We start from the raw sequence: 288,358 nt of genomic DNA on the forward strand, positions 1-288,358 counted from the left end.
ATCCTAACACTTTTGCACATTGCTGTTTACTAACAAGTGTGAGCTGTAAATGCACGTATTTTATACACACTGACATACGTATATTTATCACATCAAGTAGCATTTGGCCTGCATGTCAATTGAATGTCCACTGTGCAGAGAAGTCGTAAAATATGAGAAATACTTTCAAAGTAGCATACGACACTATTATATTGTTACTTGTAACATATATGCAAACAAGAGACACTGTAATATTTTTTCTAACATAATAAACTAAAATAATATCACCAGTGATCGTTTGGCCAGATATCTATTAAATTGCAATAAAAACCATTATTTTACTTAATGTTTCATAAAAATAATAAAAACAAACGAACAAGGGTAACAAATGCTACAAGTATGATTTTTCTCAATAGTATGATAAGAAACTACAGTTTGGCCTTCCTAGCACAAAGCTATTATACTTTAAAAGTGTCGGAAGTAGGGATGCTGTAGCACTCTCACTTTTATGTATTTGACTTATATAACAGCTGTAAGTTATGCTATTTTATTTATTTTCTGGGAGGTATGCACCGAGATACCCTAGAATGAGCTGTAAGCATCTCCTTACAGTTTCAGTATCTCTTTGTAAAATCTATACGTCTAGCCAAGTTTCCAGACTTTGTAACTCCTTCATACATCACTGTACATTGTATATAAATATAATTGATACAGTATTATATTACAATACAGTATCATAACTGTTTGCTTGTAAGTCCCCTACTAAATTTATGAACTTTTAACCTATAAAATCTGGGATTCGACACTCCGCTGTTTACAGAATGCAAATAGCCAGTTCTGTAATTCCGTAACTTTGCGCTAACGAAAAAATAAATAAACAAACAACAGCAACAAAAACAAAACAGAACAGAACAGAACAAACAATATTTTTAAATATTAGTACATATAGCTGTGGAGAGATGGAGTATGCAGTCCAATCAGCTGAGGACGAAAACTTAACTCGAGAATCAAGGCTTAATCTCGAACGCTTGTTGTAATATATTTTTAACAATGTAAGAATTAGGGTGTATTTCGTATTGTTTTAATGTAATAATTATAGAACTTTATTATTCAAGGTAATGTGCAATAAATAGTTTTATAAGATTTAATAAGTCAGAAGTTTCTTGGTTTGATGTTATGCTTTCAGTACTAAGTTTTATATATATTTTTAGGCCTAACGTTATAATTTGTAGCTGTAAAAGCAAGATTTACTAATTTCGGTTTAATTTTGATACAATTCTGACCATCTCAGTTCAAGAAAAGAGATTGGAACACAAAATACAATACAATTCTACCTCATTTATTATTATATCGAAACGGACAGTTTTATGTAATTAGTGAAAGCTTTACTCTGTCAATGTAAATGGATGATTAACAGTTGTACTAGTTTTGAGTTGTAAAGTACAATGTGTAATATAATTAATATTTTGTACTAGTAGGCCTAGACTGTAAATATAAGTTGTAAGTGTAATGTTAGCATAAGTTATATGTTTCTGTAATGTTGTGAAATACAGGGTTTGAAAAAACTGGAACACACTGGGAAGAAATGAGGTTAAAACACATTATATAGATAGCAGTTTTGCTTATAAATCTGTATTTTATGTTTTGAACATTACCTAACGTTAACATAAAAATGTGTACAATGCTGGAAGATGGTATTCATTGCAACAGTTGAATGCTAGTAGCAATATTAATACTTATATTCACTTTACCAGTAGTAGGATTGATAAGTGTTTCAGCATCACAAATGCCATATTTTGTTTTATGCAATGGCTCATAGCACAGCATTTTCCTTAAATATTTAAAGAAATACTAAATTAAAGAAAACATCTCATAAATGTAAATTTACATGAATTTGACCTTGTTGTTGTAATGAAATATGAACTTTGAAACAGTTTAACTTCACAATCAAATTTCTAATAAGTAAAATATTAACTTTAGAATACTGGAATAAGGCAAAAGCCCTATATTAAAACTTGAAATGTGCTGTTAAAAATGTACTTTTAAACTCTGTATGAATGTATGCCATGCTGTCTATTGGTATTGGCTATGATTAACTACATGTGAAGGGCCAGCATGGCCAGGTGGTTAAGGTACTCAATTTGTAATCTGAGGGTCGTGGGTTCAAATCCTCATCACACCAAACATGCTCATCCTTGCAGCCATGGGGGCATTATAATGTTATGGTCAATCCCACTATTCATTGGTAAAATAGTTGCCCAAGAGTTGGCAGTGGGTGGTGATGATTAGCTGTTTTCCCTCTTGTCTCACACTGCTAAAGTAGGGAAGGCTAGTGCAGATAGCCCTTGTGTAGCTTTGTGTGAAATTCAAAACAAACCAACTACGTGTTAGGTAATATATGAGACAGTGGAGTGGATTACATCACAAAAGTAATAATAGCAGAGAAAATATTTTGTAACTTAGTGTAATACCTTAGTGTGTTAAGGAATAACAAAAAGTTTAAGTATTTAATATTATTACACACATAATTTACATATAAGCAGAGTTTGTGACTTTTATCATTTTGGAAAATTTTAGTTTGTCAGGACATAAAGTAGGTATATCATAGCTAATGATTAGACAAGATGAAGATGTGATTGTCATTAGAATATTAAATATTTATGTTGAGGGTGTAGCTGAAGTGATAGAAGCAAGTTTTTATTTTTAAGTACTTTGACATTTCAAAACTTTTTATTTTTAACATGGTATAAGACTGATGTTGCTTCATTTGATTTATTGTTTGCACATTGATCCTCTTATTATAAAAGAATGATGTCACATTTAAAAAATGATGAAATAAGTTACTGAAGTGTTATATGGTTCAACTCAAGCTATATATACAGACTTCAGCATACCTCTAGTGAAGAGAAATTAGAGGAGACTTAAATGTTGTTAGGTGTTTAAATAATTTTTATAAATGATATTGTTGAGTATGACATGGAAAGGTTAGAAATTAAATTTATATATCAATGGTAATGGGTTAAACACTAGGAAGCTTAGATTAAGCTCTTTTGTTAAATATTATTGTGGAATGATTTGCTTCATTTTCATATATTTGCTTTGTTTGCTTGGTTGAATTCTTTTAAAACAACATATGGACAACAAGTGTTGTTGTTTAAAGGAAAACTCATGCAACCTTAAACCAGTAAATTTATGTTATTGTCACACAAAACTTGTCAGAGAGAAAAACACATGGTGCACACTGATTTAACAATAAATGCTCCAAGGCCACATAATAAAGTGACTAGTTCAACACATACACATGTATATGTAAGTGTGTGTGTATACCCTCCATTCAGAGTCATTTTGTCATTTAAGTCTATTCTTGAATACCCATTTCTCATAAAACTAGGAAGTTAAACTCACTATTTGTTTTTAAGGAAATCACTTATTCTCACTTGAACTAAGTGTTGCTGTAATTATTATTTGATGACAACTGATTCCTTAAGCTCATCATTCTATTTTTAGAAAGTTACTACTACATAAAACTTATTTACTAAGCAGTATATAGTTTTCATTTGTAAAAGTTAATTAATTGAATTTCAAGTTTTTCTGTAAAGTTTATATGATGTAAAATTTAAAAAATGTTGAGACTGTTTTTGATTAGATCATTAAAAATACTTCTGTTTGTTTTGGAATATTGCTTTTTGTTCTTACACTGATAGGAAAGTTCCATGAGATATACCTAGTAACATTAGCATATTTATTTTGATACTTTATTTTTCCAATTTCCATAATCACTTTTGATTATTAAAAACCATTAAAATATTGTCAAAAAATTATCTTGACCTAACATTTCAATATGGTGTCTGGTCAGATTAAGTAACAAAGTTTTTGCTAACAATATTCTTGGGCTAAATAGATTTGTATCTAATAAATTTCTTTATTTTTGATAAAATAAAAGTTCTTTTATTCATGTATATTGTTTAATTGTGAAAAAATTAACAATAATAATAAAGATTTGAGTTTGCAAACATTTGTTGCTGCTTACAACTTTCTCTAAACCTAATAAGGCTTACTCTATATGTTTTCATAGAAAATTTCTGAATCTTTCATACGAGGAAAATTTAACATGGAAACATTTTAAGGAATGTAAAGAACATCTAAAGTAACTTCATAAAATTTTCCATTCTTGTGTTCTTCTCTGCAGTAACTAGGACATGCCATTTTCCCATAGAACCATAAATTACTTTTCATTTTGTTGACTCAGTATTTATATAAATAATTTATTATCAGTTTTATCCAGTTGTTTTTAAATCTGGACTTGTGTATGTTTTCAAAGCTAATCATCACTGATAGTTGTTCTGGTTATGTTAAGAGGTAATAAAAGGGTAGAATCAGAGAAAGACCAGAAATATTGTAAGAAATACACCACATTAATGAGGGATGATAGTTTTGTATCAAATATAAACCTGTTCTTTTGGATGGGCATAAAACTTCTTTGAAGTCTTATTCATACATTTAGGAAATCCTTCTCTAAACCATGCAGGAATATAAATTGAGCAAACAAAAATTTAAATGAATTAAATGAACATTTTTATTTAAATGCTAAGATTAATTTGTAGATCAACACTCAAAACCTAAAACTTCTCACCAACTTGGAAAGAGCTAACCAGAGCTTACCCTGTCATTTTTAAATCTTAAATACTGTCTCACTGTCTCTAGTATACAATACAAAAAATAAGAGGTTTTTCTATCCTATTGATCTTCCATATAATCTTATAAATGTTAATAAAATCTCCTCTTACCCATAAGAGATCTTAACCTATTTCTATAAGATAATTCTTCCTTTCATTTCTTGATCCTTACACTAAACCCTCCATTGAATCATTTGTACTAAATCCATATATATTCTCAGATGAGAGACAAACTGTTTATGATATTCCTTGATGACAAGAAACCCACTTGAAATAAAAATGTGTCAGAATAGCTAGTATGGGTATTAACTCTTATTGATAAGGAGAGAACAATGCTTCACTTCCTAGGTCATCTTCAGGTTAACAAAGAGAGAGTTTACAACTGATAGCTGCTGGGCACATCTCAGGTATGAGAGTGTAAACAGGTATGGAATGGTAGAGGGAGTTGTAGTTGGACATTAGGTTATAAATTGGTATAGGTGTAAAGGTGTTCCTTTATATTGGTTTAGTTTTGGTTTTAGTTGTTATATAAGTAGGGCTTCTTTGATTTTGCATTTTTCTATATTTGTTTCCCATCTTAGTATCCTGTTGTTTTTTTTAGTTATGCTGTTTTTTATATTTGCAGTGTTCAAAAATGTGTGAAGGTGTTTTTTTTGGTTTTCAAATTTAGTTTCCATTTTTTTGCTTGTTTCTCTAATATAGAAGTCATGGCAGTTATCACATTGTAGTTTATAAATGATGCTGGTGTTATGTTTGTCAGTGTAGTTTTTAAATAGTATGGACTTCAGTTTTGTACCTGGTTTTTGAATAAATTAGGTGTTTACTGCAATGTTGTGTTTTGTTTTAAGTTTTTTCCAAGTGTTGGTTATGTTTTCACTGATGTCAGGAACATATGGTATGCAGCAGCATAAGGTTTTGCAGTTTGTTGTATCTTGGGATTTATTGTTTGTTTGTTTGTTGTTGGTCTAGATGTGTGCATATAATTTTTCCATGGTTTTTGGAGGTAGTTTGTTTATGTTGATGAAGCATTGTTTTATTTTGTTGATTTCATTGTTAATTTTATCTGGTGAGCATAGTTTTGTGGCTGTGTTTATTTGGTTTCTTAATATATTGAGTGTTTGTGTTGTTTCATGTGTTGAGGCCCAATGTATAATCCAGTATTGGTGATTTTTCTGTGGATTTCTGTTTTGAATTGTGTATTGGTTCTAGTTATCTTGAGGTTAATAAATGCTGTTTGGTTAGTTTTTTTCTTGTTCATAGGTGAATTTAATGTTGGGATGTATTGAGGTAACATGGTTGAAAAACTAACCAAATGCAAAGGGAACACCTTTATACCTATACTAATTAATAACCCTACATCCCACTGCAATGTCCTCTACAATCCTGTACCTGTTTATACTCTCGTCCATAAACATGCCCGGCAACAGTCAGTTACAAACTCTTTCTTTGTTAACCTGAAGATGGCCTAGGAAGGTTGAAACGTTGTTCTCTCTTTATCAATAAAAGTGTTAATATCCATGTTAGCTGTTCTGAGATGCGTGTTTATAGTATTCACAGTAAGGTCTAACATTGATTTGTTAGGAGAAAGAATGACCTCTTCTGAGTTGTAATTAATGTATCTGTAAAAAACAATAAAATTATATTAGCTTCAGGTGACTGACATATTTGTATGTATAAACATAAGAGTCTGCACACTATGATTAAGTCATTTTAAGAAATAGGATACAGTTTATGATCTTGGAGCAGAAGGAATTAATCTTGTAATAAGTTTTGAAATGTTCTGGGACATTGTTTTGAAAATTTCATTGCATTTTTATATTTCAGTAAATAAATCTAATATTAGAACAAATTCACTCTACCTTATGGCTATTTTCCGAAATGTATTGAGAACACAAAACATGATACCGTTTAACATCCAAAATGCTTGTTTTTTAGTATTGATGTAATTTTGTTTTTAAAAATATTTACAGTAATTTTTTTCAGAATTTCTTAGTGTTTAAGCTGTCGTGCAATTTTGCTAAAATTTCAGACTAAAGACAAACTTAGCTCACAAAGGACTAATTTCTAAATTTCATAATAATATGCTGCCAAAGTAATTGAAGACAGCAAAGTTCTTGTACTGATTTTCAATAGCTCTGTTTTCTGATCTAAGTAAGCTGGCTTAAATAATGGGTAATTTTTGAAAAATGAAATCGAAATGTAAAAATAGATTATGGGTATTCATTAGTACAGGTAATTTCTGTAAAATCAGATCAAAATATAATAATAAATTGTGCATATTCATCAGTACAAGAAGTAATGTCACACACTAAGTAAAGCAAATATTTGCTGCATGGTATACCTCCCTCAGTTTTCAGTGAATGTGCCTTGTAAGTCATGATCTTATAGTTATACAAATTGCAAAGTCTGTAAATATTAAGTGAATTTTAGTTCTGCTTAACTGTTTTTCATTTATTTACATTATTTAGTTATTTCTACAGTAAATATACATGTCCCCCACTGGTACAACAGTAAGTCTATGGATTTACAACACTAAAATTAGGGGTTTGATTCCTCTTGGTGGACTCAACAGATAGCCCGATGTGGATTTGCTTTAAAAAAACACACACACACGTACGTGTATATAAATTTAAGGAAAGGCTTTTATTGTTAGGAATTAAAAATTAACTTCCTTTGACCAACTTTGAAATTTGGTTTTTCATTTTATAGCAAGTTGATAGAATATTCTGGTATAGCTCATGTACTACTAATTCCAATGTTTAACTTTATTTTTACTGCTTGAAGTGAAGAACAGTGAGAATGTTGGTTAATAACAGTCTGAATGTAAATATTTCCTAAGTACTTTGTAAAATATAAAACTAGTTTCTAGCATTACTGATTACATTTGGAAATAAGTTCACTTCTATTTTGTTTTTTCTAAATCTAATTTTATATGTTACTTATTTGCACCTTGTTTATCATATTAATATTATGAAGCTGAGTAACATTATAATAATTCTCAGGATTAATGGTCTATAGAAGCAGTGATTATTGCATCAATATAATTGTGTAACTACTGATAATTAATGAATTAATTTTTAAAACATTAAATATTTTCATATTGTTAGCAGCACCTGAATTTTGCCAATGTGCAAAATAATTAATTTTGAAAATTGTTTCACTTTGGTAGCACTAATTTAATTTATGGCAGCAGTAGGGGATCAGCTTTTATAATGTAAGTCAACAGACTAAAAGAATATTTGTTGTGTGTGCAAACACAATTTTACAGTTTTAATAAAAATTACTAAAAATATTTAGCTTAACTATGAGTATAAGTTTATGTGCAAATTTTTGTGAAAGGTAAGGGGGGAAAATCCTGTAAGAGTGCATGTACTTTATTGAAGTTGTTTAAACTTCCTTTTAGTTTTAATAAGATTTTTTTTTATTTATATTGATGGTTTTAGTTTTTTCCACTTTATAATTTTGGTGATAATTAACTGTACTTAGTACTCTTAAACAGCTGCAGTAAGTTTTATAATTTTTGACGTAATTAGGGCTGTTTAAATAAGCCTTTTGCTTATATATAACATTGCATTTATAGAAAAGTTTGATGTTTTTAAATATTGAATTCAGAAAAATAATGCTTCAATTTTGTCAGGAACAATTCTTAATTTTTCCACAAACTTTTTGCTCTATTTAGTATCTTACTGTTCATTATAATTCAGTGTTCTTTCTAGGATGTGTACTTTGTGTATTTATGCTATCTTAAATGCCACTGGTGCAAAATAGTTGCCTGTGTACTAGTCCATGCGATAAAAAACTAAATAAACTGAAGTATGTATTTTAATTGTTTGTGTGCGCCTGACTTTTGAAATGGATCATGAGTGACATTGTAAGGAGAGATTGTGACTAATGGGAAAATTCAGAACAGTAATTGGATCTTTAGAATATGCAAAGGAATGTGATTGGCTCCATTATGATGTCATTTGTTTTTTTTTTTTGTGGAAGTATCTCTTAATACTAACAGTATATTGTTTAATAAAAATGCTAAAAAAGGAAAGGTATGAAGATGTTCAAAAACTGTTAATTTCAAAAAATTATTATCTTTTACCATCAAAACAATGCAAAAGTAGAAATAAAGGAAGAAGGTTCAGGGAAGCTAACTACAATGTGAATTTTGTCAGTGAATGCACAGATATTCTCTATATAGACAAAACAAATTGCAATAATTCAGTTTACATAATAGTTAATTATCATTTTATGCTTTTATGACTTATGAAGTTGATATGTACTTTATTACAGGGAAGGCCCACTTTCTAGAAGTAACACTGCAAATTATTATTATAATTTGTTTTGAGTACATGCAATTTGTGTTATAAATTTTCATTATGATAAAGTGTTGTGTTGAATGCTAAAAATACACATTTCTTTCATAGGTAAAACACCTTGCTTTGCAATGGATGAGTTTGACAAGAAATAAATATCATGGATTGGTGCAAAAATGTTGTAAAATTCTGTGATCAAAGAGAAAGAAGGGTATGCAAATAATATATAAAGCTTTACACAAATAAAATAGACAAAGTACTTTTAAAAAAAAAATGTGAATATTTTTGTGAATAGTGCATGATAAAAAAGTACAAATTTTGTAGATAAAATAAGATATAAGACTTGTACATGCATTGGGTAAAGTTTTAATTTATTTTTGCTCCTTTGTTGTTTTATATTATATGTGATTAAATCTGAGTTTGTTTAGCATATTGAATAACATGTTATATGAATATAGTACTTCTATTTTATATAGACTATATATACATATATAGTATATTTTATATTTAGATATCAATAGATTAAAAAACTTTTACTTAAAAATAATTTAAAACATAAAATTAAGAATAACTTTATGGATACTCACCATATGCTACTGCTAACTGGAAAAATATTTTTAACCTTACTTTTGCTTTTACTTGTTCCAGTTTTAATCAAGTAAAATATTTTAATTTAAAACCATGGAAACCTCTTGTAATGCTTGTAAATGACATTCAGGTAAGATTATTTGAATCAATTTTTGTAACAGATGAGTTTGCCATAAAGTATGTTAAATGGACACTGTGGTATTTCAGGAACAATTTGGTACATACTTTCAACGAAGACTTCATGTAACAGATGAATTTATTGCACGTTTGGGTCTTGAAGCAGAACTAGAGGTATTCTTTGATATTTACATATTTGTTTAAAAAATTTTATACGGTGTGCTTCAATTTAAAAAAAAAATTTGGATGTGTATGCATTTATTAAAATTATTATAACAAAAAAATTTTAGCAAGTTCTAATTCTTTCTATTCTTGAAAGATATGTATGAGTTCAAATTATTGTGAATAATATTATCCACACAGGCATCTACACATCTACATACATATTTTCAAAGATGATAACTTTGAAACATTTTGGCTTAGGATCCCTCAAAGTTTATCCCATCTTGCCAGTACTGGCCTCAACCAAGAGTTAAGACTATCAAAAGATTTCCTGATATATTTCTGCAGTTGAATCATGCCACACTCAGCGTTGTTGTCTATTTCAGTTTAGTTGAAGTTCAACAAAAACATTCTTCTCTGTTTCAAGGAATCCTTGTCTTGTTTTTGTCCACTTATAATTTCAGTAAGTTGTATCATACGTGAATACCAATGAACTAAAATACAGTTCTAGTGGCATATTCAGGATTTTATGAACTGGGGGTTTGACAAGGTTGTTTTTTAGCATATTGAAATATTGAAGTAAGTAGAGTAAAAGGAGAAACTAATAATAATAATAATATGTATTTAAAATTTTGTAAATGGCATATTATTTTAAAGTGAAATTCACTAAGGCAATTGTTAGTAACTGGAAATAAACAAGCCACTAAATGCTTTGGTAAACATGGAAGTTTGGTGGTGCAAGTAGCCACAGCACATTTTACTGGAACAGTTACAGATTTACTTTCTGTTAACACACCATGTATTTATTCTTGCATATTGGCTTTATTGGTTTTTCTGATTAATGGGAGATTAAAAGTAGCCTAAGCTCTTTGACTGTTGTATGTTGCTGTGCTTGATTAAACATAAATTGGCAATTCACAAAAATGTGAATTTTAGTACACTTTAGCATGCAAATCCACTACATTTTATTATGTATTTTTTAATACTTTGAACATGTATGTGGTCAGCATGTAATTTTTTTGTGATTAAATTTAAATATAGCACTGTTTGTTGTGATATTAGCATCTATCTTTACACAATGGACACCCATATGATGCTCATATTTGCAATTTATTTATTCACTTATTATTTAAAGGTAATTTACTTTTTGCATTGGTTCTCATGCCATACTAATTTATATGTATACACATACACACCGAACAACCACTACAAAATTCATATGAAGCAATGAATTTTCTTGGAAGGTTCTGCTCATTTGATGTGGATATGCTTCTTTTACTAGAATTGAAAGATGACATAAGCAGTTTAAAGGCAAGAGATCTATGTTTCCTGTAAGGAATGTTAGATGAACCATGATATGTTTCATTATTGTTGACACGTTAATGGAGGCTTTTAAACGTATCCCCAGAAAATATGCGAGGTGAATTTCTGTTGAGTTTGGTGCACCACAAGTTTTGGTATTGAACTTTTTAAAATATGCCTGTGCTGTTGTTTATATATAATTTAGATAATTCAACAGCTATTTGAAGAAGGCTATGAAGTCTGCAATTTTTGCTACACATGCTGATGTGAAGAAATCTATAAGAGAAACAGTTGATGCAATTCGAGAAAGTATCATTGCCAGTATTTTTGACAAATGATAGTAACACTTTCTGAAATGCAGTAAAGCCATTGGATGTCACATAAAAGTTTTGAAAGTTTGTAAGTTTGTTTATCAACATATATGATTCCACATATTTCTGTTTTATTTATTTTAAAGCTTTTAACCTTCAGAAAGGAGGTGCATTTTATGCATGGTTGAAGCTAACAAAGGGGTTTTTGTGCTGATGTCCCCAAGGAGAAAAAAACATGTATATTATTTCCCAAGTTAACTGAGTCATAAGAAAGCTTTACACTTGGTCTCATCATTTTACTGTTAAAATGATGTACGATAATGTAAATTTTAATGGTTTGTTACTCATTGTGAACTATGGTAGTGTATCTTAGAATTTAATGCAAGTTTTTAGATTTTTTTATTTGTTTAAATAAAGAAATGTAAATATAATTAAGTATCCAAGTATTACTGCTTGCAAATAAATTAAGCTGAGAAAATAATAAAAATAATTATATAACTTAAATATATGACAATTAATTGTTTAAAGAAAATTGCACATTTAATGTTTATTTTGGAAATCTGCCCTCAGTAAGCTATTAAATAGTGGCAAACTACTAAACAAATAAAAGTTTCGAAATGGCTTGACTGGGTAATTAAAATCTATTTCAAATGTACGACATTCTACATTTATTACAGCTTTATATTACGCAGTCAAGCTGTTTCAAGACACTTTATTTTCTTAAAGGTGGGTTTCTTCTTATGAAACTCATTTCATTTAAGAACTTAGATCTCTTAAATATTTATTTTTTGCATAGTTTCAATAGTCTTTAATTAGTAACTAGTAAAAAGGAAGATTAACAGAAATCAATAATTGTCAGAAAGTGAGAAGGTTTGTTATTTTATAGAAGTAAAATCCAAGACTTGTGACATTGAATGATTTTGGGAAGGTTGTGAAATATTAACTTTAAAAAATATAATTGTCTTAATCGTTTTATTATAGTATTATTTTTGCTTGGTTTAATCTATATATGTAAAGGATTCTCTGATGTTTTCATTTACTTAAATTTATTTTTTCTGTTGTACTTATAATTTTTTCAGTTTTATGCTTGATTATTTGCATGTATGTTTCCATTTCTTTGTCATGCAAACTTAAACTTGTTAATGCTTAATTTGAATCTTGCTTATTCCCAGTTATAGTACATTACATATTTGTGTAGTCATGTTGTAGGTTTGATTAAGTTGATGGTAATGTTTTATTTTCCTATATGGTTTAACTATTGATCCGATTTTGTTTATCATATTTTGTAGGGTCATGGAGGTTGTGTTAATTGTCTAGAATGGAATGGGAAAGGAAAGTAAGTTTAGCAATTCTCAAATTTCACTCCTATATTTTAAGGTATGAGGCTCTTCAATCTTGTAAAGAATGTTTTGTGTAAGTAATATGAATAATATTTCAGTACAAAGAGTAGAACTAGTTTTGTATCTTATGCAGAACAGTTTAAATGCAGTCTTTTGTGCATTTTTTTGTTTCATTTAGAAAACAAAAAAAAAGTAGTTCTGTATATTAGATAAGTACTTACTGTTAAAAAATAAAACTTTTCATTGCATTCTGGGTCTTTTAAGTCTTTCTGGGTCAGTGAAGTATCACAAATATCTCTTAATTTTTCTTCCTTTTTTATAGATGAATTTTTACTAAATTTATTTTATATGAAAATCTTCAAAAGGATTGTATGTAAAGACAATTAATTTGACAGGGTTGTTTTAACTATTGAAATCATTATTAGACATATCACTATAATAACCTGTAAAGATTTATAAACAGGAATTTTTATTAACTATTGAAACCATTATTCAGCTTACAGCATGAGAAGATCAAAATATCATGACACATCTTTTTACAGTGTTACATTCAAAATTTTAAACTCCTTTATTATAAATGAATATGGGTATATTTCACATCAAAATGCAATTAATAAACCAAATTTTAATTCTATAAAAGTTTTAATTTCTTAGCTTTAAAAGGAAATATTAAAAATTTCCAACCTCCCCTTAGCTGTAAAGCTAAATAGTCTGAATGTCAACAATGTCATTCATGGATGTTTATTCATGAATTCAAATATAAGCTATTACAATTTTTTCTTTGAATTTGAAATAGTCCTTGAGTTTTTTATAGAATAATTAGAAATTTATTGGAAAACTTTTGCAAACGTAAATGTCAGACTTACATGATGTTTCCATGGTTAACTAGTTTTTACCTCTGAAATACCAACTATCTTCATAAGTTATTTAATGTATATAATCTTTTAAAAAACAGTTCTGTCAGCACTAGGCTCCAAATAATGGCTCTGATTACTTTTAAGGGTGTAAAAGCTGTTCAGCTAACCTCCCTTGTACCCCTTACCTGAGTGTTTTAGTCACTTCAACTTCACTCTACAGCCATCCCTGTCATAGTTGCCATTATATCATTTATAACCAAAAGAAAGTTAAAGTTTTAATTTATTAAGGGAGTTATAATGCTACCTAGGTTTCAATAAAAAAATTTAGGTATTTTGCCAACAGATTAAAAAGTCATTATGACCAAAGTTAGATTGAACAGCTAAGGAAATTATTTTAAGGAACTTATGCCTATTATAGAAATCCAGTTAAATTATAAGCTATGAAACATTGTTTGCTTTGTACGTGTTGCTATTTTATGTTCTTAAGTAAAGAGTTGATGTAATAGTAACATCATTATAAAAAACAAAAAGGCTCAAGTTTCATCAGCTTGTGAATAGCAAAGGAACAAGGTATGATGTAAGTATAAATTTCTTGTTTTCTATGTATAATTTGTATTTATTATAATAGAAGTAATTGCAATGTAAAAGGAACTTGTTAGGTTAAGTAATGAAAAAAAAACATTCTATAAGATATACTCAGGAGTAGCTCATACTTTACATCATTCATGAGCTACATGTTCACTATGTGATTTTAAATAAAAGCAAGTAGACTTTTATGAGACATAAAGTAATTATAATTAATAATTTTATTTTTCTGTTGCATTCTGTAGTCATTCTAGAAATAAAAATAGGGTAAATAAAATTTTTGTACTTTTTTGTGGGGGTTACAAGATCAATTGAATCAACAGAGTTCCTGTAGTTAAAAAAAATGGACAAAATAGAAAGTTTTATTAAAAAAGAAGACTTTTCAATATTTATCTAGGAGAATTTAGATGTTATGCAGCTGAAAATGGAAGGCTCAAGATGAAAAAGTACATTTTTAATCTTAGTATCAAAATTATCAAAGTCTGAGTTGCACATTGACTTAATATATTTACAAACATATATTTGTTAAAAATGCTTAATTAATAGATCTAAATTTTGTCTACAAAAGATTTTGAAGGTTTACTAAAAGCTTGCCATTTTCTATGAAGACATGCCACATTAAAAGTTACAGTATGTATATAGTGATTTCCGTGTTAGTTAAAGTGATCATGCAGATAACCCTCGTGTAGCTTTGTGTGAAATCAAGAACAAAAAACAAAACAAAGTGACCAAGTCTATAACAGAGTTAAAACCAATCTGAACAGAAACCTCACAGCTTCATTTAACCACAAAAATATTAATTTGGCTTGTTTTATGTAAAAATAAATTTTTATTAGGCTTGTAACACAAAGAAGTCTTTTAAAAGATCTGTGTTCAAAAAAACATCTTACAGGCTTGTTGAATTATAGAAAAGGTTATTAGATTTGTTCTATATAAAAAAAGTTGTACTTTATTGTGCCTGGATGGTTGTATCCTGCCCTGTGTGGAAAAAATTGCACCGTTGAATTAAAAAAGTTATGGAAAGTAATTTTAGTCATACTTTCAGAAATTTTAATTTTGGGTTAATTTCTACATGCTTTGAATGAAAATGTGTGTTTGTGAATACCCTGAATTTTTTCTGAGCATAATACAGGGGTCTTGTACCACAAGAGGAAAGTTGAAAAGTTTTGTAACTATTTCACATAGTTGATCTTGTAAATTGAATATAAGTGCAGTGTTACCAGTTTTAACCAGTTACTGTTTCTCTGCCTTGGTTGTCAGCGTGTGATGTAATTCCTTTTGTATGAGAAGACACAGGTGAATGATCTAAACATGTAAAAAAAGCTATTTTTCTATTCATTTCAACTGTTTAGGCCTGTGTGGTTTTTGGTTAAGAGGAGATATGTATTGAGAACAGAACAAACTCACAAACTTTGCTTGGTGATATGTTGCTTGAAAAATTTGTTTGCAAACAATTTGTGTCATAATAACAGTTCTGCACTTTAAGCTTTTAATGGTGTAAATATCATTTTATAGTTCATTTGAAGCATGATGTTGAAGTGTGGTGGAAAAAGAAATTTTTTTACATGAAGAGATGGGTTTGGCTTAGTTATTTCATGCTCAACCATATCTAGTTTAATTTTGCTGAAAAGGATGCTGCATTAGAATGTGTTTACATTAGTTTTTCTCACCTACTTGAATGGGAAATGAAAATCAGAGAAAATATAAGTTTCAAAATTTTATTACATATATTAAATGAAAGTTGATTAACAGAGATAAAAAGTACAATGTATAAATAAAAACTTTATAGGAACATTTTACAAGAGTGTAGGAACACAAAAATTGGTAGTTAAAATCTATAACAAAGCTACTTCTGACAAATATCACAAATAAAAATATTTTATTTGCAAAAGCTATGTAACCTCTAAAAATATGAAGTTTCAAACTATTTCATCTTGTATGTTTGTTTTACAATGCTGTTAAACCATGCAACTGGTATATCAGATTAGTGCACTTGGGCATAATATAGTTAATAATCTTTTTTGCATCAACATAAAATTATTTACTTTGGTTTTTTTATAGTTATTTTAGTAGCAACACTTCTTTTCTCTAGCCTTTATTTTTCTTTTTTGTTTTTGTCTGAACAAATGATAAACAGTAATACTGGTAATTTTTTGTTTTCACTAATCTTTGAAAGGTTTTTGAACATGAATGTATTATGTTTTACCTAATGAAAACAGTGGAAGTACATAAAATGGAATCGTATCTAAGTTTAAAGAACTAGATGTGCAGAAAAAATGGAATAGAATTTTCATCGTAGTATTGGGGATTTTTTTTAAGTACTCATTAAATACGCAAAATTAATTTGGATAATTTTTTTTGCAGTTTGTATCATAAATATATAACATTATTATGCACCATGAGCAATGATGTTTAGTAATTTTTTATTAATGTAACAATGATGATGCCATAGTTTTAACAGATTTGTGTAAAATGCTGTGTATTATTGTTTAAATTTTTATAAATCATTGATGTTTTCTATCAAAAACATAGCATTATTTTTCTTACTGATATTTCAGTTTATTAGCCAGTGGTTCAGATGATGTGCAAATAATAATATGGGATCCATTTAGAAGAAAAAAGTTAACTACTCTCCATACAGGTCATCATGGTAACATCTTTTCTGTAAAGGTAAGAATGTATTAATTAAATTCATAAATTCTGTTAGGTGTTTGTATGTGTGTCATGGTGTCAAGAAATTTAGTGTCTTTCACTGTTATAATTAGTTGAAATGCATTTCACTTTCATTTTGTGGTTAAAATAGCTAAAAATATTTTTTGTGGTTAATATGCAGTTACCAGTTTTTTTCTGTGTCTTTTTTTCAATTAGCCTCTAGCCCACTGCTTATCTTGACACCTATTCTTCATTATTAAAACATGCCTATAGTATCTTCATCCATACAAGTGTAGCTTTTTATGATTGATTGGTCTCCTCCTTTCTTTCATAATGTCTATTTACATGATTAAACCATCTGATATTCTTCACTTTTCCTAAGCAGCTACTCTCAAAACATCTTAATCTAGGCTCAGTTTCCTTCAGTCCTTTCCACGTCTCACAGCCGTAAAACATAACTAAACGAACTGACCTATGGACCAACTTATGTTCCATCTTAACAGATAAATCTGCATAGTTTCATATTCCATTTAATTTATGAAAAAAACCCTGCTTTTCCCAGTCTTGTTCTTACTTTCATGTGTGTGTGTGTACGTCCATCAACACCAACTGTACTACCATGATTTATAAAGATTTCCACACCAACAGCAATATATCTTTTATTGAACAACTAATTTTTGTTAATAAGTTTGGTATCAAATTACAGCATTATATATTTAATTTTTAATTTAAAAGTAAGTGTTAAAAGAAACACACACATCTATTTGTTTGTGTCACATGGTATGCTGAATGCAGCACTGGGTCAAATTAAATATTTGTGATATGAAAATACAAGGTTTATAGTTTCTTTTGAATTAGGAACTCAAATTACCAATATTGACAACCTAGAATATAAAATAAAAACTTCCTGTATTTTCTGTTTGCTAAGATATTGCTCATGTACTGAATCAAACACAATATTCCTGACCACGTTTTTCGTTTTTGGAAACACTTCCTCATGTACAGATGCTTCTATCTATAAAATGTGAATAACCAGCCCAATGCTCAGAATGTTCTCTTAGTGGCTTTCTTGGCCATTTTAAAGTATTATTACATCAACTTGTCCTTTAGATACAAGACCTAAAGTTGGTAAGTTGAGTCTTTAGTATGCTTGAAATTTCATATATTTTTAGACTCAAATAAAGCATATTCACTAAACTTGTTAAATTATAGTAGAATTCTATAGTATTGATTTAGTAATTAATTATTTTTGTCTATTCGTAATGTCTGTAAAAAAACCTAAAAAAAAACAATTTTGTTTCACATTGTCCACATAGGACATTTTATAAGGCTTAACACCTTATCTACAATGTGACTATATTTTACAAAATACTAGTTTGCTAAAACACAGTCAAGATAGGTCACTTTGTAAAGGTTAGTTTTATATTATTGGAAACGTTAACATGCGCACGAGCACCGTTTCATTTTCTGTGATGCTATCCAAGCATGGCTGAAAGATCAATGTAATAAAAAATAATAAATATATATAAATGTATAAGGTTATGGCACTTAAGTTATTTAAACTAAATGTTTTTTTTTTTTAGTTGTACTTTGTACTCATTCTAGAACAAAAAAAAGCATAATTTGTATTTATTTCCTAATTTTTTATGGTGGTTATGAGATTTGTCAAATCTACCAAACTTATAGAAAGAGTCAATAGTGAAAATAACAGATAAAAGTTAAAAGTTTTTCTTTAAAAAATGTTTGGTAATTATCTGGATGCTATAAATATTTTTGTGTGAAATTTGAAAATTTTCTGATGCATAAAAGTTTTTCATCTTAAAATGAAATTCATATATTGGATATTCAAAATAGGAAAAGAAAAAAGGCATGAGAAAAACATTACTTGAAAATGTTAAGAATTAACAGAATCTAATATTTTATGTACTAAAGCCTTGTAATGTTTACTGATAATCTGTCAAATTTTATGACCATACACTTAGTAATTTAAAAGCCATAGTATGAAAACTATATATAACAAACACAAAATGGTTACAAGTTTGGTCCCCAGGACAGAGTCCTTGCTGAAATAGTTAATATACTATCTGTACCTCCCTGTTATGGTATATGGTTTGGCTGTTCTGGTGGATTAAATTTCTATGTATTAATTCTTTATTTCCTACAAGTTATACAACTATCAGTTTTGTGACCTAGATTTGCACAGTGTGGCAGTGTCAATAACAGTCCACTTGTAATGAAAATTCCTGTTTTGATATACAAATAAAGTAACCATAACCATCACAGTAAAAAAACAAATTATAATCATAACTGTATTTAGGGTGCATCAGCAGATAAAGGATAAAAATTAAAATGTCCCAATTTTTTTGCTCAGTTGTGCCACTGCATGAGAAAAGAACATAGACAAAGTTTCATTTCAATCGCTAAGTATTTAGGGGTCACGCATCCCTCGCAAAGTTCACTATTTTCCTTACATTTACTCTACATTACATTGTTAATGGTAATTAAATTATTTAAAGAAATTATTTTATATTTATTGATTATACAATTAGCAAAAACATAAAAACTTGAAAGAAAAATTTATTTTGTTGAAGTTTTATTTTGTCTGCCCCCTTTGCATTATGTTCGTGGATGTTCTTCTGCCACCTGAATCATATACTGAAATTGATCTTCGTTCTTGGTGCAGCCCTTTGCCGTAAACTGTTGAATTAAATCTACTCCTCTTTCAGCTGCATCATTTGTCACAAAAAGTTTCTTTACTCTGTTCTTTCCTTGTTTGTACTCTTCGGAGGCGCTCCACTCTTTTGGTGGTAATGATAAAAATGCGCTAATAATATCCAGATGATAGAAAATTTTCTTCGTTGCCGAGGTAAAAAAAATCTGGAAGTTTTCTGAAAACAGCATTGCTTGCAGCATCAACTGTTAAACGTGGAAGTTGGCCTGGGAGATCCTTTCACGGTATTCATATTTGAGACCACCTTGAGTTTGTCGCTATTCGTTACACCGTCATCAAAGAGCGCAAGCCCAACTGCAACCTCAGGTAAATACCATAAATGCCTATTCATTGCCTTTGTACCAACTTCCTTAATCATATGATTTTCATGCAATGCAAGTTCCTTGAGTAGGTAAGGTCCCTTTGAGCTGCCACGGAAGCATTCTTAGCTGTAAACCATGAGAGCAAGTAATGTTTAGTTATAAAGACACACAAATCACCAAGTTTGCTGCAGAAATGTGCGTCAAATGAAACACGAGATGAAGCAGGCCGTGGTTGCAGTCTACCAAACTCCTCTTGGAACATCCAAATTTTTAGAGAATATACTGCTCGAGCCATCCATCGTGCACGATGTACAGCACCAGAAGTATAGAAAGAAATTGAAGAACGTCCGTGTGGAAGAGATCCAAGAAAAATGACAGCTAATTCCAAGAGCTCTTTATAATTGTTCCGTGGTTGATGAGATTGAAGGAGATTCTGACAAAATTGAATAATATCATCCTTCCAAGGCTGTATTCGGAGTGGCATTGCTTCTACTGCTGTTATGTACTTAGTTTTATTAATTTTAGGCCAACAATTTCTAAAGTTTAAAAACAAAGTAATATCTGGACTTTTTGATGTCTCTATCACGAGAGTAGAGAATACAGCGCTCAGAAGAATCTCCAAATTATGATGTCTACAGGCAAGGTGCAAGAGCTCACGTTCAAGTAACATTTCAATCCTCAGACAGACACCAGATTTGGATCCTGTATTGGTTGCCGTGGTGTCAAAGCAAAGCGATTTAATTCTGTCTTTTACATTCCATTCTACTAAAACTGATCTGATCTCATTTATATGCAAAAACGGCTTGTTTGGGTTGAGAAAATATTTTACATAGAAGAGTGAACAACGTTTCGACCTTCTTCGGTCATCGTCAGGTTCACAAAGAAAGAGGTAACTGACCGGAAGCTGACCACATGTTTGAAAGGGGTTGTGTAACTGTGTGTCGAAATGTAGAGGGCGGTATTAGATTGTTTGAATATATAATTTTATTTATTTTATTATATTAATATAGGTATAAAGGCGTTCAAAACGTTGTTCACTCTTCTATGTAAAATATTTTCTCAACCCAAACGAGCCGCTTTTGCATATAAATTTCTCAACAAGTGGGTTTCTCGACATCACTGATCTGATCTCAGAAGCTACTGAATTTGCATCCCCACTATCAATCTTGGGCACTGAAAGAATCTTCTCTACACCTTCACCTGAAACTAAAATTGCCAAACGTTCGATCGTCTCTCTGCCAACCAAGTCAGGCATCAGCTTACCATCCCAATGTAATGTCAAAGGAACGTTTGGAGAAAAACTTTCCTTCAATTCAGCTGCTAGAAGAGTACGGTTAGTAATTTGTTTCCTCCTTATGGAACTGGGGCTAATGGCAAGATCCTCGATATTATGTCCAATATGAGCTGCAAAAGGAAGCAAAATTTGTGCGGCTTTTTAGTCACTTATCTGGGTTCTGTCTAAAGCCGAAGCTAGCCTTTCACTAATGCCAACTTTTTGTTTGGTTCTGGAAGCACGTTGTTATTTTGTGCACATTGCACAACCCCTAAATATTAATGTATTGGATTGATTTTTATGCTGGCATATTTTTTTCATTGAATGGAATCAAATTATAAGCGAGTGACTGAGTGTCACAACTTTTTGTTTTTTGATGCACCCTAACCTATAGAAGAAAACACATTACAGTGTAATTCTGACAAGGCAACACTTTTTCTTTCATTGTAGCTTAGCATAATGTATAGTTAGATTTTAAGTTGTGTGTTAATCAGTAAGTAGCAAAAATTTAATTTTTTTAAGGAAAAGATCTGCTGTGCGGGTCATTTACAGCAATAAATTACTGGCAGAGTGGTTGGTTTCCTTTCCAAGTAATCAGGTTGTTCTTGATGCATGTGACAAGCAGTTTTATGACCTATCTCATGAACATATGCTTATTAATTAAAAGTTATAGCATAAAAAACTATTACAGGCACAAAATAGTTATGAGGTCAGTCCAAGACACTGAGCCAGTGCTGAAAGAGTTAAACCAGTTTTCTGAGCTTCATGTGTCAGTCATTCTAGCTATTGTTTATGGGTTATGAAACAACAAACATACATGATGAGAATGTTCTAACTCTTTCAAAAGAGTGTTATTTAATCATTAAATAATTCATTTGTATGGCAAGTGTCTTTATAACCCAATCTACGATAATATTGAACAACAGAGGTAGTAGAGTATCATCTTGCCTAGCTCCAGTTCTAACCTCAAACCACTCTGTATTGTATTGACTGACTGACCCTCACACAACTTTCAGATCCCTCATGTAGCATACTTATTGCATTAATTACATTTTCAGGAAATGTATGGCATCAAAGTATACTTTATATTAAGTTCCTATGTAAAAAAAACAAAGTTCTCTTTAAAATCAGTAAAATTGAACACTAAGGTTGTTTTGTTTTTTTTCCAGTCCTGACATTGCTCAGGACAAATTTCTCATCAACATGTTCTTTACTGACTCTGTTGCCTGCTTGTTTCTCTCTGAGAAAGCTTCTATTACACCTTTCATCTTTTTTATCTAAATTACACTAAAATTGTTTAACCGGACAAGTAGTAATGCAATTTTTCTTCAGTTACTACAAAATGACAAGTCAAATTTCATATATGTTTTGACAGTGATTCCTTTTTTTAAACATTGAAATGGCTTTCAAACTCCCAGTCAGACTTGATTGCATTATAAGGTCTTGTTAATCCAATCTTTTCTCCTGAACTTTCAATATTTATGCTGTTATTATATTTTTTTCCCATATTTTTATTGTGTTTAAGTCTGTTAACTCTTACAATGATTTATTTTTTATCTTTGAATATTATATCTGTAGGTAGCTTTTCATATACTTATTTGTGATAAAAATCATTTTGATACACTGAATAATCTTTATTCAATACATCTTGAAAATGTGATTTCTGCCTCATAAATTTGCCCTTATCATTTTTAATCTTATTGCCATGCTCATTCTTAATTATATTACAGGTATTTTATTATTTCTTAGTTGTTGACTAACTTGTAGTCCATTTTCTGACCTGTTTTAGCTGTTTTCCCCTTCCTCTTCTGCTTTCTGATGGTAATATATAAATTTGCCTTTTCTGACTGTTCTTTGAACTTTTCTTACCTTTCCTTTATGCAGATTTTAAAAAAAAATGATCCTTTATCAATATCTGTGCAACTGTTCATTTTCATTTGATTTTTGTCATGTATTAATCTCTATGATTAATCAAAGATTCATTTCTTTTTTATTTTTCTACAATAACCCACTATTTCTCTGGCTTTGAGTAAGCAAATAATTAGCATACAGCACACAAGACAAATTATATAACTGGTTAATTGGTTTAAATCACTTGAAATTGCCCAAGGCTGATTGAACTTGTGTGGTGCTAATGAGATGGGGTCACCACATTCCTATACAATTTAGTTTATAGCTTTTGTAGTAATTAATAAACCAATGATTAGGTTTTTTTATGCCAACACAGCTTGAGTCTGCAATAATGCAGCAAATATAACTTATTTCTAAGCAAATAAAACTGTATGAACATATACAAGATTTTATCAGTTGTACAGAGTAAAACTTTTATTATGTCATGACCTTTCACCTGGTTTACCTGGTATCACTGGATGAGGTACAAGAACTGAAAATGAACATTAATTAAATGTTGCCATGGTAAATTTTTGTGCCTTGTTTGTTTTGTTTTTCAGACACTAAAGTTTGTCTTGGCTTTAGAGAATTGTTTTAACCAAAGGTAGTATTGCTGTAGCTGCTTAACAAAGACTTGTTCCAGAATTGTTTTTCATAGTTTAAAAGTTGGAATTCTCATGAGAAAGATGTTTTTTGTATTTTTGTTGCTAAGGTTCAGAGAGAGACTGACAATTAAAATTACAACTGGAAATAAATGTCATGGAGAACTCTTTTTTTATTATTTTTAACATGTTAAGTACAAAAAAAGTTTAGAAAAATGTTTTTACCCTCAATATTTTGAAGAGAGAAATTATAAATTAATTTGGTATATTAATTAGCATTATGTTTCAATAATTTTATCTCAAGAATTTTTTAGAATTGGTCTTTTGTCATTTTCTGAGCATTATTTAATGAAATTCATTGACAAAAAATGTTTAAAATGTACTTATTTTCATTACTGTGCACAGCTGTGAAGCTTTCCTCTGTGAATAATGCACTTCTTTGTTTTTATTGTTTTTTATAATTTTTCAGCCTTTCCCAGAGAATTAACTTTAATTTGCCAAGAATCCAACACTTATTGAGAATGTATTATTGATTCTCAAGTGTTTCCCTTTATTTTTGTACAGGCCTTAGTTTCCACCTTGTTGTGGTACCAGATCAAGCAAGTTGATCACATACCAATGAAACACAGTTTTGTAAACAGCTATAAAGGTTTAAATATTATTGGATAGATCAAGAATTAGAATTTCCCATCATAAAGAAGTAGTTATATAAGTTTAAAAGTTTTTATAACTTGTGTAAATGATCTTTTAATTGGTGAATTTTGAAAGTATTTGTGTGTTAAATTATATCTGTCTGAAAGCTAAAGAAATGTTCATTTATTGAGAAGACATCATATAACTTAAGATAAAATAAGCTTGTATAGCTAAGAGGTGGTTGAACTGATAATAAAGAAAATTTTGTTAGAAGTTAATACACCAACAAATATACAACATTTGGAGAACATTTTGTCATCATTAGGTACAAATAGTTGCATGATTGAAGATTGCTTAAGGCTTAGTGAAGGTTTTTTCTTGATGTTTGATTCTTTATTTAAAATTACAGTGCTTTTTAGTTGATATACTACATTGTTTTTGTCAGTAACAGTTGTAAATTAGTATTTTCTTAACACACACCAAATTAAGTCATAATTGAATCAGACAAACATAGTTAATTTCAATGAGTATGGTATTTGACTGTCAAATATTGAATATTATTTTTATCCTATTCAGTGTACATAAAGAAATTATCTTTACTGGCTCTAATTATTTCTAATTGCAGTCACAATATATATTAAACAAAGACTATTCTTCTTGTGGATGGTACCCAACCAAACCTATGTAAAAATACTAAACCCTAAAGATTTTCAATACTTTCCCCCAATAAAATTCCTCTTCCACCTGATCAGTTTTTTTATTTTCATGAAATTTGTGAACCAGTCCGCTAATGCATTGTGCAAGAATGAAGGTCATAAGAAGCCATGTTTCTAATTTGTTGGTTGATGTGGTGTGTCAGTGCTCTCAACTAGTTACAGCTTGTTCCCATTCAGTTGGTGTCAAAACATTTCTTCATGGTAGCTATAATATTAGTTGTTATCTTTAACAAATGCCTGCATTTCTCTAAAAAAGATAGTTCCATAGTTTATTGGAACAGTTAAATATATATTTGAGTCATACCATTCTTAACTAGATTTGAATGATTATAAGCAGACATCAACTCATGTTGATCAGGGTGAAGTTTTAAAGGACTTTGGGACAGACAATTAGTAGGTGTGTTTGGCATCAATTGAATTTCACTGTAGGCCTAAGCTAAAATGCCCAAAGAAGTAGAGCAAAGAAGAGCAGGCAAGAAAGTGTTTGTGCCCATGAAGAGTAGGAGGTTAGTTGGATCTTCACTTTCATTTCAGTTTTTATATTAACATACCTCTACAATATTGAAATAGATTTACAGTATAAAACCATACAAATCTATAGATCTATATACATATCAGAGGGTCTAAAAAAAATACAAATACAGTCAATTCCCATTGCTTTTGAAAAGAATATACACTACAGTGATCACAAGAGAAAGAAACAAAACATGCAGTCAATGTCAGCATCACAGCTAGAATCTCATGGAGAGAGATGCAGGAGTCTTTTGTAAAAGCCTGTTATCAACTGCAGCCCTTCTAGAAAAATGGTGAGCACAAGAAATTCATCACCTTGCAGAATGTATGCTTTTGCACAAAAATCACCTGAAACAACATTTTCAAAAAGCAAAAACCAAACTTTGGATCATCCAGTGTAAAATGTTCATGTTACATTTGAACACAGAATGCTGTAAAACTTGCCATTACCTACTGACAGCAAATATTCCTTCATTGACAAAACCATGGCTGGTTCAAAAGTTTTGACCCCAGTATTCTTTGATGAATCAAAATGAATCAATGATATTGACACACAGTGCAAGAATCTTGCAACAAATTACATCACAACTTAAAGAGTTTAATACAAGGAAACAGAAGAGAAATTAAAACAAAAATGAACAGTATTCCTTAAATATTTTCAGATGTAAAGGAGTTTGTGTTCAAATACTACACAGGAGATGTGACAATGCCAGACAATCCTGATCTTTAAGAACAGTTGCATATAATTTTGTTGGAACACACAGGGATTGTTGGTGATCTTTTTAGTTTAAATACTGGTAGACCTAGGATGTTTGAACCCTTCTTCAAAAAACTTCAGAAGTAGTGGAAGATAAAACTTCTGTTGATGACAGATACCACAATGTATCTCACCTGTCATGATGGATGACACTGGAAAATCTAAGGCACATAATGAGACTTCAAAAAATCCACACAATTATAGTGAAATTATGTACAACTTGGATTGCACACTACTGCTGTGTCTATCACTACAATTTTCAAATATAAAAATGTGAAGTTGAAATCTGCTGTAGCTGTACATTACTCGATAAGCTAACTTAACAAACTGTGTCATGAAACATGTCAAAAGCATTCTGTGTGATTTGTACTGAGTTTCATACATTCAAAAAACATTCTGTGTGATAAAAGTGTGAATAACATTTTTTTGGTCAGTAGTAACTGTGTTTCATAATGTCAGGACAATATCAAAATGTATTCTGCATATGACTTCATATCTGTATTCTGTAGGAACTAGGAGATGCAGCCAAACACCTAGGCTTTGTCCTTGACAAAAGAAACCTTTCACATGAGTCATAGTTGATCCAAGATGCATATCCTTGACTTCTTTACACAACTTTTTGTTAGTGCCCTGTATTTACCGTATATGTAAATAATACTTTCCAAAACATACCATCTGCTGATAATGTAACTATTCTTTTCACATTGGCTTTACCTATCTAAGCATTGGTCTTACATGCTATAGTCTTTTATAGCTCATTTAAGTGCCCTTTGCAAAATTAATTTTGTAAGTTTCCCTACTGCCATCATTGTGCCCTTTATCCTGGTACTGAAAATAATGACTTAGGTAATGTAATAACTGTTTCTCGACAAAGCATTAGTCATTGTTTTTGTTGAAGAAGTGTTACATGTCATCCTGTCATGAATTGCAATTTTTGTAATGTCTTATGGATTTCATTAGAATTATAATTAAAACAAATTAGATGTGATATTGTAGGTGTGAATTCTCATATTACTATTGTCAGCAAGGTGGCTAATCGAATCTTTGTTACTCCTTTTTTATCTAACAGCTCTCTATGGTCAGGGGGTGGTGTCATTTTTGGTTGGGGCTGTGTGTGTTTTTATCTGCTGAGAGATGGAGGCATTCATTTAACCTAGGGTATTTTTTCATAGGGCTTCTGAAGATGCCTTTTTTGTTGATCCTGGGAAGAATTTGGATCCTGTTTTTTTACACTTTTTTTTACTCAGTTGACTTCTCATGAGTCCAGTTTAGATCCTGTTCCTTTTCTTCAATTAATCATTTGTATTGTAAGATTTTTATCATTTCTTTGTTCCCTTTCAGTCCACTCCTCTAGTGATAGTGGTAGGTGGGACAAATTAGTTTCTTCTCCTTCCTAATTTTTCTTGTTCAGACTGGAAGATTTACTGCTTTATTATATGATTGGATAGTTTGACCTTGTATTTTCTTCTGTCTGTTTGCTCACCTTGGTTTTTCTGCCTTTTGGTGGAGGTATATTTTTATGGCTGCTGACATGCTGATGTCATCAGTTAGAGTTGTTGACATATTTGTACGACTTTCTTTCTCCCCTTAAATCCTGCTATAGCCTGATAGGTCCTTTCTTTTTAAGCCTTTGGCAATCAAGTAAAGGAAAACATTCATTTCTGCAGTTCTTTTGCCATCTGTTGATTGTAATCTGATAACTTGTTTGGGCCACCTGGGAGTATTAAGGGACCCACTTTACATACTTTTGTGGTGATCATTCAGGTGGATGAGAAAGTTTGATTACTTAGGTGTTGCTTACTTGGTGTGAAATGCATCATTCTATGGCTACAGGTTGGGATTCAGTCAAAAGTGTGTATATATAATTATGACATTATGATCCAATAGCCCTATCCACCAACATGAGATATAGGGACCAATACCTGTTAATTCCAATCTCCAAGTTGTAGAACCTTGGGTATTTGGTTGGGGCTGGCCTATAATGATGATTACTCATGCACTAATTCACCCTTGATACAGGAACTAGATTCTGGGTAAATAGCACACTTGTTCTGGATGAAGTGTGATTGCCCCACTTGTGTAACACTTTTACCTTGGTACCACACTGTTCTGTGTAGACACTTTATGAATCATACTCATACTAACCCTTTGACTTTTCAAAGTGGGATTCTATCTATAGTATCAGTGGATGGTAAGTATGTTTTGAAAGTTTAACATTTACCTAAAATATAATAATAATAATAGTACTTACATCTGCTAGCACTCTCCCATCCTAGATTCCCATTGAAAGTTGGTTTATGTCTCAGAAAAGTGATTACTTTATCAGGATGGGGTGCTTATATACAGTACCAGGATAGAGGGCACATTGATAAGGGTGGAGGAATTTGCAAGTTAGATATTGAAAAGAGCATTTAAGTGGGGTGTAAAAGATTGGAACATGCACAATCAATGCTTAGATATGCAAAGCCAATGGTGATGAATAGCTATGTTGTCAGTGGTGGTAACTTTTATTTGAAATATATTTTCAGTTCAGAAAAATGTTAACTTTTCTTACAGTGCTTAGTATCTAGTACAATCAGATACAATTGCATTTATATCATAAAGTTTGGATGTGCATGAAAAGAAAAATTATCTGCCTGTTTATTCTATGTTAGAGGATGTAAAATAATGTAATAAAAATGTCTACTTATCTACCCTATTTCAGTGTGTAATAGGAATCAAAGCATTTTTTTTATCTAGCCCTTCCTTAATAAAAAATATCTTTTAACAAAATCAGCAAATGATGACATCTGTCCTATGAAATGAAGGTTAATTCAATTGTGTGAAAATAGAATAATGCAATGCTTCAAGTTTATATACACTTGTTTTCTTTCTCATATAAGAATGCATATAATGTTACTAGGTGTGCTGTACTAATTGATCAATCAAATGTAATCAGAAAATGAGACTGGATTAACCAAAGGATGACAAATATCATTAATTGCCCAGTTTGACATGTGATGCGTATTGTTTATGAATCTTGGTTATGCTAATCTGTATTCTGACCTCAGTATGACTACTTATATAAAGTTCTTCATCATATTGTTTTTTAATTAGAAGGAGAGCTTATGTCATGAACTGAGTTAGTAATCATAGTCTTATAGTGTTTATGTTGTTATCATATTTAGTTCATTGTTTAGCTCTTTGAATGTCATGCTCACAGAACACTTGCTGGTTTTTGCTTATTTGCTTGTTGAGTGTTTTATATGCTGAATTCTGTGTTATAAAGGCAACAGTTACCTTTGGGTCAGTGTCTGAGATAACACAGATACTAGTTTTATTGTTTGTAAGTTGTTTTGTCTAATGTTTTCAAGATAAAAATCTTGAGGTCTACTTCTTCATTAAACTAGCATTGAATCAGAGGTCAATAAATTTTCATAGTCATTTTCTTTATTTTTGTTATTATAAAGCTTTGATAGATGTCATTACAATTGCAATACACAAACTTAGTGTAGTTTGTTTTTTTCCATGTCAAATACTTTGGTAGCAAGAGCTGTGTTGCTTTACATGGTAGTGTTATGAAATCTGTATCGACTTAGACTTGGTGAATGCATGGATTATATATAAATTATGCAAATTAATTGAAACAAGATGGAAAATTACAATTTTTTCAATTTTTTGCTTTTATTTCTTAGAATCCAAAAATTACTCACAAATTAATATGTGACATGACCACCTTTATTTTTCAAAAGATCATTAATCCGCTTTGGCATCGAGTCCATGAGTTGACTGCAATCTTTACTAATTTTTGGATCACAGTACCACACCTCAATTATGGCCTCAATAAGCTTATCTTTCATAGTAGTCTTTTCCCCAAAGTATTTCTTTACAAATTGCCCAAAGGTTTTCAATAGGATTTAAGTCCGGAGAGTTTCCAGGCCAGTCCAGCACCTTTATTTGCATTGAAGTCATAAAATTCTTCACAAGTTTTGATGTGTGGCACAGAGCCAGATCTTGCTGAAAAATGCCAGATACATCTGGAAATCTCTTTTTCAATTTTGGAACGACTCTTCTCTGCAAAACTTTGATGTATTGTGGTCCTCGCATCATACCTTCTATGATATGTTAGCCTCCGACGTCATAGTAGCTGAAAAAGCCCCAAAACATCTTCAAGGGATGTTTTACAAACTGATTGATGTGAGATTCTCTAAGTTTCTCACCTTATAAGTTGGTGCAGACTTCTTTGACCCTGTACGAAGAAATGAGTCTCGTCACTGAATAACACATTCCTCCATTGTTCTTGCATCCAGTTCTTGTATTTCAGACCCCATTGATGCTGTTTTTTTATTCATTGAGTTGGTAAGAAGTTGTCTTTTGATTGGTCTCCATGCCCTTCTAACGCAATTTCGAATGAAGTAATATTCTTCAAAATTTTGTCATATATCCTAAAAATAGATTGACCGTACTGCAAAACACAGCTAATGATGCTGCATGTGTGAAAAAATGACTATTAAAAGAAATCAGCAGGTCCAGCGAGCCTATACCGACCACCTTGCTGAAAATATTGTAAAATGACTGTTTGTTTCAATTATTTGCACAAGGGTGTATATGTTCTGTAAAGACAGTCAAAGATATATTCTTACAAATCTTATTGTTTTTGTTGTTGGTAACCTTGTTGCTTGGTTACTTCTTTTTATACATAAAACTCCAGTATCTGATATTCCTTCTCTCTTTATTATGTATAGTTCCTGCCTAACTCTAATGATGGTACAATTGCCAGTGGGGCAGGAGACCACAAGATTCATACATATGATGTTAATGCTAAGGAGACCACAATGGTTTGTAGTTGTCACTCAGGGCGTGTTAAAAGATTAGCAGTGGCTCCTAATGTTCCTTTCATGTTCTGGAGTGCAGCTGAAGATGGACTCATCATGTGAGTTATTTCATAAAAAGTTAATGAAAATGGAGAATTAGATGAGTTAATGCTTAGTAGGGAAAGCATTAGTTATTGTATTGTTTGTAGGGATGTATTTTTAGTTGAGATTTATTATGCTATAAAACTTTTCATTACCAGTTTTGAACAGAATTACTTGCCAAACCAACCTTTATTTTTATAGAATGTCTGCAGGTTGTAACATATAATTATTTATCCTAAACATATTCTTTAACCTTATTTGTTTACAGAGTAATCAGACCCTTCTTTTGATGCTTCCCTGCCACTTCCTCTCTTTCAGAAATTGCTAATACCTCTCTCTATTGCTCAGTACTATATTATTTAAAACCAGTAGAAAGCCAAGGCTTTTATCTATCAAGTGACATGTGTGTTGTTTTTTGTACAAATAAATGTCATCAGTTGCATTTGATTCAAGCTATATTTGAATGGGAAACATCAGTAAACTTAGATTATATTTTAATAGCTCTTGTTGCATAGTCAGTAAGCCAGAAAATTTGTGAAAGTTATGGGACATTTTCCACTTTTTTGTACATTGTTAGTTTGTATAAGTTGGTGCATTATTTAATTAAATAAGAATGATTTAGAGCAATAGTATTATAAGTATAAAAATTTGGTATAAGTGTCATCAACAGTTGGCAGCAAAAGAGGAAAAAAAAGCCTCAGATAAGTACTTTGTTTCTTGTTTTTCATATGTATTCTATACTTATTATTTTAAAAATAACTAAAATGTAGGAAACAGGAAACATTTTAGATTAGTTAAGGATAGAGAAGGTAAGATAAATAACAATATAAATTTTTGACAACGTACACTTGCGAGCAGTTTGTGAGCTATGTAATTTAATAGTGTAATATGGACTGCATGCTTGTAGAGTGATTTCAACTTGTGATGATGGAAATAGTAGTTAGACACAGTCCAAAGAACAATGAAACAGTGAAATTTAATAATAAATAAATGTATACTGTTATGAATTTAAAACTATTTATGATAAATGCAGATTCATGTTAAAGTTGATGTCATTTCAGAAATAAAAAAAATTAAGACTTATTTCAATTTTTTGTTTGTTTTTATAGATCAGTTAAGTTAATCAACCTTGTATAGAGATAGGGCAGAGAAAAGAACCTAAAATATAAAAAATATTTACTGGAAAAAAATGTTTAAATCGATTTAGGATGTTGTAGAGATTATGTAAAAGTGTGTGTGTTTATGTTCATGGAGAAATCTTTAGTGGAAGTAGTTCTAAAAAATATATTTTTTGTGTACAAAATTCTTGTAATGTGTACAAAAAGTCTGAAAATTTGTGAAGATATATGTACTCTATTAAAAGTTATAGTATGGAAACTATAATGAATGTAAAATTGTTACAAGTACCAGTCAAACCAACCAATCTTGTAGGGGAAAAGTTAATAAGTGGAGGGAAAGATGATGGCTGAGATTTCAAAAATATAATTTACTTTTAAAATATGTGTATTTTAGTTTGTCTTTTTTTTATATAAGTGGAATAAAAGCTCAAAGAATAGGGGGAAGAAGATTTGAAATATGCTTGTCATTGGATAATTGTACTGTAAAAAATGGGAAATTATTTTACAAATACATGAAAGAAGATTTATGCAAAATTATATCCTCTTTTGTAAGTGGCTTGGCAACAAAAACATAAGTTCTTACTGCAAGGTTGTATTCATTTAAAAAAAATAAGTAATGTAATGAAGGCTAGATTCACTGTAAAATAATATTCATTTTATTAAGTAAAGTAAAAGGGGTGAAGGATGTTTAGTCACTTATATTTTAAAGGTAAGTTTTTTATGTGATACTTACATGTTGTTCATAGGGTATTACTTATATTACTACAAAATTAACCTTTGATAAATTTAAATTGATAGTCACTGTTTCAGTTTCTTTATTAGAATAGGAACTATATAAAATAAAAAAGTTTTACTTTTGCAGGCAGTATGATCTTCGAACACCACATCAGTGCTCCAGTGTGTGTAATAGTGTGTTAATTAACCTGCTCAATCATGCAGGTAGAAATGCAGAGGCAAAATGTCTGGCAATCAACCCTCTTCGTCCAGAACTTCTTGCTGTTGGGGCAAACGATCCCTTTGTTCGGCTGTATGATAGGCGAATGATTTCACCGACGACAATTAATGTATGAAACTTTTTTGTAGCTATTTACTGGTAACTTCCAGCTACAACTGATGTGCTCTCAGAAGAAAACTTGGTTACATATTGAGTGGTTTTATGGTATTTTTATATGCACATTTTGTTCCCCTACTATATAGCTTATTCCTCTGTACTGATACAACAGATACAATTCATAATGCTATAAACTGTGAAAAGATTGCTTTTGTTATTAAATATCTTCACAAATATCATAAATGTTTTATAAAGTAATTATGTTTTTGAACGTTTTTGTCTTAAAAATCCCTAGGAATACTCAAACGTTTTTGAAAATGTCTTTCATCACCTGTACACTGCATTGTGGCAAATACTCAAGTTTTTCAGTTTATGTATTTATGAATGTTTAAAAAATTAAGTGGTGTATATTATTACAGGTACTTTGATAAGATTTCAATCAGAATAGGTATTTTTTTACTGCTCATGACACAAAGTATTATTGTTTTACAATAAAAGTTTTATTAAATTACTTTTTGTTTATGTTATAACAATTAGAAAAGCATCAATAATTCATATTTTAATAGTATATAAGTTTAAAGTTCTTTATTCTACAAGGCAATGTTTAAAAATATCCTGAATTTCCTATAGTGTGGCATACTTTCTCTTAGCATGTCATCATCCCTATTTCATTCACCACCTTCTGAAATAATATGAATTTATATGCAAATTACTTTCTATAAAGTTGTTATTGTTCAGATAGACCATATTTATTGTACTCTTAAACTTTGTTTGGGTACAGAGCTATAGAATAGAAAGTCAGATCCCTCTTGCCACACCCACCTGTCACATCCTCTCTGTCATACTTTGTTAAGAGTTCACTCTTACATTTAATTCTATATTACCTACAACCAATAGAAACTCAAGGTTTTCATCTAGCAAATGATGTATTGTATAACATTACGTTCTGAATGGTTAAATGTGAGTTTCACTCAAAGTACAAATAGCATCCCCATGAGAAAGTTAACATCTGTTAATGCAGAACTGGAAAGTCAGAATATTTTTGAAAGATAAGAGAATTTGTTTACTTTTGGTATGTTATTATTCTATATTGTTTGGAGCATTATTTAATTAAATAAATATTATTAATTGCAATACTGTGATTAGTATAAGATATTCAGGTTAAATCTCTTCAACAGCTTATAGCAAGAAAAAAGAAGATTTGATAAGTATATTACATTTTTCTTTTTCATGTTTGTTCTTTATGTGTAATTATAAAAGCAACTAAAGTGAAAACAAGGATATGTTTAGGTTAGTTAACATTAGATTAAGTAAGATAAATAATAGTAATAATAAAATAAAAATGCTTCATGAGGCATGTATACAAGCTACTTGTACTAGTTGTAGTAACTCGTAACGTAATTTGATAGCATCACATGAGCTGCACATTCCCCGAGTGATTTACAACTTATAAGTAGTTAGTCACATTTCAAAAAGTAATAAAGTAATATAATTTAATTATAAGTAAATGTATACTGTCACAAACTTAGAGCTAATTAGGATAAATGAATGTGGTTTTATATTACAATGTGAAGTCATTATAGAAAGACAAATAGGGTAATTTAGATTGATTTCAATTTTATTTTGGGGATTATGAAGTTGGTTAGATTTACTGATCCCATTTTGAGTTAGATTATAGAAAATAACATAAATCAAGGTTTACTGAAAAAAAAAACTGTTTTAAATGTATTTAGGGGGTATTAGAGATCACACAAAAGAAGATTGATATAAGGAAAAGTATTTTTAATTTTAACATGAAAATTATTTTCCATAGACTATTAGAAACAAATACTCAATATATTTATGGACAAATCTTTATATTGGAAATACTTTGCCAAAAAATATTACTTTTTGTATGTTAAAGACTCATAATAGTAAGTGAAATACTGCCAAATTTTGTTAAGATACTTGCACAATATTGAAAGTTAGAACTGTGAAGTCAAAAAGACTAAATGAGTGCATGTAGACTAACCTCGTTTTGAAAGAGTTAATGAACTCATGTTATCAATTGAATTGTGACTGATTGTGAACATTATCTTTGTTTAATTTTTTGTACTGATAATGCAAGTTTAGCTGCATTTTTGTAGAAAATGTGGTCATCTGTAGGGTTTTGAAAGTATTACACAAAATGTGATATATAACAGGTTCTTTGCAAGGTATACATGTGCATGTTACTGGACTGACTTATTGAGTGAACTTTACTATCATTAAGCTTTTTAATAGATAAACATTCTCAGAACTCATGAATGAGAGCAAAAGAAAATATGCTGTAATATGCCAACTATACTATCTCTGCCATACCTTTTCATCTAATTCTTGGAATCATCAGGCTCTCTGGAATATAATAATTATAGTAGTTGTTTAGACATTACATATATCAACAGTTTTCATGAACAATGAATTTTATGTTGTGAATCAGATTACGCAAGTGAATTGTAATCATTATCAATTTTATTTAAGTCACTTACAAATGAAATTTATTTCACTTACATATTTTATTTGAACTAACTTTTCTGTCATTTAAAATAACTGACAAACTAGCAGTTCAGTCTTCTTGTTTTTCAAGTGGGAACCAAAGCATCAGAGGAAGAAAACTAAGAATCCAGAAGTGAAAGTGGAGTTATTATAATAAACCTACAAAGAACTTCAACTTTTAGATCTTTTTCTTAAAAGCATTTAAATATATAATATGTGATAACTGTTAAACTGGTGGTCCTACTACAGTCATGACTTTAAGATGCATAATTAAAACAGCATATGTGATGAATTGATTATATTTGGTTGCTCATGAATTTCAGGTCTTGCCAGTTATGACTTTGTAATTCATGTACATATATATAAACTCAAGAGATGATAAGGAATAACTACTTGTATATGTTAATTATCCTTTATAATGAATTAGAACAGAAAACATAAGCCAAGAAATCAATATCTGTTGTTACAAATGTAGCTGTATTCACTGTTAAAAGAGGAATTGAGCTGTTGTCATTATTAATATTTTTACATTGTAAACTGATATCCCTATTTTTATCTTAGGTATTAAAAGTGAAAATATTAACATAATTCAATGTGATATTAAATACATCATGAATATAAAAGACAAACGTGTATACATTATGTACAGAGTTAAAACATGTAATAAATAAATAAATGAATAAATACAAAAAGTAAATGCATTATTACATGTACACTGCATAAATTGTGAACATGAATCATGTATACAATTTAAAAAAATATGTATTATCACTTAATTATATGGTAAAATAACCACAATAATATATACTAAATCAAATGCCCTCAAGAATAACATAATAGTAATAATAACCTATTCATACACATATTCAAAAACTGTGAAAAGAATACCTTCTATAAGTGGCTTTAAGTAGCCATGTTATACATTTCAATAGTAAATGAAGGCCCTGAAAATTCCACTCATCTGAGCATCTATATATGAGTAGTGGACAAATAAGGGCTAGTTGGCTTTCTCCACACACTTGTCCAACAAAATAAATGCATTATTTTAGCATAAATTAACTTCTGCAGTAAATGTCAAATGCTTTATAAATGAGGCATAGCTAAATGGTTAGAATGCTGTGCTGTGAATCTGAGGGTACATGGTTTGTGGCTTGTTGCTTTGAGGTTATGGTTGCATTGCAAATGCTGCTCAAATCACAATTTTGTCTATCAATTTACAGCTGGGGATGGCCCTTGTATGGCTTCATACAGATATCCAAATCAAAACTAACTAACATGTTTAATTTTGTAATAGTTTGAAATAATTTAAAGCTTTGCAGTAAAATGGTTTTAGTCTAACAATGGTTTTAATGGTTTTAGTTTTTCTTTAACAAACAAATGAAACTGTAAACATTACTGGTTTGTTTTTCATATTAAATTTTGTAAAAATTTATTATGTTATTACATGTTTCCTTACAACTTGTTGTGTTGTATTATCTTTTTGATATTTTATATCTTATCATAGGAATGACATTGTAATTATTCTAACTTGATTTATTTTCTAGTATCCACCTGATCATTCAACACGCTCACCATGGGAAAGGCATAATTACATATCGGCCCATTCAGAAACAGAAGAAGACAACCTTCCATCTGGTTGTGCTACATATTTTGTGGCAGGTATTTGTTTTTAGGAGATACTGAACTTGCAGTGCTTTTGGAACCACCTTAATAATTCATAGATTAAAGGGTATAACATTCATAAAGTATTATAATTACTGTAAGTTATCTGTTTCAATGCTTATTCTTTGTTTTCTGACTTATGTATTGTAAGTAGATGAAACTTTTTCAGTAATCTTAATGTATTTAGTGTGGCATTACTAGAAAAGCTGTTTAACATGGAAAGTTTATCTAAACTAGTGTGCAGAATTTTACGTTTTTACATTATATCAGAATTAACTTACTGTAATAATTAACAGAAAATTATGATCACAAGTTTGTTTTTTTTTCAACACCTAACATTAACTTTTATGAAGATAGTTCTTTAAATTGTATGATGACATTCTGACTCAGATATTGACCTAGTCTTTTAGGGCATTAGTAGTACAATTTAAAGCATCATATCAAAAATTTTACACAAAATTTATTCTGTGTCAGCACTCAGAAAAATTAGCAATGCTGATGAAAACTTTTTTTGTGATCTAATAAGGTATGTAGGAGTTATCTTTGTTGACACACTTTCTCAGACACAGTTTTCAGAATAAGTTTTCTTTTTTTGCCATACAGAAATATAATTTGATGAAATAAAACATTAAATAATAACATTATTGACCAAACTTTTCATGTAACAAGAGACAAGCAATAAATATGAGTATAAAAAAAAAATACTAGCTATCAACATTTTTGAAAAATACACGAATCTTAGATATTTTTATTGTCAGTGCATAATAGTAATTTCAGAGCTATCTTGAAATGAAATTTGTTTATTCTGGTTGGTAGGTCACCTTCCACTGAAACAAACAGACTATAGAAAACGGTACAGAAACTTAGCATCAACGTTCCTTTCGTTCAGTCCTGATGGCAGTGAACTTTTAGCTAATCTTGGAGGAGAACAAATCTACCTTTTTAATGTTGTTAAGCCTCAAAAACCTAAAACATTTGACCTACAAGGTTTTTCCATTCCAGCTTATGGAGTTTGTAAAGGTACTGAAAGATACATTTTTTAACATTTCATAGGGGTATATTTTGTCTCAAAAGATTTGGTTACACTTCATTTAAAAATTTTTGTTTACCTTTTGGTTTAAAAAGGCAGTTTAAAATAGATACACAATATTAATTAAAATACTGGAAAGGAAGATTAACAAAATTTGAGAGATATATTAAATATCATTAAAACATGTATTGCCTTGTTTCAAAGTTTTTTATAATTTTGCTGTGTAATGAACATTACATAGTGTTAATACTTAATTTCCATTACATTAGATGTTTAAGATAACAGGAAAGTTAGGTCAGTTGTAAAAATTCAGATACCAGGAAATCAGAAAATCAGTACTTTGTTTGCTGATTTTTAGGAATAAATTTCTTTCTCTTTATTTATTTAGTAAAAAAATTAGTTCAAACAAATTTATAAAACTAATTTTTTGGAGCACATTTTTCAGGAAAGTGAATTTTAGTTACTGATTTAGAAAATTTAATGTAGTACACAACCATGGAAGAACTAAATTTCAAATAAATGCCAGGAGAAGCTGATTACTTGTATAAAAATTTCAAAAAATTGTTAGTAGGTCTGGAAATTTTAAATCATAACAACACAAAACTGCATGAAACTTTTTATTTCTTTATTTATAAACTTACAGTTGAAACCAGTATCAGTTGTTTTTAAAATTACTTAACATTTGATTCTGGATACTTTTAATATATCAAAGATGTTGTGAAGGCTATTTTAATGCCTAAGTGCTAAAAATGGTATTGTGTATTTTCAGTTTTTACTTAACATTTATTTGTATAATCTTGAAAATCTCCCACATAATTATAAAACTTTTTTTATGTGTGCTGTTTTCTGTACCTTAACTGTAAATGAAGTTGGTCAGTTTGAATAATATTCTAAACACCATAAAAAAAGAAAGAAATCTGAATTACCCTTTGACTTAAAATTGTAACATGAAACATTTGTTTTTTCTAAATATCTTTAAACTCATAACAGTATAAGTATGTTTATTCTTAAATTTATTATATTATTGCCCTTTCCATCATGTATAATTTAATATATCCATCATAAGATTTGAAATCAGTTGACAAACATGAAGCTCATGCTACTCTATTTGCAAGTTCAAAATATACCTTGTGAAATAATTTTATTCTTATTATTCCCTATTTTACATAATCTAAACATGAAACTTACTAATCTTTACATATGGTTAATTTTGTAATAGCAAAATAAAGAATGCACATGAAAACCAAGAAATGTATTTTTCTAGATCTCTCTTTTTTTTTTTTTTTTTACTGTCAGTTATCAGTGAAACTTTACTTTTTCAAACCATTTGTACTACTGAACTAAATAATTTTTTATTTAATTAAATAATGCATCATAGGACACAGAATAATATGTTGAGAAAACAAATCATGTCCTATAACTATCATATTTTTTTGGTTTCCTAGTCATGTCATAAGTGCCATTAAAAATTCAGCATATTTCAATTATGTGTTTCTCTTGGGAATAATGTTTCAGCTGAAGGTGAAATACATAATTTATTAGATTAAAATTTTGGCTTTCTATAGGTTTCAAATAATATAGTATTAAATATCAGATAACTACTGGCAATTTGTGAGAGAGAGTGTGACAAGAGCTGATTTTCCAGTTTGTGGCTGTTTAACTGAATAAAGTTGAAAGCTATAAACATTATACTTTGCCTGAGGTATGACAATATTGTAATGTGTAATCTAATCGAATTCTATACTTCTTGGTGGGGTGTTAAATAAATTAGAGAAAAAGGAAGACCTTGAGAACAAACATCACAATTCTCATACTAGGGAAATTGAGGATTATTAAAAAGAATTTTCCTTATAAAATTAAGAACTTAAAACCTGTATTAAAATTTGTTTTATTAACTGTGTTTTAATGCCAAGATTATTTGTATGCTATGTTAATAGAATGCTGTAATTAAATTTTCAATGCAGTTTATAAGTACATCATGTTGTGCACAAAATGGCTCATCATAAGAGAGTTAAATGTAGATGACATATAAGTGCCAATCATATTCTAAAGTTGCATGTAATTCACTACTACTATTGTGAATATTCTGTTTAGGTTTTCAGTAATAGATTTCATTGCTGATAGCCCATGTTGATATTGATGGAAGAAGACAAACATTATATAAAACAATGTATACTGTTTGTCATTCTATTCTTGTGAATACAGTAACAAATAATACCTACTGACATTAGCAAAAAGAGATGACACTATATATTTGTTAGCTCTTTGAATTGTCAAATAATTTACATTTAAAAATGAATTGGAAACTAAAGCTGTGTTAAAACTTGTAAGTATTTAAATTAAAAGCTTGTTTTTTTATTTGTTCAATATGCTGTAAATATTTGCTGAGAATATCTTGCAAGAGGTTAGAATCAGTGATCCTAGAATTTTTTTTTGATTTTTATTAGATACTTGCTTCTCTAGTAATGGATACAGCACTTATCTTAATGGCACCACCAATGGTTTGACAGCTAGCAGAGTTATACCTGATGCAGGTCACTTGCTCAGTAGTTCAACTGAGTTTTCAGGCAGTTTGCTACGTGACAACAGGTAAGGTTAATTACTATTGATTTATTGATCTTTGTAAGTTTCTGTAGTTTTAATGAAACAGTTTACATTAAACTGTCTATGCCGTAACAAATTTAAAACAAGCAAAACATTTTAAAGAAAAAAAAATAGGGTATACTACTTTTGGAAAAGTAATAATCAATAGTACTGTCTTTGATATTTTACTTTTAACTATTTAACTAGATTAGTACACGTGTTTAACAGTTGAGGAGCTGATAAAAATTTCCATCTACCATGTGACATTTGTATAAACAAAGAAATAAATAAGAACAGGTAAATAAGGTATTCCAATACAGTATGTTACCTCGTCTCACATAAGTAATTTTGTTCAGTGCTGCCCCTTATATGGAATTTTTTTTGTATATTCTAAATGCTTAGAAACTGTCATTCACCAGGAAAGGATGAGTTCAAATGAAACTTGCATGCAAATTATCATGTAACACTTTTCCTCCAATAAGAGTGGGACACACTCTCTTGACACGTGACTACCTTTATTCAATTCTACCAAACTATCACTTCTGTTTTATTTTAATTTTTTTATGTATATTTGTGTTAATTTCTCTCAATAAGTTTATTCTTTATTATACAGTGGTAATATTTGCAATCTGTTGAGTTACTCCTAAGTGAAATTATTTTGTATTTCTACCTGGTAATGGAATCTATTACTTCATTACAAAAACTTTGTTTCTGCCAATACATATGTTTGGTTATTCATTTTGCATTTTGAATTTTTTGTTACCACTTTGGTGGTTATATGTTCTGTCAATACATTTACACAGGCTTTAGGTTGTAGTATTCTAGGGGAAGATTTTTGGCTTTGCTTCATTGGGGAGATTGTTTGTCTAATGAAATGGCTTTTGTTGAGCCTCACCTTGAGTTTGGGGGACCACACATTTGAGATACTGTCTGCTGACTTTGTGAAGATAAGACATTCTAATGTTATGATTTTTTAATAAATTTATTGTTAATATTATTATCTGTAGTGATTTGGGTTCCATAACATAAGTTTCATTAGATTGGTTAATATTCATAGTAACGTTTAGTGTAACATTTCTCCTATACCATTTTCTTAGGCTTAATATTGTCTTTGCTATTTTAGCATTATCTGCAGTTTATCTAAATTGGTATATCAATTATTGTTTTTCTTTTGTATATATTGTCTCATGCACGTTATTGTTACTTCACAGTTCCTTAATTTATACAGTCACATCTATTTCATTTTTATTATTAATTATCTTTTATCCTTCTTCCTAATTACTTGGTTTAAGTGAAATCCTTGTTATGGGGTCCACATAAACTTTTCCCAATATTTTACATACTTGTTGTTAATTTAAACTTTCACTTTAGGATTTAGTGATATCTGTTATTCTGTAGTATTCAGTTAGGTTTCACAAGTGTTTATTATTTTTAGTTTTATTGTAATTCTAATTCTGGGTTAATCAGTAATTAGGTTAAATATTTTGTTTGATTATGGCTTAACCCTATAGCAGTGCCCCCATTTTTAAACTCCTGTGCAAATTACTCTGTTACATTCAAAATTTAATTAAAAGCACGTTATTACGAATGTATTTTAATGAATTTGCTATTACTAAGTACATTATAACTTAAAGGTTTTGTATTATCTAAGTTTTATCCTTTATTTTAAAAGGAAATATCTAAAACTGCAGTTTTTGTTGTCTCGTGATTTGCTTGTAGTTACAAGTCTAAACTTTACAAGCTATTATACATGGTGCTGTGAGAAAAATAATATAGATTGTTAGTATAGAAAGTCAAATTAAAGTTCTTCCTGTCTTTCAGTATCATTTGAAAAACTTCCAAGAATTTCTTGATGGGGGTTTGATGTTCTAATATTTCTAAGCATTGGGTCAGCTTTGTCCAGTTGCCAAGTGTCAGTTTGAAGTTGAATGGCATGCTTATAATAAAGCAGATTTTGCCCTATTCAGCCATATATAGCCTAAAGAAACCTTTACCAGTGTATAGATCTATAGCATGAGATAGAAATGAAGCTTAGTCTATTGTTTTTTGTTTTTACTCAGTTCATGTGGTGAGTCACAGTGGAGGAAATTGCAGATAATGATGCTTCTTTCCTTTCCACTACCCCTCAATGCTTATTATTTCAAGAATGTTACTGCACTTGCAGTCATTGCATCTTTGAGTGAGATAGTTTACATTCTACACACATCTTTATGTGCTAGATATTGGGATATCAGATTGATCATTCAATTTCTTAGATTGTTATTATGTACCCATTCACAGGTTGGGGGTACAAGATTCTTTCCAGTCTCATGAATTTGAAGTGAGACAGTATGATCCTCTTTCCTACCCACACTTGGATCTTAGTGCTCCTTTGCTTAGGTTTTAGATTGTAGTCAACTTGCCAGTGGTATGATTCTCTTTCCTATATCCCATGTGGATGTCAGTTTCCAACATCAAGGGTTTCGGATGTAGTTGACTTGCCAAGTATGTTTCATTATGCCCAAACCATTCTGCACCTAGGTGCACATCCTTTAATTTTACTCACTTTATTGTTTTCAGGATATGAGTTTAATAAATAATGTATAGTTTGGATCATTACCTTGCCATAGTTCTCTCCTATTTGGGTGTGCTTCTTCATATTCCTGCCATATATGTGATATTTTTCCACAATGAACAAAGAGTATATCTGATTCATAAGTTGTATAGCTTCTCATGTATGATCTTGAAGTTCTTTTTTTGAGGAATTTTTGAGGATGCTTTCAAAGGATGCTTCTTTTTTTTTCTCACATCCATCCCTTCATCTGTTCAGCAGGGGATTCTAGCTATTTATGTGAGAGGAAGTAAGTACTGTATTGGAAGCTGTAGTTTAAAAAAAATTATATTTTGTTATGAGTAGATAACTGCTTAACAATGGTGCTTATATATTCCTTTGAACAATAAAAGTAACAATGTAAATCATAACTGATTTAGATAGTACATATTTACTTTATATTTACAGATAGATTCAGACTATGACTGAAATTATCCTCTGTTTACTATATTGTGATTTTTGTCCCTATAAATAGTAACATAAGCAGTAGCAGTTTCTTAATATTCATATCATAATATAAGACTTTATGGGAGGACAGTTAGATTAAGTTTCTTTTTTTACTACTGTATTGTGACTGCTGTCCTACACATAGTGGTAGTAGTGCTAGTGGTTTGTTAATAGACACATCACTCTTAAAGTCTTTGGAATGGATAGGTTGTTCAACATTTCACTGATTTTCCAGTCAATGAGGTGGTATTTAACTCATTATGTTTTCAGAGAATTGTCTATTCAGTTTATTTCTTTGTGTAACCAGGGGTAACAATTTGTTTTTTTGTGAACAGAATTCACAGGAACTTTCACCAGGTTAACTCTAAATGCTATAGAAAAACAAATCAGTATGTAGCCCTCATAAAGTAGGTTTATGATTGGAATTAACTGAATTTTTTTTATGAATGCAAGTTACTGTGTTTTATGTCCTTATTTAGGTTGTAATAGGTAAGATTAAATTCTGTTTGACCTAAATTATCTTACATATAGTGCTGATGAGTTTTTTTTACAGTTTTCTGAATATAAAATGTTGATCTGAGCCCGTAGCTAAACTCTTACTGATGTGAATCATTTGGCTACTTGTGTTACTGAGTGTAGGAGGGGAGATTTGAGGAGGGGTGAAATGAGCACCCCAATATTAATTAAAAAGTGGCTTACAACTCATTAGTTTATTATTGTGAGGTAACCCAAGTTTCTCTTTATTTTTTTCTCTTAAGGTCTATATACTTTTGGTTTTAGAAGATCCATTTAGGTTGAGGTAAATCACTTAAATTCTTTGTGTAGGAAAAAGGGTTCACTAAATTTTTGGAGGAATACCAGACTTTTATGGTATCTGAAAATTATCAATTTTTACTGCTCCATAACTAGAGTGGGATATATCTTTATTCAAGTATATGTCAGTAAAATGTGTTCAAAACCTTTTTGTTAGACTGATGGCTATAGTGGTCATTAAAGAGAGGCTGTATTTTTTTGGCTAAGTTTATGTGAACTCTATTTGGTGTGGATTATACCTATTTTGAGGGGTGTTAAAGGTGTTCATACAGAGTGTTATGAAAAACTTACTAACAGGGGTAATCTAGGATTGTGTGGTACCACATTAGGACATTGGTCAGGCCTAAAATGTAGTATTAAAACATATACATTTCAGTTTTTATTGCCATTTAAACTTGTTTTACCCTCCAACAGTTAAAGAGTACCAAAGTAACATTAGAGCTGGCCAGCAGGCAAATAGACCTCTACAGCTATCATGAGTTAATGTGAGTCATAATATATATATATTTTGTTGTGTGACCAACAAAGATTAGTTCATTGTGCAATTAATCAAAATTGCTTTGTCAACTTATTATTAGGTTTATTTTTGATGTCTTAGTGTTCATCTTTGTTTTATTTGTAACAACCAATTCCTGTGATTCTCACAGTGTTGCAGTCCTATAGTTTACCTTTTGATTATTGTTTTTCTTCTGAATACTACAGTTACATGAAAAGAGATAGGACTGAAGTTTTTTTTTTGTTTGGTATTTTTTTGAGTTGGATTACTTGTTTTCTAGTGCTACCGTGGTTTTACATGGTTTTCTACATTGTAAAAGGTAGAACAGGTTTCCTACTGATATATATCACTAGTGTTGGTGAGTTTTCATGTAGCTTATTACGTGATAAGAGATTTGGCAGAATTCAGATTAATATATGTAATTTGGTCACTCATGCTTAAGTGTTTATGTGATCATTGTTATAAAAAAGAAGTCAGACTGAAGTTCTGATGGCATAAATTACTTATGCACTAAAAATGTCGAGTTTTCATATATCACAAACTATGATGGTGATTTTTTACAGGGATTGCAAGGAATTGCACAAAACTTTGATAGGAATGTATTAACAAAAAGCACCTTAAACAGCAAAGATTCAGTTCAAACAACACTTTAAAACCTTTACTATTGACTGTTAAGTCTGTACACTTATAAAAATGTAAAAAAAGCATGTATTCTGGACTTGGAAGGACAAGAAAATCCACTTAAAGTGGTTCAATTGTAAGCTTCATTCTTATTATTCTTCTTCTCTTGCCAGTCAACAAAATTAACTTGGTATTTTGCACCAAAACCTTTTATAGAATATTAAATAAGGTATTGTGAAGATTGTAGGGGTATTGAAAAGTTGACTTGTTCTTTTGTATGTTACACAAGCTAAAAAACATCATAATTCTAGTGTAAACAATGTTACCATTACTTCTTGCAGTTACCTTTCTTAAAAATATATGGTATTCATTTAATAAACTGAGGTAGAGGGTTAAATAAATATTACCAGCCAATAACAGGCAAACATCAGATGACTGTAACATATAGATACTCAATGCTTTGTACATTGTACAATCAGTGCCTTTAGGAAGTCAACCTTATATTATATATGAAGTGAAACATGTTAGCTAGCTGATAGCTATCTTTATTACCATTACAGTGTATAGTTATTTAACATATCAAGTAATCCTTTGCTTGTAGTTGAGCATGAAAAAGCCAACAATCAAAGTAACTAAAAAATGGAGAACCTAAAACCTACAAATAGGAATCATAAAAATATTCAAGAAAACAAGGCTGAAGATACTGTAGACATTATTTACTCAAATTACAAATCCCTGTTTTGACTTGATCAAAATTAATTAGGTAACAGCATGAGGTCAAAATAATGGTTTGTAATTAACTGTGTGAGAAGAGATAGAACTAACCTCACTGTGATGTATTTAATAGATTACTTGTTTTCTGAATTTGTTATAATTTAGTATGTTAAAAGGCCTTATGCTAAACATTTCAGATCAAGTTGGCTTTTCTTAAGTTCTGTTAATTTGTCCTTTAGTTTTTTGCATGGTGAAAAACAGTTGTTTTCTGATTCACTACTTTACTAATGTTGTTTTGATGTAGTCTTCCATGCAAAGTTGGTAGGTTTGTCCTTTGATGCAAGTTACTGATTAAATAATGCTTCTGCATTTCCATAGTATTATTTACATTATACAAGCTATGACAGAACTTTTATTAATACAAGTTGCTTGTTTAATAGTGTTTTAGATGTGTCAGTTAGTTGTTTACATTATAAGAAATAAAGCTATTATTAAAGTGTTTTAATGTATTTTGACATATTCTTCTCTTTTTAAATACATAAAATTTTTATCTTGTAGGTTATTATATTATTGATGTTCATGATTAAATCATGCCATTTTTAGAAATAGTAATTTTGTTATGTTACCTGAGGACCTATGAACTAAATCTAATTGCAGTTTGAGTTAGTGTGTGTGTGTACATACATAAAAAAAAGACTTTTGTCTTAAGTTTTTGTGTTTGAACTTACAGTTTATTTTAATGAACTTTTGATATTAGGTATGTGCCAAGTTAATTGTTGGATAATATTGTATTGTATCATCATAAAGATGAATGAAAATACATGTTTTTGAATTTAATATGAGGATAATGCTTGACATCAGGCACTGATTATTCAATTATTATTGTTTGTGCATTTGCCACTGTATTAACAGTTAAATATCATTGAAAATACTTAAATATTAATGTCTGTAATATCTGAATAAAAATTAACAAAGTTTCATTTCTAATGCTGAAGTCTGTTTACATAATTGTTTGGTATATTGTGTGAAAATTGTCAGTAATGTCAAAATATTAATGAAAAGTTACTGCTTTGATTATTACAATGTTTGAAACACAAACTACTGTCTTTTTTGTTGTTAGATCTGATTTCAAATAAAATCAGTTACATAAATGTGATACTCTATAAAAGTAGTCTGTAAAGTAACAACTACTAAATAGTAAAGTAACAACTACTAAATATTGCTATTGCAAATGTGAGCTCTCTATACTGTTAATATTCAAATTTATTTTGGCTTCTGTGTTACCATCCCCAAATAGTTGCTATTAATTCTTAATGTGTACCTCAAAACAGTAAAATTCAGAGAAAATTAAAGCTGAGAATAATATTTATTATTTTTACATTTGTCTACTTAAATTTCATTTCAAAAATAAGTTACTGCCTACTTGTGCCACAGCAGTAAGTTTGTGAATTATAACACAAGAAACTGGACTTCGATATCCATGGAAAGCACAGCACAGCTTTGTACTTTACTATGAACAAAGACAAAAAGCAAAGGTAAGTGTTATGTTTCATGATTGTAATGAAAAGTAAAACATCTTTGTTTTTACAGAAAATATAATCGACATCTCTCAACAAAAGCAGAAGCCATAAAGACAAAAGCTAATGAAAAGTTTGACAAACAGCAATATCCTGTAGCTATTCATCTATATAATGAAGCTATTCACCTTCATCCTGAAGCCTCAATCTTGTATGGAAACCGAGCAGCTGCTTTCATGAAAAGGGGCTGGTAAGCTTACAATTAAAAATTTATAATTGAAGCAAAGACAATAAGTGTACTCAGTTTTACTTTATGTGGTAAATATTCCTGAATGTACATTCAAGTAGCTGTGAACTCCACTATAGTTATTAGTGCAGTTACTGATCTGTATGCAGGGACAGTGGGTAGAGGAGACATTTTAATCCCCCTTCCTTAGCCTCCTAGTGATCATCCGGGGACTCCAAAAATTCCAGTCAGAATCACACACACACACATTATAAATTTATCTGTTTACAGCAATTTGAAAAGTCTTCATCTATTATATAACTTACAAATCGTAGGGGACTTAATCTGGACGAGGGAGATTGGAAAATTGATTTTTATTTGGTAATAACTTCTTAGGTTCAAAAATATTCTCCTTCCCTCAATAAGATCCCAGAACCATCTCTGTTTGTATGTACACAGTGTTGGTGTTAAAGTGATATCATTGTGTAAGATCTTGAAATTGCTTGATATTTTGATTAAGAATTAAAAATGTGTAATCTTACTCCCAAAGTTTTCGAAAAGTCCTTGAAAATGGTTGTTGTTAGCAAAAGTAAGCAGCTGATGAATGACTGAACATTCACTACCACTTTGAGAAAACTGTGTTTAAGTGACAAGCACAAAAAATTGTTAATTTCACAATCATGGAATCACACACAGTATATAAAATTAAAGCAGTTATCATCAGTATTATAACTAGAAAAAGAAAAAAAAATGATATGATTGTGAGTGAATGATAAAAAAATGAAAGTGTGCATAAAGGTGAAAATGAGAAGAATAGAACATAAAGAAGTCTGGTGTTTTATAAAAGCATTGAGTATCAGAAAATTGAAAAACAATTGCAAGATAAAGGAGTGTATTTATTTACATTGAAGATTCTTTGTCACACTCTCAAAATATATTTCACTAATTTTTATGATGTAACTACTTTTTGCTAGTAAAGCACAATTATAATCATTTATGTTTATCATAACACAGTACTGTTGGGTTTATTGTGTTCTAGAACATGCCATTCTCTGACATTATAGCTATTTCTCAATTTTCAAGGTTTTTATTCTTGCCCATATAAGCATTGACAATGCTTGCTCCATTCTTTTATGTCCTACCCAAATGTCTTAGGTAAATTATAATTTGCAAATTTCTCTATCAATGTCAGTGTACTTTCTGTCTAGGTACTCTAATATATACAACCACCTTATTCAGATAATGTATTCACTTTTTTGGTAATTTTGCTGATGTCTACTATGGTTAGATTATTTTCTTCTGTTCTTTTTTTGGTTTCCTTGCTGGTTTGTTGTTGGGATTTATTGGGTAGAGATACTTTGTAAGAAAGGTTTGTTTATTATTTTCTGTCTTCAGAGAGTTATGGAAAGTTCCTTTTCTCCATCTCATGTAATTTGTAGAAGTTTCAGAGATGTTAGTATCCCAAATTGATGTCTCTCATGTACATTCTTTATCATTGTTGGCTTCTCATTTTTCTTGTTCTAGTAATTGAGTATTGGCTTTTAGTATTTCTTGATCCCCTCTTTTGGTTACCAGGTCTATTGGTTCCTGTAACATACTTGTCATCAGTATGCCCAAGCTGAAGATCCCCAAGGACTTACTGATGACAATAATACTACTGGAATCCTGTTCTCCTACCTCATCCTGAAATCCATTTGTTCACAGGTGCATGTTTCAGGGATGGAAAACTCATTTTCAAGGTCAGGGTACTTCGACATAGGGCAATGGTTCAAGGTCTGTCTCTTGAAGAGAAAAATGATAATGATACTTTCCCACAATTTCATGGTGATATCTTGTCAGGCAGACACACATTCTTGAGACTTTCCTTTTCATGCCTCACATCTTCTCTACTGGGCTCATTTCCATCATATCAGTCTTTTGGCACGTCAGTTTTTCAGGAGTGATGAATTTAACAGAGATCACTTGTCTTGATCCACCCTGATTCTTTTGATGGAATGGATACTATCTCATGAGGTTTTGGAATTCTCAGCTGCACTTGTTTTGGTCTCCAGTACCTCATCCCCAAGTGTTGGCACTTTACACATTCAGTCAGGACTGCACAGGTTTACATCTGTATGCATTTCCTCTGATTTGGCTATAGCCCCAGGTTCTGATTGTGATCTGTTGTTCTTCCTGTTGTGTTCTCTTAGTTGCACCCTATTGGTCAGCTCAGGCATGGTTTCTGCTTCTTCAGTATCTGTAAGAATGTCTTCATCTTCCTCTTTCATGTTGGAAGTCTGCTGAAACAACCTCGATTGGACATTTTCCACCCAGATGTTTAGAAACTCACTCTTCATACTTGAAAGTTAAGTGGTTCTGTGCCCAACTTAATGGTTTAACTTGTAAAGTTTTTCTGTATTTAAACTAAATATCTCCATAGGTTAACCATAACCATTTATGAGTAAAAATGGAATGTTTATTGTCAATGATGTATTTAAAAGAATTTATTCATGATGATGAGAAATCCACTTGAAGTAAAAATATATATCAGGATAGCTGGTATGGGTATTAACACGTTTACTAATAAAGCAGAGAACAATGTTTCGACCTTCTTAGGTCTCCTTCAGGTTGAAACGTTGTTCTTTGTTGTATTAGTAAAAGTGTTAATATCCATACCAGCCATCCTGAGATGTATTTTTAGAGGAATTTAAACCCTCTTCATCCAAAAGTATCGACTACATCCTGTTTTATGTCTTAAGTATTTGAGTATGGTCATGTTTCATCTTTAGTGGCTTTATAAGAGGCAGCCTTATCCACTATATTCAGGTATTTAAAATATCAGAAGGTTTTTTCAATCCCCAGTTCTATCAGGTCTACTAATATTATTTGATCCAAACAACCTTTTCAGTTACCAAATTGATAATTTACAGTTCTTTTACATGCATTGTTTCATCCTTATTTTGAGCCCTTGGTGTCATGTTCTTTGTTTCACTTTTCTCTTAAACTGTATTTTTTATTGTTAACTTGTGGATGTTATAGGTCAGAATTATTTGCAATTCATGTGAGTAGGATAGTTGTCTTGCTTAACCCCAACAGGTCTTTTCTTCCCAAGACTCTGGAAACCAGAGAAGGGGGGAGATTCTTCTCACTAATCCATTTGCCAGCTATTGACTGTTTATGACTGTTTGTTGTGTACCATCAGGGCATTGAAAGGTTATGTGGCTTTTACTAACTCATTTTGACATACTAGTAACCAACGGTTCATTCATTGAGGTCATTCAGTTTCCCATGTCTCGATCTAATGAACTGCCTTTGCAAGTTGATTCACATGACCCATAATGGATTATCATTACAGCAGAGTAAACCTTCCCATGTCACATCTCACCAGATTTGCCATATCTGTACAGGCTGGTATGTGGACTACTACTAATACTTTCCTATCTCATTACTTGCATGATCTGGCAGTTTTCTCTTCTGAGGGTTTTGATTACTATCTGAAGCTGTTTTGAACACATCGGTTAGTCTTTAACCAGAGGTAAGTATTTTCCACAATCATATACTTTTATTTTCAGTGTCCCTTTATTTTTCACTGAATTAAATTCTATGGCAAGTGTTGCCCAGGCAAATATGCGTTCTTTTCTGAATTCCACAATTTTACTATAATTACTACATGTTGCAACAGGCTATGTCAAAATAGGGTGCTCAATAAGACCGTTGAAGCACTTGCTGGATGGTATTACCATGTTATGGACTGCCACTTGTGGACAGTCATAAGTAAAGTTAAAAGGAATTCTGCTTGCCAAAGCTAATCATTGGATTGAGTAAACTAGGGTCAGTTTGCTTTTGGAAACTTAGGGAATTTGGTTCACCTGTTGCATTGTTTCTATAGCACTGTTCCTCAGGGCTCTTTAATAGACATTAACCTGCAGATTCTACTAATGGAGGTAGGGAGTCCCTACAACACCTAGCTTCCAGTTACTGGGGTGGTGGACAGAGGTTTTTTCCTCTAGAGTGTTAGTGTGTGTTCATCCACTTTTGGAGACCATGGCAAACTTGGGGGCCTCACCCACTTGGGTCCCTGGATGTTTTTCCCAGATGTCAGTAGGATGGTACCAACTTCCACAGGAACCTACTCATAATTATAGTTCTGATTTGACACTCTGCTATCCTTGTGGGGTGTATATGGCCTCCTTCTCTTTAATCAGTGTTGATTTCATATATTGTTCACAGAAGGAGGTTCATTATTTCTTCATAATTCCAAACCTTATTGGTCCCATCCCAGGCCCTTGGTTGAGTATATGTTCCACATCTTCTTTATAATTCCAGGGACAAGTGGAATATTCCTTGACCACTTAGTTTGGGAGTGAGGGTGAATGTTCATAATTCCAAACTGGACAAGTTCTGTTTTTTTTGGATGAGTACAGAATGTACAATCCTGAGCCTGGAGTGTTGCCCTTTAGGCTTCTTCAGGTGGAGGAGAAAATTTGTCCATTTTGTTGTTACTTACTTTCTTGTCATGATTCCATTGGCATGAAATGCATCATTCTATGGCTGCAGGTTGGGATCCAGTTAAAAGTGTATATATACATACATATGACATTGCAGTCCAATACCCCTGTCTCCAATGTGGGTTATAGGGACCAAGACCCTCAATTCCATCCCTGAGTTGTGGAACCTCAGCTATCTGGTTGAGGCTGGCCTATAATGATGATTACTCATCTACCAATCCACTTTTGATACAGGAACAAGGTTCTGGGTGAAGAGCATACCTGTTCTGGATGTGGTTGCTCCATTTGTATACCTATTTTATTTTGGTGCAACACTGTTCTATGCAGATGCTTTCTGTATGAACCATGCCCACACTAACCCTTCCACATTCTCAAAGTGGGATTCTGGCTATAGTGTCAGTAAATGGTAATTATGTTTTGGAAGTTAAAGTTTTCCTAAACTGAAAATGAATTTCCAATAATACTTACCACTGATGACATTCTCCTGCCTTAGATTGCTACTGAAAGCTGGTTTATGTCTCAAGAAGTGATGAGGTGCTTATATGTATAGTACCTAGATATTGAAGGTGGTGGAGAAATTTTAAAATCAGAATTTGCCTAAGGCATCTGATCGGGTATAAAAGAGTGGAGCAAGCATTCTCAGTGCTCAGATGAGCAAAGTGTGGAAACCCTGGAGATCAAGAAATAAGTATATTGTCAGCAGAGGAAAGTATTATTGAAAAAACATTTTCAGTTAAGAAAAATGGTAACTTTTCGAACACACCATTATTTATTTAGTTCCATTATAATATTAGCTGTTTCAGAATTAGCCTGGTGACCATTGGTATTGAACGAAACATGTTTTTGGCAGTAGATCTGGCAGACATTGTGTGGTTGAAGTAATATTACAATTTTCTTCTCAGAAAAACCCTACCCAATCTAATTGAATAATGTGGTGTTCAGAAATACTCTAAGTGTAATATTGTTGTTTTATGACAAATATGATTGTATTTTATGTTAATAGATATTTTTTATTTAATTCTATAATATGCTGTTTTCCTTTCAAGGTAAAATTTTAACCACATTTATTGAAAAGTCACGTATCCTTGTTTTTTGATAAGTGAGAAACTGCTGTTAGAAAAAAAAGTTCAAATGACAGTGCTGTATTAATAGTAGTTTAAAATTATTCAATTTTTAGAAAATAGTGCTCTTTTGTTTGAAATGGGAAGTCAAGTGGTATATACTGATTATTATAATTGCATTACTAAATTATTGAATATTTGTTTTATAAAGTTTGTTTTACTCATTTTACTATGCTTGATCTGCAAAATATGCATTTCTAAAATATTATCATTATATTATTATAATTGCATTACTGAAATGTTATTGTGTTATTGGGTTTTGTTATTAAATTATTATCTTTGTTCTATATTTCTTAAGGGATGGAGATTTATATGCAGCTCTTCGAGACTGTCATACAGCTTTGAAACTAGATCCAGAATATTTCAAAGCTCATTTTCGTCTTGCCAGATGTTTATATGAGTTACACTGGACAAGGGAAGCATCAGACTGCTTACAAGTAAGTTTATGCATTTCCAGTATATTTTGAAGTAACTCCATCATAGCAAATGTTTTTATGATTTTTCATGATTTGTATTTGATGAAGGAAGCCAGAGATAGTTTACAGATTAGTGTATTGTGTATTTATATTAAAATTTAAAGCCTATCTCTGTTTTCATAGATATTTATGTGAATAACACTGAATGAAAGTAATATAAAGGAAGCTCATCTTTATATATCTATTCATCCTTCATCATCTTTTTTTGACATCAAGACGTAGTTTATCAGCTCACTGCCTCTTTTTCCAACTTTGGTTTGCATTCATATGTATTTTGTTGAGTGTAATTTATTTGCTAGTGTTTGAACTTTTACTCATCTTGTACATTTTTACTTTTACTTTGATGATTGGATTATTCTGACCCTTTTGTTTACTCAGCCTTTTACACATATGCAGTTGATTATTTTACTGGTTACATTTTTGGCATGACCATCCTCATCTTCAATTCATGTTTATTATCAACACAGTACTTGGCACATTTGGGGATTTGGAGCAACATAGTTCAAGGTATGTTTCAGCTATCTCCTCTGGCATTGCAAGCCTTAAAATGTCTTATACACACACTAATGCCTTCCACTACTACAGCCAAAAACATCCTTTCTGCTTTGGGGACAATGACTTCATTTCACGTTGTCAATTTTTTGAGGTCTTTTTATGTGCAACACCTCCAGTGAGACTTTGCCTCTCAACATCATCTGACTTTAGACTCACTGTCATGCGACACACGTTTTTCTTTCTTTACTCTTGAGTTTTGATTGACAAGAGACTTTATTCAACAGCAGTGTGTCTTTTTATAGATGTCTTCCTCTTGGGTTGAAGTGCAATGTTTGAGGAATCATCATCATTCTGGTTCTTAGAAGCAACAGCTCATATCAACATGTATGAACTTTGAACTGTTCAGCAAGTTTAGAGTATTACTCATTTTACACTTTTTTCTTTTACTTCAATATCTGTACATTAATTCTAAAAAATTCTGTAGCTTAATTCTAAAAATTATTCATGTTTGAACTTGTCACACTTCTTGTGCAATAAACATTTTTCAAACTTTCTTTCTCTGGTTTATCAATCTCTTCTCAGAGTGGTAATTACTCTTTCTTTTTCAGTGTCCATGTGAATGGAGGTTTCATTTGATATTAATGTCTTTGCTGCATTCATCAATAATATTGTTTCCACTGTACTGGTCTCTGGTTCAAGTCTAAATTCTCTAGCAGTGAGCACTCTGTCTCAGTTCTGGGAGAACCTCTTTCTTTATGCCTGCCCTCTTTTCTATCTTTATCCACTAGTATTTTCAAAGATCAGTTACTTGAAGTTTATGGTTCTTCTTACCACTCCACTTTGATCTGCTCAAACATTGTTTCTCCTGTTACATTGACTTTTTCATAGAAAACAATTTAATGATAACCATGGAAATTTCTTGTACCGTATCCTTAAATGTCATTTTTTTGTTTCCAATGCGATGTTCAATGGGTATGGCTTAGTAGCTAGCTGGTGTTCAGTTTTTTGGATGAAAAGCATGTTTCTCTTACTAAATGGCTCAAATATTAGCACTGTTGCCAGTATTCTTTCTTGGTTGTTTGTCAATCTCATTGATGCTTTAGACATAATATATCTTGTTTATCTCCAACTCCTTACAAACTGCTTCTTTCCTTATGTTTCTTTTATGGTCATACCTTATCAGTTTCTTCCATAGTTGATTACAGAGTTGCTTTATCTGCCATGGAAGCCATCAATCTCTTTCATTTCCATGTTCAAAGACTTCTTCTGAGCATTTCTTCTTCGATGACCCCCAAATCCTAGACAATTCTTAAAGTAAGAGTTGGTTTATTCTTATGTTTATAGCTTTTCTCCCTTTTTGAACTCTTAGCAACTTTTTTCCTGCATCATATTGTTTTCAAAAAAAATTTTTATTTTTTGCATTAGACCATAGACATTCTGGTGTCTATGCTATTGTTGCTTCATGTACTTTTTCATGAAAGACCTTAAACCTATTCATATTGAGCTTTTTTACCTAAAGAGTTAGCTGCAAGAGAAGGTAACCACTGTTTCTTGCTTATTGTGTTAGTTGCCCTGACTAGTACTGAAAGATTTAAAAAACACAGAGAGTTTTTTGAGAGTATTATCTCACAAGGATGACTTTAAGGAATTAAGGACTCGTCTGTTTTTAGAAAAATCGTGGTCTCTCCTTTGTGATACAACACTCTTGTGTGTGAATAGATTTGCCCAGTTGGAACTTATAGGTTACATATATCTCTGAACTTGTCTTAAAGAAATTTCCTTTTTGCACTGGTACTTTCCTCTTGAAGCAGACAAGGGGAACCATTTGGTGACTTATGATGGCTTGATGGTTACCTTTCATCCTTCTGCATGATTATTCGAACATAAACATTTGGTTGGAGACAGGATGCCCATTTTACATATGATGTATCTAGGTCCAGCCAGGAGTTGAAATATCTTCTAGTGCTATTTTTACCTTTATTTAGCTTTATATTATGTTCCCATTGCACTGCCTAAAGTTGTTGAATCCATCTTGATGTCTGCTTGGATCTTTTTGATTCCCCTTGGGTTGTCACTTACTTAACAGGTTTCATGAATTTGGCTGGCCTTTTCAGATGATGATGATGATGAAGGGGCTTTAATGACAAGAGTGTCCTGCATTTAGTTATTATCAGTCCCCTTTTCTGAGAAACTTCCACTACAGTCACAGGTCAATGGATTTGATTCTGACTTCAGATAGTTTTTACACCACCACCTGTGACTACACCTTAGAATATACATAGCTCCACAGGTACAAACATTCTGTCTAACCCTACTTATATTTTATTTAAAAGAGTATCTTGGGCAATGAAGTACCATGTTGAGTAGAAGACTTCTTTTTCTGATTTGTGTGTGTGTGTGGTCAAAACTCTCATGAGGCTTGTCTACTTCCCTGATTCCATTCCATTGTCTTTCACTCTGGCTGACCACATCTTTCATTTTTCATGATCTGAGCTGTTACTTTCCTGCCTAAAGCCATGTTTCTGGTGAACTAGTGGTACTTATGATTCTTAACTTCTTCTTTCCCATCTCAGTGTTGGTATATTTCAAACGTAATTCTACTTAATTTGAATTTTATATATTTAGAATTAATTAAAGACAAGTGCTTACCTCTGAAATACATTCCCACCCACTTCCCTGCATTTGGGAGACATGTGATTTTCCATCAGAGTTCTAACAAAGAAATCTATGTTTTGGAGAGAGAGCAGAACTTATATGCATTAAGTCATGTTGGGGAGTGGAGAATACTAGGTAAGTTAATGCATCCTTTACATTGCATTAAGAACTTTCAGAACCTAAAGCCACATGATTGTTGAGAGCATAAGAGAAACCTCAACAAGAAAAGGTTTTAAATATTTCAAGATAAGAACCCATATACATTTCCTTATGATCCTCATTACATTTGTAAAGGAAGCATGCAAATAAATACAGTAATGATGGTGTATTTGGAAAATAGATGTGTGTGTGTGATTTCTCTCACAGTTAAAAACTGCAACAGCTATGAAAACATTAATACATCTGGATACTCCTCAATCAAAAAGATATGCTAGCCATCCATAATTTTGAAATGATAGACTAGGGAGAAGACAGCTAATTAACATATTCCACCATCAACTCTTGGGCTACTCTTTTACTATCAAATGGTGTGATTGACCATCACATTATGATACTCTCACTGCTGAAAGAGTGAGTATGATTAGACCCATGGAGTTAAGCTTCCAACCTGCAGATTGTGAGTCAAGCTTTCTATCCTTCAGGCTGTATAGGTAGTTACATTAAGTTTGAAATTTGTAACAGATTTCCTTAATTACTATCCAATGTTCATATTATTTCACGCTTCATTAATTATACTTTATGAACCATGGCATGTTAATGAATGGTTTATATATGAGGTATATCAATATGCATCATTTGTACACCATTTTAAAGCGATTTTTACTTTTTGATTAGCATTTTGTTTTTTTATTTCATTACAACTACAGTACATTCAGTTTGAGTACTTACTAAGTATTATATTTAGTCACTGCCTTCACTTTACCTTTCAGATAATTCATGCATTAATCAAGCTTTGATCACTTTTAGGTTTTCAAAACCAAGTTTCCTGGTCATGCTCAGAGTCATGCTTGTGTAGCTTTAGACAGAGATATCAAAGCTGCTATATCCTCCTCTTCAGAAACTGGTGAGTTTGTAGTATTAAAAGGATGTGTAATGAGAATTGTTGGAATTTTTTTTCTTCTGTAAGTACTTGAATTTGTGTTTGGTTCTGTGTTAGTTTTAAAACTAATTTTAATTTTTGTTTTATAGTCAAAAGATATTCAATCAGTAATATTATTACACACATAACCTGAGGTACATAATTGATTAAAGGATCTCATTAAGTATTTTCTGATAATTTCTGAGTAAAACGTTACAAATCAATATAATATTGCAAATGAATTTGTATTATAGAAATTTCTAATGAACATGTTAGGTATTTTGTATCACAGAAGGTATATGTATATATATATTTATTTTTGTCTATTTTAAAAGTTTCTTCTCTTTAATCTTTCTTTTTTTAGAAAATAATTCAATTTGTACAGAATATGTTCCAAAACCAAGCTGTTTTATATGTTTCACCAAAACAATAATATAAATTTGAATGTTTTAACAGTTGATAAATGTAAATTTAAATGGTATATTACATAAATTACATAAATAAAAACTTGTATTTCAAATTCTCTTTATTCTTGAATTACATGTGTTATTTAAGTTCTTTTATGTTGTGAATGATTTTTCAAGAACTTTTGCTTATAGTTTTTCAGCTATTCTTCGTAGGGTAGCTATTAAGAAGTGTTGCTTTCAGTTCTTCAAATGTTCCTGCAGGATTAGTTTTGGAAAAGTAAAGTTTTATTATGTGAGATATCCTTCAAAGGGTAACATTTGGAAACTGTTGATTTTATTATGTCAAACCTCCTGACAAGTTCAGTTTTTTATTCATTGTAGGAGTAATTAAGAAAGTTTCTTTAAGTCTGTTAAATAATATGTTCAAATGTAGTTTGTCAGATATCCTGCACAAATGGTAAAAAGTCTGTGTTGCTTTCTATTTGATATAAAATATTATCTGTTGTTTTAGTGTTCAGAAGTTACATACAGTTTATCTGACATTCTCCACAGGTCAGTGTTTAGAGGTGCTACATACAGTTTATCTGATATTCTTAATAGTGTCAATGTTGAAAACTGTTGCTTTCAGTTTGTCAGGTATCCATCATAAAGCCATTGTTGAGAAGTGTAGCCTACAGGTTGTATGGTATCTCCTGTAAAGCCATTGTTGAGAAGTGTAGCTTACAGATTGTAAAGTATCACCCATGAAGCCGTTGTTGATATGTGTAGTTCATAGTTTTTCATAAATACTCAAGATCAGATTTTAAAAACAACAATTGGGGTTTGTAAAAAATTCACCACAGACTTATTCTTAAGAAGTGTTACTTATAGTTTGGCAACTATTAACCTAAACCTTTCAATTTATATTATATAACTTAACAGTGTTTAGAAGTGTTGCTTACAGTTTGTTAGGTGTCTTCTACAGGGGCAGTGTGATATTCTATAAAATGACTAATATGCATTCATTTAAACTCCCTTCTGTGCATATTACAATGTTTTATTGAGTTAAATTCAAAATTTATTGAAACAACTTTACTATCAAAATACAGTACTGTGCAAAGTGTCAGGACTACAGAATATTTTGTCATTATTTCCATTTTATGTTGTTAATTCTTCTGTGCCATTACAGAATGTAAATTTCAGTGCTGTGGTAATGCTTCACTGATATCTGTTGATAATTGAATGAGCCAAGGTGAGAATAGTTATCATTCTTAAGAATTCCCATATACTTGTATCAGGGGCATGTCATGAGGGTTCTTCTTGTAGGAACATACTGATCAAATTTAGGGTCTAAAATAACTGTTATAGTAACTGGTTCAGTGTCTTAACTATATAGAAAGAAGTTAACAAGGAGGTAGCATATTGTACTAATAATTACTAGAAGAAATCAGTGGATAAGCCCAAGTATGAAATATTTCAGTTAAAGTGTAGGGTGTACATTTGGTGGAAAAAAAGGTGAAAGATACTTACCTCAATGCATAGCACCAACCATGAATCATTGGAAAGGCAATGTTTTTCTGCTGAGGCAAAAGGAAATATTTACAAAATAGATGGAATAATGGACCAGTACAATTACCATCAGATGCTGATCTGTCATAGTATACCCAATGGTTTGCATATTATTGGTAAAGGATTCTACTAGCTAGAAGATAATGACCACAAACATTCATCCAACCTCTGGAAAAATTACTTTACTAAAAAGGAAGCTGCTGAAATCATTCAAATGATGCAATGGCTCCCACAGATCCCAATTCTCAACTCAGTTGAGCAGATATGAGATTTGATAGATCAAAAACTTGGCAAATCAAAAGGTACTTCTAAAGAAACTTTACAGGAGTGTATTAAAACATTTGGGGTAAAATTCTAAAGGATACTGATTAAATATATTGCAGCAATGTCTGAAAGACCGTGCAGTTATTAAAGCAAAAGGTGACACACAAAATATTAACTGTTTACTGAACTCAAACACTTCTACTGGGTTTCTGTTGTACTAAATATGAAGATTCATAAACTTTTGATGTTTCATCTGTGAATTACCTTCCATTATTCTTTGAAAGTAGCCTGAAGAAATCTAATTTTTGACTTTGTCATAACATGTTTACACAGTACTGAGATTATTGTTAACATGATACATTATCATTTTATGTTTTAATTTTAATTTCTTTATTTAAAAAATACATAAATTTCAGTTTTGTTGTTGTGATGTATGAGCATTCACAGATCTTAACATTTTGTCTCTAGTACTTAAATAATAAAGCATATGTCTAGACTGAATTATACATATGCAGTGCTATATACCCATCCAAGTTTTTCAAGTTCAATTGAATCATTTCATAAAACACAAGAAATAAATAAATGCTCATTCCCTTCATCCATATATACTTTGTCCACCTTTTAGTCCACCTTCTACTTAGTCTTGAGATTTACAAGCTACAGTTATTTATTTGATGTACATGTTTATAACTAATATAAAGAACTAATTTTAAACTACAATCTCTCAATGGTTATTTTTATATCTATAGTCTGTGTTTTTAACAATATGAACAATATGAAGCTCTTTTCAGGGAAGAGAAAAAAAAATCTATAAATGATTCAAATGGTCACAGCTCCACCAGGTCATGTAATGCATAGATGGGCAAATTTAGAATTAATTTAAATACTAGCTGAAGTACCCATTCTCTGGATGAAAGTTATGTAAATTATTGATTAATGAAAGGCTATCTTAGGACATGAAATGTTGCTTCCCTTACATGTAATTGTAAAGAATGCAAACATGCTCCTAAAAACTGCAAAACATGTGAAGTGAAACTGCAAGTTTGCATGTATCTCCACATGAACCCAACAAACCTTCATGCCAAATTTAGTGAAGATTCAGCAGAGGTGAGTTAATGATAAAAAAAAGCACAAATGCAAAACTGAAAATTGGTGTGTACCCTTGCATGGATGTAATGAACCTCCATACCAAAATAGTTACATGGACAGCATTATTATATTTATATGGCTTCTCTTTAGAAATTATGAAATTCAAAGCTCAGATAATGGAAAAAATTTGAAATATAAACTATATTGTGATGCCAAGTATGTAAACATGAATTGATAATAAAGTAGTTTAAATAAATCTTAAAGATAACTCTGTAAAAAGATCATGACTTACACTTTGACCCATCTGTATGTGTAAGGTTAAAATTTTTCATATATTTCCTAGATTATATCACCCTATTTTATCAGTGTCTCAAGTTGAAAATCTTTGCAGATGCAGTATGAAAATTCATTGTTTTCAGTTTGTTAAATATTTCTTTCAAGGTCAGCCTTAAAAAGTGTAGCTTAGAATTTACCATGTGTATGTTTCACAGGATTAATGTTGAAAACTTATGTAAAGTTAATTAGAAAAAAAACTTGTGGTCATTGTTGAAAAGTTTTGTGTACAATTTGCAAGAAAAACATGTCATGTATAGTGTTAATAAAGGTTGTCTACAAATTGTTCAATATTTCCATTTTTTCTATATTCAAATTTAGCTTATATAGTTTTTTAAATGATTCCTAAAGTGTAGTGTTGGAAGTTAGTACTCATAGTTTTTCATTTGTTCCTTGTAATGTGAATGTGAAAACTTAGAGATAATTGTTTATGAAATATCCTCCAGGAGTTCCTAAACTTGGGGCTCAGTATCTCTAAATTTGTTGGGTTGGGGTCTCATTTAGGATGCATAATGTTCTTAGGACTTTGTAGTACTAAACTATTGTTTGGGAACTCCTAGAGGATTAATGTTGAAAGTGTTGATACTTTTTAGATTTTATTATTGTGGTCTTTGTTGAAAATTGAAACTTGCAGAAGTTTATCAAGTGTCTCCCACACTTTTATGTTAAGAATTGGCGATAACATATTGACCCGTATTCTTCTAAAGTGTCATTGTTTAGAAATATTTATTTTTGTGTGTTAGATTAATAGTGTATAATCAGTATTGAGAAATTTTACAATTTTTGGGCTGTTTCCTTCACAAATTTACTTTTGGTAAGTCATTTTTACAGTTTTGTAAGACAACCAGGTCACAGGTTTAGAATAAAGAAGTGTTACAGTTTTTCACAAATTTAATGATAAGAAATATTTAGATTTTTTAAAGTTCCTTTGGAGAGTATTGCCAAGAAGGTTTTTTTTTACATTTAGTAAGGGATATTTTTAGATACACTCCATAGGATTATTTCTTAAAATTGTTTTACATCTTGTTCAATATCTGTCAGAGGGCAGATGTTTGTTTGAGTTTGTAAGTTACTACTCATTTTATGAATATTTACATACAAGTATTGCTTATGTATTTTAGATACTCTTTTTAAGAATTGTGCTACTTACAGATTCTTGGATTTTCTTTACAGTTGTTATAAATGCTGTATTTACAATAAATAACGTTTATATTCTATACTCACTGTTGATAAATGTTTCCTACACTTTGTCACTTACTTTCAAGTCACTGTAAAGATCATTTATTTGTAACAAGTTTATTGTTGTAACATGGGTTACTTATATTCTCCAAAGAGATATTATCTGAAAATAGGCATGTCTAATTCTTTGGAAAGTTGAAATACAAAGACCCTTTCACCTCATCAAAAGTCAGATCAAGGATTGGCAAGTGAGAATAAATTTGCACATACAGTATAGGAGGCCAAGACATCGAACACTCAAAATAGTCTTACTAACATTATGTCAGATCCCCCTTGAGTCAAAATTTATAAAAATGTTGTTAACAATATGAGAGACCTTCTCTGAGTCAGTACTGAGAAGATTGTTGCTTGTAATGTGTCTGATTACATTTGTATCAGTGGTGATAATACTTTGTTTATGATACTATTTCTGTATAAACATCTAAAATACAGTTGTGTATGGTCTGACATAGCCAGGTGGTTAAGACACTTGACTTGTAATCTGAGGGTTGCAGGTTTAAATCCCCATCACATCAAACATGCTTGCCCTTTCAGCCATGGGGGCATTATAATGTGATGGTCAATCCCACTATTTGTTAGTAAAAGAGTAGCCCAAGAGTTGGCAGTGGGTGGTGATGAGTAGCTGCCTTTCCTCTAGTCTTATACTGCCAAATTAAGGAAAGCTATTACAGATAGCCCTCATGTAGCTTTGCGTGAAATTCAAACAACCAAACTAAACAATAGTGTGTTGTATGTCGAACTTCTTCAGTGCAGCTTTTAGAATAATGTTGCTTATGTTTTCTCAAGTGTCCTTTGGATCAATATTGGAAATAGTTTGCCTTAGCAGTATTAGACTTTTTTACCTATTAATTGCTAAAAGTATTAGATTTAGAGTTTTTTAATGTCTACAGACTTATTTAACTCTTTTCCTATAGGTAGGTCAAAGTAAACATCATGACTTAGAGTGTTGAATTTAAAATTTAATTGCACTATTTTATTATCATTGTTTTCAATAAACTTGTCAAAATGTAGTTGATGAATTGAATTTTAATGTTATGTATGTATTAAGCTCTTAATTTTATGAGGAAATATTTAAAAAACTAAATCACCTCTAATATGAGAATTGTGAGATTTGTTCTCTAGATTTTCCTTCTTTAATTTATATTTACCATCTCTGTTTGTAGTTTTATGTAGATTACTCATTATAATACGGGTATTACTAAGGCAAAGCATAAATTTATAGCCTTTAATCTTATTTGTTTATGGAGTCATAAACTAAAAAATCAGACTTGCTTGCCATGCCCACCAGTTACATCCTGTCATTCACAAATTACCTGTGTGGTGTATCTTAAATTTTATTCTATATTATTCCTAGCCAATAGAAAACCAAAGCATTAATCTATCAAGTGACATATTACATTGTTTTCAGTAGTATTGTATATTTTGCCTCCAGTTTGAAAATATCTCTCATGATATTTCTCTCACAAGCTTAATTAAATATTTAGTAGTTATTATTGTATAATTAGAAAACCAAATAAATTATTATAGTTATTGGACATTACTTGCTTTATGCATGTTAGTATTCTTTCTGCAGGAGCATATAATTGGATTCATAGACCATAGGTCTAGTGAAACACTTGTCATGTGTAAACCTGGAATCCAGTGCTATAGCTTAGCAGAAGATGCTTTGTTGCTCACAACGAGTCAGCTGGGAATTAACAGATTTTTTTCAGTGGGAACACAAGATTAAAATTATATCTAAATTGGATGTTTTTAAATTCAGTCATCAGCCCATAAACACATGGTATTCCATAACTGAAAATAACAATGTTCTGACCTTGGGTAAATCTTGTTACTTCTTCAAACATGTTAGTATTTTACCAAATCTGTAAGCACAGTTCAGTTTTGAAAAATGAGTTTCCTTGTACAAGTATTTTGATTATTCAACTGCTCCTGAGGAATCATCAATAAAGACTTAGTCACTTTATTATCCAAGTTCCATCATATTGGTGTAACCAACTGCACTGTGACCTCTCCCTCGAGTAGATCAGTTACTCACATTAATTTTCGAATGTAGGGTACAGTGGCTGATGTTTTGGAAATTACCTTTATCATGGTCCAACTTTTTTATGCTACCCATGACTACAAGTTGTAGTGTGTGAAATAAGCAAAATTAAGTTGAGGCAGAAATTTAAATACACTGTTTGCTGATTTAGATTCATCCAAAAGTTCATTTTCTGAGTCACTATCTGTAGATGAGCTATTACCATCTTTTGTACTAGGTAGTGTTTGTGGTTCAAATCCAGGCAAGCAGATTATGTTGTATGTGTTATCAGATGTCATATATGACACCTTGTTGATGTTAAACAGATTTATTATTTCATATTGAACTGCAGTGTTATCAAATTTGTGATGTCTCTTGAAATGCCAACATGCCAGCATGAATGTTTGCATTTTCCAGTCAATTATAAAATGACCAGTGTTCTAAGAATGTTGTGCATTTGTCTGCTACTCCATATACCTTCAGTGATATTGATATTTTCTACAAGTTGCATTAGAGAGATGACTTTTTGTTGGACTTCATGAAACTTGTTCTTGATCAACACTGTGGACAGATGCTTGTGGCTGGGAAGAACATACCAAGAATCCATAACTGATGTTAAATCTTGAAAATATTTTGATTCAACGACTGAGAAAGGTTGCAGAGTACTGGCAGTAAAATTGACAAGTTTGTTAGTGATATGCTTCTGACAAGAGTTTGTAGACTTGTACTTAGTTAATTTCATGCAGTATGCTGGTACTGTAGCCTGCTGCACCAAGGTGGATGTACCAGAGCCATATGTAGGCTTCTGTAGTTCTGCCTCATGATCATGCTAGAAATACAAATGCATATCTCAGTTATATTATGTAGAATAAAATATATAATAAAAATAATATAAAAAGAATAATAATAAACAAAAATTATGAATACATAGCTCAAAACATGAGAAATTTAGTTTAACTGTAGGAAAAATAAACATATAATACTGAATAAATGAATGTAATAAAAAAATGTAATTTAACACACATGAGAAATTTAGTTTATAATTTACATTGTTCATATTAGTGAAATTTAACCTAAATTACCCATTATAATATTGTCATTTCTCAGGCAAAACTCAATTTTCATAGCCTTCAATTTTATTTGGTTACATAGCCATTCAAATAGAAAATCAGAACCCTCTTGTCACAATCACCTGTCACATACTTTTTTCAGGATTTGTCAATAGTTTTCTTTTATGTTTATTACTATATTATTTTTAACCAATGGAAATCTAAGGTACTCATCTTGCAAATCATGTATTATATTATGTTGTTTTTTATACTGAAAAGTATTGATTTTTCTTTCAGTACAAACTTAGTTCCCATGGGAATGAATCTTGTACTGAAAGAGAAATTAACACACTGTGGATGTGTCTCTAAGTTTGATAAATACAAGGGTTGACATTTACTATTAATTATTAACTAACCATTAAATGATTTAATAAACAGTTTGCCATTGAATTTGAATATGAATACTGTGTCATTAAATTCAAATTCAAATACTTTAATTTTTCATACTAAAGTATACAAGTGCCAGTATGAATACTCCAAAACTATATTCCAGTACACCATATTTGACTAGTACCATTAGTATAAAAAAGTAATCTTAACTTTCATCAACACTTGACAGCAAAAAAAGAAAAAAGAAGAGACGACACAGATGAGTTCTCTATTTTTTTGTTTTTCTTGTATATTCTTCAGTTATTACTATGAAAGTAACAAAAATTTAAAAATTAGAAACTTATTAGGTTAGATTAGCTAAGATAATGAAAAATATAATAACTATTCATGAGATATGCTCATGAGCAACTTCTGCACTATGTCATTAAATGCAGTGACTTATGCATTCTCTTAGTGGTTTACAATTTGTGTGGTGGGATTATTAGTTATACACAAGTGAAATGGCAATAAAACAAAATTTAAGTATAAACAAATGTGTAATATTATGAGTTTTAAGTTATGATAAACAAGTGTAGTTTTTTATTGCACCTTTCAGTTACTCTAGGGAGAAAAAAGGTTAATTTATATTTTTATTTTTTTAGTGATTATGAGGCTAGTCAAATTGACTGAACATGTGTAGTGTTAGAGTAGAGAAAGGAACAGATAAAATATGAAGTTTTACTTGTAAAACATTTTATAAATATTTAGGAGGTTTTAATGATTATTTGAATTAAATTTCACAATTTTCAGATGATTAAAAGTATTTTTATCTTAATATGCAAATCATTTTGCACTCAGAACAGGCAACATTCTGACTCCATATCTTCACAGACAATTTTTATTAAAAATATTAAATTAAAAAATCTGTTGTTCTTTCACCATCAATATTTGGGTTCTTCAGATTTTGTTGGAGGGAATTGAAATTCCATTTTTTGCTTCACCTCCCTTGTCCCAGGAGCCTGTTTCTTCCCTACTTTTTGTGATCTCATAATTTGCCAGTGTCTATTGGAGGTTCACTCTCATCTGTTTTAAAAGTGATTAATCTACCATATGTACTGAGGCTAGTATCTGACACCATTCACCAAATTTATACCCTTTGTTTCCCTAATACACAAATATTTTTACCCTCTATTATTAACAAGAAAATTAACTCCATTTGCCACAAATAAACTTTCTTAGTAATTCCAACCAACCATCATCTTTAGTTTCTTGGAATTTTGTGTAATCATCTTAGCTAGCAAAAAATTGGTCTAAAAATTAAAATTCTGAAAATGGATAAGAGAACAAGTACATGAAAATATTATACAGAAATACATTAGCATTTTAAAACATGAAACTGGCTGTCTTCAAGATGTATAAAATAGTAAGCACTGAACATTAGGGAATCAATTTCAAATGTGACTTATAGTTAAAAACTTGTATCTTTTTTTGTACAAGTATATAAGTTCTTGAGTCTACAGACAATGTATTCATGTCATCTGCTCGCTGAATATCATAGGTCAATATATTAGATTTTAGTGAAAACTCTACCTTGCAGGTTGAAAAACCAAAAAAGTAGTTAATTTACCACTGATTAAGGTATAGATCACATTTTATTTCTTGAAGTTTAGCAAGAACTGAACTCAACAAACATTGTCTAATGTATAATAGTTGTGAAAGGCCTATAATGTTTGAAACACATTTTTGCATAAAGTATAATAATAATAACTATTATATTTTATAATAGCAGTTGTATGGTCATTAATAATTTTTTTTAACTTTTCAGTATATTATTAGTAATCAAATTTGTGCATAAAAATATTTGTGTCTGCAGTTAAGGGTAATAGTAAGAGGGCTAGCTGAGGCTCAAACTACCCCAAAATGTATGTTTTTCCTGTAGCTCTGTGAGCCAGTAGAAGTTATTGCTACTAAATTTAATTTACTTCATAAGTACCATATTGTGTTCCCACAAGATATATAGTGCATCCTCATGTTTAATAAAAGCCATTTTCTGTTCACAACACTCCTTTTGTTGGTAACATCCAAATTGGATCAGTGATTTGTCTCAAGTCCAATGACAATTTTTTATAATATTTATTAATTATCAATTCATCAGGTTTAGACCAAGATATTACAATAGTAGAAAAAAAACACCCAATAATGTGTTAAAATGCATTAGAAATTTGGATTCTTTGTTAATGTTCTATTATAAAGACTTGGGTGTTGATTATTGTAGCACTCACCCAACATGTGGAAACCTTGTATTTAAATTCCTGTTGAGTTTGGGTTTTATATGTTTGTTTCTTTTGTTTATTTTTAAAAATATTTATTATATTTACATCAAGCTCTTTGAATATTTGGAAACAAAACAAGTCCTGGAGACCATATTATATTACATATAAACATCATCTTTCCATGTCAAATACAAATATCTTTTCAACTTAGATAAGAGATTAAAAAAAAAAAAATTAGTCTAAATGTTTATAAGAATTTGTTATGGAAAGTTGTATCTTTATACATTTGAACTTTCACCATTAAATGTTTTGCTTTTTACCATAAAATGTAATAAAATGTAGGGTCAGGTATTTGACCACATAGGGGTATTTCTTGGAAAACCTTTTTTTTTTTTTTGCAACGTTCAATATATATAATTATATAATATAATATATATAATTATATAATATAATATATATAATTATATAATATAATATATATAATTATATTATATAATATAATATATAAATATATAATTATAAAATATATATAAGTCAAAATTTTAATCAAGGAAAACTTAAAATAGATAACCAAATATACACAAGAAATGTTTTTGTGAAATAGTAGAAAAAGGATAAACATTCTTTGTTTGTATATCTACATGTATATATTGTTAGCATAATATTAATTTTCAGAAATCATGATCATGAAACATTGAGATTTAATTTTCAGAAGTAATGTTAATCAACATTTAGTTATATGACAGGTATTCAGTTGGTTGATTGTAACTAAACCAGTCTAAAATAATTTATTACTCTTTGGTGGAAATGTGACTGGAAGGGTATGTCATTGAGCTTTTTATTTATTGTACGAATAAAATCAATGAAGACTTTCTTTATTCATGTTAAAACCTTAAAATTTGCAAGAGATGGAAGTACTGTTATTTTATAATATTGTTGCATTGATTTGAGGAATTCAGAAATAATGACCCCATTAAATATTTCCTAAGTATTGAAATTTCACATATTAAAATATTGCCATTTTGAAAAAAAGTCTGTTTTCCCTAATCTATAAGTTAATGATTGCATAAAGAAATGAGGAAGAAGTTGATGTTTTCTGACTAAGCAATTCTTTTGTTTTAGGGCTACCAGTTTATTGGCAGACCATTTATACACTTTTCTGTTAATTTGGTTTCACAGAAACAGAAGACACAGGAGGTGATAACAAGCAGGAATCCCACAGCTCTACAGAGAATGGAATGAGTCCCCGTCATCGCAAACCTTCTTTATCAGAGCAGGAAAAAATATGGCGTGCTTCAGCTTATGACTATGAATCTCGATTTTGTGGTCATTGTAATACAACTACAGACATCAAAGAAGCTAATTTCTTTGGAAGGTATGTTAAATATGCACTTTACCATATAAATTTGAACTTTTTTAAAACATAGTGAACAAAATCTATAGAAAGGGTGAAAATTATTGTATTTTGATAATAAAGTTAGAAGAGAATGACTTTTACACTCAAGACAATTGTAAGAGAACTTATATTTTAATTGCTTTACTTTTGTGGGTTTTTCAGAGCTAGTACATGAAACACCTTTATGCACAAGTTCTGAAGAAACTGTAATGGTAGAATGTTCAAATAAAAAATCTCAATTATATGGAATGTAAAAGTCTTTTGTGTAACTATATTATCTAAATGTGTAAATCTCTTTAGTAGGCAATAACAGTTTTTACACCTTCGGATAATTTTGTTTAGTGGTAGACAATCATAAAATATTATAACATTGTAACCCTCATAATAATACTTGAACATAAAGTTCCTGAGACTTTCATTTGTTGGTAACAATGTAGTAAACAAAAATAGACAATGTTGATTAGGATTAACAAAGATGACATCTATTTTGAATCACCACATCAATTTGTAGGTCTAAATTACATTTGAAGCCTTGGAAGATTCACTGAAATATCTGTACATTCTAATGACTGTAAATTGTGTTGTTCCAGTCGATCCTCTATTGAAGTTATTGTTTAATGATTTCAGATATTTTTTATACTTAGTAGTCTAACATATCATTTTTATTTAAGAATTTTCTGTTCATAAAAAAGTGAATTTTATTCCCAAAGTAATTATAAAATTGAACTTTTAAATTAACTCTGTACTTTAAATTTTTAAAAGTCCTTTGTCTTAGAAAGCTTGAAAATCTTTTATTAATTAATCTAAAATATGGAGTAAACAGAGAAATATGATTATAATTAACAAATACTTCAGATATTTCTTTGTTTTTGCTTGGATTATATTATCTAAACAAAGGTTTCCTATGATTGTTTTCTGTAAGGTATTAATTACTGATCTTTTTTTTCTCTTAACTGGATCTTTTGTAGGTGTTCCTTTTCCTTCATATGGGTGTTGTTTGTAATCTGTTATTTTTTAGTGCTTTCTTGTTCTGTTAACCCTTTAAATTTCCAGAAATTTCTATAATGGGAATTTCACTTGGGCAACAATACATACTATGAGATTTCTTAATGTATGTTCTCAAAAAATTATAAGATTTTGATGAGGATTATAAGTATCTTGCATACACAGAATGAAATTATTTTAATTAAGTGTTTTTACTAAAAATACAATTTACCTGTTGTAGTTATTTACACTCATACTGTAAACAGTTCAAGTGCAAGATGCTTTTAAAGTATAAAATACTTCATCTTATAGATTTCATATTTCATTTGCATAACCTCTAGAGCTTCCTAAATGAATATGAAAATGGTTTTTTAAGGTAAATATTTATATTTTATTTTACAATTTCTTTACCAAAACACTATCTCTTGCTCTTATCAGCGTACAATACAATGAAATTAAGAAATAGGAGTATGTACATACATTTTAACTCTTCATTGAATAATCATAAAATATCTTCATTGCATCTTATGCATATCTTAATATCTTTTTTTTTTCACATATAGTTAATTTCTGATGTTTATCTTTTATTACTCCTTTTGCTACAGGTCAACAGTCAGTCCCCTTGGGGCATATTTGCAGTATTTAGCAAAATAAACTTTCTTCTAGCACAAGACCTTAAGCAAGAACTGATGCAAAGTATGATTGTATTTGAAAAATCTATAAGCCTTTCAATTATGCATTTTAAATATAAATAATACATAACTAAGAGATGAAAGTAAGACTTAAGTACAATTTAACTGTTTCTCTGACTATAACAAATTTAGCTAAGAGACAGCCATAAGTGCTGTTGCTGATGAAGCAGCCAATAGTGCAGACAGTAATATCTACCCTGTGATGAAAAACTGTGCACCAATTTCAAAATAACTGTTGTTGGATTATAGTACAAAATGAGTTATTTCTTTTTGAGTGTATACATGTGTATGTAACCTCTACATACATGTATGCTATAAAGTTTAAGCAAATACATAGAAGTAAGCAATGGCACCTGTCAGAGGTTGACAAAATTTATTACTTGTTTCTACTGCATTTAGCCAGAGAACTTTGAAGATTACATATCAGTAGGGCAAGTAAGTGTACTTAATATATAGATGCACATCTACACAACTAGATTTATCATAAACAAGATGAAAAGTGTGAAATTTGACAATTTTCATAGCTATTGGGTCACATGACAAAAATGGAAGTTTGAAATTGTTTTTAAATATTTTTTTTCAAATAAATAACTTTGAAACTTAGGTGAGGTAAATCTTTGAATCATAACGTATATTATAGTCTTTATTTTATTCACACACGTTGATTGTAAAGGTCTTTAATGAAATTTTGAATGTAAGGCTTAAATTAGTTCTTGTTGCTTTCTTATTCTTGCAGCAAGATCTGCTGTTTCTTTAACCACATATGGTACTTGTGAATTTTATTTGTGGTTGGTTAATTATGTATTTTTCTTGTTAATATTTTGTTTCTGTTTTATTAGCCATTTCTGTAAAGTTTCATTAATTAAGTATGGCACATAAGAAGTTTTGCATGGTTAGTTAATACTAACAATTAATTACTGATGTTCACTTCTAACTTGGCATATTGCTAGTTGTTTGATTTTGCAAAGTTCACTTGTCAGCTATTAATTCTTTCTCTCTAATTAGCTAAAATTGAAGATATTTAGATGTTTACTGTAACTTGTTACATTCTTTTATTTCATTTCATTAGCTAAAAATAATATATGTGTAGATATTCTTAGTACACTATATTTATATTCCTAATTTATAGATACTCTGAATTTCATTAGCTGGACTTTAAAATGTGTGTATATTTTTCTATTTTGTTTGCTAGACCTATAGAAATTTGTATGTTCTGTGTTACATGAGTGATCAATTCACACACACAAAATTATGATCAAATGTTTGTTCGACATGGAAACCTCATATAAGTACAAAGTAATATACATTTAAACATTAAAGACCATTCTTAAAATGAAAATCTGTTCTTTAAGATGTTATTACATCCACTTAAACTTTTTGTGGTTTCAGTTTACTTACATTCAAAAATGAGTTTATTTTGTTAGTCAGTTAAAAAAATACTAATGATAACAAAGATACTAAAATTTCACATTCTAAACATTCCTCTATAAGTAACACATTTCCTTTATTTTTCTAAGAAATATCCACAGTTTGTTTCTCTTAAACATTCCACAGTCATGGACAGTACATCTTAGCTGGCTCAGATGATGGATCTTTCTTCATATGGGACAGAGAAACTACTAACATTGTCCGTGTCTTAAGAGGAGATGATTCTATTGTCAACTGTTTACAACCTCATCCAAGTCATTGTCTTTTAGCAACTAGTGGTATAGAATTTGTGGTTCGACTCTGGAGCCCACGTCCTGAAGTAAGAGGTTTTTATGATAATGATAGTAGCGCATTAAATAATTTTTAAATACAATAATAATGTACTCAAAGAACATAGACTAATAACACAAAAATAACAGACAAGTTCCCCTCATTCTAAAAAATGTTCTGACTTTTTAACTGTGTGAAAAGACCCATTACAAATTTATCTAAGTTAATTGTTAATTTTCCTGTTTAAATATAGCTTGTGTTCTGAGTGAAATTGATGCTTCTCTGTTCAGAACACAATGTTATGCAATGCATCGTGTGATAGCTGAAAACCTTGACTTACTATCGGATATAAGTAATATATAATTAAATGTAAGAAAGAACTGTTAACAAAGCCTGAAAAAGAGGATATGATTTTCTATTTATTTCTCAGTAACCAAACAAAACTGAAAGCTGTAAAAGTTATGGTTTATCTGAGTAATGATGATTTTATAGTGAATAGTTTATGTTTAAGTATTTACTGTTTCAAAGATTGATGGAAAGACAACAACAAAAAAACACAAGATACCAAGAGAAAATATGTGAAGTGTGTCATAGTAGGAGAAAGTTGGGATTTTTAAAAGTTGTCTTTTAGAATATGAATTTAAAACTTGTATATTCTTAAAATGTGTATTATTAGGTAAGAGTTTATGCTATACTACTTGTTTTAATATAAATAAAAAGTAGTTTAATACAGTTTTCAATACTAAAACTTTGTCATCTAGTAAAAGATACCCAGGTAAAGGAGTTAACAGAGATAACCTGAATGTCTAATCCGTGCCATACAGAGGATTATTTAAGTGGGTTAAGGCTCATAAGCTTAAACAGCATAAGAAATAATTATGAAAATGGAGAGTAAAAAGGGTATAAAAGGAAAACAGAATGCCACTCCATGAACTCCACCATGAACCATTTATATTACAACTGATAACCATCCAACCAACCACGAAATGCTACACCAGAATAAAACCTGTAAAAGTATGGGGAGTCATACTATGGCAACTCCTAGTAGTATTAATCTAGTTTAGGCTTCAAGAACTGAAAAATTGTAGTAAGGCTGTGAAAAGAGTTTATTTAACTAGAGGTAAAAGAAAAGTAAACTTATTGAAAGATATTTTAAGTATCTCAGAGCATGTTTCTTATGATATACAATGTTGAAGTCTTGCCAACGACCTTATAGGTCTGAAAGTTACCTTGACTGTGAGATCCATATTAGCATGAAGTTGTCTCAGTAGATATGTAGTTAATTAAAAACCACTGCTAGGAAAAATATAAACAAACTTAAGGATTAAAGAGGAATGGTCACAGTTGGTAGTACTTGCTCTTTATGGATTAATCTAAATTTGAGTTTTTTGTGAGCAACCAACAGCAGCTTGTTTGATAACAGAGAGGCACATGGTATCTTCAGTGAATCATAGTCCAGTTATGGAACTGTACAGTTTTTATAATCTATATAAAAGTGATAGCACAATGAACCTGTCTTGCAGGTAGATTCTTAGTCATTCTGCTATACCGTTAAAATTACAGGAATTCACCTTCAAATCAATTACTGATCCCAAACATGCAGAAAATGTAGTGAAATGATGGTAAAGAGACCAGCAGAATGCTCAAACAATAGTCTAACTTGCACCAGTTCATGACACAACGTTTGAGGAAGTTTAGAGTAATAAAGAACGTTTGGAAGAATATTCCACACTTGTATATTGACAAACTCTATGAAAACAATGGGTCATGGTCTATGCTAAGGAAGGGGATTCACGTACAAAATACTAGTGAATTATACAACACACTTGCTTTCTTTTGTACTTTCCGTGATAATATTCTGTTAACTTTCTTGATTCAGTCTTGGTCATTTGAATAACCTTGTAATCACTATGTCATCATGAAACTAAATTTACTATAACTGTCAATTTACCAAGTCTATTTTCACAAAATCTGGCAAGCTTTTAGTAAATGTTACAAGTCTGTTGTACTCATCAAATAAAGTACTTACACTGAAGGGCTCTTTCTGAATTTTCAAAGCTTTCACTTTGTCAGTCTAAGTGAAAAGTGATTTTTTTGTGCTGAGAATAAAACATTTTATTCTATAGTTTTTGTATCAATTTACACAGCCTCTAGAACCTCCTAAATGAAAGTCAAAAGGTTTATTTAAGTAAAGCATATTTTATCATTTATTTCTTTGTATACTTACACTAACTGTAGCAAAATTAGCATTGTAGGGTTAAATGAAATGATTAAAATGATAAAATAACATAAAACTAAATTACCTTTCTTATCTAATAAAATGCTCTCATATTAGCAAACTTCATAAAGATATGTTAGCATTGATTAATATGAGGTTGTATTCCTTGTTATATATAGGTTTATAAAAGTGCTGGTATTATGTAACTACACAGGTAGCATGAAATTCTAATCATTGTCACATAGAAGGTTAATAAAATGTGTAAAGGTATGTTTAACATAGAACAAACTTTACTTTTGCCACACAAAGCTAGAAAAAACATTAAAAATATTAAACATATTATCTGATGCTTGTTTTACAAAAAACTAAAGAAGGGTAAAAGTATATTAATGTAGATGACTTAAAGATCTTAATATTTATCAAGGCAACTGAAGGTGTAATTCTTTTTCTGCCATCACTGAAATTGTGAATTTTGGAAAGAAAGAAGTGCGAAATACTGTTTGTCATTTGGTTCATCACTTACCACTGGTTTAGACTTCTGTCAGCAATATGCCCATGATCCTCGAGATATGTGTGCTAATGTTTTTTTCATATAGAACAATGAAATTGTAAAGTGTAATTTTTTAAGTTTTTTTTTTTTAATAATGACCTTGTAGATGTTACTTGCTGAATAATTTTCACAGTAATAATAGATTCTAAAGAAATATAAATAACTGCAGTCATTGTACTGGATAATAGTATTACATATATTAATTCGGTAAGTAATAATTTTGGTGGAAGTTGTTAGGAAAAAAAATAGTAAGTTCTAAAAATGTATTTAATAGATAATAAAGTCATATACTACTTGGTAAATAATATTTTTAATGTATCTTGACAGTAAAGAAGACAGCAGTTCTTTGATTCTGAAGAAAATATGTTAGTTAGATAATGCAGCTACGTATTACTTAATATTTTGTTGTAGCTTGAGAGTGAGGAGCATAGTAGTATGAGTTTCTACCACAAGGGTGAAAAATACAAATTAATATTTTTGTTGTAGGATGGCAGCAAGGAAGACAGGGTAGTTATTGATTCTGATGATGCAGCAGTTGCAAATCAAAAGAGAATGAATGCTGATCCACTGTCTGTAATGTTGATAAATATGGGTTACCCTATCCCCATAGTAGACAATGATGAAAGTGAAGGCAGTAGGGATAGTGCTGTTCAGTGCCGTACAAGCTAGTTCAATTCTTCTTTAATGGACTGAAGGTGTATGAGAAAAATTCTTCTGTATATAGTGAACTTTAAGTGTAATGGACTTATTATAACATTTGTATGTGTATGTGTTTTGAAGAGATAAATATTTACATTGAGTCAATTATTTTAATAAACAGCTAGTTCGTTATCCTACAATACCAGTCTTCTAATTGAACTGTTTTTTCTTTTGCCATATATAAATGATTATATGGACATTTTTGTAACAGTTTTTATGGGTTCGTTTGGTCAGAGACCATGATTTACTAATACCCAAATGTGGTTTTGATTTTACTTTGTATACTGTATTAATTTATGAAGTATGTAGAGAGAAACATTAGAGTACCAGATATATGTATCTTTGTTTTCATAAAAAAAGAAAAATAAGACAGTTGTGGGAGTGATACATTCAGAAAAACAAAAATACATTCTACATGTTATTAGTTTTAATAGAAAATTTGTCTGTGGTATTGACTTAATTTTGTGGTTAAATACTTGTGCATTTTAATATTTTTCATTATTACATCCTGAAAAGTCCAACTTAAGTAGTCTGCTTTCATCTGCTCAACCAAGTTGCTTATGTTTTTGTAGTAGTTGCCAGTGATTTTCGTTGTTTCATTTTTTTCTTAATGAACTGAAAGAGGTGTAGTAGAACATGAATTTGTTTGGCTTATGTACTTGCTATTTTTGTCAGTGTTGGGTGAGATTTAAATATAAGTTTATACACATGATATACTTACTTCTTAACAGTCAAACCTGGATGAGGTGTGTTCATGTGTTGTTAAAGTCTTGTAGTAAGTAACTTTAAAGACCATTAGATATAATGTTAAAAGTATTGACTGTTGTTATTTTTAAAACATATTACATTTTAACTAAAAATCTGCTGAAACGAAGCTCAGGTAAAGTGCCCTGAACCATTAAACTCACTTTATGTTTTATTCCACACAGAGTTTATCTTAACATTTCCTTTTCTTTTTTTGTGATTTATTAGCCTTCTCTAAACTAGTATATTGTTAATACTGTTGTACTTAGCACAACCATCTTAATATTTTTTGATGAAACTTTAGTAGATATAAAGAAACATGAATATAATTGTTTTTGTTTTTTTGTATCCATGATGTAGTGGCAATAATAATATTTTAAGGTTGACTGTTATCTACTTCTTTAAAGTTATTTACTTCTCAAATATCATTTGTTTTGTTATTAAGATACTGCTTCTTTGAAGATTTGAATAATTTTATTATAAACTTCATTTTAATTATGTGGTATTAGGTGCAGATCTACTTGTAGTGCCCATTTGAAGTCAACAGTGATGTAAAGATGCATTGATGGTGGTCAGAAAGGTACAGTAGTTGAAACTATTACATACTTAATATAGATAATTTACCCTCTACCTTTTACCTCCATCCATAAGTACCTTCACATACTGATGACATTATATGGAATTATAGAAAATCCAATGATATACAGTTTAAAAGCCAGTAAAATAGTTATTAGTGAGGCAGAATTTCTACTGTAGTCATCATAAGGAATAGATAATCTTCGGGAAAGATGCTGCTTCAGTGGAGATGAAATGCTGACTTGTATACAAACTGTATCTTTCAAACATTTAAGAAATATTGACAACACTTATGATTCCCCCTTCTTTTTGCACATAGAGATTTTCAAATTATCATACTTGAATAATAGTCTGGGTTTGAATAGTTTGCTTTCCATATTTTATTTTAATTGCCTGAATATAGCAATGTATATTCTTACTACTTCCTGTACACAAAAATTTTGGCATTGTTGAAAAACCTAAAGAAAAGGAGTTTTATTTGTCTACACTTTTCAGACAAAAATTACTGCTTAGTATGTTATGCTCGTAATTACTGAACAAGTAGCCTTCCTAGATATGCAAAAATGTTTGTATTTTACATTGGAAAGCATCTTATCCAGCACTAAAGTTTTTGTTAAATTATTTAGCTTGTTTCCTTATTATTTCAGAAATAAAGAATGATTTGAAATTACTAGTTACTTCACTGTATTATTCAAGTTACTGCACTTGAAAGTGTTCATTTACATTCTACAGATGTGTTTCTGAACTATTTATCAAATATTAATAAATATTTAAGAATGACTACTAAAATAGTGCTTTCTTAAGAATGAGAACTGGACATGGTCTTGTGGTTAGCATACTTGGCTGAATTTTGAATATCCAATATTTGTACCATAGTGTCATTGAACATGTTCAGCTGGGTTTATAAGAGTGAGAATCAATTTCAATACTTGATTCAAAGCACTTGTGGCAGTGGGTGTTTTATGACTGCCTGCCTTATCTCTGGTCAGTAGTTCAAAAGTAGATGGTTGTACCTGAAACTTAAGGGCTTTCTGATTGGCTGTTTATGTTTGCTTAAAGTGCCATTCTGATTGAAAAATACCAACATCAGAACTATTGTTATAAACTTTAACTCAGTAAATAAGTAAGATCCTGTTCACATTATGAAAATATTCTATCCAAATGTAAATATAAATTAATATCTTGGTTACAATTAAAATTATTTTAAAAATATTTACCAAATGATGAATAAAACTTATACAGCTTGTTTCTTTAATAAAAATTTAAACCTTTATCTGTATAATCTTCAACCATTTTATAAAGATTTTAATACTTTTATTTCAGAAAGTCAAAAACTACTTTTTTACTGTCATGCAATGAAATATAATTGATGTTCCCTTTAAATATTACCAGTTTTTTCTAATTTCTGTAGCCACATAAAGTAGATAAATGCTGTCTTCTTGTTTAATGTATACTTTGTATACCTTTATAAAAGATACTAGTAAACAAACAGTTGTGAAATACAATATAGTGCATGAAAGCCTGTTTTATGTCTATTTAGCTGTTAAGTTGTGAGTGGATAATGAAATGGATATGTCCATCATACCTTTCAGTTTTGTTGTTTTTGTTTGGCAATTATTATAATTTCAATTTTACAAGAATTTGCATTTTTTGAATCAAGGCTTTGATTTTTGTTTTTTCAGTAGCTCTAACTTAAGTTTCAATATTGAAAAAAGAACATGTAACCCTAAAGTTTGCTGTAAGAAAAATTTGTTGATTTTGGTCAAACAATAACAAATTCAAAACAGGAACTTTTAAATCCCCAATAGCAATTAATGCAGGATATAAATTTCTGTAATTTGTAATTATAGCTTATAATTATTATTAGGTATAAAATTGTGAAATGATTGTACAGACATTTCCATGTCTTGGTGTGAACTTTAGACAATTTCTTATTATATAAATCCAAGTTAAGGGTTTGTTTTCTATCTTCAAAAAATGTAATAAAACTTTCAGAATGGTTTGGTGTAGATGAAAGGTTTTCCCAAAGCAAGAATAATTTTCTTCTGCATGATTCTGACTGATTTGTGTTATATGATGATTTTCATCCTCTCATGACATCTAGGAATTACTTTGCTCTTAGTAGAAATAATAGTTGAAGAAACTATTTCTTATGACTTGTTGGTTGAAATTTAACAAATCATATTAATTTTCTAATTATTAAGCAATCTGAGACATTGAAAATGGTTACAATGAAAAGAAAAAACCTATCTTGTTTATACCGTTCCTTATGCTTGCAGTTTTATTGCCTATATAATGTTGGATTTGTAACACTTTTGCACAACTTCTTTCTGATTGCTTTGACTTAACAGGAATCTCATTGTGAATATATTCACAGTGTATTTCATGTAAACATCTCACCTTGCACTACCAATTGGGTCTAGGGTAAACATGACTTTTGGACACTTTTCAATACATACTGACTAGTTTAGCATATATACCATATCTTTAATAGGTAAATTACTTTGTAAAAGGCAACGAACTTCACCAAAAATCTTGACATAAATGGTGGAAGAACTGAGAGATTGGAACGTATGCATGATAATCAAACTAGATGACCTTTGACTGTTTCTGTCACTGTTGTTATTGAAGGTCTAACAATATACAGAACATTATTATGTTACAATATATATATATATTTACACAACATAGTAAGATTGATCCTTTCTATGTATCCATAGGTTCTGTACTGTTATTTAGTATTACATGTGACATCTTTGTGCTGTTATTATCAAAAATTATTTCAAACTCCATCTGCTTGACAGGTTAATATTAAGAATGTACCCAACATTGGAATCCACTTTTAAATAAATCAAAACATTTTATTACTGTACCAAAAATAATATAAATAAATGTATGCATTAACATTTATTTTCAATCTTCAAATGACAAAAAAATAGTGTGCAATACAGGTATTAAGTATTGATATGTCTTTGAAGAATGATGCTCTAATAGAGATTTGTATATTGCCAATGGGCCTATTCCTAGATGCTCTGTTGTAGGTGACATTTTCCAAAACATGTAACTGAGGGTGGCTGGTATGAGTATTAACACTTTTACCAAAATAAAGCTTTATTTTGATAAAAAGTGATAATACTTATATCAGCCATCCTGAGATGCATTTGTACACTAAGTGGGTTTCTTGTTTCTCGTCATCATGAATTTTCTAAAACAATTTAATATGAACTTTGAAATTTTGAAGGGAAATACAAAAGACATTTACAAGCACCATTACATGCCCAAAACCTATTGAGGCAGTCATAAATCACAGATGTAAAGACTTTTTGTATTCTTTTTTCATTAAGGAGATCACCAGTTTCTAGTACTGCTCTTTCTTGGTAAGCATGAGCCTTTGATTGTTTCCATGCCAATCACTTCTTTTACTGTTAAAACGTTGTGACAATAGGTTACTTTTTACCATGAGTTTTATTTTTTAAGAATGTAGAAGTAATAATTAAATTTTAAGTGACAAAAGAAAGCAGGACAGAATGCAATCAATTAATGTTATCACTTCATAAAATAAGTTAGTTACATGTACGTTAATTTTTTATTAGATGAAGTAAATTATTAATGAGCAAAGAAAAAATTAATAATTAACATTAAAAAATATACATTTTTTTTTACTCAGAAGTGTTTAAAAGATATTAGAAACGAGTTGTTTAAAAAATTCACTTTTACAATGAAGAAAGTTTGTTATCAAAAAAAAGAAAGGGGGTAGCACCTGTGATATAATGACTTGTAAATCATTTCAACAAGATCCAGCGAGTCAATGGAGGAAAAATTATGACAGGTCTTGCTGGCAGTGGTAGAAAAGACGGAAGACGACTAGTCAACACAACCTACTTTTTTCAGAGAAAATAGTGGTATTTAACCGTAACTTTTTTTATGTATCCATAGCCCCAAAGTGCAGAGTGCGATTTTTATTTTCATCAGTGAAGGGAATTAACCATGGAACCTCAAATTCGCAGTCAAATAGCACAAGCAAAACAACTTTATGCAAAACCTGTTCTGGACAATGAGGCCTAGCATAGCCAGGTGGTTAAGGCACTCGACTCGTAATCCAAGAGTCGCGGGTTCGAATCCTCGTCACACCAAACATGCTCGCCCTTTCAGCCGTGGGGGTGTTATAATGTACGGTTTGTTGGTAAAAGAGTAGCCTAAGAGTTGGCTGTGGGTGGTGATGACTAGCTGCCTTCTCTTTATTCTTACACTGCTAAATTAGGGAAGGCTAGTGTAGATAGCCCTCGTGTAGCTTTGCGCGAAATTCAAACCAAACCAAACCAAACTAGACAATGATCTTGATGTTTATCAGTTCAGTCTTAAAGATTATGTTCCTTATTGACAGTAATGTTGTACGTCTTACTCTTCATGCTCACATTCACAGTGGCAAAAAGTGTGACGTAAAAATGATGTCATCTTTTCAACACTGTATATATATTTTCATTAGCTATAGCTAATTTATATTACTATTAAATCATCCAAGAAACGTAAATCTTGAGTGGGCTGAAGAGAAAACATCATTTTCAACAAACGTAGTGGTATTTGACCTCACATCTGTGTTTGGGGTCGAATAATTTTAAACCGTTATAAAACTGCTATGGATTTTCCTTTTAATTCATATTACACATGATATAGTATAAACAAGCCCAGCATGGCGTTAAGGCGTTCGACTCGTAATCTGAAGATCGCGGGTTCGAATACCCGTCGCATCAAACATGCTTGCCCTTTCAGCCGTGGGGACGTTATAATGTGACGCTCAATCCCACTATTCGTTGGTAAAATAGTTGGCGGTTAGTTATGGTGACTAGGTGCCTTCCCTCTGGTCTTATCACTACTAAATTAGGGACGGCTAGCGCAGATAGCCCTCGTGTAAATTTGCGTGAAATTCATAAACAGCGAAAAAGGATAAAAGTAGCTCAGCCATTAAAAATCAAAGCCGAGAAGTAACCTTTACTTACATTAATCGTGACTGCTATATCTGTCTTTTTATTTTATAAGTTTTAAAAATTAGTAACAGAAGTACATAAAAAGTGATGAAGCATTGATGGTTGGGCCTACCTCATAAGTACAAGTCATTAAAATGAAATTTTGCAATAATGTATAAAGAACTACACGTGTACAGTGATATCTTCAACAACTTCTTTAGCCAGGAAACATTGAAAGTTTTCTGCATAAAATAAAACAATTTTCTGTCTTTCTGAGGAACTCTTCATAATTCATTTTATTTTTCACTGTTTACGAACTGTTAAGCGCTCGTAAGAACTGAGCTCAAGTAACAGACTTTAAACATTTCTTTTATTTACAAGCCACACTTTGAGTTTTAAAAAATAAATGTACTAGAATGGGAAGTTTGGCTTGTTTTGAATTTCGCGCAAAGCTACACGAGGGATATATGCGCTAGCCGTCCGTAATTTATCAATGTAAGAATAGAGAGAAGGCACCACCCACTCTTAGGCTATTCTTTTACTAAAGAATAGTGGGATTGGTCGTCACATATAACGCCCCCACGGCTGAAAGGGCGAATATGTTTGGTGTGACGGGGTCTCGAATCCGCGATCCTCGGATTATGAGTCGAGTGCCTTAACCACCTGGCCATGCCGTGCCCAGAATGGGAAGTATTAGTTTGTTTGTTTATTTTGTTTTTGAATTTCGCACAAAGCTACTCGAGGGCTATCTGTGCTAGCCGTTCCTAATTTAGCAGTGTAAGACAAGAGGGAAGGCAGATAGTCATCACCACCCACCGCCAACTCTTGGGCTACTCTTTTTACCAACGAATAGTGGGATTGACCGTCACATTATGACGCCCCCACGGCTGAAAGGGCGAGTATGTTTGGCGCGACGGGGATGCGAACCCGCGACCCTCAGATTACGAGTCGCACGCCTTAACACGCTTGGCCATGCTGGGCCGAAAGTATTAGTAGAGTACTAAATCAGAGAGAAATGGAAAACATCCTAATTTCTATGCAATAAATTACATTAAGATAATTGTGATGAATATAGATTTCTAATTTTATCGTTGTTTTGTAATGTGAAAATTTATATTTTTGTAAATACAAAATACTAGAAGATAAATTATAACAAAATATTAATTTCATTGAAGTTTTTGCCTCCATATTTTTCGGGTCTCTTTTCTGAGTATCAGACTGGACTGTGTCCATATTTTTCTACTGTGCCAATTATGATCATGACTAAAGACTGAGGTAAAAAAAAATCTAAACCTCAATATATTTTACTTTTGGAGACAAGATGCGACACTAGATGTTTATCGAAATATTCATGGCTGGGACCTATAAGCGCATGAATGTTCGACGTTTCTGTAGGATATCATCATGGTCTTACATTTAGATTTTTCAAGATACCAACTGGAAATTTAGAGCACTATCTAATATAACTGGGGCACAGGCATTGTGTGCCAATACCATGTAATGTCTTTATTGGAGACAATGAGAAGATTTGCTAGACTCGTCTACAAATTAACGAGGAATACTAGATGTTTCTTGAATAAGAAAAATTATGTTCTAACATTTTGACAGCAAAGTGACAGAAAGAATCCATATATACATTAACTCAATAACTCATGCATTTACATTAACACAAACACACACATATCTAGATCACACCGGCACTCTCACAATATGCCCAGCGGTAGTAGCAGGTGTCCAGAAAATTGGATAAAAACACTCATGCATTTACATTAACACAAACACACACACATATCTAGATCACACCGGCACTCTCATAATATGCCCAGCGGTAGTAGCAGGTGTCCAGAAAATTGGATAAAAACACATGACAGAGAATACTGAACTAGTCATTTCTGAATGTCCGAGAGAGCAGGTTGAGAGCTAAGAGAGTCGGTTTAAATAAACTGCTACAAAAAAAGGAACAAGTACGTTATCTTGTATAATTTCTCAGTCTTCTAAATGTGATAATATTTTTATATTTTTAGGTAGTTTGCCTCGTTTCAGCTCCATCTGTATCCATTTTTTAATGTGTGATGAACGGTGAAACATGGCGAAATAAAATTCTTAAAAATGACCAATATTACCAAAACTGATAACCCATATGAAACAATACTTTAAACAGGTTACATTCGTTTATTCAAGGAATGTTTGAAACATTCAATATCTCGTGTGACCTTTACGGGCTGTATGTGACACACTCCTGACACCGATTTGCACACTTCGAATCAGTCTATTGATGTTATCATTGGTGTGGCAGCCCACTCGTCTACTAGGGCTTGTCGGAGTTCCTGAACATTCTAAGGAGAGTGCTGGCGTTCACTGACATGCCTCGACTCCATATCCCAACAATTTTCAATCGGATTAAAATATGGAGATCTGGTGGGCCGCTCAAAAGTTTCTATTTCTACCTAGTCAAGGAAGTCCATACACAGTCTAGCAACGTGGGCTCGCGCGTTAACCTGCATGAAAATGAACCCATCGCCAACAGCACTAATCAAAAGGCCTCACAATGGGTTCCAGATTTTCGTCTCTATATCGTCGTGCGTTCAGAGCACCCATGTTGAGTATGAGTAAGTCCGTGCGGCCACCCAGGTGTATGCCTGCCCAGATCATTACAGAACCTCCTCCATAAGCGTCGACTTGCACAATGTTACAGGCGGAAAATCGCTCTCCTCGGCGTCCCCACATTCTCGCACGTCTATCATCACGAGACACAGTAAACTTACTCTCGTCTGTCAACAGCACGGTGGCTCATTGACGAAGTTCCCAGTCCATGTGCTGACGAGCAAATTCCAATCTGGCTGCACAATGCGCGCTGTCAGACTAACGCCTCTTGCAGACCGTCTGGCCCTAAGGCGTCCTTCGTGCAAACGGATGCGAACTGTTTAGGTTGACAAATGGGTTCCAGTGGAATGCTGAAGGTCATTTCGCAGACGGAACCGTAGCTAACCTGTCCCGCAGAGTGGTAGTCACGATGTAGCGGTTCTCTCTGATTGTTGTGCAGCGATGACGGCCTTGACCTGGTCTCCTGCCATAAGAGTTCGTCTCCTGGTAGCGTCGCCAAAGTTGATTGATTGATTGATGACGCTTGGAGACACACCGACGTGCTGTGCCACCCTCCTTTGGGTCTGGCCATCCTCCAGCATCCGGACCACTCTGGCCACCTCGTTCTCTGTCAGATCGCGCCTGACTGCTTGGATACACAAGATGAAGATACACACTAACAAAACGAACCGCAAAAGATCCATGATGATGTTTGTTTCAAAGATTAATGAGGAATGCATAGCTTCACGTAACAGCCTTATATAGGGTGCCTTGAGTTGTATTCTCCTTGAGTGAGGTGAGTTTCGTTTTCGTTGCTTCAAACTTCACTCGCAAGCTTAAAATACACTTGTAGATGAACGGATATGTTTTTCATACATAAATTTAGTTATAACAAAAATATACTGAAATATGCTTTGTTCCTTTAATTTTTTTAGCAGTATAGTACAGTTATTGTACTGCTTAACTTCTATGTGATCCAAGGCAAGCAAAATGGCATTCAACTCAGCAATGAACATAGAAACAATAGAAAGTATCTATGAGCAACAAACCTTGGTATAGCCCTCTGAGTCACCTGATTTCGAACCATCTATAAAAACGGGTACAAAAGAATGGTTAAAAAAGACATTTGGAAAAGTGAAGATAATGAATCCAGTGAGAAGTATCTATCTTTTTCAGATGACTCAAAGAATGGCCATAGGTCAGATTAAGCAATGTCTTTAAGTGACAGACAAACTGATCAGCTGTGTATAGATATGAAGGCTAAATGTGAATTAGCAGACTGCGGATTTTTAGAGAGCAAATACCAATGAGGAAGGAAAAAACAATTCCAGGTGGAATGTCATAGTAAAAATTAAAGCCTGGTAACATTATCCAAAAAAGATCTGTGGTGAAGAGGAGATTTATGGGGCGTGGTGTACAGACTCTGGACTGGTGAAGTGTGGAAAGTCTTCTTGCAGAGTTGAAGCTCCAATTGGTGCACAGGGTCCAACATCTTCAAGGTAAAGTCTCTAGCTGAACCATACATTATGGAACCAAAGCCCAACTTTGATATATGAGGATATGCTAAGTCTGGAGCATGAAACAACTTTATGCACTACAACAGGTGCAAGAGAGGACATGAAGGGTGTTCAGTGCCCCTGTACACTCCACACAAAACTGCTTAATGTGAGGAAAGAAAGAAAACGTATAGTTAAGCATAACTCCAAGGAACTTCGTCTTGGCTACCACAAGAAGTACATTAACATTCAGATAGAGTTCCAGATTAGGATATATAAATCTCACTGGTGGAAAAAATGTATTAAAACAATCTTAGTCGTAAAGATAATCTGCCAGATAAGAAAGTTGCGATTGCTCCACCCACGATTTGATGTCCAATGAGGCGGGAGAAGAGACAGAAGTGTTGGAAAGGTGTTTCAAACACTTCCAAAGGGTGTCAACAGTGTCTTGAAAATCAACAATTTCCTGGCCAATGGAGAGCAAGATTGAAAGAGGATGGGAAGCATACATCCCACCGATCTACCAAATTCGTTCCACCCAACGTTAGAACAGGTGATAGAAGAGTATTGGCAGTAAACCTAATCCAGTATTCTTCCTGGCTTTGATATCTTAACAACCAGGCACAAAGAACAACACATTTGGAAAAAGTGTGATAACTGTGAAACACCTCCCAGCCCTATTTCTGATCCTTCTGTGACCAATGGCAGGCAAAAGTCTACCATGAATGAAGATACCATGAGAATACTTCGAGGCTTTGGAGATTAAGTGGCTGCTTGAATAATGCAATCAGTTACTGCCTTCGTGCATTTTTAATAGATGGAAGAATAATGACAGCAGGACATTTTGAGAAACTCGGCTTGCTCCAACTTTCACCATGGCACATGAGTTAAGTGACAGTGATTGTAGCCATGTCTCCCTCAAAACAATTGGAAAATTAGCAATCCCCTAAAAAAGATAAAAAAGTGAAGGTAATGGACAGATAGTACCAGTGAAAGACTGAAGAGTTGCATAAAAATCGGTGAATAAATCGGTATTGTCAAGAGAAAGATTGTGATCTAAAAGCATATGCTCCACAGCAGCATTTCCCAAATATTTCCAACTAGAGACTGATTTATTTTTGTAATATTTCACGAGTCCCGGCCTCCTCAAATACCTAAGTCTTAACATCAAGCTGGATGTAATAGTTCTATCAATACATCATCGAGTATATACTACACAGGTTTTTTTTATAGTACTACCGTAAAAAAGAAATTATACTTTGTTATTTAATCTTTACATTAACTATATATTTATTAATGCTCTTTTTTAAGAAATAAATTACCTAATGAGAAGGATGATACTGTTTTTCATCACACAGCAACTTCAAGTCAGGAGGAAAAGAAGTTAGTTTGATCCTCAAATCTGGCTCGACATCTTACCTGTTTCTGTATTTATTTATAAGAAAACTGAAGTTGAGAAGCCTAATTCACATTCATAAATTGTGACAAAGGGCATAAGAAATCTTTGAATTTTCTGGAAAATTTGGATAATGAGCATGATAGCTCAGCCAATTATTAATTAACGAGACTTGACTAAAACGGTCTTTCACTGCAGTGTCAGAGGATAATTCAATAATAGGATCAATTTGTGATTGCCTGAGTTGTAATCCTTCTCATTTTCTGTGTCAACAGTAAAAGAGTTCCACATTTTACTGCTGTCAATTGGAGGAAAATATTCCTTCAAGCATGATTTTAGCCCAAAAAGTTGCTCTTTGATTGATGAAGAAATGTGGAATGTTACGTTTTTCATTTTGGTTTTATAATTCTGTTAAAGTAGAGAAGGACATAATTTCTCTTCTCAATTAGATGTACCCACAAGTTAATTTTTTAAAAGATCTTTTCCTGGACTTTAAACTTTAGACTTAATGCATTTCAAAAGCCAAAAAATGTCACATAAATAGGTCACCTTAATTAACCAACACATATTATGAAACCTGTCTCTAAAGTCAAATATGTCACCCTTTGCTAATGGGGATTGTTGCTCCAAAGCCAAGATAATTTCATTCTTCATTTCAGTGAGTCTTTTTAAGACATTTCCTTTTGAAAACCACCGACCTTCAAATTGAAATGCCTGTGTTCACTTCCTAATTCTTTGCACAAAGCAGTAAAGGTTCTGGAAATCCAACGAACTAGATTTTATATAGTTAATGAATTTAACATGTTCTTACACAAATTTATATGCAAAAACGGCTCGTTTGGGTTGAGAAAATATTTTACATAGAAGAGCGAACAACGTTTCGACCTTCTTCGGTCATCGTCAGGTTCACAAAAAAAGAGGTAACTGACCGGAAGCTGACCACATGTTTGAAAGGGGTTGTGTAACTGTGTGTCGAAATGTAGAGGGCGGTATTAGATGTTTGAATATATAATTTTATTTATTTTATTATACGATGTACTCGATTTCATCATCGCACCGAAGGACATGGTAAACAGAATATCTAGCTTTAAAGTGCATGATGAAATCACCAGTGACCACTTCCCCATGTCATGTATGATTCACCCGCGCCACCCTGCTGTGGCGTACGTGACTCCTTCCGCATACACCTACACTAAAACAGACTGGCTCACTTTTAATGCCTCTCTGGACTCATACCTACCCCATCCAATTGAACATGTAAATAACAAAACAGAAATAGAAACTATGTCGATCAAATTACAGAAGCCATAAAGAAAGCCATAAAAAACACAATTCCTAAATCAAAAAGAAAACAATCACTTATTCAATGGACTCTAACACCAGAAATTCACGCACTAATAATCAAACGCAGACAATTAAGACGAACACACTACGTCACACGCGATCCACACATTAAAACAGAAATCAATAGAACAAATACAAAAATTAAACAAGAAATTAAAAAAGTCAGAGAAAACAATTGGCATAACTTCTGTAAAAACTTAGAAAAAACCAAGAACAATCCAAAAGAATTCTGGAAAAAATTCAAGAGTATTGCTTCAGACAAAAACACAAATCACATGCTACAACATATCACACACAACAATAAAATCGCAAGAACGGACGAAGAGAAGCTGACTTATTAGCTGACTATTACAAATCCTCTTTTAGCGATTTAAACTCAGTAGATTTCGACACACAACACCAACACCATGTAAACAATTTCCTAATTACAAACCAAGCTTCATTCTTACCACGATTCCCTGGCGAAACACTAGAATCAATCAATAGAAAAATAACCATAACCGAACTAAAAATTAATATCAAAAACTTGAAGAACACTTCCCCCGGACATGACCAAATACCAAATATTATTCTGAAAAAAAGCTCCACTCTCCTACTACAACACCTCACAAACATCATGAACATTTCACTAGCGACTGGGTACTATCCTGACACGTGGAAAAAAGCCATCATAACAACGATCCCCAAGAAACAAACTAATAGAACAAATCCAGATAATTTCCGCCCAATCAGTCTGTTAAGCTGCCTTGGCAAACTGATGGAGAGAATTATCTCCAACCGTCTCCTCCATTTTTGCGAATCGAACATCCTTCCAGAATCTCAAAATGCCTCCAGGAAAAATAGACAAACAACAGATCACCTCACACGACTCACCGAATCAATCTACAAAGCTTACAACAACAATCAAGTAACCATCGGGGTATTCCTAGATGTCAAAAAAGCAGTTGACAGCGTATGGCACAACGCCATCATATACAAACAAAATCACCTGCAAATAAATCCCACGATAGTCAAATGGATTTCAAATTTCTTAACCAATAGAACAGCACAAGTAAAAGTCAATAAAACTATATCCAAATCATTTAATATAACGGCAGGAGTGTCCCAAGGATCAGTCCTCTCTCCACTTCTATACATAATTTTCGTCAGTGACATACCTTTTCCAAATCTAACATACACACACAATTCACAATACGCAGACGACATCGCAATCTGGAGCACCTCCAGAAACCCAGTAATGGCCATGTCTCGCGTACAAGAATCACTAAACAACGTCTCAACATGGAGCAACAAGTGGAGAGTCGTGTTAAATCCAACAAAAACACAAGCAATCACCTTCTATAGAAAACTAAAGAAGCAAAGGAACAATCTAGAAAAAATAAAACTATCACTTGGAAACACAACCATTAACATGAGCAAAAACATCACATTCCTTGGCGTCACTTTCGACACAAAACTAACATGGAAAAAACATGTAAACAATATACACTCATCAATCAGAAAAAGGATTTCATATCTAAAGACTATAACTGGTAAACAATCGAAATGCGCACCGAACACCATTATACAAATATACAAGGCTTACATCCGTCCACTAATAGAGTACGGATGTCAAGTAACATACAATATGTCAAACAACACACTCCAAAAAAATCCAAGTGCAACAAAACAGAATATTAAAATCTGCATTCAGCCTACCATCATTTACGCCAACAAATTATCTACACCAAATTAGCAATTTACCAACTATAAGAGATAGAATAACAGAACTTTCTCTCAAATATTATCTAAAAGCAGAAAATAGAAACAAACTAACGGCATCACTACACAAATTATCAAGTGCACCAACAAAATACATATCACCTTACAACATATTTCAAGAATCACAATCCACTCAACAAAGAATCTAAATAAATAAAATCAATGTCATTAACATGAATTCCTGTTTGTTTGTTTTTCAGATACAGGGCACACGACAGGCAAAACTTTCGGCGCCTGTCTTGTGAAAGTGGGTTTTCTCGGGGCACTCCCGTTTCCCCCCACATCAAAATCTTTAGGCATTGGATTTCTAGATCCCAGCCCAGGCAACTCTTTTGCCAGACCCTGAATCGTGCCGTTTGATTTGATCCGGATTTGAATTGTATTCATGTTCACATCTGCTCAACTTCTTCCTTTCGGAACAGGTCCCGGCCTTTCTTTCCGCTGCTGCCTTTGCCTCCACACAAGACAAGATTTAGAGAGACATCCTCCACCCAAAAAGTCAAGAATAATAACAATAATTAATTTATTAAATAAAAAAAAGACAAAAAAAACCACCACTTAATCTTAATAACAATCCACGAAAGAGGACGAAGAGGAACCACAACGTTCCTGAACACCCCGGTTGGAGAGAGAACTCTTCTGATTTCTCTCTCTCTAAACTGAACCCCTGCCACGTCAGTTTAGTTTAGTTTTACCTCTTTCTTTGTGAACCTGACGATGACCGAAGAAGGTCGAAACGTTGTTCGCTCTTCTATGTAAAATATTTTCTCAACCCAAACGAGCCGTTTTTGCATATAAATTTCTCAACAAGTGGGTTTCTCGACATCACTGATGTTCTTGCACAGTTGAATTCTAAAGTAAAGGATTTTTTTTCACACTAATGCCTCTATGTAATTGCTACAATCCATCCATTCACAGTCTGGTGCCACTGGTCAGATCCTCTGGAAAATCCTTTATGTGAACCTGCCTTTGAGAAAGCACCATTGTTACTCAATCCAACAATTTTTTTTCATTGAATAGTGTTCTGAATTATAAAATTATTAGTTAAATTAAAAATTTCGTTAGTCGTTATTCTTGTTGGAAGTGATTTATAAAACAATAAATCTTCATGAATCGTGTTATTATAAACATATCTTACATTGTACATTAAATTGGCATTATCTGCTTTGTCTGTGCTTTTTTCCTCTTGTAATGAAAATCTGACTACAGTGAGCTTGACGTATAAGAGTTTCTTCAATATTTTTCACCATATCCACAATTCTACCTTCTGTATTATTAGATACGGACAATAAATTCAACTGATTTTTTTTTTTTTTTATAAACACGAGATGTAATTATATTTACTGTAGGAAGTATTAACATTTCACCAATAGTATGTTTAGAAAAAAACTTTCATTTTTCTTATTTGTGAAACAATCTATTGGCGTACTCAAGTATTCTGGTTTCGATGGTTTCATGCTTTCATTTGATTTCATTTTGTTGAACAACAAAAAACACATAATGGCAAGTCATTATTGCTATCACCACTTATAAAACCATACTTCAAATATTCATCACAATACTGTCGAGTTCAAGAGGTCTTTGTTTTCTTTTCTTTGTTACCAGTCTGCATATCGTTTAAATGTTTATAAGTATGTCTATTACTTTCAGTGATTTCAGTTTTGCTGGAACTAGGCTGCATTTGTGCATCACTTGAGGTTTTCTTGTGTGATATATGTTTCTTCAGCCATCTATCCATATTGGAGAGGAGTTTTCTTAAAAATGAACAACTTTAAAAAAATTAGTTAGTACAAACTAGGTCACAAACAATTCACTCTCTTCTCAACTGACGCTTGTAGTATCGGCCACCAGCAAGTTGTCTGCTGCCACCTGGCGTTACCAAACTTGAGACTCGGATCTCGCATGCCTGTCAATTCTCATAAACAGAGAAAGCAAGTTTAACACATATGGAATGAAACTTCTAAAACTTTTATCTTACTTGCAGACAGGGAAAGATCGGTTTGGACTCAGCAGAGCACGTGCCTAGTTAACATGTAGTTTAAATTTACCGCATTTTACAAGAATCTCAATATTATCAAAACTTGATCTTAAACCTTCTTAATTGCACTAAGTGAGAACACTTTAATTCCTGAATTGTGAATTCTATAGTTTCGTAGCCGTAAGTAAAAACTTTCACTTTTCCTTCCTGTTATACGAGCTAAGTTAAAATACTGAGAAATTCAAACTATATTAAATGAAAATTCAAATTATAATGTACTTAAAAATATTAATTTTATTATAATATATATATATTAGCGGATTTCAATAATTTTTTTCTTTAGTATAAAAGACGGCTTGTAGAAAAGTTTAAAATGGCGGTTGGTAGTAAAAGGGTTAAAATGAATTATTTTAGTTTTCTGCAGACGGACATTTTTCTTTACATGGACTACACGCAGAATAATGGAGTTTGTAACTGTTTAATAAAAGCATTAAGATGTGATTGACCTCCCTTCCGGTGGCACAGCAGTATGTTTGCAGAATTATCAGAAACCGGATTTCAATACCCGTGGCGGGTAGACCATAGATATCCCATTGTATAGCTTTGTGCTTAACGTCAAACAAATAAACCGACTGACCATAAATCTCTCCTGGTGGCAGATAAAGATAACACACAATGAAGGTGCAATATATAGAAATACAGACTGCTACAGCCTTAAGAACATATTGAGTGGTCAAAGAGCAGTGCCACACTTTCATGAACTAATTCATCACACAATCAGCAGGTATGGTATTAGGAAAACTGCCAAAAGACGACAGCATTGACAAATGTGAGGAATATTTCCTGTAAAGAGAGATGGGATAATAGGAGTTTATCAAGGTTTTAACTGTATGACTACGACTGATTTACATCGTAAGTAGGCGTGCAACTCTCGTGAAAGTTCTTTGTAAAAATAAAACAAGTTGATGAGATAGTTTTAAATTTTCTTGCACGATCCTAAGAATATGTAGTTTTAGAAAAAGAAGACATTTAATTCTGATTTTTTCTACTATTTATAATAAAACAGTCGTTATTTGATGTTGTTATATGCACTCAGTGTCAGAATCATTCAGACGAATTGTGATTTTTATTTCGAGTATAAAAATACTATTTATCATCTTGTAGTTTTTATATTTCATTTGCGTAATTTCTAGGGCCTTCAAACTTTAATATCAAATATCTTTTTAAAGTAGATGTTTATATTCTATTTTCCATTTTCTCTATTATACCATTAACTCTAGATACTATCATTAACCCACAGCTGGAATGATTAAATTTAAGAAATAGATATATGTGTATACCTTTTAAATGTTAAAAGATTGTATTGTAATCTTTTTCTCATATGTACAATTTCACGTCTTTATATTTTCATTTGTAGTTTATTTTTGATTTTCCTTTCAATTCTTTGTCTTTTATTCTTGATGCAAGTATACCAATCTGTTCCAGCCAACATGATCCCGTGATTATAATAGTTATTATAATCTGGGCAAAGGTCGTCTAAAAACTATTTGAACGCTTGCGCACGCGAATGACGCCATTAGATATTTCCACAAGTTAAACTACATTGAGTAAAAAGTATAAAATCATAAAAGTTTCAAATATGAATTTATAAACACAAATAATACATAATTAATTACAATATAAACGCAAAATCTAAATGCAATCTGTTCAGCAAAAATGCATATAAGGTGAGAAACACCTCAAGAGAATAATGAACTAAACGTCTTTTCTATTTCATCCTACAAGTCAGTGTGTTGGTATAAGTTACTGCAGGCTGTAACTAAAGAGTACAAACTTTCCTCTTTTTATTGGTTGTAAGCATGTCATTTAACTTCAAACTGTCACCTATGTATCTCAGAACAGATTGTATGGGTATTAATACTTCTATTAACCTGAATATGACCCAGGAAAGTCGAAACGCTGTTTTCCGCTTATCAACAAAAGTATTAATATCCATACCGGCCGTTCTGAGATACATTTTTATTTCAAGTAGGTTTCTCGTCATCAAGAGAAACTGCCACCCAGCGACACAGTTTTGACTTTGGAAGTAGGCGTGGCTGACCTTAAGCTTAGAAATATTAGAATGTAAAACCCCCATTGAAAAATTCTTGGAAAATCTTCAGACACTAATAAAAGGCAGTTGGAACTTTAATTTGACCTTGTACGTCAGCACACTCTTTATTCTATTCTCACAGTATCGTATATGATAGCTCTGAGTTTGCCCCCGAAGAAGAATATTATTCTTTTTATTATTATTATCATTTATATTATTATTATACACACACACACACGTGTATGTATACATATTTTTTGCTTTTGTTTCACAGGCTCTAAATATATGTAACCCAAACAATCACCACCACGGGCGGGGCGAAGAGAAACAATACTTCTGAGCGCCCCCGGTTATATCTGATCCTGAGCTTTGGCCTGAGGTCAGATAATTTTAAACCGAATCTACTTCCACGCTCTCTACTCTGGTTCTGAAAAAGAAATGTCTACCTTTTGAAAGAGCTAGAGTTGTAAGGTTTTTATTGCATTTCTATCAAGAGTTCATGAACTTGTGTGTTTTTCTAACATACTGAGTATGTAATAGCTCGTAAAGGCAAGCGATACGTGCCAGCAATACCTGCAGTTTTAATTACTGTTTCATATGTTTTCTTTTAAAATAAAGGAATAAAACTTAAATAATATAAAACTTTATGCTATAATGTGCTTTATAATAGTAATTTCATTAAAATACATTGATATTAATATTGTTTAATTAAATTTTTAATGTAATTCAGTAAACATGTACAGAAGGATTTTTAAAATGGTGACCTTGGCATAGGGCTAATGTTATCCAAATTTGAATGAAAACTTCAAGAGTTACGCTGTACTGAACTGGTTATTTTCACATAGAAAAGGGAACACTGTGTGGAAAATACTATTGATTATGACAACAGTATTTTTAGTAGAAAGAGGTCAGTGGACCTCCGTGGAACTTGTCTAGGATAAATTAAGCAGAGCTCTGTGAGTTTAAGGAGATTTCAGTAACTGGCTGCGGAACTAATTAATAGTTTTGCGTCCCGAGAGCAAAGGAAGAGGACCTGAGCAGTCACTGGATTCAATAATAGGAATAATTAATATTAAATGGTGGAATATTTTTGGCGACTAACATTGAATTAATATAATAATAGATGGAGATCTGTCATTTGTCTAACATGGGTGTTCAGCCCAGCATGGCCAAGTGGTTAAGGTACTCGACTCTTAATCCGAGGATAGCGGGTTCGAATCTCCGTGTCACCAAACATGCTCGCCCTTTCAGCCGTGGAGGCGTTATAAGGTGTCGGTCAATCCAACTATTCGTTGGTAAAAGAGTAGCCTAAGAGTTGGACGTGGGTGGTGATGAGTAGCTACCTTCCATCCAGTCTTACAGATAGCCCCCGTGAAGCTCTACACGAAATTCAGACCAAACTATCAAGGTATTCAACTTCCAACATATCTGAGGCCACTGATCGAGGAGCACAAAGATAGTACTGATTCGATACAAAAACAGATATTCAGTGGCGTGTAGTTAAATATGTGGGACCAGATAACTGATTGGGTCGAACAAAAAATTACTTGCCATCACATAGTTGCTCATTTGATTAACCAAAAACAATCATTGCACAAACTTTCCTGGAGCACTAGTAAGTTGCACTGAGATACAGAATGAGATCAAGTAGTTTTCTCGACTCGCAATCCGAAGGTCTCGAGTTCGAATCTCCGTGTCACCAAACATGCTCGCCCTTTCACTTGTTGGGGCGTTATAATGTGTGGTCAATCTCACTATTCGTTGGCGGTGGGTGGTGGTGAGAAGTTACCTTCCCTCTAGTCTTACACTGCTAAATTACGGACGGCTAGCGCAGATAGCCTTTGTGTAGCTTTACGGAAACTGCATGATCATTGCTAATAGTAATTTTCGGAAAGAAGGTGGTCACATCACAGTTTTTTTTTCATTTCTGGCATGTGTGTGTTGTGACGCATGTCAGTGTCTTCCCATTATTATGGACAAAAAAAATGTTTGTATGCAACACTTTAGACTTTACTTCTGGATACTGGCAAATCATGCTGGCTGACTAGAGCAGAGCCAAACTGTTCTCAGCACTCTAAGTGGTCTTTACGTGTAATACTCCCACAATTTTCGAAAGGTTATATAACTTACTCACTCCTGGGGGCTACAATGAGAGAGATGTTTATTTATGTGAATTTGGGGTGTGATGGGCTTCACTTCATAATGATAATTTTGAGGCCATTTGTTTCTTTGACGGCCCAGAAAGTCTTAGACTAAAATAAACTATATACAAATACGGTTGTACTAAATTTAAATGTTACTTGTTTGTTATGAGAACTGTTATTAAGGATTCTTCAACTAAGGTGTTAATTTTTTGGTTGTCATTATATTTCATGCAACAGTACAGACAGTTTCACACTTTTAAAAGAAATAGCTAAACAAGATTTTATACCGGTCATCCTACATATCATGTACATTTTTGAGTCAAATTACTTCACAATTAATCAACAAAACATCTACGATCAAGTAAAAATAAGCAATCACACCTTTCCAGACTTAATCTGCACCAGCTATAGGAGAAAATTCATTAAAAGGGAAGGATAAACAGAAAACAAAATAAAAAGACTACAAGCTACAGTTAACATAACAATCCAAGAGAAGGAGGAGGTTAGATATACACCTTACCCACTTAGGTGAACAAAGACCTAAAGCCCGACGCCAAAAACAGCGAAGATAAAATCAAACATACTAAATACTCCCCCCCTTCCTCTCAACAAAAACATCTTGCGTAACGGTTGGAAGATTTAAAGAACAATTTAACAATTTGGAGTTCAGTTATCTGAGGTAGAATATTGAATGTAACAAGAATTTTTTCAACTCAGTATGGATTTATATAATTGCATAGTAAATCATCTAACAGGATTTCAATCCTGATGTCATTATACTACATTTTTCTAATTAGTAGTTGACAAAAATTTATCTTAAAGTGTTCGCAGTTTACTTTTTCTCTTAAAAATATTGCATGAAAAGATTATTTACATAGCTTTCAATTAAGTTTAAAACAACTAACACTTTATGGGATTTGATTCAGAGAAGATTAAACATTTGAACCAACTAAAATACGGGATTCGGTGATAGCACCTTCTTCATATCAAGAGCAAAATTATAGTAATAGTAAAAATGATGTCATATATTTAATGAAAAACAAAAATATCTCATTCACTTAAGGAATAATAGAAACAATGTTAATTTATATAATTACTAAGCATAATTAAACAATGGGACTATGATACTAAATAAGCTGGATTACATCATGGTGTACACAGTATGTTGAATGACAAAGATATTAAAAAATTGAGCTTGGATACCTCTATGGGTAAGTATTTAAAATTACAGCGTTATCTATTTAAACTCAAAAACAATATTTTATTAATAATGAGGTTTATAAAGATATTGGACCCATTGTTTCAACTGCTTTTCTTTTAGCAAAGCCACATTGAACTATCTGTCGTGTCCAACTCGGGAAAGAAATCCTTGATTTTAACATTGTAAGTCCCTAAACTTACCGCTGCCCCACTAGAGGATCCCTTTGGTTCACATTCATGCATTTTATATCGTAGCCCAAAGGCACATGAAGATAGATGCCCGATTAGTTTTTTTCAGTTAGTTGTAACGCACAAAGCTACACAATAGACTATTTCTGCTCTGTCAACCGCGACTATTGAACTTTGATTTTTAGCATTATAAGCTTAGTAAATTCTCGCTAAGCCAACGGAATCTGACAGTTTACTTAAATTATATCTAGTATTGTGCTATTTAATCACTTTTTAACTAAATTTTCTTGGTTGAAATAATTCTGCATATTAGAGGCATTATGGTCAGTAGCATTATCATCCTAGAACATGAAGTTAGCCCAGCATGGCCAGGTGGTTAAGGCACTCGATTCGTAATCCGAAGGTTGCAGGTTCGAATCCCTGTCGCACCAATGATGCTCTCCCTTTAAGCCGTGGGGGCATTATAATGTGACGGTCAATCCCACTATTCGTTGGTAAAAGAGTAGCCCAACAGTTGGCGGTGGGTGGTGATGACTAGCTGCCTTCCCTTACACTGTCTTACACTGCTAAATTAGGGACGGCTAGCGCAGATAGCCCTCGTGTAGCTTTACGCGAAATTAAAACAAACAAACAAACAAGCATAAAGTTATCGACAAACCTTTCCTCCCATGTGAAATTAGTAAGGGACGCAATTGACGCTTTCCCGGATGATATGAAGCGCAGTTTTTCCACCATGATAATTATCTGTCCGGTAGGAAATACAGTCTTACTTCATCTTTTCTCTAGGTGAACGACAAACATGAATACTACAATCAGATTTAACAGGCTGGAAACAGGATTCATCTGAAAAAATGAGATGTCACCAGCTTTAAGTTGTTATACTGTCTTGCCCAAATAACACAGTGATGGCGGTGAATTCTAGTTAATATCGGTTTGCAGATAACCCTTCTTACAAAATAATATTTTTGATCAATCTTCTCTTCACTGTTCTTATGGATAGTTAGGAATGGATCTCTTCATGCCATTCCTGTCATAAGGTGTTACAAGACATATTTCGACCTTGGCGTGTTAACCTGTTCCATAATACGGTCAACTTGGGCAATAGATTTTCTGTGTTAACTAGTAGACTTTTCTGAAGAAAAGTTTCAGGTAGTTTAATGAGGTTTGATGATTCTGGATACAGTACAGTTGATATTGTACTCTATATTCGCCATTTGCAAAACCCATTGCACTGTGTTTTAGAGTTTCAGAATACCGTGCTTCTTGGCCCAGTTTTAGGCCCAGCATGGCCAAGCGTGTTAAGGCGTGGGACTCGTAATCTGAAGGTCGCGGGTTCGCATCCCCGTTGCGCCAAACATGCTCGCCCTTTCAGCCGTGGGGGCGTTATAATATCACAGTCAATTCCACTATTCTTTGGTAAAAAAGAGTAGCCCAAGAGTTGGTGGTGGGTGGTGATGACTAGCTGCCTTCCCTTTAGTCTTACACTGCTAAATTAGGGACGGCTAGCACAGATAGCCCTCGAGTAGCTTTGTGCGAAATTCAAAAAACAAACAAACATCTTGCAGTTTTATGGTGTGCTATTCTATGTTTCAGTCTAAGTATGTAAGTAATGTAAAGTTAGTTAGATTTGCCATTTTATGCACTTTTTTTTGTGTACTGAACAACTCAGTATCTAAAAGAAGTCAAATTGATTGAAAGTTGTAAATTCATTATTATAATCACTGTTTAAACTATTCATCTATATTTTTTATTTTATTGGTGCCTCCAAATCAAGTGAGACATTTGGTTTGTTCAGGATTTATGATGGTTAAATAATTTTCCAATATTTCATGTCCATTTCAGGATTACATGAATTCTCAATCATGTCATATCACGTTGAAGATAAGCAATAATTTTTTTTAACGTATGGCTAACAGTTTTGTTGGTTCCCTGACAATATTGGTACCTGGAGGAATGATTTGGCTGACAAAGCAGCGTAACCTGCTTCTCTAGCTGTGTCCCTACCCACTTTACGCTTTGATTTCAAACTTTTTATCAATAAAATACTTCTGTCTTCTCGGCACAAGCTTTGGGAAAACTGTAGACTAGTATGTTTTTCAGGTTTAGCGTGTAACGGTATACTGGAAGGTTAGTTGGAAAGTTTAAACAGGAAGTTACCTTAACATAGTTTTCAATTTAAATTTTCTTTGTTACTAACCAGTACTTGTTATTCGTCGATGACTACTAAATCTGTAAGCGCTGTGACACATCATTAACAGAAGCCAGTCTCTTGGTTTGATGTTAAGTAGTGGTAGTGTTTTCTGCATAGTTTTTAAATAAAGAATATACTTGTGTGTTGGGCAGTGCCATTGAAAATAGTAACGTTGTCCAAATTAATTATCATTTTTTAAAACCTTTTTCTATAGATCATTGGTTTTCATTATAAGGTTTACTGTTCAATCATTTTTAAACAATATATTGTTTATTGCAACTTAAGAATTCTGCATGGTGACCATTAAACTCCAAACCAACTGTAGTTGAATATACTCGTTCGGAATCGTCCACATTGGCTATTTGGCCAGGTGGGTTAAGACGTTCGACTCGTAATCTGAGGGTCGAGAGTTCGAATCCCCGTCGCACCAAACATGCTTACCCTCTCAACCGTAGTTGCGTTATAATGTGACGGTCAATCCCACTGTTCGTTGGTAAAAGAGTAGCCCAAAAGTTGGCTGTGGGTGGTGATGACTAGCTGTCTTCATTGTTAAATTAGGACGACTAGCGCAGATAGACCTCGTATAGCTTTGCGCAAAATTCAAAAACACACAAACATTGACTAGTAATGCTCTGTTAATTCATGATTTTATATATTCAAGAAATGTGAGAACACCGTTCCAAACACTTTCATTTTCTCACGCGATTAACAGATATCAGTTCATCAAAATCAGTTTAGGAAATTATTAAACTCAACAAACGTGTACAATGACAAAAATGTTGTGTATGGGAAGCTACTAAAGGGACGACAAACTTACCTTAAAATCAAACAATAGTTAAAGTTTGGCATACGTATTTAACCATAAAGTTGAGACATCATGAAGTTATACTGAAATTGAAAGAAAGTATCACAAGGAAGCCAGTGTTTCAGTCACATTACGAAGAAAATGTTGTGACAAATAAATCTGTAATACAGAAATGTCTAAACACAGATAGAGGGTGGCCAAATAAAATCTATGCCGATCTATACTGTCTCATATTCAACACAGTTCCTTTATATCTGAATTCATAAAGTAACATAGAAAGTGCTTTGTTGGAGCTTCTCTGTAGAGCCTTTACGATAACCCTATCAAATTTCCACGCTACACTTGATTCTTTATTACATACATGCGCTTAGCTATCTAAAATAATATTACACTAAACTAATTATGTGTGGTATTCCAATTCATATCAGTCTGTGCAATACTTGAAAGGAAAGGAAGTGAAAACGATGCATGGATAGTTATATATACGAAGACATGCTAATATAACCGACATGGGCGTGAGCAGAAATTTTCCAGGGTGGGAAGAAAAATAGTGTGAAATTATGAAGTGAATAAAATGTTCATATAAATATGCTGAATAAATAAAGTAGGAGGTATGTTTCTCATTTTCCACCCTGCCCATGATCACCAAATATATAATTATATTTCGACCTAATCATTATTGAACCACGACTGAAAGGGCGAGCATGTTATGAGACTACGAATACCTGCCATGTAAAAGCAACAGATGTGTCTCTGTAAAGAAAGGTCACGGTCCGGCATGGCCAAGCGTGTTAAGGCGTGCGACTCGTAATCTGAGGGTCGCGGGTTCGCATCCCCGTCGCGTCAAACATGCTCGCCCTTTCAGCCGTAGGGGCGTTATAATGTGACGCTCAATCCTATTATTCGTTGATAAAAGAGTAGCCCAAGAGTTGGCGGTGGGTGGTGATGACTTTCCTCTGGTCTTACACTGCTAAACTAGGGACGGCTAGCACGGATAGCCCTCGAGTAGCTTTGTGCGAAATTCAAAAACAAAAAACAAGCAAGCAAAGTCAGTATTTAGTTATATATTTAATCAATTAAAAGTTTGCCTGTAGAATATCAATGATTTTTGTTTAAATATTTTGCAATAAACTATTTCAGGACTATCTCTCTAATTTTGAAAATTGATACACTAGAGGGAAAACAACTAGCCTAAAGCGTATTTTGGGCAACACTTATCAGTATCAGGATTTAAACGTAACTCTTATAATGCATCGACAGCCCAAAATACAGAGTCCGTTTTTGCAACAACATATCACGAACCGTAAATCCTAGGGTATATAGTTTCAACACAATAACCACAGAGACTCGTTTGACCTAACTATAAATTAATACATAGGTTCTGCATAGAATAGCAGAATACATTTAAGTCATTTACAGTCTGGAACCTGTTAGAACTGTTAACTCTTATTTACTTGGCAGTTGATTTATTTGCTTCGACTCAGTTTTTTCTTTCGTTTAATAAACAACAATGAGTGAGGAATAGGAGTTGGTGGGTCTGTCTGTATTTTTGTGTGTATTTATGCAATGAGTACGTGGGCGTATTGGTCTGTGCTCTTGTAAACGTACATCCAGTATCACATAGTTGTATGAAAAAGTAGGGTAATAGACGTAAGTACTTAACAGTTCGTGAATATAAAGTTGGTATTCATTAACCACGTGACACACAACATTTCAAAAATGCGCGATTAGTCACTTGATATCCTTCACCAAGTTGATACTAATATACTATAATGCTATGAACATCAAAAATATAAGTTTACAAACTTCTAGATTGAAACAATAAAACTAGGGCTTCGTCTTAAAAACAAAAATTAGTTGATAGAACATTAGATATTAACTATAATATCCATTTCTACAGTAAAGCTAAAACCTTTCAGAAAACTTTTAACTTTGCTTTAATGATTATAGTTAGAGAATACAACTACATACTCGTGAGGTACAGGGTCACCAGAAAATGAAGGCAATTCAGTGGCATATTTAGGTAGAAACTAGAGGGGGCTCAATCCCAGGGTCCATGGTCTTAATGGGGACCCATTCATAATTTTATGTAAAATTACATGAGATATAGGGCTCACACAACCTTGAACCGCCACTGAGGCAGTTAATTAATGACGTGATATGTCCAGCAGATAATACGATATCGTCAAACAGTAAAAGGGCTAAAAAAACCAATGACTTCACGATATCACCCAAACAAAATTGAACAACGGTTACGCAGTGTAGAATGAAATATAGTAGGCTTATTATTACACAGTGACTACAAAAATCTGCAAGAAGCTGTATAAGGTATGTTGTTATTTTTCATTCTTATCATTTGAAAATTTATCTTTTATTTGTTTGTTTGTTTGTTTTGGAATTTCGCACAAAGCTACTCGAGGGCTATCTGTGCTAGCCGTCCCTAATTTAGCAGTGTAAGACTAAAGGGAAGGCAGCTAGTCATCACCACCCACCGCCAACTCTTGGGCTACTCTTTTACCAACGAATAGTGGGATTCACCGTCACATTATACACCCCCACGGCTGGGAGGGCGAGCATGTTTAGCGCGACGGGGGCGCGAACCCGCGACCCTCGGATTACGAGTCGCACGCCTTACGCGCTAGGCCATGCCGGGCCGATATCTTTTATTATAACTTTCAATTTTGCAAAATATAACCTCACTATATTATTGAGTAAATACATATCGGAGTATTTATTTGAACTTATGTTGAACTTGTCTAAATATAAACGCATGGCCTGGTGGTTGAGGCACTTAACTTTTTATATGATTATCATGGGTTCGAATTTCCGTCACATCAAACATGATCGCTCTTTTAGCCGTGGAGGCGTTATGAAGTGACGAACAATCCCACTATTCTTTGGAAAAAGAGTTGGCGGTGAGTGGTGATGACTAGCTGTATTCCCTCTAGTCTTACATTGCAAATTAGGGAACAGCTAGTACAGATAGCCCTCGTGTAGCTTCGCGCGAAAATTTAAAACACGAACTTCTCATACATCTGACTGTGAGCGAGACCCAAACTCTTGGCCATCTTTTCATTTTTCTTTTAGTTATTTGAACATGTTATCCACTACATTTTAAGGTATTTGAGAATGATAGTGATAGTGTTTATTCCACTTCATTTAAAAATTAACCTCATTTACCTCATTGTAATATTGAAGCAGAATTTTTATAAATTTTTATGAGATACGAGACTTATTAGAACATTTCAATAAATTAATCATCCGTCTCAACCACATGTTGTACAACCAGTGAAAAGAAAAATAACGTTTTTAGAATTATCGATAATTATTACTTTTTAACATATTTTGAAATATATTGACATAAATACTTCAATACCTGCTTATAAGCCTCTAATTGGTCTAAAAATTATATATATGCGTTACGCATATATCTAACACTTTTATTTATCTAAATATGATGTATTCTATATATTCGATTATGCTGCTTTACCTACACGAGAAACAAGTTTCAAACGTTAAAAACGATTTTTTGTAAAATTTGATCTTTTGTTTTTAATTTTGCGCAACGCTACTTGGGAGCTATCTGCGCTAGCCGTCCCTAATTTAGCAGTGTAAGACTAGAGGGAAGGCAGCTAGTCATCACCACCAACAGCCAACTGTTGGGGTACTCTCGTACCAACGAATAGTGGGATTTACTGTAACATTATAACGCCCCCACAGCTAAAAGGGCGAGCATGTTTGGTGCGACCGGGATTTGAACTCGCGACCATCTGATTACGAGTCCATCGCCTTAACACGCTTGGCCATGCCGGGCCTGATATAATTAAAAAAGCGCAATCTAAAATAAACATTATAAATTTTACATGTTAAGTTTTAAATTCATGTGAATCTCCACAGAGGGCAGTAAAATTACTATTTTTATTTTTTTAACGGCAAAAATCGTTTGGAAGACAAAATTCTTAAACATAAATAGCTTCTCATCGTTGACAGTGTAACGTTGTGGTATAGACGATCAAATGGTAACTAAATGGCCCACAGCAAGTGTATCTCATGATCAAAACAAGTACTATAAACCATTATTCTCCAAACAAGACTGACCAAGTCATCTGGCGTATTTGCCTTGTGAGAAGTAACAAAATATGGTAATGTAAACCATGCAATTTATATTCGTTATTTATGAATCTTATTTTTGACGAGAACCCTTAATGACGTCAAACTGATAAATGTTGCATTCTTCTAGACTGTTTTGGTTTTGTTCTACATTTGACCAAACCTACATAAGGACTATCTCCTCTTGCAGTTTCTAATTTAGGTGTGAGAGGCTAGAAGGAAAGCAGATAGTCAAAACCACGCACCGCTAATTCTTGTTGTATTCCTTTACCAACGAATAGTAACATTATAACGCCCCCATGGCTGAAAGGACGAGCATGTTCTGTGACAAGGGTTTAAATCAGTGACCCTCAGATTGCTAGTCGAGTGCCTTAACCATGTTGTGTTTGTGTTTTAACTTATAGGAGAGACACATCGGGCTATCTACTGAGTTCACCGAGGGGAATCGAACCTTTGATTTTAGCGTTGACTAGTTGCCTTCTCTCTAGTCTTACACTACAAAATTAGGAACGGGTAGCGCAGTAGCTTTGCACGAAAGCAAAAAACAAAAACAAAAAACCAACAAAAAACACATTCCTTCCTTAAATTTAAATTTATTTTTGACTTCGGGTATTTATGAAATATGTAATATTTTTCCAAAAATATATATAGCGTATAAATATTTAAGATGTTTATTAATGTCGTTTGCTGAGATTTATTCCATGATAAATAAGAAAACTGCTGTTGTTATTTCGGGCCTGGCATGGCCTAGCGCGTAAGGCGTGCGACTCCTACTCCGAGGGTCGCGGATTCGCGCCCGCGTCGCGCCAAACATCCTCGTCCTCCCAGCCATGGGGGCGTTATAAAGCGTCGGTCAATCCCACTATTCGCTGGTAAAAGAGTAGCCCAAGAGTTAGCGGTGGGTGGTGATGACAAGCTGCCTTCCATCTAGTCCTACATTGCTAAATTAGGGACGGCTCGGTGCAGTGGGCTAACAACCTACTCACTTAAATACTTGTTGAAGAATCCGCAAGCGATTGCGGCCCTATGTTCCTAGATGGAATCTAATGGTGATAACTAACTAATTCTTGTTATTTTAAGAAATAAAATAACTTTTACTCAAAATGTCATTGCTGTATTTCGTGATTATCAGCTATTTTGACGCTCAAACAAATGTCACAGACATATATTTTAAAAGAATGAAATACAAATATTTTTTCCTTTTGCTTTTAAGCGTATGACGATCTTATCTATTATTTGCTTTTAACTCTCAATCATCAAAGGCTTTTGTTTCATGTACATAATATTTGATGAATTTTAATCAATGCTACTTTATTAGTATATCTACTTGTCTAAAACAATATATATCTCATTGGTTTGGAGTCAGAATTCAACCTTATGTAACCTATATGTCACAAACTCTTTGGAGCTTTCTTACAGTTATTATAATGAGTGTGCTTTATTGTAGGTCTGTTTTAATTTAAAACTGTGTCTAAGACGTTAATCTTGATAACAAAAAACATTCAAAACTTTCAGAGTCGTACTATAACGAATAAAGTTCGATCATCTTATATAAGTACGTAATAATTGAAAATATGTTTTACTTGCAGCATTTACATTTTAGTAAGTCGTGCATAAGATAATTAATTTATTCGATTGGGTTTGTTCGTTTCCTTTTTATAATTTTGCTCGATGGTACACAAGGGCTATCTGCGCTAGCCATCCCTAAATTAGCAGGGGAAGACTAGAGGGAATGCACCTCGTCATCACCATCCACCGCCAATTCTTGGGCTACTCTTTTGCCAACGAATATATTGGAATTACGTATAACATTATAACGCCCTCACGGCTGAAAGGGCGAGCATGGTTAGTGCGACGGGGATTCGAACCCTCGACCCTCAGATTACGAGTCGAGTGCCCTAACCACCTGGCCATGCCAGGCTTATTCAAATGTGTATGACATCGTTCTATAAACTTTCCAAATTGGAATTTTAGATTCTCAAAGTTTGTTTGTAGTTAAGCACAAAGCTACAGAATGGGCTATCAGTATTTTGCTAACCGCGGGTATCCAAACACGGTTTCTAGTGTCGTAAATCCCTAGACATGCCGCTGCGCCACTGGGTGGCATGCCTGAAAACTTGTATAAAGTAAGTAACTATATAAGGACAGTACGTATAAACGGTAAAGGAACTGTGAAAATTATCGTATGCTTGGCCTTTAAGAGCCCATAAAAAATGTTTTGCTGATGATATTAGAAATCACATGTATAACCAAAAAGCTAAACTATGAGATGAAAGAAGATTCTTGCTCCACTTTTGAAGTGGTTTAAACAGTTCTATTGAACACAAATGATTACGAAATATTTCAAAAGAAGCTTTGTTTTCAACTTTACGAAACACTGAACAGAGACATGGATAGGAATCGCGCATTTCAGAAGACGACGCTATCTAGAACGTGTTGTAAGGCTGTTGTACGTGCAGATTGAAACGTTTTTGTTTATCTGTTTGTTGAAGTCCTCGCAAAGCTACTGAAGAAGTGATAGACCTAAGTGAAGGCAGGTAATCAATACCACCCACTGTCAACTCTTGGTCTACTGTAATCGAATAGTGGAATCTACCGCACATTATAACGTCCTCACAGCTGAAATTCAGTCTTTTGGATCGTAAATTTCGAGTCGAATACTAACTACTATGCTATGTAATTAAAAACTGTCAATATTTGTTATATCACATATTTTCCATTTTTATCGTAATCTAGTTATGTCAAGTTGGGAATTGTTTAACCAACACGTGTTTATATAGAATGAAACTGCTGCATTGAAATGTTGCACTTGAGTTTTCATACGATGATGGTATAGTGGACAGAAGCTACAGTACTAGTGTTATCTCTTAACTAAAGCTGAATCCGCATTTGAGCTGTTGCGAATGTTACTACCTCTTTCATTTTAAGACTATCATTAGATCTATTCATATAGGGTGACGGGACAACGGTAAGTAGTATCATTGTTAGTTGTTGAAGTTTTGTTCATAAGGAGTTATTGTCCTATACAAGTTAAGATGTGTGTTCAGTTGTAGCACTCTTGCAGTTGACATTGTATACGAGGGTACTAGAGCACTTACTGGCTGTTTATGTGTTCACAACGGAAAAGCATATTTTTATTAACTGTGTAATGTTTTTGAGAAAGCGAAAGTGAGAACGGTACGGGATTTGAACCTACAATTCTGCTTATCGTGTTGATGATTTTTGCCAATTAATTAAGCTACATATCTCGAATACCGCCTTACTCAGTTTTCGTTTCATATATAGGATATTGTCTGTTTTGTTTTACATATATATGTATAATTGAATTACCTGCGTTTACGTTGAATATTATAGTTTATGAGTAATGACAAACGCTTTATATATATATATAATTATAGTGCCATGGCCATTATTCATGGCTGTATCAGTTTAAAATATTATTACTGTTCTCGATAATATGAACCTAGTTTTTTTTTTGAATGGTATTTATTCGCAATTTATGAAGCGAAAAAAAAGGTTATTGATTCGTACTATTAATTTCAGACTTCAAATTATGAATGAAGAGCTTTATTTGAATTTTGTAGAGTTTACTATCACAGTGAATGTTAAATACAAAACTTTTCTTAAACTGTTTGCTGTGTTAATGTAGAGTTAAACTGATGTTTTTACATTTTGGTCGGACTGTCCTGTGCAACTATTTATAACATTTACTCTTTGTTTTTAAGGAATTTGCATGAACATAGATAATAATTACGTGTGTATAGCCGTCCCTAATGTGGAAATGGGCAGACTAAATTGTGATAACATAGTCGCCTGTCTCATTACCTCACCTACCGAATATTCCGTATCTGTGTGTGTATGTTTTCTTATAGCAAAGCCACATCAGGCTATCTGCTGAGTCCTAAGGGGAATCGAACTCCTGATTTTAGCATTGGAAATCCGTAGACTTACCGCTGTCCCAGCAGGGAACTATTACATATCTCTGATGATCAGTTCTCCAGTTATAAATGTTAGAATAGGCAAACTTATTTCACAATACGATTGTACAAAATAATAATAATAAGCCAATACGATAAAAAACAAACTGTATGTGTTCGGTTAAACAATATCTTAAACCTAAGGCTAAACGTCTTACATCTAAGAACTTATAATACTAAAAAGTTGACAAAAAATGAATATTCCATTGTGAAGCTTTGTGCTTAACAACGAACGAACGAAAACTAAATAAATAACATATTTTTTTCTTTTTGTGTTCCTAGATATAAGAAGTTTAAGATGATGTGATTTTCCTCTAAGCTCAGTTTTGCACTTTTGTGACAAATAGTTTAATTTCGACAAATATAATAAAACTTGCAAATATAAATATTTTTACAAATAATATGAATAACATTTAGAAATTAAAATGTTTTAAAGTTTATTTAATTATATATGTTTTTCTTGTTTTGAAGGTTTTGCAGTTTAAGAATATTAAGAAAGAAATATTGTTTACTAAGTAAAATATTTTACATTCTGTAGTTTAAATATATTTTACCAATCAATTTACGGTTCATTCTCAGAAAAGAATGGTGGATTCTTTTTTATAGCAGGAATAATTTCATCCAGATGATGATTGGCAAACAGAACAAGTATTTCACAAATTGTTTAAGAAAAATGTGGATTTGGTGATGAAAATCTTTTCAGTTTCAATTAATTTTAAAATGCAAGATGCATTATTTTTTTAAAAACGGTTCACTATTTGTTTGATGCAACGTAACATGTGAACACTAAACTTCATAACATTTATGTTCATCAAATGCATTTTTTATTTCATAAATATGTTTAAATTGACTAATATAAATACTCACTTGCGGGGTTTAAAAAACCTTTCGTAATTCAAAGATAAAATTCCTGCATTAAACCCAATTACTTCTGTACATACATCAAGGAGATGATGGTTCGAACCCGAAGCTACTTCCCATTATTATATTCGCTCGTGGTACTTGAGCACGTGTGCCATGTTGTGTCACGCTAGTCTATGACTGGTGATGTGAATACATTTCAGATATGGAACCCACGAGATTTTAATAAGAGCAAAAAGTACAAAATCAGCTGGCAGATTCTGGCATAGCGACTTTGAACACCTACTTTTAGGTCTTCATGCTTGGGTGACATTTAGGGTGAATTCACCTCCCCTTTCATTAGCAACTTAGAAAACAATTAAAAGAAAAATAGAACTCGTAACAGTATAGCTATGCCAAAACACAAACGATTTCAGCCTCCTTCCCTTCTGGCCGAGAATTGCCTGATGTTTTGGACACTCGACTCGCAACGTAAGGCTTGCAAATTCGATCACATCTTCAAACATGATCGTAATTTTATTCATAGAAGTGTTATGATGTGACGCTCATTTTCACTGTTCGCTAGTAATGATTAGCTCAAGAGTTGACAGTTGCTTAGTTGATTAGTTGCTTTCCCTTTAGTCTACCACTTCTAAGTTTGGGACGACTAATGCAGATAGCTTACAAGTAGGTTTGCACGAAAGACTAGAGCAGTGGTTCTTAACCTTTTTTATCGTCTTACCCCCTGAGACTCTACAGGGTATTACCATAACCCTATAAAATTTTTGTGATGGTTAACTTTGCGTAAAGGTAGAATAAAACAAAACTATATGAAGATCTTAATTTATTGAAAATGTTACAAATAAATGACCTTGAGAAATGCTACAAGTGCAAAACAAATGCAAAATCCATGGAATTACTGAACATCATACAAAAAACCTACTTATTCACTCAGTGTAAGGGTTAATATATATAATGAAAAAATATACTAAATACGATGGAAACTTTGATATTTGAGTTTTAAGTTCGATGTATTAATATTATATAGTTAAAAAATATAGGCAATTTAAAACGTTGTAATATATGAAATTTTTACTCAAAATTAGACAGGTGGTTGCGTAACAAGCAACTCGATGCAGTTCAACTGCCGCACTTCAGCGTGGTTCTCATTGGTGGGCAGTTACAGGCACTTGCCACAAAAACTACAAACTGCTCCGTGATTTCCCCAATAATCCCCACACCATCCGTCACCCCCGAGAAACTTCAAACGACCCCCCCCAGGGGTCACGACCCCCAGGTTAAGAACCACTGGACTAGAGGGAAAACAAATAGTCATCACCATCCACCGCCAACCCTTAGGCTACTCTTTTACCAGTGAATTAGATTGACCATCACATTATAAGGACCCCATGGCTGAAAGGGGGAACACGTTTGGTAGACCGGGGATTATAACCTATACTAATACAATTTTCTGTACAAGAAAGGAAACACTGGGATCCAAGACAGAAGACTTTTGTGAAAGAATTAGAGCGATAAATTATTCATTTTCTATATATGTTTGTCTGGAAAAGCTAAGTATTTACCTGGATGAAAACTTTTCAAATACTGAAATCTTGATTCATTCCATTCATTTGTTTTATGCGGCTTTATAAGTATAATAAGCTTTAGTTCTGTTTAGCCAATGTTGTGAAATACTCATTGTTGGTAATAATACATTTTAAATGTGGTTTTAAATGGACTATTTTTATGCCTGCCTTTCATTTCATGACGATCCCCACTATTAAGTACTACCAAGTTAATGATAATAAATTATATGATTAAATATTACGGCAGATGCACTTGTCACAACATATTCATACACGTGTCGTAGTTTTAAATCTTAAATTTACTTTTAAGCGTCATATTTTGTACTTTTAAGCGTTATATTTTGTATGTCATTTAATAACTTATGAGAGCAAATAACTGAATAAGCACCAGGTTGGACTTATATTAGCAAGACCACGTGCTCGATTTCTACCCTATTGACTATGTACTCACTTATGTCTTCTGTCATTATTTATAAAATTAAGATGTATGAATTTTCAAGTAACATTTTCTTTCCCCATATTGCAAAAATTATTTATACTTTTTTCTTTAAGAAATAGAAAAACACTGATAGATTTTATATTCACTTCATTTTGTGCCACATTCGATAAGCACAAATATAATGTATTTTGAAATAAGTTAACACATGCGTTTACACTAAATTATAACGGATGTTTAATATTTTCTAGGTATCAAATATCATTTAGTTTTCTTTTTCTGCATCGCTATCTCCACTCTAAAAGGTATTTGTCAACTAGATTTTTATGAAACGAGTTAAAAGATTAGAAACATTACAAAGATCAACAAACATAATTTTACTTCCTTCCTTATGGCCCATTAATCACAAACACAATACCTAATAAGCTGAGAGCAAAATGTAGCCTTGACTTAGAAAAAAGTTTATTATATCGGAAACAAACGCCTCGCCATCTCAGATATTTAAAACTAATAATTAATAATAGTTTCGAGTTTTACATGTATAGTTTACACAGGATATCAATATTGCTGTTATTCTACTCAGCAATCAATGATTAAATAATGTAACCAGTTTGTTCCTTTTCTTCTCGTTTTGCGCTTTTCGAAAAAATAGTGGAGCCTGGAGTTATTATTAAAACCTATGCAGAGACTAGTGATTTTCTCGGGTGTTTATCAACGACATAAATACAACATACGGACAGGTGGTTGGTACGGCTAATTTGTTGCAGTTATCTTGTAAGTTGGCTTCTAAAATTTTTTATTTTAATTTACGTTATTTAGTGTTCCAAGCAAAAAGATTTTCTGTTTCGTCGTTTAATCAGAAACGTTCGAAAAAGCAGTGATTTTGAAATCAGCATTTATAAGACCGTAACTTTATATATTTTAGCTTCTACCAAAATTTTCGGATATAACGTGAATTGCTTTGTAAAATATTAATTTCCTCACAATCTAATAACACTTCAAATAAAAATAATTTAGTGACAACCACCATACTAATGGTAAATATTATGAAATGTCCATGTTATTTAGAAAATTTCGTAAGCAATATAACCATAATATGTTTTGTTGAAAATCTAGAATTTGTAATCTCTATTGACTTGCAACGGGACGTACGTCCCAGGTGTTTCAAAAAATTACTACCCATCATAGTGTAAATTTTATAGTTATTACACAACTACCCTAACTGTGACGCCTGAAACGTGGCCAAAAAGCAGAAAATTGGCGACTTTGAGTCATTGTAATTGCACTGTATGATATTTTTATAGGTTGGGTAAAGGGAGTTCAGGCGTCATGTGTGGAGAGCATAACTCAACGTTTGTCATATACATGTACAAACGGATCGTTTGGGTTGAGAAAATTTTTTACGTAGAGGAGTGAACAACGTTTTGACCTTCTTCGGTCATCGTCAGGTTCACAAAGAAAGAGAGAGGTAACTGACCGCAAGCTGACCACATGTTTGAAAGGGGTTGTGTAACTGAGTGTCGGAATGTAAAGGGCGGTGTTAGATGTTGAATATACAATTTTATATTATTTTTTATTATTATTTATTATATTATATTTTAATAAAGATATAAAGGTGTTCCTTTGTATTGGTTTATTTTGGGCTTAAGTTGTTGTATAAGTAAGGCTTCTTTAATTTTGCATTTATTTATGTTTGTTTCTTTATTTAATATTTGAGTGTTTTCTATGGTTATGTTGTGTTTATTTGACTTACAGTGTTCGAAAACGTGTAAAGGTGACTTTTTATGTTCTTTAAATCTGGTTTCCATTTTTCTATATTGGAGAAACAAGTAAATTAAAATTAATTTTAATATCGCCTAAGTATGACAGACATCAATTCTTAACCTCAAGCCCCCCGCTAGTACAGCGGTATGTCTCCGGATTTACAACGCTACAATTAGGGGTTCGATTCCCCTCGGTGGGCTGAGCAAATAGCCCCTTGTGGCTTTGCTATACGAAAAACACACGCACTTAACCTCAAAATTACAAGAACTGATACACAATTTAAAACAGGAATCTACCGAAAAATCACACATACTGGACAATACATTCCTTGGGACTCAGCACATGAAACAAAACAAAAACTCAACATACTAAGAAACTAAATAAACACAGCCATAAAACTATGCTCACCAGATAAAACTAACGATGAATATGACATAATAAAACAATACTTCATCAACATCAATAAGTTTCCTCCACAAACCATAGAAAACATTATACGCACACATCTAGACATAAAGGAAAATCAATCAACAAAAGTAAATATATTTCACGCATCAAAAAGTCATGAAACCATATACTGCTGTATACCATATTTTTCTGCTGATGTCGGGAATATAATTTAGCAGTGTAACACTAGGGAGAAGGTAGCTAGTCATCACCATCCACTGCCAATTCTTGGGCTACTCTTTTACCAACGAATAGTGGGATTGACTGTAAAATTATAACGTCCCCACGGCTGAAATGGCAAGCACGTTTGGTTTGAGGGGGATTCGAACCCACGACTCTTGGATTACGAGTCGAGTGCCTTAACCACTTGGCCATGCCGGGCCTCTTTCTACGGACAATCCATAAAGACCTGTCCAACAATAGAAGCTGTTTAGTACTTGTGCTAGGAGTGAGATTATTGATAAAAATTAGGTAGAATCAAGACCAAGGATATCTAAAATAATATTAAAAGGATTGACACAAGTCTTTAAGAAAATATTAAGAAATAAGAGAAAAATAAAATAAGTTCATGAAGAATGAGACATGAAATTAGAAGAAAGAAATATAAAAGTGAAAAAATATTGAAACGATCGAGAGGGAAAGTAAAGAGATAAATCACAAGGACGAGACACTAGATTTATTGATGATTTACGAATCTAGATTAGTTAGGGGGAAGAAAGAATAAAAAACATGTATAATGAAGAAGAAAATCCTATAGAATCCTTACAAAAGTATAATAAAAAGAATATCGAAGAAGTACTGAAAATTTATAATTTTGAAAACTGAATTGGCAAATGCAGAGATTAAAGCCTCTACACCTCTCTCTGCATCTATTAAAGAATTTCGATATCAAACATCATAAATTATTTCATATGGAATATGAGAAGACATATGGTACATAACTGTCACTACTAATGTTCTACAATTTATAACTATAGCATTTTCTTGAACCGCTTCAGTTAAACCACCATAAAAAGTAACAATGAAAAGGCTCCATGGCAGGCATATCAGGTGCATAATGGATTAACTAGTGAACACAACCTATTCGTCTTGCTGAACACGTAAGATAAAGAGTTTTAACAACATTAAGAAATTTGATTAAGACAGAGCTGCCACTGGCATTAGTAGCCACCTTATTGAATACATTTGGAATCTCATATTAAGTTTCTAAAATAAAGAATATGAACAAAATGGGGAGGAAGATGAGATTTTAACTGAAGTTATTGAAGATCTAAGGAGAGTTTCCCAGTTAACTGTTTAGGTAATTCTCATAAAATAATGTATTTGTTGGCACACAACCAATTGTGAGTACTGCACTAGATGCATATTTAAAAACTAAGCAGATTAACATCTTTCAAAGAATCTGTTTATTTGGCAATGAAACTTGAATCAATTAGGCTCACATATAATCAATTGAAATCGTCATACAGGGGATATCAGATCAAATAGTGTATGAACATCAGCCCCCTAGATGAAAGTTTAGAAAACCTCAAACAATTAAACAGGTAACTGTTCATTTAGAAAAGAAGTAAACCACAAAAGAGGAGGTGTTTAAATGACAGCTTAAAGGCCATATTGCGAGAAACTGCAGATAAAAGCCCTTATTAAACAAGTGCTTACTCAAGATGGAGAAAGTAAATCATATACTTTTTCTTTCTTATTTTAACTTAGAATAAAAGGAGGTTTTACCACAACTGGAAATAAAATCCTTAAAGAAATAAAAAATGCTTCAAAATGTTTGTAAGAAAAAATGCTTATAATTGTGGACAACATGAACATTACATTCGAATCTGTGGTGAATGAACCTAGGAAACAGCATCCTGAATATAAGAATAATATGCCGTTTACCATTATTAAGATAAGGAGCATATTGTTAAAGAAAACTAATCCTAGTGTCATTGGATTCATGACTGGAAGTCCTGTAATATGGTGAATGACGCTTGATGTATAGCTAAAGCTACCATTATTCAATCCAGTCTTTATGGAAATGTGGCAATTAGCGACAGAGTTAAAGCAAAACAGTGAATTAATGTGAGAATCTATCAAGAGGAAAGTTATACAATATTTTCTCTGAAGGGAAGCTTTTCCTAAACAACGTGATGTGTGGGAAACTGATATCAAGGAGAAGGGTATATTGAATCTATACGTTTTACAGATGTAAAAGCAGACTTCACAATAAATGGATCGAAAATCTCAGTGCATCACATGATAGTTATAACAATAGAGATTAGACTTTTGGTGACGACATGATGGGGCATACAGCCTAAAATTTATCAAAGCAGAATTCAGAAAGTCTGGTGGTCCAAGCTAAAGGTAATCCATTATTGATATCTTTGAAAGAATCTTGGCAGAAGAATGACCAGTTAGCTAGCAAGTTTCAGAATAGACTTCCCCAGAAGAAAGTTATCCTGCGGAAAACCTCAAAGTTTCTATTTAAATTACATTCAGAATATAATCAATGATTGCATCAGTAGTGAATTACATTTATCATCTACCCAGAGAGACAGCAAATGACAATAATGTATAATATAATTCCACTTTCGTATCACAAGCACGTGAAAGAAAATCACACACAAACAAAAACAACATTACCTGTTTAGGCGATATTAAAATAGATTGGTGAGTTCCTTGAAGTGGTTGATGAATTATTAAGTTAAAGAGCGCAGTACCTGGTTTATCTGTTGCTTGAATTACCTGAACATTGATTTTCTGTTTCGAATAAGTAGTAGAGATATGAGAAAATTGACAAGAGGAATTCCTGTAGAGATATTTTTGTTTGAAAGGTTACACCTACCGTTATTTCATAAAACCGTGAAAATGTAGAACTTTAATAGAAGAAATAAAAACGTTCCATTATTATTAAGTGAACTGGACTTACTTTCTCCTTTTTGTCGAATAATCCAAGTAAACCCGCCAAATATTAGATTTTACTATTGAATACTTTTTAAATAATCGGACACAGGGTTGTTATTTGAAATGTTGCTTTTAAATAAATAAATTCGTCTTTCTGACGTCTCTTTTAGCATGTCTTTTTATGTTATTTTGAACCACACACATACACATTATCTATACAATAGAAACCTGTAAAACAATATATTATCAAATGATTCCTGATTTCAAAGTAACAAAGTGCAATACAGATTGTATAGGTTTATAATACTGTGATATCACTAGTGTGTTATGCAATATTAACAGAATTAGCCACTGTTTTCAACAAAGTCTCACATCCAGACATTTCACAAATATAAAACATGATTTGATCTATTCTAAGAATAACTAAGATAATTTTGAATGTTCTAGGACGGTTGAATGTCATTTGATATGAAAGAAATAAGTACGATTAAGAATTTCTCATGGTCTTATTTCAAATTTGACAGGTAGAAAATTATGTGTCAGATTTTTCCCGAAAATAATTTGCTGTGATGCTTGAACCATAGTAAGTATATATTAAATTATCACTATTGTCTTGAAATACTCTGTGAATACATGCATATCATTTTTTGAACTTGTAACCTTACAACTTATTCTAAATGGTTTTCTTTTTCTTTCAGATAGTACCAGTTTCCCAACGATTATGTAGTCACAACTGCATTCTCTGTTACACCTACTCTGTTTAAATCATGTGTCAAACGATATATTGACAGAGAAAAATTAGTTTGTGAAGAGAACATCATGTTTTCGATGGGTAAATAAATAAACAAATAAAATAAGTATTTGAAAAGTACTTTTATTCTCTTCATTGTGTTCCTCAGTGGTTTAGCGATAAGTCTTAGAGCTTATAACGCTAAAAATCGGGTTCCGATACTTGCAGTGGACAGATCACATATAGTCTCTGTGTAGTATTGCGCTTAACAAACAAACTCTTTGTCGTCAGATTACAGGAAAAGGTGGTTTCAGTTTCAGTATCTCGTTGTGTTGGAAAGTAATGCGCATGGTCGTTAGGTGGGTTAAAAATGGCGACAGGTCGATTGGAAGATGGTTCAGGAATGGTTACTACTGGACTTGTTCGAGTTGGATTTTATGAGCTTGGAAAAACCATTGGTAAAGGAAATTTTGCTGTTGTAAAGCTGGCTTCCCACGTTATTACAAAATCTAAGGTAAGGAATTTTTAAATTGCTATTTTATTTATTATTTATGTCCGAAGCCCGGTGTTACTGTCACAACCTAGATATAATGGTACTTTTGAAGTTATACTTCAGTTTAACGGCGTTTAGTGATAGTGGTGGCCGTGGGTGGTTTATGTAAGGTCGGCAAATTGAATGTTCACATCGGTTATAAGTTGTATGTCTGATAAGATAGACATTGAGATAGTTTGCGATTTAATTTGATGTGTTTTGTGTTCGTTTGTTTAATCATAATGATTTAATGTAGATGAATTTTTTTCTTTTAACTAGACCTACTTACCCCGTTGCATTAGAAATACGAGACAAATATGAAAAACCTATATGCTCTGTAGTCTATAGTGGTAATCAGTAATGCCGATTCTTAATATTTTACTTGCTTGCCGGTACGAAAATATAAGAAATAACTAGTAAAGTTCTACTTCATTGATTGTGCCAGATTTTCATTAGGCTATCAGTATCTGTATTGCTCTCCTAAATATTTATCGATTTATATGTTGTTCAGTAATTATTTGTTGTTATTGACATTTGCCTAGTTATTATTATTTTTCCTTTGTGTCGTTTTTGTTGTTTGTTTTTGAATTAAGCACAAAGCTGTACAATGGGCTATCTGTGCTTTGCCCACTACTGGTATTGAAACCCAGATTTTAGCGTTATAAGTCTACAGACATACTTCTGAGCCACTGGGGGGGGGGGCTTTCCTTTGTGATACATCTTTCAGATTTCATGCTCAGTTCTTATTTAGACCTGTGGCTTGCTTTTAAATAAATTATTAAAGCCATGGCTATTTTCAATAGCATATTAACTTTTTTTTTATTACTTATCAAAACTATAGATGTTGAAGATACTTTGTATGTAGCCTTGAAAATTAAGGTATATTGAGTGTAGGATTAATTACACGTGAATATTAAATTAATTGAAAAGTTTGTGCCAGCATTTGTTCAAAAGATTTTTGAAGGGTAATCAGTAAATTGTTTTGTTTGGTAACTGACTAGTGAAAAACAATTTTTATAAATATATTTCTAAATAAAATATTTTTTGAATTGTGGCTTTGCTCTAAGAAAAACACAAACATATTTTGTGAAAATAGAAATTTTCACTTAAAACTTTTAAGTTTTAGTTATTAGTAATGTATAAATAAATTGGTGATAGTTTTGCCAAATATTGGTTGATAATTTCCTGCCTTGGTCTGTTAAACCCCTAAATCTGTCTTTTTTTAAAGGCTGGTCTGAATATTTGCAATCATGCCTTAATTATCAGCTATAACAAAATGTGAATGCCCTTCAATTGCTATCTCTAAACATTAAAATCAATTTGCATTTTGCCAGCTAGCTACTTCTAATTCAAGCCTTGTTAATGGAGTTCTATCAAACTGGACCTATATTACCAATTTATATCTCGGGAGTCAGTGCTTGGGTCTTTAACTTTTTTTGTATTGATAGGTGATAATTAAAAAGGTAGTAAAGTTTGCTGATGATGAAAAACTTCTGTTTCTGTAGTTGTTGAGGTACTATTCAATGATTTATCTTAATTGATAAATTACATGAATATTTATCAAATGACATTAATTTATAGTAGTGAATCATAGTTTAGATCACATGTTTCACATAGATCTTGGCACAGTAGTTGATAAGTCAGTCAAGCCATCAAAACAATGCTATGATGTTATAGCAATAAATAAATAAATATATATATATATATATATAACATTTAAGGGCCATAAGTAACCTTGCTGATTTATCCATGCTGTCGTATCCAACTCCAACAAACTAATCTTGGAAATAGCAATTATCATTTAGATACAGAGGAATCTTTGTGCTAAGGGTGTTACAGATACCCCCATTTCAATGTATTTGATTTATGTAGAAATGGTAAATTATAATAATATATTAATTTTCTGGGAAGAATATGTCCAGTCAGACACCTCCATTTTGCAACTACTTCCTACACCACTGAGAAGTCAGATGGTTAATGTACTCCACTTGTAATCTGAGGGTTGTGGGTTTAAATGCCCATCACATCAAACATGCTAGCCCTTTCAGCTGTGGGGGCATTATAATGTGATGGTAACTCCCACTATTAGTTGGTAAAAGAGCAGCCCAAGAGTTGATAGTGAGTGGTGATGACTAGCTGCCTTCCCTCTAGTCTTACACTTCTAACTTAGGGACAGCTAGCACAGATAGCCCTCATGTAGCTTTGAGCAAAATTCCAAACAAACAAACAAACATCAACTGAGATGGTTATCAAGCTTTCCTTTTAATCTTCCATAAATTTTAAAGACCAGATTTAATGTTAGAAAAGATAACTCCTACCTAGCCAAAATTTATAATCTTGTCCACTTATCCTGCCTCTTTTACCATTAATTATGAAAAAAGATGATGCATTAACACTAGCAGTTTCTTTAATAATCTAAAAAATCTTAATCAAAACCCCTTCAAAATTTCCTTTGAATACTTTAAAGATCTAAACCTATTCTTATATGATAAATGAGGTATAAATGTAGTAAATGAGTTTGCAAATTATCTTTTGTAAGATTTTCAAAAACATTTTTTCATCACTAATTGAAAGTTAATAGACAATTCCTCAAAGTTTATTTTATCTCCATTGAAAAACTTTTCAGTCTTGTGCCACTTACTCGATATTCATGTGCATGCAAAAAATATTAGGAAATGAAAAGATGTAATTATCTCTATACATATTACTAGTCAGGAAGAGAGAACTTAAGTTTAAAAATTACAAAAGACAAACTGAACTCCATTAAGATAGTTTTCTCTTTCTAAAAGGGCATTTGACTTGTTCAGTGAATTGCCACTGGCACTAATGGAGGCCAGCATTTTACAAGGGAATCAATGACTTGCTGAAGAGTAAAGAATGAGTTTTATTTTTCTAAGGATGAAAGTTAAAGGGCAGCTTTGAATGGCCAAAGAACTTATGATGTTATATTTATTACATTTATCTATTTAGTGCAGCAATTTGTGGCAAAAGACATGTGTGATTATGAAATTCATTCATAGCTGTCATGTCAACATTATAGTTCTGCAATTTGTGGCAAAAGACGTGTGATTATGAAATTCATTCATAGCTGTCATGTCAACATTATAGTACTGCAATTTTGAATCACTAAAAGCTTATAAAAGAAAGTTTCTGACAGAAAAAGCATTTGTTAGATCAAAACAGGGGAGGTTGAAAACAGTAGGGAATGGGAGTAACTAGATGAGAAGAATGCAGAAGGAAACAACAATACAATTAGTGTTAAAAAACTTGAGGTCAGCATTTATTATGTCTAATGGTTGGTTGCTTGGGGCTTATTGGTGCAAAGGAACAAGGCTATCTGCACCAAAAAACTGATAAAAAGGCAAAAATAAAACTGTATAGAAGGTAAAAAGAAAATACGTTAAGCTAAACAATGCATTATTATGTATTCTACAACAAAACAGTAGCATGTGGCAAAAATGGAAATAAGGTAATTCTCAACTATTGAAGGATCAGAAATACATGACAGTTACAATAATGGAAATAACAACAATGAAAAGTCAAGTGAAAATATGAGAAAACATCCTTAATAATATTTCTCTTTTTTTTTTTGTTAAAGTTGAAGTTACATTATGTGTTAAAATCTAGTTTTTTTTTTTAAATACTTCTGTTTTATACATAATTTTGAATTGTCATACATGGTTAAGAATGATGTAGAATGGAGTATCTGGCAGTGTAGCAGGGAAGCAGGATTTTATTACCTGAATTGGATGTGGTTCAAATGGGACATATTGACTTGAATACATTTTGTGTTGAGTATGTGTTAAAAGGTATATATTATATATTTGTATCTATTTAGGGCATCAGCTATCAAGTTCTTTGACTGCATAAGGTATTAAGAAAGGTACAAGAAGCTTTGTGTTTAATAACTTTTCAATTACCTTTTAAAGATGATTTACATGATATATCTTATGATTAGTTGATTATCGTATACTTTAAGTACAATTGTAAGTTAATTACCTGTATAAAATCTATATATCTCTGTGTGTGTATTTTACTATAAAGGTGATCCATTATGTGTATATGTGTGTGTGAATTAGTGTGCATTACCCAGAGGTGGCTGATGTAATTACTGTAATTTTTTTGTATAGTAGCTGGGAACTGTCCAATGGTGCACATGGATTACATTTTTAGCATTTATGCTTGAAAAAATGTATATAAGAAAACTTGAAATATGACACACACTGAATTTTTGTAGACTTTTGGTTTGTGTTGCATACAGTTGGCTGGTTTGATTACTGTAATTTTTTTGTATGGTAACTGACAGTTGTCTGATAGTGTATAATGTCTTGTTTATTTTAGGTTTTTGTCTAATAAGGAAGACAAGAAAAACAACCTGAAATAAGGCACATTTCCACTTCTTTCTAGACTCTTGACTTTTCAATTATACATATTTAATCAAATAAATGAGTCAATAATTTTCCTCCATAAAACAGTGTATGCAATCATTGCCCAATAAGATCATAAAAAAATTTAGTAGGAAGGGAAAGGTTATATAACCTTGTTCTTTATACAGTTTTTGCTTCTTTGACATTTATGCTCAGATTAATATTAACAGTATCTATACAGTAGCATAAGAGAGTGATTACATAGAAGCTTAAGCAAATATTCAATAATTTCCTGAAAAATAAAGGGTGGGTTTAATTTTTCCAAGGATAGAGGTGCAAGGACAGCTTTTGTAGACCAAATGGTCCTTTGTTGTCTGTAGATTGTTATTAATTATATTTTATGTTTAGTAGATACAGAAACCTACACCCTGCATGAGTGAAGAAATTTATCTTGACCTGGTGGTAGATAACTATGATTTAATAAGGTAGTTATTATACTGCAAATTACAATAATATATGAAGATTGTTAGGATTATAAATAAATGCTGTAACTCCTTGTATTGTTCATGGACTTCTAGTCAAAATGGCCACTGGTCACTTTCATCTATGTCTAAACAATGAATTACAGCTAAGTGTCAGTGTCTTATTTTTTATTATCACTAATGGTAGTGTAATTAAATTCATCATTCATGCTTCAGATTTGTGGATGTAAGAAATATCAAATATGAAGATATTATGAAAGTACTGGAGCAGCCTCTCAGAATCATTATGTGTTTGCCTATTGAATTTTTTGAGGATTTTATATTTGAATAAGATGGGATTTTTCTGTAGTAGGTGTCTGTGACTTGTTGGTGATAAATGTGAACAACAAATGGCTAGTACACAATCCATTTGTTTTAAAATAATATGTACTCAAAATATTCAAACTAATGTACAAAAGTTTTTTGCATAGTTTTATCTAAAACTCTTAATAATTCTTTTTTAAAAATGTTCATACAGGCTGTTCAATTAGTAATGAATCTAATTGATAAGAATAATTATTTTTCTCTACTCTTATCACAATGGTATTAGTGAATAATTCACTTATGTTACCTTGTGGGTTACCCCAGTTGCATGCTGAACTTTAAATAATTGTGCCCTTTTCATCAAAGTCTACTCAGGCTGGTTCAATTATGTTAGAACATACTTTGCACAAGACAAATTATTCACCTTATCTCTGTTAAATTGTGAAAATTAATTTAAGGTATTGCCCTTTAAGGTTAATCATTTACATGCTGGTTAATTTCATATTTTCAAATTTTGTTTTTCTGACTAAACTTTACTTAAAATGCACTAAATTTGTTGCCTATATTTATACATTTACCAACTGAGGTCTTAAACTTTCCATAAACTAAGAGTTGTTATGACGTCACAATACTCATATAGTGAGGAAAACTTGGAGGTTTTGAGAAAGATGTCAACAACACTACAACAATTGAACTACACACACAACATTCTACTTTGTTAGCGAGTTATGAAACAAAGCTTGTCGTAACTATCACCTATAAATAATTAATTTTACCACTTTTGTTATGAAAACTAAATAACTATTGAGATAAACAGTCTTGTATATCTGAAATATTTAAAGTTAAGATAGTAGGCTTTGGAGCAGATGATGCAAGTCCGAATTTCAGCATTAGATATATATTTTGAGTAGACCATTAAAAATAGATGCATTTTGGCTTGGTCAGCTACACTGTATAGTCTATAGAAGTATATCTTTAAAGGATCGTATATAAGTACATTAATTGATATCATAACATGTTTAATCTATATTAGTGTAATAGTACTGTCTGTTTATGTAACTACTTGGCAGGATGTGGATGGATCTTCACCAAAATTCATATGGAGGTTGATTAAGTCCATGTGGAGGTATATACAAATTTTCAGTTTTGTATTTTGCAGTTTTTTATGGCCATGGTGAGGGGACCTCCCAGAGAAGGTTCTGTTCTTTCAGGTTATCTCCTCTGGGATCTAACCATCCACCCACATGTTTGCTGTTTGTGGCAACCCGTGAAGGGGAGGAGAGGATCCTGGTGGTTTAGGGGTCCAACCCTAACACACCACTTTGGCCTTGAATTTCTGTAGATGGGCAGCCTTTGGGTGGCCCCTCTTGGGTCAATCAGCTGGCTCACTTGGGCTAGAGTCAACCAAGTACCAGTGTTGGAAGTTCTCAATGGGTGTTGTGGACATTGCGTCTGAAGCTGGTGTTTGGGTATAGGGCTCACGAAACCCTGGCATTGCTGCACTTGTTTTTGCTTGACATTGTAGTGTGTCCCCTTGTAGGGCTCCATGGTGGGTGGGGTCAGTGGGCACCAACATTTTTTTTTCCCTACGGATCCTCCTAATAAAATTTTAGTTAAATGACCATGTCTTGAAGACTCTGATCAGCAATCTTTAACATCTGTATATCCAGTTGTAACTCACTTTCTCATCCTACATTCTCTTTCAGAGAAACCTTTAGGGCAAATGCCCCCTCTTTTTTATTCAGAAGGGACTGGAGAGACTTGCTGGCTCTCCAAAGTCAGTAAAGAAGTTTTGATCTGGAGACATATTGGTTGAAACATCCACATCCCAACACAGTGAACTCCTTGAATTCAAAGGCAATTGGGGATATACCTATTGAGGTTACACCTCATGCTACTTTGAATTCATCATGAGGAGTTATTGTTGAGAGGGATTTGAAGAACATCCCCGAGTCAGAGATTCTTGCTGGTTTCTCCACTCAAGAAGCAGTTGCTGCAGTGAGGCACATATCCACTCACAAAGGTGGAGTTAAACTGCCGACAGATATCCTCGTTTTGACATTTACATCAACATGTGCACCTGCCACCATCAAGGCAGGTTATCGTAATTGCAGGGTATGGCCATACATTCCAAACCCTCTCCGATGTTTCCAGTGTCAGAGGTTCGGTCACTCAAAGACGTCATGTTGGGGTTCCCTGACATGTTCTCATTGTGGTGGCAAGGACCACGATGCCTATGAGTGTGAAATGGACCCACATTGTGTCAACTGCAATGGTTCTCACCCTTCCTACTTTCGTTCTTGCCCTAAATGGTTGGAGGAAAAAGAGGTGCAGCATTTGAAAACAGCTCACAGCATTACTTATCCTGAGTCACTTCATCTTGGGCATATGCTGCTGCACTTCATTCTACAACTACAGTGGGAGTGCAGACAGGTCTCTCTGTGCCTCCAAGAGAATCGTTCTCAAAACAAATAAAAAGCCTTTTGACCTCCATGGTTAAAAAAGTTGATGAAGCAACTTCTACACCCATTTCTGTTCCTCCCATACATTTCAATAAACCCCAAGATTCACATCCTTTGGTTCCAGGTACAGGCATTTCTTCAGATACATCTTTTTCTTTCACCCCAAGATGCAAAACAGTCATTTGTTCTTGTCCTCAGTCACTGGAATCCCCTTTCAACAACAAAGACCTACCCAATCGACCCAGGGCAGGATCCATGGAGGTTGATTGACCTCCCCTGAATAAGGACAGTAAGGAAAAAAGACATGGTTGTAAACAGAAGGGTTCTCCAGCCAATTTGCTGACACGTCATTAAAAATGGCCACCTTGATACAATGGAATTGTTGAGGTTTACGATCTGATTTAGATGATATCAAAACACTGATTGCTTCCTACCATCCTGTATGTCTTTCCTTACAGGAAACATTTTTAAAATCTTCCAGTACAGTCACCTTTCGACACTTTTCTCTGTACAGAAATGACAGGCTGTGTGATGGACAAGTACGTGGAGGGGTTGCACTGTTGGTTGATCAGCATGTGCCCACTCTGTCTTTGTCACTCAACACACCCTTGGAGGCTGTAGCCATCCGAGTTTCCTTGGGTCATACCATCACTGTTTGTTCTCTCTACCTGTTACCTGGAGAGATATTTGATCAATCAGACCTTTATGCTCTCATTGAACAACTGCCGTCTCCCTTTCTAATCCTGGGGAACTTTAATGGACATCATCCCCTCTGGGGAAGTGCTGATATTGATAGGAGGGGTCACTCTGTAGAGAGTATGCTCTCTGATCACAACCTTTCTCTTTTCAATACTGGTTCTTTCACTTATTTTCACACACCTAGTCAGTCCTTTACTGCTATTGATTTCTCTGTCTGCTTCCCTTCATTATTCTCTCATTTTTCATAGACGGTTGACAGTAATCCATGAGGCAGTGATAATTTTCCTATACTTTTGAGAGAGACTGGCCGTGGTCGATGCCACCCAACCCGCGTGCCCCAGTGGAAGTTGTATCAGGCAGACTGGCCCTCTTTCACTGCTCTCATGGAACTTGATCCTGTCTTTGTCTGTCAGCTGTCAATATACGACTGTGTGGCAGCAGTAACTGACTATATTATACAAGCAGCTGCTGAATATGTTCCTAAAACCTTGACAAGTTTTCCACTATATCCTTGTTCATGGTGGAATTCTTCCTGCCACATGGCATGGAAGGCTCAAAAATGATATTGGGATACATTCCATAGATATCCCACACTTTCAAACCGCATCGCTTTCCAGCGGGCCTGTGCACATGCTAGGTGGGTAAGACGTCAAAGCCAGAAGGAATCTTGGATTAAGTTCACAACTGGCATATCTTCTACCACTAGTTCCATAGTCATATGGGACAGGGTTTGAAATGTCAGTGGGCACTACACTTCTGTTCCCCCCGTGATCTTACTCACTGATGGCCAAGAAGTAGCTGATATTTGGAGCATCACCGATACTCTAGGTGAAAGCTTTTACCAGGTATCTAGCACTTCTGCTTGTTCCTCCACCTTTTTGGCCATCAAGACTCGGGCAGAGCGATCACCTCTTTCCTTTCGAACTGATTGTCTCTATGACAATAATCGTTCCTTTACACTGTTGGTATTGAAACTGGCCCTTCATCTGTCTGGCAGTATATCTGTTGGACCTGATGATGTACACTATGACATGCTGTGCCATCTATCTCCTGCTTCTTATGATATTCTTCTAATTGTTTTTAACCGGATCTGGCAGGAGAATGTTTTTCCTAATGCCTGGCACCAGGCTGTTATTATTTTACCTTTCTCTAAGCCTGGGAAAGATTCCAAGATTCATTCAAACTACCGTCCAATTGCTTTGATGAGCTGTTTCTGTAAGATCTTAGAGAGGATGATTAATGCTCGTCTTGTTTGTTTCCTCGAATCAAACCTTCTCTCACCCACCCAATATAAGTTCCGATAACAGAACTCAACCATGGACCACCTGATTCGACTTGAAACGTCAATCAAATGAGACCTCCATATATACGGGTTATATGGTCATTTACCCAAGTTTGTGTGGGTTTGATACTTTCCCTTCTTTTCTACAGGAACTTGGAGCCCTTCAGGGCTGTGTTTTGAGTGTCACACTTTTCAGTATAAAGATTAATGCCATCACTGAACAACTCCCTTTCGCTGTTGCAAACAGGCTCTATGTTGACGAATTTCACATCTCATGCCAGTCATCAAACATGAGATATATTGAGTGGCAATGCAAACTGCCCTTAATCGTGTACTGAAGTGGACCACAGCAAACGGCTTTAATTTCTTTCTCTCTAAAACCATTTGCATGCACTTTTGCCACCAAAGGGGTATTTACCCTGATCTTGAACTCCATTTTGGTGAAGTTTCGCTGTCTGTGGTCTCTGAGACCAAGTTCTTGGGGCTTATCTTTGACCATAAGCTGACCATTATACTGCTCATTAAGCAGCCATGGGTCAAATGTACAAGAGCACTGAACATCCTCTGTGTCCTCTCTACTAACAGTGGGGGAGCAGATCGATGTTTTATGTTTAAAGATATATCGTGCTCTTATTCGATCTAAACTCAACTATGAATTACTGGTCTCTGGCTCTGCCAGACCCTTGGCCTTAAAGATGCTGGACCCCATTCATCATCAAGGACTTTGGCTCTGCACTGGGGCATTCTGCACCTCTCCAGTTCAGAGCTTATACGTAGAGTCTTATGAACCTTCTTTGCATTTTTGCCATCTGCAACTCTCTTTACTATATTCTTCAAAACTTCAATCCTTACCAAAGCATTCCACCTGGGGTTGTGTTTTCCTTCCTCTGTGGGCCATACTTTTTCAGAACTTCAGGTGACTAACACTGCTGTTTGAACTATCCGTTAGTCATCCTGGCGAGTTATTATTACAATTTTGCTCCATGTCTTTTAACACTTTTATTACTTTAATTTTTGATAGTGGCCGGAATGACACATAACCAGGAACAAGGACGGGAAAGGCCAACTTCAGGTTACTGACGGTGGTTCTTGTACTAACTTGGTGGGTTATGATAATTACCATTATGCTACAGAAAGTCCTTTACAACTTCCCATGCTGTGGTTTCTCTCTTAACATTGGTTTTATGCTATTTATGTTTTAAAATGCTGTTTTGTTTTACCTTCATCTCCTTTCATGAATTTTACTACATTTACTTTATTTTTACTTTTTTACCAGATGTTTGGCACAAATAGCCTAGCTGCTTTGTGCCATAAAACACTAAAACAAACAACCAACCAACTTTTATGGCCATTTTTTCATTTTTAACTACTGTGTTGTCCCTTGTTGATGGATCTTCACCAAATTTGGTATGGAAGTTCATTTGGTTCATGTGTAGACATGCAGATTTTCAGTTTTGTATTTTGTGTTTTGTAGTTTTTATGGGTAGTTTTTTTGCATTTTCTATAGTTACATATAAGGTAAGCAAATTTTTATGTCCTAAGATAATATTTCATTAATCATGAATTTATATAACTTCTGTGCAGGGTACAAGTACTCTAGCTAGTTATTCTATAAAATTTCAAAAAGGCTAGGAAAATAAGTGAGGTAGTAAAAGTAATGGAAACTTCTTTCTCTTAGCCTGATAGAGCAAACAGAACAAGATGGATATAAGCAAATTGCTCTTCACAAACTGTTGAATAAAAGGCCAAATATAATTGTATACAAAACTGTATGCATGAACTTCTGAGAAAATGTGAAGGGTTTTTAATTTGTTTGTTACATACTTTGCAGTTCTATTTCAGAATATTTTTGGAGAAATAAGTAGTTTTCATTGTTAGATAAATAAAGTGAAATCATTATGCCCAGTGTTTTTCCAAATTATATAATGCAAAGACTGTACTTGTTTATGTGTATGATAAAGGAGGCCCTGTTTAAAGAGACCTCAGGTATATGTAGCTAGCTGGTTATTTTTTGGACCATAGAAACCATGTTATCTACACCAAAACAATAAGGAAAAATCTCAAAGTAAAATACTAGAAGATGTGAAAATACATCAAGTGAAAAACTAAACTACTGGTAAAAAACTTTAAATAGAATTAAAAAGGCTCCTAGCTTGCAAAAAGCTAATAACACAGTCAAATTATATAGTGTCACCAATGACACTGTTCAATGTAAGAGGTAAACTTTGAGAAAAACACGCTGAAAATGGTATTATTGTTTGCAGACACAACAACAGTATGTATGCAACACATGGGTAATTGTAATTTGGGTGTCAGAGAAGACACTTATTGGTGGATTATTCCTATGTGAAAGAAAATGATGGGTTAAAAACTGTGGCCATTGTATAGCCCAAAGAAGACAATTTCCTCCCATCAATTCTTATGAAAACTGTAGATCAAAAAACATCAGTGGGTTTGATCTCGAAAAGTGTGTTACAAAGTTGCTCACTCTAACTCAACTGCCAGCTGGTGTGAAGCTGGACTTTGATTACAATACTATATATGAGAGATGCATGGCTATGACAGCACCAGAGCAGATGGGCTCAGCTGTGGTGTCAACAAGTTTGTTCTCACAAATACCAACATGGCCAGAAAATCTGCATTGAAACAGAAGACAGCAAAAAGTGGGCCAGTCATTTCTGAATATTGATGAAAACAGATTGGAAACTTACACTAAGCAATTTTAAGGTCAATTGAGAGCTAAGAGGGTCATTTTAAATAGTACAGTCAGTGTATTACTTAGCTTCTACATAACTGTTTGTTATTAAGCAAAAAGCTACACAGTGGGCTATCTGTGTTCTGTTCACCATGAGTATTGAAACCCATTTTGTAGTGTTATAAGTCCACAGACATACTGCTGTCCCACTGAGAGGTGCTTCTATGATACAAGGCAAGAGAAATGGCATACAGCTTGATAGTGAACACAGAAACTGTAGAGGGGATTTTGCAAGCAAAACCAAGATGCAACAAACCATGGTAGAGCTCATAGGTTCATCTGATTTTGAACCATTCATGAAAAAAGGAACAGAAGAATGGTTCAAAAGATGTTTAGGAAGGAAAAAAATGATACTTCCAATTGGATTTATCCACCTTCCTTAGATGACTCAAAGAAATGTTACAAGTGTGCATGGTAATAAGAAATGGCAGGATGGGCTAATCATTGGAATCAGGAACATCACCCAGTGATAGACCCAATTCAGTCAACTGTGCATGGATACAAAGATGAAAAGTAGGATTATCACAGCCCAAAAAGAAATGAAGACACAACCTCTGTGGTAAGGATCAAAACTTGGTAGCATATTGTAAAGAAAGTTGCAAATGGCAAAGGTGAAGAGGAGGAACTTAGTGTACAAACTGTTGGCTAGAAAAGTGCAGAAAACCCCATGCAGAGCTGAAGCCCCATATGATGTACAGTGCCCAAGATCTATAGTCCAGCTTGGGATGTATGAGGGACTGCAAGATCTTGAGCATAGAACATTGATCCTCTCCTCTAGCACAATTGAGCAGATCTGTGTCAGAAGAAGACTCCAGTGACTGAAGGTATTACTGAATAATGGTTATGCAATTTGTGAATGAAGTCAGCCACTGGATGTGACAGTAGGGAAAGAGACCAAACTAGATGTGGTTTTCTCAATTCTTGCAATTTTGGAGGGCCATAAACTCTTCATATGGTATGAAAGAGACTGAAGGAGGTATGGAAGGAGCCACTGTAACAGTGGAATGCAGTGTAGCAACACATGTCTGAGATGGAACAAAGGACAACAACTTCTGGGCCTTGGGATAAGAGATGTTGTTTACAGTACATTAACATATTTCTTTTCTGTCCTCTCACTTAGGACAAGAATGAAAGTATAAAGGGTGGAACTGCCACAGTTGACACAGTGACACTCGTAGGCATCAAGGTCTTTGATATCACAACAAGGGCATGCAAAAGAAACATGACAAGATTTCTTATGATGTCCAAACTGCTTATACTAAACACACCTATGAGCATTAACAATATTAGGGCCTTACCTTGCAGCTTAGCTAACCTGCTTTAACATTAGTATAATAACATTGGTAGGATGCATAATTCCATTAGCAGAAACACACAGCAGAAACCCCTTGGCTGGAGAAATAATCAAGGATCACCAACTCAAAGATGTTCTTTAAATCCCTCTCAACATGAGAAACTCAAATCAGCATGGGGAGTAACTTTAATGTGTATACCCTTAATGACCTTTGAATTCAGGAGAAGTTCTTTGTGTTTTGGTGTTGATGTTTTTACTTAAGTGTTCTCAGAATATGGTTTTTTAATTGACTTTGGAGAGCCAGCAAGATCCTTTATTCCCTTCTGAATGAAAAAGGGAAAAATACAAAATCGGGAAATGAACTACAGACTTAAGTAATGACTGTAGACCAAATTTTTTGAATTTTGTTTGACTTCAAATCATTGTGGGTTTTTGTATTCATTTTTTGTCACTGGGTGAAGGATTCATAAGAAATGGTGAACAGTGAGTGATTACTGACCCCACTTCTGATGAAGACCTACAAATGCGAAGAAGGGCATTGCAGTGGAATTAGGGTTCCATGGTCATTATATCCAAACTATAGATTTAGACACATCCTTAACAGCTGTTAAGAATGTCCAGTACTGGCACTTAGCTGACCCAAGCGCAACAGGACCAGTCAACTGACACTAGAAGAGCCACCTCAAGGCCACCCTTCTACAGGAGTTCAAATCAAAAGTGATGTGTCAGGGTGCCTAATATAAATAACCAATCAAGATGACACCCTGAACTACCAGGATTTTCTTCTTCATGGGATGGATGCTACACATGGCAAAGATGTGGGTAAATGTTTTTGAATTCTAAAGGAGATAATTTGTACATACAGAGTTATCCATGGGAGGCCTCCTAACCATGTAGGTGAATCTATATAAGGAAAAAGAAATAAGTTGTCAAAATTTTATTATGACACTTTCCTTTTTAATGTGTTTTGTTGCTAGTCTTCTTACCTTCTGTCATATATTCATGTATAAACATAGATACTTACAAATCATTTCTCATGTTAGTTGTTGTTGCTGTATTAATTAATAGTTTTAATGGTTTTACAGTAGTTTTTAAATGTATTTACTTTTCAATTTGTACTTTTAGGTATATGTGCTCTTTTATTCATAGTTATGTGTCCCCATACTGACTTTACATAGTCTCTTGGAGGTATGCCCCACAGTTTGCATGTGACAAATCTAGAGGTCTTCTTTTCCACTGGCTGACACTGAAAAGATCCTTAGTTGGTGATTGATTTTTTTATTCTTTTAGCAAGACAAGAGGTTCTGCAACAGCTTAATAAATATTTTATATTTTTATAATTTAATTACTGATTAATATCAGCAAAATTTGGTTGTGATAATAAATATGGGATAGTGACAGAGGACTATTTATGGTTATGCAAGTATATTGATATGATACAAATGAAGCTTTTTCTAAATAAATAAAAACAGTAAGTTCTGAATCATAATAATTAAATATATGTGTGGATTGTAATGAGGCCTAGTGAGAGCAACTTATATTCAAGTAGAAAGTCATAAAAACAAAACTCACAAAAAAGTTGCCTCTCTTGGTCACAAATGTATTGACGAGAATGAAAGAGAAATTTTCATTTTGACTTTAGGCAGCTGAATCAGTGATAGTCTTCTTTTTGTTTTAACAAGCAAGGAGTTTGGTTAAAGTTGACATGCAGTAGGCTGCTATGATACCACCAGCATTGTGTCTATCTCTTTGCAAAATGTCACTAGCATTTATGAGCCATTTTCATAGGTAATATCATGGATCTTTAATATGGCTGCATGAACATGATCACATATTTTGCTGCATAAGATGTAAAATATGGTTTGAGGATTTCAGAAAAAATAACTTTCTAAAATAATATCTCCCCTTTGCATGCAAAATAGCTTGATTTCTTACATATTTGCCTATGAGGTTTACATGGCACTAGCCTTGAGCTAACTCTGTCCTAAAATCATGCATTTTATGTGAACTATGCCAATACATGATGACATCATCATCCAGTCATAGTCTTTCATAAGTAGGAGGATGACAACTTTCTTGTGTAGTAACATTCCTAATCACATATGTTCAAAATAACTTCATTATTTTTCTAAATATTGTCTAGAACAGACATGTTTTTAAAATTTATAACTCAATTATTTAAGAGATGTGATTTTCTTAATTTTTGCTGATTTATTTCCCAACTGAAGGAAATTTTTTTTCTGGTTACCCATTACAAATTCTCAAGTAATGGTAACTTTCATTTCTTCCCCCAACAGTGAATATGTTCCTAGCATGGGATCTGTATCTGTTGAGAGATCTTTGTATGTGGAGGAAGGACATAAAAGCCATTGTTCAACGTGTTTTAAATTCTTTCATGCATGCTAGCCTTTTCCTACCACCTATTTAGCTCTGTTCCTTCTTCTGAATTTAAGTTAGCTTATGTGGATCATCCACATTGATTCACAAAATCATCATGATTTTGACAGGCTGTCTTCCCCAACAGAGTTTGCTGTAGTTTTATCTGTAGAAGACAATTCTCATTCTTTTTATCTCTTCTTTGATATGATTTTGCATGTATACTCTTGTATTTCTCTTTTTTGTTGTTGGTTTCCTTCCTTACTTTTCTACATGAAATCTATATTCAAAACTACCTTGCTTCCTTGCAAGCTGGTTTCTTAAGCACCTGCACACCCACTGACATACTTGATTCTCTCATCTGCTTGAATCTTTTGTCCTGGCCTACCACCATTCTTCATTTTTTGCTTCAATTCTGAGTTTTTGGAATTTCTTTTACTTGATTGGGATGAACCCTTAAATTTTAGTTCCCTTTCTAGTATCCCATTTTTGAGCCATTGTATCTCTCTACCAACCTCACCCATTATCTCTCATTGCTTAAACTTATTTTTGAGGTATTTCACCATGTTCAGGAATTTTTTTTTTGGAGAGGTTTGTTTTCACAATGCTGGTTCATAATTATTCAAGTACTATATTTCTTCTTTTATGGTTTCTCTCTTGTTGGGACCTTATGGGTTGAAATGATATTTTAGCTAATATAGTCTCTAACACACTTACCTTTGTGATTTTTGTTGGGCTTCATTTTTTTTTCTCTGAGGTCTTTGAGGACATTTCCAACTCATTATAGACATGGGCTAAGATGGCCCAGCATGGGTCTTAATTGCTTACTGTTGTTTTTCAAATTTTTTACGACCACATCACTCTGTTTATCTTCCCAGGCTTGATTAATTCACACTTTCTATTCCCAATTCAACTTATCAGTTTCTTCTTCTATTTCCCATTTTCCCAGTTCCAAATATCAGGGTTGTTGCTCATCTTGTTGCTGACTATTCTGTAGGGGCCCATCTGTCTCTTTAATGGACATTGGTCTCTGTATTTCTGACAGATGAGTTATTTAAGATCTCTTGCCCATAGCTTACATCTCTTCTTTTCTCTTCTCTCTATTTTCTTTTATATTCAATGACTTGAGGGTGTTGTTTCAGGTGTCTTGGCCAAGGACACCATTGTGAGGCTATTTATTTTTACACCTGGTTATTGATATTTGCTTTTTTGTGGTTCCCAAGAAGTCTGGAAACTGACATCTATTTATTAATGTGTTGTCTCAACTGATTTGTTATTGTTGCATGGTTTCATCTGGAGGATTTAGTTTCTTTCCAGATGATCTTTTTAATTTGGGCTATAGATGAACAAGATTGATGTTTTAAACATTTTTCAACACATTCTGTTTCTCCATACTCTAGACATTTTTGTTTTGTCCATCAGGATAGGGTTTTTCAGTTCCATGCTTTTCCTTTTGGGACATTAACATGTCTTTTTCATCAGTCCTTTTCAAGTTGACAGTGTGGGACCAGTGTTTTCTTTCTAAGGATCCATTTTTCTTGAGTTTGCACCTCTTTTCTCCTCTTAGTGATGATTTGTCTTTTTGTGTCATATGATGCCAATATTTAGTCACCACTTGATTATGTATATTTATGTCAGGCTGGGTGCACCTATGAAAGACTACCCAATTTTGGGCTTGTGACTGCATGTAAATGTTCTTGAAATTCATATAATCCACTGAGCATTATTTCAATTTCTTCTTCTTCTTGTGGATTCGTAGGCCATGTTCTATTCCAACAATCAGGGGCTACTCCAGGACTCTTTGCATTGTTGCATTGGATCTGTTGTTTTGGGCTTATTCTTGTTGGGTTTGTCTCATCACATACCATGTTGCAGGGCTTTGTATTTAGTGGCAAGTCATCTTTCTTTAATCATAGTGATCATTTCACTTTTGAAATTTGTGTTGTGTTATCTTGTTAAAGCAAACTCCTGATCAGTGCCTTTGTCACCTTTAACGCCAGACTTGCCCTTTTCAGGTCCTCATTTCTTCATTCCTTGGCTCTGGCAATCATCACTCTCTGCTAGGACTGGTCTTACTTTTTACTGTGTGCATATATCCCTCTTCTCCCTCATGTTTTTGCTCTCATATGCAATTCTTCTTGTCATGGCCTGTTAGTAGTGTCACTTTTGCTTGCATAACCCTGATTTCATCTGCTTTGCAATTGACTGCTAGGCTCTTTCTTTCTCTGTTCCACTCCAACACACTATTACTTCAATCAAATTTACTTGAGGTTATTGTCTCTTTATCTTCATATATGGGTTTTGTTCAGTTCTATTCCCACAGGACTGGATTCTTTGGTCATGTAACATTTTTCTTATCCTATTCCTCTGATCTTTCAACTCTTTTTGTTTCTCACCAGAAGTGGCATCGTTTTTGACACTGGTTCAGCAGCTTCTCTCTTCATTCAGCCCATTTTCTTGTGGCCCAATTTTGGTCTTTTTTACATGGCTGTTTGACCATGATTTGTCAGTCTTTCCTATTGCTGGTTTTTAAGTAGCTTTATCAACTACGTATTCCCTTTCCTGTTATTGTCAGATTTTTTCTACCCTGGTCCTCTCCAGTATTTTTGAATTGTTCTTCTTTAACAACTCACTCATTCTACTCCCATGATTGACTAGGATTTTGTTATGGGCTTGCATGTGTATACCCATGACTTGTTCAAACCATGGGATTTTATATTTATTCTACCTTTTTTCTTCTTTTCACCTATGGTGGCCATTGTTTGGAGGTATATGCCATTGATTTTCTTGCACTTTTTCTCTCCTGTATTCAAACTAGACTTTTATTCTAAGACTTCAGCTGCTTTGAGAGGTGGTCATTCTTTCACATTTCATCACATCAGACTTGTTGACTGTCTCTCTCTTACATAATAATTTTGATTATTCTGCATGTATTCTTTTTCCATTGTTTTCATGATCTGGCTGTTTTGTATCATGCAGGATTTTGACTTGCTCCAATTGCTGTTTTTCTTAAAATTACATACTGTCCTTGAGAAAGGTAAGTTCTTTTTATTTTGCAGTGTCTGATGCTGGGGTTTGGGTATAGTGCTAAAAAAAACCCATATCTTGAAGATTCTTCATAGCAATCTTCAACCTCTTCAACACCTGTACCTCATTTTCTGATATTACATTTTCTTTCAGACAAATCTTTTGGACAAATGTCACCCTTTTTTATTTAAAAAGGACTAGAGGGACTTGCTGTTTCTCCTAATCAGTCAAAAAGCTTTGTTTTGGTGACATATTGTTGGAAACATCCACTTCTAAACACAGTGAACTTTTCTTGTATTCAAAGGCCATTAAGGTTACCCCCTACGCTACTTTGAATTTGTCATGAGGAGTTATTGTTATTTTTCTGTGGTATCCTCATTTGTGGTGATATCTTGCCTGCCACATGGCATGGGAGGTTAAAAAAAATGGGTCTGGGATACCTTTTGTAGGTAAGTTCTTGGGGCTTATCTTTGACCATAAGCTGACCTTTTGTACCATACATCAAGGAGCTATGAGTCAAGTGTACAAGGTTACTGAATATCTTCCATATCCTTTCTTTCACCTATTGGGAAGTGGATCGATGCTCTATCTTAATGGTTTATTGTGCTCTTGTTCCATTGATATTGGACTGTGGATTTCTGGTCTATGGCTCTGCCAGGACCTCGTTCATCATCAGGGGCTTTCCACACATTCCCAGTCCATAATTTATACACACAGTCTCATGAATCTCCTCTTTATCTCTGCCATTTGCACTGTATACTTCAAAACTTTGATCCTTACCACAGCATTCCATTTGGGGTTGTTTTTTTTTCCTCAGTTGGCCATGCTTTCTCAGAATAGACAGTCTGCCATTGGTCTTTTTGGTCTTTGTATCCAGACACAGTTGAATGAATTGGGTCTATCCTTGGATGACACTGCTGTATCCACTGGTCAGCCCATCCCACCATGGCTTTTTACCATCCCCAAGTGTGACAATACTTTGAGTCATCTGATAAAAGCAAATACTCCTGATTGAAAGTACCATCTTTTAGTTGGTGAACATCTTTTGAACTATACTTCCATTCCTATTTATATTGATGGTTTGAAATCAGATGACTTTATGGTCTCTGCTGTTATTTTTTGTGGTTCAGTGGTTGTGCACAGAATCCTTTCTACAGTTTCTGTGTTCACTGCTGAACTGTATGCCATTTCTCTTTCCCTGGATTACATATAAGCTAAGCAGTACTCAAATTGTACTATTTATAATTCTCACTTAGCTTTCTACTGGCCCTGGAATTGCTTCACCTTAGTTCTCATTCTGTTCTCGCCAATTTTCAAAACCGACTGGCCCATTTCTTTTTAACATTTTCTTCTATCCAGTTCTGCTGGATACCAAGCCGTGTTGGCATTCATGGGAACAGGCTCACTGACACTGCAGCTAAGTCTGTTTATGCTGGCACTATCACTTCTGTGCCTGTTTTCATACATGGACTATGGTCCTGTATTCAGGGCTCAGCTGCGTGCTAGTTGGCAGTTGACTTGGAGTGAGCAACATGAAAACAAGTTTTTTCAGCTAAATCTTTCTTTTGAACTTTGGCCATTTTGTTTCCAGCAATTTGTGATTCATTGTCCAATTCTCCTTTCATGTTCCTTGCTCAGCCAGCATCTGTCATAAGAGGTTTTTATTCCTGCTCGTTCATTGTTCCCAAGAAAACTGAATGTTGGAGGCTGGTTTGAACGTAGTGTATTGTTAAGTATTAATATCTAGAGTAGTGCACATTCAAATCACAAACTATTACTCATTATAAAATGAGTAAAATTCATAAATAAGCACACATTAACTCATAAATGCAAGATAATTCCATAGGCTATTCTGTATGAAGTAGATAAAAACACCATGTGATTATTGTGTTAAATGTTTGACTTTGTTTGAGTACTGGTATGATTAGGGGAAGGTTGCTTGGGATTCCCATCTCATCCCCATTTCCCTTTCTTTTTCCATGAGTTATCTTGATGTTATTCTGTGTATGGAGTGGAGACTTGTTGATGTATGTTACTTTTTCATCTGCATGAAGTCCACATAGAATTTTCTACATGTCTTTTTTTTTTCATACTTGTAGTTACCACTGATGACAACTAGCCACTCTTTGAAGGTTAAATCATTCTGTCCTTTTGTATTCATTTTCTTTTAGTACTGACTATATTCTATAAGGAATTCTTAATGTTCACCTTTTTATGTTACTACTGCTTCTACTACATTGTAAGGATTTCAACTCATTGATGTATGATGCTAAGCTTTTATGGTAACCACTATTACAAGCATTTAATTATGTCTAGTAGAAGGTTTTGTTTTCTAATAGGTCAAAGCAGAAACACAACATTATTGTTTCCAAGCTGCAGAAATAGCTCAATTTTAAATAATCTGTTGCATGATGTGCTTGACTATTTAAACTAAGTGGCAAAAACTATATCACTTTGCCTTATGTTTAAAAATTGAAGGTAAAAACATTAAAAAATTGTTTAAGAAACTGATATAATCTTCCCTTTGCTCAATACTTTGAGTCATCTGATAAAAGCAGATACTCCCGATTGAAAGTACTGTCTTTTAGTTGGTGAACATCTTTTGAATTATCCTTTCATTCCTATTTATATTGATGGTTTATATTATGAATGATCATCCACTGTCCCAACCATCCTTCTTTTGTCTCTCATTATTGCGCTGGTCAGATACCTTTATGCTCTATCTTTAGCCATTGACATTACACAGGTTACCTCAGTCAAAACAACTTTTGACTGGTGGCCTGAATCAAATAACTGTAATCAAATTACAATAACATAATATATTTAAACTTACCACTTTCTCTCAACTGTAACAGTGATAAACATTCATCACTAGCACCATTTGACATAATGACAATGGAGCTTATGTCAGTGTTAAGGCACATACCCTTTCTCTCCATGACTCTGATTTGTTAGAGTTGAAATATTAAATTTATCTCTTATCCTTGCTTGAGCAGTGTGCTTCCTTTAATGATGTTATTTATCAGAATTATTTGAATATAAGGTTTTTGTTATTTTTTATTGATGAATGGCATTAACACTTCTCATTAGAAACTTCCATGCTAATGCTAATTTCTTGACACCATTATGTCTTCCTTTCAACAAGGAGCTTTGGGAGTGCCGAATGTTTAGTCTGTACAGCTTGATGTACAGATTTCCCAATTGGCTGCATTTTTGGGCTTGGTTGATCTGCATGAGAAAGACTGACTTTATTAGTGGTCTTTGAAAAAACATCAGATTTTTGGATGATAAATATAAACTTCTATAATGCTTGTTGAAATACAGAGAATGCTTTGCATTCAATAGAGGACTTCTAATTCATTCAAAGAAGTCCTCTATTGCATGCATAGCATTCTCTGTATTTCAACAAGCATTATAGAAGTTTATTTGATCACATCCTTATGTCAGAACTTTTTCCTTCTCCTCTGCCTCAAGCTTTGCCAGAGGAGAGAGACATTTTTTGTAAGGTACTTTATATGAGAGAGAAAGTAGTTTGAGAGAATCAAAAATACAGATCAAATGCCACTTCAACAGTAATTTGATTCAGGCCACCAGCCAAAAGTTGTTTTGACTGAGGTAACCAGTGTAATGTCAATTGTTAGAGATAGAGCATAGAGGTATCTGACTACTGCAATAATGAGAGACAAAACAAGGATGGTTGGGACAGTGGATGATCATTCAATGCAAGAAACTGCTGTTGAAATAATTAGAAGAACTATATGAATGGAAAGTGAGGATCTGAGTAAAAAAAAGTAAACTGTTTTTTTAAAACGAATTTGAAATTACAAGTTGAATTAAGATAGGAGGTAGTATATACATGGTTAGAAGCTGAAGGATCAGTAATGCGGAACAGTATGGATAAAGTTTTGCAATGTATTCTGGCTGTTTCAGGTTCAAAGCAACTTGTTTAGAACATCAAAACATCTTTCATATTTTACATTCTCTCAAAGCTGACTAGTCATGAAACTGGATTACTAGAATTTAAATTTATCTCTGATTTGTGTGACATTTATGCATGTAAGATTGAAACAATAAAACTGTCTCTTGAAATTGTGTCCATTCTTGGTCAACTTTTATCATAGAGTAACAATTAAGGTTGAACTGGCAAATGACCTAGGCCTGGATTTAGTGAGTTTTAAACTAGAATGCTGAATAAAAAATTGTTTACTGTTGAATATATGTACTCTTTAGGAGAGTAAGATTTGTGTTATTTGTATAGCATAAATATATCATTGTAACAGGTTCTACATTTCTCTCCAATATCTTTTCCTAACAGTAAATTAGAATTATATGAATCTTTGTTCAGGTGTGAGAGATTTATCTAATATATATAGCCTTTGAGTTGGGACTAAAACATTGATACTGTATATCAAACACACTGAATTAATTATGTAATTATGATCCATATTTAATTCTCAGTGCTAATGGAAACAGCTGTGACAACCTGTTAAATAGCTTTACATTGACCATCACAATACTATTGAGAAACAAATTCATGTACAGTTATGGAGAGTCATAGTTTTTTTTTAAATGTTCTTGTTAGGACAACACATTTAAGTCTTAACAATAATATTGATAGTGACTTTGTTGTAACTATGTTTTTTGTTTAAACTCACTTGTGATCATGTATTAACTCTTTATTCATCATTATGTTTGTTTTGATTTCAGTGCATCTGCAATATTTTTAGCATTCTTTATTGGAAATGTCTGATTAAAAAAATAAACAAATTGTATTAATCAAGACTGAAAACAATGTTTAAAATATAATCATTAATTTATTTAAATATATATTTAAAGAAACAGATAAATATACTAGAAACTTAGATCAAAAAACAATTAGTAAATAGTAGGCATTAAACCATCAGTGGGGGGTACCTTTTATCTTAGTGATATTTATGAACATAATCCCAGTAATATCTTAAAGGGCTTGGCAAAAAAAAAAAAAGAAAAAAAGAAAGAAGACTTAATTCTAAATCCAATGCTAACCAACAATTTGAAATAGCAATTAAGAAATATATTAAATATTATAACCAGGGACATTGTAAAGAAAAGTTGAATAGGTTATTACTTATAAAATGCAAAAATACACCATGTGTTTGTTTTTGAAACTTGCACAGTTTACCAATGAACAGAAAATGAATATACTGTATTTTTAAGTGTTAATATCTGGAGTAGTGCACACTGAACTTGCATAAATAGTTAAACACATATAAGCTCACAAATGCAAAATATTTCCTTAGGCTATTACGTATAAAGTGGATAAAAACGCCATTCATTTGTTTTTATTTTGATCCATTTAGATTACTAATTCACAAAATATTAATTACTTGTATGCATTTTGTTGCAAACAGTAAGTGTTTAATTACTTTTTCTAAAGATTGTAGGATGATATGTGTTCACATTGTTAAGAGACTTAAATTTATGTGTATGTGTTGTATAGGTTGCTATCAAAATCATAGACAAAACCAACCTGGATGAAGAAAACCTGAAAAAGATATTTCGTGAAATTCAGATAATGAAGTTATTGAAGCATCCTTATATTATTCAGTTGTATCAAGTAAGCAAGTCTGATGTTATTGCAATAAATTGCCTTAACAGAAAATGTACAACTCTAGACTTTTAGATAGTTATTATTCATACAGTGAGTAGACATTTACTAACAATTATGTTGAACAAGTTGTTAATTTCTAATGATATTAATGATATTGAAATATTTAAACACTCAAATAGTGAATAGGTAATTTTAAATACATAAGATATTTTAAAATCCAGAAACAACTAAGAAGACTTAACATGAAAAATTAGAGAACTTAATTTTGACAATATATGAAAACATCTGCACTTTTGACTATTTATTTTATTGAAGTGAATTTTCAGTTCCAATACCAAAAAAGTCTTCAGGTTACCAAAAGCAATTCCAATATAGTACTTACCTCTTCTCACAGAATTAACTATTCTTGTTCAGTGCTGCCCTCTATATGTATGCCACAAGCCTTCTGCCCCCCGTTGGAATTAAAAGATTCAAACATTTCTGTCATGCAAATCATCATGTATCAGTTCCTACCCAACAGGAGCATGGCATGCTTATGTGCTATATGTGGCTCCTTCAAATTTTAAACTAAGCTATCACTCTTCATTCGGTAGCATTTGGATTTAGATGTATTTTTTTATGTTTAATGCTAAATATTTGACTTTGTTTCATCACAAAGCATTTTTTTTTCTAGTTAATTCTAGTTACACTATTTTCAGCACTGAAATTTTTGTGAACCTTTTGTGTGCAATGAATTCTGAAGATAATGTTACCACTTTGTGGGTTAACCCAGTGACCAGTAGTTTGTTGTCCAGTTCTACTTTCTTTGTTTCTTTCCTTCCTCCTCAAGCTCCCATGATCAGCCAGTATTTGTCAGAAGGGGTTTTTATTCCTGTCTTTTCATTGTTCAAAAAAAAAACTAAATAATGGCAGCTACTAATGAACTCTTTTTCTAATCCTGACATGGACTTTTTTCCCAGGATTGTGGATGACTGAAATGTGTGTCTTCAATGCTTACCTACATATACTGATATCTCTCCCAGTCTTTTCCTTATCTTCAGTTTCTCCATCTTGGGGATGTTTATCAATTTTTGGCCCTCCTTTGGACTTGCCTCGGCGCCTTACATATTTTGCGTAGTAGTCTGAGCAGTTGCTTGACATCTCAGTGTTCTGGGGGTCCAATTTCATTATGACACATATGACTGACTTCTTCTGGAATTTTGAACAGGAATCAGCTATTCATACTTGACAGTTCCTTTCAGTGGCGGGTTAGATAGGATTGTTAATCAAATTGAAAAGTGCTTTCTGAGACCCACTCAATATCTTGTTCATTTAGGGGTCTTTTTTTAATACTCATGTAAGTTGTACCCATTCTCTTCCTTTGCAGCTTTGTTCAATGGAACTGTCAGCTCACCATGCTCTCTTGGCTCCATCATTTACATTACATCACTGGTTCTCCTTCATATTCCCTTTTCATCCCATTTCTCTTTCTACATGCTACTTCCTCTTCTCCCATCCAGATTTACTTTTTTTCACAAACACATCCTTTCAGGAATGAGGACATAGGTAAATCATCATGAGGCTTTGCATCATTGGATTGCAGAGGAAATGTCCTTGCATATAAATGTTCTCTAATTCTAGTCATACATTGGGCATTGCATCAATTCCTTCTTTATAGCTCGATTTTGACTGGTGATGATGCATTCAGACAATTCTATGGCGGTAGCACATATCAATCATTGAGAGGGCACCTCGTCCAGAGATCTCTTTAATCTGGTCTGCACACACATCACATTCACCTTATTGAGTGTCATGTACTGGTTGTTTTCAATCTAATCATGGATTTGTTTTGTGCCCCAACCAGATATATTAGATTCCCTCATTTTCAAGGGTTTTTGCCATTGGTCACCAAGTGATTGCCTTTGCTACAGTATTCAATACCAAGTTACCTCTCATTTGGCCACTTGTACCTCATTCTTGTCTTCTGGGAGTCAGTACTCTCAACCAGTATTGATCACACGAACATCTTTACGTGTATTCACCCATCCGAGTACTTAATATACATCTTTACCCAGTTGCTTTGGAGTCTGTACATGTTTGGATGGTGGAAAGTTCTGAGGGCAAGTATTTAGTTCTCCCTGATATTATGGATCAGGTAGGAAAGTATACTGCTCACTTACATGGAGGTACAGCTATGCTTTGTCTGCCATATTTGTCAGAAAAACATACTTTCATCTTCCACCACCACGTGGAAAAAATATTTAGCCTCTCAGAGGATGGAGTAACTCCTGGAAATGAGGGTTTTCAGAGTGTGGTCTGTAGTCAACCTGAATAGATTACAATTTCCTAAGATTCACCTGACCTTAACTATGATGCTGAAATATTTATCATCCTATACCATTTTTTTAGACAGCCTTTCAATGATTGCACCATTGTTAGCATCCACTTTGGTTTGATTGTGAGCTTCAACATTTTCTATAGTATTTTGGCTGGTAGGTTGTTGGGAATTATTGGAGGATGTTCTTCTACCTGCTGCCAATCTCTGTTAGTTACATAAGGTCATTTTATTCAACTCTTCATTTTTGCAAGTATTCCAGTCTTTGGATTCAAGAGTTAATGTTGCCTATATGCATTTATCCCTGTCATTGTTGTTTTCTAGACTGTCCTTGGTTCCTACAGGGGTCATAGTTATGTCCTATTTGATGGTATAAACCCTAGACATCAGCTTTTCAGTTCATTGTTATCCAGAATAAATTATGCCCATATGCACGAGGTTCCTCCATAATGTTACCTTATGCTTTTGGGGTCTGGGGGGGGGGGGGTCAGCTCCAAGAATTTATGAACAATAGAAAACCTTTATCATGGATTATGGGTACTGAAAGCCCTTGTGTCATGATTAGCCATTCATTTTACATCAGCACCATTATGTGTGTGTATGTATATATATATATATATATATATATATATATATCTCCCCAACCTGCAACATTTTCACCTTCTATAGATCTTCAGATTTCAGAACTACATTCCATAGCTATAGGAGATTTGTTGGTTGTAAGGGAAGTAGAGAGAGTCATTCCAGTTGTTCCTGGTTTTTATTTGTGTCTGACTGTTGGCATCCACATATCAGTCTTTATCATCTAAATATTTTCCTATATCCTCCAAATTTCATGATAGTGTCATTCCTCACTCTGTGTTGGTATTTTTCACTAGGACTGTGGATGACTTGATTCACTGTTGCTAACACCTATAGTCATATTATTTCTTATAGTGGCATCGTCCCACCATTATATGTATTTTGTGAATGAGGATCAAGTGATGCAGTTTAAGGCTCTGCCCTTCTGACTATCATCAACTCCATATATGTTTTGCTGAATAATGAACTCCATTTGCTGAGACTTTACACATGCCATTTATAGATATTTTGCTACTGCTGACACCATCTTGTCAGATGACAGAATGTCGCACCTAAATATTGCTTGCTAAAGCAACCAAGGCATGAGTTCTGATCAGAACCAAGACTCCAACAAAATATATCATCTAGCTAATTGTATTTTTTAAAATGTATCTCAATTGGGCTAATGAACTACAGTCTGACTATAATTTTGAGATGTAGACATCACTTGAATCTTTCATTACTTTTGGATGAATGTACATGTCTTTATCACATTGAAATTGAGTGGATAATCTTTTTTTTTTTTTGTGACCATAACATTTTTCTGTAGTGGAAAGAACTATGTTATCCTCCATGGAACCTACTTTGGATTGATTGGGCAGATTTTTGTCAGAAGAAGGTGATTACAGAGATTAAGTGCATGACTTAAGTAATATTTCTGCACCTCTGGATCAAACGAGAGGGACCCAAGTGGTCACTGGATGCAACACTGAGGCAAGAGATAGGAGTAAGTGTAGACTTGTAAACTCGGAATGCATCATTATATCTACAGGTTGGGATTCACTCATAAATATGTCTATTGCAGTCAAAATGCTCTATCCACCAGTTAGAGACATGGACTGATTTTTATGCACTTTCACTGTAGCAATAGAATGGAGTGCAGGAGTAATATATGTCTAAAATGGAACAGGGGACAAGAATTTCTGAGCTATGAGGTAAAATATGTTGTTTATAGCCCTCAATCACTGTTCCTCATTTTCCTGCACCAACTGAGGACAACAACAAAAGTATGGGAATGAGGACCACAACAGTTTATGTATGGATTCAGTTGAGATTTTTTGGCATCATGGTCTTTACCAACACAATGAATGCATGTCAAAGAACCATGACAAGATGCCATGGAATGTCTGAACCACTAAAACTGGAAACACATGAGAATGTTAGGAATATAGTGCTGTACCTTACATTTAAGATAAGCTGCCTTGACAGTGGCAGGTAGACATGGTATTTTAAACATCATCAGTGTAAGAATATTTGTAGGCTGCATAATTTCATTTTATGAGTAGAGATATGACACAGCAGAAACTCCTTGACGGGTGAAACTAATGAAAACTTCTGACTCATAGATGCTTTTTTAAATACCTCTCAGTGGTAACTCCTTTTAGGAGTTCAGTATAGCATGAGGGGTAATCTTAATAGGTATATTTCTAGTGGCCTTCAATTTCAGAAGGAGTTCACTATGTTTTGGTGTAGATATTTTTATCACTATGTCTCCACAACTTAACTTCCTGACTGACTTTGAAGAGGCAGAAAACTCCTCTAATCCCTTTTTGGATGAAAGACGAAGACATGCCCTAAAGGTTTTTCACACTTATAATGTAAAATCAGAAAATGAGGTACCGATGCAAGTGGTGATTGTAGATCCAAGTCTTCTGAAAGCAAATGATTTCTAATCAGTATGATGGTTTTCTTGATGTTTTTATCAGGGGGGTTAGTGGATGAGGGATCCACAAGAAATGGAGAAGATTCATTGCTCACTGACCCAACTCACCTTGGATCCTTATGAGGGGAATGCACTACATCACAAAACAATTACATTGTAGCTATGTCAGGGTTTTGTGAATGCTGTAACCAAACACCAGCATCAGACACAGTCTACAATACACATTACAAATATTCAACATTGGCACTTTATTGACCACAGCCCAACAGGACCAGCTGATGGATCCTGGAGAACCACCCCAAAGCCATCTATCTACAGGAATTCAGTTTCAAAGTGATCTGTTGAAGGACTGGTGACATCCTTCAACCACCAAGATCCTCTCCTCCTCTTTATGGAATGCCATGCATGACAAATATGTGAGTGAATGTTTGGATCCCAGAGGTAAACTGAAGTAGCAGAACTATCCCTGAGAGGTCTCTTCACCATGTATGGGAATCCACATCAAGAGGCCTAAATGGGCCAGATGAAAGTCATATCTTCATAGAGTTTTGAGCCATTGCAAGTGCAGTGTTTACCTGAGTAAAAACATTTGCTAAAAACTTCAAAAAATTACATGAATGTACTTGATTAAAGATATATTCTAAAGTAGTTATGGTTCTAGGACTTTTAGTGGGATTATCTTCCTTTTCTGAACCTACTTCTCAAGTTCCTGACACTCTGTTATATTTTTTGGAGGAGAGTCTTCTTCTCTGTTTGTTCTAATTGGCATTTTGTGGTACAAACCAATTAGGTTATATGTGCCAAACAACTGACACAAATGTTTCTTCATGTTTTGTTTTGAGACTTTTTTTTCAGAGTAATTATTAGTTTTCATCTATTCTTGTTTTCCTCTTTTTTATTTGGCTAAACTTATATTTGTACCTTGTTTCTGATGTTGATTCTATTAACATGTGTCTTTAATTTTCTATTGACGCATAGCCCACAGTACTGTGTTCATATGTACTTACCCCACCCTCCATTTCTTTTTAGATATGGATGAGCTTCCTTCTTGAACCATTCATTTACAGAAATGTCTACCCTCACTTAACTTCATGTTAGGAATGGAATGCTAATAAGAGCTGAATAGAGTTTAGCATTTTGACTTCTTGTATTCTATCCTTTAAAACAACCAGTGAGTAATGTTTTACTACATTTTTTTTTTTTTTATCTACTTGTTAGCTATTTCTGCTCATTCCTTTCAGTCATACTGAAAAATCTGTCTAAGCTGGAAACTGCATAGAGCTGAAACCTATACAAGCTGGAAATATCAAAATTTTGCAGCATTATCTAAAGATTTCTCTTATAAAAGGCCCTCTATATGGCAGAACCTGCATAACCTGGACAGAAAACTATATTTTACCTACCTCATCTATCAACAAGTAGGATTAGAACCTAAGTAAGGCAGAAAAATATTTTTGATTAAATATTAATTTCTTACTTAATTAATAATTTCTTTAAATATCAATAAATTTTGGACATTTTGTTACAGTAAGTATTGGTTAAATGTATTCTGTCCCTTTTTCTGCCATCATTATTTTTGCAGTTAAATTAAACAAAAGAATGGAACAAAAAAATAGAAATATTCTACTTTTTCAAGATAATGCAACTTGTCACCCAAAAGTTCAACTTTCAAATGTTGGTTTAGTCTTTCTATCTCCATATACAACATCAGTTCTACAGCCACTAGTTAATGGAATTATACAGTGTATAAAATTGAACTACAGAAAATTGATGCTTCAGCATCTTATTGCAAACATGTACAACTGTAAGAGAGCATCTGAAATGACCATGAAAATTGACATGTTAGATGCAGTTGCATTTTTAAGTTATTCAATCAAACGTGTAATAAAGTGCTTTTGAAACTGTGTATTTATTCTTGATAATGGCGGACATTGTGGAGAAGCTGTTTGTTATGATGATTTTAGTGAAATCCAAACTCTGATTGAGAAGATTGATGTAGATGATTCTGTGAATGTGGAAAGTTTTGTGAATGTTGACAAGAATGTTTTAACAGAAACTGATGAAATTGATTTAAAATCCATAATAGAATCACAAGCTGGTAACAGTGTGAGAGATTCAGAAGATGAACAAAATGGAAAAGATAGTGATGAAATAGAAATTCCTACTTCGTTGCAAGTGTTAAGTTATGTTAACACTATCAAATTGCATGCAAAAATGAAGAGTGAAAATGAATTTTAATAAAAGGCCGTAGAATTGACGTTCTATTTTAACTGTATGAGAAAGCTCATTGAAAAATGAAACATTTAAAATTGGACACTTTCTTCAAATAAATTTGATTAAGATTTTGTGTACTTATGTATATTTTGAATGTCTGTTTTTGTTCTTATTCTAATAAATATAGCTTAAACAGTATAATAATTTTATTCGGAAATGTCTTGCTTCCCTTTAGTCAAGCAAGTGTAGCTTTCTACTTAAAAGTTATATATTATTAAGGTAATGCATGTTCACTATGTCTAAGCTGGAAAATCTGCTTAAGACAGAAATTTTACTCAGTCCCGTGGAATTCTGCCTTAGACAGGTTTTATTGTATATATATATTGGAGGGAGGTAATCTCTGGCCATTGTTTTATTTGTGGGAGTCTTGGTTTTGTTATCTGTGGGTTTTACACACTTTTAGTTTCATCATAGGATTTTTTCCTTTTTCTTGAAATCCAGCCACTCCAGTTCTGGATCAAGGAGTCTATATATCTTTCAGAAAGCAGTAAGCTAAATTTTTTATCTCACTTCTCTCGGTTTTATTCTTTTATCTTTTTAGTTTTAAGAAAACCTAGAATTTTTAGATCTGTCATAGACCTGTTTTAATTAATCTTTCACCAGAATCACATAGTTATCAATTGGAATACATAAGTTTCTTAGTCATGACTGTTGTATGACATTAGGGGATATACAAGATGCTTATTTTTATATTTTTATTTTACTGTCCCATAATTTTTTTTTGGTATTGGGACATAGTTTATCAGTTCTCTGCCTTTCATTTGGATTCACAAGTTTTCTAATAAGTACTCTAAGTTATACTGGTTTTCTCCATTCACTGAACATTGACTTTTACATGGACATCTAGCTTATTCTGACCATTTGATTCATTCATTTTCCTACATACTCAGAAGGCCATCCAGCTTGCCATGTTTATTGGATGGCTCTTTCATAACTTCACATTTCACTTAGAACACTGTATTTGGTAGATCTAGAATTTTGGACCATCATAGTTTAAGAAACATTTCAATAAACTCTAATGACATTTCAAGCTTTGGAGTCTAGTTGTCATACTTTTCTGCCTTCTACACTTACTGCCAAAGATATGTTTTTTTGTGCTGTAAAGGTAAAGTTTGCTTTTAATAATGCAATTTGCTTTGGGCTAGCTCATGTGTAACATCTCTAATGGGATCTTGCTTCTTGATGATGTCAATATTTAGATCCATTATTTCAGAAAATTTACTTCTCCTCAACTATTGATTGCCTTCAATTTTGATTAAATTGATAGTTTGCAACTACAGGCTTCCATTTTCTTCCACATCATATAGATCTGCATTTCTTCATAGATGTTTCTCCCTTGAGAATGGGTGTTGTCTTAAGGGAAAGTTGTTTTTCAGGTATCTAGTCTCCTCGGGAATTAAAATTTCACATCAGTCATTTGGATTTTTCAGCAGTTCAGCATTTTTATCAAAGGTTTCTAATTGAAAGTGTTTTATTTCACACAGACTTTTTTCTTCATCTGTGGTGTTTATCAATAATAAGGGAAGAAGTGGATTTTGTAACCTTAGTGTTTTGTAGTCTGCTTCTTCATTTATGGTTCCATTCACATCACAGGTAATTTAGTGCTTGTCACGTATTAGTGTTATAAACCTTCATGCAGATTTTCTTTCGAGAAATAATTGGCTTCTCCATACATAGTGAATCCATTAATCTCTCAGTGGTTGTGAGAATGGCTTGGTTGTCCTGTGATTGATGCTTTAGCTGTAGCAATAAACCATTTTTACCCCTTAACTTGTCTCCAATTTCAGATCCTGCTTCTCAGTGATGGAGGCTTTTAACCAGTCTCAAGGAAATGATTGTTTTATACTTATTTTCCTTTTACATTCTTCCTTGGATATTGGCCAATTTATTGAAATATTGAATTTTTGTTATTGCTTGACAGTGGCTAGCTTAACCAGGGATTTCTCTGCTGCATTGTGTCTTTCCACTGTTTAATTGTGCTTTTACAAATATTTCTGGTTTTGGGTTCTACTCTGACTCTGCTCGACCACATATTTAGTGTTGTCTAGGTTGCCACTTTTGTGTCTTTTAACTATATTGTTTGTTTAATGTTTATTCTTTTCAGTTTCCACCTCACTTCTATCTTAGGTATTCTGGCTTTTAGTATTTGATGGGTAAGTTCACCTGATTTGAAGTTAACATTTTTGAATTAAAATGAATTTTAAAAGAAGCATGTCTCTGAAATACATTTCCAACCATCTCCCTGCAAGTAGATGATAAGTGTTTTTTTATCATAATGCAGCTTATAAGTGAGAATTGTGGCAGAAAAATAGAGTGTATGTAAGATCTTACATGTGTATGAAGTTATGTGGAAGGTGTTGATCATAAAGAATTATGGGTGAATCTATGTATGCTCTGCTTTATATCAAGAACACTCGGAACTTTGAGTTCGATAGTTATTGATGGTATTTGTTCAAACTCAACAAGGTAGGGATTTCACTATTTAAAACATGAGCAACTGTTTGAAATTCACTTTAATCCTAAAATTGTAAAATTTGTGTTTGGCTTCTGTTTTCAAAGTAAATTAAATAGATCTTATGATTTGAGAGATTACAAATATCTGTATGACAAGGGCTTTGTTAGAGAGATAAATCCAGATGTTCTATTTAAATCATGAGACTTATGTATGCACATGTTATAAGTATCTTTAATAATAATTATGCAGAATCTGTTAACAAATATATGTTAAAATGACAAAATACAAGTACAGATTGGTGCTTTAATACATTATTAATTTTTATTGTTCAGTTTTGGGTGTGACTGGTATTTCCATACTTTTTCTTTATGCATGAGTTATATGTTTTCTAAACATTGATATTAAAACTGAAAAAGGAAATACTCTTCTGAATTTTTGACATTGTGTTTTAAATAAATAACACTAAGGACATTTTGTAGGTATGAAGCTAGTTTCATGATTATCAACTGACTTTACCAGTATATAGTAGTTTTATGCCCTTTTGCTTCATAGTTCAGAAATATCCAAATAAATATTTATATCAACTGACTATGAAATTTGTATTTTCCCTATGGCTACCAAAAAAAGAAAATGAAAAGTTTCCTTTTAGTGCCACATGCAGGAATATCCTCTTGTACTTGAAACCTGCCATCTATGTTCTGTGCCATGAAACCTAGATGTTTATATACCTCATTACAAAATTGCTAACTTTTCAGGAAAACATAAAGTAGCTATATAAAGACAGATTATTTTTATTTTAGATGTTGTGATTTGAATAATATGTTTTATATTTTATAATGTTTTGGCCTCTTATTGACTTAGTTGTGCCTGTATTTATGCCATTTACTGGAGAACACTTTTATTATAGTATTCTTCAATTTTTTCTTTAAACTGTTTTTCACAATCCAATACAGTTTTCAAGTAGTATTACTGTCAGATATAGAAGATACAACTTCTTTCAATGTTTAAAATTTCACCCTTTAAAAAGGGTGAAATTCATACATTTATTTTTCGGTGGATAATTGACACTTTGTGGAAATCAGCCTACAAGTGAATTATGCAGTAAAAGAGTTAAAATTCACAAAAGTTATTTAGTTCTTTTTTTTTTGTCAGTTACTGTATTTAGAATTAAATGTGTGGTAACTTTGGAAATAAATTCCAGGTAATGGAAACAGAAAAGATGATATATCTGGTGACAGAGTATGCAAGTCAAGGAGAAATATTTGGTGAGTGAAACTTTAATTACTATATCAGTGCTAAAAGTACTTAATTTGGGGTATTTTAATCAATTTTTGTGTCTTAATTCGATGCACTTACAAATTGCTTACTAGGCTTAAATGATCATGAATTCATGATTACGTTTATCTTTAAGTAATAAAATGGGAATGACAGTTACTGAATTTGCATTTACCTCTTTTAATATTTATCACATAATTTATCAAAACAGTGTAAATAATTTAATTTTGTTCTGAGAAACAATTTAAATGTAAAAATAAATACTGAAAAATTAATACGACAGAAAGTCAACTATAAACTATTGTACTGAATATTTTCACAGTTGTAGAAAAAGTGCTTAGATATGAAAATTATTATGAATTGTGAGTTGGTAGTAAAAACTTGACTGTATTCTAAAGAAATGTAGGATGTTAAAACAAGCTCTTCTTTAGAACATCTTGAGCATTATAATGGGGTGACAGGACATTTTTGCTATTTTTGATTAACAACTTTGTAAAATGTAATCAGATTTGTGCATATCTGATTAATAAAACATAGGATTTGGAATTATGAAAACATAGTAACAAGAGAGATTTTTGATATATTTGCTATTTATGTGTGACAACCAAGAAGCTGATAGGATGAATAAAATTTTGTGTAATGTCCACTACCTCATGCTTTTTTGTAACAAAACTGTGGAAACTTGGAGAGGCCAGAGTCAGTCATTTATTCTGATCTCAAATTAGCATGAAAAATATCTCCAAGTTAAGTGAATATGAAATCTTGTATATAGTACACTATAAGTTGAAAGTGCAGTTTGGAAAAATCTTTTTGTCAAAAATATATGTACTTTATCTTGGTATGATGTATACTTACAGTATGAAATATGGAAGTTCAGAATATTTCTTGCTAATAACATTACATTATTACCTCTGTATTGTGTTTATAGATAATATTATTTCCAATAATATATATATATAACTTTCAGCTTTGTATAGCAGAAATAATCTATGTTATTATTGTTAATTCAGTGTTCATACATAAAAGTAAAAATCAAGAGAAATGTTTCAAAATAAAATAAGAATTCACAATCATTAAAGAGCATGCAATCTGTAATGTTTTAAATATTTTACAATTTAGTATTACACTTATACCTGTATTTAATGTTTTTCAGTTCTCTATGAAGTGAACACAACTAAATTCTGTGTTTTACAGAGACAATCTGCAGCATAAAAAAATTGTCACTATCCGTAGTTGGCATTATGCTGTGAGTCACTGTGTTCTGAAAGTTATTTTTACATTTGAAAGATAAAATGCTAAAATTACACATTGTTTTTAAAGTCAGATTTAAAAAAAAATTCAAGGTTAAATGTTAACCAGTTTATATGATATTATTTGATTTTAGAAAATTTGAATTTTAAGATCTAAATGATATATTTTATTCAGTTCACAGTAGTATTTAACAGGGAAAATAAAATATTCCTTATATTGCAAATTAATGTCATGGTTCCTCTTGTAATTTGTAAAATTCTGATAATTTGTGCTTCAAATCACTAATGTGTTTTTGTACATTTAAACAGTGTGAAAAACTATCATCTTGGTGACCATTTTTTAAACTTTCTAATCATAAGTAGAAATAACAAAATGCTGTTTCATATGTTTGGACTGTTTCACTTTCAGACCATTTAGTTGCTAATGGTCGTATGACGGAAAATTATGCACGGAAAAAATTCAAACAGATAATTGCAGCGATGAGTTATTGTCATCAACGTTTTGTAGTTCACAGAGATTTGAAAGCAGAGAATCTCCTGCTAGATTCTAATATGAACATCAAAATTGCAGGTTAGAATTTACATTTCATTAACATTTTCTTTTTCTTGTTAATTGTCTTTTTGTAAAAAAAGGCTAATTTCATACAGTTTTTAAAGAATTATATTTTATAAAACAAAATTAGATTGACATAATTTATATTTGACTAAAACTCTGAATGGTATTGTAGAGCTCTGAACACGTAATGTAATTGTAACACTTTAAAATATTTTGCATCACTTTTAATGTATGTCTGTTAGATAAAATGCACACTACACCAAAAATTAAGTGGAAGAAATTATCATTACTCCTATGAATTACATTTGAATGCAGTTTCATAAAATCAGTTTACTGTTAGTTTTATAGATCAACATGTTTCATTTGTTCTTTTGTGTACACATTACACATCCTATGACATTTTACTGCCAGTTATTTGACTACCAACATATGAATGCCATGATATTTTACTGCCACATTAAATGACTTCCAGTGCATTGTACTGCTGGCAAATGAATGCAACAATTAATTATTACTGCTTTAATGTTTTTTGCATGTATAGAAGTTAATGAAATGTTATCAAAGCAATCATTATCATAACAGAAAAACTTGAACACAAAAATGAAATTGTAAAATGTGTATGCATGAATAATTGTGTATGTAGAGATAGACTTTTTTCCAAGCAAATATTTAATTTACTTTATTATACTGTTTTTCTAGCAACTTATTCAATTACTTTATTGTCCAGTTTTATTTTTAATCAAGTTTAGTGCAACAGTTTCTTAATTCACAATAATTTTTGAAAATAAAGTAATTAACTGTGCTAGAAAATGTTTAAGTTTGAGAATATAACTATTTGCATATACATGCTATTTGTTATTGTTTTAATTATTAGAATAAAGCTGTTCACTGTAATTTTTTTTAGAATAAAGTAATTCACTGTGCTAGGAAATGTTTTATTTTTAGAACATAATTATTTGCCAGCAGTAAAATGTTGAGACAATCATATGTTGGTAGTTAACTAACTGACAGTAAAATGTTGTGATACTACATTACACTATTTACCATGTGGTAGCCATTAGAAAAAGATATTAACCTTCACATTTCATCTTTATCATTTGATGTTTTGATGATTCACTCAAATTTGATTAGTTTGTAACAGTACCTGATAGTATATGTGCAAAAGATTTTAATGGGAAATAAATTTTGTCATAAAAATGCAAATGCTTGAAATTGGAGAAACAGAGATAGACAAATGCAACTTATTTTAGTGTAATAAGATTTTGTGGGGAGATGGATTTGTATAGTAGATTACCTGGAAAAAGTATTGGAAAGTCATCTGAGTCACATAGTGATGACTGTTTTAAAAACATATTGTAGCTGTTAGGAATTGCCAATTGACTACTGATGGACAGCAAGTAGTTTAGTAAGTATCAGTAATTGAAAGGTAAGAATCAGACATTAAAAATCCAGCATAAGGTAAAAAAAGACTTGTTTCCACTTTATGAGTGACTATAGACCAGAACTTGCAACTACACCATTAGATTCCTTTAATCTTTAAATATGAGCCATGGTTTCATGTACCTGTCTTTGAATTATATTTTTGGTCAATGTGATTCATTTAAACAAGTTTATGTAGTTTGGTCTTAACTCTTTTGAATCTAAAGAGTACTCATGCTAGGCAAGTTGAACTATTTAACTGATTCATTGACTATATTTAGTGAATAAAATAATGCTCACACATATGTTCAAATTTTAATATGGTTGCTTATTTGATTTAAGAGCAGTTTATGTATAAAATATTATTCCATTATTTTTTGTAGTAATATTTTACTAAGCAAAGAGTTTGTAACTTTCTTTATTGTCAACCTACATGATTGTAAAGTTTACTTATAAATATTCTGATACCTAAATGTAAGTTTTTAAAATTACTGTTTCTCTTTATTTGTAGTTACATTTCTCCTTACTATCAAAGCTTGCATTTTTTATGTAAATTTGAAAATGGAAAAAGCTCTCTCTCATTGTTTTGGATATAAACATTAGTGTTTTTTTATTTATGCAACAATAAATTACAAAACAGGTTGATTGTGTTTTTACATTGATTACTGTACAATATACATTATATATGTGTAATAGACTTTGGGTTCAGCAACTATTATAAGCCAGGAAGACTCTTGTCAACTTGGTGTGGCAGTCCACCTTATGCTGCTCCAGAACTCTTTGAAGGAAAGGAATATGATGGGCCAAAAGCTGATGTGTGGGTAAGTCAAAGATATATGAGTTAAATGTGTTTTAGAAACTATATGGAATTATAGTAGATAGTTAGATCTTTCATTAAAATGTTATTGACAATGTATTTGTGTTCATTGTTTTCTCTGGACAGTTGTAATATCAGTAGTAATGTTAATCTCCAAATATTTTATTATGCTATGATAAATTCTGTAGAGTGAATCTGTATAAGTGTAGTTGACACAGTTTCAAAATATTAAAGATTGAGTATTTCAGTATTAATCTGTAAGTTTGGAAATTAGTAACTTTTGTTTAGATAGAATTTTAATGTGTTAGTAGTATCAAAATATAGAATATTAAATTTTGTTTAAAATGGTAAATAAGAAATAAAAGTATGTATAATTCAAGTTGAAGATCGTAATACTAATAGGGTGTAATAAAAATTGTGCTTTTTAACAAATTCTTACTTTATCACAAACCAGCGAAAGTCTTAATTTAGCAATTCAACCTTCTTAATTCATAAATGTTTTGTGATATTTTTCAACATAGAATTTTATATTTTTCTGGAGTGTTTACAATTACAGTAAGAGAGATTTGAATCCAGTTCCATGCTAATTAGGAAAGTGCCATAACAACTTTAATTTTTTATCACAAATGCTACAAATCTCAATTTTCACTACATTGAATTGTTTCAGTATAGTTTTCAGCTCTCCAGAAAATTTAAATGCAACAAGCAGTGGAATAATTTTAACTATTTTACACTTAATTTATTTTTCAATCTGTTTCAACTAGTTTCTTTTGTAAAACTGAATAAGTAAAGTATTTTATAGTTGTATATTTTGAATTACAGTTTTTTGAAATCACTGAAGTGATAAGTATAGCAGGAACTTCAAGTGATTTGACAGTCATGACACATGATAAATAATATCAGTAAAACAAATGCAGGTTTTTATTTTTTGTATTTAGAATAAATGATTTTGTGTCAATTCATTCATTTTTATTCAAATAATTCATTTGCTGTTTGGTTTTTGTAAGAAATATTACTTAAAATGCAGTTATGATGTACTAATTAAATGTGTAAAAAATATTTCCATAGAGTCTTGGAGTGGTGCTGTATGTACTTGTGTGTGGTGCCCTTCCTTTTTATGGTAGTACCCTGCAAAGTCTCAGAGCTCGGGTGTTATTGGGAAAATTTCGCATTCCATACTTTATGTCTTCAGGTAAAAGTTACATTTTTAACATATGGATAAAAGTAAAGAATTTGCTGTACAACAACAAACATTTATTTGACTAAAGTTATCTAAGAAAATATCTTTAATTGTTTAATGATTTTGGAAGTGACATTAACTGGAATAAATATCTGGTATTTATGTGTTTTTGTTGGTATTTAGGCAGATCTGTTGAAAAATAGATGTTTATAAAAGTAAACATGCACAAAGTTCTTCAAACAGCTCTTTATAGAAACATTACCTTTATTTCTTAAAGTATAAACTGATCATGTATAAAAATTAAAGTAAAAATATACGTTCATATTACATGTAAATCCAGTCAGATAATCTTATTTAACATGGATCTATATGGATTTATATTGTCATGTAAATAATACAATATAAATATAGTAGTACTTCAGATGTTTATGTTTGATTCTTAAGGCTTCCAGAATTTTTTGAGTTTCAGTCTACATTTTTACATTTTATAAACTTATCTTCAATGATTTTTACATCTTTGTTTTATTCCTTTAGTTTCTCATGCTCCTTGCATCAGATTTCTTACTTGTTTTCTTATGTAAAACTTTTACAGTCAGTATGTTGTATTTTGTACACTGTACCTTTATTGTAACCTTCATTATGATAGAATATTTTTGAATTGGTGTCTGGTTTAGCTACTGTTTCAGTTTTTATGTTGTGCTTTCCATTTCATTTATACCATAGTTCAATTAGTTTTTCAATAATAACACTACAAATGTTCAGTTCTCCTATTATCCATTTTTTATTCATTTTTTTTCTGGGTTTATTGTTTTAAGTGTTTCATTGATTATGTTTAAAGGATAATAATATTTTTAATTTGAGGCATTGCTTTATGTTTTGAACTTAATTTTTCATGTGTTTTCAATGCAGTCTTAGTACTGTAATACAATTCTTAAATGTCCCAATTTTTATGTATTTATTCTGCAGGAAAACATAAGTTTCATTACACGTGCCCTTTTGTAAGCCCTAGCATGGCTAAGTGTGTTAAGGCGTGCAACTCATAATCTGAGGGTTGCGGGTTCGTATCCCTGTCGTGCCAAACATGCTCACCCTTTCAGCTGTGGAAGCGTTATAATGTGACAGTCAATCCCACTATTCATTGGTAAAAGAGTAGCCCAAGAGTTGGTGGTGGTGGTGATGACTAGCTGCCTTCCCTTTAGTCTTACACTGCTAAATTAGGGATGGCTAGCACAGATAGCCCTCGAGTAGCTTTGTGCGAAATTCAAAAACAAACAAACAAACCCTTTTGTGAATTTTTAAGATGGTTCTTTTTCTTATGTTCATGTTTCAGAAGTTTGCATAAACTTTTGAATATTTTTCTGTCACAAATTTTATGTCTCTATGTTGTTATATAAGGTGTTAAAAACGTTATTCCAATATGATCTCTTTACTCACAAAATAACTTTTCTCAATTAGGAGTGCCCTCTATTGGTGCAAATTTTCAAGGCTTAAAAACGTTATTCCAATATGATCTCTCTACTCACAAAATAACTTTTCTCAATTAGGAGTGCCCTCTATTGGTGCAAATTTTCAAGGCTTCACCACTAGCTTTTCAACTCCCACTTCTGCATATCTACACATAAATGATCATGCAGAAGCCTTCCACAAATAGGAGTGTGATATAAAAGCTATCATAATCAGTGCCTTCTTCACACTTGCAATTGTTATTCACTTCCAGATTGATCGGAAAACTACATCATATATCACTGGAAGTGGAGAGGCTGGATGGGAACTGTGAGAGGAGATAAAAATCTATTGGGAATATATTTCAGTGTGTAAATATGCTAGCTTTTGATACAGTATCTCACCTATACTCATAAAATAGCTAGAACCCTTTTTCTAATGGCTCTAATGAGGAATAGTATTGCCAGTATTTGGGATAATGGGTTTCCTTTCCTAATTCTTTTTTCAGTCCATAAAAACTTATCATGAATCTAAAACGATTACTAGTTCATAATGAAAACACTTATTTTATATACTCTAGATTCTTTTTTAATCATTGTCTGTTTTGTTTTGTACAATTTTGACATCTCCTTTACCAGTTTGCTCTCATATTGTTCTTAGAATTTTTATTTTTTGCATGACAGTTTTTAATTTTCATGCCCCCACTAAGAAGCAGATTAGGTTAGATTGGTTTGGCCTATCTATTCATCCTGATTTTTTGTACAGGATTGTATGGATAGATATTTATCAAACTTGTTTGAGTACTATATACAAAGCTCTAAAGAGGATTGACCTATGACCTTCAAAAGATAAAGATCAACGTTAAAATGTATCAATTGTTTTGTTTTGAAACAAGGTTTGATTAAATAGACTTAAATAACCTTGGCCCATAAAAAGATAAAAACATGATAAATCTGCATAGTGACACCAAACCAATGTCACTGTCCACTGTCAAGTATAAATGCTAAGAGTTGGTTGTGTGGAGTTCAATGGCACAAAGCAGCTAGGCTACGTGCACCAAACAACTGTTCAAAAAAATTTTTCTTTAGGATTGCATTCCTTCTCACTTATTATATGTATTTCTATGCCAAACTGATATTTATTTAGCATGTTTTTATTTAGCACAGCATTTTTCAGGAAAGCATTATGCTGGTATATATACATATATATTGCTGTGTTTTATGGTTATTTTTTGAGTGTTTTCCTAATTCTCAGTTTTTCCACTGTTATATTTCCATGTTTCAGATTACACTGATTAACACATTTTCTTTACTTTTGTTCTATCACTTACAAAAGTTATTGTAAAGTGTATTTCTTGTAACAACCTAAATGTAAAATTCTAATTGAAAGTTTTCTATTACATCTAGATTCTCAGAGTCCAAATATGTAGCTTTGCCTATGCAGAAAGTCATTTAGTTGGGCTATCATAATTGTATTGAAACATAACTACAATCAGATTAGTCTTTAACAAATAGTGTCTTGAATATATTAAAAGCAAAAGACAGACAAAGTGATCTGGTGGCTACTTTTGCTTTTATGGTATACAGTAAGGTATGCATATATGGTGGGAGAAAGTTCAGTAAATATAATGAACTAAAAGTAGAGGGTCTTTTTATGAACATCCTGTGTATTCATACAACACATTTCACTGATAAATACGTATAATATTTTATCAATTTTGTCTTGGCTATAATGTCATTATTTATGTACATTAAGTATATTAAGTGATTTATCCTACAAACCCTTGCAACTATGCATGTTATGGTGTATTTTGCAAACTTTATGTTATACAAAGGAACCAATTCACATTTTCTTCAAATTATTCTTGTACGTGATAAAAGTTAACTATTAATTACTAGGAGACAAACATATTTGTTAATCAGGTTATTATTATGTGTTGAAGAGAACATAACTTGTTTCAGTGTTTTTTCTAAATAAAAATAACACAAAAGACCTTTTAACAGATGGATTGACTAATTGATAAGGTTTACTTTGTTGTATTTAATATTAAACCCAGCTAACTGAACGTGTTCTATACATATATATATGAATATTTATGATACTTCAGCTGTCATGAATGATTGTAAAGTTATGCATCACAGACTTTTCTGTTTTAAGAGTATAATACAGGAAATAAAATTTCAAGAGATTATTTGTTCTTGGCTTTAGAATGTGAGCAACTCATTAGAAGAATGCTTGTTGTTGATCCTGAGAAAAGACTGAGTGTGTGTCATATTCTGCAAGACAAGTGGATTTTGCGGGATGGTCCTGATCTGGAATTTGAAGAAATGGTTAATCAATACGGAAGGATGTCATTTAATGAAGAAGAAAAGCCGGTAAATGAGCTAATAATTGAGCACATGCTTCAACTTCCTGGTATAACAGAAGAACAGATTATTCAGGTCAGAGTTAATTTTCTTATTTAAACCACTCGAACCTTCTGAACTCCTACTACACAGAATTTTAATGTGCTAACACCATAATGCTTGTAAAAATCTTAAAATTATATATTTGCTATAATAAAACTATCAATGATTTTAGTAGTTCATTATCAACAGACTTATCCAGCTTGCATATTATGAAGAAATAGACACAGTTTCTTTTACACAATTACAGCAAATTATATTTAATGCTTAAAGTTGAGACCTAATTAACCCTGTTACCATTATTATTATTATTCAGGAAATGCCTTGTTAACAGTCTTTTAAAAAGTGTATTTGATTTTCTAATGATGCATTATTTTGAAGGCATTAAACACTTTGGATAGTATAAAGTCAAATAGTGGGAAAGAGAAGTTTTTTGAAGTAACTCAGAGTAGTTTTTCTACACTAAGTTATTACAAAGTCAATCAGAGGAGGTGTTATTAATGAAGATACACTTATAAGAGGTGAACCATTTGAGGAAAGTAGTAATTTTATAATAAGGTTAGAGGTTTTAATGCATAGAGATAAAATGAAATACAGTACTTCATTTAAAAAAAAACTAGTTTTCAAGACATAAGACTTATTCTTAGTAAACTGGTATAATAGTGTGTACAGTTAGTTATATAATTAATGGACAAATATTATGTCAGTTTCAATTATCCTTTCAAATTATTTGTAACCAACAAAAATTATTTTTTGATAAAGAATATTTAAACCTGTATCTCTTTTTCTTATAGTCAGTCCAGGCTAAATGTTTTGACCATTACAGTGCAATTTATCACCTACTGTTAGATAAATTAGATAGTCAACAGGGTACAGCACTGTTGCCTAAAAACTTGGCTGTGATGGGTCATCCCCAGAGAATAACCAGCATTACTACAGGAACTGGTGAGTAATTAAACACACTTTGTAACATATTGTCACATACAAATACAGCACACCATATTTCACCAGTGAATGAGTTTGCATGTATACTGTTTTATGTTTACATGCAGAAATAAACAGTTTCTGATTCAGAAATATTTACCTCTGTGCACCACTAAGAGCTACCATCTTGTATGTAACTGTCATAGAATTTCCTGTGTATGCCATGAGTTTTAAACAATTTCCCACTCCTACTTATGACATAATCATTATAATGCTGTAGCTCTCCACCAGAAGGAGGGTAACATGACTTCAGTGTGTGATAATCCTTGTGAACATTAGTGCATGATCATATACTTATTCTTCCCTTGGTACTTCCTTTGTTCAGACATGTTTTTTCCTGTATATTTTAAGTTTCTAGTAACATTAGGTGACTGCCTTTCTTTATTTCTGTAGCACTACATTAGCTTTGTTTCATATACTTGATTGGAACTTTGTTTTCTCTAGTCACCGCATTTCAACATTAGGATACTTTTCACAATGTATGCCATATAATACACACACACACACACACACATCTACAATCTGCCCTACCATTTATCTCTTCCTTTTATGCCATCCCTTTTGTCAACCTTGGCCATTGGCATTTCATCCAGCCCTTCATGTCTTCCATTTTCATAATTGGTTTTTATCTGTTTCTTGGCATCTAGTGAGTCACTTCATTTTTAGTTTGTTCCATTTGCCATATATATATATATATGTACACTGCTGGCTAAAATCTTAGGCCAATGAACATAAAGAAAAAATATGCATTTTACATTGTTAGACTCAACCACTTATTTGAGTAGAGCTTCGAAAGATGAAAATAAAAGTAAAAAACGTTTTTAGCATTTATTAGGAAAAATGTGAACACTATGAAATTAGCCTAAATACTAGCTGGTCAAAAGTTTAAGACCATACTGAAATGAAGCGTTAATCGGTAAACACGTAACAAAATTTAGTCATTTTTTTTCAAGCATTAGTATTGTTAACATCTCCCCCTGACATCTCCTGTGTTAAATTGGGTAAAAACATGGCAAAGGCTAAAATGTTGACAATAGATTGAACGTGGCAGAATTGTTGAGCTGCAAAAGCAAGGTCTCTGTCAACATGCCATCGCTGGTGAGATAGAGTGTAGTAAAACTGCTGTTTTGACCAGCTAGTATTTAGTCTAATTTCATAGTGTTCACATTTTCCCTATTAAATGCTAAAAAGTTTTTTTATTTTTATTTTCATCTTTCGAAGCTCTACTCAAATAAGTGGTTGAGTCTAGTAATGCAAAATGCATATATTTTCTTTATGTTCATTGGCCTTTAGAACTTTATATATAGATATATATTTACATACATGTGTTTCTATATATATGCACTGCTGGTCAAAATCTAAAGTGTAGACACCCATTTTCAAACATCTTCTCTAATGTACTCTGTGGTGACTGGAGGCACTTTTAACTCTTCATGAATCTGAAATTTAGTTGTCATCCCTTTAGCCCCTTCAGTAATGCACACACATGTGTGTGACAAAATTTAGATTTTGCTAAGTGACAAGGTAATTTTCATATTGTGGCTACATCTATATTGTGCTTTGATGAACCATGGTATACCAACTAACAATATGCTGAATTTCATATGTTAGGTAGTTTGTTCCTTTTTGTCTATTACTTCTCCAGTTCAGGTCCTTAATTGTTCTATTTCTTTGCCTTCTGTTGAACCTGCTTCATCTCTCCAGGAATTGTTTGGTCATGATACATTCAAACAATTCTATGGTGGTGGCTAACATCAATCACCAATAGTGGTTGAATCTTAGATTTCTTTATTTTTTTGGAATTTGCACATTCAGTATTTGCCTCCTTATATGCTGTGTTCTAAATGCATATATTCTTGTCTTGGATCATCTTTTCCATTCTGAAGATGTTTATCTAGTGAAGTGGTCTCTTGAAACTCTCACTTTCAAGTGGCTGTGCCTTCAGTGAGGTACTCCTAATTTGGATATATTTGCCACTTTTCTCAATATTAAGTTACCTGTGTTTTAATCACTGGTTTGTCTTTCACTTGCTCTGGCTCTATATGCATTTGGTCAAGATTGGACCAACAAATATTTTTATGTGTATCCTTCCATCCATGTTCTTCATAGAGTGATTTCTGTTATAGATGCCACTTTGTGTCAAGTTCTTCTGATTGCTCCTTGCCAGCTAGCACAAACATGGTTTCCATGGCTGCTCCATCTACAATCTGCTCTTATATTTATCTCTTCCTTTTATGCCATCCCTTTTGTCAACCTTGGCCATTGGCATTTCATCCAGCCCTTCATGTCTTCCATTTTCATAATTGGTTTTATCTGTTTCTTGGCACATAGTGAGTCACTTCATTGTTAGTTTGTTCCATTTGCCTTCCTATATTGATGTTTATCAATGTAAGTGGAATGTTTTTCTATGTTGGTCTTTGAGCCTGATGTTTTCCCTGTTCAACCCACTGTTCCTCATCTCATGAATTTTCCAACTTGATTGTTTGATTGGGAGTCTTTTGTCTCCTCAGTCACTTGTTATTGGGATACCTTATCACACACTTTTCATTTTCCAGGTACCATCAAGTTTTTACTACTCCTACTCTCTCACCATTGCTACATTCTTTCTGGATTAATCATCCTTTTTGGTGCATAGTCTTACCAGATTGGAATGTCGATGTGATTCCTTACTGCCTTACTTTGCCTCCATTTTAACTTCTGCCCTTTTGTTGATTTGTCACTTATCCCTTAATACTTATTTCTTTCTTCTTTTGGTTTGTGGACTTTGTTGGTTGGATTTCATGTACATTATATCATTCCATTTATATTCTTCTTTATTTGAATAGATATTTTCTTCCCAAAACTTTAGTGGCTTTTGAGGAAAACTTGTTCTTCTCACTGATTTATCTTCCTTCCATTTCTCTCCTATATCTTTGGTCTGATCTGTATAGTTTTAGTTTGTCCCATACATGCTGTTTATTGGTATGTTGTTCACACAGCTTCCTTCCATGGTGCCTACTCTCACCTATTCTTTTCTTGGCAGATATCCTCTGTTTGTGACCTTTCTTCTTTCACCATTACCAATTGGGTTTGATTTTTAATTCAGTTGGCTTTGTTTTTATTGTCTTCTTATTGGATTTGACTTCTCATCTCCATTGCTCCTTGAAAGATATTCTTTTATCATGCATGCTGACCACACTGCAAATGTTCTTATCACCCTATATGAATCAGATCCCTGTTTTTTCATTGTCAGGTTATTGTCTTCGATTTTGGCCATTCTTCAGACTTTGTTGAGTCTGTGATCGGGTAAATTATCTTTTATGTGTGTATATGTAAATATATACCTTTTGTTTTTCAAGGGCTTTCCCCTTTCCTTTTGTTTTACTCTAAGAATCTTGCTCTGTGGCAAGTGGTGCCTGACCATGTATGTTACAAACAGTCAAATGATTAATGTGTCTGCTCTGGACTATACCCACACATGGACTTTGTGGGTAAAGCAGAAAGAGATAACTGCTTATCTCTGATATTGTTTCTGTGGAATAAATCAGATATTACCTGCTTTTCAAAATAAAGCTTTTGTGGTCACCTGTTGCACTGTTTTTGGTGTTGATATTCCACTGGACTCTTCTGCAATTTTTCCTCTCCCCCCTTCTTTCTTACAGTGGAGTATGGAAGTACTTACTGATTTTCAGTTCCAAGCTGCTGGGATGGTGGACCATAGAGGCATCTTGTAATAATGATATATTATACAAACAGCATAATAGTGACACTCAAGCTTACTCTTCATTGGTCTGGCAGTACATTGGTCGGACCTGATGATGTACACTATGAAATGCTGCACCATCTGTCTCCTGCTTCTCTTTCTATTCTTCTGATTGTTTTTAACTGCATTTGACAGGAGAATGTTTTCCTGATGCCAGGCTGTTGTCCTACCTTTGTTTAAGCCTGGGAAGGATCCCAAGATTCCTTCAAACTACCATCCAATTGCTTTGACAAGCTGTCTCTGTAAGACCTTAGAGAGGATGGTTAATGCTCATCTTGTTTGGTTTCTTGAATCAAACAACCTTCTCTCTCCTACCCAGTGTGGGTTCTGACAAGAGTGTTCCACCATGGACCACTTGATTTGACTTGAAACATCAATCAGAAAAGCCTTTCTCAAGAGACAACATCTTGTAACCATATTCTTTGACTTTGAAAAGGCTTATGAGACTACATGGGGGTATAGCATTTTGTGAGACCTCTATTTATATAGGTTACGTGGTCATTTGCCCATTTTTATTAAAAATTTTTTAATGGACAGACAATTCAAAGGTCTTGTGCATTTGATACTTTACCATTCTTTTCTACAGGGACTTGGAATTCCTCAGGGTTGTGTTTTGAATGTCACACTTTTCAGTATAAAGATTAATGCCATCATTGAACAACTCCCTTTTACTGTTGCAAACTGGCTCTTTGTCGACGACTTTTACATCTCATGTCAGCTGTCGAACATGAGGTATATTGAGTGGCAGCTATAAACTGCCCTCAGTTATTTACTAAAGTGGATCACAGCAAACACTTTTAACTTCTCTCTCTCTAAAACCATTTGCATGAACTTTTGCTGCCAATGAGGTATTAAACCTGATCCTGAATTCTGTATCGGTGAAGTTGTGCTACATGTGGTACCTGAGACAAAGTTCTTGGGGCTTATCTTTGCCTGTATGCTGATCTTTATACCACACATCAAGCAGCTATGGGTCAAATATATAAGAGCACTGAACATTCTCTGTATCCTTTCTTCCACCACTTGGGGAGTGGATCAAAGTTATATGCTAAGAATATATTGTGCTCTTATTCAATCAAAACTCTTCCATTTGCAACTGTCTTTACTGTATGCTTCAAAACTTCAATTCTTACCACAGCATTCCACCTGGGGTGTGTTTTCCTTCCTTGATGGGCCATACATTTTCAGAACAGACAATCTGCTGTTGTTCCTTTTGGCCCTCGGTTTCAGGCACAGTTGGATGAATTGGGTCTATTCGTGGATAACATTGCTGTATTCACTGGTCAGCTCATCCCACCATGGTTAATTACAATTCCCAATTGTGACCTTTCCTTAAGTTATCTGAGAAAAGCTGATACCCCCAATTGTTATTGCTGAACATCTTTCAAACCATCCTTCCATTCCTGTTTCTACAGATGGTTTAAAATCAGGTGACTCTGTGGGCTCTGCCATGGTTTGTTGGGGTTTGATGGATCTGTACAGAATCCCCCTCTATAGTTACTGTGTTCACTGCTGAATTATACACCATTTCTCTTGCTCTGGATCACATAAAAACTAAGCAGTACTCAAATTGCACTAAGCGAGTTCTCTACTGGCCCTGGCTACACGTTAGTTCTCACCCTGTTCTCACACTTGTTCAAATCTGACTGGCCCATTTCTCTTTAACATCTTCTTCTGTACAGTTTTTCTGAATACCAGGCCATGTTGGTATTCACAGGAACAGTCTTGCCAACACTGCAGCTAAATCTTTCTGCTCTGGCACTATCACTGCTGTGCCTGTTCCATTCATGGAATATGGTCCTCTATTCAAGGCTTGGTTCCATACCAGTTGGCAGTCAACTTAGAGTGAGCAACGTGAAAACAAGCTTTTCCAAATAAAACTCTCTATTGGACTTTAGGCATCTTGCTTCCATGAGGATTGGAAAGAGGAAGTTGTTCTAACTAGACTAGGCATTGGTCACAGTTTTTTAACTCATTGTTTTTTTTTATCTGGGACTGATGCATGAATATGTTGTCTGTGTGACACTCAGGTCACAATAAGCCACATTTTACTGTCTTGCTGTCATTACAAGTCTTAATGATGGCATCATTTTAAACATGTTTTGTCCTAAGGTTTATCCATAACATTAGACAGTGTCATTGGTGATGGTGATACCATCCACCTTACAAATATTTTTAGTTTTTTAAAGGCCATTAATTTTTTTAATGGTATTTAAGTTTTTCATTTATAGATTAAACCATTTTTTAATGTGTTTCTCTTTTAAGAATGAAAGTACAACTAGTTCAATTTGAACTTATAAAATGGCCATAACATCAAACAACTCTAAACCAGGACTGGAAAGTCCAATTTTAGGTGTCTATCGTTGATACTTGAACTACCCGTTAGGCATCTGGTGGGTTATGATAATCAACATTGTGCTACAGATAGTCCTTTACAACTTGTATTACTCTTGTTTCTCTCTTACTGCTGTAAACTTGATATAAAAATAGGATTTTCTACTGTTTGTTTTTAATTAAAAAATTAAACATTGTTTTGTTTCACCTTAATTCCTTTTTATGATTTTCAATAATTTGTCTTTAATTTTAACTTTTTACCTGATATTTGGCACAGGTAGCCTAGTTGCTTTGCACCATAAAACGTCAAACCAACCAACCACTTTGTAAAATCTATTTTCATTCTTACAAAGCTGCATTTTACCATTTACTATTTTTGTTTTGTCCTTTTATGTACAGTGTATTTATTTTTACTTCTCTGTTTGAAATATTTAACTCCAATTTTATTTTTATATCTGTATCAAATTCTGTTTATATGTAATCTTTCCTTTCTTTATTACATAAATTTGTAAATTCCTTGTTATATTTTATTTTATTGAAAGATTTTCATTATTTTTGTATATTTTGTGAATAAAGGTAGAAAAATCCACCTTAACTTTTCAGATAATAAAACCTTTTTGTATCTTTCAGTATTTTACCATTTTGGTTTCATCAGGGCTGGTAATACAAGAATTGTTTGAATTGAAAATGCATGTTAACTTCTTTCAATGGTGAAATTTTGGCAATAATATGACCTCTTTTTTTATTGTTATCGTGATGAAGCTGTAATGCCAAAATATTCACAAAAACAAAAGTTATTATCTGCATAGTTAAGGTTTTTTTTAACATTATTGCAAAAATGTCTAAATCTTTTTGTTATGCAGTCAAACTTCTGAAAAATGACAAAATTCTTTTTTAGTTGACAAAAGTCCTGTATCTCTTGAACAAAGAATAAAAGAAAATAAGAAAACCACTTGTAGTTCAATGTTGTCTGCTAGTAATGTTCCTCTGTGGCAGATTCTTTTAGAAAACCAAAGTCTAGAAAAGGTAATTTGAATTGCAGGATCTGTTCTGTTTTTACTTTCAATGAAATATTCTTTCATCATAAATTTGTGAAGTATGATTGGCAGGAACTTCTTTAAACAATTTTTTTTCATTGACAAAATTATATTTTATGTTTTGGCTGTTGCAATTATTATTCTTTTTTAGTGACATAACTTCTTTGTATACATCTATTAAACAAGAAGCTCATTCTGGAATTGTTTATTGAAGAAATAAACTAAAAAAATATGTAACATATTATTGAAAGTAATAGAACTTTATTGATTTACTCAAAATTTCATACTTAATGAAAATTGAATTTTGTGTGTTGTATCCTTTGAGTTTTTAAAAAAATATGACATGTAATGGGTGTTCTTGTTTTGCCCTAATAGTTTGGAGTAATAGAATTATTCTGGTGTATCTTTCTTTAGCAGTTAGAATATGCATGTGTAGAACTTTGATCCTGTTTTTTTTTTTTACCTAACAGTTTGGAGATACAGAACTTGAATCAGATGGAGAAGAACCATCATCTGAGATCCTTTCCCGTTATCGTGTTATCCGTCGCCACACTGTAGGACCTGAAAATGCAGAACATAAACAGGTTCCAAACATAGAGAGAGGATATTTCATGGCCAGTCAAAGGAGTCAATATTTTCAACCAGTTATTAATCTTCAACTTCCACCAGCATTGCCCCTCAGTGCTCTTCCTAACACTAATCTTCCCCAAAACCTTCCATTGGTTCAACATCAGCCACCAGGGAACTTTACTATCAAGGACCAGCATTTACTGAAACCTCCACCTGTGTTGAATGCAGGTGAAGTACTTGGCATAATTTTTTTGAAGAAAATGTTGTAGTTTAAAGTTACATTAGAAGTTAGTATAGGAGGCACATATACAACAATTACAACAACAGCAAAAAGTGCAAAGCTACTGTTTTTATAGTTATTACATTTTATAAATAAGCCAGTAAACTATAAATTGTCAAATTGTGTAGATGTTAAGAGACAACAAAAAGAAAGCTTAGGTGGTTATTAATGTTTCAACCATTGGCCTTCAGTTTGAAATAACTTTGATTTAAGTTTCTACAAACCTAAATATTCTAATGATTTTATGTTCTTTTGTGAAGCTTATAAGAGCAAAAATATAAGGTTTACAAGTATAGTCTTCAAGATTTAGAATAAGTTCTTGCAGTTGTATGTGTTTGTAGATTAACTATTAATATGCTACAGTAAGCTTCATAAAAGTGCAAAAGAAATTAATTGTTGATTATTTTATAATTTTAACTTTATTGCACATATAATCATAGAAGCCAATATTTTATAACTATAATTTTGGTAATTTCACATACAAGACTATAATACTTTTATGAATTGAAAAGAAATTTGAAATGTAATAAGGAAAAAGATATGTAGTTATATGTTCTTATATATATTAAGGATTTTTTTTGTGCCAGGAGTGAAAGTTAAAGAGAGTATGTGATGTAGATGCCTAATGCATTCTTTGATTGGCTGGACCCTCTGCTGTGGAATGCAGTTTTGACTATTCAAGGCTCATCAACACAACTTGGATCAGCAGAACAAAGAAATGCCATTAGGCCTGTCTGGGATTTTGAGATATTATTTACACTTCACCTTTATAAAGGATCTAATGGTATTTCTTTAATTTGCTAACCCAAGCTGTGTTGGTGAGTCTTGAATAGGTGAAACTACAGCCTGCACCAGAGGTTACAGTCAATCAAAAAAATGCATTAGGCCTCTGTGTAACAGATTTTCTTTTCAGTTTCATCTCTGATGAAAATAATAAAAATAACTTTAACATATATACACACATAAATAATCATTAAACTGTTGGTCTGCTGTACAATACCAATAATGAATTTGACAAAATGTCCTAACATTATTAACTTATTTAAATTAACTTGGATTACTGTATGGTGAAAAGGACTTCACAACTCATGTATATGAAGCTAGTTTCAGAAATTGAGTTTAAAACTATTCAACACCCCTATGTATTTTTAAATTGCTTTGAATAAGGAAAAAACTAATGTCATATACAGGGGTTGGACAAATAAAAGTGGCCCTTTGAAATTGTTATTTTGTTACATCTTTTGCTAGATAACAGAAAAGTATGTAAAACTGTATATACCTGAACTTTTCATGACTTCCATTACATTTTCTCATGAAAAATGGTGTGCACCTGCTGTAGTTTTTCTGCGATAATCAAACATATAAATGAATTGGATTGGTATCAGATGATTGACCTGACCATTCCATAACATCAGTTCTTTTATTTCTAAGATATCTTTTAATGATTCCACAATTGCAGAGAAATGTGTTTGATCATCTTGTAGGCTAATTGGAATCAGAAGATCAAAGAAAGTACAATAGGTGCACAACATTTTTTTATGAGAATATGTTACTAAAATCATGAAAAATTTAGGTATTTAAAAAGCTAGTGTTAAAATTAGGATTTGAGATTATATTTGGACAAATTTCATCAAGTGTGTTCTAGAAATATATAATTTTACATATTTTTCTGTTATTCAATAAAAGATATAATGAATTAATATTTTCAAAGAGGACCACTTTTTTGTCCACACCCTATATATATGTATATAAAACAAGAAGACAAGCTATATTTTAAAATGGTCCCACTAATGCTTAAGGCAAGTTTTTAACAATTGATTGTCAATTGATGTCATGATAAGTAACCTGTACAATCACTTAAGTTTAATTACTAAGCCATTATCACCATAGAATTAGCATTTGGAATGTAGGATAAAAAGTAGTTAATAATTAGTATGTAATAACTGACAAAAATTCTAACTAACTAGTAATTACACTTGGATAATTGTGTAATCTATAAACTGTAACAATGACAGTATTACTGGATTAGTGTTTTTTGAGGTCTACCAGTTGAGCTTCATTAATGAAGATGGGATCTTGAAATCAAGTTACAGTATTGGTCTTAGCTTCTCAGGTCTTAGTCTTGTTTTTGGTATGTTAGGTCTTGGTATATGTGAACTTGCGAGCTTCATGCACTGATTTTGTTTGTGTACATAGTTACTTTTATGTAAACATTATTTATTTATTAGCTAGTGTTTTAATCCAAATTGTGGTTTTATTTGGTTGATTTCTTGGCATTTTTTGATGCAAAGAAACTCGGCTATGTCAGCCAAGCAACTGATAATAATGCTAGAAGTAAAATACTGTAAAATAAAAAAATGAAAACTGGTTAAAATCTAAAGAATGCCCACAAGTCAGGTTATTTGATTGGAAAATGATCATCCAGAATAGGGAAAAAACTTCAAATGTGCCTTAAGGAATAGTATTATTGATGCTGTTTTCAAAGAAGTAGACAGTCTTCCTCATGTAGAACCAGCTGAAAGGGTCACTAGCAGTAAAGTTGTATGACAGACTGATAAACATGAAGATGTCCAGCTTCCACAGAAAACTGCTTTTTCAGTTCTTTTTATGCTCAACTTACAACGATTCATTATCTTGTTTTTTGGCTTTGTAAATGATACTTTCACTTTCAGGACAACAGAATTTTTGGAGAATATATTCTGCAATCCTTCAACATCAGGAAGGAATGCAGAAAGGATCTTAAGTGCTGGAAGACTAACTGTATACATATATATATCACTATTAATCAATCTTTATTCATAATTAACATTAAAAAACAATTATATCCATTTCAATAAGAATAGTAATCCTGTCATTGATAAATGTTTTCTTTGTATTAATCTTTAGTGATATTTTTGTGTTGAAATTACCTTTTTCTTTTGATTAAATTATTCAAATAGAAATATTTCAGTTGTGTTTTGTTTTTACTAAGAGTTTAACTGAATGCAAATAAATGTAATTCATCATAAGTTGCATTTAAATTACATTTCATTACTTCAGTTTTAATGAAAATGGGTTTAATTGTTGATAAATGTTCAGTCAATGTCAGTAATGATTATTTAAATGTGATACACTGTAAATGTATGTAAGTTGAATGCATATACTATGCAATTTAAACCATGATCAAAAGAATTGTTCTAAATTTCTTAATAGTGCTATTTCTAAAGGGATTGAGTAGAGATAGAATAACTCTTGAAATTATTATTTTGTATCTTAATAGTAAAATAAATATGTTGTTATTTTTATTCCAAATATAGCCATGTATGCCATGTGTGTGTGTCTACACACACATGCACACACACAGAGCTGTGTTTGAGTGCCAACAAGAAAGGCTATAATTGAGTATTATCAGGCAATTAGGCTGGCATGTAAAATATTGATTATACAGGGAAAATATGATAAGATACTGTTCTTTAAAGGTTGGTCCTGGTCTTTAAATTTCAGGTCTTGGTCTTGGAATGTGTGCCAGGTTTTGGTGTAAAAAGTTTGATCTCAACATCTTCATTTACTAAGCACAGTCAGTTGCTGTGGAACATATAAAGTGCAGAAAAATTATCTCCTATCTATAAGCTCTTCATTACATTTATAACAAAATGAAAAGGTTTTTAGATTTTGAACCAGAGTTCTGGCAATCCCTGAATTTAGGTATAAAGTTAAAGCATATTTGTATGATGTGTATGTATTTAAGTATAAATCAAGGTGGTGGAGGTGCTTTTTGTAAAATATGTATCATAATTAGAAAAAATATGAATAGCCATTTTTGTAATGTTCATAATTGATAGGGTAAAAATGGCATTATGGTTACATATTTTTTTTAACTAGTTGGTGGCTTGAGTCGCAGAGCCTCAGATGGAGAAGCTAACATTCAGAAGTGCTTACAAAAACAGCTGTTACAAGGTCAATTCAGTTATTACACTAGTAAAGAAAAGGTACCAAGTGTAAGTACACAATGAATTATTTCATATTTGTACAGTTTCTATAAGTTTTCAGTGTAAAAATTGCCAAAAATTGTACTTTTGAATATGTACTTTTATTGTAGTTTTTCTATTAAGTGCCTTTTTTGTTGTTGACATTTTTCTTGCAAAGCCATGATATATGTTTAAGTAAACACTACAGTTGTAACCTAACAGCTTCAAATATTTCAGGATTTCAAATGGTGTCCTCTAAATGTTATGGCCTGATTGATTGAATATGATGGATTAGATCTGTCAAAAGTTACTTACACTTTTAGTTTGATGTTGGAGTTCCATACTCTGACACAATATACCACTATATAGTATGATGCCAGAGTGTTTTTTGTTTAAAGTGCAAAGTCATTTTCATCTTGAGATTAATAATACTTTTCATCTGAAAATTTTCATATCTCATTTGCTTAATCTCTGAAGCCTTCTAAATAAGTATCAAATATTTTTTCTTTTTTTTTGAGATAAATATATATCTAATCTGTCAGTTTCAATACTGTAACTCTTAACCATCATACAAATAATTAGGAAATAATCCTAAATTACCCTTTTTGTTTTGGAATGACTGCAACTTTTAACAAGTAGTCACAATTTTATATCTTAAATAGTTTAAAACTTGTAACAGTTCACATCTATTTATAGTAAATTTTATTTTTTAATTGTATTTGGTACCACATAAACTGTAAATCACTTAGTGAACATGTAGCTCACATTACCTCATCGAATTATGTGATGCTTGAGCTACTCATGAGCATACCTCATGAAATTTTTGTATTATTATTATTTAATTTACTTAATCTAACCTGTATGGAGATGAACAAATCAGTGTAAACACAACAGTTTGCTTCAATGTGATCCAAAGTGAGAGATATGGCATACAATTTAGCAATGAATCCAGAAACTGTAGATGGGATCTTGTGAGCAACTGAAAAGCCACAACAAACCATGGCAGAGTCCATAGTCACCTTATTTTGAATCATCTGTAAAAATTGTAGCAGAAGAATGTTATAAAATATGTTCAGCAAAGAGAAAATGGTACTTCCAAATGGGAGTATTAATTGTCTCAGATTACTCAAGGAAATGTCACAAGTGGGAATGGTAATGAGCCATGGTGGAATAGGCTGATCTTTGGACTGAGCAAAGTCTTCCCATGATAGACCCAATTCCAATATGGTACATTACCTCTTCCAACAAAATAACTATTCTCATTCACAGGTGCCTTTGTGTGTAATTTTTTTTGTGTATGCAACAAGCTTTCTATCTCCCAGTTGGAATTGACTGATTCCAATGCATCTCTTGTAAATCATCATTTGTCAATTTTTCACCAGTAAGTGTTACATACTTTCATGATGCATATGACTTCCTCTGTTCAATTCTACCAAACTATCACTTCTCATATAATAGTACTTATGTTCAGATTATTTTATCTTTTTCTTTTTGTGCATTTTGTCGGAATCATGATTTTAATAGTTTAATTTCCAAAGTGGATTGTGTTGGTTTTTCAATGATTTCTTATTTCCTCCATGTTAGCTTTTGCTTTTACATGTGGTTTTATTGTAGTTGGAATTTTCTGGGTCATAACATTACCTTATCCTAGGTACATTTGTTGCCTCTCTACTTTTGGAATTTCTGTATTTTTTGTTTGTTTTTGGTAATATATCTGAGCCTTTGGAATTTTGTATGTAATCTGTGCATCAACATTTGACCCTTTCCTCTTTAGTTGTAAGTTTGCCACAGTTGGAGCCAAGACACTCTTTATTATTTTTTGTCCCCTTCCCCCCTTCTCATATCATTGTTTTGTTCCATGTTGATGGGCAGGTCCTCAATGATACCAGAAACTGATCAGAGGGTTCTGGTTCAGTGGAGCTTGATTGTTTTATATTGTTACCCTTTGGCAGTCTTTCACCACAGTTCAGTAGGTTCTTCGGATTTTATTGGAAGGACCTGTCTTGTTATCTTTTTCCCTATCTCATTATATTCGTGCCAAACCAGAGACTGGTGGTCTTGTACTAGGTTTGTCACAATTCAATCTAATTCTCTGTCTGGTTTGTTTTACCTTGGACATTTATGTTTACCCCCTTTTTTCCAAGTTTATTGATGACAGAAGGATTGTTGCAAATAATTATTTGCACATTCCAGTATTTTGTCTTTTGTGACCTTTTCTTCAGTTTATTCTCTGCAGGGTGAGTGTGTGTGTGTCTTGAGTTTTGTCTTTTGGACTTGCTTTGTAAGAGAGCACACAAAAGATGTTCAGTGCCCTTGTACACTTAACATGTAACTGATTTATGTGAGAAATGAAAGTAAACTTACAGTCAAAAATAAGCTTCAAGAACTTTATCACAGGGGCTACTGGAAGAACATCATTACATAGTGAAAAAAATGCATGTAAATAGGTTTTGAAAAAGAATAGATAAAACTGATTGTTGTGGTCCACTTCATCAAGCAATTGAGGACAGTATGAAGCTGCATCTCAATAAGTAGTATGTTTGATGATCTATGTTAGATGTGGAAGTATTCAGCATAGAGGCCATGTGCAACAGTAGGAGGAAGTTATTGAGTAATAACCTTGATTTTCACACTATAAAACATGACACTTAGGACACAACCTTGAGTGACTCCAAATTCTTCTGTAAATAAATGAGAAAACGTCAAACGTATACAGACTTGAAATTGCCTGTCATGTAAAAAATACAAATAAAAATGGTAAATTACCATGCAACCCATATGAGTGGAGGTTTCTTAAGATTGAAGAAAACAAAGACAAAATGTTCTCTCTTGAGGAATGCTTCCCTTGTGAAGGTTTCAAGTCAAATTACTTGGTCCATGGTGGAGTGTTATTGATGGAACCCACACTGAATGGGCAAGAGGAGGTTGTTTGGTTCCTTGAATCAAACAAGATGAGCATTACCCATTCTCTCTAAGACTTTACAGAAACAGCTAGTCACAGCAGTTGAACAATAATTAGAAGAAATCTTGGGATCCTTCCCAGGCTTAGATAAAGATAGGATAACAGCATAGTGCCAAGCATCAAGAGAAACATTTTCCTACCATATCCAGTTAAGACAATCAAAAACAGAGCAAGAGGGTCAGGAGAGAGATCTTTCAGCATTTCATAGTGAGTATCATCAGATATGACTGATGTACTGCTAGACTGATAAAGAGCAAGCTTGAGTTCCACTAGTACAAGGTAGCAATTATGGTTATAGGGAAGAGTGGACTGAAAAGAAAGAAATAATCATGTTGGATGACACTTGATGGCCAAGAAGGTGAGGAAAGAATAAACAGAAGTGCTGGAAATATGAGAAAAGCTTTTGCAGAGAGTATTGCTAATGCTCTGTACTTCAGCAACTTCCTGGCCATTGAAGACCAATGTGGAAGGGGAATGGGAAGCATACCTCCTTTGATTTTCTGAATCTTATCCATATGACTTAGAAGAGATGGTACTTGTGAACCTAATCCAAGATTCATTTTAGTTTTGACATCTGACCAGCTGAGCACAGGTATGGGCCTGTTGTAAAGAGTGAGATACTTGTAAAAGTTATTCCAGACCCACTTCTGAGTCTTTTGTATCTTCTGGTAGGTTGGAAACCACCATGGAGACAAGAATACAATTGGAAACATGTTGAGATTTGGGGTATTGAACAAATAGCTGCTTGAATGATATAATCAGTTACTGTCTTCATACAGTCATTACTAGATGAAAGACTAATGACAGCAGATTCAAGTTCCAAGAGAAAGGTGAAAGAGACCCAGCTGGCCTGGTCAAAATTCTACTGTGACATTTCAGTTAGGTGGCACCCATCATGGCCAATCTCAGAATTATAAAGAAATAATTATTGCCTCTTGGGTCACTCAGGAGGAGTTTGCTGTGTTTTGATGTAAATGTTTCTACTAAGATGTTCTCAGAACATAGCTTTTTAACTGACTTTGGAGATCCAGCAAGCTCCTGTTCTTTTCTGAATGAAACAAGATTTGTCTGACAAGGAATGTAAGAAGAACAGAAGAGGCACAGGTTCAAAATGGATTAAAGGTTGCTGTTCAGAGTCTTGAAGATGTGGTCATTTTACCAACTGTCTGTATTTTACTATTTTATTTTTTGAAGATTTGGGGGATTCATAATAAAAGGAGAATTGTTCAGTGCCCACTGACCCCACTTACTATAGAGTCCTATGAAGGGACACATTTCAGTGCAAACAAGGAAACTACAACAATGCCAGGGCTATGTGAGCAATATTTTTAACCATTAGCATCAGGCACAATGTCCACAACATCCTTTGAGAATGCCCAATACTGGTACTCAGTTGACTCTAGGAAAAAATTCCAGCCAATTGACCCTGTGGAGTTATACTAAGGCCGCTCTTCTACTGGAATTCAAAGCCAAAGTAGTGTGTTAAAGTATCAGTGACATAAACTGACCAATCAGTGACACCAGTCAATCACTAGAATCCTCTCTTCCCCTTCACAGGCTGCCATGCTCAGCAAACACGTGGGTGGAAGTTCATATTCCCTTATCACATACAGGAATCCACTTAAAGAGGTTTTCCTGTGATCGTTGGTAAGGTAATATATTTTCTTCTGATGATTAGTCTCTTTTTGGTTTGTTTCATTTACCCTTCCTACATGTAAATTTGTCAATGCAAGTGGAATTTTTTCATTAGTGATTTTTTGATCCATAGTTTTCCTTTGATCAACTTCAAGAGAGTTTGGAATATGTGGTCATTTCTTACAGTTTAGATAATCTGCCTTGACAGTGAAAGGTGAATGTAGTAATGTAAAGGTGAAAATAAGAACACTGGTATTTAGTCTTGGATTTTCAGCCAATTTTCAGCACTGCCTAACTTTACCTATACTCAAACCACTCTACTAGTGCTTGTTGTTTCACCTCTTCCAATTCACTGATAGACGTCTGTGGTCTGATTACTTGCTGTTGATGGTTCACATACTCTTTATCCTTCTGCACATCTTCTCCTTTCTCCAGATCATTTTCTTCCCCCCCTAACAGTTTGTGGTTCATGAGAATAACTCATTTAGCTGATTTCCCTTCTGTCCATATCACACCTTTATCCTTGTCCTGATCTAGGTGAACTTCTATGTCCTGTGCATGCTCTTCTCTTCTATATTGCATGCATGGCTTCCTTCTGTGGTATTCGTTCCAACCTCTTTCTTTCTCTGTGTTCTTTCTTCTTCAGCAGTTGGCTGCAGTTGTTTGTTCAATTGCTTTCTTCCTCTTTATTGTCTTTCTCCTGTATTTCTTTTCATAGTCTTATCACCCAGTTCAACACCTTTTCATTAGCATTTCATCTTTGTTGTCCTTTTGAGGTAATTCTTAAACTGGGCATGTGGATTACCCATGATGTGCTAATCTCTCTGTTTGCATTATATCATGGTTTTCATCCTCTTTAGATTATTGTCTTACACCTGTGGTCATTCTAAAATAACAAAATTCAGTGAGGCTTTGACTGAATAAGTTATTTTTCCTTTTCAGGGGACCATTTTCCCTTTATTAATGTTCATTTTTTTAAATCCTGCTTCATACTCTGTGGTGCCTGACCATATATTCTTTAATTGTTAAAATCTGCCCTGTTAAGCCATGTCAAGCTGCATATTATAATTCCATGGCCTTTCAATGCACACTGAGGTGGTGGACTGTAGAGGCATTCTCCTGATTGGGTTAATGAAATACAAACAAAATTCAGAAATGATTACAAAACCATTTAGTTTAGAGTAGGGTAGTTTTGTTCTCCTGGTGTAGATAATGTGATATCCTCCAATGTGAAACATAAAAGCAAATGCGAGTGAGCTATCAAAATTGCAGTTTCCCCCTTGAATGTCACAAGTTGGGATGATAATGAGCCATTGCAGAATGGGCTTATCATTGGATTTAGCAACATCATCCAGTAAAAGACCCAATTTCAAAACCCAACTCAAAACCAAAGAAGAAAGAGACTATTTCGAAACCACAGATATCATCAAAGCTAATGATCTCTTACTAAGCTGTGATAATGGTCTCAGCAACATAAACCATATTCTGCAAGCTTTATTAACTGTCCACATAAGTGACTAGAGTTAACTTTTTAATATAACTGGTTACTTGCTGACATTATTTCCATCTTACTTAATTCTTTTATTTTTATAATGTTATTTAAACTATGCATACCTGAAGGAGACAGACAGATGTATATCCCACCATGAATAACAAATTTTACTTTTGCATGTAAATCGTTGTGTGTCAACCTATTGATATATGAGGAGTTATTTACATTGCATGTTGTACTTGTTGGAAGGTGGATTAAATAGTGAAGAGGAGATTGTAGAGAAAATGTGTCACACTAGGGAAATTCAGGATTTTTTAAAATATTGCCTTATAAAACTAAAAACATGTATACTATTAAAAGTATAGATTATTAGTTAAGATTGTATGCTATACTAATTGGTATAGCATAAATAAAAAGTAGATTAACAAAATTTTGAATGTAAGTCACTAAAACTTCATGACATACACAGTAAAGGACATACGCAGTGATAGGTTTAAATTGTTATGCTTCAAACTGTATAAGCATCACTGCCATGTATATAAAACAAACATATTTAAACAATATTTGGCTCAGCATGGTCAGGTGGTTAGGATGCTTGACTCACAGTCTGAAGGTCATTGATTTGAATCCCCATCACACCAAATATGCTCACCTCTTCTGCTGTTTTTTGCTGTGGAAGTGTTATAATGTGATGGTCGATCACACTATTCCCTGGTAAAAAACTAGCCCAACAATTTGAGTTGGATGGTGATGATTAGGTGCCTTCCCTCTAGTCTTTCACTGCTAAATTAGGGATGGCTAGTTCAGATAGTCTCGGTGTAGCTTTGCATGATATTCAGAAACAACCAAACAAATAAACAATGTTATATGTTACATACTTTTATAATATTTCTTTGGATCTCATGTTTATAATTTATTATCATCATGGATAAACAAGTATGTCAAGATGGTTACAACTTTTCTAGGTTCAGCCAAGCAATCCAACTTCAGTCCATCAAGTGTCAGTTTTACCAATACCAGTTGTTGAAGAAAATAGGGAATTTGATGACAAGTTAGATATGGGAGCAATTTCACAGTAAGAAAATTAAAAGTTTTTATTTTCCTAAGCTCTTAAATGTGTTTAGTAATTGTACATTGATCTGAGCAATGATTGATTTTTCTACTATAATCATACTGCTAATTTAGAACACAAAATGAAAATATAATTTGAGAGAAAATTTTGTTTGATGTGAATACAGAAAAGAAGATATGCATGATAAAAAAGTATTTTAAGAGGTATTACGTATTGAAAAGAAAAAAAATGTCACTTAGATTATTCTAAACACTTGTAGATGTTGAGAAAATAAAGATTTAAATTCTCATAACTTTGCTTTTCACAGAAGTGACATTTTGGGCTTCTGAAATCAATTAAATGAGGTATTATTCTAAAATGTATTTGTTGGAGAATTAATTGCAGTGAAGAGTTTTAGTGTACAAGTTTACTTTTTATAGCAATTTGTAAGGTGAATTTATTCATCTAATTTAATTAAGGATAGAGTGGTATATAGTTGGTTGGTTTGATTATGATGAATGTATTAACTTGATGGTTTGTTGGGGTTTATTGATGCAAAGCAACTAAACTATCTACTCCAAACTAACTTGATAGAGACAAAGTGTGAATCTGACAGTATTATAGATTGATATAGTAATATGTTATTTAATAAGGATTTTTCTCTGCAGCTAACATTTTGACACCCATGATACAAATATCACACTTAGTAAAAAGAATGTGATATACTTATGAGATGGCTGTATATCTACTTTAGATATCTACAAACACGTGGTCATTCCAAACGCCACACTTTGGCTTCACCAGAAGAAGTACAAGAAGTTCGCAGGAAAATGCATTCTTTGTTCAGACAACGAAGAACTGGTGTGTTGGCAGCTACAGAAAAGTTTCCAGGTAAAAGTCTTCTGTTTTGTCAAAATTTGATGAATAGTTAAATTAAAAATAAGTGAAGACAATACTATAAACCAGAATAAGAACTCGAATGACATAATAAAACTGAGAACTCCACGTAACACATTTTCTCACTGGTAGCTTAAGCGAAACAAAGTGTAAGTTACCAGTTCATATGTTTAAAAAAACTTTTATATCACAGAAAAATGTTTGTAAACATCATAAACATACATTGGTAAAATGAGAAAGATACATCTGTATTTTCAAGACGGCTGGTATGGGTACTAAAACATTAATTAAGATAAAGTACACAACAATGTTTTGACCTTCTTGGGTTTGCATACTCTCTTTGTTAACCTGAAGATGACCCAAGAATGTTGAAACATTGTTCTGTACTTTATTTTAATTAAAGTTTTAATACCTGTACCAGCCATCTTGATAATACATTTTTACTTTGAGTGGGTTTCTAGTCATCATGAAAAGATACATCTGCCAAGAACAATTGTATAAAACTTTTGGAATGAGGTGTAATAATTGAAATGATTATTTCAAATGAACTTGCAAAAATACTTTACTACTGCATGTTACTTACATTGCATTTTTATTCAGACAGAAAAGTATGTTTAAACATGTTTCTTTTTTTAACATGGATGTACTTTGCATTTATGTGCATTAGGACAATACTTAAGTGTAGAAGCAAAGGAAGCTGTAAAGTTAATTGTTTAAACTAATTAACAATATAGTTCTTGTTAACCCTTTTGGCACTGAAAACAACTTGTAATATTTGGCATGACGCTGAATATATATGTTTGATACTTCAGCTAATTATGGTATCAGTACTAAAAGCATGATATCTTGGCAATAACTCAACAAAAGTCCCTGAAATGTTCAGTGATTGTACCCAATACTATATATGTTAAAGTTAATACATAAGAATAACAGGAATGAAGGAAGGTCACCTGTCGCACTGAGGCTTCAAGTCGACTGAGGTTGCCAACCGCACTGAAAGAGTTAATACTTAAGTAATCCAAATAAGTTGTGTTTTATAACTACTAATACTTTCAAAAATCCAGAGTGATCTATAACATTCTTGGAGCAGGCTTTATTTATTCATGTAAATATGTAAATACAAATTAAAAACCTTTTTATTGCATTTTACATACATTACATTATTGTTCTTGCAGATTGAAAAATATGTTTGAAACAAGTACCACTTGTTACATGCATGCAAGAAATTCACTGTTTAATTTGTATTGCAGTTGAATCTGTGAGTGGCCTCTTTATTTAAACACTGCTAGTAAATACAATATTCTGAAACACATCTTTTCTCACAGTATAGTTTTATCCCACTGAAAGGTACTATTATCTGTCCATCTATGCAAGAATCTCTTCTTGCTTCCTCCAGTCTTCATACCCCACTATATTACCTGCAGTGAATTAAATCTTGTGATTCTTTCTATGTATGTCAGTGTTCTCCCTATTCCTGCTCCATATATAAGCTTTCTGTTATTATATCCTATTTGCTTTTTCTTAATGGCAGATTGTTACAAAGATAGTTTTATATATTTGCTGTGGGATTCTCCTTAGTATTGAATAGTTTTTAGTTACTTCTAGGCTTTAGATGACTTCTATTTGGTTTTAGACCTGTCTTATTGTGTCTTTAGTTTGTTGTCCATTTTCATTCTATTATACATAAAAAAATTATTTCTGAGATATTCTGAAATATGAATTCACAGATGTACATTTCTGACATGCAGTTGCATATTTCTTACTCTGCCAGCTGAGCAGATTATAGAGTTATTTGGTATTAGGGAAACACACCTTTTCTGTGGACTGTGCCCAGCCTCTCATGCCCAGAGAGGTGGAGTCTTACACAAGGTTTGGTGTTTTATATTCTTGTTGGCTCAGAAGCTGAGCTTGTAGGGAAACAGGTGAGAATTTTGACTCTTTCTGGCACTCAAGGAGGAGAGGATAAAGCTGAATACCTTCCTATGAATAACACCAGGTGATTTTCCCAAATGTTTGATGTGAGAGCAGGACAAGTATATGTTAGAGTCTCCTCATAATTCTGGTCCAGAGATGACCACTATCTGATTGAGAGTGGCCCTTTTCTTTTTTGTTCATCTTTATGAACATAGAAGAATGTCTTCTACTCTTCTTAATTTTACATGCAGAGCATAAATTCCTGTGCCATATTAGTTTGACTTTGTTTGTTCTGCATCCTTTTCATAATACTGGGGGCAGGAGCTGTTGCCTTATCTCTTAGTTTAGGGAATTGGTATTTTTGTTTGTTGTTCTAAGCCAGATAATCTGTGTTTTTTCAGGTTGGGTGAGACAAGAAGGATCTCATAATCTGAATTTGGTGTGTTGCATTTTGTGATTCTTTCGGGAAAGAAGGATGATTTGTTCAGTTTTGTTTTGATTGTCTTTTCTTTATAATTTTGGTGGCTCAATGTGCAACATCCTCCAACTTTCAGGTTGGGTTCAGATGATATTGTAGTCACTACAACTGGGTTTTAGCTTTGGGTCCACAGCCATATAATTTTAAGACTAGACATGGGACTGTATCTGCCTGTTTGGGGCCTGGACAAATCCTGTGAATTTTGTACAATATTTCATCAAGTGTAGAGGATCTGTATATTGGCTGGCTGGCTGGCTGGCTGACTGTGAATAGATACATCTGGCATTGCATGAATGGGTCATCTCTGGTATTTTTGACCCTAAACTCATGTCTTATTCTCACAATATTTGGATTTTGTCTGGAGAAAGAGCATATCTGTGAAGAAATAGTGTTGATACCACCAGTTTCCTGTTATTGTATCTCATTTTTGCACACATCTTTACTGTGGGGACCATGCTGTTACTGGCCCATCCACTTTGTCAGAGTGGGATTCTAGCTACAGTGTGAAAAAAAATGTGTTTCAGAAGTTATCATTGCCTTATGTTAATAATGCATTTCAAATAATGCTTACTTTGTTTCACACTTTTCCACCATTTCTCCCCACCATGGCTAGTGTTTGTGTCTGCTAAGTTGGGTAGTTTTGAAAAAGATGAGTTTGAAGTAATAATAGAGAGCTTATATACAGATCTGGGTTAAGGGTGCATTGATGTAGGTGAAGAGAATCAAAAGATTTAAATTGCTATGGGCAATACAGTGAGGTATAAAAGTTGAAGCAAGCTAGGTAAGTTTCATACCAATGCTTTAATGAGTAGAGAATAATTTTTATCATGATAAAGCTATAGTAAAGTGAAGGTATTATCTGAAATACATTGCTGGAGTAGGAAAATGTTACCTTTAAAGATAACCAAGTGACAGTATATATATAAAGGTATTTCTACCTCAACTACATAATTTTATAAATGTATAGAGTAGAGGCATTTGAATAAGCATGTAATATACTTTTGATGCGTTAAGGTAGTATTAATTTGGATTAGTAGAACCTGTTTTGTAGAATACTTGAATGTTATAACCTTTGAAAGTACTAGTAGTTAACAGAAGAAACACTATTTTTATCATTGTATTATTAAAAACTACATCAGTAAAATTACATGGTAATGTTAGATAAAACAACAGTCAGTTTCTTTTCTCCTATACTTAATGTTGTTTTATTTCTAAAGTTGTGTGAATTAGTTTGAAATCGTTCTTCAGTGTAAGTCTTTTCAAGGGTGCATTATGTAGTTGAATGGTTAAGAATTTGTTGTTTTATATGAAGTATATGGTCAATATGTCACCTGTAGTGCCATAGCTCACCCTTCACATTGATGCACCACAGCTTTAAGAAACTGTGAAATGAAACACCTTCTGTAGAAAAATTGTTTGATTTACTGTATATCTGTGTAATAGCTTGAAATTAAGGTTGAATAAAGTTTCTCCTATTTTTATATCTTTAATAGAGATGAATGTTGATGTTGTTATTAAGATTGTGACCTGTTATGTATTTTACAAAATCATTGTTTACCCAGTAGTAAAATTCTGTGTACTGTGTCATGTTAAGACTGGAACAGGATTTATTTTTTATTTTGCATAGGACATAATTTTAAAAGCTTAATTTACAACTTGATGAGAATGCTGAAACTATCAAACACCAAAAGTTTTCCTTATTTTAGAGCCTTTTATTGTTAGTTTTGAACCATCTGGTTCAAACAGGTAGATTTTTAAAATTTTATTGTTATTGTTATTTACCAATGTTTTGTTTTCTGAGATCAGGAATTACAATTAGAAATAAAGTGTTGTTTAAGAATTATTTCACATTTTTGGAACATAAAGCCATATATTTTAAATCTGAGTGCCTTGTAAACATTGATGAGCTTGTCAACTTATCGTTTTTTATGTTCAAGGTACTGGTCGGAGAGCAAGTGATGGTAGCACATCAACAAATCCCTATCGTTCTCAACTAGAAAGACTTTATAACCAAACAGTAGGCTTGGGTCATGTACCTGTCAATAATTTCTCTAACGTGAAAGCTTTACAACAAGAATATCAGCAGCTACAGGTACAGTGGTATTTTGTTTTAATTTAGAACTAATGAACAAAGTATTATATAAATTTCATTGTAAACTGCAACAATGAACAATTGTTTTTTTTTTCTGGATATTTCTTGCTAACTTTTTAAACCTTATTAGAAAGAAGTTTTGGCTCTATTACTGAATACTTTTCACATAACTGTGGATAAGAGAGTAAAACATTGTTAGACATACCAGAAAAAAATGCATCAAGTGTATTGCTGTGTGATTCCAGCCAGAGAAAGGTTGGTTAGTAAGCTTTACCTTGAAACACTATAATTTTGTAAAATTATGTTTAAACATTTTGTTGTTAGATAAACATTTTGATAGAATTTTGCACAAAATATAAAAAGGTTGTTGGCTACATAACATCATATACACAAATGTTTACATTATTGTTTTTTTATAAATCTAAGTTCTAATGTTACACAAACTGGAATGTCAATATTTCTACTTTTAGTTGAACTTTTTAACTCTGATGAAGTATGTTTGAATAACCAACCAACAAGCCCATATCCTTTTGACCCTTTTCAGTCTTCATTATGAATATACATTCTCACAAGTAACCCCTTCCTAATCTCACTATATTATATCTTGTAAATTCTGTGCAGCTGATTCAACTTGGAAATAAAAAAAATTTTAGTTTGCTCTATTTTCATTTCATATTCTCAATTTTTTATGTACTTTCACTATCTTGAAATTTCTGCACATTTTTTACCATATGTTTTCTGCTGGTATACAGTATACACTGTAGTGATAATGTGTTACCTATTCTCACTGTATGTTCCACTTTCATTTATACATGAATGGAATTTGAAAAAAAATTAGAAATTGAACCCATTCCACTTGTATGCCAGAATGAAGCATTAATAATATACTTCCACTTGTATATATTACAATGGTAGGAATAATTGATTTTAAGAAAAAACTCAGTTTATTTACCACTTTTCTGCTTTATATTTAGTGTTATTTTCTAACATGAGTCAGTGGTTTCATATTCTGGATTCAACCACTTCTAAATGAGTACAGCTTTTTTTCTTCAGATGTTCAACTTCACTATAGAAAATGACTTAATGTTTTTTATAACAGATAATTCTGATAGGGTACTCTCCCTCCTCTCACAGCATTGGCTCTTCTCATTTTGTGCTGTCCTCTGTTTTCTAACTTTTTTTTGGAACACATGCCATTAGCCTTCAACCCTCACTTTGTTGGAATCCAAAGTTCCAACACATCTGTATGTAAATCACTATGCATCATCTCTCACCAGAAGGAAAGGACTACTGTCATGTAATGCATATGATTCCCTATATGTGTCACTACTGAATCATTTTTAAAATGACAGCGCTGGAGTGTAGATGTCTTTGTTTAGAATAATTATTATCCTAGAAGTGGTTTAACTTTGTTTCATTTCATTTCAGTTTTCTTTGAGAGCATTTGATTTACCCATGTTTGCTATACATTTTTTGCTGGTTTCATATCATGCTCCAATTCCGAAGTCACTGTTACCACTTTGGGAGTATATCACTTGTGTGTTCATTCACTTTAGGTCACAGGTACAGACGATCCATTGGGGAATTACATGGCCTTTGTTTATGGAAAAATGAAGCACTATATGGAATGCATGTTGTATCCTGTTTGTACCTTTCTTCTTTCTGTACATTTTGATCCTTTTACAGGCATATGCTGACTATAATTTAGATCTCTTCCCCTCTGTAGTTCACTTTACCTTCCCACACCTTCCTGAGGATTTTCTTCAACTCTCATTGGTTTTCTATGGGCTCATATCTTAGTTATGCATTGTTTTATTTGTTTCACCATTCCATTTTTTTCTAGTTTACACTGTGCTTTTGCCATTCCACTTTGTGATGGTATTAATATGCTTGTCTTCAATGGGCTTTGGGTCAGTCAGCTCTTGCAACTTTTTGGGCAGGGTCACACATTCTAGACCACCAGTTGCAGGTTCAGTTTGCTTATTTGGCAGGTGGATTCCAAGAATTTCCTGTTCATCCATCTTTTTTCCTCATTTCTAGCATTGGCTTTCCTCTTCGTATCTGTGTTGTTTTTTTTCAGGAACCCTATGGGGTTTCCGGGGCCATTTCCTCATCTTTTCTTCCTCTGTTCACTGTGTTTTGTCTTTAGCAGTGGCCCTAAACATGTAATTCACTTCTTCTTAGGTTGTTTTCTTTGGATCGTGACACTATATTCTCGCAGAACTGTGACATGATTTTGTATATATAGGACATTCTTATGTCCCTGTTTTTATGACATTTCAAGTTTGACATGATTACTGTATCCTTTTTGTTGTGGGTGGCTTCTGTTCAGCAAGGTTCTGTCTTTACTTGCGAGAGATCCAGTGTTTTCTGTGTATGGCTCCAAGTCCCATTTCTTGATCTTACTTTTTTTTTTCCTTTTTGGCCACAGTTTTCCCCAGTACTGCTATTTACCATTTTGTGCAGTGATACCTGGTGTTTCCTTTGTGCTCCTTGACATTCCTGGTTGTACGAGTTTATATCCAAGGCAGTTCATGTTCTCTTACCCCACTAGGTGTCATACCTACTCTACAATGGATTTAATGATGGTACTCTGCCTGTTTAGGAATGATGTAATTATAGGACCCTGTTAATTGGTCTTGCTTTCTCACCATCTCTGTTTGTTGAGTGTTTGCCCCCTGGCTTGGCATTTTCCTACCTTGGGACTGAAATTCCATGTGTACACGGACAACTGGCTTCTTATTGTTTTCGAACAGGAATCAGCCATTGCTATTTGTCAACTCCTTCTTGAAGCTATGTGTATGGGGAGAATGGTCTATCACTGTGGAGAGGTCTTTCCTTCATCTTCTTCAATACTTTGAACATTTGGATTTTTTCTTCAACACCCATGTCATATGGGATCTATCTTCTCCTCTCAGACTCTGCTCCTTTACTTCCTACTGGCAAGGTATTATAGTTCTAAGGGTGGTGGTTACCTTTGAAACTTGTCATACTCCTTGGCAGGGCTCATATCTATTTGCTTCAGTGGGCTTTTCATGACCAGTGGAACCTTGCATGGGATCTCTTGTATGCTTCTATTCATCTTCCTTTTTTGTTGTTTGTCTATCTTTGTTGGTGGTGGATATGGCCCATATGTTGGTGGGAGTTCTGTTTCTTCCTTTGTGCCTTATATTACATCTGTTTATGCGTATGGATGCTTCCCTTCAAATCTGAGGTGCATGGGTCAATTTCAGAGGGGTTTAAGTCAAAGTTTTGTGGATGAGATTTCTTTTCACATCAATGAGTTTAAAAAACTCCTGACTGTTCATTAGACTTTGAATTAATTGTTTTATTTTGCTAGCTACCTGTAGGTTATGATCCATTCTAACGTTTCTACTGCGTGGCTTTTATCAATAATCCATTCCATGGATTATTTTTGTACTATGGATCTTCTTTCTTGGACCTACACACATTGAATTATTTGGATGGTGTATTGTGTCACAGGTGCTTTTCCTCTCTTGTATAATTGTTTGGACCTTTTTTAATTTCAGGTGTGGTCCCTGCATCCTGCCATTTCTCAGTGGCCCTGTATGCATCTGAGTATGCCCCTTACTTATGCCTTTGCACTGCCCTCAACTTCACATACTTTTTTTTTTGATCCACAATTTCTTAACCTTCAGCTATGATTGGTCTCACCTGTTCCTTTATGTTTATCTGCTTTGGGTTTATACTTCTTTGGGTGATCTTCTTCCATGCTACTCCATGCACAGTCATTCTGGTTGTTCCTTTCTGGCCTGCTGAGTCTTGGTTCCTTTAGTTTCTATAATTGTAGGTGGCCCTTTCCCTAGACTTTCTGGTTTCTCTTGCACAGTAGTTTCACAGTTAGTCTATTCCATTCACCCTTCTTTAGTCATCTGTCTACACATGTGGGGCATTTATTGCTCCTAAACATTGACTCAAGATTTTGAGGCTTCTTACCCAATGGTTGCCTTTATCATCGAGTGTCTCACATAGCTCATTGAGAGGGATTCTTTAGTCTCTTTAATTTTATTATCAAGTGGCATTTGTATCACTTCTGTTGTCTGGTTCAGCTCTTCCATGTTATGTTGCATGCATTGAAAGGTTTTGAGGTTCATATCACCTTTTGCTTCTCCATTGGGAACCTACAGTGTCACCTGACTTATCTCCTCTGACATTAACAGGTGGGGTTTTCTCAGTTGGTTCATATCATATACTCTTGGCTTCTACTAGAGTGAGTAAAAACACCTTTGGGTCTCATCAAGTGTGCTATTTCTTGATGTTCTGTTATAGCTTGGTTACAGTGCCTACTGAATGAGAGTGTACAGGCTGATATGTGGACCTTGCCAAATACATTATATTTCATTAATTATATGATTTGGCAGTTGCCTCTTTGAATGATCTTTGACTACCCTCACATTACCATGTTTCATGTGCTGAGTAGATTATGAGAAAGGTGACTCTATTTTTTTTTTGAGGGACCCTTTTGTCATTGTCATCTTCATTACACTCAGCGATACATATTGCCTGGTCTGATATTCTACTTTTCATATCCACTCTAGCTACCAGTAGACCAATTAAAAAAGAAAAAAAAACACATGGTAGTGGCTGTTTCTGTTGAGATGGGGTGTTGCATAAGACCACTTTGCAGCTTTCTGGGTGGTAAAATATTCTATGTATACTACAAGACTGCCACTCCTGGACTATCATGAGTGAAGCATAAGAAGATTTGCCCATCCCTGACCTCTGAATTGAATAAATCCGAGTCTGTTTGCTTTTTAAAATAAGGAACATGGTTCACCTATTGCACTATCACCAGAGCATTGTTCATCAGGACTTCCCAAAGTGAGTTATCTTCCTTTTTTCTATAGTGGAGCATAGGATTCCTTATAACTTTCAATTTTCATTTGCCTGAGTGGTGGACAGAGGGCTGTTCTTCCTGAATGACACTTTAACAGATTATTCCACTCAAGGAAAATAGGGCAAAGCTGGGTGCCCTCCTATGAATAACCCAGGATGTTGTTTTTTTTCAGATGTATGATGGGAGCAGGACCAACCTACATGGGAGCCTCCTTGTGATTTTAGTTCAGAGATATCATTTAGCTACCTGTTTGAATTGCACATGGTCCTTATTTTTTGTTCATCTTGATTTTGATGATCATGTTAACTTTGAGATTGGGATCCAGTTGTACAATATTGTGGTCCTAATGCCCTAGCCTTGGACATAGCTGTGGATCCACAGCCTTATAATTCAAATGCTTAGATGGTATGGTTTTAGTATATTTGCTCCTAAATTCATAATTTATTCTCACAATGTTAGGGTTATGCCTTGTAGATGGCCAGTCTTTATCACGAAGAAAGTAGATTTTATTTTGTCTAGACCAAGAGCATACCTGTTCCTAATGTAGTGCAGGCCACACTAGTGTGCTAATTCTCTATCTCATTTTCAGACACTTTTTTTTTTTTCTGGAGACACTTTATGTGGATCTTGCCCTCACTGGCCATTCCATCTTAATAATGTAGGATTATAGTTATAATGTGTGAGGAGATGTATTGTGGAAGTTAATATTTTCCTGTTTAAAAATATATTTCTGTTAATACTTACCATTACTTACACTGTTCTGCCCATCACCCCCACAATGACCAGTGTTTGGGTCTGCTAATTTGGACAGTCTTGGAAAAGTGAATAGGAGATAATAATGGGAGTTTATGTACAGATTTGGAATAGATGTATTGATGCAGGTGGATAATCACAAAGGTTTAACTTGCTTTTTGGCAACATAGTGGGGTATAGACACTGGAGCAGTCAAGGTAAAATTCATAGCAATGCTTAGATGGGCAGAGAAAAGTAACTTTTTTCAGAATAAAGTTATAGAGAGTGAGGAGGTATCATCAGAAATACAGTTTTGTTTAGGAAAATGTAATATATTGCGTATGATATATGCGTGTTTCACATTGTAGCATGAAGTTTTTATAGCTGTTTTTGATGTGTTTTAAGAAGCTAATAATTTTATGTAACAATAAAATATCTTAGAGATAACACTAAACTCTAATAAAATGTCTTAGATTTCTCATAAAGTTACTTGAAGACTAACTGCATTAGACATTGCTAATTTAGCAGTGATAGGCAAGAAGAAAGGGAGCTAGTTAACACCATCACTGCTGAATCTTGAGGTACTTTTTTTACTATATCAGTGAATAATGAGATTGACAGTAACAATATAGTATGCCCATACTAATGTTCATTGTGATGGGGATTTGAATCTCTGACCATCAGTTTGCAAGTTGAGCACCTTAACCACCAAACCATGTCAGGTCTAGTTGAATATTCTGAAATCATTCATTTTCACTGTTATTATACATTTCACTAGATTTGTCCTAAAAATATTAGTTTTTTATATTTTTTTAAAAATTTGATTAGAGTTGAAAATGCAACTAAATGCTTAATTCTTTTAAACAAGAAAAAAAAGTTTATCAGTATCTTTTATGCTTTACTGTAAAGTTATAATGTTTTTAGGAATCCATGTGCCATGCACTTATATAATATAATCATTATAAACTTAATAACATATTTTGAAAAGTTTTGTATTAAGTTGTGGTTTCATTTGTACATATTTTTCTGACTGCATATTTTAGGGACATGTACACAATGCAATATTTGGTTCAGAGTTTTCAATAAGAATGTATATAATCATTGATGATACAAAAAGATCATAATCAAGTTGCTATAGCATAAATTGATACACATCTAAGTGAATTGTAGAACAATGTGTATGTATAATTTTATGTTTACTAGGGATTTAACCCATGAGTTCAAGTAAATTGTATTTCTAAAATATTAAACTTTATCAGGGGATAAAATGATGGATGAGAGCTAAACTTGATGTTTAGTTTTGGTGTTATCTGCATGTATATCTTTTAAGTTTATACTATCTTGTAATGTTCTGTCTTGTTTTCAACCCTTTAATATTCTGATAACAAGGTCTAAATACACTTACTGTATTAATGAAGTCAGTTTAGTATTACTAAAATCTTTTGCCTTATTATCTTGAGTAATTTGTAATACACCTTGCAAGATTAAGTAGGTAATTATTAATGATTAATAATTGATTGACATGAGTTTTGTTTTCTAGCAGTGTCAATAGCTTTATCACTTGACTGAAAACTTAGCTAATTTCAATTAAACTACTGAAACTGTATATACATTATACTATATACATGCAATAGATGTAAATATTTACAAATTTAAAATGCTACAAAAGATACTATATTGTTACCCACAAATAGACTTTCCAGGAAAAAAATGTAATATATTTGAGTGAGAAGATATGGCTGAGATTATTAATAGCTCTACAACCTTACAACTATACTTTATTTCTGAATAATTTTCTAGAAATATTACTCCAATGTTTTACATTTTAATATATAACTCATGTCTAATAGCCTAATATTTAAGCCACTCCATTCATAATGAAACTTGTAGTAATGAAAGTGCAATATTGAAAGCATTAAATGAACTGGTATAATTCCAAGACTTGAGGATAAAGGTAGACACCTAATTACATAATTCAATCAATTAATTTATTAGTTTTGGCAGCTTTTTTTTTTTGTCCAGTATGTAATTACAAAATAACTTGCATAAGGTTTGAGGTTCAGTTTGTTAAACTAAATGATGATATTTAAACTGCAAACAGATAATATATTTCATATGATTGTATTTAACTAGAAACATGCAGGTATGGTGGATCCTCAGGTTCAACTAGAGCTGCAACGACGTCACTCACTTCATGTTCAGCAGAAGTTTTTGCTGAGGACGTTGCCTATTCAAATGCCCATTTCTTCACCTCCTTCTGTATCTGGATCCCCTATTCATAAGTCACCTTCTAGTGATTCTGCCTATACTCTGTGTCCTGTGCAGCTTCAGTGTCAAGGAAGCCCTGTTGGATTTGGTTCAAGTGACAGTACTTACTCATCATTTCAAGCTATTGACACCCCTCCATGCACTACTTCAGTGTGTTTGTCATTGGGAGGAGTTTCTCCTGCATACAATAGAGTGACAGGAATGGGGACACCTCATAAAAGAGTGTCCCCTCCAATATCATTTCCTGAATCTCCTATGAACTTGCCTCCTCTTACTCCTCATTTACAAGAACTAGTTGGCCAGCCTCATCATAACATTTCTCCAACAACTTTTCAAAATCTGTGTATGATTAAGGAAGATATAACTGAACAGAATCAACCCACATCTTCAACCTGTAAGCATGATGGAAAATTAAAAATAACTAAAAATGAACACATGTGTGAAAACATTTCATGTCCTTCCTTCATTTATCCTCTGATAAGTGTCACTGATGAAACAGGAGAAGTTCAGTTGTCATCAGATGTGATCAAACATTCTAACCACACTATAATGGACTTGTCCTTTGGGCTTAATTCTCATACTCAAGACATTGGTCACTGTGAGACTTTTCAAGGAATTGAAGAAGATACATATTCTGAAAATCCTAATAGTATCCTGGAGGGATGTTAAAACCATTGAAAAAGACTTTTCTGTAGTGAATATTTGGCCACAGGTCAGAAGGATTTTACAAATATTCAGAAGACTCAAAACATATGTTTATTTAACGGAATGCAAAAAAAATATGATTAAGATAGGGATTTTAAATAAGATAGGGATTTTAAAGACTAGAGTTCTCAAAGTATTGGAACACCACTGGCATCTTGCTCCAATCATTTATAATGCAGTGTAATATAGCATGTAACTGAGATTTGGGAGACACAGTGTAAATCTGTCTATTGCCTTTAGTACTAGTAGTATCAAAATATGTTTCTGCCCAGATCTCTTGCAAAAAATTCAGAAGGAAGGTTAGTTGTTTAGTACCTAGTGTGAGAGCATAGTCTGATAAGGTCAAGAATATCTGAAGATACATTACAATATATTTGGACATGTCAATGACTTGTGGTTTATATTAGTATGTGACAATTTTATTTTTAGTATAAGATTTATGAAGTGGTAAAAAATTACTTGAGCTTTAACATTTTAAAAAACCTATGTACCTCTATAGAGATATAAGCATTAGGCTTGAATGATTACAGAGGGTTTATTTATTTAGGGGTTGAACATCAGAGCAGACTTTAATTGTGAATATTAAATATATTCACAACATATCAGTTCTTTGGTTCCTGTGATTTCTAGTGGATGGTGTTTATTGACAGTACAAAGAAAGTGATGCCTTATACTAGTGCAGAGTGATCATGATTTTACACCTCACTTTTGAAGATATGAGCTTTTGCATATTAATTTTTTCTTTAAAGATTAGACAGTGTTCAGTATTTAAATAACAGTGATCTATCTGTAAAATAAACACTGAAAACAAGTTTAATAATAATGTTCACATGGCAAATAAAATTAGATAAACTGTAGTTAAAGTATAATATCATACACTGTGCTTGGTTGTAATGTTAGTTGTTTTTTCCACCATTTATCATGCTGCATGTTATGACCAAAGTATGATTTGTTATTTAATGTGTCATTCTTGAAGTTGGTTTCTATTAAAAAAAAGGTACAAGGATTTTAACCACATGATTTTAGATTTGCTCAAAAAAATGTACCAATTCTATAAATAACTAGTGATAAGTTTTATGTCAGCAAGTAAATTGTGGTATCAAAGTATTATTTTGTGCAACTATTCTAGTCCATTTTGATATATTTTTTGTAATCAATGATAAATTATTTTATATGTATTCATGAAATAAATGTTGACTGCATCTGGTATTATTTTTAAACTTGTATATATTTTGTCTTATTTCTTGCTGATGAGAGAAATATTTAAAGACATGATAAAATCATATACCATGTGTAGTTGGTACCATTTCTTTACAAAAGTGATAGCTTATATATGGGGTAAAAGGTGAGCTGTAATTGTTAAATCTTTTAAAATTCATTTTCATGTGAATTTCTTTAAACAAATAGGATTTATTATTTTTATTGTAATATCTTTCTTTTAAATATTTAAATCTTTTTTTCAATAGTCATTAAGAAAACTGTTCATGTAAATATTTTACACGTTTTAAAAAAAGATTTTGTATCAATTCTTAAAATATTGTTTTGAATAGTATGCCAAATTTTTAACTTATTAATGTTTAACCATGAATTACATGAGAGCTCAATCAAACAGTAGTGCTTTTGTAAATTCACCATATTTACTGATAATTTTCCTTGTATAGTCTAATCTGATTCATCTCTTCTCATCTAAGGCATTAACATATAATTTCCATGTTAATTTCCCATTATTTATAATACCAAGATATTCCATATTTTCAACACTTTCCACATTAGTATTATATATTTGTAACTTAGCCTTTTTAATGCTATTTATGCTTCTTTTAGGAATATCATTCATTCTGTAAAACATAATAAATTTCACTTTTACAGGATTTGAATAAACTTTGTAAATGCTACCATAATTTTAATTCTCTTATGGCTAGCTGTAAATTTTCTAAAATGATAGGTACTGTAAAATTAGTTATTCAGTTAGTTATGCTATCTGCATATTGTGCAATATTGATTGTAGGTTAATTTGTGTTATTAGTATAAGCACTAAAGAGTAGGGAACATAAAACTGCACCTTGTGGAATTCCTAGTCTGACTATATATGAATCTTAAGTAAATATTATTCATTCTTATTTTCCAGTTTTTAACAAAACTGTGTAACAATCTTGCTAGTAGATAGGGCAACATAAAGTCATAATTTTGCCAGATTTTGTCAAAGGCTTTTAAAATGTTTGATAACACGGTTTAGTGAGATTTTTATAGTTAAAACTATTTTCAGCAAATGTTCGTAGCCTGACATGATTGTCTTTTTGGTGAATTTTCTTGAACATGTTTGATAAAGTTCTAACAATGAAAATTTTAACCATGTATTATTGATTTTTTTTCTAAAATTTAAACAGGTAGTTATGCTAATGGATTAACAAATCGGGAAGAAACAACTTACGTAGATCAAATTCTTATCTTGTTTAGCACAATGAATATTTTTTTATTATTATATTTTTTAACAAAAATACAAACTCAAGAAAATGGAAGAATATTGAAGTAAAACAAATATGCATCCTTATCCATCTCTATTTTTTGTGAAATCTACTTCTTTTCGTCTCTACACTCTTTGTTGTTGTTGTCTTTTTTTGTTTATCACATCTTCTTTCAATGACCTACAGCAATCAGCCATTATGCTGATGTTCCAACTCCCCCTGATGCCTTCTCTCCATTTCTCTGATGTCTCAATGAAACTTTTCTCCTTGCTCTTCACTGATGGCATTGAGATTTTCAGGGAAATAATTGAGTGTAAGAAATGAACTTCAGTTCATATATCAACCAAACTCCTGAATTTATCGAATATGGTATTGGCAATACCTTCACAACTTGGTCTTTATTGTTTTAAAAAACAAAACAAAAAACAGTAACATTTTTAAGACAATTTACGTTTTTTTTCAACTTTTATTGTTTTTTCAAATTGTTCATTCACAAAAATCCACTTCTGATACTTGAAACATTCATCATCTTTGTCTAAGACCTATACAAACTGCTTCATCAAGCCCAGATTTTGTGAAGTAGAGATAATAGAACCTTCTGTGCCAACCAAAATTTCACGTTTAATATTTTTGATCCTTGTATCAGGCTTACTCTGCATGACCATTGCTTGTTTATCCAGTGCTGATTGAGTGTTCTTTTGTCCTGTTCACACTCACACATGCACAAAAAAACAACAGCAATGAACATTGAAACACTATATAACTAGATTTTTGACCCAATATCATACAAAGGACTTAAGTTTACACAAAGTAGCCAACCATGTTCTTTTTATGCGACCTTATTAAGAAGTAGTTCGAGATTTTCGGACGTTTCCTTCATGTGAACTGAAAAAAGATAGGAACACATGCATATATATTACTATTGTGAAGGTTTGGTTTGTTATGATTTTTGCAAAAAGCTACACATGGGCTATCTGTGCTACCCGTCCCTAATTTAGCAGTGTAAGACCAGAGGGAAGGCAGCTAGTCATCATCACCCACCACCAACTTTTGGGCTACTCTACCAACAAATAGTGGAATTGACTGTCACATTATAACTTCTCCAATAGCTTTCCTGCTGCTCTAGTGCTGCCAGTTTGTAAATAACGATCTAATTTCCAGTCTCTTTAATGAGGCATTCATAACCTTTCTCATGACCTCAGTAGCATCATTTTTAGATAGCATAAATGAAAACTTTTATCAACATATTTGTCTTCTTGGTAAATCGCTATTATATAATACATTTTTATGTCTTTGTAAGCATGTATCACACTTCTTATTGCAAATATTTGCTCATACTTGAAGCATTTGAAATGCTCAGAAATGCTACAAATGCTTCAACCAGGGTCTCTAACCAGGGCTTCCAAATGTCCTCTTTCTCCCTCTCCAGTGGTGTATAGGAGTTCTTGCCAGTTACCAGTTCCCAGCCACTGGGGTCGTGTATAATGGGACTTTCTCCTAACTGTATTTTATCTCCCTCAATAGAGAGTAGGGTTGTGGTGCTTTTCTAATACAGGTGTTGTGTATTCTCTTTCTACAAAAAACTTGATATACAATTCCAGATGGTATTTGGTTTTGGACTGGATGAATTCACCACAAACAGTTCATCCCTTCAATTTCCTAGCTCCTTCCTACTGCCTCATAATCATCAGTTCCCACATGTGCTGGTGTTGATCTGAACTTGGCTGGTCAAAATAAGTTCTCATATGTGTTTGCACCAGGACCCTGTTCTTTCTATAGACTGAATAATTCATTCTTAATGCTCCACTGTTCTGGACTGAAGTTGACTCTCTACATTGCACTCCACCTTCTTACTGCCATTCAGATCTCAGATTACCAGGGGGTTGTTGTTGGTTGTGTTGTGGGCCAGCACATGTGCTGGCTTGGATTATCGTAGTTTAGGTTTTTTCTCCATTCTCGTTTGTGGGTATAAATGATAGGGACTCTCCTCTTACTGTGACCCAGATGATCCATTCTCAGTACTACTTGTCATGGAGTGGAGTTGATCTACCAATTGTAACTCATCCATTCAATAAAGGATTTACCTCTTTTCTCTAGCCCTTAATCTTTTCTGATGGGCTCAATTTTTTACGAATCTGTTTGTGGCTTATCTTTTCCATCTTGCCCAAAATCTTGTCACAAATCATCATATGACACCCAGCTAGATACTTACCATGTAGTAGTACCTCAATCTTGTGATTGTCAATGGCTTTGCTTTTGCTTGAGCAATCCTCACATCAATGTCTTTGTCACTTACCACGTGGTCAAACTTCTCCTGCTCTGGTTTCTTGTCTTGCATCCATTGCTTTCTTCTTTTATGCTATTCTTTTTCATCTCCTTTCTCATAGTCTCCCAGCCATTCAAGACATTTTTGTACGATCCTTGTGATAGTGTCCTATTGTTGTAAGTAATTCACGTGTTGCTCGCTACATCCTCTATTGAAGGAGATTGATTTAGCTGGCATTTGGACGATTTCTCACACTTTTGTTTTACACTATTCACATAAGCTGGTCATCTCTTTTTCATCAATCTATAAACAGCTGGTCATTACTTTTCATACATTATATTTTGAGGAATTATTTTTCCTTATCCATCCTCTTTTTATGGAACCTTTTAGCCTCTTAGAAGATCTCAAACAGTAACAAATATTGTTTAATCAGGAGTATTTAACCAAAACCTGTACTATATAGGGTCATTATGGCCTAATAACATGCACACTCATGAGTGAGATGTTCCACAGAACTGCTTGATGTATCTTCACTGTGCTTATTTCCCTAAACAAAACTTGACCAAGCTGTACCCACTCATGAACTAGTAGGAATGAAGCAGGCAGGGGATTTCTGTCAGACTCTTATGTCTCGTGTAAAACCAAATGTTAGCCTGCTTTTAAAAATAGGGTTTTTTGGTCACCCATTGTATTATCTTATGATTATACACTCCTCTATACACACCACCATACTTTTATATCCTTTTGTACTTTTAACAGAGCACAAGATCTTTTCTACACCCAAGTTTCTAGTCATTAGGATGGCTCACCATGGAGATCACTTTCCAGATTTTTCCATCTTTCCACTATCCAGAAGTTGGATTTCTGGGTTATCTGGTGCTAGATTATTGCATGACAAGTAAATATAAATCCTCACTCATTTGCAGGGTATGTTTACTTTTCCATTTTGTTTTACTGAGGTTAAGGTGAAGATGTTATGGATTCTTCTCTTGTTGTGGCCTGGATGCTTCATTCTATGTACCAGCTGGTTTGGACTGGAATTGGCCAACCACATACGATACGTCTTAAAACAGGCAGTTAAATCACGTATAATTGTAGCATCTGATACTATAAAAGGAAAACAGTTTGGCACTGCTGAAACATTACAAGCAATGCAAGGAGCTCAGATTCTAGCTAGTGAAGTTTTACATTATAAAAAATAAGAAACATTAAGCACCATGCTTATAATGCCTAAAACTACGAGATGAAGAACATCGACTCCAGATTTTTTTTTACAAGAACTTATGACACTTGTACCACATGAAACTTCCTGTCAGTGTGAATATTATCCTCTATCTTCTGTAACCAATAGAGGACATATCAAATTTTCAGAATTAGGAATAGGAGATAAATATTGAGATCCAGCCCACGTTTTTCTTCACGCAAAGGCAAAGATGGTTATGCCTGATGGTACTAATATAAAAAAGATGAAGATATCCCAGCACCTGTAAATTTGTTACTTAATTTTCTGTTTTTACAAGTAAATGTACATTTTAATAATAAAGTCATTTCTTTGTCTTACAATCTGAATGCATATAAGGCTTACATAAGAACTTTACTAAGTTATAATGGTGAAACTGATAGAAATTACTTGATATTGTTCATGTGGATGACAGGAAGATTAAGCAATTTTGACCATTTCGATTTAAATGATGATGTGATGAGAAATATGGAATCAAAGATTGGTACATAGATACATGTGGTAGTCAGACAGACAACATGATTGGCCATTTACACTCAAATATATTTTTAGAGAACAAGTTCTAGTCTAATGATGTAAATTTAAATCTCTTAACTCATACGAAGTAAAGATTAATTTTGTGTTGTATAAAATGAATCAGGATTAAAAATTGCACTGTAACATGTATATATCTATGCCAGAAAGGTCAAGATCAGACTGTCAGTCATTTTGTCACATGCTAAAGCTTTCAGAAAGGAACAGCTAAATATACTTTGAAATATATAATGTGTAAATCGTTTTCATTTCCACAGGGAACTTGTGAACATCTATTGATAACGCTTTTTAGATCAAGTATCAACATGTTTTGTTACAGGATGTGTTGATAATGATGCATTTAATGTATCTTGAAATAAAAATACAAAGACACTTGAAATATTACAATATCAATTTCATGGCAATCAACGTAGATGGAAAACAAAAACTAACTCGCAAAGACACTTGAAATATTACAATATCAATTTCACGGCAATCAATATAGATGGAGAAAAAATATCCACTTAACCTTTACAGCCACATTTTGAAGCTGAGCTGTATGCACGAAACTGTGAAACATTATTTAATGGAACTGGAAATTAATTTTAAAATCATGGAATTGATAATGGGTAGATGAATGCTCGGGAGTCTTTTGCCTTTGAACTTACACTTGATATATCATCTGGATATTCTCACTTTAATTTGGGGAAACTGTGAAATTTATGAATTGAAATAGGTTTTGGTGGTCTGTGATGACGAGCAAACCCGCTTGTAGAGAAACATATGTAAAAACGGCTGGTTTGGGTTGAGAAAATTTTCATGTAGAGGAGCGAACAACGTTTCGACCTTCTTCGGTCAGTTATCTCTTTCTTTCTTTGTGAACCTGACGATGACCGAAGAAGGTCGAAACATTGTTTACTCCTCTACATAAAAATGTTCTCAACCCAAACCAGCCATTTTTACATATATAGGTTTTGGTAGTGCTTTACTAAACATTATAAATGATCTAGCATATGCAAAATATCAGTCAGTCTTAGAACTTTATCAGTCTAGAAACATCTTAACAGATATCTAAGAAGATATGAATATTTTAGAAATTTACTTAATACTCTCAGAGTATTTCTGTATGGGAAAAACGTTTGAAGGTATGTTAACCAGTGATCAACTACCTTGCCATCTAGAAAAAAGTTATAAATTGCCAACCTGGTTCCTATCATAAATGTGGTACCACTAGGTCTGTTTTTATTTCAGTTGAAATGGAAAAGAAGAATATTTTAATTCAATAGGATTATCTTCACGTAATCTCAATACAAGAAAATTCATAAAGAAGAACTATCGTGTGGACTTACAACCAAAAAATATTGTAAGGACTACATTAATTGTATGGTTTTGCACCTATAATTTGACTTCGGTGATCTTAACAATCTTAGAATAAGTTCTAGTATTTTGTAATGCACCATGCTACAATAGTTTTAATATTTTTAAACATTTATAGTAGCTATATTCCTAAAACAAATTTATTATAGTGAAATATTTACAGAGAGCAAAATAGAAAAACAATAATCCAAAGTTTCAATGATTTAATGGTGTGAATTTGTTTTCTGCTTATTACTTACTTGATTTTATTTGAAACAATTCCTAAAGTATTCAGAAAGGCGGACTTGTGTGATCAGTTCTAAAATATCGAGACAGTGGATGTTGGTTACTAAGTGGGTTTCACTTTGAGTAAATGTTTCCCTCCAAGGTATGTATAAAGTTGATAAGTCAAAATTTTTATTTTCAACTATTTTAATTCTTTTTCTTCATACATATAGTTTTTTAAAATTATATGTGCCTTTGTAATACAAAATATCTTGTATTCAAAATAGCTGGCACAGATAGCCTAGCTGCTTTGTACCATAAAACACAAAATCAACCAATCAAAATAGCTTTATTGCTGCTAGTACTGTAGTTTAGTAGTACTGCTGGTGTTAGTTGGCCCCCGAGCTAAGTGCAGCCTCGGCATGGCCAGTTGGTTTATTTGTTTTTTGAATTTTATGCAAAGCTTCTCTAGAGCTATCTGCACTAGCCATCCCTAATTTAGCAGTGTAAGACTAGAGGAAAAGCAGCTAGCTAGTCATCACTACTCACTGCCAGCTCTTGGGCTATTCTTTTACCAACTAACAGTGGGATTGATTGTAACATTATAACACCTTAATGGCTGAAAGGATGATCATGTTTGGTGTGACAGGGATTCGAACCCACGATCCTCGAATTACAAGTCGAACGCCTTAACCCACCTGGCTATGACAGGTGGTTAGAGCACTTGGCTTTCAGTCAAAGGGTCTTGGTTTCGAATCCCCGTCACACCAAACATGTTCGTCCTTTCAGCCATTGGGGCATTATAATGATACCGTCAATCGCACTATTTGTTGGTAAAAGAGTATCTCAAGAGTTGGTGGTAATTACTAGCTGCCTTTCCTGTAGTTTTCACATTGTTAAACAAACCCTAAGTGTATTTGAACACATGCACATTCTGGCTGAGTTCAAATAATAAGATATATATGTGAATAACATATATTTTATGTAAACCCTAATTTAATTAATTTATATTTATAAATTATAAAACGACTGAAAGTTATATAAATTAATTTCTCAAATTAAATATTGTTATGAAATATTAAACATTTATATTACATGTAAGTAATTTTATTAAATAATGAACAATGTAGCCAGGTTTTGGCACAATATAAAGTAATGTGTTGAAATAATACATTTTTCTGATTAATATATTTCCCCTCTGTATAATCAAGCATGAGAATAAGTCACTAAAATCAGCTGGATAATATTGGTGGCTACAGTAACATTTAATCAAAACGGTTACTAAACAACAAGTGTTAATTTTCTTTAATTAGAGTCTCATGAAAATTTGTTAACAAACTAAATGTCAATTAGTTATTTATCTTAAAAATAGTTTTAGATGTCAATTAATTTTCAAAACTGCTTTTGGAAGGTGTAAGTACTTAAATAACTGAGTGTGAAAAAAATGTTTTTTATTCATTTAACTTAACAAGTTTTAAGTTTTTACGTTTTAAGTACTTTTAACAAAAGTAAATAACAATAAATAAATAATACAAATAAAAAGGAGAGAAATTTAGAACTTTCATGTAGGGAAGTTTACTATCTAGTACCTGTTTGTCTAACCCTATTTTCTTCCTCTTTTTGTCATCCAGAAAAATTAATTCATGTAGGTTTTAAACATGATTTTGAGAAAAACCCAAAACATGTTGTCAAGAATATACTGTATGAAAACTATTATAATTTATCTGGCTAATTAACTACCTTATAAATATATACAAATTTTTGAAAGACAGGATGGACATGGAATATGAATTATACTTCCTTGTTCATGTCTCTGTGAAGGAGGAAGCTGAGGCGCTATAAATTTACAGTCACTTAGTAATGTTTTCATTACAACTGTGTGATTTTTGACAAACTTTGATATTATGGGCAGTAGAAAGAAAATCTGCAGTGATCAACTTAAAGCAAAGAAGCATCATTTGATACATAAAAGTGAGGACTAAGAATTTATTTATTTTTGAAACAAGTTAAAATTTATATAATACTGAAATAAAAGTTACAAAATTACTCTTTTGACTCCAAATGTATTAAAAATAAAGTTCTTTAATTTTATATAAAAGGGTTGTGAAATGCAGACTGACCCACTTGTATCCAGAGGCCAATAAACATTGATTTTAAATTTACATAAGAAAAAGGTGGTTATATTATCCAGATTAACAACAGAAGACTAATATATTCTACATAAGATACATAGCATCTAATCTTTGAAATTTAACCATAACGGATGGCATAGTAAAGGAAAGTAATCTTGGTTGAGGGATTCAACCTGGACTGATATTGTGGTGGGTTGGGAAAAAAACAATAACTTAGTTTTGAAAATCTTATTGCTGAGATTAAATTACAGGATATTATTATTATTATTTATGTGTGTGCGGTGTATTTGTGATATTTGATGATTTTCTGGAAAATCTTTTCAGAGTGAGATAAGTTCTACAAGCTTTTATTTTGGCTGAGCCATTTCAACCAAGAATTCAGCCAACATAACAAATATAGCTGTTCTCTGATGAAACTTCCTCCACATCATCTCTTGAACGAAAATAAACACATGAATACAGAAACTCATTAATAAATCTTCAGTAATCTTGAACTAAACAAAACATTCTGGGTCAATTTATCTCATTTGTATCAGTCCCATGGTTAGTGATGTCGAGAAAACCCACTTGTAGAGAAAAATATATATGTAAAAACGGCTCGTTTGGGTTGAGAAAATATTTTACGTAGAGGAGCGAACAACGTTTCGACCTTCTTCGGTCATCGTCAGTTTCACAAAGAAAGAAAGAAAGGTAACTGACCGGAAGCTGACCATATGTTTGAAAGGGGTTGTGCAACTGAGTGTCGGAATGTAGAGGGCGGTGTTAGATGTTTGAATATATAATTTTATTTATTTTATTATATTATTTTTAATATAGGTATGAAGGTGTTCCTTTGTATTGGTTTATTTTGGGTTTAAGTTATTGAATAAGTAAGGCTTCTTTAATTTTCCGTTTGTTTATATTTGTTTATTTTTTTAGCATTTGAGTATTTTCTATGGTTATGTTGTTTTCACTTGACTTGCAGTGTTCGAAAACGTGTGAAGGTGACTTTTTATGTTCTTTGAATCTGGTTTCCATTTTTCTACTTGTTTCTCCAATATAGAAGTCGTGGTAGTTATCACATTGTATTTTATAAATAATGTTGGTGTGGTGTTTGTCAGTGTAGTTTTTACATAGTAACATAGTATAGACCTCAGTTTTGTGCCTGGTTTTTGAATAAATTTGGCATTAACTGGAATGTCATATTTTGTTACTAGTTTTTGCCAAATGCTGGTTATTTATCAGTAGAAAAAGAGATCACCGCTCCGTTCCCTTTTAGTAAAGAGGCAAATAAAATATTTTTGAATATCGAAAATAACTTAGACAATCTAACTTTCTTTAGGATAGTAAATGTTTTTGTAACTTTTTATACACTGTGTGTGTGAGAGGGCATTTACGTATGCTGTGTTGTGCATAAGTACAGCCAGAGGTAAGGTAATGAACTTTCCGAAGTTTCTGTTGTTGTTGTTAATCGCTTGTCAATTATTAAAACAGTGTTATAAGAGTAATAGGTATTCTGTGGTGTTTATGTTCGTAAATGTTGAGCATGTATGAATGTTTGCATGGAGCTCCGCTGTATTTTGACTCTTTAGTTACAACTGACACCGAAACTTATGTACTCAACTAACCAAGAAGATCAGTTTTAACCTTGATACCTGTTTTTGAATTAGGTATTTGAACATTAAAGGGATAAGGCCGGGCATGGCCAAGCGTGTTAAGGCGTGCGACTCGTATTCTGAGGGTCGCGGGTTCGCATCCCCGTCGCGCCAAACATGCTCGCCCTTTCAGCCGTGGGGTTGTTATAATGTGACAGAGTTGGTAAAAGAGTAGCCCAAGAGTTGGCGGTGGGTGGTGATGACTAACTGCCTTCCCTCTGTTTCAAAACAAACAAACAAGAAAATTAAAATTTTGAATTAAGGAACATAAAAAATATTACTATTTCACCTTTAGAGTGAAATTAAACATACAATTCAAAGGGAAAAACCCGTTATTTTGGCACAACCTAGAAATTTACTTCGTATGAATACACGCGATCTGTTGAGATAATTAAATATAAAAAGGTAAATTTAAATTATTAAATAAAGATGATGGGCCTCATTGAAATGTTGTCATTAAATGTCATGAAATTTTTTAACATGCAAATTAGTTTTTGGTTAGTTTGTTTGAAAGTTCGCGCAAAGCTACATGAGAGCTATCTTCGCTAGTCGTCCCTAATTTAACAGTGTAAGATTAAAGGGAAGGCAGCTAGTTATCATTATCCACCGTCAACTCTTGGACTGCTCTTTTACGAAGTGGGATTGATCATCACATTATAACGCTCTCATGATTGAAAGAGCGATCATATTTGCTGTGGCGAGAAATCGAACCCGCGACTCTCATATTTACGAGTCGAATGCCCTAACTACCTGGCCATTCTGGGCCATTAGTCTTCTGGTATTTGTATAAATACAGGCTTATATTTTTCAAAACTTTACACTTATTAAGATGACGAATTGGTACAACGAAATATGTAGAGTGTTTCCAGTCTCATCTGTTTTTATTGATTTTAGTTATAAGTAGTTGATTGTACTTTTAAGACAGAAAATTGCCTTAATTTTAGAATTGTGTATTAGATAATCGTCGTTTTAAAATAATTGTAAGTTATATTATAGCTAGTTAGGTTCATATAAAGCTTAGACCTAAAGTTATCATGCTTTCACAATTAAATAAAACGTAGTTAGATTTATGTAAAGCCAAGGCCTAAAATCTTCCCTTAATTGAATAAAGAGAAATAAATTTACATAGGGCCTAATCCTAAAGTTTACCCATAAGGCTTTGCGCCTATAGTTTAGTTAATTAGCTATGTTTATTACTTTGTGTTTAATTTTATATGTAACTATTTCACATAAACAATTATTGAGGATGAAAGTAGTCAAGCTATGTTTCCTCTTATTTCTGTTATTTCACTGGAGTCTCCCTCATTTTGAACACATTTTTCAGAACACACTTGTAAAATTTCTTTTCAAGTATCTTTATATATATCTGGTTTATTTTTATGTTAGATAAACACACAACAGCGAGCACACGTCAGATTCTTTGCCGAGTGTGTCCGAATAATTAACATGCCAAACAGTGAATCCAATGATTTGTGATATTTGTTTCGTTGTTGACAAAACTCGCTCCTCACACTGAAGAACTGGATGCAGTATGAGAATGATATTCAAATCCTGCAATTCGGGTAGAGTAGAGTAGCCCAAAAGTAGGTGATGGGTACCACTGACTAGCCTTTTTGTAAGTATTTACTGGTTGCTATTGAGATGAGTTCGTTTCAATGCTTCTTAATCTATTTTCCAAGGTGGAGTTTTCTTTTCTCATAAATTACTAGGCCTCGCATAGCCAGGTGGATAAGGCAGTCGACTCATAATCTGAGGGTCGCGGGTTCGAATCCCCGTCACACCAAATGTGCTCACCCTTTTAGCCGTGAGGGCGTTATAATGTTACTGTGAATCCCACTATTCGTTGATAAAAGAGTAGCCCAAGAGTTGGCGGTGGGTTATGATGATGGTTGCCTTCCCTCTAGTCTTACACTGCTAAATTAGGGACGGTTAGTGCAGATAGCTCTCGAGTAGCTTTGCGCGAAATTCAAAACAAACCAACACCTAAATTTCTGCTGGTGGACCTCTGTTGGGCAAGTATTTTAGTAGGATTTAAATTAAGGCCAATGGTTACTGAATATTATTTTGGTTGCATCACTTTGGTGTTTTTTAGGCTAAGTTACTACAATAAAATATGAATAAGTACATTGTTGTTGTTTTGTTGTTTTCAATTAAGCACAAAGCTACACAATGGGCTATCTGTGCTCTGCCCATCATGGGTATCGAAACCCGGGTTTTAGCGTTGTAAGTCCGCAGACATACCGCTGAGCCACTGGGCGGCAAATAAGTACGTTGTAATCAAAATCACAGACACTGACTTGTTAACACTGAATGTTGCTATAATGATAATATCAAAAAAAAAATATAGAGAACTAAGAAACGTCAACGCTTTTATGAAGTATTTAATTCCACTTAACTTTACAACCTAATTAAATAATAACGTTATATTTCATTTTTCATTTACAATACCAAAATATCGAGGTAGTGGTACTACGTGGTGTAACCTTGTTTCCAGTAAGAATTCGGATATATAATGTCCTCTATTAATATTAACTTTCATTGTCTACGACACCTAACAGTACAGCAGTCAAATACAGAATGATAACCATGAGCAATTGCATTCGTTGATTTGTCCTTTATCTGGCTGTGTCAGGTTTTCCTCATGCGAAAACATAAATGCTAGCTATCAAGTTATAAACGCTACATTATAACCAAACTATTATAAATATCAAACATTAAAACGTCACAAACAATCACGATTTAAGAATGCCATATACATATATGTTACATTGTTGGACAAATGTAGCTTGACATATAAATTACGAGAAAAGGGATACATTTCTATAAGACGATATCCCACCATTAAAAGATACCTCTTGTTATTACTTGTTGTAATAACAATTTGATTCACGTTTTTATCTGCACTAACATTTGATGTTATTCTAATAACTAACAGCTACATATCTGTTGTTGTTATGTACAAAATCTTCTGTGTAATCTGATAAATACTGTTACTTTCTTCTGATTGGTGCAGTCAATTTTATTCAAGTCATTGTGAAACTTTTTGAAATAAAACTTAGAGTCTGAGCATGAAGAACACTTTATGTTAAACATCAAAAGTCACAATTCATAGCTACGAAGAGGATAAAGTATAAGTAAAGTCTCAGAAATAAAAACCTTATTATGAAGAGATTTGTGCTGCAACTCAGTTGATGTGGTTGGATTACTTTCTGGACAATTTGCACTAAAATATTTGAAAGTCAGTTTTGTGTTAGTGCAGTTCACTTCTAAGAAGGAAAGTTTTTTACTTTTTGTTTTGAGTTACTACAGTTAGTTTCTAAGAGGGACAAGCGTTGGTTTTTCGTTTTGTATTGCTACAGTTAGTTTCTAAGAGTAACTGTGTTTTTGTTTTCTGCTACTGCAGTTAGCCTTTAAAAGAAACAGATTCTTATTTTGTGTTATTATTATTACGGCTAGTTTCCAAAAGGGAAATGTTTTTCCTATTGTATTACTACAGTTAGTTTCTAAGAGGAATGAGTGTTTTTGGTTTGTTTTACTACAGCCAGTTTCTATGAGGGGGAAGTGTTTTTATTGGATTTCTGTGTGTTGACTTAAATTTCTTTGTGTCTGATAAGATGTTATTAATTTTTTGAATGCACTTATGAACAACCTTTTAATTCTATAAACAATCTAAAACAAGACAACAACGTGAAATTTCTAAAAGCTGATAAAGCCAACGCAATAATAATTAATGAACACAAATGAGTACATTCAAAAAACTAATATCCTACTTTCGCAAGACCGACTTACACACACTACTACTATACGACACTCCTAAACCTCACAAACCAGATTGCCCACTACGACCTGCAGTGTCGACGTATGAATCATTCGACTACATCCTCTGTAGCATGTGCATTTTCTAAACATGTAACATCAGTTGACTCCTTTTTCAACGACTCTTTTTAACATTAAATTTATTATTAATCTAAACCTAAAGCTTTAATGGCCAGTTTTGATGCAATCTCTCTCTTCACTGAAATCCTAACCACTGAAGCCTGTAAGATAGTTTAGAACTTTGTATTCAAGACTTCAACTCATCAACACACACCCCCAGCAACCATTAGTAACTCTTATAGAATTCGCTACCAACAAATCTAACTTTATGTTCAATGGAAAAACAACAACAAACAAACAAAAAATCTACATACAAATAAATGGCTTAAGTGTGGGCAATTCTATGTCGCCAGTTCTAGCCAACATTTCCATGACACAGATTGAATCTCAAGCGATCAGTTCAGTCTTACACCTACCACTATATTGGTACAGATATGTTGACGATACACCTGCTGGATTCATATCTACAGAACACATACTTAAGTTTTTCAACTACAACCATACACCCCTATATTAAGTTCACCTGGGAACACAAAAAATTAACCAAAGAGCATTTCTCAACCTCAAGACCGCAAGAACCGATATACAATTCAAAACAGAAATCCACAGGAAAAAAATCACCTATACTGGACTATACATTTCCTGGAACTCAGTACATGAAACAAAACAAACACTCATCATATTAAGCAATGAAATAAACACAGTCACTAAACCATGTTAACCCGATAAAATTGATGATAACATCAACCAGATCTAACAACCATTCATCCACATCAATAAATTACCTTCGAAAATCATTAAAAATGTATACACACACACACACAAACAAACAGACATAGAGAAACAATACAGTTAACAACAAACAGTAATAAATTCAATTAAACAATTAACTATAAAATCATGCATACCATATATTAGTGACAAAATAACCAACATTTGTAAAAAAAACTTACAACAAAACATAAAATTCCATTAAATACCAAGTTCATTCTCAAACCAGGTACAAAACTAAAATCCATACGATGTAAAAACTACGCTGACAAACATAACACCAACATTATTTACAGTCATGTGAAAAAGTTAGGACACCCTGTGAAAGCCTATGTATTTGTGTGACATTTTTTGGATATATAGATATTTAATCTCAATTTTAACAATACTGAGAGATTATAGGATTATAACTAAACATTTAAACTGAAGAAAAGACTTTAAGATCTTCTGTAAATGTAATTCTACAAAAATGCATATTCCAACTGAGGAAAAAGTTAGGACACCCTACCCCCTAATAGCTAGTGTTACTCCCTTTGGCTGAAATAACTGCAATGAGATGCTTCTTGTAGCTATCTACCAGTCTCTGACATCGGTCTGAAGAAAGTTTGCCCCACTTCTCAATGCAGAATTCTTTCACCTGTGAGATGTTTGAGGGGTTTCTTGCATCTACAGCCCGTTTCAAGTCACCCCACAGCATCTCAATGGGATTAAGATCTGGGCTTTGACTCGGCCATTCCAGGACTCTCCATTTCTTAGTTTTCAGCCAGTTCTTGGTGGATTTACTGGTATGTTTTGGGTCATTGTCATGTTGAAGGGTCCAGTTCCGTTACAGCTTTAATTTTCGTACAGATGGTCTCACATGATCCTTAAGCACCCGCTGATACACAGTATAATTCATTGGTGAATTCTATGAGTGTGAGCTGTCCATGTCTTGCCACAGCAAAGCAACCCCAAACCATGACCATTCCATCTCTATGCTTCACAGTTGGTATCAGGTTCTTTTCCTGGAATGCTGTATTTGGTTTACGCCAAACATGTCCTCTGTTCTGGTGGCCAAATAATTCAATTTTGGACTAATCTGTCTAAAGAACATTATTCCAGAAGTCCTGGTCTTTGCCTACATTCTCTTTGGCAAACTTCAGTCTGGTCTTGATGTTTCTCTTATAGAGCAAAGGTTCCCTCCTTGCACACCTCCCATGCAAGTTACACTTGTGCGGTCTCTTTCTGATTGTAGAGGCATGCACTTTCACATTAACAGTAGCCAGAGCCTGCTGTAGGTCCCGTTATGACATGTTAGGGTGTTTGGAGACCTCTTTTAGCATCTTGTGGTCTGCTCTCGGGGTGAACTTGCTTGGGCGATCAGACCTGGGTATTTTGGCAGTTGTTTTGAAAGCCCTCCACTTGTTGACTATTTTCTGGACAGTGGAGTGGCTGCTTTTAAAATCTTTTGGGATCTTTTTAAATCCCTTACCAGACTCATAAACTGTTACAATTTTCTTTTTGAAGGTCTCAGACAGCATTTTTGCTCTCATTTTGAATTTATTTACAACAAAGAAAACAGGACAAAGAGGCAAGACGTGAAACATAAACAAGCAAAAAAACATTAATATGTAAAAATGGAAAAAATGATTTGTTTGTTTGTTTTGAATTTCACACAAAGCTACTCGAGGGCTATCTGTGCTAGCCGTCCCTAACTGAACAGTGTAAGACTAGAGGGAAGGCAGCTAGTCATCACCACCCACCGCCAACTCTTGGGCTACTCTTTTACCAATGAATAGTGAGATTGACTGTCACATTATAAACCCCCCATGGCTGAAAGGGCAAGCATGTTTGGTGCGACCGAGATTCCAACCCGCGACCCTCGGATTACGAGTCGAACGCCTTAATACTCTTGGCCATGCCGGGCCCAAAAAAATATGAAATATATACAAACAATAATATTTACAAATAGAAAAAAATATGAAATATATACAAACAATAACATTTACAAATGGAAAAAAATGTAATATATACAAATATGAATATTTACAAATGAAAAAAAAAGAAATATATACAAACAAAGCAAAAAAAATACACAAAAACACAAGAAGCGAGAATGGACGCAGGGCAGCTCAGAAGCCGACCTCCACCCGACCCTCCACCAACGCTCAAAGGGGCAAGACGTCCGGCCGCCAGAGATGGTAATACGTTCCGGAACCCAGGCGCTGGTAGTTCGCCTCAAGGCAGAGTAATAGCTGATATCTGGCCCTACCCAGTATCGAAAAGTACGACACTGGAGCCTGCTCGAAGACCAATTTGTTTCGAGCAAGCCAGATGATGTACTTAAAGATGGTAAGTGTGCAGTGAAAGGTAAAGGCCAGGTGGCTGGAAACTAGGACAGGTACATGGTACAGGATGATCTCTGCCGGGAGCGACGGGACCCGGAAAAGGCCCGCAACCCTTTCCCAGATCTCCGCTGACGTCGGACAGAGGATCAACATGTGCAAGGCAGACTCCACCTGGGTGTGACACACGGGACACAACTCTGATGTACACGAGTTCCACTGGTAGGTACGCTCCCTCACTGACAGGATGTTATCCACCACACGCCAGTTGAAAGCCTGGAGGTAGCGATCAACATGGTGTAGTGCAACGCGGCCCCAAACCACGTCCCACGGCAGAGCACGGTGGCATCGCTCGATCCTCTGGGTACATGCGGGGACCAGCAGGCAGTAGAGAGAACGGGAGTCCGTCGGTACATCGGCAGACACAGAACGACACCACCGAATCGCAGCAGCAGCGCCGACGTACCAGGAACGAGGGTCAAAACAAATAGTTGTCTACAAGCTCATTGGAACACCAAAAAGCCTGCGCCCCATACCAACCAAGAATCTCATGAGGTGGCAACAGGGGTGACTCTCCAAAGACAGACAGCGAAAGGTAACAGACAGAAGAAGGGAAAGACACTGGGTACGGACACATGGGATGCCCAGACCACCCCTGGGAGGCGGCAGCGTCAAGGAGAGCCGAGACACCACCTCTGGTTTGCCACCCCACAGGAAGGCAAAGACATGGCATTCGATGGCTCGAGCAGTGCAGTCATCCAGAGGAAGGACAGCATCAGACCAAGGGGAGGATTCTCCTCCATATCACCTCTGCCCTGTCAAACAGGTTGACAGGACAGTAGCGGTAATCGTGCACTGTCGAACCAACAAGCCGAACCACACCCTCCCAAGCAGCCCTAGGGCACGCGAGAAAACGAACACTGAAGCAAGTGATCGGGAAGGGGTCTAATCCAGACCAAACGGGGAGTCATCAGACGAAGCCCATTTGCCAAAGCTTTGCGCAAGAATTGGGGACATTCAGCTGGGCGGTGCTGGCCCGAAAGTAACGATGCACGATGGCCAGCGCTGAACCTAAGGATGTAAAGTTCTCGAGTAACAAGTTCACACCGTCCGCATGAGCGACATACGTCACGCACGAGCCCCCCGGCAGCTGGAGGCCACGCACCGAGACCGAGTGGTACAGGTGATGGAGCAGGCACTCAATAACCAACACGTATAGCGTTGGGGACAACGGTCAGCCCTGACGAACCTCCTGCAAGATGGCAAAGGAGGACGTCAGGTACCCGTTAACCAAGAGCTTTCTCGAAGTGGTCGCGTACAAGGCTTGCACGTACTGAACAAAAACTGGAGGGAGGCCACATCTCCTCAGAACACACCACAGAAATCCATGGTGAGCTCGATCGAAGGCCTTGCTCTGATAGAGGGACACAAAAACTGCAAGGATATCCCTATCCATGATGTAATGTATCGGTCCCTGAGAAGCACCAGATTTTGTTGGATACTTCTGCACCACACACCACAAGTCTGAGTGCAGTGGACCAAGGAAGGCATGACCACACCCAAAAGGGCACACAGGACCTAAGAAATAATCTTTGCATCCACGTTCAGGAGAGAAGTGGGCCGCCACGAGTAAAGATCTTCAGGCTGGCTGAGATCCTTACAGATAAATGTAATTAGCCCATTCATCGTTCCCGGTGGCAGAGACCTCTCAGCCAGACAGTTGTTAAAAAGTCGGACGAAGTAGGGTCCGACGATATGCCACACGTGGCTGTAAACTTCAACTGGCAGCCCATCCGGCCCAAGACACTTACCAAGTGGCATGGACTGAATGGCCGACCAACACTCACCTAAGGAGACTGGTCGCATCAGCTGATCGTGAAAGGAAGGGTCGAGGGAGGGCAAAAACCGAGTAATGTCGTCCCACAGCCCCTCGTCTATGGGCGAAGCCAAAAAGAAACGGCGATAGTAGCCGAGGCATGCGTTCAGAATGAATGTCAGATGACGATTGATCATTCTCCAACACCAGACTGGAGATGTGTCTGGTCTTAGTCATCTCCCGTGCCTTGCACAGCGGAACTCTGGTGGCAGTTCTGGGATCGAGTGACTCGATCACACTAGAGACGCTCGTTGCATGGAACAGTTTGGAATAATCCAAATCGATGTCCCGACGGAGTGTCGCAATGTTCGAGAGGACCCAGCGATCCGTCGGTCTGCCACGAAGCAAGGCAGCCAAGGTGTCCTGCTTGCCCCGCAAGGCCAGGCGGCGGGCCCACGAAAGCTGCATGCCAGTTTGCCTCAGCAAGGAGACACAGGTTTCCTTGAGACCCGCCCACAAAGACTCGGTGACAGACTCGACAGAACAGAGCTCCTGAAGAAGGGCAAGGAAAGCGTCTCCAACCTCATCCTCGGCAAGGAGGGAGACGTTGAGCCACCACACACCGGGGCCCCGAAAAACAGGGACAAAATCCCGAAATGTCGTGAGAAACGCCCGATGGTCAGACACGTAAAACGAGACATCCCCAACCCGATAAACAGCAGCCTTGCCGAAGCTCTGCCGAAGGCCAGGTGTCACATAGAACCTATCAAGGCAACAAGAAACGCCCTGACCGGTCCAGGTAGCCACAAAAGCAGACCCATACGGTGCCCATCAGACATCGGAAAAGTCGAAATCCAACAGCACCGCACGCAGAGACCCCGTATACCGATCACCAAAAGAGGATCACCCCTAATCTTGTCGAGGTTAGGATCCAAGACGCAGTTGAAGTCGCCACTAAGGACGATATCGGCCTCTGTAACCATGAACCTGTCCAAGCCGGAGAAGAAGGCCTCTCGCTCCTCAGGCCGGACAGGTGCATAGACATTGACAAGCCGAATCGTACGACCCCCAGCGACAACATCAACATACACCACCCACCTCTCAGCATCACTATGTGATGTGAGGATGGTTCCATTAAAATGCGGGTGGAAAAGATCCCCATCCCACGCGAACGTGTAGTGCCAAACGACCAGAAGGCACGGACAGGGTAAAGGGAGGAAAATGAAAAATGGTCACTCAGAGAAACAAAATGAACCTCCTGCAAAAATATAGCGTCAACAGCAAAGCGGTTGAACAGGGAGAATGCGTAGATTTGCTTAGCAACGCTATGCATCCACTGGATGTTAGTGTGATGCAGGAAAAACCCATCAAACAATCAGAGGGGAGAAGTTAGTGACGCTGCTGCTTGGACAAGGTTGACGGAGGCAGGGGGGCGTGCGGCCTCTTGAGGCGACCTGACCCCACCCTCTCTTTGCAGCAGCGGTCGCCGACATCCGACCATCGCCGGTGCCCACGATGGACTTCCAGACCCATTCCCACACAAACAGGGGGAACAGGACCCTCCACAGAGGGACCCTTCCCAACACTTACAGGGGTGGCAGGATCGTGGGTGCCCACACTGCTCCCATCCCCCCACCACCCGACAGGGAGGTCAGAGCCTCCACGGAGACGAGGGACGCCTCAGGGCCACCCGGGCCGTCCTGAACCCCCACAGGGGCCTGGTCCAAACCCGGGCCCGAAGGATGGGTCGCAGCCTCCTCAGAGGCCCCTCCACCCGAACAACACCTGAAGCGCCCCCCCCCCCCACAGCCTCCACGAATTGGGCGGGCGAGACGCGATCCACCTCAGGGGACCGCGACATACCCTTCCCGGACGCCGCAGCCGCGGGGACAGGCGCTCCCTCGGGGACCTCTCCCACAGCCGCATTGGACGACACAGCAGGAGGAACTGCCGCCCCCGCCCGCTTCGCCTTCGCCCGCTTGGGCTACGCAACCATCGGGCCATCAAAGAAGCCCTATGTATACAAGAACTCAAACCAGTGTAAAGGAACACCTTTATACCTATGTTAATTAATAACTTAACATCTAACTCCAACGCCCTCTACAGTCTCGTACCTTTTCACACTATCGTTCCTGAGACATGTGCCCAGCAATGGTTAGTTTAAAGCTGTTTTTTTTTTTCATCTGAAGATGAACTAAGAAGATAGAAACGTTGTTGTGTACTTTATTTTAATTAAAGTTTTAGCAACCATACCAACCGTCTTTAGAATACATGGTTCTTACCTAGCTTCGCATGAATATTTTTAAAAGCGTAAAATGCAACATGCAACGAGATCTCAATGGATTTTAAAGTTTATTTTAACAAATATTAACGTGCTTCTTCTATCAGAGTTTCTAGTAAAAAGAATGTAATCATTCTACAGTTGAATTCTGTTATTGGCAACCTGTATACATTAGTAAAAGTTATCAGTCTTAATGTGACGTAAGTGACGTTACTTGAACAACTGATATACAGTTTACCCAAAGTCTTATTGTGGCATAGTAACGTTACCTGAACAATTGATATACAGTTCACCCATCAGTCTTATTGTGACGTTACATTATCGAGTACGTTAGCCTAAGTAACGATGTGTTCTGTTGATTCGTTGCCTTTGTTCCAACGTTCAGTTTTAAGATCGAGAACAGTTAGCTCAGATACCCCTTGCGTAGAATTACATGAAGATCCAAACCAAATCATATTATAAGACACCCTCGTGATTTGTGGAAAAGATGGAAGAGCAAAGCGAAAACACTACTACTGTGTTCATATTAAATTGTTGTGTGTTCTACATATTCAAAAGGGGGTTTGAACGATATAACAGCTGCATTTAATTGGTGAATCTTGAAAAGTGTGTTAAACAAAAGTTGATAGAACCAACCAATCATAACACGTCAAAATTTTAATGTTCGTACAACCATATAAATTAGGGGTAGCCCTCCAGATGTTTGCTAATCTGTAATTAAGTACAAAGCTGCATAAAGGGCTATCTTTGCTCTGCCCACCACGGGTATCAAAACTCGGGTTTTTGCCTTGTATGTCCGAAAACATACCGCTGTGCTACTGGTGAGAGCTCCAAATGTTAAGTCTCCTTAACTAAGGACCACCACCTAAAGATTTGCTAGACAATTAAATAATAGTCACCTTCATGTAAATTACTCGCATTTTAAAATTTTACTTAAATCTCGAACGAAAAAGAAACGTGTTATTCTTAGACACAAACAGTAGTAATACACAGCAAAAAAAAAGTGTTCCTTTTAGAAATTATCTGTACCAACACAAAAAAAAAAAGTTCCTCTAAGAAACTAGCTGAAGTAATACAAAACAAAAACATTTGTTCCCTATAGAAATTAACTGTAGTAATACAAAATCAGCATCACCCACAAATCTAAGTGGTCTCTTACCATTATGGCCAGACATGGCCGGGTGATTAATGCGATCGACTCGGAATCTGATGGTTGCGGATTCAAATCTTAGTCATACCGAATATAGCCGTCTTTTTCACCAACGAATAGTTATAATGTGTCGGACAATCCCACGGCTGGGAGGGCGAGCAAAAAAGCGCGCCCAAGAGTTGGCGGTGGGTGGTGATACAAAATCAGCTTCACCTTCACTCTAGTCTTACACTGCTAAATTAGGGATGGCTATCGCAGATAGCTCTGGTGAAGCTTTGCGCGAAATCCAAAAACAAACGGTCTTGGAAACTAACCGTAGTAACACAAAACATGGGTCCGACATGGCCATACGTGTTTAGGCGTGCGACTCGTAATCTAAGGGTCGCGGGTTCGCATCCCCTTTTCTTCAAACGTGCTCGCCCTTTCAGTAGTGGGGTCGTTATATCGTGACGGTCAATCCCACCATTCGTTGGTAAAAGAGTATTACAAGAGTTGGCGGTGGGTGGTGATGACTAGCTGCCTTCCCTCTAGTCTTACACTACTAAATTAGGGACAACTAGCACAGATAGCCCTCGAGTAGCTTTGTGCAAAATTCAAAAACAAACAAACAAAACATGAACTTGTTCCTCTTAGAAACTAGCTAAAGTAATACAAAACAAAAAACACTTCTCCTGTATAGAAACTAACTGTAGTGAAATAAAACAAAAACACTTATACCTCTTACAAATTAACTGTAGTAATACAAAACAAAACGCTTCTCTTGGAAACCAACCTTATTAATACATAACGAAAATCGACGCAAATCCATATTAGAAACTAATTGTAGTGACACAAAACTAAAACACTCGTTCTTCTTGGAAACTAAATGTAGTAACATACAAACACTTGTTTCTCTTGGAAAATAACTGTATTAATACAAAACAAAAATACTTGTTCGTCACAAAAGCTAATTGTAGTAAAACAAAACAAAAGCACTTTTTGAAACTAACCGTACTAACACAGAACAAAAACTTTTCATCTTAGAAAAAAAGCTGCAGTAATACAAAACAATAACTTGTTTCTCTTAGAAACTAGCTGTAGTAACACAAAAACGCTTGTTTTTTTTTTAGAAATTAACTGTAATGATAGAAAATTTAAAAATCTTGTTCCTCTTAGAAACTAACTATATTAATACATAACGGAAATCAACGCCTATTCCTCTCAGAAATTAATTGTTATGTCACAAGCTACATTTGTCCAATGATGCAACATATATATATATATATATGACATTCTTAAATCATAATTGTTTGACTGTTTAGTATTTGATATTTTTAATGGTTTGGTTGTAACGTCGTGTTTATAATTTAATAGTCTTAGATTTATGTTTTCGTATCAGGAAAGCCTGACACAGACAGATAAATGACAAATCACCGAACGCAGTTGCTCGTGGTTATAATTCAGTATTTGGCTACTGTATTGTTAGGTGTCGTAGAAATAACCATGGACAATATATATCGGAGTTAGTTCTGGGAACGAGACTACATCACGTTGCACTATTACCTTGTTATTTTGGTATTGTAAATGAATATTGAAATCTAACGCTATTATTAGATTAATGTTATGTTATAAACTTAACTGTAATTAAATATTTCATAAAATCGTTGACGTTTCTTAGTTCTCCATATTTTGTTGTTGTTATTATAATAGGGGCGAGTCAATGTGCGTTATTTTGATTACAACTTGTTTATTCATATTTTCTTGTAGTAACTTAGTTAAAAAAACCTCATAAGAAGACATCCCCGTGACACAGCCAAAGTCATATTCAGTAACCACTTGCCTTAATTTAAATCCTATTAAAATACTTTCCCGCCTGAGGTCAACCATCAGAAGTTTAGTAGGAAAGAAAGTTCCCCTTTGAGGGGCCGGGCATGGCTAAGTGTGTTAAGGCGTTCGACTCGTAATCTGAGGGTCGCGGGTTCGCATCCCCGTCGCGCCAAACATGCTCGCCCTTTCAGCCGTGGGGTTGTTATAATGTGACGGTCAATCCCACTATTCGTTGGTAAAAGAGTAGCCCAAGAGTTGACGGTGGGTGGTGATGACTATCTGCCTTCCTTCTAGTTTTACACTGCTAAATTATGGACGGCTAGCACAGATAGCTCTCGAGTAGCTTTGTGTGAAATTCAGAACAAACAAACAATCCCCTTTGAGAATAGATGAGAAAACATTGAAACGAACTCATCTCAATAGAAACCAGTAAAAACTTAGTTTTGTATGATTTAATCACTTGTAGTTGTTTACGGAACGATATGCGTGTTTGTGTAAAAACACACATTTTTTCTTTAAATCTTGACAGGTCTGTAAAATTTCAAACTTCTTCTCTCAGGTAAGAACTTTCACAAGAGTTACAGGACAAACAATAAAAAATGTTGGAAGGGATATGCGTTTCTGCCCAAAGAGTAGTCCTAACTATTCAGCGTGTATTCCGAAAATACTGTATGGACTGTTATTGTCAAGAGCTCGCTGATTGCGTAAATAGAGAAATACAACTTTATCGACGCACCACAACAATGGATTCTAAAGAGAAAGTCTGGATGTACAGTGACGACCGAGCCCCGTTCGTCCATCTCCATAGATGCAGTGAACAAGTCTTCTGGCACCTTTGTGTTACAGAAGTGTGTGGAATGTTGTAAAGCTGTAAATATTACTATGACAACTTCACAACATAAGGTATGGTGTAACCATAGGATGCAGCATTTGTATGATACAGATAAATATCGAATTACAGTAATAAAGTCTTAAAACTAATAATTTAATATATATCATACATATGTGTTTACAGTTGCACTTTATAATTAAAGCATTAAATACAACTTACAGGGACTAACAGTCTTGTAAGGCTCCATATACACCTTAACTTGTGCTTTTGTTTTCATTTATATATTTATTTTTATGTGTTTTACAAATATAGGCGTTATCACTAAAAATTATGTTGGTATAAGTGGAGGATGCTGAACCCATTGTTTCAATATCTGATTAATTTCTATATTTAATTAAATGTGGCTTTGCTATAAGAAAAACACACTCTTTTTAACACTCAACTTCTGATCAATGGCTAGATTTAATTGTGTTCTAAAAGTAATATAGTTGCTTCATGTAAACTTCGCTATTTCGTTAGTTCTACATTTAATCATACTTTCTGCTGTTTATAGAGCTGGATAATTTTAGTATCACATTTAACATACTACTGTAAAGCTTTTATCACATCTTGTTTTTATAAATATTGAATGAGACAGACGATTTTGTTTTTATGATTTTAAGTATTGAGCTATATTTTTAGTTTCTATATTTAATCATACTTTTTACAGTTAATGTCCTGGAAATGACGCTTGCTTAAATATTATGTACTTTCATTTGTTTGTATCTATGCTCTTAATATAAATATTATTTTTTGTTGTTTTTGACAAAACATGTTATTTTATTCATGTTCTTTTTGCAGTGTTTCCATAGGCCCAAATTTGTTTGTTTGTTTTGAATTTTGGACAAAGCTACATGAGGGCTATCTGCACTAGCCATCCCTAATTTAGCAGTGTAAGAGTAAAGGGAAAGCGGCTAGTTATAACCCAATCTTCACACACACAATCAGTTCTTGAGCTACTTTTTTACCAATGAAGAGTAGCATTGACCATTACATATAATGCTCCCATGGCTGAAAGGAAGGGCATGTATGGTGTGATGAGGACCCTCAAATTGTAAGTCGAGCGCCATAATCTCTTGGATATGTTGGGCCTGGCCTTAGATGTTACCATTAGTAACGACAGTGTTACTTTAGATCAGGGATTGGTCGGCCTCCTTAGGGCATGAATAGGTGACGTGCACTAGCACTATTGTCTACGACTCAACGTCATGTCCTGAACCTCGCCTTCGCCCGCTGGCGACAATTTTCCCTAACCTCTGCTGTCCGTCATTCATTATTGGTGAAAATTTTATTACCTTTTACAGTTACTACAAGAGATTGAAGGTAAATTGATTATTATTTAGCATATTGTTGTGACTTTACTGAATTTATTAAAATTTTGCTTTCAGATGCATCTGATTCTATGTACAGTGTGACCTCGTTATTCGCGGGGTTACGTTCTTTACCCTCCCGCGAATAGCGAAAACCGCGAATATTGGACGCAGTTTTAAAACGTATATGTATGCGATTATATACTATATGAAATGCTTCCCAAACACTAATGATACTTATACTCATTGATGCAGTAATAATGTAGCAATATTGCATACTGTTATGTATTTCACTAAATTGTACCGTGCGTTACCGGGCTGTGCTTTGCCGTTTGCGTTGTTGGGGAAGCTGAGGAAGTCAGCCAATAGCAGTCAATCTTGTTTGGTGAAGACGACAATTGATAAAACGGCTTGATTGAGTAAATACAACAGAAATCTCCTCGAAAAGCCCTTTCAGTCTCTGTGACCTACAAAACGCAGTTCGCGCATAACCCGCGAATGGCGAACCGCGAATAGGCGAGGTCACACTGTATTTTGCTATTCTCAATTAATTTAAGTACCGGAAGGCTATGATCAGGATACCAATTTAGAAACATGTGTTTCTGTCCATAAGAGGTTCCATGTGTAAATAAATTCTATGTTTTTTTCTACTTTGCTATTTTCGTGAGAATAATTTTTGTTTTGATTTCAGGGCTAGTAAAATGTCAGCAGTTAAGAAACGAAAAATTGATGATGAGGGAAGGTTATTCAACAGTGAATGGTGCACAAAATATCTTGTTGTCCCACATAATCAAGGTGTTGTCTGCCTCGTCTGTCAAACTACAATTGCAGTCATGAAAGAGTACAATATTAAGCGACATTACGCAACTAAGCACTCCTCCCAGTTTGATGAAATTGTTGGTCAGGCACGAAAGGACAAAATTGAACATTTAAAACATCCATTGAAAAGCAACAAGGTGTTTTACCACTTTCAAGAAAATTCAGAACTGGTGACAAAACTGAGTTTTAAGCTTTGTGAATGTATGGCAGAAAAGGAAAGCCTTTCAGTGATGGAGAATTTATTAAAAATTGTTTAACAATATTCACAGAATATGCATGTCCAGAGAAAAAAATATTTGGTGGAGCAAACTAGCCTTTCCCGCTTTACTGTCTCACGCAGGACAAAAGATCTTTCAGAGGACATCAAAGAAACTTTGAAAGAGATTGAATTCGTGTGAAGCTTTCAGTCTGGCTTTGGATGAAAGCACTGATATCAATGACACATCCCAACTTGTCATTTTCATCAGAGCTGTTACTGCAGGCTTTGATGTTTTCGAAGAGTTTTTAGATATGGCAAGCCTTTCCTCCACAACCACAGGACAGGATATTTGTGAACAAGTGCTTAAGGTTGTAGAAAAGTTTGAACTGAATCCTTATAAATTATGTGGTGTTACAACAGATGGTGCTCCTTCCATGACAGGTAGGACAAATGGATTCACCAAGAAATTTCTAACTGCAATTGGAGCACAAGACGTAGTTGTAAGCCATTGCATTATTCACCAAGAGAGCTTGTGCACCAAAGTTCTGGATTTTGCAGAAGTCATGAAAATGTCGTCCAATGCGTAAATTATATTCGAACACGAGGATTAAATAATCGACAATTTAAAACTTTTTTAGATGAGCTGGACAGTGAGTATTCAGATGTTTTGTACTTCTCTGCTGTACTTTGGCTTAGTAGAGCTGCTACTTTGAAGAGATTCTGGAATCTGCGAGAGGAGACTAAGTTCTTCATGGAGAGCAAACGTCAGAATGTGGACTTCTTGAGCAATGAGAACTGGCTGAATGACTTAGCATACATGGATAGACAATGTTCCATAGGATATCTTCTGTTTCAAAATGAAGCTCATCAAAACCAAATGTAAAAGTCAGCTGACTCTCTCGAGTCAAATCAGACAACTATTATAATAGCAGTTTTTATAATAATTACTATAATAATCAGTTTTTATTATCCATTATTTGAACGAGGCAGTTATTATAAACAATTATTTGCTTTACATGCTTTTATTATCCTGAAAAGAAAGTTTATTTATTTCTGTATATAAAAATAACATGCATTTTCAATTTTTAAGTATATATTCTCATATAATACATGCTAAAATGTTATTTTGTTAATCCTCTATGTGTGATTTCATTTTGTTACAACAAAGTATGATAAACGAATGACTTACTGTTTGATTTAACTATTATAGAATCTATTTAAAATAGCAACACTTACCATTCACTTAAAGTTCTGTCCATAAAACTTTAAGATAAATCTCTGTCTGTGATGAAGACTACTGTTTCTTTAGGAAATATAAAGGCCGTTCGTCACATGGTCACACATACAAATGGAGTGGGCACTGATGTCAAGACAGCTGTTTGTCAGAATATAAACATTACTGATAAAAATGTTAGAAAGTTTGTCCTTTTGTTTACCTAACTCAAGTGACACTTTTATTTTTATTGCCCAGAAATTTATTTAAACTTATTAGTTTTCCAAATACAAAATAAACATAATAATAAAAAAAACATTAATTATAAATGAAGTTATTATTTAGAATATTTTGAAACAATGTTTCCATAACATGAATCATAAAATATAGTGTTTTTATATCAAACTCATGTTTCATAATATTACAATATGCTATTATGCATGCTTCACAAAACTTCAGGTTCTATAACCATCATAATTTATAATTAGCTATCATATAAATTGTGTTCATTCCAACTCAATGTGTAAGATTTTATAGAGTTTATGAACAATATTGAACAACTGGTCAAAAGTTCAGTTTAATTATCCCATGTTATAATTTTCATAGACTCAGAAAATAAACGTAACGGATGTGAAACATTGTTATGGTAACAACTAAAATCAGTGTTGTTATATATCAGAACTGGCCACTGAAATACATATAACTAATTAACGAAGGTCGTTTCTGAGTTGGCCAAGTCTATTTTCCAAGCAAATCTGGGAGACTTGTTTGTATAAAAATGGCTGTCAAATCAGTATACATTCACACTGAATTCAACATTAGTGTGATTACTGTATTTTATAGTGATATTAATAATACCTAGGGAACTTATTTCATGTAAATGTATTTAAAATATATTTTGAACTAAATATTAGTCACAAGTACCATTACAGCCATATTTCGATATTAATAACACGTACTCATATTTATGTGGGATATGGTGCCACTATTCAACAGCTGTGATGATCTAAATGAATTAGAAATAAATTAGTGTTTTGAATAATTTACAGCTTCCTTCCTTCTATGGTTTCTAACAGTTGAAGTAAACTCTGCTACTGTAAGTTGTTATCGTGTTGTTAAACAAAATGATCTCATTTATATTTTTCTTCCACAGACACCCAGTAATGAAGGCATGAAGACTTCCTGAGGGATCAAACACTCGTCTAATGAAGGATAGGTAGATTTTTATCACTATACAGAATTCACATATGTAAATTTAATTTCTTTTACAAAATTATTTTTATTGATGTGATTTTCTCTTTTTAAAGATACCTGTTAAATGTCCCCACAAGGAATATGAATGTTATATTATCAGAAATCAGAGCATAACAGAGTTTAAAAGTATAATGCAGATGCTACAACATACAACATTTAATCATTCAATCCAAAAATATATGGAGTCACAAACATTATATACATGCTTAATAAGAATATTCAGATCAGAGCATACCAGACAAAACAACAAATCACTTAAATAACAAAGATAAAGTTCGCTTTTGGTCAAATAATCTGGATAAACTGATAAGTACATTCATATAAAATAAGGAATTGTTTGCATCAAAATGGTTTTAACAAATATAAAAATGGTAATCAAAGTTAAAAAAAGAGACATATCTTTAGGTGAGTGTTTCAAAATTGAAGTTAGGGCATTGGAATAACTTATAAGAAATAGCAGCAGTAATTATAAACTATTAAATATTAGCTTTGATCAACTTAAAAATGGTCAATTATTGTTACAATTAATAATTCCGACCTCTTCTTTGCATACATATATAGCTAAAGACTTACAGCATTTAAGGTTCCAAAAGGACCTTGTGAAATGGAAGATACTTCTAAATTTGAATGTCGTTTGAGCTTTCTAATACGTATAGTTGGTCAGCCTTCTCATTGTACTTAACACCAGCGTGGCCTGGACATACACAAAGGTGGGAGATTTATCTTGAAGATAAGGTGCAGCCTCTCCCCACCCATCAAGTAGCCAGCTACTGTAGATTCTCTGTAACACTGTCATGAAGTCGGTGGCAAACACAACTGTGGTGACATCAGGAGGTTCTCGAACAAGCCATCCAATAGCTTGCTTCACAGCCTCAAGTTCCATCCTGGTGCTACTTGTGTGTAGGGTGCATACTTCAGACTTCATCCTGGTGCTACTTGTGTACAAGGCACATGCTTCAAACTTCTAAGTTATGGGTGTGTCATCCATAAACTCAGCAAATCCCCAACCTGCTTTCATGATCTCTGGTTTGAACGAGCTGTCTGTTGCAATGATGAGATTTCCCTTCTGGCCAAGTTTCTGATACATCCCCTGCCATGCCGCTTCTAATGCACCTTCAGGCCACTCTCTACCATCTTTTTTGAACTTGACAATTACTGCAGGTTGGCACGGCCATTCCTGTTCTGCAGACCAAAGCCATGGAGGTTGGTTAGAAATGGAATATGAATTTCAGATCATCTTGCAAACCAGTGCAGCTACTTCAAGCCTCGAATTCCTCTTTAGATGAGATCTAGCTGCTACGTCAAGTCTTGTGTGGCGTAGAGAACGTCTTTGTTGATTGGATGGTTCAGCAGTGAAAGAGTACTTCCTTGTAAGGATGTGAAGTCCATGTCTTGGATTTTGCCAAGTCTTGGCAAACAGAGTGGCTCTTTGTGATGTTTGCCTGTTCTTAATACTTAGGAATCCAGTGAGATGATGGAGTACTGGCACTGGAGTTGATTTGGTGCAACCTGTGATTATCCTGAGACGTGTTCTGTAGCCTTTCCAGCCTTCCAACTTGGTTGTTGCTGAGTTGTGGCACGGAGAGTGTATAATCAACCACTGAAAGCACAAGGCTTCTGTGTATTGGTGGTGGTACTACCACAGAGTGTAGTGATGCGATTAATGGGGTAACGGACATAGTGTAGTTTAGTGTAGTGCTTCTACATTCTCGCTTTCAGCTGCTTCTGCTGGCTAGTCTACGGGTGGAAAGGGGAGCAGACTATGTTAGTCTTCCTCTGCCATTACAGAGCCTCTCCTGCACCCGGACTCTTGCAGTGCCTCTCCGTGGTAACACACAGTAACTGGGCACTTCACGGTCCCAGATTAAACCGCAAGGGATCTCGGAACATCTTGAGCCTCAGAGGTGCGATGTGCATGGCCCATTGGTGTGTGGACACTCCCTGACATCCACCATTCAAGACATAACTATGTGTTAAATAGTTCTGCTGCTTTATGGATTAGGATTTTTTAGCTAAAGGCTAAAGGGGTTGGCCCTGACAGAAAGAAGGAGGAGTGACTGTCCTTCAGGTGGATAAGAAGTCTTCCAGACGACCAACGGCTCAACCTTGGTCCTGGAGAGGACACTCCAGCTGCTACCAGCAGACACAACACGGTAGGTGGCAGCCACCGTTTTTAAGGGTGTCCATATTGGCGTAAGGATACCTGCCAGGGGTTGTCCGTGATGGTAGGGTGCTATTTAGCGCCATTGGTCAGTCGCCGTCCGCCTAATCCAGGCAGCACCTGGGTAGCAGAAACTGACTCGTCGCTGTCTACCTACCTCGTTGGGTGTATGGGTTTTGGAGCAGTGCCTCAACAAGTGAACAATAGCTTGTCGCCTACAGAAAGGATTTGACCATTTAAATAAATATCAATGTTCAAGGTATTGTAATGTTTGTTACATTAATGTATGTTGAAATGGGCAACTCATAATTTGTGGTGATTGTAAGAGATTTTGTAAATCTGCAGACTGTTATAAAAGATACAAAAAAAAGAAAACAAATAGTATATGTAGAATGTTTTTTTTTCATTACTGATAGAAAAAAATGTATACCCGAGTGTTTTAAATATGGTAAAATCAAATGTGGATGTAATGTGTATGTTTTAAATCATAATTTACGTTTTCTCCAAGATAAATAAATGAAAGAATCATCTAATAAATATCTGTTTTTTTAATTTTGAGATTAATCAGAAAATTGGAATTCACGAAGTAAACTACTGTGTGGTCCATGATTTTAATGATCCACATCAAAGGGATTTAACTTTGTAATTTTGCAGATTAGCTGGATGGTCACTGTATAACAGCAAGTGTTAGTGTTGGTCTCGGAAACCACGGGTACTTACATGACGATGGAAAGTTATGTTGTAAACTTAGAGGATTTACCCTCAATTTTATCAACAAAGAAAAAGTAAACTTTTTGACAAAGTGTAAAATATCCATGAAGACGAGAGACCCACTTGAAGTAAAAATGTATCTCAGAACACCTTTACTACTAATAAGCAGAGAACAATGTTCGGTCACCTTCAGATTAAACTGTAAAATAACAGATATATTTAGTCGTTATCAACCTCCTGTAACTGTGACAAAGCATAAGAAAATTTTGTAAAGATTTGAAAATTTAGACCATTTACAATAAGGAAGAAAGAAGAATTATCATTCGATTTATATAGTCCAATACATCCTTCCAATTTACATATGGATATTGATATTTTAATATAATGGAACTAACCACTCACCATGGTCTGCGGACTGAAAATAGAGCACGTGCAGAGCTTTAGCGATAGATTCAAAGTGAATTCACACACGATCTATATAAGGTGAGTTTTGTTTCATTTATTTCTCAGATCCAACAGAAAGTAGTAAATCACAGTTTTAAAGAAAATTTTAAACTTGTCACCATGAGGTTATCTATCCTATTTCTGAAAATATCATATAGTTTTATGGTAAATTTCCCTTATATATACAAACATTAGTCACCAGTTGCACAGTGGTATATCTTAAGACTATAACACTAGAAACCAGGTTTGGATACTGTGGTGTGCAGAGCAAAAATATATCTTATTGTTGAGCTTTGTGCTTAATTCCAAGCAAATAAAGTATCACACTAATGCAAAATATTCTCAACATGCAATTTTCGAAGGGTAATTTGGAAATTTTTATGATTATATCCAAATATTTTTATATTTGATGATATTGTATAGAATCTGTTACACCAAAGTAGAGAAGAAGCTTATCAAGGTCCAAGGACCCAGCCATATGTTTACTTACTCATTGATCTGAAACTGTAAACACCTGAACAGTTCCGTATGACAATGGGACGTTTTCCTGAAGATAAAATTATAGTGTATGTACCAAACAAGGTAAGTTAAAACTTATGTTTCACTGAATATATATTAATTTATTATTATGATTGTGGCAGTGAAAACAATAGACAAATTTTATCAGAAGGATGGAACATATGTAATTAGAGAACTGGCATCCAAATGTTTAGTCACTGGATATATGTATGTGTTTTTGTGAAAGGGTCTCATATATGTCGTGGAATTTTTACAATTACACAGGCTTACAGTGGATTTATTGTCCTTAAAGTTTTAAATATTCTACTATAATTCCTGTGTTCTGAATCTGAAAATCATATACATTTCTGTACATCACACAGATTTTTCATAAAACACATTATATACATTTACATAAGTGAATAATTTTCACTGATATCTGATGATGTTTTGTTATGCTTAAAATACTGAAAGTCACTAGTTACAGATTTCGCTATATTAATCGTGATGTGAGCATCTTATTGATCGTTCTAGAACCCACGGCAAACACACCGCTGGTATATGAGTGGTAGACAGGTCGCATGACATGCCATTTCTGGATAGTATTTGTTTGTGTGTGCACTTTGACATTATAGTTTACTTTTCAATACTAGTTATTCGTCGCTATGGAAACAAGAGGTTGTGTAAATCATTCAAACATAGTATATTATATTTTTGGTAAAGCATATATAAAAAAATGAAAAGCAAAAATAACAGAATTCGTTAAAAAAGTGTATCACACGTATTTTGGAACGAGACAGCAGAATACAAAATAAGCACTGGATACAGATGAAATGGCTATGCAGAGTCAGCCTGATATCATGATCAAACAACAATGAACATGAAAGTCTGGTTGACACAAAGAAAGTTCCATCACCTCCATCTGACATGAAAATGAGTTTGGTGAAGCAGTGTGTAAAGGCTTTAGACAAAGATGGCGAATGTTTCAAGTATCTATGTGAGCAATTCCCAACTTTTTCTCAAGCGAAAATTAAATAATGGATTTTGTTGAATCTCAGGGTAGGAAATTGACTTCGGATGAACAGTTTGAAAAGACAAAGAAGAAGATAGAAAAAGAATCGTGGATTGTTTTGGAGATGTTACCGACAAATATTTAGGAAACAGCAAGGACTTAAATTATGAAAATATTATTAATAACATGCTTAATAAAGGTGAAGAGTTGGGTTGTAATATGAACTTGAAAGTTCATCTCTTACACTCATATATTGACCCTTTCTCTTAAAATCTCGATGATGTCAGCAAAGAACATGGGGAAAGGTATAATCAAGACATTAGCGAAATAGAGAAAAGTATCAAAGAAGGTAAAACATTAGCATAAGGGTTAATTACTGCTGGTAATTGAAAAGATATGGTCCAGACGCAGTCGATAAAAGAAAGATCACAACGCACAATTTTGAGACTAAAGTATGTAAATTTCACAAAAAAATCAGTATTAATGAGGATTCGTATTCCTTTAGCATCAACGTTCTTCCATTTTCTCTCTTTTTATGTATTTTTATTAATAAACATAATAATAAAAATATTCATTGTGGTAAATGGAGTAATAATTTGATCTAAGTAAGAGTTTTTCTTCCTCATTTGTAAAATACTTCTTACGTGATAGAGAAAATAAATATTATTTTCGAAATTTACGTAGTTAAATTATAGAAAATCTGTTATTAAAGCGAAATCAACTTTTATGAAGTTTAAATTCACAGGTCTGCGTTATTAAGTAATTTAGTGAAGTATTAAGTAATTAAGAAAAGGTATTATGAATTTCATAATGTTTAAAAAATTCAAATTTAATTTATTTTCGACTTGATATACAGTATAACAATAATTTATGCCTTTCTTAATCAGGGGGTCTGGTATGGCCAAATGGTTAAGATGTTCTGATTGCAATGTGAGGATTGTGGATTCCAACAAATATGTTCACATTATGATGTGACTCTTATTTTTATTATTCGTTGGTAAAAAGAGAAGCCCAAAAGTTGGTAGTGGGTGGTGATGACCAGCTGCATTCCATTTAATTGTACAATGCTAAGTTAGGAAGAACTGTAGCAGGTAGCTCTCATGTAGCTTTGCACAAAATTCAGAACAAACAAATTTAATCAGGGGGCGCCATTAGGCTTATCTTGTGGACTTATTTACACAGCCACATTTGTTTCTGGGAGAACAAGTGCACAGTTGTTAAGCATTGTCGTGATAATGATCATGTGACTACTTTTACATCACTTTTGACCAATCAAAAATGGTAATATTTAATAGTTCAGATGGGGTATTCATGTGCAATAGAAGTTTTGGTTTCCACTATCATAAAAGGAAATTATTAGTCTTAGCTTTATCAATAGTCTTTGGTCTGTACTATTTATGTTGGTTTAGTTTGCAAAAGTTAATTTTCGCAGCAATGAACAGAGGTTTACTAATTCTTCAGAAACAAGGTATGTTAATAACGTATAAAATAACAGCTATAATTTAAATAATTATGGTTATTGAGTGTTTTACATATCGGTGGCTGTCCATAAAAGCTCCATCCCATTTAAAAGGTCCGGAAATAGCAGAATACTAGAAATACCCAATTTTCTTATGCCACTTTTCAAGTTTACATAGTAGACCTAACCTGTATTTTCCCCATAAGGGGACATAAAAAAATTGGGTATTTTTGAATCTGGTAAAATTGTGTGTATCCCATTCATGAATATTGTTCTTAAATGAAAATTTATAATTTAGGGATAAATAGGCGCAACGCTTATAAAATATTTGAAACAGATTCTAAAATGGGTTGAAAACCTTGTAAATTTCAAACTGAAGAAAGAACAGAACTTGCTAATTGTCTATTTCAATGCTGTCTCAAGGAACAAGTCGTTTACTTCTTTACTCTACGTAAAAAAGGAATCTATAGTAAAAATATTTAATTGCACTTTTAAAACTGGAATGTTGCGCTATTTTACTCGTCGTGAAACTTATACATATATCACTGTACTGAAACAACTGATTATTTCATATACTCAGTCGTATCACTGTAACATTAAAATGAGACCAATAGATGTTAATTGCTATAATCACTCTTTGGTGAGGAAAACACTTTTCAAACCATCCACGGAAGTAAAATTTCAGCTCGAAGTAAGAAATCGACTATGTATTAGCAAAGTGAAGTGCCAATTTCAGAAATGTTATATCTCTGGATGGACAAACAAAATATTTCGTGATGTTGAGAAAACTCACTTTAGAGAAAATTATATATTTAAAAATGGCTGGTATGGATAGAAAAAACATTAATGGAGGAACGAACAACGTTTCGACCTTCTTCTGTCATCATCAAGTTTACATAGAAAGAAAGGGTTATTACTGACCGGTAGCTGACCACATTTTAAAGGCGGTTGTATAAATGAGTGTAGGAATGTAGAGGGCATGCTGGATATACTTATTTATATAGGTTTAAAGGTGTTCCTTTGTATTGGTTTATTTTGGGATTGAGTTGTTGCATAAGTAAGGCTTCTTTATTTTTGCGTTTGTTTATGTTTGTTTTTTTATTTGTATTTGAGTGTTTTCTATGGTTATGTTGTGTTTATTTGATCTGCAGTGTTTGAAAATGTGTGAAGGTGAATTTTTGTTTTCTTTGAATCTGGTTTCCATTTTTCTACTTGTTTCTCCAATATAGAAGTCGTGATAGTTATCACATTGTATTTTATAAATAATGTTGGTGTGATGTTTGTCAGTGTAGTTTTCACATAGTATAGACCTTAGTTTTGTGCCTGGTTTTTGATTAAATTTGGTATTAACTGGAATGTCATATTTTGTTGCTAGTTTTTGTCAAGTGTCTGTTATTTTTCTGCTGATGATATGCAGCCGTATATGATTTCGTGATTTTTTAAATCGTGGGGTATATTTACGTTTGTTAGTTGATTTTACTTTTTGTCTAGTGTGTGCGTATAGTGTTTTCTTCGGTTTGTGGAGGAAACTTGTTGATGTTAATTAGATATATCTCGTCTGTGTTTAATTGTCTGTTAACTACGAGGTTAGTCAATGGTGTGTGTGTCTTCCAAGAGCTATCAGTGTATCATACTTTCTGGCCCTCACTCTGCTACCATAATATATTGTATTAAACCAGGTCGCTAGAAAGAACCTAAAGATTTTATCAGAATCCTAAACCATGTGGAAAAACTCAATTTCTAAGCTGGAGACAACAAAAATATATTTACTTACGATTCTTTCACCCGAAAAGTAAGTTTTAATGTAAATGATTGAGCGTCTATAACCGTCAATTCTGTACTATCAGCAATACTTGGATTTGATAATAATCATAGGATAATAGAGTCATTTATAGATCTATACACTGTTAATATGTAAGGTGGGTTTTATTTGTTCTGTATTTACTTGGATATCGTAGAACCTAGTATGAAAAGAGTCGTTTAGTATGAAGACATGATAACTGAAAATGTCTTAATTCCTCAATATAAACTCGTTTCCAAACAATGTTTTTAGCCTATTGAGATTGATGTAAAGGATGACACTGGTCGATCTTTTTAATTTGATCAAGAGAGAGTGATCATGATACTTCCTCTTTATGATCATGAGAGTACTTTACTGTCGTGAACCAGTTGTCTACGACGCCTATTACGATTACTAAGTGGAAAACGATTTACCTTATTGTGATGCTAGTCAATGGCAGTAGTGACATGGATTGGGAGATATTTTGAGTAACTTGTTTTGTTTAGCTATACCATTTTTGAAAAAAAAAAGAAAGTATTAGGCTTAGTTTAGGACAACAAGCTGTTTAGCCAGATATCAATATATCATGATATGCTATACAAGGAAATTCTTTTATTGATACGGGAAAATAACAAGCAATACATGAAGCTCAGGACCTGGCTTGATATATTAAATGGATTACTCTGCTTAATAAACAGAAGAAACAGAAAGGTCCAGTATTTAGAATAGCTAAAACCAAGAAACAAAGAACATCGATTCCAGACGTTTTTGACAAGAAATCATGAATCTTCTATCACATGAAAACTCCTGTCAATGCACAAAGTCTGTGATAGAGTTATTTTCCCACTCGCCTATACAAATCATGATTGAAGAAGATCGTGAATAAAATATTATATTCTATCTTCAGTGACCAACGTAGAACCTATCGCATTTTCTATATCAGGATTGGGAGATGAATACCTAAATTTATCACAATTGTATCTACATGTAAATGCAAAGATTTTCAAGCTTGATTGGACTGACATAAAAAAAAGGATGAAGATAATTATACAGTTGTGAAATTATTATTTCATCCTCTATTTTCTCAAGCGGATGTACACGTGGATGATAAGTTCGTTTCTTCAACTCATAGTCTTTAAGCATATGAGACCTACATTGAAACTTTACCGGGTTATATGGAGAGGCTAAGAGAAGTCATTTGACATTGTTCATGGGGATAACAGACACAGTATGTAGTTTTGGTGATTTCAATTTTAATGACTGCGTAAATGATAGAATCAAAGAATAACATATAAATAGATGTGGTAGTCAAACAGTCAACATGATCGGTCTTTACATTTTAATACTTTTTTAGAGAACAAGTTCATACCTAATAGTGTAAGTTTAAAACTCAGAATCATACAAAGTAAATATTTGTTTTGTATTAGGTCAAATGGTGAATCTGGATTTAAAGTTTTACTGTAAGATGTTTTTAATTGCGCTGAAAAAATCAATATCAGTCTGTCAGACGTTCTGTTCCAAGCTAAAGCATTTTAGAGAGGAACAGATAAATATCCTTTCAAATATATAATGGAAAATCGTTTACATTTTCCCAGGAAAACTTACAAGCATCTATTAATGATGCACGTCTTGCTACAAGATGTGTTGATAACGATGCGTTTAATTAATCTTGAAGAAACATATGTACAGTTTTAAACACTGCAATTTTAATTTTGTAGTAATCAATGCTGATATAAAAGATTCCTACTTGATATATTATAGTTTCATGTCGGTATTATATTCTCTTACGATGCCATATGTTTGTAGAAACTTAATAGAGGTGCTGCAGTTGTCATGCCTGATCAATGATTTATAAAGAACAGTTTTTAGCACTTGTGACTCTGAAACGGTTTGGTTGGAGTTCTGTATGAAAGGTCAAGTTTCCATTTAGAGAGAGTGTTCATGAGATTGAGTGGCCATTTTGGACAGAGGTTTTTGTATCAAACTAGAAAAAAATTTAAAACTACATATTGATCTTAGCTATAATTAGCGTTTTTATTTACAACTTTAAAGACTTATTTAAACTTTTGTTTAACTTTTAAAAGCTTTGTGCTTTTGAAAACTGGAAGATTGACAAATTTTGGTGCAGTGGACCTTGGAACAATGAACGTTTTGTAACAGTCTAATCTAGCGTGAATTGGAACTTTCAATTAACAACCTACAGCTGAATCTTGACATACTATGTTTGAAGTCATTACGTTGAACAGGAGAGACAATCCGCACATGGATCTACCAAGGAAGAGTAACTTTTTGTATCGTATGTTTTTGTAAATTATTATATGTATATTTATATGTATAATTATTATAACAGGTCCATGCAATTTTTTTTATTGAAAGATCTGGTAATGACAAAATGTGGTTTTAAATGACTAATCAAACAATTACTACAAGTATGCTAGGACCAACGGCAGTGGGTTGGCTGTACATTATTTATCGTTATTTTCAGAAAAGTTACAATTTAATTGTTTCAACAAGCACTTACAAGATCACATATAGGTTGATGAAGCAAATTAAACATGCTTAAAAATCATAATTATCAGAAACAATAGGTACATTGTATTCTCTCATTTTTAATAACCAATTAATGATCTTAGCTTGGATTGAAATGAAGTTTTATGGCGCTAAGCAACTGGGCTATGTGCCAAGCATTTGGTTTCAATTTCTGTTAACTAATCAAAATTTAGTGTAATATAGCAAAATGTAATGAGCGTGGACTTAGTCGCTGGGCTCGACTTTGTATTCGTTACAAAGGAATTGAATTAGATTTCAGGTACTGCGTTCACAAGCAGAACGTACAAGCCACTAACTCGAGCAAGTCTTCGTGTGTAATAAAGAACTCACGGAGAGTCAACTGAATACCGATCAAACTCATTTATGCATTATTGAGCACTTAATATGCATCTAAATTCACAAAGTTATCTTAAAACAACACTAACTATAAATAACTGAATTCTCTGTTTTGAATATCTAGATGCTCATTAATAAGGCCCTCTTTTATGTTCAGTAACACAGCATAACATTAAGTTATCAACTAAATTAACACAAGAAATCCTCCCGCTCATAATCTGTATAACTACATTAACAAGTCTTTTACAATATTTTAAAGTAATCCCAATTTCAGCATTTTAAAATCCACTGGTTCTTTAATACATTATGGTATATTATTGAACCTTAAGTGAAACAGTGTAAGACTAGATCAGAAATAGTATACTTAAAAAGAGTTTGTGCAGCAAGTTTCTTGTAAATTCTGGTAGTTACTTTATCTTGATCGGTGCAAATTTAATTTTCCCTCAACCCTGGATTACCCCATCAGATAGTTTCCAAAATATACTTTGTTACTGGTCTCTATAGAACATATTTCTGTCTCTTATCTAATATCTTTGGCATAGTTATTAAAGACGATTAACTTAGAGTGTAGAGCAACAAACTGTCTCTTCACCAAGACTAATTTAGTCATTTTCCGCGCCATCCCATTATTGTTTTTCATAATATTGATTTATTCTTGCAGGAGATGTATTTAAACAATTGTGGTTTTTATTTCAACATACGAACTATGAGCTACATTAAAGCTCTTAGTTGTGAATGTTTTCACCTCTAGGTTGGGCCCGGCATGGTCAAGCGTGTTAAGGCGTGCGACTCGTATTCTGAGGGTCGCGGGTTCGCATCCCCGTCGCACCAAACGTGCTCGCCCTTTCAGCCGTGGGGGCATTATAATGTGATGGTCAATCCCACTATTCGTTGGTAAAAGAGTAGCCCAAGAGTTGGCGGTGGGTGGTGATGACTAACTGCCTTCCATCTAGTCTTACACTGCTAAATTAGGGAGGGACAGATAGCCCTCGAGTAGCTTTGTGCGAAATTAAAAAACAAACAAACCTCTAGGTCAAGACACGGAATATGTCTTTCGCTAATTCGTGCAATGGGCTTCAAACTGTCTACTTTATTTGGTAGTGTTGTTCACTAGTTAGCGCTCACTTCTTGTTATTGTTGTTTTAAAATATATTCATGCAACCTGCATTCTTCTTCATGTATATTTTAAAATGGGTGCTTTCTGAAAGACCTCTAGTGGCTCAGCGGTATGTCTGCTGACTTACAACGCTAAAAACCGGGTTTTGATACCCGTGGTGGGCAGAGCACGGATAGCCCAGTGTGTAGCTTTGTATTTAATTCAAAACAATAACAACTTCCTGAAAATCTTTAAATTTGTATATACCTGTTATTTGTATTCCACAAATACTTGAAAAAACAAGAAAGCATACCAAAAATTATCTCTAACAAAAAAAAATATTAAAAAAAAAAAAAAAAGATCTTAAAAGGCCAAAGGCTAGTAGAATTCTAAAATTACAATCATTCACGACAGTGTTACTTTCGCCAAAGGTATTGTCAGCTTCAGAAGCAAAGATCAAGAGAAAACACGTGTAAAATAATGTCACCTTTGGTATTCCTGGTAATGACACGAAAGTAAAACATTTTTGCAATTGTTACTTGAGAATCATAAAGGATATATGTTAGTAGATCAGTTCCTTGCTGTCAGGGTTTAGTGGATTAGTAGGCTGAGGATTCTTCAACAGCAGGCGTCTGGGATTTTTTGGGGATAAATTGAAACAATAAAACGGACAGCACACCATCCACTTGTTATAAAATAATGTATTCAAATTAAGTCAAACATAAGCACAAAAATTCCTTACATTATGTACATCTCAATTGTCTTTTAAAATAATCTGTTCTTCTTTTCTTTTCAGAAGTCTACAAAGGCTGATTCAGTTACTTTAGAATCAAACTGAAAAAAAACAAACTAATTTTCTCTGCTTTTACCACAACAGTATCAACAATTATACACTTATGTTTCCCCGTGTGTTACCACAGTTGTATACTTAACCTTAAAGAATTGTTTCTTTTTCGTCAAAGTCTTCAGAGGTAGGTGCAATTACTTTAGAATATCCTTTGAAAAGAAAAGTTATCATTCTTGTCTCTATTAAACTGCAGAATTCACTTTAAAATATTGCTCAATATTTACTCACACAAGCCGGCTATCTTTTCGTTTCCTAAATTTTCTCTAACAGAACTTTTCTTTCCCTTGACTTGTCTTCTGCTAGTTTCGTTACCACTTTTTATATGCTGTCACTGAGGCCACTGGCATTTCCCCTAGACTATGCAACGAGAAGTTTTAACAACATTCTATTAAGGTGATAAGAAATATTGGTTTGGTTTGATTTTACACAAAGCTGCACAAGGGTTATTTGTGCTACCCGTTCTTAATTAAGCAGTGAAAAACAAGAGCAAAGGCAGGTAGTCAACAACTCGCACAACCAACTTTTATGAATGAATAGTTGGATTGACCATCTCATTAGAACGAGCATGTTTGGGACTGGGATTCGAACCAGCAACCCTCAGATTGCAAGATAAGCATACTAACCACTTGCTCATGCTGGACTCAACGAGAAAAATAATGAAAGTTCGAGCAATGTGATATCAATAATATTAGTTAAACCTCAACAACAATATAATTACAAATACAACGTATGACTCATACAGAATTATGCAAACAAACTTGTCATATTATCTCCTTTAAACTGATTAAGTCTTAACATTGTAATTGTGTAAAGCTAAACAATAATTAAATATTAATTCACAAAATAAATTAAATAATAATGCTTAAACAGTCTTGAATATCCAACATTGCAATATAAACTGATGGGTAAGGAAACTAAGAACAATGCAGAGCCTTATTAAGACAACTTTCTCCATTTGCTATGGCTAAAAAACATCAGGCTTTATCTGGAAAAGATTGTTGTGATATTACATACTCAAATTCAAGGGTAAACTCCATTAGTCTCTCAAAAGTGTCCCCCTCTGATACAGCGGTAAGGCTAAGCATTTATGACGCTAAAATGAGGGGAATCGAATCCCTGAAAAAATACACACACACTCTCAAAAATGGCAAGAGCATTGCAAAAGCTTAATAACATGACCCAATATTTACCATTCATTTTTCAGTGCTGGACAGTTTTGATTTACTGTCATTATTTACTTTGACTTGCCAGTAGCTAGAACTATATTTAGCATGTTAAGCTAGTGGATGCATTTCAATATCTCCACACTTTTGTCTATATGGCAAAAGAAAGACACATGTTACAACATTCACCATTGTAAAGTCCGTAAAGAAGTCTGACATTCTTTTTTTCTTCTTACAGATACCATTGAAGATGAACAAGCATTTTTCAAATGTATTATTTTGTCTTTCAACCTGTACTTATTCCAACACTCATGATACTTCAAAGAAATCTGTACATCAATAATTGTATTTTACATATACACTACATGGTCAAAAGTATTTGGACTCCCCTTCTAATTAGTGGGTTCGGCTATTTCAGTCATAGTCATACCTATTGGTAACAGGTACGTAAAATAAGCATATAGCAGTGCAATCTCCATAGACAAACATTGGCAGTAGAATAGGTCGTACTGAATAGCTCAGTGACTTTCAACGTGGCATTGTCATAGGATGTCACCTTTCCAACAAGTCAGTCCATCAAATTTCTGCCCTGTTAGAGCTGTCCCGGTCAACTGTAAGTGCTGTTATTGTAAAGTGGAAAGTCTAGGAGCAACAACAGCTCAGTCACGAAGCGGTAGACAACACAAGCTCACAAAATGGGACCGCCGAGTGCTGAAGCACTTAGCGAGTAAAAAATCGTCTGTTCACAGTTGCAACACTCACTACCAAAACCCAAACTGCCTCTGGAAGCAACTTTAGCACAAGAACTGTTCGTCTGGAGCTTCATGAAATGGGTTTCTATAATCGAGCAGCTGCACAATGCTTAAGATCACCACGGCTGAAATGGCTGATGTAAAGCATACCGCCATTGTACTCTGGAGCAGTGGGAACGCATTCTCTGGAGTGATAAATCACACTTTACTATCTGGCAACCTGACGGATGAATCTGGGTTTGGCGGATGCTAGGAGGACGCAACCTGCTTGAATGCTTTGTTTGCTTGTTTGTTTTTGAATTTCGCACAAAGCTACTCGAGGGCTATCTGTGCTAGCCGTCCCTAATTTAGCAGTGTAAGACTAGAGGGAAGGCAGCTAGTCATCACCACCCACCGCCAACTCTTGGGCTACACTTTTACCAACGAATAGTGGGATTGATCGTCACATTATAACGCCCCACGGCTGAAAGGGCGAGCATGTTTGGTGCGACGGGGATGCGAAACCACGACCTTCAGATTACGAATCGTACGCCTTAACATGCTTGGCCATGCCGGGCCCATGCTTGAATGCATATTACCTACTGCAAAGTTTTGTGGAGGAGGAATAATGGTCTGGGACTGTTTTTCATGGTGTGGGTTAGGCTATTTAGTTTTAGTGAAGGGAAACTTTAATGATACAGCATACAATGACATTCTTGAGAATTTTGTGATTACCACGTTATGGTAACAGTTTGGGGAAGACCATTTTTTGTTTCAGAATGACAACGCTCCCATGCACAAAGCAAGGCTCATAAAAATATGGTTCGCCGAGGTTAGTATGGAAGAACGTGACTGGCTTGCACAGAGCCCTGACCTCAACCCCACCGAATACTTTTAGGATGAATTTGAATGCCGACTGCGAGCCAGGCCTTCTTGCTAGACATCAATGCATCGACCTTTCTAATGCTTTTGTGGCTCAATAGGAGCGAATCCCCATAGCTATGTTCCGAAATCTAGTGAAAACCTTAACAGAAGAGTGGAGGCTGTTATAGTATCAAAGAGTGGACCAGCTCTATATTAATGCCCATGGTTTTGGAATTAGATGTTCAAAAATCACATATGGACGTGATGGTCGGGTGTAGTGTCGCATGTAGTGTGTCTTTAAATATATAAATATGTGTGTGTATGTGTGGCACAGTCCCTAATTTAGCAGTATAAGACTAGAGGGAAGGCAGCTAGTCATTACCACCCACCGCCAACTCTTGGGCTACTCTTTTATTAACGAATAATGGGATTGACCACCACTTTATAACGTCCCCACGGCTGAAAAGGCGAGCATGTTTGATGCGACGGGGATTCGAACCCGCGATCATTAGATTACGAGTCAAACGCCTTAACCATCTGGCCATACCGGGCCAAAATAACATCTTTTTGTCAAAGTTTTATAATGTATATTTTAAGTATTTTGATATCAAAATACGTCAAAAGTGAATATAATTATCCCAATATATGCTGTTTACATCATTCTGTGTTGCTTGCTATATAAAAACAACGTTCTCATTGTTTTTCTGTGTACAATACTTTAATTTCACATAATTAGCACTTAATCTGTGCATTATCAGTTTAAACATTAATTTCTATAATTATCAATAAAAAAGAATACAACAGCATTATGCTTCTCAAGTTCTTAAACAATCATATATAACTAATACAGAATATGTCATTATTATTCACATATCTCAGTATAATACTTTACATAATGACAGTATAAAAGTATGTTTATTTGCTTACATATGTTTGTATGTCAGATCATGAGAAGAAGAATGAAACAACTACCATTTTATTTCCAAGTATGCATTACTATTAGTCACGTACCAAGGTGTTTCTGATTCCCTTGTTCTTGAGTCTCAACTCCAGGTTTTCCACTTCCTGATTCTCTCCTACTTGTGTCTTTATATGAAATAGCATGAACATGTATTTCATTCTCCATATTTTTATGTGTGTGTCAGTTGAATAGATATTTTTTTGCTGGCGTTTTTGTTGTTAGTACCTCTGGAAAGCTCCTCTGCCTCTCGGTTAGTAGATGGAGTCTACTAGGTTTTCCAATTCTACTGTGACATCCTTTATTACAGATTAATGTTATCTGAATTTAGAACACTATTTTTCCCTTTTCTTTGCAAATTCACAGATAGAGAACTAAACATGACGTTGTTATTTATATTCTGAAGAGAAATGAAAACTTTCCAATCCAACTAAACCAGTTTTCTGCGCCTGGCTTGGTTTTGAAATATAAAATTAAATATTTATACGGCATATTCTTATTATTATAGAAGTTCGAAAATCGAAGACAATAATATCTTGTCATAGATATTCCTGAAAGCGAAATTCCACAGAACTGTTTAGTGAGCACCCCTGTTTTTGTTTCCTCGACTGTCCATGCAAATCTATTAAAGAGTTATCTGCGCTAGCTGGTCCTAATTTTAAACTCACATTCAAGAGGGGAAAGGCCATTACTCAACGGTACTTATTGCCGTCTGTTGGGCTACACTTGTGTAACTTGGTAGGATTTGACCTCAGCTTTATATATGCTTAAGGATCCAAAGTCATATATTTAAAATCAAAAGTGTTTTCAAGATAATGTTTTTCCTATTTCACTAAATGATTATTATATTCGATTATGTTATTAATGAAGAGTATTTCATATTTTAATACTGTAATAAGAATAAATTTTAGGAGGTTTTGTATTTAGTAGTCATTGGTGTGTGATGGTTTATTATTAAAAAGTCATGTAGGTCAAAATTTATGGAGCCATCATTAAAGGTCTGTAGCATATTGATATTATCTAGTAAGAGATCCATTTTCGTAAACAGCTTCAATACAATACATTTCTTAATTCTTCTAAAATAAGTATGAATAATCTTAGAACAAACATCATCAAGTTACGACCGATTTAGTTGTGGATTTTGGTCCATATATTAAGTTTCTCTCTTCGAAAGTAGATATTATCTGACCGACCTCCGATCTTTGTAATGAGCATCTGGGGAAAAGGGAAAATAAACATCAGTCTGACGTACTTATCAGGTCAATAAAACAGTATGTGAAGTTGTTCATCTAGAATGTTAATATAGAATTAAAACATTCGGAGTACATACAATATCTTATTCCATATTCTGTGTTGTAAAATTTGTAGTAGTTGAACATTGTGACATTCAAACTAAGTGAAACAAATTATGTCAGAGTTCTACGTTAAAAAACTTATATTATTTTATTCCATATTTGTCTGCTCTTTTAGTTGTTTCGTTAAAAATGAGCGAGAAATCTGTATTTCATCTTATTTATATAAAAGATTCTTATAGTATGAAAACATCATTAAACTTGTAAATATTACTGTTATTGCTGACCTGAAGTTCGGGAAATATTATTCATAAAAATATCAACGGTTTTCGTTTAGCCTGTTAAGTTTATTTGTACGAAATATTTCGTTCTGTATAATGTTCTGGTTTTATTCTGTAACTTATATTTATATATTTAATAATGTCTAAGTAAAAATAAGGTACATAAACATATTTCAACCACACAATATCTTCTATATCCAGTGCCAAAGAGGTCTTTCGTGAATACTAGGGCTCTTCAGGCCGGCTGAGGTACGTTGGGAATATGTAGAATTAATGCTATTAATTTATTCTGAGTTATGTTTCGAATATATTGGCTTTTTAGTACCAGAAATGCAAATTTAAGCGAGAAAGAAAAGCGATCTTCCTTCACTGTTATATGTCTTAACGTAATTTCTACAATTTTTGTATAAAATTTAAGATATAATATATCTTGGTAAAGATGTAAATGGATAAACGTGGTTATACGTTTCTTTGGATTTAAAGGCCGTTTATTTTTTTTTAAATTAAATTAATTACATTTACTTGCAATGACAACATTGAAATAAGGAATTTTTTTAGCTGACATACAAAATCTGTGTAAGTATGCGATGTAAGCCAATTTCAGAAGTGTTTTTAAGATGCATTTTTTATTTTATTTTATGGAGCGAAGGCATTCAACGTGGTTTTAGGTAATTATCTCTTGTTTAAACATGTAGATTGTTGTTGAACTTAGAAGTATCATTCTGATAGTGCACTAAACAATTTTATAAATTAATTAACATGTAGATAAGTCTTATAAGCAACATAGATAGAAATTAGTTATTGCTGAGGAACATAAATTAGTTTGTTCGTTTGTTGTAAAGCCTGAAGCTACATCGTGAGCTATCTGTATTCTACCCACTGTGGGTATCAAAACTGGATTTCTAGCTTTATAATTCTGGTTAAAATCCACCTAATCAGAAATTATTTGCGAAGTTTCGCGCAAAACTAGTTGAAGATTATTTGGACTGACCACCCTTAAATTTCAAGTGATAAATTGAAAGGAGAGCAGATTGTCAACTCCACCTTCTACTAGCTCGGGGGACACACTTGTCAGACCAAATACAGGGATTTGTTCGACACTTTGATAACGCACTAAATTCCCCAACATGCAGAGCACTACTTTATTTTTCTATCTGAGTGTTAGCCGTAATGATACGTGAATCATAGAAGTTCAGATCTGCGGTCTGGTATGTTAACCACTGTCATGGTTCCACTCGACTTCATGTGAGCAGTGATAAATTCACATACAAAGTCATATAAAGTGTAACATTGTTTGCTAATAGAAGATCCTGCAAGTTTTTAATAATTAACACAGATAGGTTTTTACGAAAAGTCATAACTTTTTAAGTTAATAATTTTAATCAGTATACCTTGTTTATATTTCCAGCATCTAAAACGTTGTAGGTTTTATCGAGTATTTACATCGTGAAAGGATAATAAAAACACCATGTTTATCCAGAACATTATATATATGTATAATATATATATATATTCTATTTGTAGATTTTAAGTACAGAGGACCTGCTATGTACTGGCTTGTCTGTTTTTCTTTAGCATAACTAATTTCACAAACTGTGCAGGTAATTTCGAAGATAAATATCTTCTTTTGTGTTACGGTACTAATCTAGTTGACAAAATACTTTTGTTTCCTGCAAGGATTGATTAACTTGTCAAATGCTAACATCAATAAATCATAGAGGGCTCCAGAGTATTGTATTATCTTGATTGGATTCCCCCGATGGAACAGCGGTAAACCGACGGAATTCCAACCCTAAAACCCGGTGGTAGATTTCCTAAGGTAAATACTGCAGAAACCTCAATCTGGCTTTGATTTCAAACAAACATCATCTTAAGTGGCAATTTTAAATGACGAGTAATCACACTAAAACGACTGTTATGCAGGGACGTTAATTGGTTTTATTATTTTACGTTTTATTAGCTTTTCTTAACCTTGAAAATACGTTTTCTATATACATATTTTGTTTTAATGTATATGATTGTTTGTTTTTGAAGTTACGTACAAATCAACATAGTGAGCTATCTGCTCTCTGCCAACCACAGGGATCGAAATCTGGTTTATATCATTGTAAGTCAGTATTTATTCTGTTGTTCCACTGGGTGGAGGCTGATGTATACATTATGTTTTATGTTTTTTTTTTTTTCAGTTTCTAATTTGCGTATTTAATGTTTACTTCAGACTGGTGTAATGTCCCGTGGTGGGACTGCGATAACTCTTCGGATTTACAGCACTAAAATCTGAGGTTCGATTCCCTTGTGCCCGATATGCAAGGTGCTTGAGTCCCTCGACTCGTAATCCGAGGGTCGCCGGTTCGAATCCCCGTCACACCAAACATATTTGCCCTTTCAGCCGTGGGGGCATTATAATGTTACAATCAATTCCACTATCCGTAGGTAAAAGAGCAGCCCAAAAGTTGGTGGTGGGTGGTGATGACTAGCTGCCTTCCCTCTAGTCTTACACTGTTAAATTAGGGACGGCTAACGCAGATAGCCCTCGAGTAGCTTTGCGCGAAATTCAAAACAAACCAATCGATTCCTTGGATGGACCCAGCAGAAAGCTCGATGTGATTTTGCTATAAAAATCACAAAATTTACGGTTTTATTTGTAGTTAAGCACAAAGCTAACCTAAGGGTTTCATCATCCACTGATATACTCGTACATGTTTTTTTTTATTGTTTAGGAGATAAACTCAACATCTTTATACCTGAATAAGTCTTACGTGATATGTTTACCATTTAAATGTTAAATGTGTAAGATATTTTTTTTATAAACGGAATAAGCTCCTTATGAAACAGAACGGTGCTGTTTAATTTTTCGATCACTGGAACTTGAATTAGACGTAGTGAATACATTTCAGCTCAGATCAAATTTGAAAATGCTAAATGTTTCGAACTTTGTGGTTACCGAGTAAAATACACTTTTTTTGTTATACACACACACATATAAATAGTTAACTTTTCTTAACGAAATACTCAAGTATGCTCATAGCATTTGTTTCCTATTTTACTAAGTATTATCATTTTCAATTTTCTGAATGAATAGAAATTGGTCTCATCTTTTAATATAGTAAAATAAAAACAAGTTCTGGTGTGAGAAAAACACGAACATTTTTGTCAGGAATGTATGTCATCATCTTCAGGTCTCTGCCATATTGATGCTATCTAGATGTGTATCCAAGTGTTTATACCGCCTTTGCCATTTTCCTAAACAGCTCTGAATCCATCGACTTTGATACAATCCATATCGCAATGTACCCAAAATAAGAAGTACGAATACGAGAGCTAAAAATACAAAAGTTACAATGGATTTAGTGCTGAAGTTTGATCCACATGCAAAGTCTTTCTCTTCTAAAGAAGATATTATTTGACCAGATACCGATCTTGGTAAAGAGCACCTGGTTAAAAGGAAAAAAAAATCACATGGACTTATTTATCATGACAATGAAACCATATTTGCAGTTGTTTAGCTAGAATATTGACATAGAGTTAAAACATTCAAGATAAAGAGTCCATAAAATTATTCTGTATTCTGAGTAGTAAAATTTGTAATGAACATTATTAACCTTGTACGCGTTACTCTAATTGTTTAGACTTAGCTCGTGAAATATGATTCATAGAATTTTCAACGATATTTATTTAACCAGTTAAGTTTAGTTACATGAAATACTTTGTTTTGTATGATGTTTGCATTTTCATTTACTCAGTACAAGTTACTTATATAAGTATGTTATTAATACATATAATCAATGCTTCTAACATATTCTTTTGAATTCTTTTGTGGGCAGCTGTATAAACTGCAAGATGTTAAGTGTGAAGTCACAGGTGATTTGCAGTTTTTGTAAATTTCAGATACGTGAATTAATGGTGCTGTCAAAACATGAGAAGATCAAGTTAATCCTGCTGTTAATCTATGCTTGTTCTGAATTACAAGAATAGCACGTGAGAAATATAATTTAAAATTCATTGAAGCGCCCCTGGTTTCGGTATTTTCTGACCCCCCATATATGCTTAGCCCCTCAACGCCAAACTTGTGAAGTTATACAAGAAAGAAACATAAATTTCCCATAACAGATTAATCCAATACTTGCTAGTTTTTTAAAGTCAGTTTTTGAATTGTCATTTACCAGAGCGAACACGGTAGCATGTAGAATCTCCTCACAGAACATGCTCGTTCTTTCAATTGTGAGGGCGTTATGTGTTATGATGTTACAGTTCATTCCACTGTACGTTGGTAAAAAAAGTAGCTTAAGAGATATCGGTGCATGGTGTGGACTAGTTGGCTTCCCTATATTCTATAACTGATAATTTGGGATATGTATCTCAGAAAGCTCTTCTGTAGCTTTGCAAGAAATACAAACAAACCAAGACATAAAAGGAAACACTAGTGTTGTAACGCAATTACTTTTTCTTTAGATTTGAAGATCGTATTTTCTTTCTTAAATGAACTAAGTTTTCTGTTGTTGGCATCATTGAAATAAATGATTTTCTAGGTGGCATATGGTGGCCCGGCATGGCCAAGCGTATTAAGGCGTGCGACTCGTAATCTGAGGGTCGCGGTTTCGCATCCCCATCGCATCAAACATGCTCACCCTTTCAGCCGTGGGGGCGTTATAATGTGACGGTCAATCCCACTATTTGTTGGTAAAAGAGTAGCCTGAGAGTTGTCGGTGGGTGGTGATGACTAGCTGCCTTCCCTCTAGTCTTACACTGCTAAATTAGGGACGGCTAGCAAAGATAGCCCTCGAGTAGCTTTATGCGAAATTCAAACAAACCAAGACATAAAAGGAAACATTAGTGTTGTAACACAATTACTTTTTTTTTTAGATTTGAAGATCGTATTTTTTTTTCTTGAATGAACTAAGTTTCCTGTTGTTAGCATCAATGAAATAAAGTATTTTCTAGCTGACATACAAATATCTGTATCAACTTTAAACTAATTATCAGGTAGAACATATGTTTAAATAAGTAGCACATTAAACTGTGTTTGAACTACATCTGTAATTCTAACATGATAAAGAAAAACCTCTACAGATTGATAAGAGAATTAGAAGTGTAACCTTGGATGTGTTTCAACAGGAGAAAGTACCTGTACAATTTAAGCGACGAGGAAACCAGAAAACGTACTCTAATTCTAACTATTTTTGGTAAAACACAACAACAAAAGAAGTGATATATTAAAATTCTAAACTCATGTATTATTATGCTATTCATTGCAATACAAAGCCACTCGAAAGTTAATCTTGGACTACTCTTACTAGACCGAATAATGAGAGTTGACCGTTACTCTCGTGAAAATGTATTTTATAGACAAGATATGACAGAAATATATGTGATTTTTATAATAAAAATAGAATGTTAATTAGTGACTGAAATGTAAGGGCAGTCCGCATTTAATAAAATAACATGAGTTAATTTACAGTCTGTTGATAGTTTTAAAATATGGATATAATACAACATTATGGAATCATGGGAAATAAAATTAATATACGAATTAAATTTTTATCCATAACGATGAGTAATAGCCTTAGTTGTCATAAACAGAAAATAATTTTACATTATTAGTGTTAACTGTGTTGTAGTAATGAAATGATTTTATAGCAGTTTTATATTTCTTGAAAAAAAAACATATTTCATGTGGTGAAAGAAATCATTCTGCAAAAGTCTTCTTTTCTTTCGAACTGTGTAATTTTGTCAATACATTTCAACAGGTGTTACGTATTATTTACTGGATATTATATTTGATTAATGAAAAGTCGTAAGCAAACACACCCAACTTCTAAACAAACACAATAAAGCACTAAAAAACAAAGAACTGTTAAGAGTAATTGGACCAATAGACCGGTCATGCTTTAAATCTGAATGCTTCTTAAATATCTGAGTCTTACCTCATTCTCTCTTTTACTGAGCGTTGTAATTTCTCAGTAGCTATCCAGCTAAGATGACAATCACAAGTCCAAGGGTTTCCAGCCAGATCTAGATGTTTTAGCTCACCCCATCTTAATAAATGTTCTGATAACGTAGTCAAGCCGTTATGATGTAAATAAAGGTTTTCAACTCTGATAGCTTCTTTCGTATCTTTCATCCGAAAAGCGTTCACATGAATACTGCGAAGGGACGGGTTGAAACTGCAATGTAGTTCTTTTAATTGACATATTCCATAGAAAGCAAACTGATGGATCATAATGAATTCGTTCATGTGCTCAAGGAATAGTTTCTCGAGAGTCGAAAGTTCAGAAAAAGCGAAGGGATTAATTTCACGAATAGGGTTTGCTGAGATGTCTAAATATTTCAACTGAGGAACATACTTCAGGGCTGTAACCGGAACTTCCGTCAGATTGTTTCCAGAAAGAATGATATTCAACAACTCCGTGTTGTTTAAGAACAACTTAGAGGGGATATCCTTCAGTTTTGTCTTCTTTAGGTAAAGAAACTGGAGTGAAGGAAGATACTGAAAGCTATATGCAGAGACTGATATTAGCGGGTTAAAATCCAGTCTTAATTCTCTCAAATTTACAAGAGGCTGAAATATTAATGAAGAAAATGACTGAATTTTATTTCTCCGGAGATCCAGGTATTGGAGCTGATTTAGATTTAAAAAAATACCTTCTTGCAAATTCCATACCCTATTACTAGCTATCAATAAAGTCTTCAGGTGAGAGAATTTAGAGAAAGCATAATTAGCTATGAAATCAATGTTATTATGAGATAAGTCAATCAATTCTAGTCCCTGACCACGAATGAATGATTCCGAAAAAACTTTCTCTATATGATTGTTTCGAAAGTTAGCTTTGTAAACTGTTGGTGGAAACAGAATATCTAAAGGCAACATTTTCATATCCTTGTTACTGCATTTAACTACTGTGTCATTTGGGTATCTCGGACAAATACATTCAATGTCTTCACAGAGAACTTCGTAACCTGGTTTCTCAAAGGGTTCTCCGAGTGTCTGCCCATGAGATGGAAAAATAGCCAAACAAAAGGTTATTATAAATATTATAAAGCCGTTCCTCATCATTATGGGTCAGATATCGTAAAAGCAGAGACCTAAAAAATAAGAAATAAATCTGTGGAATATCGAATAAATATTTAATGTATTTTGATGCTCGCATATGAAATACTAATATAACGAAAAATTAAAGAGATAGTCGGGGAGCAGTACTTTAGTATCAGAAGTACTTGAAAAACATAATTATATAATTCAGTAGTGTACAAAAAAACCTATGCTACAGAAGTTATTTATTTGAAAATGAAACTTATCCATGGTAAATATCCTGTTCTGAAGAAATTAACCTAACAGTATACACGTTTACTGATTTTGAACATCTGATAATTTAGAGATCTCATACTGCAGCTGTGAGAAATCTTCCCTCCTTCAGTAACTTTATTTTTAGATGTTTGACCAGAATATATTAATCATAGTCCCATTGATATGAAATAGTTATTAAAATACTGATATATATAATTAAGGCGTAGAACAATATAGAAAATACAAAAAAAAAAAAATAAATTTGGCAAACATATTTATTAGATTTTCCTATTTTGTATAATAACGTTTATTTGATATAAAATATCTTTTGACGAGTACTAATTAATTCAAAGATTATTTTTAAACTATAGCCCAGTGTGACGGCTGCACATGCATAAAATTTGTTTGTGCCTGGTGTGGGATACAGTTATTCAACCAATGTTTTTGGACCGGCATGGCAAGGTGTGTTAAGGCGTTCGACTCGTAATCTGTGGGTTGCGGGTTCGAATCTTCGTCGCACTAAACATGCTTGCCTTTTCGGCCGTAGGGGCGTTATAATGTGACGGTCAATTTCATTATTCGTTGATTAAAGAGTAGCCCAACAGTTGGCGGTGGGTGGTGATGACTAGCTGCCTTTCCTCTAGTCTTATACTGCTAAATTAGGGACGGCTAGCGCAGATAGCTCTCGTGTAGCTCTGCGTGAAATTTGAAAAACAAACAAAACAAACCAATGTAGTTTTATGTTTGTAGACCTATAAAGTTATCCAAAATATCCAGTTCTCTAAACAAATAACACTTAATTTGTCAAAGCGTGGAAACTACTAAAAATAGGAGATTATTAAGCCTCCAATCAAAACTGAAGATTTCTCATTTTCTACCTTACTGCTTGTTTAAATACGTTGTTTGAAAGGCTAAACTGCTTATATCAAATCACTTAGATTAGAACACTTAATTGTTTTGAAGTAATTGTTGTTTTATTGCATTTACGTCGGAGATGATTATTGGTGTATATGATATTATATATTGAAAGATGTAATTTATCTGGAATATCTGTTTTAGGAGATGTATAGTAGAGCATGTCATTAGGGAAGTTAAGGAAAGTAGGCAAAGTAGTCCTAAATATCACATAATTTTTTAGCATAATCTTTGTATAAATTACCAAATTTTAAAGTATTACATAGAGGGTGGAATATTTTTTTTTACTGCAAAGATATTGGATCTATTGCAACCATAATGTTAACATTTTTATCCGATATCTGAAAGTATGATATGTACACTTCATTATAGCTTCATTAATTTTAATCAGCAGTTGAGATAACTTAGCTTTATTCACGTATACAGGGCTGACATTCCCTGATGTTAAGAAGTTTGCTTCGCAATTTGCATGTTGCGTGTTCGAATCCCAAGCAGAACATAGTTGCTGTTTTAGAGTTATAATGTAACAGTGAATCACATTTTTTGTTGGTAAAAGACTAGACCAAGAGTTGGCGGTGGGTGGCGTTGATTAATTCCTTTCCTTCTAATCAATCGCTTCTAATTTAGAGACAAGTAGTCTTCGAGTAGCTTTGCGAGAAATAAAACGAATAAATGAACAAAGTGTTTACTCTTCAGTTAGTTTATCGATTCTATCTTTAAAAAAAAATATTTCCTTAGTTTTAAAGTTACGTTCAGTTTCGAGTCAACAAAATTTTAGAGCTGTTTTCTGCAATTTAATATTCACAGGTAACTACAGAAGAATGAAAAGTACAGTCTAGAACATAACGTCTTAATAATTGTTTCAATGCGAGACAATAAACCTGATTAAAGTATAATAATTATTTCATGGAGCTACTTTATATAGGCTATAAACAAACTGTTGTTACGTTAAGCTAATCAGTTGTGTTTGTTTAATAACGACAACCAATAACTACCTCGAAAAGGAAGAATGTACTTACTAGAGGTACTAAACCTGGTTTCTAACACACATGTGATTCTTATGGTCGTGTGAAGTATCAGTTGCTTCGTTAGATCCACAAGCACTGTTTGGACTTTGATCGACAATTATATAGGATAGCCAACCTTTTTCTTCCTTTATAGATAAACCTTAGTATATAATCGTGCAGAATCCAATGGTTACTCGTTATCTTTCTGTGTTACGAGTTAATTACGAAAATATTGTTATTCACAGTGTTTGTTAAGGATAATTTAAGTATCTTTCAGTCTTTTCTGTTGGGTTTTGACTAGAATAATAGGTAGTGCGTGCAAAACAATGTTTATAGAAATACCAGGAATAATAGAGGTTATCAAGACTGTAATTTCGACAAACTCTGTTATTTCTGATATTTCTATAAACATTGTTTTACCGAAATTCAAAGATTTGGTACATATAACTATTCATCAGATTTTCCAAATTAACAACAACCGTCACAAACGCAAAATACTGTCTTTACAAATTATATACAGCTGGACTATTTCATTGTTGTAAATTACAGAAAAATATAATTTTGCATAAATAAATACGTCAGAATAATAACATAATATTGATAGTAGATATCACTTTCTCAAAAAAAAGAAAATAACTACGAAAAACAATTGGTTTTAAATACGAAAATCAACCTATGTTTCAGTTAAGAATAACTTCAATTTAATATATAATTTTTAAAATATGGAATTGCATTGCTACCGATATTTAGTGCAGTATTATTAAGGTGTGTAGGTATGGAAATAAGAAGGCTAAAACCGCAATGACCAAACGATTACAGGATTTTACTGGCGAATGTTTGTTTTAAATGATAGAAACAAATACATAGTTATGAATTCGTTTGAATTTGCGTAAAGACTTGAGTATGAAAGTTTAGATCAAAAAGCTATTTTCGTGTCGTTTGATGCTGTGTAAATGTTTCTAAAATACCTGTTTAAAAGCTATTGCATGTTTTGAAAAAAAAAAAACTGAAAGAAAATAATAACTCTGTTTAAGAAATGATGGATATGATTAACTTAGTAGAATTATGTGTTAAAAACTCTTTTTATTTCAAATTGATAACAAAGTTTATAAACATGATAAAGGTTTTGTTGTGGGTTCTCCTTTATCTCTGTTATTGTGTGATTTGTTTATATACAGTTTTGAAAGCGAAGCGCTAGAAAAAGCGAACAATAAAACCTGAATTATGGTTCAGATATGTCGGTAACACATTTTTGATTCGGCGGCATGGTATAGAAAAACTAGTTAATTTTGCTAATTACCTTAATAGTATTAATAATTCTATAAGATTTAATTATGAAATTTAAATAAATGGTTGTTTACATCTTTTGGCTGTTTTAGTGAGTAAAAATATGGATAAATTGGAAACCACCATTTATCGCAAACCTTTTCTGTCGGTTAAGGCATTCGACTCGTAATCTGAGGGTCGCGGGCTCGAATCCCCGTCACACCAAACATGCTCACCTTTCATCCGTGGGGGCGTTGTAAAGTGTAGATCAATCCAACGAGGGCAAAGCTACATGTGGATTATCTGCGCTAGCCGATCCTTATTTAGCAGTATGTCTAGAAGAAAAATAGCTAGTCATCACCGCCCACCGCCAGCTCTTGGGCTACTCTTTTACCAACCAATATTGGGATTGACCATAACATTAGAACTTCATCCCGGTTGAAAGGACAACATGATTGGCGTGAAGAGGATTCGAGCCCATGAAGCCTAAAATACGTGCTAAGCACCTTAACCACCTGGCCATGCCGGCCTTTAAATTATTAAGTAAAGATGATGGACTGTTAGAAATGTTGTTAGTAGATGGCATAAAATTCTCTAATATACAGACTATATATAATATATAGTCTTCTGTTAATTGTATAAATAACGGTTATAATTTACAAAACATTACATTCCTTAAGATGACGCGTTGTTATGTCGTCACATATAGAGTGGATGAGACTGTTTTCCAGTCTCATCAGGATTTTTAATTATTTTAATCTCGAATGTTAAGTTATTGGTATTTTACTATACTTTTGAGACTGGAAACTGTCTTATTTTTTAGAATTATGTATTAAATAATTGTTGTTTTAAAACAATCGTGAGTTGCTAATCATTAAACATTACCAAAGTGCCAAGAAATTTAAAAAATGGCAAGTTATGAATTGATTATAGAAGACAAATGTGGAAAGATCGTCAGTGTGTAGCTGGCCAATGTATAAGTGAAAGGCGCCTAGCTAATAACAACAATAAATTGAAAGTTGGTAGATAGCAGAGTATTCATATTGCGTTGGCTGTGAAATTGGCAGCAACTGCCAATTAAAGAAACACTTGTAAAAATATATTGGTAAATATACAATCAACTCATGCAGTTCAACTGTAGACGGTGACATTTCGAAAGAGGGAAGACTAAAGAATTTTTATTTTTTTGTTTTGATTTCGCACAAAACTACACGAGAGCTATCTGTGCTAACTGTCCCTACTTTAGCAGTGTATGATTACAGAGAAGGCAGCTAGTCATCACCACAAACGTCAACTCTTGGGCTACTTTTTTATCAACGAATAGTGGGATTGACCGTTACATTATAACGTTCCCACGGGTGAAAGGATGAACATGTTTGGTGTGACGGGAATTCGAACCCACGACCCTTAGTTTACAAGTCAAGCGCCTTAACCACCTGGCTATGCCTAAAACACGACACAAATATGCCTTATCAAGGAAGAGGATTATATGATGATTCAAAACCAAAATAACTCGAAAAAAGGTGGTTTCAAATAAAGTAGAATGAAAGCAGAAAAATGTTTTAATGCCTTTATCTTTAAAGCTAGATATAATAAAAAATCAATAAACAATAAACAACTTCAACGTTTTACAATAAAAGGCATCTTTAATAACCAAACATTGTGTGGGTTTAGATTTTTCAACACGCCGAGGAGAGAGACCTGAGCTAGTCACCGAGCAAGTCAGACGTGCCAATATGCTATTCAGAATGAAACGTTCATCCTCGCCAGTCAGGCCGTTAGTGCCGCCGGTAATCGTCGACGGCTTACCGCCGAACCTCACGCCGTACCAAGTCGCCACGTTGATCGCCCGAGCCAAGCCTGGGGCAACCATCGAACCGTCCAGGACCCGTATTTTACGCAGGGGCGGAATCCTCATCCAACCAGCCACTACTGCAGATCAAACCTATCTGTGCCAGCCTTGGAACACTGAATTTAAAGTAAGTTGTTCCCCTACTAAAAGTCCAGTCAATATTTATTCTGTATTCCTCAGGGGCGTCGACCCATCAATTCAACCAGAAGAAATTAGACAAACCATAGAACCCCAAATACAAGCCAAGGTATATGCAGTTCATCGAATTTTTTCTAAGAACAGTAACCATCCCACGCACTTCATGAAGGTAGTGACAACGTCGAAGTACAGTGCTGACTGTATTTTACAGATAGTGACAACGTCGAAGTACAATGCTGACTGTAATTTACAGATAGTGACAACGTCGAAGTACAGTGCTGACTGTATTTTACAGATAGTGACAACGTCGAAGTACAGTGCTGACTGTATGTTACAGATAGTGACAACGTCGAAGTACAGTGCTGACTGTATTTTACAGATGGTGACAACGTCGAAGTACAGTGCTGACTGTATTTTACAGATAGTGACAACGTCGAAGTACAGTGCTGACTGTATGTTACGTGACGGCTGTTATTATCACATATTTTATTTTAGAGCCGAACGCCCACATCGACGACCACTCAATACTAGTTCAAACAAAGCACCCAGATATCGCAAACAATCAACGGAAATCTTCCAACATGAAACTACCAACATACCGCCAAATCCAGACCGTATTAGAAGAAACATGAAGACGGATTCAGACAACCCGACTCAGAAGACGACAACTCCCATTGTTAGCAACACGCCAAGTTCCAGTAGTTCAAGAAAGAAAAAGGACAGTTCATGCCAGACTTCAATCCCAGTTCCACAGTATTCAACAACCAGCCAGACTCAAACCATTACCAAGATAACCATCGACGCAACAGCAAAAACTGAAAAACAATCTACCTCCACGCAGAAAACTCAAACCAAAATCTCGAGAAGAAACAAAGCATCACAGACCAGCGAAGAACAACTCACCGAAGAACAGCCAGTAGTTCCACCACCAAGACCACGTTTCTCACTTGCACCAATGGGCTTCAAGTGTGGAAACAAGTTCATGATGAAGTTACCACCCGATCTACAAGACTGCAGCTAACAGTTTCCACGTACACCACCAACATAGTTCATCAGTTTTTGTTTTGTTTTGTTTTTCTTTCTTGCCAGCTACTTCCGGGCACGGTCTGGGTAGATTATTCGGCGCCCAGGCCGTGAAAGTGGGTTTTCTCTGGGTACTCCCGTTTCCCCCCACAGCAAAATCTCTGGCATCGGACCTGTAGGTCCCAGCCTCATTCTGAAAAGGGCCGTTTACCCAGTCACAGGGTATCTAATCAATCACAGTAAATTTTAAAAATTAATTCGCCAGCTGCCAGTGTACTCCGTCCTCGAGCCAAGGTCTGGCTCACTTCACTTTCGCTGCTTTCGTCCAGTTCTCCCGGCCTTCCTCTCACTCACAAATACACCACTCCATTTTTTGAAATGTTAAAAATAAAGTGAAAATTCCACGGATATTTTAAAACATTTCTCATGTAAGGGGACGAAGAGGAACTACAAAGTTCCTGAACACCCCAGTTGGAGAGAGAACTCTTCTGATATCTCTCTCTCTAAACTAAACCCCTGCCACGTTAGTTTGCGTTTGCGTAAACATTGTGTGTTTTTTCGAATGTTCAAACTGAGCTTAGCTATTATAGATTTGACAAGAACTTTTAGCAGTAAATAGAAATATGAAGAGCACGACGAAATTTATACATATGTTAAAGGTTTCAGAATACACTTATTCTATCATGTATTAATGAAGTCTGAAAACGAGATGTCTGAAAATGATTTAATGCTGTTGAAGAAAAATCGGAATGACATTCGAAAATATCAAGCTTAATAGCAATGACAAAATTAATAGTCAAGTATATATATATATGTACATAACATAGTGATGAAAAAACTTGTACATGAAATACAGCCTAAGGTATACATTAATTAGGAAGATAGTGATTGGAATTAAAGGTATAAAAGAATATTATTTGTTGATATTATGCTTTTTCTAATGATAAGTTTAATGTCTGAAAACATATATACAATTATGGTAATGTTTCAGTGCATTTAACATTATTGTTCGAACTGTGCCTGCATCAATTTCTACTCACTTGTTTTTGTGAGTATTTTTAGAAACGTTACTACATAATTGCATGTTACTACACTCCTCATGCTTGCTATTACAGCTCGTAATAATGTGGTGTTGTGCTTAAAAAAGATCGTTGTAATTGCTGGTTCAATATTTCGACTGTTCAGCTTTCCAAGGAATGTTGCCACTTTGTACCAAAGAATCATCTCATCCTTCTCCAAATGTACTCCTGTAAACCCTAAGCTCGATGCAAGTTCCGTTATTAATGAATACTTCCTTTACAAAGGTGGATTATATTGTCTCATAGACCATGCTAGCAATGAGTGTTTTGAAAATTTCATTAATAAAATATGATAGTACTGAATCTTAAAATGGTAATGAATAAGATAATTTGGACCAACCTCTATTAGTAAAAGAAGAAGACTAATTTTATTAACCTGATTACCAGTACAAATGAGAACCTTGGTGATAACATACGTCCACATATGTTTAACTTTGAATACCAATCCTAACTCAAAAGAGACAGATAAGCTTTTATCTAGTTTAACAGTCACACTCTGATCTTTATCTCTGATCCAGAGATATGTGGTTTAAATCATATGGAGGTACAACATTTGCTGCTTATCCTATGCTTTTCTCCTGTTTACAGATGGTTGGATAGAAGGCACAACGATAATTTGTGTCATATGCTCACACACACACACACACACATACATTGAATAATAACCGTTTTTACCAGTTTCTGCTGTATTCATAATTGATAGAAGTTAATGCACTGTGGAGGTGTGATCTTTGGTATTGTTCCAGTCAAGATACAAAATTTAGCTCAAAAGGCCATCTGAGGAAATCATAAATACAAGGTCCTAAACAGATTGGATGTTATGGGTCTAGAGAATTTTTGAAGTAATTGTTCTTTGGCTGTTTTTGCCTGGTGGCATGGCTTCGGTGGGCTCAGTAGGTTGTGTTGTAAAGTTACAGTAAATAACGATTGATGAAGATCAACAAGCCAGTTTGAAGTATCTACTTCTAGAGTGGTTTTATGATGATGTTATAGATATTATTCCTTACGTGTATGTGTGAGCATACGCCACCTAGAGGTGGCTGCCTCAATCATCCTTGATTTGATAAGTGGAAAGTTTTTGATGGTGTACATGGGCTATGTTTTAGGATTTTTGACAGAGAAGAGTTATAAAAAGACCCTGAATTAGAGAACATTTCTATTTTTATAGACTTCATGCTTGCATCATCCAGATTTGGATAGCTCGAATACTGTAAGCTGTTGTATGGTAACTGGAAACAGTCTAACAATGTACATTAGCTTAGGTATTTTAGGTATTTTATTTTATGTTCGAAATCTATAAACCTTCCTGGTCAACTATCTGTAGTTTTCCTTATAATTAGCGTTTATGACAGTTATAGCTTCTGGAGTTTACAGTATACTAACTGTAGAAAACCAACAATATTATTTTGTTTCTTGGCGAGTCGATTTATAAAATTTTAGAGTGAGGTTCTCGAAAGTTCAGTTGGCTCAACAAAACTTGCATTTACCTAGATATATACATTGTTGATTGTTAGATTCATGAATCTTTTACAAACTTGGAGAATAGACAGGACGTAAACAATATACATTTAACAATATAAGTTACGTGCATTTTAAAATTTATATTAAGCTAAGTTTGTTTGTTTGTTTGGAAATTTCGCACAAAGCTACTCGAGGGCTATCTGTGCTAGCCGTCCCTAATTTAGCAGTGTAAGACTAGAGGGAAGGCAGCTAGTCATCACCACCCACCGCCAACTCTTGGGCTACTCTTTACCAACGAATAGTGGGATTGACCGTCACATTATACAGCCCCACGGCTGGGAGGGCGAGCATGTTTAGCGCGACGCGGGCCCGCGACCCTCGGATTACGAGTCGCAAGCCTTACTTGCTAGGCCATGCCGGGCCTATTAAGCTAAGACAAGCATGTATATTAAATTACATATATATTACTAAATCCGTTATACCCCCACCTTTTTTTTTTATAACTAAGATATTTTATACACATGTATTGATAACGATACATTAAATATCATACATTATAAAAGAATTATGCAACTTCAATAATTATGACAATATATAACACGATCAATACAAGTATCCTTATGATGCTAATAAATTACATGGCACATGAAAGTGATTAGACACAAATGTTATCTTTTTTGGCTTAGCACAATCAATGATCACACGAATGAAAGGTTTTTCGACAGCTGGGATAGGTTTGAGAACAGCAACGGGAATTTTCTGGTTAGGCTTTCCGACCAATTAACATGTGTGATAAGTTTTACAAAACTGAGAAACATCTTGCCTAATAGAAATGTCTCATAATTTTGTTACGTGTCTTAATGACACATAAATGACCTCCCATGAGGAGTTCATGGGTAAAATCCCATGTTTTATGACAAAACTTGGTGTAAAAATAGGATATATTACCTATTCTAGGATATATTACATATTCTATCTAACTAATGATCTTGTTATGTGATTATTATGTAATAAAAGTAAAATAAGGAAACTATAAAACAGTTAACATTTGAAGCGGAGGATCGTCGAGAAAGAAGTGTTTTCATCTAATCAGACCTTAATATATTTATCTGTTAAAAGCAAACGGTTACTACTTCTACGTGAACAGGAGATATTTGTATGTTGTTGTGATATTGCCTCAAAAAAACCGAAGTCTTCTACATTTTGCCAAAATAGAAACAATGTTATTTATATGTGATACTGTGAAAAAACATTGTTTTTTAGCATGTATAATTAAGAATTTTTATATATAGTCATATTATTTTGCTTTGTTTATTTACATTTAAGCACAAAGATACACAAAGGGCTATATGTGCTGAGCCCATCACGGGTGTATAAACCTGTTTTTTAGCCTTATGAGCCTTTAGCCGTGTAACCAGGATACAATGCTTTGCACAAAAGAAGACAGTTTTCTAATAAACTAAAGATAAAAGTACTCTTTGTCTTGGAAAACAGTTCTATGAAGTGCTTTTGCTCCACTAAATCAAATTCTTGTGCTTTCGACCGACCTTATTACATAAAGACAGAAAATACTTGAAATTACACTGTATCATATTGTTTGGTAAAGTATTCGGAGAAAGTAGTAAGAGTAATAATATATCTTTTGAATCTTTACTCTCATTCTGCTTCTTCATGTGTTTTGTTTCTGTTGTATTTAAGAAAAAACTTCTACCATAAAAAATGTAGTTCAATTTACATAGCTTTTTTCTGACTGTTATGACAAAGGAAATCAAACATAATGAATTTGGTCAAATAAAGAAATCTAAATATATAACTGTGTTCTATTGCTACAATATACATTTATGGTACAAATGTAATGGATTAGATATGTAATATCCTTCTTACTTTGAGTAAGGCAGAAAATTTGCAATACGTTAAAAACTGATAAAAATAATATTCCGAAGACTGAGCTAAGAACAACGCACAAACTAGTCGTTCTGAATTATCATAGCAAACTGACTTGAAGCATTTACATTTTAAATTAGCATAAAAGCTGAAATAGCATTAGTTTCGCTGGTTTGACTGTTAGCAGGCACAAAGTAACACAATAGACCACCTATGCTGTATCCACTGTGGATATCGAAACCTGACTTTTAGTATTATACATTATCAGGCTTACTTCTAAGTCATCAAGGGCATGAACTTTGTAATTTAAACTTTAGTCATTTAGCTAAGCTCATGGATCGTGAGGGTACTTAGTAATTTTGAGGAATTTTGTAAAATTTAAGTTTTGCGTGTATTGATGATAACTTATGAACAGGAGATTCCTATCAATATTTTTCTTGATTATATAATTGTAATTAATTAATGAAGAAATATGCGTACTTAATTAATGTGTGTGTATTGTTGTAGGAAAGCCACATATGGTTATCTGCTGAGTCCACCGAGAGGAATCGAACCTCTGATTTTAGCGTTGTCAATTCGTACACTTACCGCTGTACCAGTGGTGGACACTTTATTAGGAATCGTAATAATTACTAAATGTGCTGCATTTGTCAGAACATAAATACCAAAAACAAAATGTTATATTAAACTGGATTATTTATAAATATGTTTTTGTTTTGTATAAACGATTTCCACCAGCATATAAAATTCTCTCACCTTAACATGCTTACACGTCGTTTGATATAAAAATTACTTTGCTTAAAATACACCACAATTGGTTCAAGTATTTTGGATATTTCTTTTTTAAATTTTTACTTTTTATGTGAGATATTAATAACAGAGTTGGGCGATTGCTATTATTTTCATTCACGGAAGTTAAATTCTCTAAGTTCACTTAAAGATGAAAGATATTTATTCTGTATTGGTTATTCAGCTTGGATAACCGAAACCATCTGATTAATTAAGTAATATGGTAAATTACACTACATTTGTAAACATTATTGGTTATGATAATGCGTTAGTTATTTTGTATCTTACTTTGTCATTTAGAACACTCTGACTGCATTTTATGTCTAGTTTAAGCGTACATTTCCAAAGAACGGATATTGATATCTGTTTGTTCTTATCATTCCTTGCGAATATATTAAAGCATTAAACACATGACAAGCTAAACAAATTCGTATTGAGCTGGTGAGATTATCTACGTTACTATGCGATGCACCTTAGTTTTACCAAAGGTGAGTGTGTTAAAAGAAATTCGATATTGTCTAATGTGATTTGTGAGATACTATGAAGTACAAAAAATAATTATTATGCATGAGTTTCAGTTAAACAGAAAGCAACATATTCTGCAATGTAACAAAATCTAGCAAAGTTAACTACAGTAAGAAAAACTCAATTTATTCTTCCAAGCAATCGACACGAATAACCTATGTAATTTGCCCAATCATTTGAATAACTAACCAATAAATTTATGTATAAAAATATTCAGTTGCTAAGAAGAATGTTTACTAACTCAGATAATTTCGTAAGACTGATGATTTTCATGGAAGATATCGAATGGCCATGAATAGTTTATTTGATGGAAAAATACAAATAAACCTATATCACACAAGTTTGACAATAATTAAATAGATCTTCATTCATATTTCTTTACGTAATGAGCTTTTTTAGAGTCAGCTATGGTATATTTGAATTTAACAACTTTGTATCGATGTTTTACTACCTTATGTTCAACTTTCATAGTTTTATTTCTCAAAATCTCAATCACAGTAGTCAAGCGTGACAATAATTAGACATATTGCTAAGTTTGAAGTCATGTCATAGACATATCTTCAATAAGCAGATTATAGCTTATCCTTTTTGAAAATTTAATTCATTGAGTTAATTTTCTTATTAAAAACGAACTATCGATTTTTCATAATCAAAACACTGTTATCTTGTACATAACGAATACTTACACCAATCAAATGTGACCAAGATTCGACCTCATTGGCACGATATAAACGCACGGTTTCAGATGTATGAAATTACTAATGAAATTCAAGTGCCTGAGCAACTTTCAACATTTTCTAGTGTTTCAAAGAAAATTAGATAATCAAAATAAAAAGAAGGTTAACACAGACGAAGAATGGCTGACGCAGAAAATATATTTGAAGCAATTTGTGTTACTTTACAGAAACCAAATAATTAATGAAAACCTAATTGTTGTTTGCTAGTTAAATACTTATAATGTAAAAATATTTAATATTATTGTGATCTTTCTTCGATAAAAAATTCTACTCTCTAAATCAAAGAAAAATAACAAATTAAGACATGAACTTAAGAAACATAAATTATTACCAAATAAATAAACGCAAAATAAAAAGCTACTTAACATTTAGAAATCGAAACATTTTAATTCTATCTAGATATAATTCTAGAAGAAAATGAATGTTTTTATTTTTTGATAATTATTTACATGTATATTGTTTTTCCCACAAGAGAAAAAACTTGGGAAGTTTTACACGCATGTTAAGGCGTGTGACTCGTAATCTGAGGGTCGCAGGTTCGCATCCCCGTCGCGCCAAACATGCTCGCCCTTTAAGCCGTGGGAGCGTTACAATGTGACGGTCAATCCCACTATTCGTTGGTAAAAGAGTAGCCCAAGAGTTGGCGGTGGGTGTGGATGACTAGCTGCCTTCCCTCTAGTCTTACATTGCTAAATTAGGGACGGCTAGCACAGATACCTCTCGAGTGGCTTTGTGCGAAATTAAAAAAAATCAAGCATTTTGACTTTTATGACTCCTCCTTTTTCAAGGAATGAACCGTGACGTGACACACACTGGCTTTTATATAGGTTGGAATAATAATAATAAAACGTTCGTGTACAGCGAATATAAAAGACTTTGAAGTATTTGTGAAAGCCTGATAACTCTCACTATAAGCAAAAGTGAGAGCGATCAAATGAAGCTATGCTTTTTCCGTGTTGCACAAGACTCTTGGGAGTTCTACCTAAAAATAATAAAAGCAGAAACACACGATTCTAAAGCAAGAACTTTAAGAGTTGTCGTTATATTGAACAATGGGAACAATTAGCTCAACAAATGCATTGACAAAATATTTAAAAGGCTTTGTGAAAAATTAGTACCATATCTGTATTAAATATATCAATAAGTTCTGGATACAAAAAACATAATGAGTGGTACTTTTTAGATCAGCTGGCCAATAGGCAGTGAAGATCAAGGGCAAGTCTGATAGTGTTATCATATTCGCTGAGAAGAATAATTCTGCTCACTAATTAAACAAACAGTATTGTTATTTCTGTTCGAGAGTCAGAAAAGCAGACTTCCGAACATTTTGATAGAAGACTGTCTTTTTCATAGGAAACACACAGGAGGTGGTGCAGTACATGATTGGGCAGTTATTCATCATGTTAGAAAAACCCTATCCTCTTCATAACTCCAAGGAAATATCAATAATCATATAGGTATCACTAGGAGATGACATTTCTGCTCTATGCTGGGGCAAGATTTGGCAACAGCTTTATGTCCCAGGATAAAAATGCCACTGCCCATAGTGCACGTATTGGTACAGGAGTACCCTGACCAGTAGGGTAGTACACGGACACAAAGTTTCTAGATTGCAAACGCAAACATATTGAGAAGTGACGTGGAATATCTTAACCATGACCATAAACTAGCTACTGTATATGAATTGCAGCGCCTTTTAGTGACAGGTTGAGATGAGATGACGGTGGGTTATATCAATAACTTCATCGACAGCATGCCACATCTCCTTGCAAATGTTATTAAAGTACGAAGAGGGTCAACCAAGTACTGATATATGGTTACAGACACTGTTTATAATAATTTGATTTTATATTTTTTCATTATATATGTTTTTATAATGTTTTATTGCGATAGGTGATATGTTGAATTACACATCAAACTACAGGTGTTTGATAAAATTGTTTTCTGTTCTAAGAAATCGTTCATGATATCATCCATAGAAACTGTCTCATTATACAAATTTCATGTGTAGATGTTTAATATAACATTCATTTATCAGTTTGACAGTGATAAGTGTATTTGTAGTCCATCTTAGTAATAATGATCTTAGTTGCTACAAAATATTAAAATATTTTGGCCAATACCGTACTTAAATGTATTAACAGGTATGAAGAAGTTATGTAACATAAAGGTGGTACTGGTGGGAGGTATGGCTTGAACAAGTGGTCACCATCTGCTCCTGCTTTCTAAACATTCGTTTTGTTGCTCCCTTATACCCTGTATAATCTACCTGTGTAAATAGTGCACATGTAATATTCCCACTTTTAAATGTTGTTACTATGTTATTTAATATCATTGATATTTGTAAGGTAGTTTTGAAATTGTCTTTACTTTTGAATATTCAATTTCAGATGTAATTTATTTACCATCATAGTCAAACGATCACTTTCTCACCTGAAGAAGGAGTACTCTACAATTCGCCTGGACTTGACGACGAGAAACCCACTTGAAATAAAAATGTATCTCAGAACGGCTGGTATGGGTGTTAACACTTTTATTGATAAGGAGAGAACAACGTTTCGATCTTCCTAGGTCATCTTCTTCTTAACCTAAATATGACCTGGGAAGGTCGAAACGTTGTTCTCTCCTTATCAATAAAAGTGTTAATACCCATACCAGCCGTTCTGAGATACATATAATTCGCCTAGACGTCTGTAAATGTTGTTATATACGTTCTAAAATTTCATGTTATTTTATTTTTCTAGTTATTTTAGTTATATTTTATACTTTATTAAACCAGTTAATTTTTTCATTTTTTACTTGTTTCGATGCAAAAGTGTTTACGCTACGCTCAACATATAATGCCACTTTGGTTTTGTGTTGGTTTCACGTTTTTATATAGGCTGCTTCGCTCAGTTGAGCCCTTATTTGGGCATTAAGGAAGCACAATTGAAATGACTATCAAACTCGAACAGCAGGACCAATAGCTCAACAATTTAAACCCGATCTTTTGGAAGTCTCATCAGAATTCATTTACCAAATTAACTAACACTGGTTGAGCCAATTCATCACAACTACTTGATGGGCTGAAAACTTTTATTAGTGAATACATATAAGTTATATTTTAATGGCTACGTCTTACTAGACGCAAAATCAATTATTCAATATTGCGTAGCTCACGAATTTATTCATCTTTCTTTACAAACGACATTTATTTTATTATATCTAAGTACCAACTTTATTCAATTCTGTGGCGTATTAACTCTACTTAGTACACTTTATTATATTATATATTTTACGGAATATTTTGAGTTTGCAAAACGACCATAGCCTGATTTTTATTTTTTTTGCATTTTGATTTAAATCGGAAATACAGAACAATTTTAATGCGTCAGGGTTTTAAACTTATTTGTCACTGTTGTCTTCTAAATGCAAAGTTACAAAATACGCTGTCTACTCCCTTCACCGTGGGGAATAGAACATTGAAATTTTTGTTGTTATAAAAAGTGGGTTTCTCTTGTTAATACACTGGAGTACTTTCATTAACTACAGCATATAACATAATATTATATTGCACTGAATAACTTCAGTAATTGAGATAAATTAGTATTGTAGACAGTAGTTGCGTACTTATGTTATAATGATTTTAAAGCCTTATAACGTCGTTACATTCCATGTCGTCACACTCTATTTGACAATCGTGCACCTTAGCTCTGCATTTTAGTTGCTATTGCAAAAGACACTGCTTTAAAGCTTTCATATTCAAATCATGTCTCTTTACCCAGATGTTTTTTCACAATTCAACTAGTGTATGAGAACGATGGTTTTCCCAGTGTCTGTTTTAAAATTCTAACCATACAGAAATATACAATTGCTGCTACTTGATCATTTTGTATTTATAAACAGTAGCACAAATATCTATTTCATCCTACATCTGTTTGAAGTAGGCTATGAGTGAATGGTAATAACACGTGTACACATCTATGTTGCATAATAATGCCTAGGAAATATAGACTACTTTTATCGCTGACCTTTGTGTTCTTGAGTTATCTTATGTTACAACGCAGCACTTTGTTTAAAATGACCAGTACATGACTTGCCGTGTGTGAGCAACACTAATGTCTATCGAGAATTCGACGCTTTTTCATAAACATTTATTGCCACAAACTTAGCTGTAGAAGTTTTTGTCGTCTTAATTTCAGTTTTATACATCGTAAAGCTACTTACTGATTACCTCTACTTACTGATTACCTCTATTCGATTCACCTAAGACCACGATCTCTCTTCAGTTTGGTCTTGGCCTATGATCAGTAGAAGTATTGAAAGATATAGTAACTATTAAAGTTAACGGCATCCTCATTTCCCTGTCTTGATCAATTTTCAATTCAACACTGGCAGTCCCATACAAAATTATCATGAATATTGTATATAATGTTCTTAAGATTCATTGAACATGTTTTAAAATCCCGTCCCTTAAATGTCTGGAATCCAGGAAGCAGAATGCTAAGTGACTTTTGCTTATCACTAAGAAGTGGTGATGAGAATTATATTGAGAAAACTAATGCAGTTCCAAAACTTATTTAGTTCATGGAGGTGTACAAACATTTCAATGTTCTTGACAGATAGTGACGATATTGCTTTAGAGGGATTTAAGTACTTTTCTCCAATATTAGGTGGTTGTGACAGTCATCATTGTAGTATTTCTCAATCTCATATATCAATGCAGTGCTTCTGTTATATATTTCATCTAAGTCAGCCTCGCGGTACAGACAGTATAGTATGACATTGACTTGCCAACATTACGAATTTGAGTTTTAATCCTACCTCACAAAATGACCGACTTTATAACTGGATTAAAACTGTACTGTAGTTATGAATATGTTGTGATTGTTTATCTAAACGTAGCAGCAAATGTTCAGTGGTTTGTTTCTGATATCACACATTTGATATCAGACCTTTCTGAATAGTTTCAGAAACTTAAGTAAAGTTGTCTTTAGAGATTCATGAAACAATGAAAAATTGACTGCCTAAACCACTGCTGTTGGTTCTATCATCATTGGCAATGCAATATGTTGCCATAAAGTATTCTTGTACTTGTCAGATAATTAGCTACTCTCTTTTTTTTTTTCTTTTTGGCCAAGGAATGACTAGGTGGTTAAGGCGCTCGACTCATAATCCGAGTTCGAATCCCCGTCACACCCAACATGCTCAACCTTTCAGCTATGGGGGCGTTATAATGTGACGGTCAATCCCACTATTCGTTGGTAAAAGAGTAGCCCAAGAGATGGCGGTGGGTGGTGGTGACTAACTGCCTTCCCTCTAGTCTTACACTGCTAAATTAGGGATGGCTAACGCAGATAGCTCTCGTGTAGCTCTGCGTGAAATTTGAAAAACAAACAAAACAAACCAATGTAGTTTTATGTTTTTCTCCTTTTTCTCTTTTTTTGGGTACCCAAGACACCTTCTACATCAGAACTATATATATTACAGGTACCATTTTGTACCACTTATTTTATAACAACCTCCATTATAATTTTTTTCTTACAAATCCTTCAGAGGTACCAAGAACATAATTTAATCTTCTTCACTTTACAAACATTTTCAATGCCCCAATGAATCTTTGTCTATTCAATGGATTGTAATGGTGCTACATTTAATTAAACTTCAGACTTGAGCCAGTATGTTTATGTTGTTTAATCGTAGAAAGTCTCTCTTCATTAATGTCTCTATCAAAACCTCAGTCGTAATCTCCATAAGAATATGAGCTAAAGTTCAGCTGACTTTCTTTATCAGTCTCATCTGCACATGAACATTCTCGACAGGTAATCGTTTTGCTGTTGGCTTTCTTCTTTTTTTCTCACCCTATTGACAAGAATAATTCTCTTCCGTTCATCGGAAGAATTTTTTAAAATGATGAATCCATCGTGTAGGTAGTGATGCAACTAGTCAGCCTATTGCAAGCTGTTTCTTGAAACTACTCAACAGCTCGAGGAAGCTCACAGAATTTAAAAATCCAGTATCAAAGACCCATAAAACTTGTTTTTAATTGTGAAAACTTGAAGATAAAGGTCAAAATGCAAAACTTCAGTCATGGCGTCAAAATATTTCCATCTGTTGCATTTTTTATAACATAATTAACAATTTCCACTGAGTAATGAAGCCAATGTTATGTTCTGAAATTCAATGGAGGTGAAACATGACATTTTTCTACGAATTTTGCATTTAAAGAGTTGGAACACTGCTGAGTCACTCTCGATATGGAACTTAATAGCTTTCGCTATTTCACGAGCCATACCCAGTAGTACATATTCTAGCAAACTCTATACCAAAGAAAACGTGACAGTGTTCCTAACAATTTGAAAATATAAACTCAACCAGTCAAATAATTCTATATTTAGTTTCTTATGTTGTATTATCTCTAATCACAAGGAAACTTTTAGTAAGCGAATCTGCTATCTTGGCACAAAATCAGAATTTTAATAACCTTCTAGCTTGTCATAATGGCTTAGGTTTAAAATTTGAAAATAAAATATGTTGATTTCAAAATGCCAATGATATCAACACACAAACGCAAATACTTCTGACAATTAAATATTAATATACATATTAAATAGTCAATTCAAAGTCAATATCTTATCTAGTCTCTTTGTAATTGACAAAACAGCTAATTACTTAAACAGTTACAGCAATGCAAGTTTCTCAACAAAAGAAAACTAAAAGCTTCAGTGGTATGGCTTGACTTATACTTTATGTTATGACTGTGTATTAGTTTAAATTTTTCTTTCAACTAAAAATTAATTATTATAAATGTCATTATCATTAACTGTTAAGAATAAATTCTCGTTAAAAAGTGGCTAAATGTATTATATTTGGTGCTTTGTAAGATGTAACTAAAAGTTTAATTGTTAAGTAACTTCTAAAATATATATATTTTAATTCAACTTAAAATATTGGTAAACATCAACTCAAAAGTTGTTTGAAAAACTTAACACATTCAATTAACACATTATATAGAATAATTTCATGTTTTTGACAATTAAAAACTCAAATTAAGGAACTGACAAATATATTAGGTGAGATAATTCGTTTTATATGCTCACTTGCTAAAAATATTACAACTCCTGCCTACAGAATAGATAAGTTTTACTTTGTGTTTATATAAAGCAGGTAATGCGTGTGTCACAGTCTATACTGTATGGCTGTTAAATTATAAACCCTCATCTGATAATGCAACTGTGGTGAAAAGAAAAAGTCATCAAATGGGAATGGGAAGAAGCCATTGAAGATTTTCTGTTTAACTATGTGTAATCAATTGAATAATGTTCTGAAATGATGATAAGGTGAGAGTGTGATGATAAACCAATTAATTCATGGATTATTCCTGCATAGTCTTCACTATGCAAGGTGCTATTATATTGCTGAAATTATTTGCATGGCCTGAACAAGGTTTCCTTATTCATTTGAATGACCATATATCTGCTCGTGCATATTTGACCAATGTACACGATACACACTACAATATTATTTCTTTACACAATTAGAAATGGTCACTTTAAAAATGATGTAATCACCAGTTATACAACTGAACTCAATCATGCTTGATTTACTGAAAGTAATAAATACTTTTAACACATACCCAAGTTTGTACTGTACCTTGATCTCAATTACGTTAAGAACGCTTCGATGTTTTAGAACAGAGTCAATTTCTATCGACTTTACCTATATTGGAAATAAACGTGATTCGAGAATAATCAAAGACTGAAGAAGACACCCGACAGATACAGTTGGTGTCAATACCACATCGTATCCAGGCAGCAATCAAGGCACTTTTATTATGAGAGTATGTTTTGTTAATATTCTGTTTATCCCTTGTCAACTCTTATTTCATTTTGACAATTTTTCATGTACCTCATGAAGTTCATGAGCGTCTTTATATTCTCATTTTGTTCTCAATCTCTTCTTATATTTTCTTTGAAATATGGTTTTATGTTTTACAGCCAGTGATTTGTAGAGATATTTCAGTCTCATTATTTGTTGGAGGTTATGACTAAATCTAAAATTGTAATTGGAAGCTGAAAATCGTGCTTTAGGTGTGTCTAGGTGAAAGTTTTAACTTATTATGTTGAAGCTAATCTTATTGTTCTGGTGCTGGATAATGGGATATAAATTATTTTAGGGGTTTTCTCTGGGGGTGCCATTAGAAATTGTTGTGCCTTACTTTTGAAATTCTTTCATAAATTTTCTAACCTTCTGGTCCTATCAGAAATGCACATAAATATAATTATTATCAGTATTCATTTTCTAGATGCGATGACTTATCGTTTTCCTTTACAAATAGGACTGTGGTTGGATGTGTTCTTGGAGTTTTTCAGAAGTTGACTAGATTCCCCAGAAAATCATTGCTGTATTAATCATTCTAGTCTCTGACAGCATGTTTTAAGAAAAAGTCAGTGGTCTTGACTTTGTATTTATGATTTCAGTAATAGGGAGGTGAAAGTTGGTGGTATTCATCAGCAACATATACTGTCTTTGTTAGCTTTTCCTTGGCGATTAGCAGACCTGAGGTTGTCTAAGGGATCTTCAGGAAACATACTGTCTAAACCACATGTTCATTACATCTGTCAAACGACGTGAGATGTCCAGATGATAAATATTTCATGGTTAGTTTGATGCTTTTCTCAGTAGCACATACAATGCAATGTACACAGTCATTTTATATCTTGACATAAATTCAGCTAGAATAAAGCAATTCCTGCTCTGCCACTAGTTCAAAAACGCTCTATTACCTACCAAGCATTTAATTATGCAATTCCTAAAGTATCCCATTCTTTGAAAATTTAGGTGTACTAGATTACTTGACTCCAGTTTGAATGGTATAAGGTCAAGTTCAAGATTAACTGTAGAAAACTGTTATAGTTATGAGGAACTTTTGTGGTATACAAATCTGATCATCACTTCTTAAAAAGCTTCGGGACTGATAGAATAAAAGTTCTTATTGAGATGCATTAAATCTGTGTAGAAGTCTTTTAGCTGGCCAGACATTTTCTTACCTTTGAAGGGAGAGTCATAAGTCAATGGAGTTACAATACTAAAGTCCGAGGTTTGATTACCGACTGTATACATAGCATACAGCTCATTGTGAATTTGTTGTTAATTAAACATATACATGTATCTGATGAGAAACAAAGATCATGCCAATTGTCTCACAGGATGGTGTGAAGCTTATTGAGTTTCTGGGAGAATATGCTCAGCAAGAGGCAAAAGGTTATTCAGGAGGATTTGTACAAGGATTTTGCCTACAATGGAGATGAGGATAACACCTTAATAATATCTGCAATATGACTAGACGTCTTGCTTAGGAACAGTAACAATGTTGGAATTTCTATATTGTCTTGAATCTCCTATTTGATCCAGATCAAAATAAAATATTGTATCAGTTCATTGCTAGTTCCTCATTATCAACCATGAAGATTTCATTATTAATGCTATCAGGTCCTGTAGGATTTGTATTTTTAATTTTCCTATTAGCTCACAAAACTTCTTTTTCGATTAGAAAGCATCTGTCTCAATCTACTCGTGGTTCAGGAGATATGGAAGTAATCTTTTTATTTACCTTGGATGGTTTCTTTATCTTTCAAGAGTAATAAGCTATTCTGGGATTGCAAGAGTGTAGACCCATGAGAGATAATCCATGGCTCTTAGATATTTGCGGTATTTTGGAGGAAACGCTTGGTTGTTTGTTTGTTTTTGAATTTCGCACAAAGCTACTCGAGGGCTATCTGTGCTAGCCGTTCCTAATTTAGCAGTGTAAGACTAGAGGGAAGGCAGCTAGTCATCACCACTCACCGCCAACTTTTGGGCTACTCTTTTACCAACGAATAGTGGGATTGACCATAACATTAAAACGCTCCCACGGCTGAAAGGGCGAGCATGTTTGGCGCGACGGGGATGCGAACCCGCGACTCTCAGATTACGAGTCGCACGCCTTGACACGCTTGGCCATGCCGGGCCCAAAACTGACCGTCACATTATAACGCCACCACGCCTGAAAGGGCGAGCATGTTTGGTGCGACCGGAATTCGAACTCGCGACCCTCGTATTACGAGTCGAATGCCTTAACACGCTTGGCCATGCCGGGCCCAGGAAGAAACGCAACTTCAGGATGGATATAACAAGGTGATGGTCCATCCAACATTTATTAGTCCCTCGCATAATGATGTGGATGTCTCTCTGATCTCATACTCGTATTTCTAAGCTATTTTGGTTCTGCCACAAGTAGTTAATTATACGATTTTAAATTTATGTCTTGTTTGCCACGAGCCTCAAAAGAGGATATCTATTCATTAACAGGACTCTTCAGCTAAATTTGGCATAATGGCAATAAGAAGCCCATATAAAATGTTATATTATATGCAATTAGAAACATTTGATGTTACAGTGTTTATATTAAAAACTGGAACAAAACAATTTCAGCCATTATTTATAACTTTCCTTTTATATATATTTTACTCAGTGGTTTAACCTAGTCGAGCTGTCGGAAAATTTCTAAGAATATAAATATTTTGAACAAGAAAAAAAAACATGATTCGTTTTCTGATGAAATGTTGTAATCTGCTTATCTGTCATAATATATATAAATTAATCTGAATAAAATATTAAACCGTATAAAAAGTTAACAATAAACTTGTAAAAAGAAAGTACAAATTTTATTAAATAGATCCATTCTAATTCTGACTCTATCGTAAAATTTTTGTTTTGAATTAAGCATATAGTTACTCAATGGGCTATCTGTGCTCTGCCCACCACGAGTATCAAAACCCGGTTTTTATCGTTGTCAGTCCGCAGACATACCGCTGAGCCACTGGGGGGTATCGTAGAATAATAAAAATGAACTGATGTTTTATAAGCTGTCTTTAGAATACGTTTTTACTTTAAATGATATATTACTTAAATGTCAAAATTCTATCCAGAAAGAATGGCTCTACTCTGTGTAAATCTGCACAAAATGGATATTACATATGAAACAGAAAATTCAAAACGAAGACATACTATACTTTGATTGTTTTGTGTTTCTATAACTATTGCAACTACAATGTATGCGATAATCATTAAATTGCATGCAGTATTGACTGAATTAAAATTTGTTTTTAAAGGAATCAAAGCTAGTGCGGGTTGTTCGGATTATCTATAGAAATATCTTATCCATCTTTGCCGGATTTTACAGGATAAACCCCGGGATGGCTAGACGGTTTAGACACTCAGTTCATAACCTGATTGTGGCGGGTTCGAATTCCTTTCGTACCAAACATGCTCGTCTTTTCAGCCGTTGGGGGCGTTATAAAGTATCAATCAATCGTACTATTCGTTGGTAAAAGAATAGCCCAAGAGTTGGCGGTGGGTAATGATGACTAGCTGCTTTTCCTTCAGTCTCATGCTGCTAAATTACGGAGAGCTGGCGCAGATAGCCCTCGTGTAGCTTTTTGTAAAATTAAAAAAAATATCAAAGAAACAAACATCTGCGGGAAAATAAATTCTTGGCGCCATCTGTTGAGTTGTAAAGCAATATGATGAAGACAGATATAGAGAATACAGGCTTCGTAAACTTGCGTGATTTAAATTTCCCAAAACAGAGTTGTTATGAACTTATAGCGCTAAGCTGCTTTAGTGAATATTTTAATGTCATTGTTAATACGTTACTCAGTATAAATAATGATCTACATTTACATTTATGTTCTTCTTAAAATTAAAGTTTGTGTACATATGAAAAAAAAAAAAAAATTGAACAACCTTGTAAGCCTGAACTCAATGCAGGAAATATTTTATTAATGAAAAAGTAATTTCTAAATAAATACCACGTTTTATTTTTCCAAAAGACATAAATATTTAAAATATTTATTGAATAACTATTATGTCTCTAAAAATAAGTTGTGGCATTACGTCACTCAAGAATAAATGTATCGTTATCATTTGGTAGTTGCTTTATCCAAGTTATACAAAACATATCGCTATAATATTAATATGAGGTTGATTAAAGTCGATTCATTTAGTGAGGCCTTAGCATGGGTAGGTGGTTGAGGCGCTCTACTCGTAATCCAAGGATTGCGTTTTCTAATCTCTGTCACACCAAACATGCTCACCATTTTAGCCGAGCGGAAGTTATAATGTGTAGGTCAATCTCATTATTCGTCGGTAAAAGAGAAGCCCAAGAGTTGGCGGTGGATGGTGATGACTAGCTGCCTTCTCTGCAATCATACACTGCTAAAGTAGGGACAGCTAGTGTAGATAGCCTCAGTGTAGCTTTGCGCGAAATTCAAAAACAAACAAACATTAAATGAGTCTGAAGTAAGGCAGATCAACTACGTACAAAAATAGAACTTAATGTGGACAAATATGAAGTTACTTGTTATTTAGGCTAAAATTGAAGAATGAATATTTGATTGGAAGATAAAGACTTCATTATTTACAGTCAAATTGGGCAAATCAAAACGACATCATAAAATGATCACGTCTTCGATAGGGATTTGGTTAAATAAAATGTATTTAAACGAAATAGAAATTTCACCCTTTAAAAGTAATAATGGTTATATTCAACAAACACATTTGTGTCGCTTATCTAATTTAATATAATGCATAATTCTTATTTTTGTTCAATACCAGTTACATATTACTTTCAAGAAATAGTTGTTGAATTATTTTACAAGTAGTACGGTCACAAAATCCAGGAAGATCATAAAATATTAGTACTGTCGATCGACCAAGATGATTTTCTGTACTTTTATTACCACAGTTAACTGCCTAATAAAATATATTCGATCTCGCCATTAAATTTAATTGAATATCTAAGTCACTTCTTAAATTTAATTGAGAAAATATTTTTAAAAAATGCAAAAAAACATTAACTTGAGTTTAGATTAATTAAATGTATATGTGAAAGATGTGAATACATGACACGTGCCTTGTGCTCGTGTCTTTAAAAGGTTTCAGTCAACGTATTCAAATTATAAAACTCTTTAACATATTAATGAGTATGGTAAATTCTGTTGACTGTACTTTTATAGCAATGTTTTTGAAGTTAGTGCAGTTAATAGATCTCAGCATTATTTATGTTTAAGATAGAAATAGAGGCACGTTTACGAAACGTTTATAAAATCAATTTACCGACCTGTATCATTACGAAATGTTTAGGTTTTCGAAATTAATATCAATTACGACATAAATAGTTCCCCGTTATTTCAACAAGACACGTGATTTTAACACTTGTTTTTGTCGCGGTTAAAATCACGAGAGTTCTCTATTATGCAAAGAAAGACTATTACACTCAGTAAGTGGGAAATGGATTACATTAATTTGGCGGATCACAGTGTTATAGGAGGCATGGCTTGATTGTGTTTTGAGTAATCGTTTAGCTCAGCTGTTCTGTTTCTGTAGAATAGAGCCAGGAACTTCGAAATCAGGTCATCTAGTCTTGTATATAATTATTTTCCACCTTGACTTACGACAGATCAATAGAAGTAGCACGAAAGTAATATACAGAATTCAGATACTAAGCGAAGACGTGATTTAGTGTAAAAAGAAGCACAGAGAAAGGACTAGCTATGTTGATCAAAATTGTAGTTGATTTTAACTGTTATTCAGCAAAGAGAATTTTTTTGAAAATATAATATAGTCATGTTTTTATAGTTATTTAACAAAATAGACAGAAAACATAATCATTGTCAAGTTATTTACTTTGTAATAGACTTGACATATATATGTACTTTTCCTTAAAGAATTAAAAGGAAAGTTATGCTTTAGATTTATAATGGGAAAACTTAAAATGAGTAGCCTTCAGTGGCACATATATATGTCTGTGGATTTATACTGCTAAAAACCGTTTTCCATATCCGTAGTGGGCAGAGCACAAATAGCTCTTTGTGTAGCTTTGGGCTTAATAACAATAGAAATAACATGAACATAATTCTGAATATTGTTTTCAAAATAAAATGCAGTCTGTTATATTTAATTTACTAGCTTTAGTGACTTTACGTCGTTCAGGGAAAGCAGTTTTCAAGTACAATCAGACTCTAGTTATGATTTATTGTCACACATAAATTTGACTTTATTTACATTTCTCTTCCTCAGTTTTTATGAGGGAATATGTGAAATCTTAGATATGTGATATAAAAGATTTAAGTTATTTCTTATTTGAGTTAATATCTGAAATAAAATGCAAACAATGCTAAACTGAACTGTTCAAATGTAAAATTGCGTGTAAAATATGGATACACAATCCATATCATTCTACTAAGTTCAAAACGTAAGTTACTTGTGCCTTATTCTGGTCATGAACCACAACACGAATGACCCACACAATCTATCTTGAAAGAAACGTAAGTAAAACCTGCCGTGTAAATGTTTTTTGGTTTTTTTTTTGCTTAGATTGAGAAAACTTACTATTTATCTCGGGATCAAACTTACCACTTTCTTAGCTATCGTACTATTGTATACGTATAACATCGTTCACATAAATAATAATTGGACCCTTATGCAAATTAATTGAAACAAATGGTCATTTTACAATACTTTCAGCATGGCGGCCGGTGTAGGCTTGCTGGACCCGCTGATTTCCTTTAATAGTCATTTATTTCACACAGGCAGCATCATTAGCTATGTTTTGAAGTACGGTTGATCTATTTCTGGGATATATGACGAAATTTTGAGGAATAATACTTCATTCGAAATTGCGTTAGAAGGGCAAGAAGACCAGTCAAAAAACGACTTTTCACCAACTCAATGAAGAAAAAACGGTATCAGTGGGGTCTGAAATACAAGAACTGGACGCAAGAACATTGGAGGAAGGTGTTATTCAGTGACGAGACTCATTTCTTTGTACAGAGTCAAAGAAGTCTGCATGTTTGCAAATCTCCAGGTGAGAACCTTCGAGAATCTTACATCAAACAGTTCGTAAAACATCCCTTGAAGAAGATGTTTTGGAGCTCTTTCAGCTTCTATGGCGTCGGAGGTTTACATATCGTAGAAGGTATGATGCGAGGACCACAGTACATCAAAGTTTTGCAGAGAAGAGCCGTTCCAAAATTGAAAAAGAGATTTCCAGATGGATCTGGCATTTTTCAGCATGAACTGGCTCCGTGCCACACATCAAAACTTGTGAAGAATTTTATGACTACAACGCGAGTAAAGGTGCTGGACTGGCCTGGAAACTCTCCGGACTTAAATCCTATTGAAAATCTTTGGGCGATTTGTAAAGAAAGACTTCGGGGAAAAAACTGTACTACAAAAGATAAGCTAATTGATGCCATAATTGAGGTGTGGTACCGCGATCCAAAAATTAGTAAAGATTGCAGTCAACTCGTGGACTCGATGCCAAAGCGGATTAATGATCTTCTGAAAAATAAAGACAGTCATATCATGTATTAATTTGTGAGTAATTTTGGATTCTCAAAAATAAAACGCAAAAATTGAAAAAAAATTGTAATTTTCCATCTTGTTTCAATTAATTTTAAGCCATATCCCACTGGATAGCTAATGTACTGTGATTATGTGTCTTCTGTCACAAGCCTTAATGATAAACAGGTTATAGAAAGGTTTGTAACGAGTACGCGCTCTACTTGTCACGATATTTAATACAGTCAGTGATTTTTACTTGGTTTTTCCGATTGATAAAGATTTCTGAAAAAAGGCAACAATAACAACACAATATATACACATTTCATAGATAAGTGCTAAATAGTTGCAAAAAATACCCATGAAGTAGAGAGTATTAATCTTTTATATTATTTCTTAAGGTATTTTATTTTTTAAATATTAATTACTAAAGCCACTAGACATAAACACAATATTTATATACATCCTCATCTGTTTCTTTCATTGCCATTATTGTGGCATTTAATTTGCTGGTGTAGCAAGGGAAGTTAACAAAGGAAGCACATAGGAAGCGTACATACAGAAGACAATCGAAGAAAAATGGCAACTTTATGGGGAATTTATTAAAGATGCAAAAAAAATTAGAGAAAATACGAAACACAAGTGAATATGTTGTATACCACACTGATGTACTATTGTGAATCACATTACTCACATAGAGCATTACACGTTGTTTACCTGCTGCCTTACAACTTCTCAACTTGTGATTTTGTGTTGAGTCCAAATGCCCCGTTTTCCTCCAAAATTCAGCCAAGTTGTTTCTTCTGTATATTTATATGTGAAGCCATGGTTGCAAGGGGCCCATCAGCTTCTTTACAGTCAAGATGGTTGCAAAGGGCCCATCAGCTTCTTTACAGTCAAGATTCTGTTCCATCACCTCTTCTCTGTGCTTGGATTGCTAGTAGATTAATCCCAACTGAACGAGTCATTTTTCTCAACGAATGGCATGATGTGTCAGAATTTGTTTCATATGCCAGCAGTTACGGTGCCTTCATTTCTGTGTAGATTACCAACATCATTGGTTATGATGCAGTCCCTAGTGAATTTTCTTATCTCTCTCAATGGTGTATTGTAGTTACCGTATATGTTCTACATTGACTGATAGAGTGTTGAGGAAAAAAAGTGCCTGATTGTTGCCAAACAATTCAAACTTGAATTTATTTGTAAACAGAACATATATAGAGTTCCGCTAATTCACTCTTGTTGCTGATGCGTTTGCGACTGTTCTTGAGGTAATATTCATACCTGTATACGCGATATGGTTGTCATCATGATCTGTACTCGACTCTTGTCTACCTCATGAAGAATATACTCTGGAGCACTTAACATCACTTTTGGATAATATCAGTCGTAATAACTTTTATTATTAACAACAACAGATTCATTCAATCTCCTCAGATGTTTGTTTATAGCCCTTACCGTAGTATTAAATTATGGATCTTATTTTTTTTATTTCGTATGTTTGACCAGCCAAAACTTCAATTTTTACATATTTCTCATGAGTACCTCAGTTATAACAGCTATGAGTGTAAACACATAACTATTACTGGAGAGACATAGTATGTTTTTCTATATTTTTATAAGCTTTTTGCTGGTGTAATATTTTCTGAATTGTTGGATGACAAATAATAACAATGTAAACTATCATCACATGACCATACCAAGGTGCACTTTCCTTTCATACGAGAAAGTAGTGATCACATTTGTCAATTATACCCTTTGACCTTTTTATTTTCACAATTATTTTGAATTGTGTAAATATACAGAATACTAAGCATAATTACCAAAAAACTTGACGAAAGTATACTACAACTTAGATAACAAATTACAGTTTTAGCTTATTTGTTATGTGGATAACAGGTTTCATTCATATGGGAACAATTTCCTCGTTGACCGTAATAAAGATCCTAAAATAATTTCCATAATCGATTAGGTCACACATATCTTCATAAAGGTATGTTCAGGTACACTCGATCAAATAGTTGTTTTAATGTTTTCATGTTCATTCACATGAGCGACACTGTGATCATGTAGTAGTGAAAATGATGTTTCTTTGCACATAAATTAAGGAGAAATATTGGATGTCTTCAATAGATATATTCTACCCGTAAATCTGAAACGGAACAAACTGTAACAAGCGTTATCGTGGTCAAACAAATTTTATCATCTCAACTATACGTTTATTTGTAAGTTCTGCGAACAAAATAATTCATCTGTTTTGCAACATACTGATATTAAGGAAATCAATATTTTATTAGGTTGTTTTGAATAATACCGGAATGAAACTAGTAAGATGACGTAAAGACCTTTAAATGGTGTTAGTTTTGTAAACTTCGCACTTTACTTTAAAATTTAAACAGCACGTTTGGAATATTTAAAGATTGAAAACTAGTATATCTAAATAATAATTTGAAAGTCACGTGATTTTCTTTTCGGTTTGAATTTCGCGTAAAGATAGTAAAAACTATCTGCGTTAGTTGTTCCTAATTCAGCAGTTTAAGATCAGAGGGAAGGCAGCTACTCAGCACCACTTACCGCCAACTCTTAGGCTACTCTTTTACTAACGAATATAGGGATTAACCATAACATTATGACGCCCTCACAGCTGAAAGGGCGAGCATGTCTGATGTAACGGGAATTCGAACCCGCGACCCTCGGATTGCGAGTAGAGTGCTCTGACCACCTGGCCAGGCGGGCCCGATTTTCTTCTCGAAAAAGTTTTCATAAGATCACAGAAAATGTTTTATCAAGGAACGAGTTAATACTGAGCATGTACTTACAATCATATATTTGATATTGTTTTTCTACTGTTACTGTTTCCCTCCTGCAACTGTTAATTTGAGAACTTCTCGTTTTACAGGTCACTGCCAACATACATTATTGATGTCATGGTTGGTAATGTATATGACAACTCTTTAGGCAGATACCTGGTAGCTAGTTTCCGTGTTAACGACATGTTAGTAACTCAGCCTATTTTATAGATATTACAAAAGCAGCTACAATAACACAGTAAGACACAATGATAAGTATCGACGTATTCAACCTTTTCAAAATCATATTAACTCCTCATGCACCACAAATGTTCCAACAATAGCTTGAAAAAATATAATGTTTAAGAATGCTGTTGTTATTTTTGAATTAAGCACAAAGCTACACAATGGGCTATCTGTGCTCTGCCCACCACGAGTATCGAAACCTGGTTTTTAGCGTTGTAAGTCCGCAGACATACCGCTGAGCTACTGGGGGGCAATACTTAAGGAATGACCCAATTCACATTCTCTACAGTAATATAACTCACGTTGTCTTCAAAACTTAATGTGAACTTGAAGATAAATACTAAGAACACCTATAGACTCATCCTTATCGTCAGTACTCTGTAACATCTACAGGTAATATTTCGAAATTAATGTCTCCACAACCGCTACTCGACGTCTAGAAGTTAACAGGAAACCTACAGAAACGGGTAAGCTGTAGAATATAAATCAAACCATCAAAACAACATAGAAATGTTCATAATATCAACTGTCTACTTTCCAGATTTAGCGGTATGTGTAAAACTGGAAAAACTAGAAAGACAGAAAAAAATCACATTTCTACAACTTTCCTTATGAAGGAAATTCAGAACACTAAGAACTAAGTGAACTGAGATTCAAACATATGTGGATATGTAAACAAAATAAAATTATAATAGTATTTATAAGCTTCAATGCAACACAGTCCCAATTAGTTCACACCAAGCTATTTAAAGACTAAATGGAAGGAAGCAAAATATTATCTTAGTCATCATACTCTGTGATGCGAATTCTCATGACCAACAAAAGATGAAATTCACGAACGTAATAGAGAGTTAAGTAGCGAGCACATTACAAAGAGGCAACGCAGACAGACTTTGTTCACATGACTATATTATTAGTATTTGATTAACACTTTTGTTGGTGTTTGTCTATAATATACAGAACTTTATAAAGGTTGTGCGATGATAAGGAGTGAAAACATATGTTAGACAGTCTAACATAAATCAGGCAATATAAAAGTTATTTGTTCAAGCTGAGGTTTCATTAACTGGATAAACGTAATGGTAGTGTGAGAACTAGATTTTAATAAGTTAAGTGCAGACAATAGTATAATATTTAGGGTAATGAGACTTTTCGTTTAGCATATGATGAAACAACAAGATAGAATAAAAGTAAAAATAGTATGTTAACATTTTTGAAATTAAAGATTTGATGTAGATTTGTATACAACAAGGCCAAATATCTTAACAAACTTTATTAACTGTGTTTGAAAACGATACTATA

The 288,358-nt window shown here is 33.4% G+C and overlaps 3 protein-coding genes across 11 annotated transcripts; 2 read left to right on the forward strand and 1 right to left on the reverse strand.

Moving 5' to 3' along the window:
• The first annotated feature begins 921 nt into the window (after positions 1–921).
• LOC143239341 (WD and tetratricopeptide repeats protein 1-like) lies at positions 922–79,704 on the forward strand. Of its 4 annotated transcripts, none has more exons than XR_013021130.1 (16): positions 922–1,031; positions 9,071–9,170; positions 9,755–9,838; positions 12,729–12,775; positions 16,780–16,891; positions 31,015–31,202; positions 33,166–33,367; positions 37,413–37,527; positions 38,347–38,550; positions 41,008–41,149; positions 48,415–48,591; positions 54,474–54,612; positions 58,768–58,864; positions 70,653–70,848; positions 74,063–74,292; positions 77,498–79,704. XR_013021130.1 is itself a non-coding variant. In XM_076480328.1 (16 exons), exons 2-16 carry the CDS (start codon positions 9,120–9,122, stop codon positions 77,678–77,680), a joined length of 2,130 nt encoding a protein of 709 aa, XP_076336443.1. In that variant the 5' UTR covers positions 922–1,031; positions 9,071–9,119; the 3' UTR covers positions 77,681–79,704. The 4 variants fall into 4 exon arrangements, 2 of the variants coding, with proteins under 2 accessions (XP_076336443.1, XP_076336444.1); XM_076480328.1 differs by having other exon boundaries at positions 74,100–74,292; XM_076480329.1 differs by having other exon boundaries at positions 953–1,094; positions 74,100–74,292.
• A 15,609-nt stretch (positions 79,705–95,313) lies between these two features.
• LOC143239343 (serine/threonine-protein kinase SIK3-like) lies at positions 95,314–200,213 on the forward strand. 5 transcript variants are annotated; one of them, XM_076480331.1, is made up of 18 exons: positions 95,314–95,464; positions 114,775–114,896; positions 119,750–119,808; positions 119,924–120,469; positions 145,014–145,130; positions 155,872–155,935; positions 157,605–157,766; positions 159,867–159,991; positions 161,056–161,179; positions 164,819–165,051; positions 165,810–165,960; positions 172,974–173,101; positions 173,583–173,910; positions 177,824–177,939; positions 184,964–185,073; positions 185,804–185,940; positions 190,276–190,430; positions 198,154–200,213. In XM_076480331.1, the coding sequence occupies exons 4-18, from the start codon at positions 120,326–120,328 to the stop codon at positions 198,955–198,957; spliced, it is 2,898 nt and encodes a 965-aa protein (XP_076336446.1). In that variant the 5' UTR covers positions 95,314–95,464; positions 114,775–114,896; positions 119,750–119,808; positions 119,924–120,325; the 3' UTR covers positions 198,958–200,213. The 5 variants fall into 5 exon arrangements, with proteins under 5 accessions (XP_076336446.1, XP_076336445.1, XP_076336448.1 ...); XM_076480330.1 differs by lacking the exon at positions 95,314–95,464 and adding an exon at positions 109,439–110,251; XM_076480333.1 differs by lacking the exons at positions 95,314–95,464; positions 145,014–145,130 and adding an exon at positions 109,439–110,251.
• A 46,660-nt stretch (positions 200,214–246,873) lies between these two features.
• On the reverse strand, positions 246,874–258,010 carry LOC143238571 (uncharacterized). 2 transcript variants are annotated; one of them, XM_076478922.1, is made up of 3 exons: positions 257,917–258,010; positions 254,622–255,780; positions 246,874–252,018 (listed from the first exon to the last, which is right to left on the reverse strand). In XM_076478922.1, the coding sequence occupies exons 2-3, from the start codon at positions 255,749–255,751 to the stop codon at positions 251,919–251,921; spliced, it is 1,230 nt and encodes a 409-aa protein (XP_076335037.1). In that variant the 5' UTR covers positions 255,752–255,780; positions 257,917–258,010; the 3' UTR covers positions 246,874–251,918. The 2 variants fall into 2 exon arrangements, with proteins under 2 accessions (XP_076335037.1, XP_076335036.1); XM_076478921.1 differs by having other exon boundaries at positions 246,949–252,131.
• Between the last annotated feature and the right edge of the window lie 30,348 nt (positions 258,011–288,358).

The sequence above is a fragment of the Tachypleus tridentatus genome, chromosome 13 (assembly GCF_004210375.1).
Source record: "Tachypleus tridentatus isolate NWPU-2018 chromosome 13, ASM421037v1, whole genome shotgun sequence".
In the NCBI taxonomy this organism is placed as follows: Eukaryota; Metazoa; Arthropoda; class Merostomata; order Xiphosura; family Limulidae; genus Tachypleus; species Tachypleus tridentatus.

Bases quoted from the DNA above. Each gene is read 5' to 3' on its own strand.
- LOC143239341 (XM_076480328.1), top strand. From the start codon at position 9,120: ATGGATTGGTGCAAAAATGTTGTAAAATTCTGTGATCAAAGAGAAAGA. The intron at 9,171-9,754 runs GTATGCAAATAA...GTGGTATTTCAG, and splicing joins GTGATCAAAGAGAAAGAAGG to GAACAATTTGGTACATACTT. The intron at 38,551-41,007 runs GTACTGAAAGAT...GATTTTTATTAG, and splicing joins AGCTTATGGAGTTTGTAAAG to ATACTTGCTTCTCTAGTAAT.
- LOC143239343 (XM_076480331.1), top strand. From the start codon at position 120,326: ATGGCGACAGGTCGATTGGAAGATGGTTCAGGAATGGTTACTACTGGA. The intron at 155,936-157,604 runs GTGAGTGAAACT...TTTCACTTTCAG, and splicing joins AAGTCAAGGAGAAATATTTG to ACCATTTAGTTGCTAATGGT. The intron at 165,961-172,973 runs GTGAGTAATTAA...ATTCTTTTTTAG, and splicing joins CAGCATTACTACAGGAACTG to TTGACAAAAGTCCTGTATCT.
- LOC143238571 (XM_076478921.1), bottom strand. From the start codon at position 255,751: ATGATGAGGAACGGCTTTATAATATTTATAATAACCTTTTGTTTGGCT. The intron at 252,132-254,621 runs GTAAGACTCAGA...CCTTTTAACCAG, and splicing joins TCAGTAAAAGAGAGAATGAG to GTGCTCTTTACCAAGATCGG.